This window comes from Capricornis sumatraensis, chromosome 18 (genome assembly GCF_032405125.1).
Source record: "Capricornis sumatraensis isolate serow.1 chromosome 18, serow.2, whole genome shotgun sequence".
NCBI classification, from domain to species: Eukaryota; Metazoa; Chordata; class Mammalia; order Artiodactyla; family Bovidae; genus Capricornis; species Capricornis sumatraensis.
The window spans coordinates 30,055,137-30,285,468 of NC_091086.1; the positions used below are offsets into that span (position 1 = coordinate 30,055,137).

The following is a 230,332-nucleotide window of genomic DNA, read 5'->3' on the forward strand; positions in this document are numbered from 1 at the left end:
AATTTTGGAGACTCCCAAAATAAACATCTGTTACTGTTTCCACATCTGTTTGCCATGAAGTGATGGGACCAGATGCCATGATCTTAGTTTTCTGAATGTTGAGCTTTAAGCCAACTTTTTCACTTTCATCAAGAGGCTCTTTAGTTCTTCGCTTTCTGCCATAAAGGTGGTGTCATCTGTATATCTGAGGTTATTGATATTTCTCCCAGCAATCTTGATCCCCGCTTGTACTTCATCCAGCCCAGCGTTTCTCATGATGTACTCTGCATATAAGTTAAATAAGCAGGGTGACAATATATAGCCTTGACGTACTCTTTTCCCTATTTGGAATACAGCCTGTTTTGTATGGCTTCTTTCATTCAACATAGTGCTTTTGAGATTTGTTCATGCTCTTCCCTGTATCACTAGTTCATCCCCTTTTATTGCTGAGTAGTATTCTATTGTATGGATATACTGCTATTTGGATATTTGTTTATCCTTTCACCAGTTGATTGACATTTGGATTGTTTCTAGTTTGGGGCTATTATAAGCAAAACTGCTGTAGATTTGGATATAAGTCTTCATATGGACATTTATTTTTATTTCTCTTGGATACATTATTAGGAGTGGAAATGCTAAGTCTTATGATGTGCTTTTAATTCGTAAAGAACTGCCAAATTGTTTTCCAAAGTGTGTGTATCATCTTACATTCCTATCAGGCTTGTTTTAATTTGTATCTAGTTATGAGTGAGGTTGAAAGTATCATTTCATATGTTTGAGTTACTTGTGTTTCTTTCTCTATAAAATGCCTGTTTGGCTCATCTTGCATGTTTTCTTCTAAACAGGGAAGGTGAGGTGTTGGACTTCTGTAATGATTTGTAGGCATTCTTCATATATTGGGATAATTTTGGTCAGACTATGAATTACAAGCTTCTTTTTTTCCTATTTGGCTATTATCTTTTGAACTTGCCAATGGTGAGGTTTTGCCATGTAGAAATTTGTCTCTCTGAACTCTTCAGTCTCACAGAGTATTTACTAGCAGTGTAAGACTTCATCATATAGAAACAGGATTGCTCTTTTGATTGACCTTAAAGTATAAATTGGGCTTCCCTGGTGGCTTAGTCAGTAAAGAATCTGCCTGCAATGCAGACCTGGGTTTAATCCCTGGGTCCAGAAGATCCTCTGGAGAAGGAAATGGCAACCCACTCCAGTATTCTTGCCTGGGAAATCTCATGGACACAGGAGCCTGGTGGGCTCCAGTCCGTGGGGTCACAAGAGTTGGACATGACTTAGTGACTAAAACCACCAAAGTATAAAGTATGTTTCCCAGCTGTATTTTATGTAGCCATAACATTAGGGGGAATAAAGAAAAATATTCTGAAGAGTTCAGTTTGTTTTCTGCATTCTCATAAGAATTTTATCACCTTTTAGAAAACAACTATACAATGGAAACAAAAGAGCTTTAGAACTTTTGTCTTTATTATGCTTAGTAAGAGTAAAAATATTTAAAATAATATTGCATGTGTCTTTTACAGAAATATCTATGCAAGATGTTCACATTGCAAACTTGGATAGTGCAAGCCTTGTTTATTTTCCTCACCACTGAATCTATAGGTAAGGTTCATGAGATATCCTAACTCCCAATCTCACAAATTAGGTTTGTATATTACTGAATAATTATATAATTATGCTTACATATTTATTCTTTAGGATCATTATTGAAAGAACGATGTTGCCTTAAAAATGGACTCAAGTTGAAATGCTCTTGACAAATTATAATTTGTATAATTTGAGTTGAAGCACTCAGTAATCCTAAATCTTGTTCAGCTGTACTAATAGTAAGTTTAATACTGAGAAGGAAAAAGGGGGATTTTGTTTATTTTTTTAAATAAAGAAACAGAATCAGGTTTGTTAACTTTTAGCACTTCACTCCTTAATAGGCAAAGATGTCACTGAGCAGAAGTGAGATTGTGATACCAGAAGAAAGATTACCTAGAGCAATACTGCTCCAATTGGTCCACAGCCTGAGAACTGGTTGTTATTGGTCCATAATGAGATGAGTACAGAAATTAAGAATAAATGTTTAGAAATGCTTTTAACAATTTGGCATAGCCATGATATCCAAGCATGTGATCAATGGACTTGCCTCATCAAACATAATATAAAACAAAAGTGTATGTCTGTAAAGGATTGGGTGAAGAAAACCTAAACTGATCCTTGACCCCAGATAATTTGAGAAGTATTGCTCTAAGTCAAACCCTCTTCAAATTCAAGAACGCAGCCTCTTTTTAAACACTGGAAATGATACAAACCTTAGGCTGAAATTTTTTCTCATTTAAAAGTCTTTCCTTAGTCTTAAACCCAAATTTTCTTCCTTCTAACTTTTTCTCATTAACCTTAAAAATCCTTCTATTGTAGATCCACTTTCCTTTTCCACTGTTCAAGTCTTCAAGTATTGAAGGAATGCTTTCTAACCCCTCTCTTGCCCAAATTAAATTTACCTAGTTATCCTAATTATTCTTTGTAGGATTTGACTTCCAATCTGTATGCACTGATTATCCTCCTGACTCTTCCCTTGATTTTTCATATCATATGGCTCAGACGGTAAAGCGTCTGCCTACAATGTGGGAGACCCAGGTTCGATCCCTGGGTTGGGAAGATCCTCTGGGGAAGGAAATGGCAACCCACTCTAGTACTCTTGCCTGGAAAATCCCATAGATGGAGAAGCCTGACAATCTATGGGGTCTCAAAGAGTCGGACATGACTGAGCGACTTCACTTCACCTTTACCTCACCATCCTACTTAATTCTAGTTAACAACAGTGAAACTTTAGCCAGTCACTTAATTTGTGTCTCGGTTTCATGATCTGTAAGATGGGGATAGCAATGTCTCTAACTTCTAGGGTTATTGTGAGATTTAAATGAGTTAATACACAGAAGGCATTTGGGCAGTACCTGCCCATAGTACACTTTATAAAAAGGAATGTAATAATATATTTATTTTAAGGTTTGAATAAAATGCACTTAAGGAAAAAATATATCAGAACTCGACATATTCTGAGTATAGTGATTTTATTATTTACTTTTGAAGGATCATTTTTATTAAAGCAGCATAATTTTTTGCCAGTTAAGATACACTGTAGTTTAATGTTAAGCCATCTACCTACCAGTCACTGAAAATTCTCAGATTGTTTTCACGTCAGTTACTTTTAAGCCATTTCCCCTTCACTCTATATTTATTTATCAACCTAAATAGAAGATGATTTTGCCACATTTATTAGCCTATCAATCTAGTCCTTCAGCATAATTTTGAATCCTGACATTATCCAAATTATTGGCAATCCATTATAATCTTTTGCTGATTTGACAAGTGTGTGTGTCTGTTTTCCCCCTAAGTTGCTGATAAAAAGGTTGACAATAACAGGACTATATTATCTGTTGCTGCCAGACAGCTTACTCTAAAGCTTCATGCCTTAAAATGGCATTACTTATTATTTCTCATGGTTTATGTGTGACTGGCTCAGTCAGACACAGAGATTCTTTTCCCTGTGATATCTGGGCCCTCAGCTAGAATATTCAGTGCTGAGTAGCTGGAGTCATCTGAAGTCTCATTCACTTATTATGTCTGGTGTTGATGATGGCTGTAGATTCAGGGCTTTGGGGCTCTTAGCTAGAACACCACATGTGGTCTGTCCTTGCGGCCTTGGCTTGCTTACATGTGGCTGGGTTCCATGGCAAATGCTGCAGGAGAAAAAGAGAGCTAGTCAGAAGTTGTATTTTTTTATGATCTAGCTTTGGAAGTCACTTAGCACACTCTGTTGGCTGGGGCAGGCATAAGCACCCTTAAAGATCTGAGAGCAAAAGGGAAACATGGACCTCATTTCTTTGGAGGAGTATTAGTCACTTTGTAAGATGAGCATGTTGAATGGGATACGTTTATAAGTATGACCTTCTTTGGAAAGTACAGTCTGCCCCAAGGTTTGAGGGGAGGCACTTCAGCCATACTCCTTTAGCCTCCCTCTCATTGACTTTTTTAGTCAGTGATTTTTTAATATGTAGGTAATCAAATGAAAATGTTTTAGTTTGAAGTTACGAAATATCTGTTTCTATAGATCAAGAGTAGTCAAAAATCAGCCTAGTAACCCTGTAAAAGTGGGTTTCATTTGGCACAGGATGGTTTCAGTGAGCCTGTGCTTCATTTTGCAAACTGGAACATTTGCCTGTTTCTAGTATTTCTTATTCTGTGTGATTAAAAATTGTTATTTAGTCTCTGGCTATATCTCATGTTCTTTAGTACTCTGAAGTATATTTCCTAGGTAAGGTTCCCTCTCATTATTAAAGAGAAAGTCAAACAGGAATGATTTTACCAAGGAACAAAGTGCGATTGGAGGGGTTTTAAGGACTTGCTCATTGTCACCGGGTAATTCTGTCACAGGATGGACATTGACAGGAGCTTGTGTGCTAGGACGTGCCACAGCCATGCATCAGTAACGGAAGGCCACACAAACAGGCCACAGCACAAGCTTTGAAACAAACAGTTTCACTCTGGGCCTTATGAGCTTAATGACAGATGTGGAATAAGAAGTTAATTGTTTAGTTTTTAAAACTAGTTTTATCCTTTGTGCAGTCTAGCCTGGGACCAAGTTGAGAATTGGAAGAATCTGCCTGATATTTGAGGTTTACTCCATAAAAGTATCTCAGTGTTCTTTATAAAAGAAACGATTGAAGTAAATTCTCTCCAAGGTTGTTATCAGTTTTTTGATTCTCTGATTCTATACATCTTTTACCTTAACTGCTAGAACCCGTCACCTCTGAGAGACGTTTCCAGAGTCAATGTGACTAGATTACTTGTCTCTGGATAATAGTAGTAATGATGATTTGTTGTTGTTTAGTCGCTCTTTTATTACGCCAGGGATGGTAGCCCACCAGGCTCTTCTGTCCATGGGATTCTCCAGGCAAGAATACTAGAGTGGGTTGCCATTTCCTTCTCCAGGGGATCCTCCTGACGCAAGAGCAAACCTGCATCTCCTGCACTGGCAGGTGGATTCTTCACCCCTGAGACACCAGGGAAGCCAAGCAATGGTGACAGGCTACCATTTATTGGAGGCCTTTTGAAGACCAGGCATTGTAGTAGGTTCTTTACATAACTAATATCTAATCTCAAAAAACTTTCAAGATAGTCATTATTAACTTCATTTTCCAAGTGAATAAATTAAAGCTGTTAGAACTTCAAATTCCATTGGCATTCACTCAAGAAAGCTGCCTTAAGTTTCTAGATAGTGAGAATAGAGAAGAAGGATAGAATCATGTCAAGTATTGAGCATTTTATCTTGATGGTAATAGGTAGGCATTAAGTAATTTAAAATAGGGAAATGGCATAATCATTTTTGAACAGTAACTTTGGGAGCTGTATGTTTAAGATAAACTAGAAGGAGGTCAGATTGTGGTATAATGTGATAGCCTGAGTGCCAGCAGCCAAAGTAGGGTTGATGAGAAGAGGTTGCTATACATACTAAGAATATAGAAACAAAAAAACCCAGAGAGTGTGGGAGGAGGCTAAATGAGAGTGAGGACTGCAAGGTTATCTGGCCTAGGCGACCGGATGGGAGTAGTGTCTCAGCGGCAATAGGGAAGTGAGAAGAAGAAAGAATAAGTTTGGAAGGGACTGTGATACATAGTCTATGCCCCGACCAGTAATTGAAGAAGCTGAAGTTGAACAGTTCTATGAAGACCTACAACACCTTCTAGAACTAACACCAAAAAAAAAAAAAAAATGTCCTTTTCATAATAGGGGACTAGAATGCAAAAGGGGGAAGTCAAGAAACACCTGGAGTAACAGGCAAATTTGGCCTTGCAGTACAAAATGAAGCACGACAAAGGCTAACAGAGTTTTGCCAAGAGAACGCCCTGGTCATAGCAAACACCCTCTTCCAACAACACAAGAGAAGACTCTACACATGGACATCACCAGATGGTCAATAGCGAAATCAGATTGATTATATTTTTTGCAGCCAAACATGGAGAAGCTCTATACAGTCAGCAAAAACAAGACTGGGAGCTGACTGTGGCTAAGATCATGAACTCCTTATTGTCAAATTCAGACTTAAATTGAAGAAAGTATGGAACACCACTAGACCCTTCAGGTATGACCTAAATCAAATCCCTTACAATTATACAGTGGAAGTGACAAATAGATTCAACAGATTAGATCTGATAGAATGCTTGAAGAGCTGTGAATGGAGGTTCATGACATGGTACAGGAGGCATTGATCAAGACCATCCCCAAGAAAAAGAAGTGCAAAAAGGCAAAATGTTTGTATGAAGAGGCCTTACAAACAGGTATGAAAAGAAGAGAAGTGAAAGGCAAAGGAGAAAAGGAAAGATATACCCATTTGAATGCAGAGTTCCAAAGAATAGCAAGAAGAGATAAGAAAGCCTTCCTCAGTGATCAATGCAAAGAAATAGAGGAAAACAATAAAATGAAAAAGACTAGAGATTTCTTCAAGAAAATTAGAGATACTAAGGGAATTTTCATGCAAAGATGGGCACAATAAAGGACAGAAATGGTATGGACCTAACAGAAGCAGAAGATATTAAAGAGGTGGCAAGAACGCACAGAAGAACTGTACAGAAAAGAGCTTCACGACCCAGATAATCATGATGATGTGATCACTCACCTAGAGCCAGACATCCTGGAATGTGAAGCCAAGTGGGTCTTAGGAAGCATCCCTATGAACAAAGCTAGTAGAGGTGACGGAATTCCAGTTGAGCTATTTCAAATCCTGAAAGATGATGCTGCACTCAATATGCCAGCAAATTTGGAAAACTCAGCAGTGGCCATAGGATTGGAAAAGGTCAGTTTTAATTCCAGTCCCAAAGAAAAGCAGTGCCAAAGAATGCTCAAACTACTGCACAGTTGCACTCATCTCAGATGTTAGCAAAGTAATGCTCAAAATTCTCCAAGCCAGGCTTCACCAGTACGTGAACTGAGAACTTCCAAATGTTCAAGCTCATTTTAGAAAAGGCAGAGGAACCAGAGATCAAATTGCCAACATCCGCTGAATCATCAAAAAGGCAAGAGAGTTCCAGAAAAGCATCTATTTCTGCTTAATTGACTATACCAAAGCCTTTGACTGTGTGGATCACAACAAACTGGAAAATTCTTCAAGAGAAGGGTATACCAAACCACCTGACCTGCCTCCTGATCAATCTGTATGCAGGTCAAGAAGCATTAGAACCGGACATGGACAACAGACTGGTTCCAAATCGGGAAAGGAGTATGTCAAGGGTGTATTATGTCACCTTGCTTGTTTAACCTGTATGCAGACTACATCATGAGAAACACTGGGCTGGAGGAAGCACAGGCTGGACTCAAGATTGCCAGGAGAAATACCAATAATTTCAGATATTGCAGAAAGTGAAGAGGAACTAAAGAACCTGTTGATGAAAGTGAAAGAGGAGAGTGAAGAAGTTGGCTTAAAGCTCAACAGTCAGAAAACGAAGATCATGGCATCCGGTCCCATCACTTCAGGGCAAATAGATGGGGAAACATTGGAAACAGTGACAGACTTTATTTTCAGGGGCTCCAAAATCACTGCAGATGGTGACTTGCAGCCATGAAATTAAAAGATGCTTGCTCTTTGGAAGAAAAGCTATGACCAAGCTAGACAGCTTATTAATAAGCAGAGACATTACTTTGCCAACAAAGATCCATCTAGTCAGAGCTGTCATTTTCCAGTAGTCATGTATGGATGTGAGAATTGGATTGTAAAGAAAGCTGAACGCCAAAGAATTGATGCCTTTGAACTGTGTGGTGTTGGAGAAAACTCTTGAGAGTCTCATAGACTGCAAGGAGATCCAACCAGTCTATCCAAAAGGAAATCAGTCCTGAATATTCATTGGAAGGAATGATGCTGAAGCTGAAACTCCAATACTTTGGCCACCTGATGCCAAGAACTGACTAATTTGAAAAGACCCTGATGCTGGGAAAGATTGAAGATGAGAGGAGAAGGGGACAATAGAGGATGAGATTGTTGGGTGGCATCACCGACTCGATGGACATGAGTTTGAGTAAATTCTGGGAGTTGGTGATGGACAGGGAAGCCTGACATGGTGCAGTCCATGGGGTCACAAAGAGTCGGACACAACTGAGCGACTGAAACGAACTATGATACATATAATTTTAGACATGTTCATTTTAAAGTACTTATGAAATATCTCAAGTGGATGTCTTGTAAGCCGCTGAAAACAGCAAATTAGAGTCAGAAAGAGGGGTTTACATGTCATCAGCATGGAGTAGGTCATAGGAAAATCATGTAGTTGCATTTTACTTTTTTATATAATTTGGTTTTTTGTTTTTTAATATGAGATTGTATCCCATATACTTATTGTTAAAACCAGTGTATTTGGTCATCTTATTTTACTCATCCTGTTTTTATTTTGCTACACCCTTGCTCTTTACTTTTTGTTTGATTTTGACATATGAACAACGTATACTGTCTTTGTGTGTCCCCATCTGCACCCTCAAAGGCATTCAGGACTGGCGAGAAGCAGAGACCATCCCCTGTCTTCTGGTGGGTCTATTTAGACACTGGGTGTGAGTTGAGAGAATTGGTGGTAGAGCAAATATGAATCACCCTGCAGGCAAACTATTTCCTAAAGCAAAGTAGAATGTTATAAAAAGGGCTGAAATTTGCATAGGTTTTTGGTTTTTTTTTGTAAAATCCAGCTCCATCTGCCATGTAACCGGTATAATTCTTTTCAAATTTAGACATTAAATTCTGTTGATACTAACTTTCACTGTGTTTCTTCTTTTTCTGTGTCTTTAGAGATATTTTAATGATGATAGAGAAACTGTACTGGTATAGAATGACATTTTGTACCAGAAAAATTCAGTCCATTCTTACATTTTCTGTTATTATTCCTTTCCAGGTGAACTTATAGTTCCATGTGCTCATATCCACCCTGAATCTTCAGTTGTACAACTTGGTTCGAATTTCACGGCAGTTTGTGTGCTAAAAGAAAAATGTATGAATGATTATCATGTGACTGCTAATGAAATTTTCTGGAAAACAGGCCGTGTTACTGTTCCTTATGAACAATATGCTGTCATAAACAGAACAGCATCTAGTGTCACATTTCCAAATATAACTTTAATAAATGCTCTGCTCACTTGCAACATTCGTATGTTTGGACAGATTAATCGGAGTGTTTATGGAATCAGAATCATTTCAGGCTGTAAGTTTTGTTTTACTTTTATTATTCCAGACTTTGTCATGACTGTTGAATTACATCTTTAATGTCCATTGTCTTTTGGTCTTTTTGAAATGCAGTAACTGTCAGCTCAATGAGTTTTGGACTGTTTTTTCTTTTTAACGTTTAAGAAAAAAATAAGCTTAGGAGTAGAATTGCATTTGCATTACAAATATATAAAAGCCTAAGGAGTAACACAAGTTTAATATTTTTCCTGAAAGTCAAGTACCTGTCAGCTTTCTAGAAAAACATTTTGACAAGAGATACCCACCAAAAATGTTGAGTTGAAATCTATGACTGTGCTCATAGTGACTTTCAATATTCCTTAGTTGTGGAGAAAATGCAGTGTAAAGCAACTATCTGAAGAAAGTGAATCAATACTGGAGGATCCTTTTATATTGAAGTAGACAAGTAAATTTACTATGATCCAAGAATGGATTGCCAAATTTGTGGATCAACTAACATACTTTTAGCGTTTGCTTTCTCGCCAGCAGAGTTTGGGAAGGGAGAGATATAAATGAATCATTTTTGCTTCTATCTAAAATACACTTGAAAAGTCAGTTGATAATGCTTTCCAGCTATAAATAAAAGTTGACTTTGTGTAGAAAGTTAATTTGAAATGTACCTGTTAATGACAGTATGATAGAAAATGTATGTTACTGTCTAAAATGTTTGAATTTACATAGAAAAGAAATTAATGTTTTAGTCACCAGTATTTCATTATGTCTTTTCTTGGTTTTATTTTTTTCTATCTGATTTTCGTTATCTTAAATGTCTAGAGGAGTATATAAATTGCATGCTTTCTGTGAAAATGAAGCTTTTTGAAATTTGCTTATTTTTCCCTTTTAGTGCCTCCTGAAAAACCTAAAAATTTGAGTTGCATTGTGAATGAAGGAAAGAAAATGATGTGTCAGTGGGATCCTGGAAGGGAAACACACCTGGAAACAAACTACACTTTAAAATCTGAGTGGCAAGTTATTTTAAATTTGTTGTACATTGAATTTATTAAGTTTGCCTTTGTGGTAGAGTTTTTATCTTGTAGTATTATTAAATGCAAAGTTTTAAATGTTTTATTTAACTTTTTATTTTAGAACACCTGAAACATGAAAGTAGAAAGAATAGTGTAAGAAATCCTCATGCTCATCACCAAGCTTCAATAATTATCAGCCCATTACCAGTCTTACTTTATATATACCCCACACTCAGATTGTTTTTAAAAAATACACATCATATCATCTCATCAATAAATATTTTAGTACTTTAATGGAAAAGATAAGGACACTTTTAAAAAATCCAAATATAATTGAAAATACTCTCATATTGTTACATTTTTAATTAGTGTTCAAATTTTCCCAGTTGTCTCATGAATTCAATTCAGTTCAGTCGCTCAGTCGTGTCTGACTCTTTGCGACCCCATGAATCGCAACATGCCAGGCCTCCCTGTCCATCACCAACTCCCGGAGTTCGCTCAGACTCACATCCATCGAGTCAGTGATGCCATCCAGCCATCTCATCCTCTGTCGTCCCCTTCTCCTCCTGCCCCCAATTCCCCCCAGCATCAGAGTCTTTTCCAATGAGTCAGCTCTTCGCATGAGGTGGCCAAAGTACTGGAGTTTCAGCTTTAGCATCATTCCTTCCAAAGAAATCCCAGGGCTGATCTCCTTCAGAATGGACTGGTTGGATCTCCTTGCAGTCCAAGGGACTCTCAGGAGTCTTCTCCGATACCACAGTTCAAAAGCATCAATTCTTCAGTGCTCAGCCTTCTTCACAGTCCAACTCTCACATCCATACATGACTACTGGAACAACTGTAGCTTTGACTAGATGAATCTTAGTCAGCAAAGTAATGTCTCTGCTTTTGAATATGCTATCTAGGTTGGTCATAACTTTTCTTCCAAGGAGTAAGCGTGTTTTAATTTCATGGCTGCAGTCACCATCTGCAATGATCTAGGAGCCAAAAAAAATAAAGTCTGACACTGTTTCCACTGTTTCCCCATCTATTTCCCATGAAGTGATGGGACCAGATGCCATGATCTTCGTTTTCTGAATGTTGAGCTTTAAGCCAACTTTTTCACTCTCCACTTTCACTTTCATCAAGAGGCTTTTGAGTTCCTCTTCACTTTCTGCCATAAGGGTGGTATCATTTGCATATCTGAGGTTATTGATATTTCTCCCAGCAATCTTGATTCCAGCTTGTGTTTCTTCCAGTCCAGCATTCCTCATGATGTACTCTTCATATAAGTTAAATAAACAGGGTGACAATATACAGCCTTGACGTACTCCTCTTCCTATTTGGAACCAGTCTGCTGTTCCATGTCCAGTTCTAACTGTTGCTTCCTGACCTGCATACAGATTTCTCAAGAGGCAGGTCAGGTGGTCTGGTATTCCCATCTCTTTCAGAATTTTCCTGTTTATTGTGATCCACACAGTCAAAGGCTTTGGCATAGTCAATAAAGCAGAAATAGATGTTTTTCTGGAACTCCCTTGCCTTTTTGATGATCCAGCGGATGTTGGCAATTTGATCTCTGGTTCCTCTGCCTTTTCTAAAACCAGCTTGAACATCAGGGAGTTCATGGTTCATGTATTGCTGAAGCCTGGCTTGGAGAATTTTGAGCATTACCTTACTAGCATGTAGATGAGTGCAATTGTGTGGTAGTTTGAGCATTCTTTGGCATTGCCTTTCTTTGGGACTGGAATGAAAACTGACCTTTTCCAGTCCTGTGGCCACTGCAGAGTTTTCCAAATTTGCTGGCATATTGAGTGTAGCACTTTCACAGCATCATCTTTCAGGATTTGAAACAGCTCAACTGGAATTCCATCACTTCCACTAGCTTTGTTTGTAGTGATGCTTTCTAAGGCCCACTTGACTTCACATTCCAGGATGTCTGGCTCTGGATGAGGGATCACACCATCATGATTATCTGGGTTGTGAAGATCTTTTTTGTACAGTTCTTCTGTGTATTCTTGCCACCTCTTCTTAATATCTTCTGCTTCTGTTAGGTCCATACCATTTCTGTCCTTTATCGAGCCCATCTTTGCATGAAATGTTCCCTTGGTATCTCTAATTTTCTTGAAGAGATCTCTAGTCTTTCCCATTCTGTTGTTTTCCTCTTATTTCTTTGCATTGATCACTGAAGAAGGCTTTCTTATCTCTTCTTGCTATTCTCTGGAACTCTGCATTCAGATGCTTATATCTTTCCTTTTCTCCTTTGCTTTTCACCTCTCTTCTTCTCACAGCTATTTGTAAGGCCTCCCCAGACAGCCATTTTGCTTTTTTTGCATTTCTTTTCCATGGGGATGGTCTTGATCCCCGTCTCCTATACAGTGTCACGACCCTCATCCCATAGTTCATCAGGCACTCTTATCTATCAGATCTAGGCCCTTAAATCTATTTCTCACTTCCACTGTATAATCATAAAGGATTTGATTTAGGTCATACCTGAATGGTCTAGCGGTTTTCTCTACTTTCTTCAATTTAAGTCTGAATTTAGTAATAAGGATTTCATGATCTGAGCCACAGTCAGCTCCTGGTCTTGTTTTTGGTGACTGTATAGAGCTTCCCCATCTTTGGCTTCAAAGAATATAATCAGTCTGATTTCGCTGTTGACCATCTGGTGATGTCCATGTGTAGAGTCTTCTCTTGTGTTGTTGGAAGAGGGTGTTTGCTATGACCAGTGCATTTTCTTGGCAAAAGTCTTTGCCCTGCTTCATTCCACATTCCAAGGCCAAATTTGCCTGTTACTCCATGAATATATGGATATATTTTTACACTTGTCAAATCAAGATTTAAGTAATCACCATATATTGCCAATTCACGTATCTTGTCTCTCTTAACCATAGGTTCTACCTTCTTTCTTTGCAGTTCAGTTGTTAAAATAATGGTTTTACATCATTTAACACATTCCTCTGTCCCTTTATTTACTGAAATTTGCTATTAGATCTAGACATTTAATCAGTTTTTCCCCCCAAAAAAATAATTCATAGGAGTTATATGTATTTTCATTAGGAATGACCATATGATGTTTTCGTTTTTCTTATATTAAAATTTGAGCAGTGGTTTCAGGTATTAACAGAATTTCCGCTTAGTTTTTTTTCAAATGTAAAGAAAAGTTGAAAGAATTTTACAGTGAACATTTATATGTACTCATTACCTAGATTCTACAGTTAACATTTTACTGTACTTGTCTCCATCTACCAACCCATCTTATTTTAATGAATTTCAGAGTGAGTTAGAGACATCCATATACTTCCACCCTTAATCACTTGAACATTTACATCATTAATTAGATTAATTAATCCCTAGCATCTTCCAAAGGTAGATATAAGAGATTTTTCTCCTCATTATGAATTCATATTTAAACATTTGATGTCTTGTTATTTATTTATTTGCCTGCGCCAGGTCTTAGGTGCAGCATGCAGGGTCTTTGATTTTCTTTGCATCATTCAGATTCTTTAGTTGTAACATGCGAACTCTTAGTGGCAGCATGTGGTATTTAGTTCCCAGATCGGGGTGAAACCCTGACCACCTGCATTGGGAGTGCAGAGTCTTAGCTACTGTACCATTGGGAATTCTTGATTTGATGTGTTTTAATCTATTACAGTTACTGTTCTTAATACTTAAATTGTCCCATCTTAGTGGGAACTTTTCAGATTGGCTTATCCTTTTGACACAACTTCATGAGTTCTTTGATAGCTTCCTGATTCCTGAAGTGACATGATGTTCCAGGTTCATCTTAATATGTTTTCTGTTCCAGACCTAGAATCAACCAATTCCCAAGTAGTCATGGTTCCACTTTGTGTGGAATATAATTTAGAGACTGTAGTCTGGGTGTTGGGTAGCTTATTGCTACTGGGTTGTTGTTTCTAGGCTTTTTTAGTGGAAAGAACAAAAAATGTTTTTAAGATAAAATACATCATGAACTCGTACTGGTATTTCCAATTTAAAATCCAGACTATATGTTTTTAGTTAATTCATCTGTCTAACATCTATATCTCCTTTCTTTGAGCTGTTTCATTTTGCTTGTGGTTTTTAAGAATTTTCTTCATTGTATAAAGTAATAAATTAATCCACACAAATTTCTAAGACAAAGTATGTTTATAGAAGTCTCCATTCCCTGTCTCCTTTACCTTATTTACCCCCTCCTTCCAAAGGTTACCCGTTTTGGTTTGGTTTTGATTTATCCTTCTATTTTAAAAAACAGCGCATATATATATATGTATATATGCATATATATTCTTAATTGATGCATGATTTAAATGTATGTGAGTAAATTTAGTCATATCACTTGACACTTTCTATGGTAATAGAAATTAGAAAGTGGTTTAGTGGTTGGAAAGGGGCTGAGGGAATTTTCCGGAAGGATAGAAATTCTATACCTGCTCTATCACCTCGTAGCATATTGTGTTTTGAAAAAGCATACTGTGCTTAAAGAAAGACATTGCTAATAATGTAAAGGTTCTGTTCAAGGAAAGGAAAAAAACAGGACTAATATCACTAAGAAGTTTTGGAGAAGAGTCATTGGGTTAGAGCATAAGATTCTAAATATGATATTCTTGGAGTAAAATTTTGAAAATAATCTTGTGTTTTAAGATATAGATCAAACTCAGTTTTAAAGAAAAACAGGTGAATTTTAACAAATTTTGTTTCTAGTGTTAAATAGTTTGTTTTAAACTTATTGAAATTAACTTGTTTATTCTAAGGTATGATAATCTGGGTCTCATCAAACTCTTTTCAAGTAACCTTTTTCACTCTTAATTTATTCAAATGCATTTTTAATGACTGACTTTACCATTTTTGTATTTAGGGCAACAGAGAAGTTTGATGATTGTAAAGCAAAACGTGACACCCCCACCTCATGCACTGTTGATTATCCTCCTGTGTATTTTGTCAACATTGAAGTCTGGGTAGAAGCAGAGAATGCCCTTGGGAAGGTTGCCTCAGATCATATCAATTTTGATCCTATAGATAAAGGTACTTATAAACCTAAATTTGAGAATTTATTAGTTTTGAGTTTAATTAATATAAAATAATAAGCATTTATTTTCTTAGTGACTTCTGCAAATTAACTTTATCAACAACGTTAAAAATACTTTGGAAAAAGAAAAATATCCATAATCCAACCACACTGGCAGCTGCTTTTAATATTATCTCTGATATCTATTCAGATATCAAACATCTTATAGCATTATAGTCATAGTGTATATGCTTCATTTTTATACTCTTTTTAAATTCCATATGTCATCACTATTTAACTTTTAATATCTGGACCTGAAAATATTAGCAAAAGTAATAAACTGACAAGGAAAAGAACTAGAATTTCTTTAGGAACCTTTTCCTTCCATTATAGTAGTATGGTATAGCATTTTTTTAGACAGATTTGTTCATTTGATGAGAATAAATGCATATTATGAAATAAAATATAAAGAGTATATTGGACTTTGTAAGAAATTATAAAAGTAAACCATGGTAAACATTAGGATCTTTTTTATTTTTCAGTGAAGCTCAATCCACCACATATTTTATCAGTCAACAGCTCAAAGGAACTATCTAGTATTTTAAAATTGACATGGACTGACTCACGTTTTAAGAGTTTTATAACTCTGAAATATGACATTCAATATAGGACCAAAGATGCCTCAACTTGGAACCAGGTAAATTGAAAGTTACTGTTTATTCAAATAGTCTTGTCTTTAACCCACTAACCTAAAAGTCTCAGTCATTTTCTGAATGTCTTAAATTTCTGGTTATGTGAAGTACTTTGCTTGACACTTCTAGATCTGTATTTCAAGCAAGGACCAATAGGAAGACATCCAGACAGAGAATACAATTTTGCTCAGCACAATAGATTTTAAGTGAAATATGGAAGTGATGCAGAATGAGAGGGAATAGCATTTTTGGTGAGAGGTGAAAGGACCACAGCTAACAGGAGCAGATTAGGTAGAGGAGTGAAAATGAAGAGATTATAAGGTAAGGGTAAGGTCGAGCAGGCATTAACAAACTACATCTGCAGGCCAAATTCAGCCTGTCATCTGTTTTTGTAAATAAAGTTTTATTGGAACACAGCCACAAACATTCGTTTACGTATTCTTTCTGATGATTTTTATGCTACATAGAAAGTTGAATAACTGCAACAGAGACCATCTGGCCCACAGCCTAAAGTATTTACAGTCTAGCTCTTTATAGGAAGTTTGCCAACCCATAAAATAGACGGATTATAAGATTGAAAAATAAAAGGACTGTATACCCAAATTTACAACAAACTGGAAAATTCTTAAAGAGATGGGAATACCTTACCTGCCTCCTGAGAAGCCTATATGCAGGTCAAGAAGCAGCAGTTAGAACTGAACATGGAATAATGGACTGGTTCAAAATTTGGAAAGGACTACGTCAAGGCTATATATTGTCACCCTGCCTATTTAACTTAACATGCAGAGTACATCATGTGAGCTTCCCTGGTGGCTCAGATGGTGAAGAATCTGCTTGCAATACAGCAGACTCAGGTTCAATCCCTGGGTCGGGAAGATACCCTGGAGAAGGGAATGGCAACCCACTCCAGTATTCTTGCCTGGAGAATTCCATAGACAGAAGAGCCTGATAGGTTGCAGTCCGTGGGATCACAAAGCTGGACACGACTGAGCAACTAACACTTTACTTTTAACTTCTTTCACATCATGTGAAATGCTGGACTGGATGCATCACCAACTGAAATCAAGATTGCTGGGAGAAATACCAACAACCTCAGATATGCAGATAATACCACCCTAATGGCAGAAATTGAAGAGGAACTTAAGAGCCTGTTGATGAAGGTGAAAAAGAAGAGTGAACTAGCTGGCTTAAAACTCAGCATTCAAAAGCCTAAGATCATGGCATCTGGTCATGTCACTTCATGGCAAATAGATGGAAAAAATGGAAACAGCAGATTTTATTTTCTTGGGCTCCAAAATTACTGTGGATGGTGACTGCAGCCATGAAATTAAAAGACAGTTGCTCTTTGGAAGAAAAGCTGTCACAAACCTAGACAATGTATTAAGAAGCAGAGACATCATTTTGCTAACAAAGGTCCATCTAATCAAAGCTATAGTTTTTCCACTAGTCACATACAGATATAAGAGTTGGACCATAAAAGAACACTGAGCACCAAAGTATTGATCCTTTCAAACTATGGTGCTGGAGAAGACTCTTGAGAGTCCCTTGAACTGCAAGGAGATGAAACCAGTCAATCCTAAAGGAAATCAACCCTGAATATTCATTGGAAGGACTGATGCTGAAAGTGAAGCTTCAATATTTTGGCCACCTGATGTGAAGAGCCGACTCACTGGAAAAGACCCTAATGCTAGGAAAGATTGAGGGCAGGAGGAGAAAGTGGTAACAGAGGATGAGATGGTTGGATGGCTTCATTGACTTAGTGGACATGAATTTGAGCAAACTTCAGGAGATAGTGAAGGACAGGGAAGCCTGGCATGCTGCAGCCCGTGGGGTTGCAAAGAGTCGGATCTGACTTAGTGACTGAATACCACCACCACCACCTAAAGATGATGTTATAAGCAGAAGAAATACTAGGAGCTTTTAATTTAAAAGGTTATCATCATAGCATTGAGATCTGCATACTACTCTGTTATAACTCCATTTATCATTAACAGTATGCGTTTGCTTTGTTTCTCTGAGCTCCAAAGGGAATTGAGCCCGTGACCTTCCTGCTTCTGTCCTCTATTCCACATGGACTCGGAATACAATCAGAAAAAGCAACAAACTAAAGTGCATTAATGCTTCATGTTGTACATGAGGATTGTACAGAGAAGATACATACCAGAAGTTCTTCAAAATTTTTTCAATATCATAGAATCTTAATTCACTTGTAGAAAAAAGACTGACACCTTTTGTATTCAATATTGAAATCTCAGAGTGGTAGAAAGAACCTTTTATCTATGTTTGAAGTGAAGTGAAGTCGCTCAGTTGTGTCCTCCTCTTTGCGACCCCATGGACTGGGGCCTGCCAGGATCCTCTGTCCATGAAATTCTCCAGGCAAGAGTACTGGAGTAGGTTGCCATTTCCTTCTCCAGGGGATCCTCCTGACCTAAGGATCGAACCTGGGTCTCCTGCATTGTAGGCAGACGCTTTACTGCCTGAGCCACCACGGAAGTCACTAAATCTATGTTTAGTCTACTCTTTTTTTTCTGAAAACCAAGTTTATCTACAAAGATAGCTTTTGTTTTTCAAAATTGGGCTGGATATCTTCCTTTTGCCCATCTAGATTTATATTCTACCCTTCTTCACCTACTCTTTGTCTTGGGATGCAGACCTGTCTGGATTGTATCTGTTGGTTGTGGAGGGGTCTTGGCAAGAGGGAGGAGAGAGAAGTGAGATCAGCATATTTTTTTGTGCTGCTTCCTCCATAAAGCTTTCCTGTCTCAACCTAAAGTCACTACTTCTCTCAAGTTAACCCTTTGTGACCCTGTTCTTTCAGGTTCTGGTACCACCCCTCTTCCCTTAGATTCTAAAGGTGGTAACACCACTAAGCCCAGAGTATTGCCTGTACTATCTAATAAGGTTTCCTACACTCTGCTCATATTTCCCTTAGTAAACCCTCCTTGAATTAAATTTTAATTGGAATTTCTCTTTTTCCTGTTAAGACCATCAGTGTTATAGGAGCATAGAAGAAAGAAATAAAAAAAGGATGAGAAGATTAATAATAGTTGTTTCCATATTTCCCAGACCTGTTAAGTTTTACTAATTTTGAGTGCTTTTTTCACTTTGATTTATTTCTCTGCAGAGCTTGAGTCAAATTAGTCTTTTTTTCATTAGTTATTAGGCTTGTTTCATTAATTAGCTTCTAAATATTAGGCAGCTTAGAAGATCTGTAATAAATACCTCGGGATTTTTTGTTGGTCAATTTGCTTTGTTTTCAGGTTCCTCCTGAAGATACATCATCTACCCGATCTTCATTCACTGTTCAGGACCTTAAACCTTTTACAGAATATGTGTTTAGGATTCGTTGTATGAAGGAAGATGGTAAAGGATATTGGAGTGACTGGAGTGAAGAAGCAAGTGGTATCACATATGAAGATAGTAAGTAAATAAATATATGAAGAAAAAAAATTGAATTTTGACGATATATTTTATCTGCTTTTAATATAGACTTCATTGCATCTTTTATGAACATTTTATTCAAACTGATATTTTACACTTTTTAAAGGATCTTAAGATGTAAAATTTAATATACATTATTGATAGTACAAATCTAATATAATTAAAGGAAACTGTGGAATGGTGTCTTAGATACAATGAGAAAACCATTAATAGTTGGTAAATCTAGAACATTTTATTAAAGGAGAGTAGTCTCGAAATATCTCTAACTAGAGGATCATATCCTGAATCTTTAAAATCATGCTGCTAAGTCACTTCCGTCGTGTCCGACTCTATGCGACCCCAGAGACGGCAACCCACCAGGCTCCCCCGTCCCTGGGATTCTCCAGGCAAGAGCACTGCAATGGGTTGCCGTTTCCTTCTCCAATGCATGGAAGTGAAAAGTGAAAGTGAAGTCGCTCAGTCGTGTCCGACTCTTCGCGACCCCATGGACTGCAGCCTACTAGTCTCTTCCGCCCATGGGATTTTCCAGGCAAGAGTACTGGAGTGGGGTGCCATCGCCTTCTCCGTAAAATCATACTACCTACCAAAATGTGCATTAGACCTTCACTGTCAAAAAGATAGCTGTACTGTAGTTTTTATTCATTTTTTTATCAGTAGTTAATAAGCCCCTGAAAAAGCATTGTTGCATTTTGATTGGTTGGTTTATTTTAATTTTCCCTTTGTTTTTCATGATAATGCAATGCATATAAGTAGAATCCAAAAGGCATAAAAGGATACACAATATGAAGTAAGATTCCTTCCCCTTTCATCTATAACCATCAAGAAATGATCATAGGGAGGGGGGAAGACAAGATGGCAGTGGAGTAGTGGACATGGAGTACACCTCCACAAATGTTTCAGGAATACACCTTCAGATACAGAAGATCTTTCAGAACACCAGCTGAGAGCAGGCAGGAGTCCCTGACCCCTGGAAAGGAATGTATAGATCCACACAAAACTTGGCAGGATGAAGGAAGGAAGTAAGAAAGAGGAGAGTAAGCAGGACTGGACCTGTACTTGGAGAGTGAGGGAACCGAAGCAAGGGTCAGATCACCACACTGGGGCATTGTTTGGGATGCAGGGAAGCATTTGAGGCTGTTAGAGAGTGCAGCAATTGATCTGTGACAGTCTGGATGGAGCGAGAACCACACAGACGATCCTTGCCACGTCCATATGTATCCCAGACAGGAGTGCAAGTCCTCTGGAACGTGTGGTGGCTGGGAGCTGGAATGTAGGGATTGGGGAGCAATCCCGGGGTGAGGTCTGCTATTGACTGCAGGGAGATGGCTCCCAGGGACGTGAGGGAGGAGATTGCAGAGGGGATCGCCTTTGGAGGAAAGTCGGGTAGTCATGGAGGTAAGGTCATACTGCTGAGTCACATGCAGGGGATGGAGCCATCTCTGTAGTCTCTCTCCCCACATGCCAGCTGATCAACAGAGAAAGAACCCAGAGGGTGGCCCTTTGTGTGCCTGACACACTGAGCAACAGAGGAGCACCCCAGCCAGCTTCCCTGGTGGCTCAGACAGTAAAGTATCTGCCTATTATGCTGGAGACCCGGGTTCAATTCCTGGGTTGGGAAGATTCCCTGAAGAAGGGAATGACAAGCCCCTCCAGTATGCTTGCCTGGAGAATTCCATGGATAGAGGAACCGAGTGGGCTACTGTCCATGGGATTGCAGAGTCAGACATGACTGAGCAACTAACACTTTCACACTTCATCACCACCCTAGGGGGAGCTTTGAGTGCCTTCTTTGCCAAGAAACAAGGAAAGGACCAGCCAGGGAGGCCCTTTGAGGCTAGAGGCTGCCAGAGGTTAAAAAAAGCTCTTAATAGTGCCACAGCTCCTGCACCTGAGGCACCTGGCATCCCTGCACACTTTGTGCCTCCAGGGTGAGAGGGTAACAGGCAGGAAGGCTAGGGGTCTCCAGACGGAGGAAATAGGCTGCAGGTGTCAGACATTTTTTCTCAAGCAGCAGGAGGAAACAAACTACACGTGACACATTTTTTTCCCCTTCTCTATACAAAGTTATATATTTTGCATATATATATGGGACTTCCCTCACAGCTTAGTTGGTAGAGAATCTACCTGCAATGCAGGAGTAAGTAAGTAAGTAAGTAAGTGAAGTTGCTCAGTCATGTCCGACTCCTTGCGACCCCGTGAATTGTAGCCTACCAGGCTTCTCCCTCCATGGGATTCTCCAGGCAGGAGTACTGGAGTGGGTTGCCATTCCCTTCTCCAGGGGATCTTCCCAACCCAGGGACAGAACCCGGGCCTCCCGTATTCCAGGCAGACACTTTAACCTCTGAGCCACCTTGGGTTCAGTTCCTGGGTTGGGAATTCATTTTTTGTTTTAATCATTTTTTGTTTCTTGTTTTCTGTTTTGTGTGTTTGTTATGAAAGTGAAAGTCAGTCACGTCCGATTCTGTGTGACCTCATGAAACTGTAGCCTGCCAGGCTCTTCTGTCCATAGGATTCTCCAGGAAAGAATACTGGAGTGGGTTGCCATGATCTTCTCCAAGAGATCTTCCTGACCCAGGGATAGAACCTGGGTCTCCTACATTGAAGGCAAATTCTTTACCATCTGAGCCACCTGGGAAGCCCTGTGGTTGTTTCAGTCCTCTTTAATGCCATAACAAATGGCTTATGGAGTCTTGGTTCCCTGGCCAGATATGAGGCCCTGAGCCTTTGGAGTGAGAGGGTTGCATCCAGGACGCTAGACTGCCAAAGAACTCCTGACCCCATGAAGTGTTAATCAGTGAGAACTCCCATGAAGACTTCTACCTGTATCCAGGACCCAGCAGCACCCAGTACAGGATTCTTCACCCAAAGAACAAGCAAAACAAAAACAAACCCAGTCATTGGCAGACCAGCTTCCAACAGACACCCGAGAATACCACCTTACACAGCCCTGCCCATCAGAGGGAAAAAACTCCCCTCCTCCCCTCAGAAGGTAGGCACAAGTCCTTCCCAACATAAAGCCTACCACTGGAACAACCTCACCCACCAAGGGCAGAAACCAAAAGGAAGAAGGAATACAACCCCAAAGGCTGGGAAAAGGAGACTCAAACACAGTTGTCATGACGGTATGGTACTGGCACAAAAACAGAAATATAGACTGATGAAAGAAGATAAAAAGCCTAGAGATAAACATACACACCTATGGGCACCTTATCTTTGACAAAGGAGGCAAGGATATACAATGGAGAAAAGACAGTCTCTTCAATAAGTGGTGCTGGGAAAACCAGACAGCTACCTGAAAAAGAATGAAATTGGAACACTTACTAACACCATACAGAAAAATAAACTCAGAATGGATTAAAGACCTAAATGTAAGACCAGAAACTATGAAACTCTTAGGAAAACATAGGCAAAACACTGTTTGACATAAATCACAGCAAGATCCTCTATGACCTACCTCCTTGAATAATGGAAATAAAAACAAAAACAAGTGGGACCTAATTAAAAGTTTTTGTACAGCAAAAGAAACTAAAAACATGGTGAAAAGGCAACCCTCAGAATGGGAGAAAATAATAGCAAATGAAGCAACTGACAAAGGATTAATCTCCAAAATAAACAAGCAGCTCATGCAACTCAATACCTGGAAAACAACCCAATCAATCAAAAAGTGGTCAGAAGACCTAAGCAGACATTTCACCAAAGACGTACAGATGGCTGATAAATACATGCAAAGATGCTTAACATCACTCATTATTACAGGAATGCAAATCAAAATTAAAAATTACAATGAGAAATCACCTCATACCAGTCAGAATTGCCATCATCAAAAAAATCTACAAACAGTAAATGCTGGAGAGAGTGTGGAGAAAAGGGAAGCCTCTTCCACTGTTGATGGGAATGCAAATTGATACAGCCCACTATGGAGGACAATATGGGGATTCCTTTAAAAACTAGGAATAAAACTACCATATGACCCAACAATCCCGTTACTGGCATATACCCTGAGAAGGCCATTATTGAAAAAGACGCATGTACCCCAGTGTTCATTACAGCATAATTTACAGTAGCAAGGACATGGAAGCAACCTAGATGTCCATTGACAGATGAATGGATAAAGAAATTGTGGTACATATATACAGTGGAATATTAACTCAGCCATAAAAAGGAACACATTTGAGTCAGTTCTAATGAGGTGAATGAACCTAGAGCCTATTATACAGAATGAAATAAGTCAGAAAGAGAAAAATAAATATTGTATATTAACACATATATATGGAATCTAGAAAGATGGTACTGATGAACCTATCTACAGGGTAGCAGTGGAGATGCAGACATAAGAGAACAGACTTGTGGCCACTGGGGAGAAGGAGAGGACTGGATGAATGGAGAGAGTAGCATGGAAACATATATGCTACCATATGGAAAACAGATCACCAGTGGGGATTGGTTGAATGACTTAGGGAGTTTAAACCAGTGCTCTGTGACAGTCTAGAGGAGTGGGATGGGGTGGGAGGTGGGAGCAAGGTTCAAGAGGGAAGGGACATGTGTGTACCTATGGCTGATTTATGTTGATACATGGCAGAAACCAACAGTCTTATAGAGCAGTTAGCCTTTAATTAAAATAATCCAATGGAATACAGATTTTTTTTCTGAGCATTTTCTTGTCACGGTCACCCTCTTGAGGTGTCAGTGGCAGCAGCTATGACTTTGAAACCTTCCCTACCTCCTAAATCCCTTCACTTCCACAGAGCTCTGCCAAAGGTTTCATGAAAGTTATGTGAATTGAGAATGTCAAAGGCAGAAAAGTACCATTCTCCACTGCAAATATTCTCTTATTCTGAAAAATGCCAAGAAAGAAAGTAATCCTATGCTTGCTGGTTTGGGAGTCAGATTCCTTTGTCTTGGCTAGGAATTTTGAAACTGGTATTCTTGAAGAGTTTAAAAGTACGTCGATCAGTTTGAGGGAGTTCCTAAACTACTTTAAGATATAGACAAAATATTGCGTTTCATACGTGTGTGCATTTTCTGGAGAGATGGCACATAACCTTTGTCAAATCAAAAGAGATTTCCTGGTGTCCAAAAAGCTATGAACAATTGGAATATGCATTTCTTCAAATTAGTGAAAGAAGCCAGAGTTTTTTTAACATCAGAACAATTGATGTTAAAAAACATGTTTTGTTTTAACCATTTCTAGCCTCTAAAATTTCCTTTATATCTTTGTGTTCTTTATTCTTTTGGGATGCTGCACTGTACTCATGTGTGTATCTGTTCAAACCCCCTGTACCAGCAGCCTTTCCCCCAGCCTTTCTGGTCTGCCTTTCCTCTTTGTTTTGTCCACCTGTAATTAACTTGTTCATGGTCAGCACAACATTGGTTAGATTTTACTCAGATTGTTTTTTATTCTATTTAATGCCATATTTTGCAATTATAAAGTTTTTGAATTTTTAAAACTTAATTAGCAATCAGATTTGATGTTTTGTAAAGTGCTTCTTCACATGCTTGGTGATTATTACAACAATTCTGTGAATTTATTTATATTATATTCCATTACATTGACTCCCAATATAAGGTAATAAACTTAATACTGTGCTTACTCCATTTATTTTATCTTATATCCTTAAATATATTCATTTAGGGATTATACACATGTATTTAAATATATTTCAGTTTGATTTTTAGCAATAAGAAAGTGATGCATCTTTGGTTATTGCTTAGGATATATTTGTACCTTTACAATTTTAAGATTACTAAAGAGTTGCAATATAATCTAAATTGTCAAGCTATCACCCTGACTAAAGGTGTGAAGTCTAAGACATATCATGCTGAGGTGGGAAAATGCTGGTGTAAAGAAAGAATAGAGACACCATATCATTGAAGGGCAAGAACATTAAAAACAAAGTAAGAGAATAATTTCTAGGGTTTTAGCTTATCTTGTTATAATAGAAACTTTTATTTTAAAAATTTTATATCATTTCTTTAGGACCATCCAAGGCACCAAGTTTCTGGTATAAGATAGAGCCATCTCATGCTCACGGCACTAGATCTGTACAACTCAAATGGAAGGTAAGAAAAAAAAATTGACTATATCCTTTATCTCATGTAAATATGTTTTATATGGTATCATGAGTGGGGCTTAATTTTTGGTATCAAATAGTATTTGATAACTTTAATAAAAATGCAAAGCTTTACATATACTAAAAAAATGGTTCATAAACTGCTAGTGATACCTCATAGATATTTCAGCATAATTCTGTGAAAGTTCTACAAGGGGCCTGTGTTTTATCGAACTTTCCTCAGTGCCTCAAAAAATAATTAACATTTGTGGTAGTCAGAATGTATGCTGGTAATAGGAAATAAAGTTGTTGTGCACTCCATAAATGGTCATGAATGGATCATGCTAAAATAAGGTAGAAAATAAAATATTCAGACTTAAAATAGTTTAGGCCAGCGTACCATCAGTGAAGAATTGTATAGAGAACTAATAGCTAACAGAATGGTGCTACTTTCCCTCTTGGTTGAGGCCATGCTTTTACTCTTCATTCAGTGTGTAGTAGTTTCCCTTCAGTAGTGAGTTCAAAGTAAGGTTGCCAGCCCCTTGCAATTAAATATTTAGAGATTTGGCAGGATTTGTGAACATGAGGAAAAACATTACCTTTATTCAAGATTTATGAAATATGTTTTAAAAGTAAATTGTTTTATTACAGACATTGCCTCCTTTTGAAGCTAATGGAAAAATTTTGGATTATGAAGTGACTCTCACAAAATGGAAATCACATTCACAAAATTACACAGTTAAAGACACAAAACTGACAGTAAACCTCACAAATGATCGCTATGTAGCAACTCTGACAGCAAGAAATCTTGTTGGCAAATCAGATGCGTCTGTTTTAACTATCCCTGCCTGGGATTTTCAAGGTTTGTCCCTAAGATGGAGCCTCACTTACAAATGGTAAAGGGTAGTTAGGTATGGACAGGACTCCTGTAAAAACATAAGTATCCTAAGACTATGTCCTCAGTATCTGCGGTGGTTAAATTTTTAGAAATCAATCAGCAGCCAAATCGTTCCATCATTTTGTGGTTCACTTAAACTTTGCAACTTAGTTCGTTTAAGCATTTTATGATTATTTGTCTCTTTTAAAAATATATTTTTTAGGTTTGAGGAACTTATTATATACATTTAACTTAAATATATTATTTTTTATAGCTTTATCTGTAGCTTTCAAAGAAGAAGAAAATGCAGCTTATATACACAGAATACTTGAAGAATTTTGGGAAAGGAATTAACATTTGAAAATAAATTGACTGTTTATAAATTAGTGCTTTTATTCATGTAAATACAGTTTAATCTTACGTGCTACAAAAACATGATAGCAAGATAGATCACATGGTTATGAAAATGAATGTAAAATATTGGAACTTCAGAGTTTTAAATGTTCATTTATCATATCAGTATTCATACTTTGTTTTTTTTTTTTAAAGCTACTCACCCCGTAACCAATCTTAAAGCATTTCCCAAAGATAACGTGCTTTGGGTAGAATGGACTGCTCCAGATGAATCTGTAAACAGATACATACTTGAGTGGTGTGTGTTATCTGATAAATCGCCCTGTATCCCAGAATGGCAACAAGAAGATGGTACTGTACATCGCACGTATTTAAGAGGTATATCTTGCTAGAAACACTTAAGTCAATGTCCTTTTTCTAGTTCTTTGGACAGATTTTTCTTGTACTTTTCTGCTTTGTAGGCTTTGTGGTCCATTGAAAAGACATCCAGTTTATCATTGTTTCTTACTAGTCAACTCTTGTTTACTAGATTTGTGACTCTCAGCAAGTCACACTTATTAACCTCACTAAACTGCAGGGTCTGTTTATAGACTGCTGCTGCTGCTGCTAAGTCGCTTCAATCGTGTCCGACTCTGTGCGACCCCATAGACGGCAGCCCACCAGGCTCCCCCGTCCCTGGGATTCTCCAGGCAGGAATACTGGAGTGGGTTGCCGTTTCCTTCTCCAATGCTAAGTGGGGTTAATACTATCTTCTATAATACTCTCCTGTTGTTTTGATCATAAAAGGAATGCTCACAAAACTGTAAAGTAAGAAAAATACAAGGTAATCCAATCTCTGCTCCTAACTAGTATGTTCTCTGTACCTGATTTAACTTCATCCTTTGATGAGAAAAATTTCCCTGAGCATCTGGATGGCTGGTTAACTTTTTATAGCTGTTGAACAAGAGAAGCAGAATCAGAACTTAGATTTTCTTATCTTTTAAACTGGAAGTATTAATGAAGGACAGAAAGTAAGAGCTCCAGTATGGATTGCTCTCATTGCAAGTTACTACTTTTCAAGTAGCTTTAAAGTGATAGAACAACTTTAAAGAGAAAGCAAAGCACTCAGTTTGTTATGTGTGTAAAGAGGATAACCACTAGAATTCAGCTACAAATAATATGATTAATCATAAGAAAGCTGTTAAAAAATATGCTGTTTATATATAGCCATAAAGAGCTTTATTCATAACATAGGCTGTTTGGCCCTCATTAACCCATTATTTAACATATAATTTTACTAATCCCACTTGTCTAGTTTATCAGTCTTGTCCAAGTAAAAGCAAAGTAGAGCTATAGAGGAAATAGATTGGTAATAACTGGACCACGGATGGCATACATGCTCAGTCATGTCAGACTCTTTGCAACCTCCTGGACTGTAGCACGCCAGGCTCCTCTATCCATGGAATTCTCCAGGGTGGGTTGTCGTTTCCTCCTCCAGGGGCTCTTCCCCACCCTGGGACTGAACCCGCATCTCTTGCATCTCTTGCATCTCCTGCATCTCCTGCATCGGCAGGCAGATTCTTTACCACTGGGGCCACCTGGGAAACCCTAGCTGGACAATAGCTGGACAGTAGAGCAAAGGCTCTGGAGACCTTCAGTTTGTGCAAGTATTCCCACAGAGTTCAGTAGGCCTGGTAAAACATCACTGTATAAGCAGAATATAAAAATTATCTTCCTGATAATATTGAATCATTAAGAAAATGACTGTTTATGAAGACAAAGAAGCATATATAACTTCATGAATAAACAGTTAAGGAAATGTAAGTTCCTGTTGAAGGTATAAACTGCAGTTTATAAACAAAAATAAATTTTTTTGTTGTTTGCTAAAGACATAGATTACTTTGTTAATTTGGAAAGATTATAAATAAAGGAAGTATTTAAGATGATTTTTTCTTTTAAAATTCTGTTGTTGTGGGAAATGATACTTAATTCTCTTTTTCCCCAGTCACCTGGCCAGCCACAGCCATTTGTGCTTTCCCTAGCTCTGATTAGTGACATCTTGCTCATAGGCAGGTCTCAATTAGGTAAAATGTACAAAAATTGTCAAACTATAAGAAAGACCCATTTGATAAATCCTGATTATAAATGCAGTCATTTGTTACTTTTATTGACAGTATAAATATTTTTATTCACTTATTGGCAATAAAAATAACCTTTTATTTTCATAAAGATTTACTGTTAAGCTTGAATCTAGTACACAAAAGGCAATGTTTACTTAAAAAGTTGTAGTTTTAAAAGAAAGTTCAATGGTAATCATTTCATAATGTAAGCAGATGTCAAATTATTATTTAGTATACCTGAAATTAACATTGTATATCAACTGTACTTCAATTTTAAAAACATAAATGAATAAATAAAAGAAAACTCAGTGGTCATGAAATTATAATTTAAAAGTAAGTAATAGAGTTAATTTTTTTTTTCATTATAAGGAAGAAAATGCTTAATCCACTATTCTTACTTTAGGAAACCTAGTAGAGAAGAAATGTTACTTGATAACAGTTACTCCAGTATATGATGATGGACCAGGAAGCCCCGAGCATATAAAGGCATACCTTAAACAAGCTGGTAAGTCCAGCCCTACTTTCTTTGAAAAACCATTGCATTTTGTACTGACAAAGACATTTATCCTTTTTAAATAAGGGTATGTCTCATGTTCAAATAATTCCATGATAATGAAATTTTACCAAGTTCTAATGGTTTACTAAATTCTTATGCTTTTCAGTTAGTAAATACCTTATTCTGTTTCAGCACCTTCCAAAGGACCTACTGTTCGGACAAAAAAAGTGGGGAAAAATGAAGCTGTCTTAGAGTGGGACCACCTTCCTATTGATGCTCAGAATGGATTTATCAGAAATTATACTATATTTTATAGAACCGTCATTGGAAATGAAATCGGTAATAAAGCTATATCAGTTATTAAGAATCAGGTGTTTTGTCTTAGGCTTTTAAATACTAATTTAAGTCTTGTGTTTTTTACATCTTAATACAGCATTTTATGCTCAGAAAAGAGATACCTGAAAATATGCTTTATGGTTGCCTTCATGATCCTACTAAAAATACATTGTTTTCTAGTTGAAATATGGTTTGATTCCTTTTTCGTGTTCTCCCAATGTCAAATATAGGCCAAACCATGCAAGAGTAGTTCGTTAAAGTGCACTTGCTGCTTTCTTCTAGCTGTGAATGTGGATTCTTCCCACACAGAATATACACTGTCCTCTTTGACTAGTGACACTTTGTACATGGTACGAATGGCAGCATACACAGATGAAGGTGGAAAGGATGGTCCAGAATTCACTTTTACTACACCAAAGTTTGGTAAGGAATAATGATGCTTGAGTTTTCCTTTTTTCTCTTTTCTTTTAAAAATTTAATCAGACTAAAAATGGACTTAACTTACATGCTAAAATTTTGTTTAAAGTGCATCTTTGGATTCATATAAATGATGTGTTCATAAATTATGATTTTTGTTTTGTTGTTTGGTTATTTCTTTAAACTACAGAAAATTTTTTCCATACTTTGGTGTTGTTTCTTCAGCTGCTTCTAATTTCACCTGTACTCTATAAATCCCAAAATAATTTGTTTATCTTTCTAAACGGGTTCATTTTTTTCACTGGCAAAACTTGGGTATGGTCTCGCTTAGTCAGACGGGCATGGAGATGCTTCGGGAAGTAACATTGCATTGGCTGCCCAAGGAGAACCCCAAGTTCAGTCTTGTATTGGTTGGTGATGGTGGTGCTGGAAAAACTACATTCGTGAAATGTCGTCTTACTGGTGAATTTGAGACATATATAGCTACCTTGGGTGTTGAGGTCCATCCTCTTGTGTTCCATACCAACAGAGAACCGATTAAGTTCAATGTAGGGGATATAGCTGGTCAGGAGAAATTTGGTGGACTGAGATGGCTATTATATACAAGGTCAGTGTGCCATTATAGTGTTTGATGTAACACTGAGAGTTACTTACAAGAATGTGCCTAGCTGGCATAGAGATCTGGTATGTGTGTGTGAGAACATCCCAATTGTGTTGTGTGGCAACAAACTGGATATTATGGACAGAAGGTTAAGGCAAAGTCAGTTGTCTTCCACCAAAAGAAGAATCTTCAGTACTGTCACATTTCTACCAAAAGTAACTACATCTCTGAAAAGCCCTTCCTCTGGCTTGCTAGAAAATTGATCGGAGACCCTAACTTGGAGTTGGTTGGCATGCCTGCTCTTGCCCCGCCAGAGGTGGTCATGGACATAGCCTTGGCAGCACAGTACAAGCACGATTTAGAGGTTGCTCACACGACTGCTCTTCCAGATGAAAATGATGACCTGTGAGAAAGTGAAGCTGGGGCCCAGCGTCGGAAGTCTAGTTATATAGGCGACTGTCCTGTAATGTCACTGGTGCAGCGTATTTGCCACATTATTACATAGCTAAGCAGAACATATGCTTAATCTTTGGATGCTGAAGGAGAACTGTCATTCCCACTCCTTTTCATTTAGAATCAGGATAAAGTTGTATTTTAACTATCTTAAAAAACTTGGGTATAGTCTCTTCTCTTGTTCTTCGTTTAAAGGGCAGGTTGCCTGGAGAATTCCACGGACAGAGGAGCCTGGCGGGCTATAGTCCATGGGGTGGCAAAGAGTTGGACACGACTGAGCAAATAACACACACAAGCTGTAAAGACTAATCCACGCTTGCAGTCTCATTTCCGTACCTCCAGCTCAGTTTTTAACCTGCTGAAACCAGATTTCCACGCACCCACAACTCCACTGAAGCCTCTCTGCTGTCACACATGGAAGACCTCTTAGTCGTCCTGTCCAGTGCATGCTTTTTAGTCATCTTTTTTCCCTACACTTGCCAACATTTGATCCTTCCTGTTGGCCTGTTCATCCTTGAAACCGTCTCTTCCCTTGGTGTATTTTTCTAGTAGCACCCTCCTGAGTCTCCTCCTTGTGTGGTACTTTTTTCTTGGTTTCCTTTTCTGCTCTTCTAAATGTTTTGTATTCTCCAGAGCTCTGTTCCTGGCACTGTTCTCTTATCTTCCATTTCAGAGTCCCTGTCTAAGACTTCAGCCACCCTCTCTGCTCTTCCCAAACAGATTTCTCTTTCTTTGTCCATGTCACAGCTCTTTGTCAAACCCAGAAATTTAGGGGTAGTTGTAGTAAATTTCTTCATCTCTTTTTCACTTACATAAACTAAAGTTCAGTTGCTCATGATTTCTAATTACTGCTTGTGCATGCCCTTTCATAATCTCTTTCTTTGACCCTAAACTTCTTTTCATTTTCCCCGCCTTTATGTCTTTTCCCAGTACATTCCCCTATACCTTTTGTTGTTCTGGCTATTCCTATGGCCTCCCTACAGCAGACTTAAAATGCATTCTTTCCTGTAACTACTACATTTTGAATCATTATTAAATTACCTTATTTTATTGTAATTGTTTTTGTTATATCCAAGCACCAACACAGTGAATGATAAATAGTAAGCTCCATATTCCTTGTTGGTTGAATGTTTGCTGCATGAGCAAATAAGTGGATAAGTGACTACTACGTAAGATAGATATTCAAAGATCCTGAGCTTTTCTGTGATGGCCAATAATGAATACAGTCTGCAGGATAAGATTTGTGGTGACATGTTTGTAGAATATATATGTAACAAATATAGGTTTCCACCTCTAACCAAAAGTTGAGCATTCCTCTGAAACCTTTCATAAGCCAAAATGGTTTAGAGCAGAGTATCCCCCACCTTTGGCAAGTTTGCATTATACCGCTTCATTGTCATGAAAGACCTACGTTAAATACAGTAACAAGCTTTTTTTATAAATTTATTTTTGTTTGCAAAAACAGACAATGTAATTTATGAAAAAAGCTTTTTAGTATATCAGTGTAAGTCTTCTGTGAAAGTGAGGTGGTAAAATGGGAACTTTCTGAAAGCGGGGGCATACCTGTAATAATTGAAATAAAACTTTGTGCCATGATCTTTAGAAAAATAAAAGTAATTTAAAAATTTATCCTGTTAACAAAAGTAGTGTTCATTATAAGGAATTTAGACGATTCAGTAAAATACAAAGATGAAGAAAAATAACTCCTATTCCCTCATCCAAAATAATCTTTTAACGTATTTATATATCCTCCTAGTCTCTTCTATGCATACATTTTTTTCCCAAAACTGAGATCATACTTAATATTGCTTCATGCACTTTTCCCTCTGACCTGTTGTTTTATGGATCCATTATACCTACTCCACATGGCTTTGACTTTGCCCTCAAGGACCATATAGCTTAGTTGAAGAAATAAAGTATAAGTAAACAATACAGAGAGCCATTTGAGCCATGCTACTAGTAAATAGAGCAAGCATTTAAAGTTACTGGTAGTGGGAAGTTTCACCTTCAGAGATTTTTGTGGAGGACACAGTACTTGAGCTTTGAAGTTAAGATGTGGACAGATAGGAAGAAGAAAGCATCCTGGAGCAGCATGAGCGAAAGGCCCAAGGCGTGGAAGCTGAGGAAGAAGTTCAGCACCAGTAAAGGACAGGTTCTGCCTGAATTTGATGTGTCATGTGTATGAGAATCTTAGCATTCAGGAATTAATATTCTCCAACCTATAGTTTATTCCTCTGATTGTTTAGTTCCAGTTACGCTTCACAGGATGTAAAGTTACTTACAAAGGGATATGTGTGGTGGGAAGGTAAGACTGAGTAATGTGTAGCTGTTGTACTACTTCCATACAATTCTCCTGTAAAAGACCTAATTGAAGGAGGGTTGGAGGAGTTTACCAGAAACAACCAAATCATTAAAAAATCTCTAATATAAATTCTCCCAGTTAGTGATTCATTTGATTACTAAGCTCTCTTTCAAATTCAGAGAGGGATTCATGTGGTATTTAGGAATCTGAGGCTTGCTGCTTTTTAGATGATGATATTCCTACTTCTGCCACTCCTTGTGCCTGTTAAGGTTCTCCTAAAATTCTTAGCCCTGTATCAGTAAATAACAATTAAAAATTTTACCTGAAGTTTACATTTTTATTCCTTATAGAAAGTTTTGTAGTTTTTTGTAGTTCAGTTATTGAAATCATTTAGAGCTTTTCCAATTCCACTCCTAGAACCCAAAAGTAAGTTTTGCTAAGATTCTGCTGAGTGCAGATGATAAATGTAATAGTTAGGTTTGAAAGCTCTTACCAGGTATATTATCTATCCAATAAACTGAACTAATCAGTTTATTCCCCCAACCAACTTCTATTTTATGTATACTTTGTGGTCAGGTTACCATGACCTAAGGTATAAGCAACTAGGATATGATTTACCAAGGGGGAGGGGTGGGGAGAGAGAAATACCTTTAAGTTTGAAACGGCTGTGGAAAAAAAAAGTTAGGATGATATTTCATCTTTTCAACAGTAACCTGGTTGGAAAGTTGCATTATTTGTCATATGTGTCAACAATTATTTTCCTTCTTTGCCCTTTTTGTTTTTTAGCTCAAGGAGAAATTGAAGCTATTGTTGTACCTGTTTGCTTAGCCTTCCTATTGACAACCCTTTTGGGAGTTTTATTCTGCTTTAATAAGCGAGACCTGTGAGTACCCTTGTTCATATTTTTGCATTTCCCCTCACTTCTATTGGACCTATAATTTACATTGTGAGATTCATCCATTTGAAGTGAACAGTTTGATGATGAATTTTTGTAGCTGTGTGTAGATGTTTAACCACCACACTTAGGATGGAGAACATCTCCATCACCCTGGAAGTTTCCTCGTTCTGCTGTGTAGTCTGTCCTCTCCCTCAGCCCCTGGCCCCAGCAGTCAGTGATCTGTGGTCGTATTTTTGCCTTTTCTAGGACTTCACATGTATAGGAATCAAGTAGCGTGTAATTTTTTGTGTATGATGTCTTTCACTTGACTTTTTTGAGATTCATCATATTGTTGCATATACTAATATTTTTCTCCTTTTTATTCCTGAATAGTATTCTTTAGTATAGAAAGATCAAAATTTGTTGACCCATACATCTGTTATTCTTGAATTTTGGCTGTTATGAGCATTCACATACATATCTTTGTGTAGGCATAGATTATCATTTATCTTGAGTCAGTATTTAGCAGTGGGATTGCTGGATCGTATAATCCAGCATTAATGGATGCATATTTAACTTTATAAGAAACTGTCAAACTGTTTTTCAAAGTGGCCATATCATTTTGTATTCCCACCAGCAATGTGAAAAGTTCCATTTGCTCGATATCATCCCCAGTTCTTTGTACTGTCAAGGTTTTTAATTTTAACTGTTCTTTCTCAGGGGTTTATAGTGCTATCTCAGTGTGATTGTAACATCTGTTTCCCTGAGGACTAGTAATAGATATTTTCATGTGCTACCTTACATCTTCTTTTGTGATATGTTTTGAAATCTTCCGCCCATTTTTAAATTGGGTGATTTGTTAATATTGTGCTTTAAGAGTTCTTTATATATCTTGTTACAAATTTTTTGTCACATATGTTTTGCAAATTCTGGACTTTTTGGTTTCTTAACTGTGATTTCAGAAAAGCAAAAGTGTTTAATTTTGATCAAGTCCATTTTGTTAGGGTTTTTATTTTTTAATGGTTGTTGATTTTATGTCCTTTTTATGAAGTCTTTGCTTACCCAAGTGTCACAAATATGTTCGCGTATATTTTCCTCTAGAAATTTAATGATTTTAACCCTGTGCTGTGATCTGTTTAGAATAAATTTCTGTGCATGGTGTGAAGTCAGGTTAAAGAATTTTTTCCATAGATACTTAGTCATTCCAGCATTATTTATAAAAAGACTGTCTTTTCCTGTTGAATTGCCTTCAACCTGTACCAAAATCAATTATTCGTATAAGTCTAGATCTGTTTGTGGACTCTTAATCCTGTTCCTTTGTTATATATGTCTATTGGTGCTGATACCACATGGTCTTGATTTATTATAGCTCTACAATAAGACTGGGGACTTCCCTGGTGGCTCAGACGGTAAAGTGTCTGCCTACAATGCGGGAGACCTGGGTTCGATCCCTGGGTCGGGAAGATCCCCTGGAGAAGGAAATGGCAACCCACTCCAGTATTCTTGGCCTGGAGAAATCCATGGATAGAGGAGCCTGGTGGGCTACAGTCCACGGGGCTGCAAAGAGTCAGACACAACTAAGTGACTTCTCTTTCAATAAGACCGGGTGGCAGAATTCCTCCAGTATTCTTTTTTTTTTTTCAAAATTATTTTTTCTAGGTTCTTTGCCTTTTCATATAGAATTATCAGCTTATAAATTTCCCTTAAAAATCTGTTAGAATTTTTAGTGGAATTTTATTGAATCTATACATCAGTTTAGGGGAAAATGCAGTGTAAACATGAGTTCACATGTTCATGAGTCACATACATCTTTCAGTACATGAACATGGTACATTTCTTGTTTCCTTTTGCAGTGTTTCGTAGTCTTCAGGCTATGTTAAATTTATTCCTTCCTAAATATTTTTTTATGCTGTTATAAATGGAATTTACATGTTTTTATTTTCTAGTTGTTCATTGCTGGTATATTGAAAATTGATCCTTTTAAGCATATTGATCTTATATACTGAGATCTTGATAAATTAATTTATTGTAGTCACTTTTTAGATTCCATAGGACTTTCTGCATATACAGTCATGCTGCCTGCAAGTAAAGATGGTTATTCCAGTCTTTATACTTTTAGTTATTTTTCTTTTTCTACTGGCTCAGACCTTCAGTAAGTACAATGTTGAATAGAAGTGTTAAGAGCCAGCATCTTTCCATTCTTCCCAATCTTAGGGGAGAGAGCATTCACTCTTTTTTTTTTGGAGCATTCACTCTTAACACTATTGCATGTTATATTAGCTGTAAGTTGAGGAGTTTCTTGTATTTCTCTTTTGCTAAGAGTTTTTGTCATGAATGGGTATTTAATTCTGTCTAATGCTTTTTCTGCATCTGTTGAAATGAGCTTATGATTTTTTTTTCCTTTCATAAATATGGTGAATTTTATCATTGATTGTCATATGTTATATCTTGCATTACTTGGAATTTGCTGGATTCGGTGTGCTAACAGTTTTTGTATTTTTATGTTAAGAAGTGGTATTGATTTGTCCTTTTTTTGTGGTATCATTGTTTAATTTTGGATTCAGGGTAATACTGATTATCTCATCAAATGAATGCCCTCTTAAAGTTAATCAGTACATATTACCTCAATTTTCTGGGAGTGTTTGTATAGGGTTTGTGTTATTTCCTCTTTAAATGTCTAATGGAATTCACAAGTGAAGCTGTCTGGGGCTTCTCTTTTCTTTGTAGGGAGATTTTTTATTACAAATTGAATTTTTTATAAGTATAGAGCTATTAAAGTTTTCTTTTCCAGTCTGTTTCAGTAATTGGTGTCTTTCAAGGAATTCCTTTTTTTTGGTTGGTCAATTTATTTAGGTTGTTAACTCTATTGCTTTTTCTGTTATGTCCAGATTTCATAGTTGTTCCTGCTGGACAATCTGTTAGGATCTTACTACCCATTTTTATTTTTTATTTGAACTTATTCTCAAGGTGACTCATTTCCTGTGTACTTACATACACTTGTGAATGTCTAATGTTGTGGTAGGTACTATATTAAACATATTTAAATAGGTTTTTGATGAAGGATATCTTGAATTAATTATTTTTATGTTGGCCTTTTCTTCCTTGTGAAAAATCATATTTTATCTTGTACCAGTGTGATAATTTATCATTGTCTGAATTATTTTAGTTGGAAATTGAACATTTTGGGGTTTTTGTTTTGCAGAGAAGGTGTGCCACAATGTTTTGTACCCCTGGCTAAAGCTTTTAAGTGGTTTTTATTGCAGAATTTGATTTCAGAGATTTTAAAAAATTGAATACTGATTACCAGCTTTAGTCTTATAATCAGTTTTTCTTTTAAGGATAAAGATTCAGATCGTTATGCATTTTTAAATAGTATTTTATTCTGTTGGTTACAAGAAAAATGATGTTTTTGTTAGCTTTGGAGTACAGTAGGTATTTTTTGTTTAGTTGGTTTTATTCTTAAGATTTAGATGATCACGTGTATTACAAGCGGTTCTCCATAAGCAGTATTTCTTTCCTCTCCAGAATTAAAAAACACATCTGGCCTAATGTTCCAGATCCTTCAAAGAGTCATATTGCCCAGTGGTCACCTCACACACCTCCAAGGGTAAGAAAAAATATTTCTGACTACTTAGAATACACGAGTGTATTATGATATATTTGTAGAGTTCAAGCAAAAAATAATCGGGCTAAATTGAAAAGTAAATGAAAATAAAATAGTACATAAATTAGAATTTTAGTCAAAATTAAAAATAGCGCTTGCATATTCTAGGAGTTTATTATCACCATAGCATATTTGTCTTTATATTCCTAATTCTGTTTAGTATACATTAAAAATATTTGACTGAACTTCTAAGTTGAAAGCCTAGTGTTTTAATACAGCTATGTGATAATTCTGTTGTAAGATAAGCATTTTAGATTGTATATTAAAATCAAATTTAAGGTCTATGATTTTAATATGATTAAATGACTTCTGGAAGCCTATAATAAATTTCTTAGATTTCCTTAAAGGAAAGATTATTTGTATTTTTTACTTCTGACAGTCCTTCATAACCTATGAAACCTGAGTTTGATTTTTCTTAATGTTTTCTTCATTTTTCTATCCAGTTAATCCTAGGCTGCCTAGACTAGGCATGAAGTATGAAATTTTACTTCTAGACTTTTGTTACTGTTGTTCAGTCCCTAAGTCGTATCCGACTCTTTGCAACCCCATGGACTGCAGCACACCAGGCTTTCCTGTCCTTCACTATCTTCTGGAGTTTGCTCAAATTTATGTCCATCGAGTTGGTTAGTTTATAAAAATGTTAACACCCCGACAATATTGATTTGGAATTCTGAGGAAATGCAGTCTAATTCTTACCTTTCAGACAAATTTCACAAAATCCATGATTCAAGTAGTTAGCAGTGACTTAGTGATATAGATTATCTTTGCACTATTAAGTTACTGAGGAGTTTCAGAGATGCATTTTGTGACTTTTAAGTAATATGTTATATATAATTATTTCAGATTTTCTAAATGAATGTGTATCACAGGTAATAATTAATTTTCTGTCTTCCTTAGCATTTTAATTCAAAAGATCAAATGTATCCAGATGGCAATTTCACTGATGTAAGTGTTGTGGAAATAGAAGCAAATGACAAAAAGCCTTTCCCAGATGATCTAAAATCTTTGGACCTATTCAAGAAAGAAAAAGTTAATACTGAAGGACACAGTAGTGGTATTGGAGGGTCTTCGTGCATGTCATCTTCTAGGCCAAGCATTTCTAGCAGTGATGAAAATGAATCTGCACAGAACACTTCAAGCACTGTCCAGTATTCCACAGTGGTACACAGTGGCTATAGACACCAGGTACCATCAGTCCAAGTCTTCTCAAGATCTGAGTCCACCCAGCCCTTGTTAGATTCCGAAGAACGGCCAGAAGATTTACAGCTGGTAGATAATGTAGATGGCAGTGATGGCATTCTGCCCAGGCAGCGGTATTTCAAACAAAACTGCAGTCAACATGAAACCAGTCCAGATATTTCACATTTTGAAAGGTCACAGCAAGTTTCCTCAGTCAATGAAGAAGATTTTGTTAGACTTAAACAGCAGCAGATTTCAGATCATATTTCACAGCCCTATGGATCTGGGAAAATGAAAATGTTTCAGGAAGTTCCTGCAGTGGATGCTTTTGGTCCAGGCATTGAGGGACAAGTAGAGAGATTTGAAACAGTTGGGATGGAGGCTGCAGTTGATGAAGGAATGCCTAAAAGTTACTTACCACAGACTGTGAGACGAGGTGGCTACATGCCTCAGTGAAAAACCAGCTCCTGTTACATCTTCGGAAATACCTGTAAAGTAAAGCTAAAAATACTTTATCTGTGATTTCAGATCTTCACTCGCTGAAGATGATCATTTGCCCTTAAGGACAAGAATGTACTGTCCTGCCACATGGGCTTTTTCCATCCCAGTATATCTGGGATTCAACTTTAAGCACTACATAAACTGACTTCATCCTCTGAAAAGCTGAATGACTTTGTGCTGTTTCAGGATGTTTGCACTGAAGAAAAACAAAGCTTATCTAAAATTTATAAAGTGAAACTTTTTGTTTTGCTATCTAGAAAACAGAGGGTATTTAAGTTAAAGCTAGTCATAAACAGCTATACTGATTTTAATGAGAATAGTCATTGAATATCAAATCTTAGGGAGAGAATTAACAAAAATTAGAGGAGCAAGGTCTTAGACCCTCTACTTTAGCTGACAACATAATTTAAAAAGAATCCAGATGATACAACTAATATGAGCCCAGCTTTTGTTGTCTGCCAGAAAAAATTTGGGTCATTTATAATCATACCAACATGTAAGATATTAATCCTTTTCCATTGGTAGTGACTCTGCCAGTTGCTGGAGAAAAGGAATTCTGTTTTAACACAGCAAAATAAAAATATTAATTTTTGAATATTAGACAATCAATAAGTAAATTTTCAAACATTTGCTTTCTATTGTTATTGACAGCCTTTGAAGATACAGTCCACAAACTCAGCAGTGTGTCCAGATAAGAGCTAGGAATGAATATGACAAACGATCTCAAACATTCTATACCTATATATAAACTTTATTGACCTTTCTTTTTAAGACATCAGATAATTTGGTTGATTAAGCACTTTATACAATATATCTTCACCTTAAAATGTGTTTTGACTTAATACTCTGTTTTTCAGTAGGCCAAGATTGAGGTTTTTTTTTTTTTTCCTAGTAGGTATCTGAAGCAGACTAGTAAGTTATAGGACTTGGGCGATACTCACCAAAACAAAACACCACCCCCAAAATGTACATATTGATCTTAGTAAGTATCACAGTTAGCAAATATCCTTATTGTAGAGGCACTTAATGAAGAGAATGTCTGCCAGTCCTGAGGTAGGTGGAACTTAGTTCTACATGATGATTAGGAATATTTTAAACCTCTTCCCACATGTTCTCTTCTTCAGGGGGAAAGTGAGTTGAGCCTCCAGAGTTTAGTGCTAAACTCACTTTCACATTCACGTTATCCTCTACCCACCACCTTGACAAGGAGGCAGGGCTAAAGCCAGGGGCTGAGTACGTAAGAAGAAATAGATCATGTATTGACTACTGCTATCAAGTAAGTTTGTTTCTCTGCCATATTTAAGATACAAAAGCCAGGGCAACTTAAAATATTTGCAGAGGTTATTGAAGAATAAAAGGTTGAGAAATTTTAGTGCACATTTACAGTTGAGATGTAAGTCTGCTCACTGCCCTCTCATCAGTATTGTTCACAGTAGATTTCCTGTTACGCTTTATCCTTTGTATTCTTGCCTAACAAGTCAGAGTTCTTTCACATATATGGTCTTTGTGAGAGCAGATGCTGTATTCTGATATATCCAGTTCTTCTTTACGCAAAACCAACATGAGACTGGTAGACTGTCAGAATTATGAGGAAAAGTAGGGACAGACCCCAAACTCACACTCTACAAGGTAATAGCACCACCACCATTTAAGTTGACCATCAAAGGCTGGTCCATATCAGGAAAGGATTGGTCTTGCTAAATGTCAACAAATTTATATCTACTACATTTTTTTCATTTCCTCAAAATAAGTGGTCGTGTTGTTATAACCATGTTTAGCTCTGACCTTCCTCCTAACAAACAGCAGTGTCGTGAAGAACATTTTAGTGTAATGATTATACATGGGGGGAGAGAAATTATAAAATGTGAACTCACGATCTAAAGGAATGAGAACAAACAGTTATTTAAGAAAGGACATCATTATAAGTAGATTTGTATGTTGAAACTTAACATACAACATGGTGCAGTGAGTGAATGCCCTCTAACCGCAAAAGCACTTCAGGCATATTAAGTGGATGTTTGGATACTGTGCAAAAATTCATTCAGGAAATATTTATATACATCTTTGCCCCAAAAGAGGAAAGCAGTCACGAAACTTATGAAAGTTACTTTCATAAGGCATGTCGTAGAATAATCTGTTTTGATACATGTGAATTATACTTTAGGTCAGCAGAGAAATTAGGTTAATTTATGTGAAAATTAGACTATGTTTAAGATAGTGATGCAGTTACCCTCTTGTAAGATTGAAAATAATAATCAAGCATATGTTACATTTGTTGTTACTGTAATTTGATTATTCATTACTGGTGTCTTTGATACCTTACCCTCATCCTTCATAAAAGCACGAAGCTAAATAACTCATAGAAAACTATCAGACTTCAAACCTACTAAAACCTTACAGTTTAATCCTTTTTTTAACATGGATCATTCATCGCTGGGGAATATACCCAACACATCAGTAGAAACAAGGGAGAAGGCAGAGTCATTCACGTGTGTTGTGTTCATGTGTTCTTCACCTAGTTGTTTAACTTCAGCCTTTTTCTTTGATGAGAGATTTTTTTTTTAACATGTGAAGTCATCCAGTGACCCTAGTTTATTGTGAAAACATTTATCTATGAAAATTCACATTTAAAGTGGAACATCTAAAATAGCTCTATAAATATCAGGTTTTAAAAAGATGTCTTTTTTCTGCTCACATAGTTAAGTAGTTAAATAATCATGACATAAATTTAGAAGTAGATAATTATATAGTATCATTCCCTAAAATATTTCTGTTAACTGGCATGTATTGACTATAAATCAAGTAGGAAAGCTCTTCCTCTATTCCATCATATTCCACACCAATCTCTTCCTCTGGTGTCAAGAACAAATTATATACCTTATACTTCTGTTTGTTGAAATGGGTAAAATGTCAACATAATAAGCTACATAAAACTTAAAAGTTCAGTTGTTTAAAAATACTGGGATAACTTTGTTGTAGGCTATATTCGATTCTTTTGCCCTCTAGGATTACTTTTAAAATTTTTTTGCACTTTTTTTGTAAACTAAAAGAATATGAAGCCATACAATGGCAAGATATTTAGGTTTAAGAAATTTTAAACCAGCAAACTTAACAGCCTAGTTCTTTAGACTGGTCCTTGATAGCAGTTCCTTTCAGGCTATTTATAAGCAGAATTTAGATGCAAGTCAAAACTTTCCAAATCCAAATACTGATCTTTGGAGTCAGTCTATTCTTTTTTCATTGTATATTCTACTTGTACATGTATTCACATGATATTCTAATATACATTGCATTAAAAATGAAAAGGTGGCTCTGGATGAGCTCTTTTGTTACATATTTGTTCCTAAATTTTTAAAGGCTTTTTGTAGTTAAAGCAGGTTAGTTTAACTTAATTACCCAGTTCTTTTTTACACTTGATAGATCATGATGAAAGTGCATTTGAGGCCAATGGCGGTAGATCTTACAGACCTTTTATCCCTTAAACATAAGCTTTGACAATGATAACTACATATTTCAAATGCTATTACATGACTATCAAAATGTGATATGTCAGAAATAAAGGGATAATTTAAAGGTGGATATTTGAAATTTCTTTAGTCTTAGTATATATGTATGTTGAATAGTATACTCTAAAAATAAGTGTGCAATTTGCTAGTTCTGCAATACAGTGTTTAGCATTAGGTATGTCTCCTCTTTATACCCTGGCTATGTCCCATTTAATTATAAGTGCAATCCTTTCAAGTTCACTTGCCCTTTGACCTTGACCTACTCTAACTTCATATAGAAGGCTTGTCTAGAAAGAGTAGTGTGTATTTTTACTTTTGCAGAATGAATTGCATGTGCATATCATAACTACAGCTATTGTTTTTATGTTGACATAACTAAATGTTCTCTTATATATCAGCTCTAATCCTTTAAGTAAATGTAATAAATTCTTACTCAAATTTTTTCTGGGTGTGGTCACTACCATTTGGTGTCATTACACATAATATTTAAGGTAACTTTATCATTGTTGGTGTTGAGGCTTTGTGTAAGCTTGGTGTTTTTGGAGGGTTCTGTGGTTTCTGAATTCCTCATTTAACATAATGCATCAGGATTTAGAAGAAAATCAATACCCTACCTCAGCCTTAATATAGAATAGACTTGGAGATGGCAAATTCATTTATGAGTTTTCTGGACTTACAAGATGATTTCTAGAATCCCAGCATCTCACCTCCCATTGGATATTTTTCAACGGGTTGCCCGTGAAAAGTACAGAGGTGCTGTGCCAGCTTGTGGCCTGTCTGTACCCACACCCTCCTGGAGTCTTGTCACAGTGAGGCGTGAAGCCGATCGATCCAGCCCCACCACCACTCCCCTGAGCTTGCTGAGTATAGTGTATAAAAGTACTACTTCCACCTGGAAGGAAATCTGAACTGCTAGATTTGTGTAACTTCACATTGTGATTTTATCTAAATATGCAGGGAGTGAAAAATTCACTTAACTTCATCCTTTCACACATATACTAAAGGTTGTAGAAATAGCATCTCAGCCTTGGGCTATGTGTTTGTGTAAATCTTTGGTTAGGTCTCTTACAGGCTCTTACAGCATGACTTCTTTGTGATACTTCTTGTCTTATCCTAATTTATATTATGGGTCAGTACATCCTACTGCCAAAAAGGCATTCCGTTTTCCTGGCCCAGAGACAAACAATTTTAACTTCCAGTTTAAATTTTGTTCTTAATATACAACCTTCCTTCAACGCTCTCAGAATATAAACAGAAATAGTACAACTGTGCTCCTATACACATGTTTGCATTGCACGTGTGCGCAGTCATGTCCAACACTTTGCGACCCTGTGGGCTGTAGCCCTGCGGGCTCCTCTGTCCATGGGCATTCTCCAGACGAGAATACTAGAGTGGGTAGCCATTCCCTTTTCCAGGGGATCTTCCTGACCCAGAGATCGAACCCATGTCTCCTGCGTTGCTGGCGGATTAACCACTGAGCCCCCTGGGAAGCCCAGGTACATGTTTCATTGATGAGTTGCTAAGTTGTTTCCAACTCTGCAACCCCATGTACTGCAGCACACCAGGCTTCTCTGTCCTTCACATCTCCTAGAGTTTGCTCAAACTCAAGTCCATTGAGTCAGTGATGCCATCCAACCATCTCATCCTTTGTCACCCCCTTCTGCCGTCAGTCTTTTCCAGCATTAGGGTCTTTTCCATGTTTCAGTTCAGTTGCTCAGTCATGTCTGACTCTGTGACCTCATGAACTGCAGCGCGCCAGGCCTCCTTGTCCATCACCAACTCCCAGAGTCCACCCAAACCCATGTCCATTGTGTCGGCGATGCCATCCAACCATCTCATCCTCTGTCGTCCCCTTCTCCTCCTGCCCTCAGTCTTTCCCATCATTGGGGTCTTTGCAAATGAGTCAGCTCTCCGCATCAGGTGGCGAGAGTATTGGAGTTTCAGTTTCAACATCAATCCCTCCAATGAACACCCAGGACTGATCTCCTTTAGGATGGACTGGTTGGATCTCCTTGCTGTCCAAGGGACTCTCAAGAGTCTTCTCCAACACCACAGTTCAAAGCATCAATTCTTCTGCGCTCAGCTTTCTTTGTAGTCCAACTCTCACATCCATACATGAGAGCTTCATGTGATTTTTATATTTTCTTAACTAATAGCATTCCGGAGACTATTACATCCATACATGACCACTGGAAAAACCATAGCCTTGACTAGACAGACCTTTGTTGGCACAGTAATGTCTCTGCTTTTTAATATGCTGTCTAGGTTGGTCATAAATTTCTTTCCAAGGAGCAAGGAAGGAATTTTAATTTAATTAATTTTAATTTTTAAATTAATTAATGGCTGCAGTCACCATCCACAGTGATTTTGGAGTCCAGAAAAATAAAATCAGCCACTGTTTCCCCATCTATTTGCCATGAAATGATGGGACCAGATGCCATGATCTTAGTTTTCTGAATGTTGAGTTTTAAGCCAACTTTTTCACTCTACTCTTTCATCAAGAGGCTCTTTAGTTCTTCACTTTCTGCCATAAGGGTGGTGTCATCTGCATATCTGAGGTTACTGATTTTTCTCCTGGCAATTTTGATTCTAGCCTGTGTTTCCTCCAGCCCAGCGTTTCTCATGATGTACTCTGCATATAAGTTAAATAAGCATGGTGACAATATACAGGCTTTACGTACTCCTCTTCCTATTTGGAACCAGTCTGTTCCATGTCCAGTTCTAACTGTTGCTTCCTGATCTGTATACAGGTTTCTCAGGAGGCAGGTCAGGTACTCTGGTATTCCCATCTCTTTCAGAATTTTCCACAGTTTATTGTGATCCACACAGTCAAAGGCTTTGGCATAGTCAATAAAGCAGAAATAGATGTTTTTCTGGAACTCTCTTGCTTTTTCCATGATCCAGCAGATGTTGGCAATTTGATCTCTGGTTCCTCTGCCTTTTCTAAAACCAGCTTGAACATCTGGATGTTCACAGTTCACATATTGCCGAAGCCTGGCTTGGAGAAATGTGAGCATTACTTTACTAGCGTTTGAGATGAGTGCAATTGTGCGGTAGTTTGAGCCTTCTTTGGCATTGCCTTTCTTTGGGATTGGAATGAAAACTGACCTTTTCCAGTCCTGTGGTCACTGCTGAGTTTTCCAAATTTCCATCTTTAAGTCTAGATAAACATGGTCTGGCTACTCAATAGAGTATAGAAGAGAAGGAGGCAAGGAGGCCTGAGCTAGAGAAGGAAGTGGAGAAGCAAAGGGAAGCATGTAGTGATTCCAGGTCAATGGGATTCCTTGGGGGCTCAGACAGTAAAGAATTCACCTGGAATGCAGGAGACCTGGGTTCAGTCCCTGGGTTGGGAAGATCCCCTGGAGGAGGGCATGGCAACCCACTCCAGTATTCTTGCCTGGAGAAATCCCCATGGACAGAGGAGCCTTGAGGGCTGCAAGTCCATGGAGTTGGAGAGTTGGACAGGACTGAGGGACTAAGCACAGCACAGCCTCTTTTCTGTGTTCCTCACCAGCGGGGACGCCCACATCATTTCCCTCTGGGTGTGCGTCTCTGCTTTACCTGTCTTAATTTCTCTCTGTGCTCTCCCACTTGTGCTATGTTTCTAAAAGTGAACTTTGTATAATATCTGCATTTACAGTTTTGCCTCAGTGATAAATCCATTTTTCACTGGGGCAAAGATCCAGGGAAAACTAGCTTCTAGCCTCTAGCTTTTGTTGGTTTGATGGCTAGGATTCCTGGTTTTCATCCAGGCTTTGTTGTTATTCAGTCTCTAAGTCGTGTCCAACTCTTTACAATGTCATGGACCACAGCACACCAGGCTTCTCTGTCCTTCACTGTTTCCCCGAGTTTGCTCAAAGTTAGATCCGTTGAGTCAGTGATGCCATCCAACTGTTGGGATAGTGTATAATTTCCTCGGTTCTGTCTTGCCTCAACAAAGATTTGAAATGGTGAACCAGTGTGACAGCTCAGTTACACCTCAGAGTTTATTCAGTAAACAAAGGATAGTACACTCTTGAGGCATTGAGGGCAGGCCGACCCCAAAGGAGAGGTCTCAACCCATCTTGGCTCCCTATTGTTTTATACGTTTTTTCTCCTCCCCCCACCCTTTTGCCCCCGCCCACACTATGCAAATTAGGACTAGCCAGGAAGAGGGCATGTTTGTTTCATCTGAGGTTCTCACTCTGGTCTGTGGATTTTTTCTTTTTTCCCTTTTCGAGGGCTTTTGTGCTTCTTTTCGATACCACCATTTTGGACTCCTTTTTCCTATTCTAACTACCTAACACAACCGTCTCATCCTGTCACCCCCTTCTCCTCTTGCCCTCAGTCTTTCCCAGCATCAGGGTCATTTCCAATGAGTTGACTCTTCACATCAGGTGGCCAAAGTATTGGAGCTTCAGCTTTAGCGTCAGTCCTTCCAATGAATGTTCAGCATTGATTTCCTTCAGGATTGACTGGTTTGACCTCCTTGCTGTCCAAGGGACACCCAAGAGTCTACTCCAGCACCACAGTTTGAAAGCATCAACTTTGGTGCTCAGCCTTCTTTAGAATCCAACTGTCACATCCCTATGTGACTACTGGAAAAACCATAGTTCCAATTATATGAACTTTTGTTGGCAAAGTGATGTCTGTGCTTTTGAATATGCTGTCAAGGTTTGTCATAACTTTTCTTTCAAGGCGCAAGTATCTGAATTTCCTGACTGCAGTCACTGTCCACAGTGCTATTCCCATCTCTTTAAGAATTTTCCTCTGTTGTGATCCACACAAAGACTTTACTGTAGTCAATGAAGCAGAAGTAGATGTTTTTCTGGAATTGCCTTGCTTTTATTATGATCCATCAGATGTTGCCAATTTGATCTCTGGTTCCTCTGCCTTGTCTAAGTCCAGAACTTCCATCTGGAAGTTCTTGGTTCACATACTGTTAAACTCTAACTTAAAAGATTTTGAGTGTTACCTTGCTAGCATGTGAAACTAGTGCAATTGTGCGGTAGTTTGAACATTCTTTGGCATTGCCTTTCTTTGGGAGTGGAATGAAAACTGTCCTTTTCCAGTCCTGTGGCCACTGCTGAGTTTTCCAAATTTGCTGGCATAGTGAGTGCAGCACTTTAACAGCATCATCCTTTAGGATTTGAAATAGCTCAGCTGGAATTCCATCACCTCCACTAGCTGCTTTGTTGCTCAGTTGTGTCTGACTCTTTGTGACCCCGTGGACTGTAGCCCACCAGGCTCCTCTGTCCATGGGGATTCTCTAGGCAAGAATACTGGAGTGGGGATGTTCCCAATCAAGGGATTGAACCCAGGTAGCTTCCCTAGTGGCTCAGATGGTAAAGTGTCTGTCTGCAACGCAGGAGACCCGGGTTCGATCCCTGGGTTGGAAAGATCCCCTGGAGAAGAAAATGGCAGCCCACTCCAGTATTCTTGCCTGGAAAATCCCATGGGTCGCGGAGCCTGGTAGGCTACCATCCGTGGGGTCACAAAGAGTCGGACATGACTGAGTGACTTCACATTCACATTCTGCATTGCAGGCGGATTCTTTACCAGCTGAGCCACCAGGGAAGCCCTTGTTCATAATAATGCTTCATAATGCCCACTTGACTTCACACTCCAGGCTGTCTGACTCTACGTGATTGACCACACCATCAGAGTTATCCGGGTTATGAAGACCTTTTTTGTACAGTTCTGTGAATTCTTGCCACCTCTTCTCAATATTTTCTGCTTCTGCTAGGTCCTTGCTATTCTTGTCCTTTATTGTGCATGTCTTTGCATGAAATGTTCCTTGGTATCTCTAGTTTTCTTGAAGAGATCGCTAGTCCTTCCTATTCTACTATTTTCCTCTTTCTTTGCATTGTTCACTTAAGAAGGCTTTCTTCTCTCTTAGCTGTTCTCTGGAACTCTGCATTCAGTTGGGTATATATTTACCTTTCTCCTTTGCCTTTCACTTCTCTTCTTTTCTCAGCTATGTATCTTCTCAGACAAAGGCCTCTTCAGACAATCGTTTGCCTTCTTGCATTTCTTTGGGATGGTTTTGGTACTGCCTCCTGTACTATGTTATGAGCCTCCTGCCATAGTTCTTCGGGCATTCTGTCTATCAGATCTAATCCCTTGAATCTATCACCTCCACTGAATAATGATAAAGGATTTGATTTAGGTCTTACCTGAATGGCCTAGTGGTTTACACTACTTAATTCAATTTAAGCCTGAATTTTGTAATAAGGAGTTCATGATCAGAGCCACAGTCAGCTCCGGGTCTTGTTTTTGCTGACTGCATAGAGCTTCTCCATCTTTGACTACAAAGAATATAATCAATCTGATTTCAGTATTGACCATCTGTTGATGTCCATATGTAGAGTCTTCTCTTGTGTTGTTGGAAAAGGGTATTTGCTCTGACTGTGTGTTCTCTTGGCAAAACTCTGTTAGTCGTTACCCTGCCTCACTTTGTACTCCAAGGCCAAACTTACCTATTACTCCAGGTATCTCTTGACTTCCTGCTTTTGCATTCCAATCCCCTATGATAAAAAGTACATTTTTTTTTGTTTTTTGGTGTTAGTTCTAGAAGGTCTTGGAGGTCTTCATAGAACTGTTCAACTTCAGCTTCTTTAGTATTAGTGGTTGGAGCATAGACTTGGGTTACTGTGATGTTGAATGGTTTGCCTTGGAAATGAACCGAGATCATTCTGTCATTTTTGAGACTGCACCCAAGTACTGCATTTCAGACTCTTGTTGACTACGAGGGCTATTGCATTTCTTCTAAGGGATTCTTGCCCACAGTAGTAGATATAATGGCCATCTGAATTAAATTCACCCATTCCAGTCCATTTTAGTTTGCTGATTTCTAAAATGTCAATGTTCACTCTTGCCATCTCCTGCTTGATGACCTCCAATTTACCATGATTTATGGACCTAACATTCCAGGTTCCTATGCAGTATTGTTCTGTACAGCATTGGACTTTACTTTCACCACCAGACACATCCAGAACCGGGTGTCATTTCTGCTTTGGACCAGCCTCTTCATTCTTTCTGGAGCTATCTCTCTGCTGTTGCCCAGTAACATATTGGACAACTACCAAGCTGTGAAGAAAGCTGAGCGCTGAAGGATTGATGCTTGAACTGTGGTGTTGGAGATGACTCTTGAGAGTCCCTGGGACTGCAAGGAGATCCAACCAGTCCATTCTGAAGGAGATCAGCCCGGGATTTCTTTGGAAGGAATGATGCTAAAGCTGAAACTCCAGTACTTTGGCCACCTCATGCAAAGAGTTGACTCATTGGAAAAGACTCTGATGCTAGGAGGGATTGGGGGCAGGAGGAGAAGGGGACGACAGAGGATGAGATGGCTGGATGGCATCACTGACTCAATGGACGTGAGTCTGAGTGAACTCCTGGAGTTGGTGATAGACAGGGAGGCCTGGCGTGCTGCGATTCATGGAGTTGCAGAGTCGGACACGACTGAGCGACTGAACTGAACTGAAGCTGGGGGAGCTCATCTTCTGGTGTCAAATCTTTTTACTTTTTCATACTGTTCATGGGGTTCTTGAGGCAAGGATGAGCTGTGCTGTGCTAAGTCACTTCAGTCATGTCTGACTCTGTGTGATACTATGGAAGAGCCCACAAGGCTCTTCATTCCATGGGATTCTCCAGGCAAGATATTGGGGTGGGTTGCCATTTTCTTTTCCAGGGGATCGTCCCAACAGATCCTCTTAAGTCTCCGACCTGCGTTCTCTTAAGTCTCCTGAATTGGCAAGGTGGGTTCTTTACCACTAGTGCTACCTGAGAAGCCTAGCACTATTCATGGGGTTGTCGAGGCAAGGATATTCCTTTCTCCAGTGGACCACGTTTTGTCAGAACTCTCCACCATGACCCATCCATCTTGGGTGGCCCTGCATGGCATGGCTCAGCTTCACTGAGCTGCACAAGACTGTGATCCATGTGATCATTTTGGTCCGCTTTCTCTGATTGTGGTTTTCATGTCCAGGCTGCCTCAGTTCAATTCCTGGTCAGGGAATTATCTCACTTCACACCACTGCTCACGGCTGCCTTGTGGAGATCACCCTCAGCCCATGCATTTGCTCTAGCCACGTGTAGAAAGACCTAAAAGAGGAGTAAAAGTGTCCCTCCTTCCCAAGCACAGTGCCTGTTAACACAGTTTCTGCATTCTCACTGTGTGTGTGCTTAGTCTCTCAGTCATGCCCAACTCTTTGTGACTGCATGGACTGTAGCCCACCAGGCTCGTCTGTCCATAAGGATTCTGCAGTCAAGAATACTGGAGTGGGTTGCCATCCCCTCCTCCAGGAGATCTTTCCAACCCAGGGATCAAAACCAGGTCTCCCACATCGCAGGTAGATTCTTTACCATCTGAGCCACCAGCGAAGCCCAGGCAGTCTCATTACTTTATTTAAAAAACAACTCAACGGTGGAACGTGACAACTACAGCCAGTGACCAAAAGATCTAGGGGAGGGCATTTTTCCTGAGTGCTCAGATCACACTCCTCCTGTCCCGGTTGGTTCTGCCATGAACTTCATGTGTCTGCTGCGAAGCACAGGTACCACCTCCCAGCCTGACCTCTGCAGAGGCCTTTTTTTTCAAAGTGGTTTTCCAGCTGTACCTGCCCAACTCCAGCTAATCCACTAGAGGGCAGCATTGGCAGCAGGACGTGCCTACTGAGGTCCTGCTGCTCCAAACAAAAGGTCGGACATTTGCTTTCCAGGCTTCATCTTCTGATCCTGTTTTTCCAGCCTCAGACAGCCTCCTCTCCAGGTATGCACTTACTAGTTATCAGACCATATTGTGTTTCTTCCTGTCTCCTGGCCCATGCATATGATTTCTTCTAAAATGGTCTCCTGGCCATAATCCATAGCTCAGCTGGAAAATTCTTACCTCAGTTCAGTCGCTCAGTCACGTCCGACTCTTTGTGACCCCAGGGACTAAAGCACGCCAGGCCTCCTTGTCCATCACCAATTCCCGGAGTCCACTCAAACTCATGTCCATTAAGTCAGTGATGCCATCCAATCATCTGATCCTCTGTCATTGTCCCCTTCTCCCACCTTCAATCTTTCCCAGCATCAGGGTCTTTCACATCAGGTGGCCAAAGTACTAGAGTTTCAGCTTCAACTTCAGTCCTTCCAATGAATATTCAAGACTGATTTCCTTTAGGATGGACTGGTTGGATTTCCTTGCAGTCCAAGGGACTCTCAAGAGTCTTCTCCAAAACCACAGTTCAAAAGCATCAATTCTTTGGCGCTCAGCTTTCTTTATAGTCCAACTCTCACATCCATACATGACTACTGGAAAAACCATAGCCTTGACTAGGCAGACCTTTGTTGGCAAAGTAATGTCTCTGCTCTTTCATATGCTGTCCAGGTTAGTCATAATTTTCTTTCCAAGCAGCGAATGTCTTTTAATTTCATGGCTGCAATCACCATCTGCAGTGATTTGGAGCCCCCAAAAATAAAGTCTGCTACTGTTTCCACTGTTTCCCCATCTATTTGCCATAGGATCGGATGCCACGATCTTAGTTTTCTGAATGTTGAGTTTTAAGCCAACTTTTTCACTCTCATGTTCATCAAGAGGCTCTTTAGTTCTTCACTTTCTGTCATAAGGGTGGTGTCATCTGCATATCTGAGGTTATTGATATTTCTCCCGGCAATCTTGATTCCAGCTTGTGCTTCCTCCAGCCCAGCACTTCTCATGATATACTCTGCATATAAGTTAAATAAGCAGGGTGACAATATACAGCCTTGACGAACTCCTTTTCCTATTTGGAACCAGTCTGTTGTTCCATGTCCAGTTCTAACTGTTGCTTCCTGACCTACATACAGAGTTCTCAAGAGGCAGGTCAGGTGGTCTGGTATTCCCATCTCTTTCAGAATTTTCCACAGTTTATTGTGATCCACACAGTCAAAGGCTTTGGCATAGTCAATAAAGCAGAAATAGATTTTTTTCTGAAACTCTCTTGCCTTTATGATGATCCAGCAGATGTTTGCAATTTGATCTCTGGTTCTTCTGTCTTTTCTAAAACCAGCTTGAAAACCTGGAAATCACTTTTCACATACTGTTGAAGCCTGGCTTGGAGAATTTTGAGCATAACTTTGCTAGTGTGTGAGATGAGTGCAATTGTGCAGTAGTTTGAGCCTTCTTTGTCATTGCCTTTCTTTGGGATTGGAATGAAAACTGACCTTTTCCAGTCCTGTGGCCACTGCCGAGTTTTCCAAATGTGCTGGCATATTGAGTGCAGCATTTTCACAGCATCATCTTTTAGGATTTGAAGTAGCTCAACTGGAAAATTCTTACTTACTCACCAATAAAATCTTCACACATATCTTCCTGGGTGAGACCTTTTCCATTTTCTTCCTCTCTCCTTCCCCATGGAGTTAAGGGTCTCCTGTGTCCTGAGACCAGATCGATGCCAGTGTTTATCTCTCTGACTAGGGAGCTGAATCCCCTGGAGGCAGGGTCCCTGTTTTACTTGTCTCTACGTCTCTGACACCTAGCGTAGTGTTTGGTATTTATAGGTGCTTGAAAAATCTTGTTTGTAAAAAGAGCTGGACAGACCAGACTTTTTAATTCGTTAGTGAATCTCTTTTAATTTTTAGGGTGTGTCTCAGATTTTGTTTTACCCAGAGTTGCATGGCACCATGGGATGTCAGGAACCTACCCTCTTCTCCACCTCCAATGTGAAAGCTTCTGCTGATTTCCATCCCCAACCCCCTTCCACCCCTACCCAAGGACAAAAGCTGTTTAAAACCAGCACATACATTCAGCAAATCAAAAAACAAAAATTCGAGAAAAAAATGAAAGCCAGTATGGATCCTTACAGACAATTTTATTCAATCTTACCCTTGCAGACAAAGAAAATGAGAAGATGAACGAATGAAGTGAAGCAGGAGTGAGAAACTCAATTAGGAGGGTTCTAATAGAAAAAGAGGACAGCCTTGCTCTCAGAGGTCATTGTCTGGAATGGAAGGTGAAATAGGCTTAGGATTAGCCTTAAAAAGAACACATCAGAAAAGGCAAATAAGTCCAAGCCAAACACCAGGCTCTGAGTTTTCTCCAGGCAAAACAATAAGACAGCTCCAAACAGAATGATTTCCTGATTTCTCAATGAGATCTTGAAGAAAATGATGTGAACACTTTGAATGTTTAAACTTCAGAGGTGTTGCTTAAGTAGTCAGATGTCTACTTGTAGTCCATATTTTTTTTTTTTTTTAAGAAAATCTAGTATCTTTAAGGGCTTCCCTGGTGGCTCAGACAGGAAAGGACCTACCTGCAAATGCGGGAGACACGGGTTAGATCCCTGGGTTGGGAAGAACCCTTGGAGAAGGGAATGGCAACCCACTCCAGTATTTTTGCCTGGGAATTCCATGGACAGAGAAGCCTGGTGGGCTATAGTCCATGAGGTCGCAAAGAGTCAGACATGACTGAGCGACTAACACACACACAAGGTATCTTTTTAAAAAGTCATTTATTTTTATTTATTTTTGGCTGCATCAGCTCTTTGTTGTCACAGAGGATCTTGGTTGGGTCCTGCAGGATCTTTCATTGCAGTGCACAGACTCCCCAGTTGTGGCATGCAGGCTTAGTTGCTCCGAGGCATGTGGGATCTTAGTTCTCTGACCAGGGATAGAACCCACATCCCCTGTATTACGGGAATATAGATAGGAAATGGAGTGGGCACTGTAGGTACTTCACCAAATACGGGAGAGGTCAAGTGGGGAGAGAACGCACTGGAGAGATTTTTAAAATAGATATGCATTTTGGCTTCAAAAGTGCATATGCAGCATGGTAAAAAGAGGAGATTGAGGCTGAAGAGATACCTGGGCTAGAGGCCAGGATTGAGGATGTAAGAATGTCACCTGTCATTTCAGGGAACAGAATGGCCGTAAAGCCACCAGCCACTACAGCCACTCCCTACCTGAGGGGAATTCAGAACAGAAAAACAGGATACTGGCCCCGGATAGTTAAGGAGCATACCGAAGGGTTAATTGCAAAAAGCCCAGAGTTTCGAACTGCATAGATAGAAAAGCCTTAGATTCATTAACTTGAGATGTCTGGGTTTTGTGATTCACAGTAATCTTTTGATGTTCAAGTATGTAGGTGTTTTTTGGCTTTTGAGGCAAAAATTTCTGTATATCCTGGTTCCCTCTTTACCTCCTTGGAGCAGTTCCTCAGAGCTAATTGAGAGCCTGTCTCCTGGGTTACTGTCTTCAGTAAGACCAGTGAATAAAACATCATTCTCAACTCTTAGGTTGAGTTTTTGTTTTCTTTTTTCAGTCAACAGGTCATGCAGTGTTTTTTTTCTTTTTTTCCCAATTTTTTAACTGAAAAAAAGGTATCAGTTATTGTTTCCCAACATCTGATGAATCCTGAGTGAGAGGAAGACAAGAGAAGTGTTGAGGGAGGGCCCGCAGGCCTGAAGCAGACAACCCAGCTGGCTCTCCCGAATCTCCAGAGCACTTCCTCTCCTCTCCTTCCCTTCAGCCAAACAGCCTCCCCACCCCTGCCTACTTGCTCCAACATTCCCACTGGAAAAGCGCCGTTTCAACAACCCACACGCCCCACCCACTGTTTCTATCAGGGTTGCGGCCTTCCCCCACACCAGGATCACCAGGATCCTACCAGGGCCTCTCCCTCCCTGATACTCATCCAGAGGGCCACACCCAGGACACACCTACTTGCCTGCCTCTCCGCCTTGTGCAAACTATTTCGGGGTGGAGCAGCACGATGTCCACCCAACTGCAAATACAAAATTATTCTTTCACCACTGCAAGAACTATTTCTTACCTTTCCTTCACTCCTCAAAACTTCTATCACCATTTACTTTCCTGTCTCACATTCAAAATACGGTCTTTTAAAAATCTTTTTAATGCAAGTAATAAGCATATCTTTTACTCACTGGGCCCTTAGTACATGCCAAATAGTGAATTCAGCTCAGAACCATCCTCACTCCAGTTAATCTCCACTTAATTAAATACAGTGGTACTATTCTCCCACCCATTTTCTGATAAAGAAACTGAGACCAAGGAACTCAGGCAGGGCCACAGGTGAGCAGGAAGCAAGGCTCAGGCTCGAGACAGGCCCTCTGCAATGCTGCTCCAAACACTCAGCTCCAGCCTCAGCATCGGGGTGTCCCCTCACAGGCCCAGGCCGCCAGGGGAACACTAAAACGACAGAATCTTTGACCAACACACATAGCACAGAACCTGGGTGCGTGCTAAGTCACTTCAGTCGTGTCTGACTCTTTGCAACCCCATGGACTGTAGCCCGCCAGTCTCCTCTTTCCATAGGATTCTCCCGGCAAGAATACTAGAGTGGGTGGCCATGCCCTCCTCTAGGGGATCTTCCTGACCCAGGGACTGCATCCATCTCTCTTAAATCTACCTGCATTGGCAAGCAGGTTCTTTACCACTATCGCCACCTAGGAAGCCCTATACCTTGTTAAATAAACACATGCTCTGTATTTTTAGTTGCTAAATGTGGCCGCCTTGCGGGGATGCCAGTGTATCTCCCCATCGGTCAAGGTCCCAAGCGTTGCTTCCTAACCATCTCTGTGCCTCCTCTTAGGTGGGCAGCTGGTGTCCCTCCACACACAGTCAAATACGCCTGGAAAGCTGCACATCCAGTGCGGAAGCCTGTAGCAATGACTAAGGGGTTTAAAAGCATAAAAGCCCAGGCCCCTTGTCGTGGCTGGGGACACACACTGGGGACCCAGCCACTTACCTCCAGCGTCCTCTGTGGGGTCAGGTAAGGGCTGCTCTCCTTGGGACCGTGTCTGAAACGCCACCCTCCTCAGCTTCTTCCTCTTTCCCCTTAAACTTCCCTCACACCTTTCCCAGCGCCTCCTGGGAATGCACTGATAATAGATCTGTTACACCTGAACTGAAGTCTCAGAATGTTCTTTGGGGAAATTAACCTAAGGCACCCTCAGCCCTAGGGCTTCCCAGGTGGCTCAGAGGTGAAAAAAAATCTGCCTGCTAAAGTAGGAGACTCCGGAGACGCAGGTTCGATCCCTGGATCAGGAGGATCTCCTGGAGAAGGAGATGGCAACCCACTCCAGTATTCTTGCCTGGAGAATCCCATGGACAGGGGAGCCTGGTGGGCTACAGTCTATGGGATCGCAAGAGTCGGTTTCAACTGAGCACGCAAGGCACTTGGGGGACAAACAAAGAGATGTTTTCTCTCTTAAATTTTAAATCAGCAGTATTAAAGATACCTCTGCAAAACCCAAATATACAAAAAAAAATTTTTAGAAAACATTGTAATTCACATGTACTTAGACATTTTTGGCTTGAAATAGCCGGCACAGCTATCTCTCAGATCCCATGCATTCCACTGTGTACAGTACTTCTGTCACAGCTGAAAAGCATTGAGTAGTCCTGAAATATTAATTGTACTTTGTAATAAAGCTTTTATTCTCTTTAATAAAACACATTCTCTTCATCACAACAGATACTCATTATCACAGCCAACTGCTCCTGAGGATGTTTAAGGCATTCTCAGCAATACTGCAGACTCACCACGGACCACAGACAGAGGAGACTGGTGGGCTACAGTCCATAAAGTCACAAAGAATCAGACACAACTGAAGTGACTTAGCACAAAGAATACACATAACAGTATCTCTGAGCCCTTTATAGAAGTAACCCCACCCCCCACCTGCCAATGAAAGATGTCAGCATTTTTCATATCAGAGAAAATCACCTAAGACTAGATTAAAGGGGTACACACACCATAATATTGTCAGCAGCCATACCCTTGAACTATTGCTATAAAACTCCTCACCATATCTTCCTAGGGTAGGACACACAGGTTTTGAGTCCAGGAGCCCACTGTCTCCCTCTTTGCCTAGCAGAGGAATAAAGCTGTTCTTTTAAACTTCACCCAAAACTCTGTTTCTGAGATTGGAGTTGGTACCAGTGCACAGAGGCTGAGTTTTTGCCATCAATAAACAGGAATGTGAGCTGTAATTTTGGAGTTCTCACAGGAGAAGATGAGTGCATGTCCTTCTACTCCACCATCTTGGACTGCTAAGAACAACCATCGACAGGAGAATGTTGGATCCGACCAAAAAAAGATACCCTACATCCAAGGGCAAAGGAGAAGCCCCATCAAGATTGTAGGAGGGGTGAAATTGTGTTTAGAATCAAACCCCATACCCACTAGAGATGCTCAGAGGGCTGAAACAAAACCTTATCTGCACCAGGACCCAGAGACCCCACCGAGACTGAGCCAGACCTGTGCTTGAGTGTCTCCTGCAGAGGTACCAGTCAGCAGTGGCCTGCTGCAGGGGCAGGGGCTCTGGGTGCAGCAGACCTGGGTATGGCATAGGCCCTCTTGGAGGAGGTCACCATTAACCCCACTCATAGAGCTGCCAGAACTGACACAGGACTGGGGAAACAGACTCTTAGAGGGCACAAACAAAAGCTTGTGTGCACCAGGACCCAGGAGAAAGGAGCAGTGACCCCACAAGAGATTGACCGACTTGCCCATGAGTATCCAGGAGTCTCTGGCAGAGGTATGGATTGGCAGTGGCCTGCTTCAGGGTTGGGGACACTGAGTGCAGCAGTGCATTCACAGGACCTTTTAAGGAGGTCACCATTATCTTCATTACCTCCACCATAGTTTGGTCTCAGGTCAAACAACAGGGAAGGAACACAGCCCTAACCATCAACAGAAAATTGGATTAAAGATTTACCGAGCATGGCCCTGCCCATCAGAACAAGACCCAGTTTCCCCCTCCGTCAGTCTCTGCCATCAGGAAGTTTCCGTGAGCCTCTTATCCTTCTCCATCAGAGGGCAGACAGAATGAAAACCACAATCACAGAAAACTAACTAATCTGATCACATGAATCACAGCCTTGTCTTAGTCAATGAAACTATGAGCCATGCCATGTAGGGTCACCCAAAGTGGATGAATCATGGTAAAGAGTTCTGACAAAACATGTTACACTGGATAGGGGAATGGGGAACCACTTCAACATTCTTGCCTTGAGAAGCCCATGAACAGTATGAAAAGGCAAAAAGATAGGACACTGAAAGATGAACTCCCCAGGTTGGTAGGTGCCCAATATGCTACTGGAGAACAGCGGAGAAATAACTCCAGAAAGAATGAAGAGATGGAGCCAAAGCAAAGACAACACCCAGTTGTGGATGTGACTGGTGATGGAAGTAAAGTCTGATGCTGTGAAGAACAATATTGCATAGGAACCTAGAATGTTACGTCCATGAGTCAAGGTAAATTGGAAGTGGTCAAACAGGAGATGGCAAGAGTTAACATCGACATTTTAGGAATCAACAAACTAAAATGGACTGGAACGGGTAAATTTAACTCAGATAACCATTATATCTATTACTGTGGGCAAGAATCCCTTAGAAGAAATGAAGTAGCCCTCATAGTCAACAAGAGAGTCTAAAATGCAGTACTTGGATACAATCTCAAAAAAGGCAGAATGATCTCTGTTCGTTTCCAAGGCAAACCATTCAACATCACAGTAATCCAAGTCTATGTCCCAACCAGTAATGCTAAAGATGCTGAACTTTAATGATTCGATGAAGACCTACAAGATCTTCTAGAACTAACACCCAAAAAAGATGTCCTTTTCATTATAGGGGACTGGAATGCAAAATAGGAAGTCAAGAGCTACCTGGAGTAACAGGCAAATTTGGCCTTAGAATACGAAATGAAACAGGTCAAAGGCTAATAGAGTTCTGCCAAGAGAACGCACTGGTCATAGCAAACACCTTTTTCCAACAAGACAAGAGAAGACTCTACACATGGACATCACCAAATGGTCAATACCGAAATCAGATTCTTTGCAGCCAAAGATAGAGAAGCTCTGTACAGTCAGCAAAAACAAGACCTGGAGTTGACTGTGGCTCAGATCATGAACTCCTTATTGCCAAATTCATACATTCCAAAGTATGGAAAACCACTAGACCATTCAGGTATGACCTAAAACAAATTGCTTATGATTACACAGTGGAAGTGACAAATAGATTCAAGGGATTAGATCTGATAGAGTGCCTGAAGAACTATAGACTGAGGCTGATGACATTGTACAGGAGACATTGATCAAGACCATCCCCAAGAAAAAGAAATGCAAAAAGGCAAAAGGGTTGTTTGAGAAGGCCTTACAAATAGCTTAGAAAAGAAAAGATGCAAAAGGCAAAGGAGAAAAGGAAAGAAACACCCATTTGAATACAGAGTTCCAAAGAATAGCAAGGAGAGAATAAGAAAGCCTTCCTCAGTGATCTGTGCAAAGAAATAGGGAAAACAATAAAATGGGGAAGACTAGAGCTCTCTTCAAGGAAATTAGGATACCAAGGGAACATTTCATGCAAAGATAGGCTCGATAAAGAACAGAAATGGTATGGACCTAACAGAAGCAGAAGATATTAAGAATACACAGAAGAATTATGGAAAAAAGATCTGCATGACCCATATAACCACGATGGTGTGATCACTCACCTAGAGCCAGTCATCCTGGAATGAGAAATCAAGTGGGCTTTAGGAAGCATCACTATGAACAAAGATAGTGGAGGAGATGGAATTCCAGTTGAGCTATTTCAAATCCTAAAAGATGGTGCTGTGAAAGTGCTGCACTCAATATGCCAGCAAATTTGGAAAACTTGGCAGTGGCCACAGGACTGGAAAAAGTCTGTTTTCATTCCAATCCCAAAGAAAGGCAATGCCAGAGAACGTGAATTGTACTCACCTCACACGCTAGCAAAGTAACGCTCAAAATTCTCCAAGCCAGGCTTCAGCAGTACAGGAAGCATGAACTTCCAGATGTTCAAGCTAGTTTTAGAAAAGGCAGAGGAACCAGAGATAAAATTGCCAACATCCACTGGATCATGGAAAAAGCAAGAGAGTTCCAGAAAAACATCTATTTCTGCTTTATTGACTATGCCAAAGCCATTGACTGTGTGGATCACAACAAACTGTGGAAAATTCATCAAGAAATGGGAATACCAGACCACCTAACCTGCCTCCTGAGAAATCTGTATGCAGGTCAAGAAGCAACAGTTAGAACTGGACATGGAACAACAGACAGGTCCCAAATCAGGAAAGGAGTACATCAAAGCTGTATATTGTCACCCTGCTTATTTAACTTATATGCAGAGTACATGATGAGAAATGCTGGGCTGGATGAAGCACAGCTGGAATAAAAATTGCTGGGAGAAATATCAATAACCTCAGATATGCAGATGACACCACCCTTATGGCAGAAAGTGAAGAACTAAAGAGCCTCTTGATGAAAGTGAAAGTGGAGAGTGAAAAATTTGGCTTAAAACTCAACATTTAGAAAACTAAGATCATGGCATCCAGTCCCATCATTTCATGGCAAATAGATGTGGAAATTAAGGAAACTTACTGAGATTTAATTTTGGGGGTTTTCAAAATCACTGCAGATGGTGACTGCAGCCATGAAATTAAAAGACTCTTGCTCCTTGGAAGGAAAGTTATGACCAACCTAGACACCATATTAAAAAGCAGAGATATTACTTTGCCAAAAAAGGTCCATCTAGTGAAGGCTTTGGTTTCCAGTAGTCATATATGGATGCTAGAGTTGGACTATAAAGAAAACCGAGTGCCAAAGAAGTGATGCTTTTGAACTGTGGTGTTGGAGAAGACTGTTGAGAGTCCCTTGGATTGCAAGGAGATCCAACCAGTCCATCCTAAGGGAAATCAGTCTTGAATATTCATTGGAAGGACTGATGCTGAAGCTGAAACCTCAATACTTTGGCACCTGATGCAATGAACTGACTCATTTGAAAAGACCCTGATGCTGGGAAAGATTGAAGGCGGGAGGAGAAGGGGACGACAGAGGATCAGATAGTTAGATGGCATCATCAACTCGACGGACATGAGTTTGAGTAAGCTCCAGGAGTTGGTGATGGACAGGGAAGCATGGCATGGTGCAGTCCATGGGGTCACAAAGTGTCAGACACGACTGAGTGACTGAACTGAACTGAACTGAAACAGGGATGCAAACATCCAGAGACAACCATCAGTCACTTCCCCCTACTGCCCCTCACCAGCGAAAGTGACCAGGCACCATCCCCAGAAGGGAACGGGAGGAAGCCAGGATGACCATTCACAAGACGTGAGGGTGGCAGCCCCCTGCCCCATCTCCCAAGTTTGGTCCCAACTCACATGTAGTGGTTCTGATGCCAGATGCCACCATCTGCTATCTCCAGGCTCTCACAGAGCCTCACTGCCTGCCCGGCCCGTGAAGTCAGGAATGTGTCCATCTGTGGGCCTGCACTCTGCCATGGGCAGCACAACCATGGGTCCCCAGGACCACCCTGCCGTCACCTGGGACTTCAGACATTGGAGGGACCCTCCCAAGCTCATTTGCATCAGGCTCACCCAGCCAAGAAGGGCAGAGGGTCTCAAAGGACAAAATGCAGATGGTAGGAGCCCTGGGTTTCATTTTGTTGTTTTCTCTTAGGATTGTTTCCTTTTGAAGTTTTTCCTTTGGGTTTGTTTTGTTGTTGTTGTTGTTTGTTTGTTTCTTGTTTCTGGCTTTTGTGTGCCTGTTTTGGGGGTATTTTGTTTTTGTTTTTGGTTTGTTTTGGCAGGGAGAGGTGGAAAACATTGCTTTGGGTCCAAGAGACACTGCCTTTTTACGGCACGTTCTCTGTCTGGTTTGAAGTATTATGTGTTCTCTGGCACCAGGCCTGAGATTTCATGGAATTGTCAGTTTAGGAGGCTGTTATTTTACCATCAGAAAATCTGCATTAACAATCCTAGAAGATTTTTCCTGGAACTCTTTTTATTTTTTCCCTAGAAGACAACAAAAGCTAGCCGATCAAATGTCTTGGGAGGGGCTTGAGTTACAGACACATGCTGACTCCTTGAGTTACAGAAAAAATGTTCAACTTAGCTTCTAAGTAGATATTTGTGATTTATTTGCAAGGGCAAAGGGGAGTTTTTTCCATCCTTCAGGTTGATCTCTAGGAAGGAAAATCTGGAATAAAGAAACCCTGAGATGTGTATGTACCACACCATGGTTTCGACCCCCCAGCACTGGAGGTTTTCCACTAGCTGGGATGTTCTTGCTTGGAGTGCAGAACCCTGCCATGTCCTAAACACCAAGTGAGTACTTGAAGTTCTGAACCAAGTGGAAGCTTATTGAGACCCAGCACAGGCTCCCCTCGCTCCTCTCCCAGGGCCTTATCTTTGCAGTTCTGATGGGCCAGGACTCTCAAGGGCCCAGGGGGCAGCCCACGGGCTGGTTTCTTGGTGCATCTGTCTGGGAGCCAGCCCATCCAAAGGACTATGCACCCTGGTCAGCTCTCCACCCCATAGAAAAGGGGCCTGTCCCTGCAGAGTGAGCCCTGTGGAGTCTAGATGGGCTCATAACCCAGTGTGTCTAACTCTGGGGTGACCATTAGTAAGTCCTCTGGTTCACAGATCTAGGCCAGGCACTCTAGGCAGCTTTGCTGGCAATAAGATTATTCAGGTCTCTGTCCAGGTATGGTCCGTATTTAGCTTCCATGGGGCTCTGGTCTCAGACAAGGCTTGTCCCTGGGTCAGGAACACTAAGAAGCAGACAAAGCTAATCAGACACAGAGTGAAGCTTTGGCTGGGCCTTTAGTGATGTGCTTCAGACCTCAGATGGAGCTCATCTCCAGGGAGCAGAGGGAGACAGGACTCCAGAAGAACCATCAAAGCGATGCAATGGTGCTGGCTTTCTAAATGGAAGAGCGGGCCACAAACCAAGGAATATAGGCTGCCTCTAGAAGCTGGAAAAGGCATTGAAACAGAAGGAGCACAACGCCGATGGCACCTTTATATTAGCCCTGTGAGATGACATTGAACTTTTAACCTACAGAACTGTAAGATAAGTTCATGTCACTAAAGGCACTAAGTTTGTGGTGACAAACCTAGAAATAAATAAATAAATAAATAATATTTTAAAAAAAATAATAAAAAGCAGAGATATTACTTTGCCGACAAACATCCATCTAGTCAAAGCTAAGGTTATTCCAGTAGTCATGTATGGATGTGAGAGCTGGACAATAAAAAAAACCTGAGTGCCGAAGAATTGATGCCTTCAAACCATGGTGCTGGAGAAGACTCTTGAGAGTCCCTTGGACTGCAAGGAGACCAAACCAGTCAATCCTAAAGGAAGTCAGTCCTGAATATTCATTGGGAGGACTGTTGCTGAAGCTGAAGCTCCAATACCTTGGCCACCTGATGAGAAGAGTCAACTCATTGGAAAATACCTTGATGCTGGGAAAGATTGAAGGCAGGAGGAGAAGGGGATGACAGAGGATGAGATGGTTAGATGGCATCACTGACTTGATGGACATGAGTTTAAGCAAGCTCCAGGAGACAGGGTGAAGGACAGGGAAGCCTGGTGTGCTGCAGTCCCTGGGGCCACAAAGAGTCGAACACAACTAAGCGACTGAACAACAAAGTTTGTGGTAATTTGTTACAGAAGCCATAAAAAACTAATATTTGTTAACTCTTTAAAAGTGTAGCACATGAGCAAATAATTTAAAAGGAACCTCACCCATTACTATGCTATGCAGTTTGGATGTTACCTCTGGACCATTCAACTGGGTATTAGGAAGCAGGCCAGAGATGGAACCAGACCTGTGCATAGAAATCTTTCTAGAGGTAATGTGGAAGGTGGATTTGGGTGTAGAAAATAGGGTCGCAGCAAGGGAAACCAGGGAGGAGGCTGCTCAAAGACCCAGACCAAAGATGACCAAGCTAGAGGTTGGCATGGGATTTGGGTGAATAGAGTAGAGAGGCTTATGGGGGAGAGGAGTTTTGCAGAGAAAAGGGTAAGGATTCAGTGACCCACTGGGTGCTGATGGCAAGGAAGGAAGGAGCTTCAATGACTTCAGGTTCTCCAAGTAGGAGAATGGAGAAACAAGGTTTGAAAGAGGAGGGGTGGGTTGGTGATATACATTCTTTGTCCTGGACATGTTCATTTCAAGTGGAGATGTCCGACGAGTAATTGGAAATGCAGATCCTGGGCTCAGTGCAGATGGAAATTTGGGGATGACACAGATGCAGCTGAAGGCTGGGTGTGAATGACAAAGAGTTTGTGGAGCAAGCTGTCCACCAGGGACTCAACCCCTGGGATCTGTGAGGTTCAAATGGCAAGTCAACCAAGAGGAGTCTGAGAAACAAAGAGCAGAAGAGTGATTCGGGAGGAGTGGAAAGAGTGAATTAGTCAGAAGGGAAGGTTACATGCAAGGCCCTGTTCCAAATCTCCTGGGAAGTCCCGTCTTCCACCAGACTTCCCTGTGTCCTGCTTGAGGGGCCAGGGTGTTCACAGAGTCTATCACTCGGTTGCGGCATCTTGTCTTGCTTCTGCAGCATCCCAAGCCCATCCGGAAGCTCAGGCTCCCTTGGGTCTTCTCTCTTCTTGTCATTCCCTGTTCTGAGAACAGGGACATAGTGCCTGCCTCCACCTCCACTCACTCCTGGATCAATAACCAATCTCAGGGGTCCTGGCAGGCACTGAGAAAGAGAGAGGAAGAGTCTCCAGACACAACCAGGAAGAGAGTCTCAAGGGCCCTCTGCACCTTGAAGAATCCAATCCTCTTTAACTCTCTCTGACCTCAGGAGAGAGGCAGAGCAGCTCAGGGGAATTAGCGGCCCAGTTCCAACCCACCATTCCCCAATTGCAGAGTCTTGGCCAAGTCCCTGAAGCCTCTCTGAGCTCAATTTCCTTGTCTGTAAATTGGATAATGGTACTACTCTATTGGGCTTCCCTGGTGGCTCAGATAGTAAAGAATCTGCCTGCAATGTGGGGAGTTTGATCCCTGGGTTGGGAAAACCTCCTGGAGGAAGGCATGGCAACCCACTCTAGTATTCTTGCCTGAAGAATTCCATGGATAGAGGAATCTGGCGAGCTACAGTCCATGGGGTCACAAAGAGTTACGAGCAACTAACACTTTCACTTTTTTCACTACCCTTTCACCCCTTCACAAATCACCGCCTTGTGTGTCCCTTGGACTACAAGGAGATCAAACCAGTCAACCCTAAAGGAAATCAACCCTGGATATTCATTGGAAAGACCTATGCTGAAGGTGAAGCTCCAGCATTGGACACCTGATGCAAAGAGAGGACTCACTGGAGAAGACTCTGATGTTGGGAAAGATTGAAGGTAAAAGGAGAAGGTGGCAGCACAGGATGAGATGGTTAGATAGCATCGCCGACTCAATGGACACGAGTCTGAGCAAACTCCAAGAGATGGTGAAGGACAGGGAAGCCTGGCATGCTGCAGTCCCTGGGGTTGCAAAGAGTCAGACATGACTTAGCAACTGAACAATAACACTTCCCTATCGATGGTACCCACCTTTCTGCAAGTTCGATAACAGTACCACACAGCATTGTGAGAACTGCTGGATGGTGCACAGAAAGCTCTTAGTAAGTGCCATGAAGCATCAAGTAGGAGTGACCTTAGTGATGAACAGAACAAAACCTGAGGTAACCCCCCCACCCCAGGGCATCTCCAACAACAGTGGGCACATGTGTGCCTTATACTTGAACACTTAAGAAGCCAGTCTGAAGCCTTTGTTTCCAAATTGTCTGCTCCTAAAGCACTTTATTTCTATTCCTCTAGAACATTTTAGCAGTTCCATCTTCTCATTATTGAAAAGAAAAATAAAGGAGTTGAGCCACTTGGAGAAGCTGCTGCTGGGGTGCGGCTCTTTCTACCTTGATGTTCAGTGGAGCCGTGGGGTCACAGACAGCAGAGGTGGAGATGGAGGCATGTTTGCTGTCCTCTTCTCTTGGAAGCCTGTTAAGAGGCTTAGGGGGAGGAATCGCTGGAGAGGGAGAAGGTGACAGTACAGGAGAGGCCAAGGAAGGGATGGATGCAAGCTGGGTCCCCTCCGCCTCTGACCTTCGCAGGAGAGACGGGCCACCATGAGTGGGGACCATGTCACCTGCTGATGTGAGGGGGCAGTGAGGGGAGACCCCGGGGAGCTTGAGGAGCTGGAAGGAGTTTGAAACGCTGCCACGAGGAGGAATCAGGTCGGAGGACAGCGAGGGCTTGCGCCTGAGGCCCGGCTGGCTCTGCAGTGGGAGGTGCGCATGAGGGGTAATTGCCCACCTCTGCTTCCTGGTCACCTGACCTCTAGAGTTTCCCACAGTCACCCCTCATGTCTAACAAAGGTGGTCTTTTACATTTTGAAGTCTTATGTTAAACATCTGAGTGGGTAAAACTTTAAAATGGACATATATGCATTACCTAAAAATGGTGTTACTGCTTTATTATTTGAAAAATCAAAATATAAATGCACTTACAATAAAGCATCTGAAAGGCTATTCTCATTACAATAACCATGTTTTCACACACATGAACTTTCATGCACATGCATTACGTGTTACATCGACATACGAACAACCCATGGAAAAGATGACAGGCAGAGCACACCAAGAGGTGCTTCTCTGGTACAGGGAGTCAGCTTTCCTCCCTGACATCAGCATTCCGGTATGCACATCTTGATTTCTATCTCTAAGTCCAGGCCTCGGGATATCTTCCCGGCATTTCACCCCCCAAGCTTGGCAGGACCTGGACCCGCACCGCCCCCTTCAAACCCCTCCCCTCGCCACGTGGCTCCCTACAGGCTGGCTGGCTGCTTTCCCGCAGGAGTCACTCCCCTTTCTTAGCAGCAAGGGAGCATTCCCAACAAGAGCACACGGCATGGTAATGCCACATACTTTGATGTGGCATGGTAATGCCACATACTATTTGCCACAGACAAATAGGCCTTGTTGCTAATTAGCATCTACATAAAACAATTAACATACTACATTAGCATGAAATTTCTCTTTTAAAATGCCCTGCTGCTGCTGCTAAGTCGCTTCAGTCATGTCGGATTCTGTGTGACCCCATACACAACCCATATTTTTAAATTGTCAGCTGAAGGATAAAGTCCATCAATTGTTCTAAAGTCCTGCTGAGCGCCTCTCATTTGTAGCAGCTCAGCTGGTCTCTCAATGCCCTCGGGAGCTTAGAAATAGAAGATTTTTAAATGTCAACAGGTGGACATTGTAAGGAGAGTGTGGAGAAAAAGAGAGCAAGCTGGGCAGTCAGGCAAGAAAAAGAAACTTATTAGAGGGAAAACGAGAGGATGACTGGCCCTTAAGGAGAATCAGTGTCCTCCCTTTCTGATGGGGTCTTTCTTACACCCTGCCAATGAAAAATTATCTGAAGGGATGGTTAATTTTTAGCCTGTAGCTGAGTCCTGCTGACATGTAGCTGGAGGTCTGAAATCCAGTGGTCTCGTAGCCTTGAGAAAGTAGGGGCCAGTGAGAAAATAGAATTGCATTTGGGCAATTTGGTCAGTCTCAAGGATCACTGTGATTTTATTCTTTGTTTGTGAGGTCAACATAATGAGCCATTTCAACCATAAGCCCCTATGTGGGTGCTATCAGACATGTGGATAGGGTCCCACATGTCTGTGGGCTATACAATATAAATGGGAAAAGTTTCGCTTCACAATGATTTAAGCAAGACAAATGACTATGAAGTTTCATTGACCATACCCAGTAAATTGACAAAGTCCAGTTTACAGCAGGGTCTGGTGCTATTGCAAATCAGTGTAGCTTTTGTGGGGGGAACAGTCATGCAATGACCATAATACTTTGACCCAACAATTCTACCCAAGAAGTGAGGACAAAGGTGTGAAAAGAAAATTTTGTGCAACAATGTTCGTTGAAGTTTCTCCCTATAAGAGGAGGACATTTAAAACAATCTTTAGCAAACCACAAGATGCAGGTACACTGAGAGGCGCGGTGCGGCCACTATGAACTGTATCCATACTTGAGATTTTATACATGAAATAACAAGTGACAATAAAGGGAAGCTCCAATTGGACCAACATATCACCTGTAATTAAATGGAGACGTACTCATTTAAGGAACACAGGTCATATCAGAAATGAATTAAGAATGGAATAAATAGTTGGTATTGAGGTTTTTGTTCTTGTTGCTGTTGTAGACTTGAGTACAAAACAAAATTTAATTTACGAAAAAATAAAAAAGGGAGACCCCTAGAGCTGTGTGTGGGCACTGAGCGGCCCCACGGCCAGTGCTATGGGTGCAGGGCAGAGGTTAGCTCAGTTGGGATTTCTCACCTCGGCACCACTGATGGCTGGAGACACATAATTCTGTGTTGCGGGGGCTGTTCTGTGCATTGTAGGGTGACCACCGTCTTTGCTGGCTCTTACTAACTTGACGCCAGCAGCACCCTCAGGCATTGCCAAATGTCTGACAGTCAAGGATGGGAGACAAATGACCTGGGTCAAGAACCACCGGAGTGAGTGCTGAAAAGCCACAACTCTCCAGCTTAGTCACAGGCAGAGGCAGAGATCATGAGGGCCGCGGGGAGCCAGGGAATATGTGCCCTTTTAAGAGGTCTGTCCTGAACCAATTAGGAGTCCAGAGTGACACAGCCTGATTTTGTTTTTCCTTTGCAGATACTTCAAAATTAAAACATTTTGTCCAGTCTGAGCCCTGTGTCTGTGGGCTTCACAGGGGTGGGTCAGCAAATGTTTTCTATAAAGGACCAGATGGTGACCATTTTAGGCTCTATGGTAGAAACTCTGTCACACCTACTCAGTTCTGTCTTTGTGTGCAGAAAGCAGCTGGAGATGATATGTAAAAGACGAGTGTGACAGTGTCCCAACTAAGTTCCATCAGTAGACACTGAATTCTGTAGAATTTTCACAGATCATCAGATGTTATTCTTCATTTAATTTTGTTTTCTAGTCTTTGAAAATGTAAGAATCATTTTTGGCTCATGGGCCCTTCAAACACAGAGCCCAGACTGGGCTCGAGGGCCAGCTGGCAGGGACCTGGGCCGAAGCATGCCTGCTGCAGCAACAATAGCTTAAGAGCCCCTGGAGACCTGGGGAAGGGACTGGGGGCAGGGGGTGACTGGGGGTGTTGGGCAGACCAGCACAGGCTTTCCCCACACGAGGCATGAGGGGCCATGGGGGTGGCAGGACCTGCCCATCTTCCGCCTCTTTCAAAGCCCCACCCCCACCAGGACCCCCACCCCACATGTGTTTTATTGCCGGTGCCCAAGAAAGAATGAAGGTACCATCTCTCTTTTTTGAACCACTAACCGCTTCTCTGCCATTCTTTAAAAATTTTTTCTGATATTACTGTAAAAGAAAGGCTAGTCACAGCACTAATGTAGCTGTTTGCGTGGTTCCCAGAGCCCCAGAAAACTCTAAGGAGAATTTGATCAGTTTTTTATGAGCTTGATAACACAAGTTTTCCTGTTTGTGTCTTCTCAGCGTCTCTCTGACAGCAACAGAAAAAAACGCAGATGGCCCTCTCCATCTGCCGCCACAGAGGCAGCGCAGGACCCTAGAGCAGGGACGGGCCGGGGCCGGATTCCAGGAGGGGAAGGCCCGCGCCGGCTTCTCCCAGGCCAGGCCCGCGACCTGCTCTGCAGAGCAGTGCTGCTCAGTGTGCTCGCTGGCCTTCCTCGAAACTTGCCCCTTTTCCTGGCAGGAAACACTGACTCCTGCGAAACCGCCTTGGGCCATCTAGAACAAAACAGAGGGCCCTAAATTCCCTAGCCCTCAAAGCTAGCAGAAGTAAATCTTAAGATGTTATAAGGGGGCTAATGGAAAGGGGAGAAAGGGATAAAAAGAAAAGAAACAAGAAATGGGAAGGGGAAAAAAAGGAAGCGTTTAAAAAGATGCAAAGCTGCTGGGAATGGTGGGGGAAAAGGAGCAGAAGACAGGAGGCAAGAAGGAAAGTGAGAAAGGGAATGAAACAGAGGAAGGGCCAAGAGTGTGGTGCACGCGTTAAAGTCACTTCAGTCATGCCCAGCTCTTTGCGACCCACTGGACTGAAGCCCGACAGGCTCTTCTGTCCATGGAATTTTCCAGGCAAGAATACTGGAGTGGATCGCTGTGCCCTCCTCCAGGGGATCTTCCTGACCCAGGGATGGAACCCGCATCTCTTATGTCTCCTGCACTGGCACGCAGGTTCTTCACCCGTATTGCCACCTGGGAAGCCCCAGGGCGTGGTATTTGCCAGCTATTCATCCGAAGCTTCAGGTGTTAACGAATGGTAAGGGAGGGAGAGCAAGGGTAATGGCTTCATCCCTGAAACCCACTTCAATTTGTGACCTTTTCTCTCTCCCCACCATCAACTTCTTGGACTTTAGGTTCAAAAAGGTGTGAGGAGAAGACTAGAGGGACTCATGGCAGTCCCTGCTCCTCAGCTGGAGGTGGCAGAGGGTTTCTCAGGAGAGAGAGGAATGCGGGGTCCCAGGCTGGGGCCTCCTGTGAGCTCAGAGATCAGAAGCGGGTGGAAAGGGCCTGTCTGGGGTTCCGGAAGACAGGGAGTCCACAGGAGTGCCCACATAACAAGAGGGTTGGGGAGGGAGGCGTCAGGGCAGAGAGCGGCCACCACAGCCGGGAGTCCCTTTCATTTGGTCCCTTTCTGCTCCCAGAACATAGGCTCCCAGCGCCTGCCCCAGGCATCCTTTATTCCTAGATGTATCAGAGGTCACTGTTCTGTGAACCAGGACTGTGGAATCTGGGGGTGCTGTCGACACTGGAGACTTAATGAGGAGACAGCTTTGGGAAAGCATCCTTGCTTGTGCCCACGATAAGGATGCAGTGATTAGAGGAAAGTGGCAGGGGACAGGGAAGAGGGCATGTCCCTGCCCGGGGTCAGGCAGCAGACCTCACATTCCCCTGAATATTTGCTGGCACTCAGAGCCAGTCCCAGGATGGACGGGGCATTGAAATCCCAGGTGAGCCCGAGCTCCAAACCCGAGGCAACTCAAAATCTCTAACTTGGGGTGGTTCCTTCGAAAGGTCAGCGGCTGGCACTGGAAATTAATCTCGGTTATAGGAAAGTAAAGCAACGTTTTTGCACACCTGAGTCAGTGGCTTGTGAAGTCTGTGACCGCTGCTTGTGGACCACAAGCACAGACTTCTCACTCTTGGAGAAAATACCATCAACCTTTTTATCTGGCAAATGCTGGGCTCACTGGGCCCCACTGCCCCACCTCACCAGGTTCTCAGCAACCTCCCGCAATGGCCAGACGAGCCATCACCAACACCAGCAAGCCACTGTGCGCAGGGTGTGAGCCCAGGGCCAGCCACAAGTTCCCAAGGGTCTGCCATCAGCCCTTGGGCTAGTGGTTCCAGTCAAGGTTGTGGGCTCCCGGCTTTGCCGGGTGAAGGCAGAGGAGCCCGGTGCGGGAGCAGCACAGTTACTAAGCATTCCACGTGCGCAGGCCCTGCCTGGCTGCTTCTGGGGAGAGGCCTTTGCAGGGTGTGTTCCATAAGCATTCCTGGGCTCCGGGCCAGCATGAGGGACCAGAGTCCCTGTCAAAAAGCTACTTCCATCTACAGTGCCTTTCAGCTCCCAGGCTTGGACACAGACAGAGGGGCAGCAGGGGCCTCTGGAAACTGTTGGTAGGGCTGGGCTATGACCTGGACAGCAGGGCGGACCTGCCAGCCCAGGCTAGCGTCCCTCCCCCAGCGCCCTGCTGAGGCCTTCCCTTGTTCCTCCATCCCCCGCTGCAGGCATGGAGTGGACCAAGGGCAAGAGTCCTGGGTTGGTTGTTGTTGCAAACACTTAAGATTTAATGAGGGTAATGAGGTGTTTCAGGTACTCCATCTGGAAGGCCACCCCACTTGCCGCCTCTGTGTTGAAAGAGAGATTTAAAGCGACTCTAAAGCGAGGCCAGGGCTGCCTCAGAGTAGAGCCTAGAGCCAGGGAAGTCAAGGAGATGGGCGATCCCCTTGCCTCCCAGCAGGTCACCCAAGTGCCAACTAAACAACGGTCTTCTGGCAACAGGGAAAGTCTCTCCTGGAGCTGCGAGGAGTGGCGCCAGCACAGGCCATGCCCAAGGTCCACTTCCTTGGGAAGGCCACATATGTCTGCCTCCAGTGTCTACTGCCCCTCTAGGTCCATCTGCCAGGGGCCTCAGTGACAGCTTGTCAGTTGAACAACAACAACGACAAAATTGTTCTTCCTCTGCAAAGTGCTCAGGCTGATCAGCATCCTTTCTTCTCAAGCAAATTCCACGTCTGTACCAACCAAGTCTGGGGGTGTGCAAGGCTTTCTCTAATACAAGCAGGATGGGAAGATGCCAAGAAAGCTCTTGTAGCCATACCTTTCCCCTCTGTGTGGCACCCACACTGAGACACAGTGGGAGTCAAGCCACGGCAGCACTTAGACTTCTCTGTGGATTTGCTCTGGATGTTTTTCAGACACGAGAAATTCCCTGGTTGTCACTGAATTTTTCAAGTATGGGTTTGGTGCTCCTTCCTCACAGAGATGGTCTGGCCCAAAGCCCTGGGCAGGAGGGAGAAGCTGCTCTCTGGCTTCTGGGCAGGTCCCCTCTAGCATCCCTGAGCCCAGGCACTGGGGCCCTCCGGGTGGAATCTCGGCTGAAACAGCGAGACAGTAAGGCCTGTTTGGGGAGGCCACGTACTCATTCTTTTCTCCTCCCAAGATATTTTCCCAAACCTTTCCAGGATCCTCAGTGGAAACCACTTCCAGAAAACTCTCAAAGTTCACCACCAACTTGTCAATAAGGTCATTGGTTGAATAACATGGTTTTAGAATCCCGTCTTCTCTGTTCACAGAGTCGTCAAACTCCTTCAGATTTAGCTTACCCTGGGAAAGTGAGAGAGACACGCCCTCAGTGGTCATTTGGGGGCCACATGTGATGTAGACAAAAGCTATTGGGCTTGGGACACCCAAAGCCCACCTCTGCACTAGTCTGCCACATTCATCTCAGAGGCTAGAAGTGGTGCCCTTCCATGGGAACTTGGCAAGAGTAGTCTATTTCCTGAGAAGAACACACTATATTGAAATAATTTCTTCTTCTAGGGAGCCCAGAGCTATTTTTCATATAATCACAGGCTCACAGAATCCCAGTGGAGATGGAGGCATCAAAATTAAAACTCTTACAGATGGAAAAACCACAGTCATAAATACAAATGACTTGCCCAATGTCACCAGAAAAATCAAAGATGGCTTCCTGGCAGGGGCAGGGTCTGACCTCTTTGCATTCTCAGAGCCTAGTTCAATGCCTGGCATATATTGAGTGATTAATAAGTGGGTGCTACAGATAATTCAAAAAACATTTTAGACATCAGACAATACTTCCTATGAATTAATTTACTCTCTTAATAACTTTTGATCAGTAGGAAATTAAATAGGATAATACATGAATGATGAGAGAAGAAAATAAAAATAACAAAAATTTAATTAAATAAATAATAAAATAATTTTAATGTCCATGTTAAAAAGTCTTCTGAATTGAAATGAGGGCTAATACTAAAAATTCCTGGATCAAGGGATACTGAAAATAGTCCTTCAATAATAAGGATTTAAAGGTTATGCTTGATTGGGATTATTTCTACTTAACCAAGAAATTGAACCTTAAAAATTTCAGAAGTTTTCACTTTCAAAATGTATGTGAAAGGAAACTTTCTATTATGAATAACTCATGAGAATACCCATTGCCAACTTCTCCAATCTGAGAAAAACAGTTTGATGCAGCCTGCCCCAGCCTTTGGACAGAAATGCACATAAGCAGTCGAGGTTTCTGGATTCATTTGCTCTTGGCTGCTTTTTCAATGGCCTCCAACCTTATAGCTGGGCTCTCCTGCTTTCTAACTGGACAGTCAGGTCCTTAAAGGTAAGGCCAGTGTCTTTCTTCTGTGGCATCCTTTATAGGACCAGTTCTATGCCCAGCAAACACCAGGTTCTATGAGCCTAGTGAAGTCCTTTCCTCTTGTCCAAAGATTGAGGTCAAAGTTGTTCCAGGAAGGCTGATTCCACTTGTCCTGCCAGCCATTCCCTGGGATGTTTAAACCTCGAGTTCCCCTTGTGTGAACCCTGTGCAAATCTCAGCCCAGGACTGCTCCCCACCTGCAACATCCTGTCCACCTCCCATAACCAGCCTGCTCACAATCTCCTTAATAGAAACAGGAGTGTTTACCTTGAAATCATCTCCACACCACGTGGCTATACTGCTTTCAGCAGGGTTGGGAACATCAGGCCAACATAGGTGCTTCAGTTTGCTAATAAGAGAGAAGATTTTAAAACAGGAAGTGAGCCCAAGAAGCATTTTACTTGTACTGCATGGCCAAACCGAAAGAGTGTTAACTCGCCTTCCAGTGGAGGAGACGCAAGACCCAGGTTCAAGTTGGGAAGATCCCCTGGAGAAGGAAATGGCATCCCACACCAATATTCTGGCCTGGAAAATTCTATGGACAAAGGAGCCTGGCGGGCTACAGTCCATGGGGGTCACAAAGAATCAGACATAACTGAGCATGCACACACACATGGGGAACTGTATGGCTCCCTATTGAATAATGGCAAGCTCACAGCCTCCTGATGGAAACTGAGAAAACAAAATACTTTGTTGGGGGGGGTGGGTGGTGAAACTGAAAGTCATCTGTGGGACGTGATAGAGGGAGACCTTTCCCCAGACAAAGCTACTCTTTCCCACTCTCCTGCCACTGCGTCCCCACCCCCTGATCCTGGTGCCGGGAATCACACTATTGCAGAGCCATTTGTTTGAGATTTATTCCACAGGAAAGGTAACACTCTAAGTCTTATAAGATACCCATATTTTAGAGCAGTGATTCTCAAAGTGTGGTTCCCAACCAGCAGCACCATCACCACCTGGGAGCTTTTAGATACGAAAAATGTACAAGAATTTGTGCTGAAGATTCAGTTACAATCCACAGGAACTGAGGTTGACTTAGTCTGACCATAACTAAGCACATCTTGGGCTTCCCAGGTGGCGTCAGTGGTAAAGAACCCACCTGCCAATGCAGGAGACATTAGAGACGTGGGTTCAATCCCTGGGCTGGAAAGACCCCCTGGAGCTGGGCATGACAACCCACTCCAGTATTCTTGCCTGGAGAATCCCACAGACAGAGGAATCTGGCAGGCTATGGTCCCTAGTTGGGGTTTCTAGGGTTGCAAAGAGTCAGACACGACTGAAGTGACTTAGCGCACATGCACACGCAAGCGCAGCTTGGCAGAGAAGGCTCACAACTGTGCAGTTCTGGAGAGAGAGGCCTACCAGGGAGGGAGCCTGTGACCCTCAGGGTAGAATGAGGCACCCCGGGAGAGAAAGCACAAGACCCTGAAGACAGGCGTCCTTCCATACAGTGGCCAGAGCAGGCAGGACAAATGGCCTTCAGCCAGCCCTCCAACACTGTGTAACTAGCAAGGAGCAGTCTATGCTGAGCATGTGCTAGCCAGTGCTCCAGCGCCATGGGCACCCTGCTCCCTACTCTACCTAGAAGAGAAGCTGGCCACCTGGAGACCCTTTGCTGCTGCCAGTGGTCCCCACTAGACACTGAGAGAGAGGATCTTCTCCCCAGCTCTAGTCTCAACTGCAGAACATAGCAGATAAAGCCTGTGAGGCAGCTGGCACTTTCCTGGCTTCAAAAAGTCCTAGGCCTGGTACATGGGACTGTGGGGGGTGGAGGTCATCTGCTCCAGTTAGAATTCTGATGTGCCACAGTGTAAGGCACATGATAAATTCAGTAGCTATGTGAAAAATCAAAAAATGAACGAATATGCCTAAATGGCAGCGTGCCCTCTTCCACCCATGATGCCTTCTACCCCCTTTCCATCCCTGATTTTGAGGGCCCACATTGTTGTCTCCAAACTCACTTGGGTTTTTTGATGCCATATGCCACCATCAGGATGATGAGAATAAGAAGGCCCCCTCCAACCAGAGAAGTTACAAGAAAAATCTCAAAGACACCTTTGGGAAAAGGAGAACAAAAGTCAGTAGTAGGCTGAGCTCCTTACTTTCTTGACAAAAATCAAAGATTAATAATTCCTTCCAGTTTTTATGCAGAGTACATCATGAGAAATGCTGGGCTGGAGGAAGCACAAGCTGGAATCAAGATTGCCTGGAGAAATATCAATAACCTCAGATATGCAAATGACACCACCCTTATGGCAGAAAGCAAAGAAGAACTAAAGAGCCTCTTGATGAAAGTGACACAGGAGAGTGAAAAAGTTGGCTTAAAGCTCAACGTTCAGAAAACAAAGATCATGGTATCCCGTCCCATCACTTCATGGCAAATAGATGGGGAAACAGTGGAAATAGTGGCTGACTTTATTTTTCTGGGCTTCAAAATCACTGCAGATGGTGATTGCAGCCATGAAATTAAAAGACACTTGCTGCTTGGAAGGAGAGTTATGACCAACCTAGACAGCATATTAAAAAGCAGAGACATTACTTTGCCAGCACAGGTTCGTCTAGTCAAGGCTATGGTTTTTCCAGTGGTCATGTATGGATGTGAGAGTTGGACTATAAAGAAAGCTGAGAGCCAAATAATTAATGCTTTTGAAGTGTGGTGTTGGAGAAGACTCTTGAGAGTCCCTTGGACTGCAAGGAGATCCAACCAGTCCGTCCTAAAGGTGATCAGTCCTGAGTGTTCATTGGTAGGACTGATTTTGAAGCTGAAACTCCAATACTTTGGCCTCCTGATGCGAAGAGCTGATTCATTGGAAAGAGCCTGATGCTGGGAAAAATTGAAGGCGGGAGGAGAAGGGGACGACAGAGGATGAGATGGTTGGATGGCATCACCGACTCAATGGACACGGGTTTGGGTAGACTCCAGGAGTTGGTGATGGACAGGGAGGCCTGGTGTGCTGCGGTTCATGGGGTTGCAAAGAGTCGGACACGACTGAGTGACTGAACTGAACTGAACTGAACCAGTAGTTTTAGCAACATATTCCTTGTCAATCTTCTTTCAATTTAATTCAAATTCATTTCATTTCTCCTTCCCTGAATAATACTGACAGAAATTATGTTTCCCAGGTTCATCCTCCAGTTTCATTCATTTAATAAACAATTTCTGAGAACTTACAATTTGCCAAACACTATTCTGAGTAATAAAATAAACAGCAAGAAACACAAGAATCCCTACTCTCATGGAGTTTACATGAGAGTAAAGAATTGTAGAAGAATTGAGACAATAAATAATGCAAGATTCTTTCAGATAAAATGGGTATTTTAAAAAATTATTTTTATTATTAGAGAATAACTAGGGTAAAGTAGGATAGGAGTTAGCACCTTTAGATAGGGTAGCAAAGGAAGGCTCTTGGGAGAAGTGAAATTTGAGCTAATGTGAATAATGAGAAGGAATGAGCCATGTTCATTTTGGGGAAAGCATTCCAGGCAGAAAAAAGAGCAGATGCAGGAGCATAAATGGGAACATAATTGGGAAGTGGTGGGAGGTGAGACCAGGAAGGGATGATGAGGAAGGGTCCTAAAAGCTATGGGAAGGAGTTTGGATTTTATTTAAAATACAACAGAAGCCACTGGTGGCTTTTAAGCAGGGCATCTAGGATTTTAAACTCTGGCTGCTGTGTGGAAAACAGATGGTAGAGGATCAAAGATAGAAGCAGGGAGATCTATAAGAACCAAAGGTAAGAAACGTCTAGGCTCCAAGGTAGAATTTTGCCTTCAAGTTGACCCCTAGAGAAATTCCACCAGATAATGCAATTTGTGCCTAGTGTTGTAAAAATATAACATGATTTTTTAAAATTTTAAAGAGCAGTATCAAAAAAAGAAGTCCCTAAAGACAATGTTTCAGTCAATAAAAAAAGAATATGTTTTCTGTGTAGAAACATATACTGTACCCACATTTTCTAGAACCATAAACTACTTTTCTTCTCTTGGAAACATGATTAAACAAGGGACTTCCAAGAATACTTAGACTATTTCTAGCTTTTATTGAAATTTTGCAATATTCTTTCACTTTTAAGTTTCATTTTTAAAAAAAGTGTTAGTATATCAAGGAGATCCAACCAGTCCATTCTGAAGGAGATCAGCCCTGGGATTTCTTTGGAAGGAATGATGCTAAAGCGGAAACTCCAGTGCTTTGGCCACCTCATGCGAAGAGTTGACTCACTGGAAAAGACTCTGATGCTGGGAGGGATTGGGGGCAGGAGGAGAAGGGGATGACCGAGGATGAGATGGCTGGATGGCATCACTAACTCGATGGACGTGAGTTTGAGTGAACTCCGGGAGTTGGTGATGGACAGGGAGGCCTGGCGTGCTGCGATTCATGGGGTCACAAAGAGTCGGACATGACTGAGCGACTGAACTGAACTGAACTGAACTGAACAATCAAATCTCTGTCATTCAAAGACTTGGAAAAATTAACCTGTTTCTCCCATCTTCCTTCCTTCTTTCTCTTTCATCTCCCTTCTCAGCCCATCTTCTTTCCCTCTTGAATAGCCCCCACAAGCATCATATGAATCACATTATATTTTACATTATTGTTGTATTTATTAAATTTTTCTTGCTCCCATTTTTAATATAAAATCTGATTACTAGAACATATTATGCACTTTTTTACTCAGAAGACTCCACAAATGTGACATTAAGTGGGTCAATGGTGCAAGGTTTTTACTTGTTTGACACACAGGGATTGACGACTGTGAACTGGGGATTGTCTTCAGGTGGGGCTTGTTTGAAGGGTCAGTAAAGTTGGCATTAACTTGATCCCTCCTCTCTATGAAGATTTGGGGCTACCCCCGAAGAAGAAGCAAAATGAACCATCTTTCCAAATTCAGCTCTCAATCTTCCTGCCCTCCCTCCCATTACTCATATGCTTTCCTGGAAGGCCAGTGAGTCAGAGAACAAATGGTTCTTCCTACTTCACCCTTTCACTTGGCTTCCCCCTGCCCCTGGCAAACACCACCTGTGACTGGCCTAGGAGAATGCCAAGGAGACATTCCCAGGGAATAAAGGAGTACTCACTAATTGACAATGTCTTGAAGTTTATCCTGGGGCCATCAACTCCCCCAGCACTGGTGCTGGCCTTGACCCAAACAGTGTAAGAGGTCTTTCGTGTCAGGGACTCCAGGTCATACTGCAGGATCCTGGAGTTGACTGTCTTGGCTAAAGGAAAAATATAGAAGTCAAACACCACAGCCAAACTCAAGTGAAAACTGTGCTTTATTGGAGCTCAAATAAGAGCACTGGAACCTGTGTGCTTCCAAGCTTGGCCATCTCACACTCCTATCTCTCTATCCATTGTAATTAGCTTATTAAGATGGATCAAAGACCTAAATATAAGAGTTAAAACTATAAAATGCTTACAAAACCACATAGGGTAGATCTATATGGCCTTGAATATAAGGAACAGAAAGATTAAACTGCACTTCATCAAAATTAAAAGTTTTTGTGCATCAAAAGACACTATCAAGAGAGGGAAAAACTCACAGAATGGAAAAAATATTTGCAAATCATACATTTGATAAGGAATTTGTATCCAGAATTAAAAAAAAAAAAAACCTAACAACTGAACAACTGAAAGACAAACAGCCAAATTTAAAAATGAGCAAAGAGACTGAAAAGACTTTCTCTAAAGAAGATATACACATCTGTGTCTTTTTTGCTGTCTGGCATACAGGGTCGTCATTGCCATCTTTCTAAATTCCATATATATGTGTTAGTATACTGTATTGGTGTTTTTCTTTCTGGCTTACTTCACTCTGTATAATCGGACTCAGAGGGAGAGGGAGAGGGTGGGATGATTTGGGAGAATGGCATTGAAACATGTATACTATCATGTAAGAATCGAATCGCCAGTCTATGTCTGATGTAGGATACAGCATGCTTGGGGCTGGTGCACGGGGACGACCCAGAGAGATGTTATGGGGAGGGAGGTGGGAGGGGGGTTCATGTTTGGGAACGCATGTACACCCGTGGTAGATTCATGTCAATGTATGGCAAAACCAATACAGTATTGTAAAGTAAAATAAAGTAAAAATAAAAATTAAAAAAAAAAGAAGATATACAAATGGACAACAAACACATATAAAAGATTCTCTACATCATTAGTTATTATGGAAGTGCAAATGAAAACCACATTGATATGGCTGGTTCATGTTGATATATGACAGAAACCAACATGTTGTTGTAAAGCAATTATCCTTCAATTAAACATAAATACATTTTTTAAAAATCACATTGAGATAGCATTTTATACCCACTAGGACAGCCACACTTTTTAAAAATGGAAAATAACAAGTGTTGATAAGGATGTAGAAAATTAGAACTCTAATTTATTGCTGGTAGTAATGTAAAGTGGTGTAGCTGCTACGGAAAACAGTTTGGTAGCTCCTTGGTAAGTTAACTTAGAATTCCCAAATGACCTAGCAATTCTAATCCTAGTATATACCCCCAAAGAATTAAAAGCAGAGATTCAAACAGATATTTATGCACCAATGTTCACAGCAGCATTAATCACAGTGGCTAAAATGTTTTATCAACTGATGAATGGATTTTAAAAAATGTTTCTTGATATAATAAAATATTATTTAGCCATAAAAAGGAATTAGGGGCTAATATATGCTACAACATGGATGAACTTTGAACACATTATGCCAAGTGATAGAAGCCAGGCCGAAAAAAAAAAAAGGTCACATATTGTATGATTCTGTTTATATGAAATATCCAGAATAAGTAAACCCATAGAAACAGAAAGGAGTTTTCTGGTTGCCGCGGACTGTGGGACAAGGGTAAGGAAGTGACTGATTGACGGGTACACAGTTTCTGTTTGGAGTGGAAATAAGTAGTGTTATGGTTACAACATTATGGATGCTTAATACTTAGTGCCACTAAATTGTATACTTTCACATGTTTGAAGTGGTAAAATTTACATTATATGTATTTTACCATAACAACAACAAAAATTAGCCTAACCAGAAACCCAGGCCTAGCCCACAATTGAAGATGTCAGGCAATATTGTAGATGCAAGAAAAAGGCAGTGGACGGTAGAAGCCATTGTAAAGGGTCCTTCACTGAAGCAAGTGCCACCAAACAGGGTCTGTCCCCTCTAGCCTTTAATCTAGGCATGTGCCACTCTGGAGTAAAGGTCAAGAAGCTCCCAGGAGGCCCACTGTTCACAGCCTAATGGGCACAAATTGTATCAATTTCTCTGGTCCCTACAGGACTCTCAGGGACAGTCATTTCAACCTCATTTGACTCTTAAAAACTCAAGAGATGGACACCCTTGACTCTGTTTTCAGAGAATCTCAAGGAAGTTAGTGATTCCTGCAAAATGGAAGGGCATCCACCACAGGATCTACCTCGATAGCAGGTCTATCTGCAGCATCTAGCTGGGGCTCGGGGTTCTTTCAGCTTGACTATAAGCTCACTTACAGAATTCCTTTCCATCTTCAGCTTGGTAAAATATGGTGTAATTGTTGATGAAGCCATTTCTCTGATGCTTGGGTATCTCCTTCCATGTAATTGTGACTGTCCTCACACCAATGTTCTCCACCTTCGTCTCGGGACCTTCTGATGGAACTTTATAGGACGAAGAGACAAATGAACACCGAATCACACCCCAGCAGGTCCTTCCCTTACGAAGTCTCTGCCCAGTCCTCAAACTGTAATCAGTGCTGGGGGTGGGAGATGGGGCAGAGTAGGGAAATGATGAATCAACTTGTCTTGAGAAAACTGTTGTCTAGAATCATGCCTCTCAAACAGGAAGAGAAGCAGAGTCAAAGACCAGAGAAAGAGTACTTTCTCATAGACCTCTCACTAATTTGGCACCCAGCTCTTTCATCCATACGTGTAATAGCTATTATCAAACCGTTGAAGATTATGCCTCCGTGAGCTATCTTTGAGTGACAGGATATATTTCCTAAGGTTGAATCTGGAAGATGTTAACTTCCAAAAAGGTAGAAGTAAAGTCTGAGTGGTTCGATGCCGGGAGCCAGTGTGAGGAACTCCACCCATGGCAAAGATCATGAGGAAGGAGGCTTCGGCATATGCAAAGCCAAGATCGAGCCTCAGGAAACCCCCTGTTCCCGAGCATCTACCCCCAAAACCAGAGTCTACCTACTTTACTGTTTCATGCTCTCACCTACACCTCTGACTTTACGGGGGGCTGTTCCCCACCAGTTCTCTCGGAGAAGGAGTAAACTTGCAGGTCCCGTCAATAAAAATTCCTGGGTGTGACAAGGGTGTCTCAGGTCAAACCTCTCTGCTGGCAGACTAGTTTGTGTGACAGGATTATTCATACTCCTGCCACTAGGCACATGATTGTTTACTACCTCTCAACCATAAACAGCACAGAGAGTTTGGAGTATTTTAAAAATCTTAATTAGCATAGGGCTTTTCTCATTGTTGAGTCAATGATTGCCGCCAGGCCTCCATATCCTTAGGCACCTGGGAATATATTAATGTATTTGGAATATAGAAAAGGAAATATAGTAGTTTTTGATGTTAGCAATACTAGACTTTTTGAATTAATGAATTTTCTCTTCTGTTACTCACTGTACTTTGCTATAAATCACTGTGTCCTTGCTATGTAAAAATGTAACTTTATCACTATCTTAAGACTAAATAGATCTTAAGGGGAACATCAGTGAAGGGTTTTCATTTGTTGGGCTGATTTTTGCTGCTAAATCTCCATATTCCCTGCCCTTATAATAAATATAACTAGCATATAGGAGAAATAAGTATTAACCTTTAAGATTAATCATGTTAACCTTAGGTTAAATAAATTCCTTTCTTAGTTATAACCCACTACACCCTCACCCTATAGGAATGCAACTTTATCTGGCACCTTCAGAGGGTGGCACCTGGTTTAAGAAAAACACCCTTGGAAAAAATAAGTTTTCTGGTTAACTGACCATTATCAGAAAGAAAGGGTCATAAAATGTCAGCAGGCCTCATGGCCAGAAGATGATGTAAAACCCCTATGACCTGTTTTGTATACATTTATGTGAAGCACCTGATTTTGATAAAGGTCAGGACTGCCGACCCCCGCGTGACTTTAAAGTTTCCATTTGTCTCTATGTGTAACAAAGGGTATATAAGCAAACCTAAAAAATAAAGAGATCGGATCAGTTTCTGGAAAGACTGATTCCCCCGTGTCGTTTCTTTCTTGCTCCCCGTTTTTCTGGCTGAATTCCCATCTGGAGCGTGGGTGCTTACCACGTCTACTTACTTGCCCTGGCTTTTAAGTTCCATGTGAGAAGGAGCCCAAGGAGGGGCATCTTCTGATATTCAAGTGGCGCCGGTGGCCCAACGTAGATGGTGCAAATTCCTTGTCTTGGAATTTTATTGGTATCCCACGTAAACCAAGTTATTCAGCCTCTTTTTCTCCACTAATATTTCCTACTACACTATCCGTTTCTAATCTATATCTGTAATTAAATAAGGTTTTTCCTAGGATGCCGATTCCATCTCCACTTCAAATTACCCTGGACCCACCAGGGCTGGACCCCGGCAGTTCACCAATAAAACCTTTGCTTATTCTTATACAATCAAATATAATTTTTTAGCATCTCCAAGTTATTCTTAGGGTTCCTAGCTTGGTCTTTTCTGATTATAGAGCTGTTGGCACTGTTTCTTTGTGACTTTGGGCAAGTTGGTTCACCTCTTTGAGCCTTGCTTTTGTGAGATGAGGGACTTGGGCTTGATGATCTCTAATGTCCACCACAGCTTTAAAATTCAGTGACTCCATACTTTGACCACAACTGTGTCAACTACTACAAACTGTAATAAGTATACATAGCTTACTACAAGCTAAATGTGCAGCACGGATGAGCACTAAAGCAACTGTGAACAAGCTACAGGCCTTCGCAGCCTTGGGTAAATGATGGACAGGCCCCAGAGTTGCCTTTGCCCAATGGAACCTTGTCCATACATACCACCTTCTTTGACATAAGCCTGGATGGAATATGGTTCACCCACTCGGTTTTGCAACATTGGATACACAGAGATATTGTAGCACCAGAAAGGTTTCAGTTCATCTGTAGAAAAAGGGGAGGCAGAGAGGGAATGGGGCAGCAGGAGGGAAAGAGAGAGAAGGAGGGAGGGAGGGAGAAAGAAGCGTTAGGTGCAGAGCACGGCATAGAGGAAGGAATGCTAGACTAAGACTTAGGACATATGACTTACAGAAGGTATTTTATTTCCCTATCATCGCCACACCTGGAAAATAAGGGAGTTAAGTTGGATGGTCTCTAATATCTATGTTGGTTCTAACATTTTAAAACTAATTCCTAGAACCAAACTTGCACCACTCTGACAAAATGGTTGAGCCACCCAGGAAAGGAGAAGAAAGAGATCCAGGCTCTCCTTCATCACTGATTTTGTTACATCATTTGGGGTGCACCTCAGAATAAACTTAATTCTTCTTTCAATAGCATATCACCCTAGAGAACTCAGCTACCATAAATTCTAGCTCTTCTGTCTGTCTGCATCCCTACATAAGTATAATTCTTCATATAGATGCTATTAAATATTAAAAATGGTTGGGGTGATAGGACTGGGAGAGTAAAGCCTCACTTAAATGTCTTATATGGAGCAGGGACTTTCTTGAAAAGAAGGCTATTCTCTGTATCAGTCACTTGGGGAAGGGCCCTAGAACCTAAACATGCAGCCAGAACTGAAGGAGGCGCCCTGAGTAGGACAGATGGGATACAAAGTCCAGTGTTTCCATGCAATCACATGATTTCCACATTGCATCCACATGATCACGGTATCTGGGAAGAGCTCTCTGATGGTGGGTGTCCACCACCAAAGAGGGTGCTTTCCACCTGGAAACACGTCAGCTGCCTAGTCTGATCCTCATGGCTTCTTATTCCAGCAATGCTGGGAAATGCCAAGAAGCACACGTCACTAAGCTTGCCCTAGCCTGTCAAATTCTATTACTCACAATTTACAGGTAAGAAGCCAAAATTAAGGATTTTAAAACTGGTAAAAATGAAAGTGAATCCTACACAGCAAGAACCTGTGGGGTCCTCACTGGCTACCTTGCTGGATTGTCCAGTTTCTGGTGTGAGATACAGACTCCCAGGAGATGGCCAAGGGCTTTGAGTCCAAGTCTGGGACCCACTCCACCATCCATGTATCAACCTCTGGAGCAGAGCTTTGCCACTCCACCACCAGCTGGTCCTGAGTGAGGCAGGTGTGCATGGCCTCAATGCACTGGAACGCTGAAAGGAGAGGGAAAGACCGCTTCACAACACCGAACTCATCCTCCAGATGCACCAACCACATTCACACCTATTTACTGCCCAAAGTGTAAAGAAGGTCAAAGTTCAGGACCTCCACTGCCACCTTCCACTAGGATGCTATTTTTAATGTTTTTATTGTATCCCTTTTCCTTACTCTTAATATTTGATGAAGTGCCTTTTGTTATCTTCCCTAAATTTGCCTGTTGCCAGCAGAGAATCTTACTAGACAGTTGATGACTAAGAAGAATTACCTGGGAGCTCTGAGGTCTGTGCAAGTCAAAAGGAAAGTAAGCCAGAGAAAAAGAATGGATCTCTAAAGGTAGAATTTCAGGGTTCTATAATTTTGTGACTGGGAAGCTGGAAGCTGGTGACCCTAAAATCATACCAGGGTGATGACTTTGAATTTCAACTATCTAAACTGGTGCTATACAACCTGTCTATGCAGTCCCATCTTCAGGTAGGAAGAATTGTGTCTGCTGCAGAAGGATACAGACACACTCAAATGAAGCACCTATTTGTGGACCAATAGGTAAATGACTACATTCCCTGCAGACCTAGCAAAAAGACAGGCGGGGAAACAGTCCACAGTGTTCTTTAGTAGAAAAGTTGAACATGTGGCTTCAAATCTAGTATCTGGGGTCTAATCAGAATCAGAGAGTTCCCTTACTGAAAATGTTCTGGATACGCAGAAGAGAGCACTACTGGAGATGCGGGGAGAGAAGGAGGAGAAGGAGGGCATGAAGGAGTGGGGCTCAGACCACAGCATGTGGCTTTCCCCTCTTCTACTCCTCACCACCTGCAACAACCCTGAGCCTTTAGAATTGGAATCCACAGGAAGCATGTTTAAATAAACATCAAAGATGGTCCTGGATGAGGGCAGAAGAGGAGATAGAGTCCCTCAAAAGAGCCAAAATGCCTCTTGAAGTTGGAAACCTAGGCAAGTATAGAGATTTGGCATAAGAGGCCAGGGGGTACTAAATTCTGCTATGCCTATGCAACAAATACATTACTATGTGTAAAAAAGATAACTAATGAGAACCTACTCTATGGCAAAAGGAACTTTATTCAGTGCTCCGTGGTGACCTAAATGGGAAAGTGAAAGTTGCTCAGTTGTGTCCAACTCTTTGGGACCCCATGGACTGTAGCCACGGAATTCTCCAGGCCAGAATACTGGAGTGGGTAGCCGCTCCCTTCTCCAGGGAATCTTCCCAACCCAGGGGTCGAACCCAGGTCTCCTGCATTGCAGGCAGATTCTTTACCAGCTGAGCCACAAGGGAAGCCGAAGAATACTAGAGTGGATAGCCTATCCCTTCTCCAGGGTATCTTCCCGACCCAGGAATCGAACCAGGGTCTCCTGCATTGCAGGCGGATTCTTTACCAACTGAGCTATCAGGGAAGCCAAAGAAATGGGAAGGAAATCTAAAAATGAGGGGATATGTGACTATGTATAACCAATTCATTTTGCTGTACAGCAGAAACTAACACAACACTGTAAAGCAACTGTGTGTATATTAGTCATTATTAAGTCCTGTCCAACTCTTTGCGACTCCATGGACTGTAGCCCACCAGGCTCCTCTGTTCATGGGCTTTCCTAGGCAACAATACTGGAATGGGTAGACACTTCCTTCTCTAGGGGAATCTTCCTGATCCAGGGATCGAACGCAGGTCTCCTGCATTGCAGTCAGATTCTTTACCATCTGAGCCACCAAGGAAGCTCCCCCCTCCAAAAGCAACTATACTTCGATAAAAATTAATTTAAAATAAAAGGAAAACAACAAGCCCCAGAGGGCTGTGTATGTATTTAGGAGCCTCTGTTCTTGAAGCTCACAACTGATGGGAAAGGAGTTCTTTCCCCATACTGGGCTTTTATGAGCGACTTCAGCATCTGGTCTAGAGGCAAGGCCAGAGAATCTGTCAACTTGAAAGGGCAGCTCTGAGACATGGGGAAATTGTGAAGCTGGAGTGGGGCAAGTAGTACAGAGCCAGGAAATCAACCCCGCCTAAGCCCTAGCGTTCCAGCTCTCTCCTCCCTGCCCTCGCCTGCTCACAGCCTCTAAGCATCCTTAGTCACTGTTGCAGTCAAGCTGAAAGTCATTATTGGAGCGTTTATAAACTTACTCAGCCTCTTGAAGCAGGTAACATTAGTGATCCCTGATTCCCTCAGTTGGTAAAGAATCTGCCTGCAATACAGGAGACCTGGGTTCGATTCCTGGGTTGGGAAGAGCCCCTGGAGAAGGAAATGGCAACCCACTCCAGTATTCTTGCCTGGAGAATCCCATGGGCAGAGGGGCCTGCAGGCTATAGTCCATGGGGCGCAAGAGTCGGACACGACTTAGAGACTAAACTGCCAACGGATCCCCTCTGATGCCTTTTGCTGTCTTTATATGTTGCCTGCTTGGGATAACTTTGAGCTGTAACAAAATTCAGAGTTCCTGTGCAGGGTCAGGCTAGAGCCACCCTCCCCAGGACTGTCAACTCAGATAGAACCATTATGGGTTGAATTGTGTGCCTGCAGAAGATATTCTTGGTATTGCAGAATGTAACCTCATTTGGAAAGCAGGTGTAAGTAGCTAAAATAAGATGAGAGTCCTTAGCCCAATATGACTGGCCTCTTTAAAAGTGGAATTTTAATGCAGAGACAGACACACACACACAGGAAGCTGGTCATGTGAGGAATGAGTTGGATTCGAATTATACTGATACAAGCCAAGGAAAGCCTGGGGCTTCCAGAAGCTGGAATAAAAAGGAAGGATCCTCCCTTAGAAGTTTTTAAGGGAGCATGGTCTTGCCAATGCCTGATTTTCAGACTTCTAGCCTGCAGAACAATGAGGCAGTTGAGTTTCTGTTGTTTGAAGTAACCTAGTCTATGGCGCTTTGTTGAGAAGATTTGGGAAAATCAATCAGCATCTTTGGCTCAGCCTCCTCTTCCTCCTCTTCCCTGGCCTTCCTTCCTTTTCTGATTAATAAACCACTTGCACGAACATCCCAACTTGAAGATGGAAGTGCATGTTGGTTGCTAACCACACACTCTTTCTCTTTAGCAGCATTAGAACTCTGAGAAGCAGAAGCCAGGTCTAAAGAGTTAAGAAATAAGCACAGATTCTGGACCACAGAGGGTGTGGAATCAAGCCATAAGTCAGCCTAGCAAGATGAAAGGGCCTGGGCAGCATTAAGGGTTGTTGAAAGAAGTTTCCAAGTCATTGTTCTACTGAATGTCGACTAATTGCCTCCATCACTCAATAATCACTTTTTGAGCAACTTCTCCAAACACAATCCACCCCCAGATGTGGTAGGAAATAGATCCCTCTTGAGAAAAGAGGAAAGGGACTTAGACTGCAAAAGCCATTAATTTCTTATGATTTGTATGAAGTCAGTCACTCTGGGCCCATCAAATACCATTCTCAGATGCTAGCAGTGCTTCATCTTTGCCCACCCTCCTAGCCCAACTTGAACCCTACCTCAACTCAGTACCGACCTCCTCACTGGACAACTGGCCATGTTTTGCCATGTCCTGCCTCAGACCACTCCACAGCTGTCTGCTGGCTAAGGTCTCCTAGAAGCAGAGCTTCTTGTCTTGGGGCCAAAAGGAACCTGAAGGTGTTTCTATTTCAATTATTTATTTGAAAGATAGGAAAATAGAGGTCCACAGAGGAAAATAATCGTTCAGTGTCACACAGCAGCTGTGATTAGATTTCTAAGTCACTTTACTAAGTCCACGGTTCTGGACAAAATATATTGGACAAGTTTGGAATCATGTAGACCTGTGGTTAAGTCCACCTGAGAGATCTTTGGGCAAATTACTAAGCTTTCCTGAATCACAGCTTCATCAGCTAAAAAATAAACCTGATAGCACCTATCCCATGGGTCATTTGAGGCTAAAATTAGATTGAACTGTATCATTTTAGCACAATGTCTGACACATCCTAATAGACAATGCTGGATGCTTATACCTAATGATTGTTAAAGATACAATTATTATTATAACTATTCTCCAGGTGACTCTATTAAACAAAATTCTGTAAAACATCACATTCTTAAATGTCTTGGACTGGGAACTGCAAAGAGGTCTGTAAAGGGTCAAATAGTAAACATTTTAGGTTTTGCAGGGCTCTGTTGCAAATAGCTGCCATTGCTGCACATTGTTGCAGAGACACAGGAGACGAGGGTTCCTTCCCTGAGTCAGGAAGATCCCCTGGAGAAGGAAATGGCAACCCACCCCAGCATTCTTGCATGGGAAATCCCATGGATAAAGGAACTTGGTGGGCTACAGCCCATGGAGTTGCAAAAGAGTCAGACATGACTTATCAATTGAACAACAGCAATAAGATCTATAGAGAAAATAAAGCCAGGAAGAGGAAATAGATTGCCTGATATTCCTTGAATAAGACTCAAAGAAACTATTTTATTCTAAAACAGGATATAAAATATGTTTGTATGAAAGTAGTAACGTTTTTAAAATTAATTAAAGGTGTAATGAGCAATTATTGGCAAGAATAAACCTATGGCATGAGGCAGCCCATGGGGTTGCAAAGAGTCAGACACTACTTAGCAACTGAACAACAACAATTAACTAATTTCTAATTAAATTAGAAATATCCCTAACTAGATAGTCAAATGGGAGGGAGAAAAGGAAGAAAACAGCTGCTGCTGCTGCTAAGTCGCTTCAGTCGTGTCCGACTCTGTGCGATCCCAGAGACAGCAGCCCATCAGGCTCCCCCGTCCCTGGGATTCTCCAGGCAAGAACACTGGAGTGGGTTGCCATTTCCTTCTCCAATGCAGGAAAGTGAAAAGTGAAAGTGAAGTCGCTCAATCGTGTCCGACTCTTAGCGACCCCATGGACTGCAGCCTACCAGGCTCCTCCGTCCACGGGACTTTCCAGGCAAGAGTACTGGAGTGGGGTGCCATTGCCTTCTCTGGAAGAAAACCGGAGAGTGAACAAATCAAGACTGGGATATGGTCAGCACTGTAAAGGGAAGATTTCGAAAGACATCTTTTAGCCACTGAGGATAAACATGGCAGATCTGACAGTTTTATAATGCTCAATCCAGCTTATACTCACTCAGAATAAAACAAATACATGCTGCACACAGAACTTCTGGCTCATGACTGTGTATCATATGATTTACGAAATCTGATTTTCAATACAGGCTTTATTCCAAAAGAAAATTATTTCAAGAAGCTCATTAATTAATTGAAGATTATGATCACCCCACCTTAACCTAAAATGTCCTTACTTCATTTTCATTTTGATGCGAAGAAAACAGCAACCATTGAGAGGATAGGGACAACTCCTTGGCATATCAGATGGGGTTAGGCATCTAAATAAGAAGTTTATGTCATACTCACACTTTTCATCAATAGCTGGAATCCTCAAGGTGGCCTCTGGAGATTTTCCAAGAGAATTATAAGAAATCACATGTATCCAGTAGGTCTGGTTTCCCAGGTACAGTTCAGGCTGCTGGTTAGTAGTATTCATTGTCTTTGTGAGGTTAGTATTGTTTTCTGGAAAATACCATATGTTGTAACCAAGTACTTTCTCCAGGACTGGGGTTCCTTTTGCCTTCTGAACACAAAGGAAACAAAATTTACTGCTAACAGCAAAGAAAGAAAGTCATTGAGACAGTAATAAATGGTGGGAATCAGGGATGGGAGGTAATATTAACTATTAGGTGCTAAACTATAACCATGTGATGATCCCTCTGGGATGAGTGACATACCTTGTGCCATGTTAACCCTCCAAATGCCAGAAGAGGGGATTTCTAAATGGTCTCTTGGTATAAACCCTTGACATGAGTCTAATTCCACAAAGCTAAACTAGCATGATGCCCAAACCCCAGTGCAAGCAAACCACTCCTTCTTCCTTTAGGCAGCATCTTTCTCTCTGTCTTAAATGGAAGTGGTTGTTGTTCAGTCGCTCAGTCATGTCCAACTCTTTGCGACCTCATGGACTGCATGCAGCACACCAGGCTTCCCTGTCCTCTACTCTTTCCCGGAGCTTGCTCAGACTCAAATTCATTGAGTCGATGATGCCATTCAACCCTCTTGTCCTCTGTTACCCACTTCTCCAATCTTTCCCAGCATCAGGGTCTTATCCAGTGAGTCAGCTCTTTGTAGCAGGTGGCCAAAGTATTGGAGCTTCAGCTTCAGCATCAGTTCTTCCAATGAATATTCAGGGCTGATTTTCTTTAGGATGGACTGGTTTGATCTCTTTGCTGTCCAAGGGACTCTCAAGAGTCTTCTCCAGCACCACAGTTCAAAGGCATAAATTTTTCAGTGCTTAGCTTTTTTTATTGTCCAGCTCTCACATACATACACAACTAATGGAAAAAACATAGCTTTGACTTATAGGACATTTGTAGGCAAGGTAATGTCTCTGCTTTTTAATACACTGTCTAGGCTTGCCATAGCTTTTCTTTCAAGGAGCAAGCATCTTTTAATTTCATGGCTGCAGTCACCATCCACAGTGGGCTCTTTGGAGCCCAAGAAAATAAAGTTTATCACTGTTTCCATTGTTTCCCCATCTATTTGCCATGAAGGATGGGACCAGATGCCATGATCTTAGTTTTCTAAATGTTGAGTTTTAAGCCAACTTTTTCACTCTCCTCTTTCACTTTCATCAAGAGGTTCCTCTTTCACTTTCATCAAGAGGTTCCTCTTCGCTTTCTGCCATAAGGGTGGTGTCATCTGCGTATCTGAGTTTATTGATGTTTCTCCTGGCAATCTTGATTCCAGCTTGTGCTTCATCCAGCCTGTCATTTCACATGATGTGCTCTGCATATAAGTTAAATAAGCAGGGTGACAATATACAGCCTTGACATACTCCTTTCCCAATTTGGAACCAGTCTGTTGTTCCATGTCCAGTTCTAACTGTTGCTTCTTGACCTTCATACAGGTTTCTCAGGAGGCAGGTAAGGTGGTCTAATATTCCCATCTCTTGAAAAATTTTCCATTGTTTGTTGTTATCCACACAGTCAAAGGCTTTAGTTAGTCTATGAAACAGATACAGATATTTTTCTGGAATTCTTTTGCTTTTTCTATGATTCAATGGATATTGGTAATGGACAGAGAAGCATAAACAAAAGTTGAGGCATTTCCTCTGAGCCAATCCCAAGTCTGTTCTGGCCCTGGGTCATTTCTTTCATGGAAACGTCCAGGGGTTGGAGAGTGCCCTGTCCTTTTATCTCCATAACACCCTCTCCAAGGAGAAAGCTAGCTTCCCCAACCAGACATTCCAGCTAAGAGGACTAGAACATTCAAGCTTACCCTACCAGACCAAATCCTTGGTGAGAAATGAAGGTGACCCCAGGGGCTCCAGGCCAACCTCTTTTTTTCAGCCTTGAACCTAAGCCCATATTTTGCTAGAGATCAGCATGCTGAATATTTCTCAGGAATTAGAGGGCTTTCCTATTTTTCTCTTTCTGTTACTGATTACACAGAGAGATGAGCAGAATGACTGAATATAAAGTCAGAAGGACTTCAGAAGTCACTTTGCCCCACTGTCTTTCTGGTTTGAGAATTTCCTTTACACCTCCCATGACATAAAAAGTCAGTTAAACATCTTCCTAATGACTGGGAGGCATTTATCTTTCATGATAACTCATTCTCTTTTTATAATAAACTAATAGTTTTATTGAGATATAATTCACATATCAGAAAATTCACTTTCTTGGCATGTGCAACTCAGTGGCTTTTAGTATAGCCAAGAGTTGTGCAATCATCACCACGATCTGATTTTAGTTCATTCTTTTTTAAGCAGCTCTAATTCTTAGAAAACTCTATTGAAGCAAAAGGAAGACCAGTCCCCAGGAGAGGGGGAGAAGAAGGGTGTTCAAGTCCATCTCACCTACTTCACAGGTTGGCCTGCTTGACCTACGTGGGTCTGGCCACACACAGGATGTGCCCTTGTTTACTTTCCTTCTCAGAAATATGTTGACAGAGTAACTCATTTCCACACTTGATGACTGAGAAAGAACTCAACAACATCCGGGATCAATTCTTGAAGATTTCCCAACACCACGGGCTGTGTTCTCCCTTGCCTGCTGCCACTGAGGGTGTCCTTCTTGTCCTCGGGGTGGGGAGAGGAGAAAGGTAGAAGGAGGCTCCAACCCTGAGGTAACTGGGAATGGAATGTCATTTGGAAAAAGCAGGGTGATTTCCCCATTTTCAAGAGCATTTGAAACCTGCCCAGACTTGAGCAAGTATGAGATAACCCAATGAGTATTTCCTGAGAAATCTGGAGACACACCAAAGAATCGGGGCATCTCACTGCTCTCCTCCCTCTCTTCTTTCCCCCAACTCCTCTCTCCTACTTTCTGGCTGTTTTTTTCCCCTCTGTTTGCCCTTTTCCTTTCCTACTGATTCCCTCTTCCCCTCCTTTTCTATCCTTTTTCCTACCATCACCTCTCATCCCCTGTTTCGTGTCCTCTGTACTAACCTGGCTCCTCCTTTGTTCCTCATTCCGACGTCTCCATCCTACAAAGGACCATTTGGCCCCTGTTCTATCCTAGCACCCCACTATCCCAGTGCTCTGGGGGGCACCTGTGCAATGACCTCAGGGCACACTAGTAAGCTCACCCCCAAGCCACTGCTCTTCTCCAGTGTCGGGAGGGGGCGGGGGCTATATAATTTTACATTGCCTTAAAGTGAAGGCCAGCCAGCGACAGTTTTCTCCAGAAGGTCAAGGCACCTCCTGCAATTGCACTTACACTTACACTTTGTACCTGTCCCAGGTGTTAACATTTCCAAGTGTTAACATTTCAGATCAAAGAAGAAGGCTCAGGGTCTGCATTCAGGACATCTACAAAATGACATACAGGGGCTTTTCTGAGATAGGAAATCATTGTGAGATTTGGGGCATAAAAGCCTCTATGGAAGGAAATTAAGGAGGTAAAATGTCCATGATCACAGTTCTTAAAGGTATAAGAGACCAAGGCTTTTACACAGAATTATAAATAAATAACCCAGAGAGAGGTCACCTTCAACAACAACTGCACTGGCCTTTTTCCATCCACTTTGTCTGATCTCAGGACTCTCCATAGATCCAGGCCATGTGGAGCTGTAAAGAGTAAGAGTGAGGTGTTCAGCAGAAACAGAAGGGAGCTGTAGCAGGAGATGGTGAAATTAGTGAGGCTGTTTAGAAAATGCAGTTGGGCAGGATTTGCTTGAGGGGGCCAGCAGGAGTAAGGTGGAGCGTGGAAGACTTCATTGCAATGATGTCTTCATGCTGTGGTTGAAGGACTAGAATCAACCAAAAGTCAAAAATAACAAAAGATCTATAAAATTAATATCCAATATATAAATCACTCCTCCCCTGCAATGAAAATGTTGGGATCTTCTTGTATTAGAAACTACTATAATGTGGTAAAAAGCTTTGTCTTTTGTGAAAAAATAAAACCACAATCATGTTGAGCAAAAATAAAAATAAAAAAATAAAACTGCTCTTGGATCTGATGACTTAAGGTAAGCTAAAACAAAACTACAATAGATCCAACTGTAATATAATTTATCACCCAAATCTGCATTGGAATATGACATCTCATGTCCTCTATCATTCATATACATGAAAGCTAGGAATAACATAGATAACTGCTAAAGAGATTTTATATATAATTTATGCCATATCTACTCCCCAAAGAGATGAAACCACACACTTACAATGTTATAAAGCACAACAAAAAAATCAAAGAAGAAGCAGAGAAATAATCTTTCCTAAGCCCCTCTGTGAGCTCTAAATTTAATGCTGATCTTCCAGGCAGGAAGAATGAAAATGATAAAATTTAGTTGTGTATTCCTTATGGACTGAAAAAAAGAACACATAGAAATCATTGTGAAGAGCCATGTTTTTTCAGGCTATGGGCATTAAATTCATAAATGGAATTATCTTGTAGATCCAGTCAGAAAAGACAAAAAATAACCTAAAAGCTGATGCCTGCAAACACAATTGAACAAAAGTACATAAATATGGCAGGTGTACACTTCTCATGGCTGTCGTCTACGAAATACAAGGTCATAACATGAAATCTAGGTTCATGCATTTCTCCAGTGAAAAACAACATACCTGAAGACAGCATAGTTCAAGTGTGTTAGCTTCTGATGATCTAACTATTCAGGGATAAAACTTAAAATAAAAAAAAATAGGAGAGAGAGCAACTTCTATTACACTTGACCTCTGGACTGTATCTCCTATATATCTTGTCTCAAGGAGTTTTGGCACAAAGTGGGCCACTGGTAATTTATAGTTGAACCTTCTGACATGCACCTGAAATTTCAAAATGCTGAGCTACTGACTAGAGGATGACACATACACTTTAGTCATGAGAGGAAAGCAGGGTTCTAAAGAACTGTTCAGAAGGCTATTGGCCTGTAATTTATGAAATTGAGGAAATGTCTCTGAAGCTGCAGTTGATGAACACTAAATCTTCTCTTGAGGAAATCACATGGATGAAAAGAATGTAATTCAGTCTGCAAAAAATGGGGTCTGCCAATCAGGCCAAGATCTAAACTATTTTAGTACTGAGAGACCATTTTTAGGGATTTTTTTTGTTTTTAATTCAGGTAATTGAGTGTTTAAAATGAAATTACATACTGAACCCTAATTAAAGACAACTTCAAAATGTAGAAAAGTGCACTAAAGGGCAATTAAATCAATGACCTATCTTGTCATCAATGAATGGTGACATTTCTTCAACTATGCTTGCAGAAGCCAAACTGTGGGTAACACAGTCTAACTGCTAGGTTCCAAGTCTCCCAATGAGACCTATTGTAATTCCATGTAAATTCCATACAAGGAAATTGAAACTATTTAATCTTTATATATGACTCGATCTGCACTCCATTGAAATGTGGTTTCACAAGCTCTGCCAGGAGTTTTCCCAAAGGTCTTTACCGAATCAAGAGACTGGACAGTCAGGACTCAACTTTCTCAGACACTGAGCAACAGGTTTCAGCCTGTCAACAGGATACACCCTGAGATGTAAGCAAAGACAGTGTTTCTCCCAGGAGACAGTTTTCTCAGCACAAAGCTACAAAGTCATGAGATCTTCATAGGTGACCCACAGACCTGGAAACACTCTCAATCCATTTCTTACTTGCAGACTGTCTCTGTTCCAGTTACATGGAAGTCAGACTCAGGGATAATAATATTGAGAATAAGAAAGAAAAAACCTAAAGATAAAGTATTCATTACAAGCCAGTTCCAAATACTCATCTGAAGCATAGACAGAAACAAAAATAAACTGATTATTAAATAATTAATCATTCCAGTCATTGATTAAAAAGAGTAAAATTCTACTTAGATTTACCCCATAGGCAGCCACTTAATTCTAGTAGATGGTAGATGGTGCTGATGAATGAATTTAATCAGGAATTTTCTTCTTTCACTGTGGTCACTATTTCCTGCAGATGTGTTCCAGAGAGAAACAGTCTTTCTGATGTAGACTTCCTACAGATGTGACTTTTAGTAAAACAAATGGCTAGCATTTAAATCTTCTACAATTGTGTGTGCATGCTCAATTGTGTCCAACTCTTTGCAGCCCCATGGACTGTAGCCCATCAGGTTCCTCTGTCTATGGAATTTTTCATGCAAGAATACTGGAATGGGTTGCCATTTCCTCCTCCAGGAGATCTTCCCAACCCAGGGATTGAAACTGCATCTCCTGCATTCATATGTGGATTCTTTACCACTTGAGCTGTCTGAAAAGCCCTCTTCTACAACTATTACAGTCAATTTTCCATGATCATAAATTGATAATGAATAAATTAATAATCCAGCTTAACCAAATGGGGAAAAGTAATACTTCTGTATTTGTGAAAGAATAATACTAAGTTTTTACAAATTTGCCAAAATATTTACATATTGGTGGTGGTGGTTTAGTCACTAAGTCATGTCCGACTCTTGTGACTCCACAGACTGTAGCCCTCCAGGTTCCTCTGTCCATGGGATTCTCAAGGCAAAGAATACTGGAGTGGGTTGCCATTTCCTTCTACAATTACATATTGGAGTTTACGTATTCCAAGGCATCAACTGTTTGGACAGATGTAGTAAGAATTTGCTGCTCTGTTGTTCCAGTTACAATCTGGAAATACCCACAGTCACCACCAATCAGCACTTTAAACACATTCTGCTGCCTTTGCTGAAGACTAACACTAAGAATCGTTCATTTTTAGCAAGCATCACATACTAAGCATTTTACCTGAGTCATCTCATCTAACCTCCACAGGCCTATAATTAGGTACATCAATATTACTATTTCCTCTTCTGAGGTGTTAAGAAGTGAGACAATTGCCCAATATAACTTTTAAGTAACAGAGCCAGGAATTGAACATTATTATATCTGTTTCCTGTTGCTGTTCAGTCACTAAGTCATGTCCAACTCTTTGTGATCCCAAGGATTGCAGCACTCCAGGCCTCCCTGTCCTTCACTGTCTCCCGAGGTGTGCCCAAGTTCATGTCCATTGAGTTGGTGATGTGATCCAGCCATCTCATCCTCTGCTGCCCGCTTCTCCTTTTGCCTTAAATCTTCCCTAGTATTAGGGTCTTTTCTAATGAATTGGCTGTTTCATGTAGTATGCATGTTTCATGTAGTATATATTTATATGCTTTAATGTGGTAAATAATCCTAATAATCAATATATTGAAATGTAAAAGGGAAGAGTACTTCATATTCAACTTAAAACAGAAATTTTCAAATTAGAAAAGGTTTGAAGTGGTGTGTATAAAACAGCTGGCATTTCATTGTGAAACAGAAACATTTTATGAATTAGAAGAGGATAAATTAGGATTTGCTAGGGGTGGGTACATTTTCATTAGTTTCTTCTGGGATTCTGAAAAAATTAAGAAACGCAAAAATTGTCCAGTGGTAATATTGACAGATGTTCGTTTTATTTAATTAGCACAGGGCACAGAGAACACTAGCATCTAGTGTTTTGGTAGTCAATCTTGGCCAAGCAAGCTGAAATAATAAATCAGTTGAAATGGTAAATCTCATTTCTAGCGATGAAACAAGTATATGAAATTGACATTAGCAAGTGGTTAGACTGTGATGAACTTAAGACAGTGAATCATAATGATGTTAGGTCTCTAAGAAGAATGACAGCTACAGGGAGGAGAGCTGTACAAAACAAGATCGAACCCAGGGTAGAACTCTCTCTCCCAGATTGCCTGCTGAAAGGCATAGCAGAGGGATAAGACAGCTTGCACAAGGATACTGCTTGCATTTCATTCTAATATTTTAAAAGATAGGGATGAGCCAAGCCACAGACAGCAATAACTAAGCACTCCAACAGATTATAACCATTGGGTAATTTTATATTGTACAATTTATGTGCTGTTTGGTATTTGTAAACCAGTATATTTGTTTTAAGATTGGATTATTTGAGATGATGTCTACAGAGTGCTCCCAAATACGCATATAATTTTAATCAAAAATTCACGTTAGGTCCACAACTTGACTAGTTTTGTTTTAATCATGCACGTATTTTTGTTTATGTAAAATTTATATAGCACTTACCATTTGTAAGGTACTGTTCTAAGCATAATGATTAGAAATTTTTTATTACTTTTTTTCTGTATTCTTACAGTTGAGCATGGAAGCTTGGATGCCTGAATGCCATAGATGAATAGAATCTCAGAGTAAGAAGGGACTTCAGAGGCCATCTAGCCCAATCCTCTATGTGTGTCACATGAATCTTTGTTGTAACTACATCCACCAGTGTGTAGTCCAGACTAAACATGAACATCTCCAGTGGGAGATACAAAATTCAGAAGGCACCAGATTATTCCCAGACATATGGTCATATGGGCAAACATGCCAAATATCTGTTAACACTAATTTGGGTGTCATGGGAAACTCAACCAGGATCCAGGGGAATAAATTTTTGCCATATAGAACAGGGAGCACAGGAGCTGACCCCACATGTTGCCTAAGACCAGTGAGGCACTTGTTATAAGATTGGTTAAGAAGGGCTTGAAATCATGCCCAGGGGTGGGGTGGGGGCAAATTCATGGTCTAGAACTTACATGTCTCATAAACAAAGTTTAAGCCTCAGAAGATTAGAATGATCAGCATTTTTCTGTTTCTTTTACATATTTCAGAAGATGTGTGGCCTTTGACAGGTATTCATTTAATTAGTCATTCATTCATTGTAGTAGGTTGAAAAATGAACCCCAAAGATCTAAGTACAAATCTCGATCACCTATAAACGTTACCTTATATGGCCAAAGGGACTCTGTACATGTGATTGGGTTAGGATTTTGAGATGGGGAGATTATCCTGGATTATCCCAGTGGGCCCTAAATGTTATCACAATGGTCATTACAAGAAGGAAGCAGACAGAGTTGACATGGAAGAGGAGAAAAAGGTAATATGATAACAGAAGAGTCTGGAGAAATATGCTTTGTTCATAGGACGGGGCTACAAACCAAGGAATACAGGCAGCTACTAGAAGGAAGAAAAGGCAAGAAAATATATTCTCCCTTCAAAATCTCCAACTGTGACAACACTTTGACTTTAGTCCAGTGAAACTGATTTTGGACCTTTGAATTCTAGAACTAGAAGAGAAAAAAAAACGCGGGCTTCCCAGGTGGCGCAGTAGCAAAGAATCCACCTGCCAATGCAGGAGACACAAGAGAGGGGAGTTCAATCTCTGGGTTGGGAAGATCCCCTGGAGTAGGAAATGGTAACCTGCTCCAGTATTCTCGCCTGGAAAATTACATGGACAGAGAAGCCTGACATACTGTAGTCCCTGGGGTCACAAAGAGTCAGACATGACTGAGGAACTGAGCACACCCACACACCCACAATTTGTTATGTGGCCACAGGAAACTAACACATTCATTAAACACTTATTGAACATCTACTGGGGTCAGGCTCTGGGCAAGGCTCCTAATTTATAGAGCATGGTAACATGCTGAATGACCCTGAACAAATTAACATCTCATCTATCTCACTTGCAAATGGAGGTGATTCTACATATTTTATAGGGCTTTTAGGAGAATTAATAACACTAATAGGAAATCTGTCAATTACTGAATGTTGATTATGGGCTAAACACATTATTTCATTTAATCTTTAAAATAATACTAAAAAGTAGGTACCACTATTAACTCAATTTTATAAATTATAGTTCATTATGGAAAAGGGGAAAAATTAGTAAGGAGACTGAGTCTTAGAGTTTGTGTATCTTGCCCAAAGTTACTCCACAGCCAGGCTGGATTTTATATCAAGCCCACAGATTTGAAGTATTGGGTTGGCCAAAAAGTTCATTCCAGGTTTTCTGTAAGAGGTTATAGAAAAACTCAAATGAACATTTTGGCTAACCCAATAGTATTCTTAGTTACTATTCCTGACTCATGGTAACCATTCAATCAAGGTGCAATCCTCTTCTCCTTCCTTCCTTCACTATAATTAAAGATGTGACCTTTTTTCTCATTAGTTATACCTTTATTTTTTAGCAGTAGCTCAGGGTTTGCAACATCAATCTTTAATTTATCATAGGACATCTTTAAATAATATTATACTACTTCAAGCATAGTGTAAGAACTTTACACAAGTATTCAAGGTATGCTCCTTTGCCTTCAAGGCAAAAAGCTGCTAATGTCAACAACATCATTAGGGGAGGGCCAGCTTATCCTGTAGGCTCAGGCATGTGCCATGCATGCCCTGTGGAGGGGCACTGTACAGACTCTCTGGCTCTGGGATTGTGGGATTCCATGATTCCCAAGTATGGCAAAGTACTTGACAAAATTCACAAAGGCTCAGCTCAGTTTGCCCTAAACCAGAGCAGGCCAAAAAGAAAACACAAGGGACCAACTTGCCTTCTTCCACAGTCATTCCCCTTTTTTCTTGACTCCAGCCACTCCAGAACCTTGACTTGTTAGCCACACATTGCAGGGCTACAACGTACTCTGTAAAAGCTTGCAGCCCTGTGAGGTTGTATGCTTCTTCTTCATTCACACAGCTTCTGGTGAAGTTGACTTCCATCTACAAGACAAAGACAGCCTTGAGCTAGATGGGAGACCACATGTTATCTTTCCATTTTTCTTCTTTACTTCCCAACCTTCTCTTACCTTTCTGAACTAGTAGCATTATATTTCACAGTTTTTAATTTTCATAAATAAACTTCTCCACATACCTGGAAACTGTTCACATCAAATAGAGGTGAGTTACCCCAAGAATCACCACCCCTCCCCTTTCTTGTTTCTAAGCTTGTGAGGTAGAGATTCCTGCCTCTGGACTGAATGTGAGTGAATCTTGCTGTTCTGGAAGATGCAGGGTAGAGTCCTGGCACCCAACACAGGTCTCAGTTTAATTTCTGGAGGTGACAACAATACGTAGAGATAAGATCTCAAGGAACAGCATGTAAAAGACACCTTGACAGTGTTAAATTCAAACTCATGTCATGAATGAAACCCAGACAAGTTAAGTGATTATGGACTACCTCAGCATTTATAATCAGCAGAACTAGGATGGGAGCACAGATCCCCTCATTCTCAGACTCTTTCCTTCTATTCAAACTTCCCTTTTCAAATGATTGGTCTTTGGGTGATCACTCAAGTTGCTAAAGATCTCAGTATCCTAGATAAATAAATTGATTCTGACACTCTCTCAATGTGCTGAACAGGGAGAGGCAAATAAACCACCTCCCCTTTCTAGACCTCAGTTTCCTTGTTAGTAAATGAGCGTGTTGCTTTCTATCAAGTCCCTCTGGACTTAACTCTCCACAAGAAACTAGAAATTCAGCTATGTCTTACTGAGCATGATCATTGTTGCTGCAACATGAACTTTTAGCTGTAGGTTTATATAAATTTATATTGAGCTTATTAATGAAAATCAACTGTATTCCAGACATGACTACTTTGTGAGAATGCACACTAGCCCATAGAATCTGGCAAGAATAGGAAGTCCTGACATCACTTATGTGTACAATAACAGCTGTGAAAATAGGTACACAATTATAGGTGCTGGGTCTAAAGGAAATTGGGGCAAAATGAGGATGTGTCTATGTGGCCAACAGCTGAACATCCCAGCTGCAGATGGACGGTTCTGAACTCCCAGTCCAGTGAGATGGCATCAGAGCAAGGAAGCAGCATCTCGGCCTGAGGGCAATTTTGCTGCTGAACCCCAGATTCCCTAAGCACCTTCCTGCAAAAGCCCCTGGAGACGTTGCAGTGGTAGAACAGGGCTGTTGGGAACATATCTTGGGACAATTTATCATCTCTGGGGAAGTACCCTCCCCAACTGACCTCAGTTATGGGGCTCAGTTAAAACCAGATTAAGACCTTTGAGAGAAGGTCAACTACATGGTACTCTCCATGCGTAAATCAAATTAAAAATAGTATTAACCCACAAAATACATGCAAGGGAGTCTAATGACATTCTATTTTACTTTTCATGCTTTTTTAAAATACATAATATTCTTCTATTTTTAATTTCTCAGAATTTTCCTTCTGCTTTGCTAGTACTCTCAGCACTTGCTTGGTCTCTTGCTGGGTCTCCTCACAATCAGAAAGCTCTCTTCACTGTACCTATGCAAACCTGTTCTTCCTAGCCTAGGCTCAGGGCAGTAAAAAATGCAGTTAAAGTTCCAAAGAGTGCTCCTCTAAGGCTTCTTTACTGTGGCTTTTTTCCGGGCTATGTGGCTTTGGTCCTCACTCGGTCCGAGATCAATTGATCCTCTATATACAGGCTTAAATCTAAAATGGACTCCTACCAAAACTCTAGTTAACTTCATCAGTTTTGTTTCTAGCAACCTGTATTTTGTGCCAAGTCCTAGCTTATTCCAATTGTTTATGTGTTAAAAGATGAGTCAGAAGTTTTAGAGCAAAGCCTAAATCAAATTCTTAAAATAGTCTTGAAATCCTTTGGTAGAGTGTTCACATGGTTCCCTTTTATAAAAGTAGAAACCCTTTACACTAGGGCCATGGGAAGGTGGTTTGGAGGCTAAAGTATGGGCAAATGAATGGCTGAACTTGGCATCACAAAACCTGAGCTCAACTCTGTAACTTACAAATCTTGGACAGATGACCAAAGCACTCTACATTGCAATTTACTAATCTGTAATAATAATGGGGCTTCCCTGGTGGCTCAGTGGTAAAGGATTCACCTGCAAATGCAGAAGATGTGGGTTTGATCCCTGTGTCAGGAAGATCCCTAGAAGAAGGAAACAGCAACTCATTCCAGTATTCTTGCCTGGGAAATCCCATGGAGGAGGAGCCTGGTGGGCTACAGTCCACAGGGTCACAAAGAGTCAGACACAACTTACTGACTAAACAACAAAGAAGAATAGTGATATCTTATTTATAGGAGGGGTTTCACAGGTGGCTCAGTGGTAAAGAATCAACCTTCCAATGGAGGAGATACAGTTTCAATCCCTGAGTTGGGAACATCTCCTGAAGAAGGAATTGGTAACCCACGCTAGTATTCTTGCTTATGTTTTCCCAGTAGTCACGTACGGATGTGAGAGTTGGACCATAAAGAAGACTGAGCACCAAAGAATTGATGCTTTTGGACTGTGGTGCTGGAGAAGACTCTTGAGAGTCCTTTGGACTGCAAGGAGATCAAACCAGTCAATCTGAAAGAAAATCAACCCTGAATATTCACTGGAAGGACTGATGCTGAAGCTGAAGCTCCAGTACTTTGGCCACCTGATGTGAAAAGCCTATTCATTGGAAAAAATCCTGATGCTGGGAAAGACTGAGGACAGGAGGAGAAGAGGGTGACAGAAGATGAGATGGTTGGATGGCATCATCAACTCAATGGACATGTGTTTGAGCAAACTCTGGGAGATGGTGGAGGCCCAGGAACCCTGGTATGCAGCATTCACATGGGGTTGCAGAGAGTCAGACATGACCGAGCGACTGAACAACAACAACATTCTTGCCTGGGAAATCCCATGGAAAGAGAAGCCAAGCAGACTATGGTCCATGGGATTGCAAAGAGTCAGACACAACTTATTAACGAAACAATAACAATTTATAGGATATTTCCAAGGACTGAGTAGCTTGGAGTGTAAAAAGCACTCTATAACCCATATATTGTGTGCGTGGGTGCTCAGTCACTCAGTCATGTCTGACTATTTGCAATCTCATGGACTGTAGCCCACCAAACTCCTCTGGCCATGGCATTATCACAGCAAGAATATTGGAGTGGGTTGCCATTACCTCCACCAGGGGATCTTTCCAACACAGGAATTGAAAACAAGTCTCCTGCAGTACCTGCATTGGCAAGTAGGATTCTTTATCATTGAGCCACCTGGGAAGCAAACCCATATATTAGCATCACACAAATATGAGTCTTGTTATATGAACATATTGGGATTTTGGAGTTAGTTTTTATGTGGTTTAGTTTAATTAAACATTTATTGAGCATATGTGGCAGGCAATGAGAAAACTAAGATGAAAATCACAGTCTCTGTGTTTGAGGAACTTATCATCAAATATGGGGAGAGATGAGTTTAAGTGACTATGTTAAGTGCAATGACAGAGGAGGAGCACCTATCTCAGACTCCCAGAAGAAAATATGTCAGACCAGAGTTCTGAGAGACGAGTGGATCTAGCAAGGTTCAGGCCAAGAGGAGAGGTACAAAGCAGAGAGCTGTTCTAGGCAGAAGCACAGAATAATGAAATGACATGACGCAAGGGAAACTAGCAATTGAGAATCATTAGAGAAGCAAGAGCAAGATGGAAGATGAGTTTGAAGGGGTTGATAGGGGCCAGGCCCTGGAGGGTTAAGAATTTAGACCTTTTCCATTGACAATGGGATGAGAACCATCCAGACAAGACTGGATTGGTTTAGTTGGATTTAGAACTGATTAGACTTGGTTGTGGTTGAGAACTGAGAGAGATTCTGGTTGCACATTCCACTCTTTCTCCAGGTTAACAGGAGGAAGGACCTCTTCCTTCCAGGGGATTGGAAGGAGGGAGACAAGGATGAGTACAGATGGAGGTAAGTGTATCAAAGAGGTGGGGTACAGGATGCTAGGGACTGAAGTCGTTTGCATGTGTTGCCCTCACTTTGTATTGTAAATGGTTTAGTAATTTTCCAGAGGAATATAGATCCTGGTTTATTTTTCTTGTTGGATTTTATAAAGTAGTCACAGGACTCTGGGATCAGACAAAAGAAACCAAGGGTTGCCAGAAAGTAGATCACACAGAAGTTCCTCAGATTCACTGAGCCCATGATATGTGGTATGAAGATGAGCTTATGTTGTGCTGGGGAGTGCCCTACTTAGAGGTTCCTTTCTGGGTTCCAGAAACTACCAATTAGAGAGTCTTATGTTCCTATAGTCAGTTCTAAGAGAATGGATCCAGAATTGGCACAGAAGAGAAGCTGAGAGGAAGAGTGAACTCATTATTTCTCTTGACATGAATATAAGACAAGTGAAACTTAACCAGTTTTTGTTTGTTTTTTTCTGAAAGAGTTCTAGTCTAGTGGAGGATGCAATAGATATAGTAAGATGGGCTTCACTAAAGGAAAAAGTCTAGTGATGGCCTCATGGCCAAGATGAAAAAAGTAGGCTGAATGATTGTGGTGGTCTTCTATATTCAAAGAAGCTTGAGTAAATGAGCTTCTTTTAGCTCAAAGGAGAGGCTGATGTCTTGGATGGGCTCCGATATAGTCATTCTTTTTGATCAATGATTAGATGAAGGTATAAAAGTGTTATCATATCTGAAGATATTTAAAAATTTTAAAAGTAAAAAGTTAACTCTAAGGTTTATTGAAAAGTTAGAAAATAGAAAGTTGACTACAGGCTTTGGGTAATAGAATAAAGATTCTCAATAGGCCAAAATGATGGATAAGACCAACCTGAATAAATTCAATAGGAATAAATAAAACATCAGCATTTTAGGTTAAAAAGGGATAAGTTTATAAGATAATGGAAATGTTCTTACTAGAAAATCTTTTGTGTGTGTGTTGAGGGGAAGTCAAAGATTTAAATGATTTAATTGGCTGGAAGCTAAGAGTCAATAATGTAAGTTGGTTAGAAATAGAAAGCTGATATAATATTAAACTGCATTATGGAAATATGATAATTATTTCTGAATTTTGAGGTAAGAAAATATTTCTCAAGATGCAAAAGACAATAAATATAAAGGAAAAGCTTGATAAAATTTTACAGTATTCATATTAAGAAGTTCTGTTCCTCTAAAGATACCATTAAGAAAGTAAAAAGGCAAGATGCATAGTGAGAGATGTTTACAAGACACATAAAAAATGAAAGACTCATAAACAGAATATGTAAGTAACTCCTATAAGTCAATTTAAAAGTCAGATCATCCAGCAGAAAAAAGAGTGTGCAAAAGGCTTAAATCAATACTTCACAAAGAAGAATTCCAAGTGGCCAATAAATACACGAAAAGACATACAATCTCACTGAAAGTCAGGTAAGTGCAAATTAAAGCCATGATTCCATTGTGTACATGCAACAGAAGACTACACTGGAATAAAAATGTATAAACTCCAGCACTGTAAAACATGAATGGATCTTAGAAGCACAATATTGAGAGAGAGGAGTCAAACATAAAGAAAATACAAAATATATGGATTCCGTTTATACACTGTCTCAGACTACATTGTTTAGGGATGCAGGCTTACATGGTAATACCATAATAAAAAGCAAAGAAGTAATTACCATGAAAACTAGGATAATCATTAGTTCTAAAGGCAGGAGGAGTATGTCATCAGAAAAGGGTAGGCAGGGGGCTATAGCACGCAATTTTTTATATCAGTGGTTTTTACATGCACACTGACTTAATAATAATTTGTTAAATGCAATATTTATGTTTTGTTTACTTTTCTAAATATGTGTTATAGATCACAAAGGTTGAAACAATTTAAAAGGAAATTCCCAAGCTATAGACTTTCAAGAACCAATGTAGCTAGACACAAAACAGAATGAAATGCAAAAATAAATTTCTCACTTTTTTGTATGCCCCTATGTTCAGAATGCAAGATGCGTATAGTAAGACACTTTTCCAATCTAAAAGGCCCAAATGGGAAACTGGGGAGAAAAGTATTCACTATTGTCTATCTTCTATTTTAAGTGTAGAAAATGGAAAAAAATTATTCCAGATCAACAAACATCAAATAATTCTCTTAGAAACATTATAATGGCATAACTTACCCAATGGGTACTATTTACTGCTCTGAATCGAAGTGTATAATTTAAAGTAGATGACTTAGGTGCCAACACAGGCTGTGTCCATTTTACTTGAACCATTTGTTTGAGGCCCAAAACTGGTTTCACACTGAAAATCTTAGGTGGCTCAATTTTAGCTGAAAATAAAAATCATACAGTTCTTGTATTTGCACAAAGACCAGAAAGTGCTAATAACATCCACCCAGAATTGCAAAGGAAATCATAGTGCATATTCCATGATTTAGTGTATGCAAAAGGCATTAAGAAAGCAGGGCAAAAAGAATGCTGCCACCTCCCACCCCTTCAAAAAAGAATGTCCAGTGAGGAGAGGCTATATTTCTGTGTTTTTGTTTTTAACAAATCAGCCTTTTACTAACTGGGTCAGATCTTTTGTCAAACAGAAGGGAGGTAAAAAGAAACTTCATGACCAGAGAATGGGTGGTTCCTCTTGTCTGTTCTCCCCATCTCTCTTTCTTTTACTTCCAGGATGAAGTGCCCAGTAGAAAACACCTCTCATCTCCCCTGAACACTATAAACATTCTCACCCTAAATCTCTCCTTGAAAAAGGAGGGGTTGGTTATAAAAGTAACATAGGCTCATTTCAAAAATTATTTATTTAAATTTATTTATTTGGTTATGCCAGGTCTAAGTTGCAGCATGAGAATTCATAGTTGTAGCTTGTAGGATCTAGTTCCCTGACCAGGGATTGAACCCACACCCCCTGCATTGGAAGGCGGAGTCTTGACCACTGGACCATTAGGGAAGTCCCCCCCAAATTTTTTAAATATAGAAAAACTACTAAGAAAAACTTTAAGTCAACCATAATTCTATCAACCAGCATGCGTGCTAAGTCACTTCAGTCATGTTGGATTCTTTGTGATCCCATGGACTATAGCCCACCAAGCTCCTCTGTCCATGGGATTCCCCAGGCAAGAATACTGCAGTGGGTTGCCATGCCCTCCTTGCCATCAACCAGAGATCATCATTATTAGCATTTTGGTGTATTTCCAGGCTTTTACCTATATAAAAATTTGTACTTTTTAAAAGAAAACTGATGCTATGCTAAATAAATCTTTTGTCTTTATGAAAAACATTATGGAATCAGCAAACATCCCTTTGCATTAAAATTTTTCAAAACATGTTTTCAAAGCTTCATAATATTCTCTATAGAGAAACAGAATTTGACACTTTCTTTATTAGTGTACTGTACATCAGTTCAGTTCAGTTGCTCAGTTGTGTTCAACTCTTTGCGACCCCATGAATTGCAGCACGCCAGGCCTCCCTGTCCATCACCATCTCCCGGAGTTCACTCAGACTCACGTCCATTGAGTCGATGATGCCATCCAGCCATCTCATCCTCTGTCATCCCCTTCTCCTCCTGCCCCCAATCCCTCCCAGCATCAGAGTCTTTTCCAATGAGTCAACTCTTCGCATGAGGTGGCCAAAGTACTGGAGCTTCAGCTTTAGCATCTTTCCTTCCAAAGAAATCCCAGGGCTGATCTCCTTCAAAATGGACTGGTTGGATCTCCTTGCAGTCCAAGGGACCCTCAAGAGTCTTCTCCAATACCACAGTTCAAAAGCATCAATTCTTCAGCGCTCAGCTTTCTTCACAGTCCAACTCTCACATCCATACATGACCACAGGAAAAACCATAGCCTTGACTAGACGGACCTTAGTCAGCAAAGTAATGTCTCTGCTTTTGAATATGCTATGTAGGTTGGTCATAACTTTTCTTCCAAGGAGTAAGCGTCTTTTAATTTCATGGCTGCAGTCACCATCTGCAGTGATAGTGTTTCCAATTTCTCATTTTAAATCCCCCCTGAAAACAGAAGCTGAGTCTCAATCACAAGGCCTTGGATTAACACTTGGTACTCAACAAATTTCAGATATTTGTTAAGTGAACAAGTAAGTGGATAATAGTTGTATCTTTGTCTATATCTCTCATGGCTTCCTTAGATTCCCCTAGGACAGAAGGATTAAATTAAAAGGTATAAACATTTTGGGGCTTCCCAGGTGATTCAGTGGTAAAGAATCCACCTACCAGTGAGGGGATGTGGGTTTGATCCCTGGGTTGGGAAGATCCCTTGCAGAAGGAAAGGGCAACCCACTCCAGTATTCTTGCCTGGAGAATCCCATGGACAGAGGAGCCTGGTGGGCTAGAGTCCATTGGGTTGCAAAAGAGTTAGACATGATTTAGGAACTAAACAACAAACAACAAGAACATAGACATTTTTAGGCTACTTTCCACAAAACGTCATTTTGCTTTCCAAAATAGCTACAGTAATTGCAATGTATGTATATAGCACAATTTCTTTATTCATGCCTCTGTTGGTGGGTATTTGGGTTGTTTCTATATCTTGGCTATTGTGAATAATATTGCAATGAACATGGAAATGCAAGTATCTCTTTAAGATCCCAATAAGATCCTAGAATTGGAATTGCTGGTAGTTGTTTTATCAATTTGGTACTTGTATTTTTAATTGTTTTTTTGGAACTTTCATACTATTTTCTGTAATGGTCACATCAATCTACATTATTGCTAAAGTAATATATGTTCATGTTAAGAAAGCAAAGATAATAATAAAATAATAGTTTGTGTTTATGAAATGAAAAACCTTGCCCTTTTTAGGCCCATCAACAAGAGATACGGCCAATGTTAGCAGCGTGATGTAAGCATTTCAAAAGGAGTTCCTAAAAATGTTTTAAAAAGAAACCCAAGTCAAAACATTTCATAAAAAGAAAATTTGAGGCCCAGATATTTACACTGGTGAGATGTACCAAAGGTTTAAAGACGAATTACCACTGATCTTTCAGTTCAGTTCAGTCGCTAAGTCATGTCTGACTTTTTGCAACCCCATGAACCGCAGAATGCCAGGCTTCCCTGTCCATCACCAACTCCTGGAGTTTACCCAAACTCATGTCCATTGAGTCAGTGATGCCATCCAGCCATCTCATCCTCTGTCGTCCCCTTCTCCTCCTGCCCTCAATATTTCCCAGCATCAGGGTCTTTTCCAGTGAGTCAGCTCTTCGCATCAGGTGGCCAAAGTATTGGAGTTTCAGTTTCAACATCAGTCCTTTCAACAAACACCCAGGACCGATCTCCTTTAGGATAGACTGGTTGGATCTCCTTGCAGTCCAAGGGACTCTCAAGAGTCTTCTCCAACACCACAGTTCAAAAGCATCAATTCTTTGGCACTCAGCTTTCTTTACAGTCCAACTCTCACATCCATTCATAACTACTGGAAAAACCATAGCCTTGACTAGATGGACCTTTGTTGGCAAAGTAATGTCTCTGCTTTTTAATATGCTGTCTACGTTGGTCATAGCTTTTCTTCCAAGGAGCAAGTGTCTTTTAATTTCATGGCTGCAGTCACCATCTGCAGTGATTTTGGAGCCCAAAAAATAAAGTCAGCCAGTGCTTCCACTGTTGTTTCCCCATCTATTTGCCATGAAGTGATGGGACCAGATGCCATGATCTTCATTTTCTGAATGTTGAGCTTTAAGCCAACTTTTTTACTCTCTTCTTTCACTTTCATCAAGAGGCTCTTTAGTTCTTCTTCACTTTCTGCCATAAGGGTGGTGTCATCTGCATATCTGAGGTTACTGATATTTCTCCCGGCAATCTTGATTCCAGCTTGTGCTTCTTCCAGCCCAGTGTTGGATGCATCATGCATATAAGTTAAATAAGAAGGGTGACAATATACAGCCTTGATGTACTCCTTTTCCTATTTGGAACCAGTCTGTTGTTCCATGTCCAGTTCTAACTGTTGCTTCCTGACCTGTATACAGGTTTCTTAAGAGACAGGTCAGGTGGTCTGGTATTCCCATCTCTTTAAGAATTTTCCACAGTTTCTTGTAATCCACACAGTCAAAGGCTTTTGCATAGTCAATAAAGCAGAAATAGATGTTTTTCTGTAACTCTCTTGCTTCTTCGATAACCGAGCGGATGTTAGCAATTTGATCTCCGGTTTCTCTGCCTTTTCTAAAACCAGCTTGAACATCTGGAAGTTCATGGTTCACGTATTGCTGAAGCCTGGCTTGGAGAATTTTGAGCATTACTTTACTAGCGTGTGAGTTGAGTGCAATTGTGCAGTAGTTTGAACATTCTTTGGCATTACCTTTCTTTGGGATTGGAATGAAAACTGACCTTTTCCAGTCCTGTGGCCACTGCTAAGTTTTCCAAATTTGCTGACATATTGCGTGAAGCACTTTCACAGCATCATCTTTTAGGATTTGAAATAGCTCAATTGGAATTCCATCACCTCCACTAGCTTTGTTCATAGTGATGCTTCCTAAGGCCCATATGACTTCACATTCCAGGATGTCTAGCTCTAGGTGGGTGATCACACCATCATGATTATCTTGGTCATGAAGATCTTTTTTGTACAATTCTTCTGTGTATTCTTGCCACCTCTTCTTAATATCTTCTGCTTCTGTTAGGAACATACCATTTTTGTCCTTTATTGAGCCCATCTTTGCATGAAATGTTCCCTTGGTATCTCTAATTTTCTTGAAGAGATCTCTAGACTTTCCCATTCTATCATTTTCCTCTATTTCTTTGCATTGATCACTGAGGAAGGCTTTCTTATCTCTCCTTGCTATTCTTTGGAACTCTGCATTAAAATGGGTATATCTTTCATTTTCTTCTTTGCTTTTCCCTTCTCTTCTTTTCACAGCTATTTGTAAGGCCTCCTCAGACAGCCGTTTTGATTTTTTGCATTTCTTTTTCTTGGGGATGGTCTTAATCCCTGTAACCCTTTCAAAAAACCAGACCAGGAAACACTTTCCAACTCATTCTGTGAGGCCAATATTTCCATGATGACAAAAACAGACAAAGATATCACAAGAAAAGAAAGCAAGAGACCAATATCCCCGATGAAGATAGAAGAAAAAATCCTCTACAAAAAAACTATCAATCCAAATTCAGCAACATATAGAAAGGATTATACACTTACAACCATGTGAGATTTATTTCAGGAATACAAAGTTTGTTAACTTTGTTTAAAAATTAACTCAGAAAAGATCATAGAACTAAATGTAAGAGCTAAAGCTATAAAGGTCTTTAAAAGAAAACAGAGTAGAAATCTTTGTGACCTCAGGTTAGGTACTAGTTTATTAGTTCTGACTCCTGAGCACAAGCAATAAAGGAAAAAATAGATAAATTATAATAAAATCATCAAAATTAAATTATGTTGTAGTTTCAAAGGATATTATTAAGAAATGGAAAACATAACCCATGGGAAGAAAGAAAATATGTGCAAAACATATCTTATAAGGAGCTGATACCCAGAATATATAAAGAACTCGAACTTCCCTGGCAATCCAGTGATTAAGACTCACTCTTCCACTGCAAGGGGCTTAGGTTTGATCCCTTGTTGGAGAAGGAAATGGCAACCCACTCCAGTATTCTTGCCTGGAGAATCCCAGGGACTGGAGAAGCCAGGTGGGCTGCCGTCTATGGGGTCGCACAGAGTCGGACACGACTGAAGCGACTTAGCAGCAGCAGGGTAACTAAGATCTCACATGCTGCAGAGCACAGACCCTCACAAAAAGAACTCTTAAAATTGAACAGTAAAAAGACAACATATTTGTAAAATCAGCAAAGGTTATGGATTAACATTTTTCCAGACAGGATGTACAAATGGCCAAGTAGCACATGAAAAGATGCTTAATATCACTAATCATTTGTTAAGTGCAAATCAGAACAGTGAAGTATGATATAATACCCACCGGGGAAGTCCCCTAATACCCACTGCTGCTAAGTCACTTCAGTCGTGTCCGACTCTGTGTGACCCCAGAGACAGCAGCCCACCAAGGCTGCCCTGTCCCTGGGATTCTCCAGGCAAGAACACTGGAGTGGATTGCCATTTCCTTCTCCAATGCGTGAAAGTGAAAAGTGAAACTGAAGTCGCTCAGTCATGTCCAACTCCTAGCAACCCCATAGACTGCAGCTCACCAGGCTCCTCTGTCCATGGGATTTTCCAAGCAAGAGTACTGGAGTAGGTTGCCATTGCCTTCTCCAATACCCACTAGGATGGTTATAATAAAAAAAAAAAGTGCAATAACTAGTGTTGGCAAGGATATGGAGAAGCTGGTAACTTTACAAATTGCTGGTGGGAATGTAAAATGATACAGCCATTTTGTTAAAATTCAGCAGTTCCTCAAAAAGTTAAAGACTGAGTTATATGACCCAGCAATTTCATTAGGTATATATCTAAGAGAATTGAAGCCTATATCCACACAAAAATTTGTACACAAATATTCATAATTGCAGCTTTCATAACCAAAAAGTGGAAACAACTCAAATGTCTATCAACCAATGTGTGGTTAAACAGAATGTGATATGTCCCTATGATGGATTATTATTCAGCAATAAAAAGGAATAAATGCTACAAGATAGATTGAACCTTGAAAACATTATGCTGTGAAAGAAATAAGATACAAGGACTATACTGTATCATTACATTTATATGAATTTTCAAAAATAAGTAAATCTATAAAGACAGAAAAATAGGTTAGTGACTGCCAGAGATCAAGGGGAAGGTAGAATTAAGGATTTCTGCTAATGGGCATGAAGTTTCTTTGAGGGGTGATGAAAAGTTTCTGGAACTAGGTCATGGTGATATTTGTATAAATTTGTGAATATGATTTTTAAAAACTGGTGAGTTGTCATTTTTAAAAGGTGAATCTTTGGGGTGGGAGATGGGATGGAGGGTCAAGAGGGAGGGGACATATGTATACCTGTGGCTGATTCACATTGAGGTATGGCAGAAACCAACACAATATTGTAAAGCAATTATCCTCCAGTTAAAAATAAATAAATTAACAAAAAAGGTGAATCTTATAACATGTGAATTATATCTCACAAATGATGTTATTTTTTAATTAAATAGTAAAAATGACTCTGAAAAATAATTTAAAAAATAACTATCAGTGAGATATTTTTAAAAATAAGAGTTTTACTTTCTCCTGCAGGAGCAATAATATTTTGAAGAAGAAACACTGTTTCTTCTAATATAATCTATGGTACAAACTGCCAGAGAAAATCAAGGACCAGCAAAATGTTTCTTCTCATTCTGTTTTCTTTTTTTGGTCAGTTCCCTCCTTACTTCCTTTCTTCTTCCCTCTGACCCTACCTTTCTTTTCCTTCTTCAAAAGAAGACAAGTTTTCCATATACCCATAACATACACCTACTATATGCTTGAGCTGTGAATCTACTTTTGAGTTTACAGATATCTCTTTTAAAAAAAAGAAGAGGGTATATTTTAATTAAAAAGTACATAAGAATATAAAGTGACACTTACTTACGGTATATAAGTCCCAATATGTTACATCAGATTTAATTATACCATATGCATTTTGAGCCTCCACTTGAATAATGTAAATATCTGGTGGTGTTATTCTTGAATAAAAAGAGCATGAAGAACCATTTTTACTTGTAGAAATACAAGTATCATTTTCACGTAAATAACACCTTTGAAGGAAAAAATGATTCAGCGTGAGTTTAGTACAGCAGTTTAGAAACATAAGCATATTTAATATATTAAGCATGTATTTGGTAGCTCCCTTCTGGGTCTCTCTTGAGAACTGTATAGTTCAGAAATTGATGTTTATCTCTCCAGATTCCTTCCTCACCTTCAAGGAGAGAGAAAAGTTACCATGGAGACCTCGCTGGGAACCCTGTAAGTTCATCAAAAGTTACATTCATATAATGCATTTCCTATTGGTAAGGAATAATGAATAGGCTCTTGAAAATCTGAGATTCTAACCTTGAGAACTTATTCTTAAAAGAAAAAAATAAAAAGAGTTTGTTAAATAAATTACAGTAGATACATAAATAGAATTTAAAATGATAGTTTTTAATACAGCTATATTTATTGATATGGAAAGATGCCTGGTACTCTATTAATAGTGAAAAAAAGCAAGATGCATATTAGGTAAATAATGATTACATTAATATGAACTTACATATTTACATTACTCTTCTTAAAGGTGTCTAGGAAGGCCTTCATCAAAATGTTAAAAATTGTTATCTTTGGTAGTGGGATTTTGGGTGATTTTTTTTATATTCTTCATATTTTTCAGATTGAATTTTTTGCCACTGGTGTACACTGTTTTCAGAAAACTCATTACAATTATTTTCTTAGATAGGTAACTTAAACCCTATCAAGCTGTAACTTAATGAAAACGACTACACATATTGGTAGGAATCAAGTAGGTGGGTATTGCTAGAGTCCTCTAGGGACTATGTGGAAGATGAAACAGGCTGAGACCAGAAGAGGGGGCCCACTGCGTAAGGATTTGCAAAGGCAGGGGTGAGGGGGCATTGAGTGAACATACAGAAATATAGAACCATGGAATTTTGAAAGCAGAAAGGATCTCAGGGTTTTCCACAGTTATCACAGAACGCAAAAATGGCGTACAGGGTAATGTTGTGTCATGGTTATACAAGCACCCTCCCCACCGTCTTAGCTGTAGATCCTATCAGTATGGTTGCAAATAACCAAGATATCACCCCGGCCACTGGATGCAAACAGTGGTTATCTAGAAGCCATAATTGAGAAAACCTTTTACTGTCTAAGTGACTTGAGTCATGAGTTAAACTGGGAGCCTCTGCCTCCTCCCTTTACTCTCCCTGATGGCACACAAGCTCCCATACTCACAAAGTTCTCCTGACTGTGTATGATATAAAATTAGCTTCCTTCTCTGGACTCCAGGTGCAAGTAAAATTTTTCGTATAGTAGAAGACGCAAGAAATATTCTCAGGCTTAGCTGGCAGGTCTAGAAAAATACACAAACACAATAACTTTAGTACATGATAGATATTACCAGCATTAATGAGTTTGATGAAAACAGATTAATCGAAAGCTGAATTTCTTGGTAAGTTATTAGGTATAATAGGTTCTCCTTATCAGGGCCATGGAAAGAATCTAACTCCATCTCTGCAGTTACTCCCTTTAAACAGCTAGATTTTGACTTAAAAAACACTTCTTATATTTTTATTCAAGGAAGTTCCTATCAGATAAGAAGTAAGAAGTCCATCACTTGTAGCAAGTAAAATATTGGAGTGGGGGAGTGAAAGTAAGATGGAGCAAAGAACTCGGATGTCAGTGTTCTTGGTGCAACAGTACAAACATGCATGAGTCTGAAGAACAAAGGTCATTTGGGCTGGTGGCCTATTTCACCAGGCATAGCAAGTCTTGTCAGAGCCTCATGTACCACTCAGCACCAACTCCAGCATGATATCGAAGTCCTAGCACTGCAGAGAGTGGGCTGGGGAAGATCTTCACATAAGCCCTGAACAGGCCAGAGTAGCAAGCAGGGATTCAGAAGTCCCCAGTATCTCAGGGTGAGGAACTGTGGGTGGGTGTAGATGTGTGGGGTTGGTCCAGGCCTGGGATTCAGAAGAGATCAGGCACGTTCAGGGTGATACGGCTATAGATCAGGCCTGGGATTCAGATGAAAAGGTTTCTGTGCACAGGGGGATGTCAAGACCACAGGCAAACAGCTGGGGCATGAACTTCAGGAGTGGGTTTGGCAATGATACCCCAAAGTCCACGCAAAGCTGGCTGCCTGGCAGCAGACAGCAGAGAAGGGATAAGACCCTAGCAGAACGTCCAGAGGGAAACAAAGACTTGCTCACACAGATTTAGGAGACCAGGACTCTGAAGTTACATAAACCCACTCATATACGGAGACACCACCCTAGGCAGGAGTAGGGGGACAGGCAGAAACTCTGGAACTGTGCACAGTTACCCCAGAGAGACTGAATCAGCTGGAAAACACTATAAATCAGAAGAGACGGAGACAATGCTAATAAGTACTGCCCGTGCCGTCCCCTTCCTCAGCCCTGCTTGCTTTCCAGGGGAGCAGGGACTTTTTGAAAACTGATTAGCTTAATCATCGAAAATAAGGATGTTATAAAATATATCTGCATATCTGACTAATGTATACATTTCAACTCTTCCAGAGGTAACACCTTCTAATAGGAAGTCAGTAATAAATAGTTTCAGAATGGGTTGTATTCACTGCTTAGATTTGGGACTTTCGGGTTTTGTATATTCATTCATGGGCTTCCCTGGTGGTTCAGATGGTAAAGAATCTGCCTGCAACGTGGGAGACTGTGGTCTAAGAAATGAGAATTGTCCACATAGGTAACAATGTGGGAGCAACAAACAAGAGTGAAGGGGAGCAAGGGGGCCTTCATGTCATGTCCACACTTCCAGCTTTTTTTCTGAGAAGCCTTCCTCTGAGTCCTGCAGATAAGCCTGATCTTGACAACACCCACTAGTCAGTAGTTAAGAAAATGACTTTCTATCTAAGCTACTTGCATGCTGAAAACCATGAAAAAGCTGGTGATCTCCAAGTCCAACTGTTTAAAGGACCAAAGTTAACTGACCTGAACCAAATAATACTACATGTTAAGTGGAGATCAGAAGGTAGACCAATTAGCCCAGTAATTCCTCAGAGAGCCCACATAGCTTGAAAACACTCCCTCAGGATTCCTCAGGACAGCAAGCAGAATATTAACAGATGCACACTTCACAACTGTCAGTGGGGACAGCCAAAATCCTGTAAGAGGGTGAGCAAACAGTTAGCCAACAATGTCCCCAGGGGAATAGCTGTTACACTGACTGACTCACTCTCTGGCTCAGAGATTTTGGCTGTATGTGTTTGTGCGTACATGTGGGTCTGTCTTTAGTCCTCTGGCCAATTTCCTTTCAAATAGTCATCCAAAGCTAGCCTGCCCTCCACCTCCATTTCACTCATACCAGCACATGGACTCTAAGCAGGATATCAAAACTGATCATTGGCTGGAAAACAAAGAAATAAGATGTCTTTCCCTGTCTACTCAGAATAGTCTTTAGTTTTGTACTATTCTCATTACGGCCCCCTACAGTCACATTTTATTTCCACCTTCATTCTCGGTTTGCCTTGAACAGGCTGACTCTAAAGACAGCCACCAAAAAAACCAGTGTAGAAATAGACGGACAGAGGAGCCTCGGACATGACTGAGGTGACTTAGCATAGCACAGCACAGGAAGAGATCCTTGTGTATCTAAACATATCCCCGTCGAACCACGGTGAACTCTGGTCTTTACTATTCTTCCTTGAATATCTCTCTTTAGCTCTTTCAGAAGCTTTGATTAATATCTATAAAAACCATAAATCAGAGGGGAGTCCAACCTCTGGTTACCAGGACCATCAGTGTCATCAGATATCAGAAGAGAAAGTAGTTCTAAAAATGATTTTCCTCTTCACCTGAGCTTTTTTTAAGGAGCTACATTTGTTTTACTCTCACTGTTTGGTACATGGCAAGACAGAAATATTCTTGGAGAGGCCACTTGATATTGGTATAGAGAAGGAAAAAATTCTGTTTCCTTTCACTCTCCTAGGCTCTCCAGCCTGGGCCCTGTAAAATCAGACTGACAAAAGACAGATTAACAAGAGAAAAACATTATATTAATGCATGCAGTGAAATTACACAGGCGAAAACTCAATAAAGAGTAACTTAAAGGGGTGGTTAGAACCTGCGCTGATACAGCATCTTAAGACAAACCAATAAATCTGTAGAGAACTGACAGGGCAAAGGAAAATGAACTTAGGCTTTCAAGGGTGGCAGACTGTGAAAAGGTAAATATATGTGAGACACTAATGGATCAGGGTTTACATGTGCAGATCCATCCTGGCACTGATTTTCTGTCTTCCTCATAGTCATAAAACTCCTCCAGAAGAGGAGATTTATAGCAGTCCTTACTTTTCAGAAGTTTCTTCTTTTAAATAAATAAAAGAAGTTCCAAAGACTTCACTTTTGCATCTATTGATTCTCATTTGACTCCAAACCAAAATAAATCCTTATGCCAAAGTGGTATATTTTGGGGTGGCATATTCTGATCCCTTATGTTGGTGTTACAAAAGAGATTTATGGCAAATAAAATGAGTGCCCAAGAACATTTCCAGTGCTCATCAATATTTCCCCTTCCCCGACATATGGGAAGATTTTATTTCCTTGCTTCCTTGAAATTAGGCATAGCAACGTGACTTCTTTGGCCCCTGACATGAAAGGAGACTAAAGTGCTACTACATTATTACCCTTCCTCTCCTCCCTCTGCCCTGCACACCCTGCAAATCCATGGTGAGATCATGAGTCTTAGGCTGGTACAGCCTCCATCAGCCTAGGTCCCTGCTTACCTGTGAGGGACATATAAACTTTGTTGTCTTCAGCACTAAGATTTTGGGCTTGTTTATTTTCACAGCATAAACAACTTTCCCTGCCTCATGTGAAAAATAGCTTGTCTGAAAATCCAAGATTTTAGGACTTGGGGGAGGAATTCATTTAAGAGTAATTTTCCCTCTTCTCTTTGTTATGTCCTCATGACATCCTAACTCTGCATATGATCTCAGGGCATTGTAGATTTGTTTTATCACAAATGAGGGTGTCAAGGGGAACTAGAATAAAAAAGGAAAACCAGATCAACAAATAGCTTCAGTTTTGCTTCCTTTCTTTACTTATAGTTATTACTTACAGCCTCAGTTATCTGGTGTGGATCCCACACATCTGAACTGCCCTGACTTATGTAATAGAACTGCCAGTGAGAAGCAAGGCTTATACATCTGTTGTCCTGCCTACTTGCTGGTAACTAGTGTGCCTGTTTTAAGTCTTATTCAACTTACCTCTAATTAGAACACAAACTCTTCATCAAAAGACTGTCACAAACATTATATAATTGTGATAGAGCAATGGAGGGCATTTTACCTCTGTTCTATTTTTCATAAAACCCCAAGGGTACTCACAGTACTCTTCAAGACTGCCACAGTCATGAGAAAAAAGGGAAGACTAATGAGCTGTCATCCACCAGAAGAAACTAAGGAGACAGGACAATTCAGTGCAATATGCTACCCTGAACTGGATCCCAGAATAGAGAGAGAACATTGAGGAAAAACTAGTGAAATCAAGTAAAGTCTGGAATGTACTTAATAGTCATGTGTTAATATCAGTTTCTTTATTTCAGCAAGCATATGATGCTATTATAAAATATTAGCAATAAGGGAAACTGGATAAAGGGTATATAAGAATTCTCTGTACTATCATCACAATTTTTGTGTAAATATAAAACTACAACAGAATGTTTATTTTTTGCACGTGGACAACTAAAGGTTACATTTGCCCCTCACACACATGTATCATTCCACATGTTAAGAAAAAGCATATAAACATATTGCCACATTTCTAGAAAAAACTATTTCCCTTATTTTTAGAAATAAGCAGAAATATTCAGAACTCTTCTCTAAGAAGGACCAGGAGAATGTTCTTGCTTATCAGCAAATTTCCTATATGTTAAAAGAACATTTTTCAAAATTAAAAAGATCTTCTCAATCTCCCTTCTTCCTCTCTACGCTCATATCACTTTGGTGTCATTGCAAAGTCAAATTTTGTTGCGAACAGTGTCTTGAAATAAAAGAAGGGCAAGGCTGAGACCAAGGGGAAAATTGTCTAGAAGGGAAGTAGTACGGAAACTGGAGTCAGTTACACAGGAAATGGTATTAGTGAAAGGTAGTAAGAGAAGACAGAGATACAAGACTGAAAAAGACAAGTTGAGGGGAAAAGGTGTCATGATGCTTATAAGCAGAACTTTAAATTGGAGAATTGGAAGCATTTGGGGATTTCTGAGATGGCCAAAAGAGGCTGAATGAGACAGAGACACACAGCCCTACCTGCCTGTATTGTCTGCAAAGCTCTGGAGTGTCACAAGTATAACCCCAGGGACCTGCAAGGTGGGCCAGGCCATGCCAGAGGTTTGGAAGACATTCTTATTATCTCTGGATCACAACTGCCTTCTGGGTGACCTCCAATTATGATACGTTATGGGCTGGATTGTGTCCCTCTCCCACAAATCTCATATGTTGAAGCCCTCCTCTCTCTCTGCTGTGCCTCAGAAGGTGGCTGCATTTGGAAACAGGGCATATAAGGATATATTAACTAAAATGGGGCCTTTACAGTGTGTCCTAATTCAATCTGACTGGTGTCCTTATAAGAGGAGATTAAGGTACACAGAGGGATGACCACGCGAAGAGGCAGCAGGAAGATGGTCATCAACAAGTCAAGGAGAGAGGTGTCAGAGAAAATCAACCCTGCAGACACCTCGACCTTGGACTTCCAGTCTCCAAAACTGTGAGAAAATAAACTTCTGTTGTTTAGGCTATCCAGTCTGTGGTATTTTGTTATATAGCAGCCTGACCAGACCAATATTTATACTACAAGCCTTGTCTACTTTCCCAGTGCTCAATCACCATTTCTTTTTATCTGGTCTTATCTTTTTTAACATAATATGTGATCTAAGTAATACATCTTAGACCTACATGGTATTATATGGCCATTAGGCCCATAGTTTTGAGTTGGACCATTGTAGAAACATGTTGTTTCATTTCCCTTTATACCCTTGGAATTTATGGCAAATAGTGTGAAAATGTATATATATTTTTATGTGTGTATCCTATATGAAGCAATGCATCCTGAACACAGGAATCACCAAGATAATCACCTACTATCACTCTAAAACAGTGAATCTTGACTTTCAAAGGGTCATATCTCCCTTTGAAAATATGATAGATCATCTTGCCAAACTTGCATATGCATAAGTATATATCAACATGCACATACAACCCCACACAAATTTAGGGAGTTCACAAATCCCCTATTGTTCATCCATGAATGCCCATGTCCAGGTGCCCCTTTGTTCTCAAGTTAACAATTCTTATCCAAAAAAGGCAAATAGAATCACCTAATCCATAAAAGGGCACAGGCTGACCTACCTGCCAGGCCAAATTTGCAGAGTAGAGGGAGCATCCACAGTGTCCAGGCCCACATTGTTCCCAAATAATGCAGGGAGGCTGGAAAGAGAACAGAAAATATCATCAGCCAAGAGTTAGTTTGCTTCCTGTCTGTCCTCAACAGCTCTGTTTCTAGTGATAAACGGATTCTGGGAATTTTGAGGAAAGGTATTTTATTTTATATATTTTGTGTTACATTCTATTTTGTTATATTTATTTGGTTAGTGTCACACAGATCCCTCTGTGATTATTCCATTACCCCAATTTTTTTGTCCACAGTTAATTCTACCATATAATACAAAAAGTACACCAGCCAGCAAGAATATACTCCAGAAAAACTGTACTGTCCTCCAGTCTCTGCCTCAGTTCCTGAGCACTGCAGCTAAACAAGACATCTCGTAATTTCCCAAAAGCACCATGCAATTTCACATCTCCATGCTTTGTCCATATGGTTCCTTGTGTCTAGAATGTCCTTTCTTCCCTATTCCTGACAAAGTGATCCATCTTTCCAGACTCAGCTCAAAGCTAACCTTCTCTAAGTGCCTTCGCTGAACTCCCAGATGGACTCAGCCCGCCAGTCGGCCTCTGTGCCCCACCCACCCTCCATGCCATCTGTACTGTGCACACAGCACACAGAATGGGGTTTAGTAGTTTACCTGCTGGCTTCTCTACAGGTAGGGAGCTTCTGAAGAGTGGAGCTTCTCTCTCTGTGAAGCCTGAGTGTTGAAGGCAGTGCCTGGTACCTGGTAGACATTCACTATTGTTTGTGGAATAATTAGAATAAGAAGGCTGCTGGCTCCTCACGTCATCCCAGATGAGATGGTGAGATAGTCTAAGGATTAAAGCAAATGTAAAGGCAATACCTCGCGTTCAGAAAGAAATAAATGATGCTACATTTTCAGCTGACATATTATTATGGGGGAAAAGGAGAGTTTTCAGCAAGATAAATCATTTTAGGAAAAGTTGAATGCAGCATTTCTGGATGAAAACCACAGGGATAACATTTTCTCACACACAAACCAGTTGAAACATCTAACTAACTGAAAGTGCCTAAGGCAAAATTAAGCAGAGTGAGAACTTGGATCCATAGTAATAGAAATACCATTATGAAACAATAAAAGACTGGTTATATAACAGCAATAGTTAATGCCTGTTACTTAAGAGCTGTGGCTAATCTCTCCAAAAACAACCATTTTCATTTAAATGAGTATAAAACAGGAAGTTTTAAAATTTTTCAATGAAGAATAAATGTGTTCTTTGAAAATTAATTATAACAGCAATAGAATTTTTTTTGGCTTTGAATAGAATTTTATTTATTTATTTATTTTTTTGGCCTTGAAGCATCAGGGATCTTAGTCCTCTGACCAGAGATAGAATCCGTGCCCTCTGCAATGGAAGCTCAGAGTTCTAACCGCTGGACCACTAGGGAATTCCCAGTAATAGCACTTTTTAACATCCAACTATTCACAATGTTGTCTTAATTTTCTCCAGTTCTTAGCCAAAAAACATGCCTTGACAAGTTTTAAAAGCATACTGGAAAGGGAGGGAGGCCCAGTCATGAAGACATTATTAAAGACATGATGCTGATGGTCTCAATGATTGAATAAATAAACAATTATACGTGCTAAAGCTCAAATTGTTATTCCACCACAGGGTTTTGCATTTTAAAATCTTATCAATATTAACTATTGAATATTTTGTACTTAATTAATTGTAATTACTGCTTCTTTACTTTACAGTGAGAATACTCACCTATTATTTGTGAATTTTTAAAGTCTTTACAAAAAAACAGCAGTACTAAAAGTACTAAATTATACCCAGAGACAAAGCTGCAGAAGAACAAAGGGCTGAGAACCATTAACCTACTTGCAGCGACAGAAGCACGGATAGTAATAGCAAATATCGCCTGGTGAGTGCTGTAATTACAGCAGTGCAAGGAGAGCACAGAATGTCCAAAGAGAGGGAAGAGCTCATGACGGGAAAGTCAATAAGCTTTGCTAGAATGACACTGCCCTAACACCTGTTTGTCCTCCAGTGCCTTTTCCACTTCCCCTCACACACCAGAGAACCACCACTCATGACTCCTTATTGGTAGTAAAAGTGAACAAATATGGGTACCTCCCAGGAACTTAGAAATAAGTTCAACTGAGAGTTCAACTAGCAAAATGTGTGCGCAGAAGTGATCCTAGTTAACTGTGGGAGTAAATCAAGAATGTTTGTAAAATGGTGTTTGAAGAACTTGAGTTCACTCCGAACTTCTTCCAAGGAAGCCTAGGTGTAAACTCAAGAGAGTTGGATCTGGAAAATTAACATTGTCATTTAGTTGCAGGAATTTATTCAACTAAATGTATCCTAAATGGAAGGAGACTATGGGAACCGAAAGGCGAGGTCACAGAAAAAAATGTTGGCAGTGTTCATTGGTGTTCATTGGGCTTCCCTGATGGCTCAATGGTAAAGAATCTGCTAGCCACACAGGAGATGCAGTTTTGATCCCTGGGTCAGGAAGATCCCCTGGAGGAGGAAATGGCAACCCACTCCACTATTCTTGCCTGGAGAATCCCATGGACAGAGGAGCCTGGCGGGCTGCAGTCCATGGGGTCAAAAAGAGTCGGACACGACTGAGTGACTAAGCATCCATGGAAGGAAATTATGAAGTTTTCCATTGCTGGGGTGACATACAGTTGACCTTGAGCAATGCCGAAGTTAGGAGCACAGGCTCTCCACACAGTCAGAAATCCACTCACATAACTTCTGTCCATACACATAGCTCCTCCCATCTGAGGTTCTACAACATTGGATTCAACCAATCACGAACAGTCTAGTGCAACAGTATCTACTAGTGAAAACAAGACCACTTATAAGTGGACCCACACAGTTAAAATCCATGTTTTTCAAGGGTCAGCTGTACTCTATAAGAGGACAATCATTAGACTTCACCACAGCCTCATGCAAGATATCTCAAAACCCAGAATTTCCATGATTGCTCTGATTCTGTGAAGCCGTTTCTGATTATTGATAATTTAGCAGAAGTTCAGATTCTGAACAAAGGATGTAAGCTTTCTAGTAATTAGAAAAGACTTCTCTCCTTGTTTAAACATACCAGCCTCATGAAGTCTTATATGCGGTAATCAGCCTCCCCAAATCTGAGCAATTTTGGGTGCAGCAAGACTGTGGGCTATAGAAAATTCATGAAGATTATCCTGTGCTCTTAAGGAGAACCATTAAACTATTACCTTCATTGCCTGACTCATTAGCGCTAACTTTTAAAATGCAGCAGCTTTGAATAACTGTCTCCACTAAGGGGGCACTTCCTAGAAATATACACCTTCTCATTAGTGGTGCCTGATTTGAATACAACAGGAGCTCTGGAATTCTCAAACAACACTATGAATATTCCATGCTGAACCAAAGGACTCAGAACATAAAGTGATGCCACTTGAGTAATTTTTAGTGTCTTATCTTTAAACTAGTAGCTACTGTTAGGAGTACAATGACTGGAAGTGAAACCAACCAATTATTGCTGGCTACAGCAGTGGCTGGAGACAAGAAAACAAAGGAAGAGACACGGCTCTTGCCAGCTGACGTTAAACTACCCCTTTCTCTCCACATTCTGTCTCCTATCACCCAAGCAGAAGCAATAACACGGCTGTTTTACTCTCTAGAAATCTCCCATTACACACACACAAACACCTCCACCACCTCACACACAGGCTGTCCTTTGGAGCTTCAGTTCCCACTCAAGGCTGTGTCCTCGTGGCTGTTTTACCTGATTTCGCATGCACACAAATATATCACTATATGACCCTGCTTTCATTCATTCACTCATACATTTACTCAGTTAATGTGTGTTGATACCCATTCTGTGCCACAAACTGTGCAGAATATGGGACTGAGTCTTTAAAGGATGGGCAAAGAAGTAAATTCTAGGGATAGCAACATACTTTTAGGTTGAATTATACAAAATTGCTATTTTTATAAGTCTAAAACAGTCAAATATTGGCAATTTCCTCCTAGTAAACTAACTGTATCTTTTCTTTTTGGGTGAGGAAATGCTTATGTACCTTATCCAAGATGAGATTAAGAGCTATCAGCATGGTGACTAATATATTAATATTAGTTAATAATACTGTATATTTGAAAGTTGCTATGGCAGTAGACCTTAAAAACTCTCATCACAAGAGAAAAGTTGTGTAACTATGTATGGGCTTCCCTTGTGGCTCACTTGGTAAAGAATCCACCTGCAATGTGGGAAACCTGGGTTCGATCCCTAGGCTGGGAAGATCCCCTGGAGAAGGGAACAGCCACCCACTCCAGTGTTCTGGCCTGGAGAATCCCATGGACTCTATAGTCCATGGCGTATCAAAGAGTCGGACACGGCTGAGCAACTTTCACTTTTATGGCTGCTGCTGCTGCTGCTGCTGCTGCTGCTAAGTCACTTCAGTCGTGTCCGACTCTGTGCAACCCCAGAGACGGCAGCCCACCAGCCTCCTCCACTTTCACGGCAGTAGACCTTAAAAGCTTTCATCACAAGAGAGAAGTTTTGTCTATGTATAGTGATATTGGTGCATGCTAAGTCGCTTCAGTCATGGCCGACTCTTTGCGACTCTGTGGGCCTGTCAGGCTCCTCTATCCATGGGGATTCTCCAGGCAAGAATATTGGGTTGCCGCACCCTCCTCCAGGGGATCTTCCCAACCTAGGGATCAAACCCACATCTCTTACATCTCCTGCAGTGGTTGGCATGTTCTTTACCATTAGTGCCACCATATATGTTACCTTAACTAGACTTAATGTGGTGATCATGTCACACTGCTACAGATATTCAATCATTATGTTGTATACCTGAAACTAATAAGTTAATTATATCTCAATTATTTTTAAAAAGAGTTATAAGGAAACTGCATTCAGTTTCAGAGTATAAACCCATTTGAGGTTCAGGCTGCTTTCACACAATGAATACTTTGAGACTGCCAGCAACAAGACTGATAAAAACACAAGTGTGATGCGATAGTAAGAGTCTACAAAGTCCTAATTGCATTACATAAATTACATCTTTTCTTCCTAAAATCCTTACAGAGTTGGTATTATTACCCCTGCTTTACAGATATGGAAGTTGTGGCTCACAGCATCACGTAATCAGTCCAAAACTCCCATAGTTTGTAAGTGACTTCAGTTTCCTTTTCCGTTCTGTCACTCAGTCGTGTCCGACTCTTTGCGACCTCATAGCCGGATTGCAACCTATGCTTGTCTTATTCTGAAGCCTAGATTCTTTCCATCAAAATCAAGCAGTAGTTATTAGTGATTTAACTCTCCCTCAGTCCTCCTGCCACAAAATGCCATTACCCACAGGGATTTTCTTCTGAATCTCCTAGGTCTAATTTTCTACAGCCTCAAGTTCCCAGAAAGATAAACCTTTAACGTTCCTATATTTTCCCCAGCCCCTGATCGCTGTCCTCCACCATCTCCCACCCTAGCAACAGCATTTTAAAAAAGATTTACTGCCAGAAGATTAGATTCCTTGTAACCATCAATAACCAGTCTAACTACAGAGTAAGTCATGCAGCGAGTTCTGACCGACAACTTTATTGAAGAAAGCAGAAATAAACGCTCATATAATAGAAGAAGGGACCAAATTTGCAAGTTTTTGCGTTATCAGATTTTGTGGCCTGATACTCACCTTCCTGTGTGGGGTGGTATCCCACAGAGGTTCTGCTGTTTAAAAAGATCCACATCAAAGGATGCTCTGTCTTCCACAGCACAAGTGAGAGCAAGGAGAGTGGTTTGTAATTTATCAACACAGTTATGCAAGTGTTTCCTCTCTGGTCCAAGGGCTTTTCCTTTGCTTTTAAGCCCGGCCCAGGCCAGGGTGGCACTTAATCCACTTATGCTGGGAAGTGGAGTGCATTATTGTAACTTTAAAAAAGTCTGCTTCTGTGAGATCACTCAACTTTACAGGAAAAAGTGCCATCTGAAAGTGCCTTTAAACAACTAAAAGGAATGACTAAACTTAAAATGTTCTATACAGGAAGGAAGTCCTTACAAATGTGGGTGGTAATGGGTGAAATGCTAAGAGTATGTTTAGCTTCAGAAATACATCATCATGCAAATGAAGAAGGAGATGGAGAGAAAATAATGGTGGCTAACTTGGAAAGAGATTTATAATTCCTAAGCATGCATTGGGTTGGCCAAAAAGTTCATTTGGGTTTTTCATCCAGTATTGCAGAAAAACAAACATTTTGACCAACCCAATATTAGGTATACTAAACTGGAGGGCTGGAAGCCAGCTAAATTACTAATTAAGTGGCTTAATATGATAATTAAATATATATGGAGATCTTACTACGTGTCAGTCACAGTATGACGAACTTGAAATTATCTCAATCTTCACAACAATTCTATGACATCAATATTTTCCCTCTCATCTTCTAGATGAGGACACGAGGCCAGAAAAAGACACTTGTCCAAAGCAAATAGTAGAGCCAGGAACTGAACCAAGACAGCCTGACTCTCAGTATCCTATAAATCAAAGGTTAAATCTGATGGTTTCTGGCATCACTTTAGGCATTACAATTTTATAACTTTTTGTAATTGACAAAATCATAAAGAAATCTCTTCTCTACGAAAAAAAAATTACGATGCAAAAGGAAAGAAACTCAACCTAAGCTTTAAAATATGTTCTCCAGCTGAATATGGTTTTTTATTTAATAATTTTTAAAACTTATTATTTATTCATTTATGGCTGTGCTGGCTCTTTGTTGCTACATGGGCTTTCTCCAGTTGTGATGAGAAGGGGCTACTCCTTGTTGCAGGGTGCAGTCTTCTCATTGCAGTGGCTTCTCTCATTGCAGAGCAAAGGCACTTGGGCTTCAGTAGTTGAAGCATGCAGGCTCAGGAGTTGAAGCTTATGGGCTTAGTTGCCATGAGGTATGTGGAATCTTTCTGGACCATGGATCAAACCCATGTCCTTGCATTAGTGGTGTTCCTATCCACTGTGCCACCAGGGACGTCCCCATATATGTCTTAATTTATTTCCCATCTTCCTTAGGCAATGTTCGACTAAGTAGGAAAGTTTAGCGAAAGTGAGGAGAAAGTTTTTTTTTTTACCTAGTAAACTATGAGGTACTAAAAAATCCCATTATAATGTACTATCTAAGACTGGTAAAATTTTGCATAAAAATAGCAGTTCTTTAATTTATCCAACAAATACTTAGTAAACTTATTATACATATAGCACCTGACTAATGATGCTATACAATAAAATTCTGGCTACATGGTTGATTGGATATATACATTTCTCTCTGCTCTACCAGATAACTCCATGAAACTTATGATAAAGGTAGAGGAAAGCTACAAAGTCACACAAAACAAAACAAATGGGAGAAGAGACAACAAAACATGGCAATAAGAAAGGTCAAAAAGTTTTGGAGTATGAGAAGTGAGTCAAGTGGCAGCTGAATTAAGAAACATGAGAAAGTTGAAACCTAGAAACACCTAAAAGGGAGGCCACCAAGAAGCAAGATCTGTGCCGTGAATCTCATGATTTCAGAAGATGAGTGTTCTTGCCTTGAAAATCCCAGGAACGGCAGAGCCTGGTGGGCTGCTGTCTATGGGGTCACACAGAGTCGGACACGACTGAATTGACTTAGCAGCAGCAGAAGCTATGGCAGCAGGAGTTTACTGATAGAGAGTTAAGTCAATCTGAGCATAGACAGAAAGCATGCAACAGAGCACAGTAGGAGACAGTGCTGGCTAGAAGGGCTAATTAATACACTGGAAGAAAGTAACATTGAGTTTGGAGGAGGAGAGATGAAACCCACGCATTCCAGCCTTTTCAACTCAACTCCACAAACATAAGTCACTGTCAGATCTTATGCTTGAGATTGTGGAAACAAAGTTGAGCAAAGCAGAGGTCCCAACTGGGAAAAATTCACAACTTAGGTGGGAAAACAGACTCATAAACAAAGGTGCTGTGTGCTGTGCTGTGCTAAGTCGCTTCAGTCCTGTTCAGCTCTGTGCTACCCTGTGGACTGCAGCCCACCAGGCTCCTCTGTCCACGTGATTCTCCAGGCAAGAATAAACAAGGCACTATAAAACAAAGTGGCAAGTGCTGTTAAAGGTGTGTATAAAGTGCTACAGGAAATGGGAAAGAGGAGCCATTAATTGTGCCCTAAGGGAAATGGATCCCAGAAAGTAACAGAAAGGAACATTTTAGCAATACATTGAAAGTAAATGGAAAAATTATAAAAATAACATATTTCTAGTAGAGATGTGTAAGGGCCTGACACGGCAACTGGCTAAAACCTTATCAATTCTGTTTTTCATTTCTTCAAAAAACAGTTCATATCTTCATCAATCTTTTCTATTGGTTTTTTATTTAAGAGGGCTCTACTTCATTTCCTGATTGATCTTTACAGTTTCCTTCCTTCTACTGACTTCAGGCTTTGTTCTTCTTTTTCTAATTCCTATAGATAGTAGGTTAGGTTGTTTGAGACTTTTCATGTCTCCTGAGGTTGGCCTGCATTGCTATAAACTTCTCTTCTGGACCTGTTTTTGCTGTGTCCCTTAGATTTGGGGCTTCTCTGGTGACTCAGGTGGTAAAGAATCTGCCTGCAATGCAAGAGACCTCGGTTTGGTCCCTGGGTTGGGAAGATCCCTTCAGAAGGGAATGGTTACCCACTCCAGTATTCTTGCCTGGAAATTATATGGACAGAGGAGCCTGGTGGGGTTGCAAAGAGTGGGACGTGACTGAGCGACTAACAGTTTCACTTTCATAGATTTTGGAAAGTTGTATTTTTGTCTCGGGGTATTTTCTGATTTCCTTTTTTCTTTCTTTGTTGACTCACTGGTTTTTTAGTAGCTTATTGTTTAGTCTCTATGTGTTTGGTTTTTTCCCCATTTTTAAATTTTTTTTATTTTTATTTTTTCAATTTCTTCTTTTTTTATTTCTTACAGACAACAGCTTTTTGGCTTTCATACACCAAGTAAGTGAGGTCCTCGGTGAGCTGCTATTCCACCTTCTGGCCCAACCCCTCCAAGGATCAGGGGCCGAAGTCTCCAGCGGCCATGGATGAGGGGCTGAGCCAGGCTCCAGGCATCTCAGCAGCCTCTTGGGCCCAGGAGTCTGGGCTTCAGAGAAGGGCCAGCCAGGAAAGCCCACCCAGCCTGTCCCGGAGACAGGGGGCAAGAGAAGGTGACTTTCCTGCGCGTCTGCCCTCTTTTCTGTTGTCGTTAGACCAGGGAGGCACTGGGATCCTGGCGGAGCCGGCTGTCAGTTCACGGTGGGCACCTGGCTGTGATGCAGGCTGAACTCCTTGGCCTTGAGACGGAGACTGGCGATACTGTTGGCCATGCTGACCCCCGGGGTCGCGGGGCCTGAGCCTCCAGGGCTGTAGGGCGGCACCGTGCTGTAGGGGGAGGAGGCTGTCCAGGAGAGATAGTCCGGGCTCAGGGTGGTGGGCCGGGGAGCCACCGGCTGCTCGACGGCGGCCTCCTGACTGTAGGACTCGAGCAGCGAGGCCGAGCGGTTGGCCAGCATGGCCCGCTCGTTTCTGCGGAACTTGGCCCGGCGGTTCTGAAACCAGACCTGGACGCGCGCCTCGCTGAGGTTGACCCGCCGGGCCAGCTCCTCACGCACGAAGGCGTCTGGGTAGTGCGTGGGCTCGAACAGGCGCTCCAGCGCCTGCAGCTGGCTGCTGTTGAACGTGGTGCGGTTCCGCCGCTGCTGCTTCTTCCGCTTGGCGGCGCTGCTGCGCCCGGCGCTGGGACACTCACCGTCCCGCGGCGCCGCCTCGCTGCCGCTGCTGCCCCCGGACGGCTCGCGCGCCGCGCCCTCCCGCGCCTCGGCCCTGGGCGCGGGGCGCGCCGCCAGCCGCCCGGCCGCCGCCACCTCCTCCAGGTCCAGGAGGTGGCTGACCGTGAAGTTCTTGCGCGCCTGGGCGCAGTCGCCCGGCCCCAGCGCGGGCGGCGGCGGCGGCGGCGGCGGCCCCGGGCCTAGCGCCGGCTTGTCCGGGGCGAAGGCGGGGCCGGCCGCGCTGTCCATGCCCGCGGACCGCCCCGGGGTCGCCGGCGGCGGTGGTGGGCGCGGGTCCGAGGCGCGGGTGGCAGGCGCGGGTCGGAGCGAGCGCGCCCCGGCCGCCCCGCTCTCGGCCCCACTCCCGGCCGCCTCCTGGCTCCGCGGCCCGCCCCCCCATTTTTTAAAAATGTATTTGATTTCTAGTTTCATACTATTGTGGTCAGAAAATGATGCTTGATATAATTTCTATCCTCTTAAATTTGTTGAAACTTGTGACCTAGCATATGATCTACCCTAGAGAATGTTCTACGTACACTTGAAAATAATGTGTATTCTGCTGGTTTTGGGTGGAATGTCCTATACATATCTATTCAGCACAACTGATCTAATGTATTTAGACTACTACATTTAATACTACTGTTTCCTTATTTTCTGTCTGGATGATCTGTCCACCAGTGTAAATGGGGGTGTTAAAGTCACCTATTATCAATGTCAATTTCTCCCTTTATGTCTGTTAATATTTGCTTTATATATTTAGATGCTCCTATATAAGATACACACATTAACAAATGTTATATCCTCTTTTGTATTGATCCTTTTATTATTATATAATGGCCTTGTCTTTTGTTACAGTCTTTGTTTTAAAGCCTATTTTGTTTTATATGAGTATTGCTACCCCAGCTTTCTTGCTATTTTTATTTTCAGGAAATATTTTTTTCCATCACCTCACTTTCATTCCATGTGTGTCTTTAGCTCTGAAGTGAGTCTCTTGTAAGCAGTATATACAGGGGTCTTATTTTTTATCCAATTAGACACCCTGTCTTTTGATTGGAGCATTTGGTTTATTGATATTTAAATACACTTACTGCGACTTTGTTACTTGTTTTCTGGTTGTTTTTGCAGTTCTGTTTTCTTCCTTTAGATTCTTTTCTTATGGTTTGATTCCTTTCAGTGGTATGCTTAAGTCCTTTTCTCTCTAGTTTTTGCATATCTATTGTAGGTTTTTGATTTGTAGTTACCATGGGGTTCACATATGTTGGCCTGTATCTATTGTTTTAAACTGGTAGTCATTTAGTTCATACACATTCTAAATCACAGCAGGATCCTCTATGACCCACCTCCCAGAATACTGGAAATAAAATAAAAAATAAACAAATGGGACCTAATTAAAATTAAAAAGCTTCTGCACAACAAAGGAAACTCTAAGCAAGGTGAAAAGACAGCCTTTGGAATGGGAGAAAATAATAGCAAATGAAGCAATTGATAAACAACTAATCTCAAAAAAAAAAAAACACAAGCAACTCCTGCAGCTCAATTCCAGAAAAATAAATGACCAAATCAAAAAAACGGGCCAGAGAACTAAACAAACATTTCTCCAAAGAAGACATACAGATGGCTAACAAACATGAAAAGATGCTCAACATCACTCATTCAGAGAAATGCAAATTAAAACAACAATGAGGTACCATTTTACACCAGTCAGAATGGCTGCAATCCAAAAGTCTAAAGCAATAAATGCTGGAGAGGGTGTGGAGAAAAGGGAACCCTCTTGTAAGGGAATGCAAACTAGTACAGCCACTATGGAGAACAGTGTGGAGATTCCTTAAAAAGCTGGAAATAGAACTGCCTTATGACCCAGCAATCCCACTGCTTGGCATACACACCGAGGAAACCAGAATTGAAAGAGACACGTGTACCCCAATGTTCATTGCAGCACTGTTTATAATAGCCAGGACATGCAAGCAACCTAGATGTCCATCAGGAGATGAATGGATAAGAAAGCTGTGGTACATATACACAATGGAGTATTACTCAGCCATTATAAAGAATACATTTGAGTCAGTTTTAATGAGGTGGATGAAACTGGAGCCTATTATCCAGAGTGAAGTAAGCCAGAAAGAAAAACACCAATACAGTATACTAACACATATATATGGAATTTAGAAAGACGGTAACAATAACCCTGAAAGCAAGAGAGCAAAAGAGACACAGATGTATAGAACAGTCTTTTGAACTCTGTGGGAGAGGGAGAGGGTGGGATAATTTGGGAGAATGGCATTGAAACATGTATAATATCATATAACAAATGAATCGCTAGTCCAGATTTGATGCAGGATACAGGATGCTTGGGGCTGGTGCACTGGGATGACCCAGAGAGATGGCACGGGGAGGGAGGTGGGAGGGGTGTTCAGGATAGGGAACACATGTACACCCGTGGTGGATTCATGTTGATATATGGCAAAACCAATACAATATTGTAAAGTAAAATAATAATAATAAATGATAAATGGTCAAAAAAATAAAATAAATATTATGTTGAAAGTGAAAGTGAAGTCGCTCAGTCGTGTCCGACTCTTTGCGACCAGTGGACTGTAGCCCACCAAGCTCCTCCATCCATGGGATTCTCCAGGCAAGAATACTGGAGTGGGTTGCCATTTCCTTCTCCAGGGGATCTTCCCGACCCAGGGATCGAACCCAGGTCTCCCACATTGCAGGCAGACGCTTTAACCTCTGCACCACCAGGGAAGGCAACATTATGTTAAAATTAAAACATAATAATAAAAAAACAAAAGATTTACATTTTTTTTACTCATCTCCCCTGCATTTTTGTATTTCTGATGTCATATTTTCCATCTTCATGTTTATCCCTTGTTTATTATAGTTATGGTTGATTTTAGAATTTAATTCTTTAATTAAATCTTTTAATTAAAGATTTAATTTAATCTTTAATCTTTACACAAGTTTAACTGGTTGATGCACAACCTTTACTATCTATATATTTGCCTTTACTAATTGGATTTTCCCTTGCCTATAAGTTCTTCTTGCAGCCTTTTCTTTCCACCTACAGAAAATTCTTTAACATTTCTTTTAGGGTTGGTGTAGTATTGATGAATTCTTTTCACTTTTACTTGTCTGAGAAGTTCTTTATTTTTCCAACTCTGAATTATAATCTTGCCAGGCAGATTATCCTAAATTGTAGGTTTTTCCCCTTTTAATACCTTAAATAAACTGTGCCGCTTCATTCTGGCTTACAAAGTTTCTGCAGGAGAATCAGCTGATGACCTTATGAGAATCCCCTTTTATATGAGTCTGTTCTTGCTGCCTTTAAAATTCTAAATTTTGCTGTTTTAATTATATCTTGGTATGGGTCTCTTTGAGTTCATAAATTTTAGGGAACTCACTGTGCCTCTCATACCTAGATATGTTTCCTTCTCCAGATTCAGACACTTTTAAGCCACAATTTAATCAAATTATATTTTCAACACATTTTTCTCTCTCTTCTTCTATAGGGACACCTATAATGTGAATATTAGTATACTTGGTGTTTTCCAACAAATACCCTAAATTGTTCCCTTTTTTCTTTTTCCTGTTCTGATTGGGTGATTTCCCTTATGCTGTCTTCCAGATCACTTGTGTTCTTCTGTTTCTTTGTACGTGTGTGTTTGTCGTTCAGTTGTGCCCGAGTCTATGCGACCCCATGGACTGTAGCCCTCCAGGCTCCTCTGTCTGTGGAATTCTCCAGTCAAGAATACTGGAGTGGGTAGCCATTTCCTTCCTCAGGGATCTTCCCGACCCAGGGATCAAACCTGGGTCTCCTGCACTGCGGGTGGACTCTTCACTACCTGAGCCACCCTCTTTTTCCTGTTCTGATTGTATAACTTCCCTCATTCTGTCTCCTGGATCACTTGTGTTCTTCTGCATCCTTGGTCTGCTGCTTACTCCTTCAAGTGTGTTTTTCATTTGTTACTGTATTCTTCAGTTCTGACTGGTTCTTTTATTCATTTTCTAGTTCCTTATTAAAATTGTGTTCATCTATTCTTTTCCTTAGTTCAGTTAGCATTCTTATTACTAATGCTCTGGATTCTTTGTCTGGTGCTTGGGTGCTTGGCATGGACTGAGGCATGCACTGGGGTGGTGGAGGGAAACCAGAGTAAGTTCCAAGCAGCTTCAATCTGCATCCTCTGCCTTGTTTCAGGAGTAAGCAAGCATGTGCATGTTTCTTCATGAACGAAGTCTAGGTTCCTAACAGGTGTTAGTTTCACTGATTTTCACACCAACTAAAGGGACTTGTCTTTTCAGTGTCAGACCCCAGGGTTGAGACACCCAATGTATGGTTCAAACTGTTTACTCATCAGGGAGGCTCTCCAAGCCCACAGAATCCTGCTCCTCTTCTGTACTTTCTCCCAGGGGCAAAGGTCCTGACCTGACCACTTCTCTTCCCTTCCTATGCAACTCAGTGTGGATCTTTCTTACAGCCTTGGTTATATGTCTGCCAGTCTCCAGTTTTCCTGTAAGAATTGCTTCACATGTAGATGTATTTTTATGTGTTCATCAGGGGAGGTGAGCTCCACATTCTCCTACTTGGCTTTCTTGCTCTCCATCTGCTAGTACTTTTATTTTTTTAATTGGAAGAAAATTGCTCTACAATGTTGTGCTGGTTTCTGCCAAACAATGATGTGAAAAGGCCATAATTATATATACACACACAAAAATATACATGGGATTTCCTGGTGGCTCAGTCAATAAAGAATCTGCCTGCAATGCAGGAGACCACCTGCAACACAGGAAACCCGGGTTCAAGCCCTAGGTTGGGAAGATCATTGGAGAAGGAAATGGCAACCCACTCCAGTATTCTTGCCTGAAAAATCCCATGGATGGAGGAGCCTGGTGGCCTACAGTCCGTGGGGTCACAAGAGTAAGGCACAACTTAGTAACTAAACCATACACATATACAAACCAAACACATACACAAACCATACACACACATATATATTTCCCTCCCTTCCCCCATCTCACTCCTCTAGGTCATCACCTAGTGCCAGGCTGGGCTCTGTGCTATCCAGTAACTTCTCACTATTTGATAGTGTATATACGTCAACACTACTTTCTCAATTCATCCCACCCTTACCTTCCCCATGGCCACAGTCCATTCTCTAGATCTGTGTCTCCATTCCTTCCCTGCAAATAGGTTCATCAGGGCTTTTCTAGATTCCATGAACTAATAAATGACATTTGTTTTTCTCTTTCTGACTTCACTCTAATTTCACCCACCTCACTACAACTAAATCAAATTCATTCCTTTTTAGGGCTGAGTATGCTGGTACTTTCTTGATTTTTATCCCAAAGCATCAGTTAGATCACAACTGTTATCTGGATGACATCAATTATAAAATACATCCTGATTTCAAAGATATTAAAATGCTGGAAAATGTCCACCCTAGAACAGATAAGGGTAGTTTGAGGTCCTGAGAACAGATTTCATACATAAGGAGTCCATGTCCCAGCCAAAAAAACACCAATTTTTTAGGCCTGACAATAAGCAATTACAAAAACTTTCCTTGGTGGGCTTCACATCAGAGGTTTCCTCCCCATATCAGATTTGATACAAAATCAATACACAATGCATTACCATCTCTGAAAGTTGTTGCAGACAAGGATTCAGGTCCCCCTGGATGGCGGTGCTGTTATACACATCTTCATTTCTGGCCCAGGCACCTCTATTTGGAAGTCTTCTTATGGGGAAAAACTAGAAGACAATTTTTTAGACCCTGACTCAGTACTTTCCCACTCCTAGCCTTTCCTTCTTCCTTTTCCCAGCCTCCATAAGTCTGCAGGTGCCTTTTGTTCAGGGCTCCCTAAACAGTAAGACAACCCCCCATCTGTACTGATCCATCTGACCCTCAACAAGGAGGCCATTCCACAGGAAGAAGAGGAACAGAGGGAGTCTTTTAGTTCAGACCCTTGTCTATACAAATGCCATTAGTGGTTAAAGACTTGACTCACTTTCATTTTGACCTGTTTAATGCAGTACTCCAACATTTGGCAGTTAGCTCTCTCCAGCTCAGCTGAACTGTTCTCACTATTCAAGTCAAGCAGAATGCAGTAAAGCAATTTGAACTCAAAGCATGAGAACAGTCAGAGGTTCTTAAGAAGTCTGTCAGTCAGGATTTCCATTTGTCATTTTTGTGTGTACTCAAGCACATGTTGAGCAACTGTTACTTGTTAAATACTGAGACGACCGAGTTGAGATGGCTAGACATGACATGACATGAGTCAAATGAGAAACAATTCACAACACTGTAGATATATATTTGGATAACAAAATATTTTGAGTCTATGAGTTCCAGGATGGGAGGAAGCACTATGAAGTACAGTAACCAAGGAAGATTGTGCAAAAGAAGTGTGACTTGAGTAGACCACTGAACTAGTAAAGTCTGGGTAATTAGTGGGAAAAACATACAGATATTAATATATAAAACTCCCATTCTCAAAGAATATAGTTTTTCATGTTTTTTTTTCAAAAAACATTTTTCACATGCTTGGGGCTGGTGCATGGGGATGACCCACAGAGATATTATGGGGAGGGAGGTGGGAGGGGGGTTCATGTTTGGGAACACATGTAAGAATTAAAGATTTTAAAATTAAATTAAAAAAAAATAAAAAAAACACAAAAAACAAAAAACATTTTTCATTGTTGTTGTTAAATTACATGTGTATGCCTCTGTAACACAACAAAATAATTTCCTCTGCAGAGCAACATGAAATAGGATGTATGATTATTTTTCAGAATTTGAACCTTAATTGTTTTAACCTCATTTTCCTTTAGTTTCTATTCCCAATTCAAACCAATGAATTGAAGAAAAATTAACTTTGAACATTTTCCTCCACAGTTATTTAGCTAATCCATTATTTGGCTATTAATATGTAATTTGACCAGAGCTGCAAGCCAGTGGAGTGGAAAAAGACATCCTCCAAAAATGTATAGCCATTATAGCCTAAATCACTGCATGTATAAATGCTATATTTAATAAAAAATAAATGCTATTTATAAATAAATGCTATATATATAATTAAAATATATTCTATATAATATATAAAATATATATTTAAAAACAAATATATATATAATGAATATATAAATAAAAATAAATGCTATATTTATATATAATAAGGATACACTAAATGCTTATTAAGAATAATTAAATTTTTGAGACAAAACTTAGCTTTGGAAATCTGGCTTCCTCCCAGCTTTTCAATTAAATTATTTATTAAACCTCACTTTCAACTCTTACCAACTTCAGAATAGGATGACATTATTTTCAAACCACAAATATTTCTTGAGCACTTTCTCAGAGCCAGGCTGAAGTCTCTGCCTTCCTAGAGCTTAGTCTAGACTTTAGAATTGCTAAAAAGTCTTAGCCACTGTTGCTAAAAGAGTCTTAGCCACTAACCACATGTGGCTACTGAGCACTTGAAACACAGTACAACTGAGAAACTGAATTTTTAAAATTTTATTTTACCTAATCTAAAGCTTGAGACTTGATTTGGCTATTGGGAAACTTAAGTATACGAAACAACTTGAGTATGTGAATCTATATTGGGTATGTAAATCATAATTTACTATATTCAGTATAGTTTATAAAATCTAAACACTAAATATTTCCAATGAAAACAGCTTCCAAATTGAGATGAAGTAATTATAAAATATATATTGGATTTCAAAGATTCAGCACAAAAATGTAAAATACCTTAATTTTTATACTGATTATATACTGAAATGATATTTGGGATTTATTGATCACATATGTCTATCCCGTACCAGCAAGGCAGCAGTAAAGAATACACCTGCAAATGCAGGAGACTCAAGAGACATGGGTTTGATCCCTGGGTTAGGAAGACCCCCTGAAGTAGAAAACAGCACCCCACTCCAGTACTCTTGCCTGGAAAATTCCATGGACAGAACCACCTGGTGGGCTATAGTCCACGGGATCGCAGAGTCAGACACGACTGAGCAACTGAGCATACACACAGCAGCTGGAGATGGGCTAGACTGGAGGTTCAGCAAACAGACTTTTGAGCCAGAATATCTGGGTTCAAAGCCCAACTCTGGCACTTGCTAGCCTCCTTACAGTTAAGGAGCTAAGTTCTCAACAGTGGAAGAGGAAATGAGATCTATTGCATTTCTTAGTCTAATTCATAAACATCTTCCTTTTGTCCACCTCTGCCCTACCCTGGCCCCCAACTCTTTCCCTCTTCCTGGCTTGATGAAGAGAAGCATAAAGTCCTTGGACACCATGTACCAAAGATAGTAGAGGCACATGACAGAAAAGGCCTGGAGTCCTAAATATCTACCTTGCAGGAGCACCCTCCTTGGACAATTAGGCGACCAAAAACCTACCTCCATCTTGTTAAGTCACTGAAGTTCTGGGGGTTTCTAAAAAGCAGCTAGTGTCATCCTAGGAGATAAAATCAGTGACTCAAAAGGCTAACAATAAACCAGTTCACAACTCTTGGTGTTATCATGAAGCAGTAAGATAACACCCCATCTATCCCTGATTCCATCTCTTCTCTACCCCCTTGTATGACTCCGAGGTGTATTGCTGCCAAGACTGTGACTGGGTAGACATGTAAACAGATGAAGAAACAATGAAATAAATAACCAACAGACACATGAAAAGGTGCCTGACATCACTAACCATCAGGTAAACGTAAATTAAAACCACAGTATATGGCTAAAATTTTAAAGCTGGCAATAACAAATAATGGTGAGGATGTGAAGCAAATGGAACGATCTTCCTACAATGTTGGTAGCTTTAATAATAATAATTCAACTACTTTGGAAAACTCTTTTGCTGTTACTAAGAAAGCTAAACACATACCTATGATCCAGCAATTTCACTCCTAGGTACACACCTGTGAGAACTGAGAGCTGTGTTTACTGAAGACTTACAGAATATACTTAGGAGCTTTATTTACAATAGTAAAAAACAGGGAACAACTCATATGCCCATCAACAAGAAATTAGAAAAACAATTTATAGTATATTCATATGACAGAACACCACACAGTAAGAGAGAACTGAAACACACAACATGGAGAAATCTCACTAATACTATGTTGAAAAAAACAACAAAAAAGAGAGCTTATGATTCCATTTATATACAGTTCAGGAACAAATATAATTTATGGTTATAAAAATCCTAATAGTGGTTACCTCTGGGCAAAGGAGTTGAATGCCAAGGGGCAAGAGGGTAATAGAAATGTTATCCATTTTGATTCATGCAATGGTTTTAAGTATATGTAAACAAAAAGTTAAGCCATACACTAAAGGTTTGTGCCTTCTTAAATATGTAAATCATATTTCTAATAAAATGATTAAAAAGTTAACTTGTCCCAAAGCACACAAATATAAGATGCTGAGCTCAGGTTCAAACTTAAGTTAATCTTAGTCTTCTGACCTGAGTAGGGTTCACTTTCCCATCCAATACATAGAGAAATGAGAAAACTACAAGACTGTTGTTACTTAGCTAAATATATCAGTAGCATCACTCTCACTACATAATTTACCCATAATATCTATATTATGATAAACTACTGATTTTTCAAGGCAGGCTTCAACAGTACATGAACCGTGAAATTCCAGATGTTCAAGCTGGATTTAGAAAAGGCAGAGGAACCAGAGATCAAATTTTCAACATCTATTGGATTATCAAAAAACCAAGAGAGTTTCAGAAAAACAATTACTTCTGCTTTACTGACTATGCCAAAGGCTTTGACTGTATGGATCACAACAAACTGTGCAAAATTCTGAAAGAGATGGGAATACCAGACCATCTGACCTACCCCCTGAGAAATCTGTATGCAGGTCAAGAAGCAACATTTAGAACTGGATGTGGAACAACAGACTTGTTCCAAATCAGGAAGGGAGAATGTCAAGGATGTAGTTTGTCACCCTGCTTATTTAACTTATATAGAGAGTACATCATGCGAAACACTGGGCTGGATGAAGCACATGGTGAAATCAACATTGCCAGGAGAAATATCAATAACCTCAGATATGCAGATGACACCACCCTTATGGCAGAAAGCGAAGAACTAAAGAACCTTTTGATGAAAGTGAAAGAGGAGAGTGGAAAAGCTGGCTTAAAACTCAACATTCAGAAAACTAAGATCATGGCATCTGGGCCCCATCACTTCATGGCAAATAGATGGGGAAACAATGGAAACAGTGAGAGACTTTACTTTCTTGGGCTCCAAATTCACTGCAGATGGCGAATGCAGCCATGAAATTAAGACACTTGCTCCTTGGAAGAAAAGTTATGATCAACCTAGACAGCATATTAAAAAGCAGAGATATTACTTTGCCAACAAAAGTCTGCCTAGTCAAAGCTATGGTTTTTCCAGTAGTCATGTATGGATGTGAGAGTTGCACCATAAAAAAAGCTGAGTGCTGAAGAATTGATGCTTTTGAAGTGTGGTGTTGGAGAAGACTCTTGAGAGTCCCTTGGACTGCAAGGTGATCCAACCAGTCCATCCTAAAGGAAATCAGTCCTGACTATTCATTGGAAGGACTGATGATGAAACCGAAACTCCAATACTCTGGCCACCTGACTCCAAGAATTGACTCATTTGAAAAGACTCTGATGCTGGCAAAGATAGAAGGCAGGAGAGGGGGATGACAGCAGATGAGATGGTTGGATGAAATCACTGACTCAACGGACATGAGCTTGAGTAAGCTCTGGGTGGTGGTGATGGACATGGAAGCCTGGCATGCTGCAGTCCATGATGTTGCAAAGAGTCAGACACAACTGAGTGACTGAACTGAACTGTACTGATTTTGGCACCAAAACATTCTATAGTTCAAATGATGGTTTTAATTTGTGGCACTACAGCACTAACAATTCTGTCTATAAAACTGAAACAAATTATTGAAATCAAACTTTCCACCATCCCATACAACTGGTAACACAGTAAGATAATCCACTTGAAGAACAAACATGGTAAGATAAAACTGTCAGAACCTGCCATTTAACTAACACAAATACATTAGCTGATTAGCATCTGTAGATTATCATGAAAAATCTCAAGTGGTAGACCATCCTAAAACTGATGAAACAATTAATAGATGGAAGATATAATGAGATGATAAATGGTCAATTAACAAGTGTCACTCATATATTTTGAACTGTGGTGTCACTCATGTGATATTTGTAAGCAACTCAAACACTATAGTTGCAAATGTGACCCCTGTTTCTCAGGAAACAACTATTTATTGATCATTGATATATCAGCTAATTCAATACAGTATGTCCCCTAATACAAACCTTCAAATCGTTAACTTTGAAGGATGCAAACATGCATTCCATCAACATCAGGCATGAGTGAACTGCAGCTTGTCCTCTGTTTCCTATTGCTGACAATCCTTCAGGTCTATCATTTCCCATCTCCTTTCCCTCTTCCAGTCAGTAACTCTTCTTGCCTGTTCACTCAGTGCCAGCTCCTGTATGCTAGCTTCTGTACTGTACTACTATACTCTTCAAGGTACTGTACTGTAAGACTAACAATGTTTGTTTTTTAATGTTTTGTGTGATAAGTATTATAAACCAATACAGTACAGTCCCCTGTAGCCAACTGTTCTGCCTGGGTACCTAGGCTAACTGTTGGATTTATAAGCAAATCAGACTTATGAATGTGCTCTTGGAATAGAATTTCTTTGTATGTAGGGGATTTTTTGTATTCGAATAAAATGAACATTAAAATATAAGGGCACCAGCATACGGCTATGATACTCTGCATTCTCACATGGGGCTGCCTCTTTTAAAAGTATTTTATGGTAACTGCATACACTGACTGTGTAGCATCTTCACTGGATGCACACTGGATGAAGAAACCTCCAGTTATTGTCTTTCTTTTATGTAAAAGCAAGCTGAAGGATAAACCAGATCACTGATAGTGCTAGGTACCAGCCAAGTCATTGAATAAGACCAATGTTAAGGCTACTCCAACTAGTTCTTTAATGTGAAGCATCATACCCACTTTGTTATACAGGAATGTCTCTTCCTATACATAAAAGTTTTTGAGTATTTTTAACTGTTTTTCTATCTGTTGAGAATATATCCCTCACATGGTGAAACTCTGCCAAAACTAAAAAGAAAATTAGGTTAAATAGAGATAGCCAAGACTTCAGGATAATAAATTCATATACACAGGAAAGAAAAACTGGGCTTTGTTCCTGAATGCTGAAAAAGAATTCTACAAAAACATGATTCCAAATCCAGAAAACACTGATAAAAGAAAAAAAATTTTTTTCCAAGGAATTCTTACATGCAAAATCCCCCACAGAGAAGTAGATTTCAATGCCCTACTATGACAATTTGGCAATCTCCTAAATTATAGCAAAACAATTAATGAAGCACTTAACTTTAGGATTAACCTAAATTGCCAGACCCCAAACTCTAGGACAAATCATTTGCTCACTTCAATTTCAAGCATCCTTAGTGTTTCAGCACACCTTATTGTCCCTCCCCAGTCCTCTCCTTACAAGAAATTCCTCAGGGAACTGTTTCTAAAGCAGGAGTCATTTAATCTTTGGTTCCCTGGCCTTTTTGCTGTGTCTATGGATGGATTTTACATAGGTAGAGAAATCTAAGCACACGACTAAGCACAGCACAGATAAATCCCCTGAAACTTCAAGTAAAACTTGAGTCGAAAACCAACGTGATCTAAAGTGATTAAGAACCGCGATTCTAAAGGGAGAACCCTAGGAGTACAGCAGCACCAGCCCACCACGCAGGCACGCCCCACACTCACTTGGATACGATCAGCGCGCAAGTTTTCAGCGGCAGGGACGCCCTCCTATCTGCTTATCCCAGTCCCTGGGATCCCAGGAAGCCAACCTCTGGCTCCGCCCCAGGGGGAAGGTTCCCGCCACCCCCACACCCTCAGTAGCTGTCATTCCCGGCAAAGCAAAGCACTGCCCTGGTTCGGGAAAGGAAGGACCACCAGCTCAGAGCTGCCTTGGGGACCAAGCCGGGATGCAGGCGAAGCCGCTTCCCAGCACCAGCAGCTTCAAGGTGACCACAGCCATACACAGCTGTCTGATTGCTCATATCTGTCTGACCCCAAGGCTGAGCTCACTTTTCCTCACCACCAGCATCGTGGGACATAATACAAGTCCATTCTGGGCCTTTCCTAAGGAGGTACTAGGTTCCCGGTTCTGCGTGGGGCATGGCAGGGAAATCTAAAGCCGACAGTGAACATAAGTGCCGACCGCAGCATCAGGCACACTGGTGTGTGGCTGAAATTTTTAACACGGCCATTTTAAACATAGTTTAAAATCAATAAAGAGTATATAAAACAAAATGATGTTCTCTTCTCCCCAGTTAGGGGACCAGTAGAGAGATTATAGGAACAGCACAAAATGTAAAGCCAGGGGTGTAAAGTGTAAAGAAGGGGTGAACTTCTGTCCAAAGCAGCTGCCCTATGTTATCAATGCTGAAAAATTAAATCAGAAAACAATGACTACTCTACCCAAGACCCTAACAGACAGATGGGCTGAATGGGTCATATACCCAGTATGAAATCAGGACCACTCTCCATCTTTACTCTCTACTAACATCACCATTATTCCCAAACCTTGATTTGTACAGCTGATGCCTGACATTCTACATTTTGAGCTTCTTCAGTTTGGGCCACAACCTTTGACTCTGCAAAGCTTTAAAATGCAAAGAATTCAACGGAAGAAAATCTAAGCTTTATTATTTGTATCTTAACCTATGCTTTTTCAGGTGGCACTAGTGGTTAACAATCCACCTCTCAATGCAGGAGACTGGAGAGACATAGATTCCATTTCAGTTGGGAAGATCCCCAGAGTAGGAAATGGCAACCCACTCCAGTATTCTTGCCTGGAAAATTACCTGGACAGAGGAGCCTGATGGGCTACACAGTCCATGGAGATGCAGAGTTGGACACAACTGAGAAAAGTGACTAGGCACTCACTTGAGAAGAAGCCTCAATGAACAGATAGAGGAGAGGTCACTAGACTCTAGCAGTTGGCAGGAAAGGCACAAAAATGAACAGATTACTGAATTTGACTAAAGCCAGCATTCTATATCGGAGAAGGCAATGGCACCCCACTCCAGTACTCCTGCCTGGAAAATCCCATGGGCAGAGGAGCCTGGTAGGCTGCAGTCCATGGGGCTGTGAAGAGTCAGACACGACTGAGCGACTTCACTTTCACTTCTCACTTTCATGCACTGGAGAAGGAAATGGCAACCCACTCCAGTGTTCTTGCCTGGAGAATCCCAGGAACAGGGGAGCCTGGTGGGCTGCCATCTACGGGGTCACACAGAGTCAGACACAACTGAAGCAACTTAGCAGGAGCAGCAGCCTTCTATATACCATAACAACTTAAAGTTGATAAAGGCTAAAGATTTCTGATGTCAAGCAGCAGGAAAACACATGCTTAATGTAAAAAAAAAAAGTTTTTCTCAGGTTAAATTCCAGGGATTAAAAAAGCATTAGTGAAGTAGAAAATTCACTATTAAGCAACATTTGGAAAAACAAAAGAAAATAAGATTGCTATTGGAAATAAAATATAATTGCTAAAAAAATAAAAAGATTTAAAGATAGTATTCTACCAAAACATAAGCAAAAAGATGAAAAAACATGAAAGACAGAAGACTTAGAGATTAATTTTGTAGTTCTAGCATCTGATTAATATCAACAGGAGTTCCATAAAGAAGAAAGAAAATCTAGGAAAAATTATCAGAGAAATACAATACACTCCCAGAGTCAGGAAAGTATGATCTGCAAAGCACACCAGATACTCTAGAATTTAAAGTTCCCCTCATTATACAATTTAAGAACATTAACATCTTTGGTCAGCTAGCTTCCAGACACTAACTTTGAACACAGAAAATAATATGATGAAAAGCACATATTTCTTCTCCAAAAAAGAGAAAGACAATCGAACTATAGGGTAAGCAAACTGTTCTAAGAGTTTATCCAAAGTTAAAGCAAATTGATCTGTGGAATATTTATAGTAATTGTCCCTAGAAACACAGAGGTGACAAAATTGGAAAAACAGTAAAGGAAAGATAATCAGACTATGTTAACTGGCCCATGCAGAGAACAAACTATATAATGTACACCCTATTGATATTGAGTTTTAGAATCAACTTGTAGATATAACAAGGGAGCTTTGTTACAGAATGCAAATGTTAACTTTGGAAATGGAAATGTATAGTTTACAGATGTTGCAATGTAAAAATAGAAGTAGGGTGCCTTTATCATCTCAAAAAGTATACTTCTAACTATATTAAAGTTACCAATTTTTTTCTTTTCTCTTTTTATCTACTGTAAGATGATGGATGCTAACTAAACTTATTGCAGTAATCATTTCACAATACAGTATAAGTGAAACCATATGCTATATGCCCTCAACTTACACAGTGGTATATATTAACTGCATCTCAATAGAATTGGAAAAAAGTTACCAAGGAAGGGAGAATGAGGTGAGTGGTCTTTACCATGCACAGTCAGTAGACTGTGGGATGTGGAACAGCAATTTAGAAAGGGAGAGGCAGCAGGACACTGCTCTACTATATAATCCTTCTACAGAATTTTATTTTCTAGTCATGTGTATCTGTCACTTTGATATTTTTTAAAGAAAAATTTCAAATCTATACTCAGAAATAAGGAAAGTAAATGAACACTTGAAGGTTTATAGTTGGTTTGTTATGATGGTAGGATTATGTGTGACTTTCTCTTTACATTTGTTTCAGTAATGCTCTGATGGTAAATTTGATAAATCAAGCATGACTCAAAAAAGTTTTATGGCAATCAGGCTATGACCAAGAAGCTCTTTGAGGAAATAAAAAAAGAAATGACCTATAAATTCTCTTTGTAAACAAAACTGGAAGAGACAATTAAGACATACAGACAAAATAACTAACGATGCAAACACTTTCATTTAGCCTTTCCCAGAAGTGAGATAACAGTATTAAGTTAAATATATCCTATTTATTTTTTTTGCTTGCAGGATCTTAGTTCCCTCAGTCAGGGATCAAACCTAAGTCATTGGCAGTGAAAGCACAGAATCCTCACCACTGGATTCCTAGGGAATTTCTGTTGCTTTTTCTTTTAAACTAAACTTCTCATTTTCAGTTAGTTGTCTGTTCTTTGTGTATTTGTTTAATAGTATTCCTACATACCCACATATATAAATAACTATATGCTGATAATCCACTATAGTCATAGTGCTATTTTTCCTTGTCTATTTTTATATAAGCAACTAAATCTATTGTGATCAAATCTGTTCATTGTTTCCCTCATGATTTCTGTCCTTTGAGCTTAATGTCAACACTCATTCCCAAGTCAAAGGTTTAATATTTAACTGTATTTTTTTGTAGTTGTAATTTTTACATGTCACATAGGGCTGATTTTTAATATGGCATGGGGGTAGGCATCTAGTTATCCCAGCAGAATCTGTTGAATGTTCCATTCCTCTTTTAATTTGTGATGCCTCATTTATTAACCAAATTCCTATAACAAGACATACATGTTCAGGAAAAGCTGCTTTGGATATTTAAAGTGAATAATAACATACACTTGAAACTGATTATTTTTGTCCCCCTGTATTTATGTCTCACTTGTTTTATGTTAATATTTTGGTTCATCTATTTAATGATTTATTAAGAATTTCTTACAATCTAGACATCTAAGTTTTTTCCCTTCTTCCTTTTTTTAAAAAATTATTATTCTTTATTTTAATTGGAGGCTAATTACTTTACAATATTGTGGTGGTTTTTGCCATACATTCACATGAATCAGCCATGGGTGTACATGTGTTCCCCATCCTGACCCTCCCTCCCACCTCCCTCCCCATCCCATCCCTCAGGGTCATCCCAGTGCACCAGCCCTGAGCACCCTGTCTCATGCATCAAACCTGGACTGGCAATCTATTTCACATATGATAATATACATGTTTCAGTGCTATTCTCTCAAATCATCCCACCCTTGCCTCCTCCCCCAGAGTCCAAAAGTCTATTCTTTATATCTGTGTCTCTTTTGCTGTCTTGAATACAGGGTCATCATTACCATCTTTCTAAATCCATATATATGCATTAATATACTGTATTGGTGTTTTTCTTTCTGACTTACTTCACTCTGTATAATAGGCTCCAGTTTCATCCACCTCATTAGAACTGATTCAAATGCATTCTTTTTAATAGCTGAGTAATATTCCATTGTATATATGTACCACAGCTTTCTTATCCATTCATCTGCCGATGGACATCTAGGTTGCTTCCGTGTCCTGGCTATTGTAAACAGTGCTGCGATGAACATTGGGGTACATGTAGACACAGTAAGTTTAAGATATGTAATGATAAGTGAAAAAAAGTTTTCACCCTCAATATTAAAATATCAAAAAGTTAATTATGGCAAGAGTGAACAACACTGTTTCTGTTGATATAGTTTGAGCTCAAAGAATGATTTTCATTACTGCATCTGTGCATTAATGTATATTTTTGGATATTCAATTGATATAAGACTTTTCACTTCATTGATTTCACAAGACTCAAATAAAAATTTCAAAATACAAGAGTTGAGAACTATAATCTATAACAAGAAAAATTAAAAGTGCTGTTGGAAAACTTAGGGGGTAAAGAGTTTCATCCTTTATTTTTAAGAAGTCTGTATATCATAAATACAAACAGTTGTATCATTGAGTACAGAGTTCACGTTGCAAACATTCAAGCATGTTCATCACATATCTGATGATATAAAATCAAAATTGCTTTTAAAAGCTTGTCTTTCACTGTTTCTATCATGAAAATCATGTCATTACATTTCAGTGACACACTATTGTTTAAAGGCTCCTTTTAAGTAAAAATAGAACCCAATAATTTTTAACCAAAAGTGTATCCTATAATCCTGTTTGCTGTAGGATCAATAAACACTATACTAAGACATTGCATTTAGACATGAAATATGTCTAAAACCCTTGAAGAATACAATAGAAATAGGCAAGACATTTAGAATGCTTTAATCTTTCTGGTTAACACCATTTATATTAGCAACTGCAACGCTGTAACTTTTAGCATTTCACATAACTAGTCAGTAAAGATTTTTTTTAAGGGTGGGAGTAAGAACAGAAGGATAGGAGATGCAAGGTTTTATACTTCTGTTTTAAGAACTCAAAAATCAAAACTACTTTCTTCTCTGCATCAAGACTGTACCACAAACTTGCAGGTTGTTTTCATTTTAATCCCATGACTCATCATCTACTGGATTAGGAGCTTGTGATGAAGAAAACCCTGCTGTGTTCAAAGAGCTCTTGCCATGGTAATTCTTAAAAAACAAACAAACAAACAAACATTTAATTTTATGCACCATTAACTACCTAGACTGATAGCAAGGACTCAAGCTTTCTACCATTTCTTCCCCAAACAAAAAATTTCATTCTCACTGAATCCAATTCATTTGAAAAAAGGTCCATATCAACCTAGGAAGTTTAAATTGCACAGAGTATTTAAAGAAAAAATGTAAGCCATTAGTTTTGGCAAATGGAAAAACAAAGCTCTTCACTTCAACGAATAAGCATAAATACTTAATGACCAGTATGTCCATTGTTTCTGTATAAAAATTATGTTGCCTAGAAACTGACACAATAGAAAAGATATGCAATCACACTGCTATTATTTTGTCTTACTTAATAATGTGGTCAGAATTCAAAAAATAAAGAATTACTACAAAAATCTCAGAAGATACCAAATTAGAATTTAAAATGGGAAAGGAAGGTGTTTGAGCATAAATCTTAAATTCCTCCCCTTTAAGACCAAAACTATATATGTACATAAAATGAGTTTGATCAAGCTCTGGGAGTTGTTAATAGACAGGGAAGCCTGGCGTGCTGCAGTCCATGGGGTTGCAAACAGTTGGACATGACTGAACTTAACTGATGGAGATATATATGAGGAGGACATTGTCATAAGGGTTAAATGTTACAAAAGATGTAAAATGAAAATTTATCACTAATTCTGAGCAGTATATTTTGAGGCAAAATATTTTCTGACATTAAAAATGATGTATATTTGACAGCAAATATAGGTCAACCAAATATAATAAACTTGTTTGTGTTAAAAAAAATTTAGAGAAACATTAATCTTCCAGGCATGAAAACAATGGCTTAAGTTATTGTTATAGTTACTTCACAATATTAAGCACAACATTTATAAAGCGTAAATAACTAAAAGCCAATTTCTAAATTTTCCCCCTCAACTAACCTTTCTAGTATCGACTGATGCAAACACATTTCCTCTTGCATTACCACTGAAGCCAGGACCATATGTACTAAAGGCAATTTCTTCTAACCATGCAGGAACATCCTGTTGAGCCTTAAGAAAAAATTAACTTCATAAACAACATGCATAAAGCAAGAGTTCCAGAAAAACATCTACTTTTGCTTTATTGACTACACCAAAGCCTTTGATTATGTAGATCACAACAAACTGGAAAATTCTTCAAGAGATGGGAATACCAGACCACCTGACCTGCCTCTTGAGCAATCTGTATGCAGGTCAAGAAGCAACAGTTAGTACTGGACAACGAACAACATACTGGTTCCAAATAGGGAAAGGAGTATGTCAAGGCTGTATATCATCACCCTGCTTATTTAATTTATATGCAGAGTACATCATGCAAAATGCTGGGCTGGATGAAGCACAAGGTAGAATCAAGATTGCCCGGAGAAATATCAATAACCTGAGATATGCAGATGACACCACTCTTATGGCAGAAAGCGAAGAAGAACTAAAGAGCCTCTTGATGAAAGTGAAAGAAGAGTGTGAAAAAGTTGGCTTAAAGCTCAACATTCAGAAAACTAAGATCATGGCATCCAGTCCCATCAATTCAGGGCAAACAGATGGGGAAACAATGGAAACAGTGAGAGACTTTATTTTTCTGGGCACCAAAATCACTGCAGATGATGACTACAGCCATGAAATTAAAAGATGCTTGCTCCTTGGAAGAAAAGCTATGACCAACCTAGACAGCACATTAAAAAGCAGAGACATTATTTTGCCAACAAAGGTCTGTCTAGTCAAAGCTATGGTTTTTTCAGTAGTCATGTATGGATGTGAGAGTTGGACTTTAAAGAAAGCTGAGCACAGAAGAATTGATGTTTGAACTGTGATGTTGGAGAAGACTCTCGAAAATCTCTTGGACTGCAAGGAGATATAACCAGTCAATCCTAAAGGAAATCAGTCCTGAATATTCATTGCAAGGACTTATGCTGAAGCTGAAGCTCCAATACTCTGGCCACCTGATGCAAAGAACTGACTCATTGGAAAAAGACCCTGATGTTGGCAAAGATTGAAGACAGGAAAAGGGGACGACAGAGGATGAGATGGTTGGATGGCATCACCAACTCGATGGACATGAGTTTGAGTAAGCTCTGGGAGTTGGTGATGGACAGGGAAGCCTGGTATATGCAGTCCATGGGGTTGCAAAGAGTCAGACACGACTGAGCAACTGAACTGAACTGAAAATCCATACATATAAAATGTCTGCTTTCAATGACAAGGTAAGAACACTATCCATTCAGTTTTAAAAATTAAAAACTTACATCTGATAGCACTTTCACTAGAGGCTGTGCTAAATGGCTATCTGATTCCAGATCAAAAAAGGAAATAGCTCTGCCAGTATTTCCACAACGACCAGTACGCCCAATTCGATGAACATATTCATCAATGGTAGAAGGAAGATCAAAATTAATAACATGCTGAACATTTTCAATATCCAGCCCTCGGGCAGCTACTGAAGTAGCAACAAGAACAGGGCACTTTCCACAGCGGAAATCTCCAAGAGCTTGCTCTCTTTCTCTCTGTTCACGATCACTTGAAAGAAAACAAAGCATGTATTAGAACAGCCCTTAAGAAAATTATTAAAGAGATCCATTAAAGTTCAACGGATAGATTTCTTTTTAATAACAGTAAAAAAAAAATAGCAACAGTTAACATTAATGTCTACTTCTTACATACAAAGTATTATACTAATTTCTTTTAAGTCATCATTTAATTCTCACAATAATATTTTGAGGTAGGACGAATAACCCCATTTGCAGATGAAGTAAGGTGACAGCTAATACCTACAGCCAAAATACAGACTCAAATACAACAAACATCAAATCTTACCCACTAATAAACTGTTTCTAGTTTTGATAAAAAATACACAACTAGTTGATCAAATGCTTTCTCAAAAATTACTGATTTTTTAAAGTATAATCTCTGAACTCTACATTATTTACTGATTAATATTTTAGATCTCCTAGTAAAGTGCCAATGAAGTTGTGTTAATATGACATTTTTGAGGACTCCAGTGAAAAGAATATCAAGCACTGGATAGATTTAGCTGAATAAACACCTAGATCTAAGAATCAGAGAGACTTTAAGTGAGATTGCTTGACAATCATAATGAGGAACTTAAGATACTTCTAGCTCACCCATCCCTGTCACTTGGTTCTTATAAAAACTTAAAGATGAAGAATAATAGTTAGATTTTGAGATCCTAATTCCAGGATTTTTTACTAGTTAAATATACCAACATTTCTTAAATGACAAATAGAAGTTATCTCCTTATTAGGAAATCATAATAATCTACTCACCCATGAATACTTGTTGTTGATATTTTTTCTTGACAAAGAAAAGTGGCAATAAAATCTGCTTTTTTCTTAGTTTCAACAAAGACCATAGTTCTTTCATCACCTACAAGACAACGAAACATTCAAACTACAAAATCAGGAAAAGAAAAAAAAGCATAGAATGAGTAGGAAACTGTCTTATCCACCACTGTATTCCCAGCACCTAGACTCAGGCCTGATAGGTAAGAGCAATTCAAATATTTCCTGAGTGGATAAATGTCAAAGACAGAGAGACAAGGACTTTTCCCTACTTTATGACTGAAAAAAAAGAAAAGCAACCACTTGCCCTTTGCCTTCATAGGCCAACCAATAAGTAGAGACTTCAGTTCAGTTCAGTTCAGTCGCTCAGTCGTGTCCGACTCTTTGCAACCTCATGAATTGCAGCACGCCAGGCCTCCCTGTCCATCACCAACTCCCAGAGTTCACTCAGACTCACATCCATCGGGTCAGTGATGTCATCCAGCCATCTCATCCTCTGTCGTCCCCTTCTCCTCCTGCCCTCAATCCCTCCCAGCATCAGAGTCTTTTCCAATGAGTCAACTCTTCACATGAGGTGGCCAAAGTACTGGAGCTTCAGCTTTAGCATCATTCCCTCCAAAGAAATCCCAGGGCTGATCTCCTTTAGAATGGACCGGTTGGATCTCCTTGCAGTCCAAGGGACTCTCAAGAGTCTTCTCCAACACCACACTTCAAAAGCATCAATTCTTCGGCGCTCAGCTTTCTTCACAGTCCAACTCTCACATCCATACATGACTACTGGAAAAACCATAGCCTTGACTAGATGGACCTTAGTCAGCAAAGTAATGTCTCTGCTTTTCAATATGCTATCTAGGTTGGTCATAACTTTTCTTCCAAGGAGTAAGCGTCTTTTAATTTCATGGCTGCAATCAGGGAAAGATAAATGGTATCTACCTGCCAACTCTTAGCAGTTCCTAATTTGGCTCAGGCCCTTCATTTTCCTCTCTATAAATAAATGCCTTTGTTCTTCCCACGGTTATAGAATCTTTTATTCTACCTTGACTGCCAGAGGCATTCATAATAATTGCATTCAACCCAGGGCTGACAAACTCTACAATATTCTATGTTTCAACATTATCTCAATTCAATCCCCCTTAATCCCCAAAGTATCTTATATATATATACAGATAGATAGATAGATATACAAGATATTATCTCAGGGTCTTAACACATTAAAGAATATTTACTTGTTAGCTTAGTTAATTGGTTTAAATATAAGCATGAGCCAGAGACTTTTCCACACCAAGAAATTTTCTATAAAATGTTAGAGAGGAAAGATAATAATCTATAGCCTGAATAGAAGTAACAAGGTGTTACTTTTCATAATCTCATTCCCCTGTGTCCCTATCAGCTGTCTCCATTTATTCAACAAACATTTAGCACCCAGTAGATGCCAGTATCTATTCTAGATACCGAAAACACAGCAAATAAAACAAAGCACCTACACTCATTGTAGGTAACAAATACGATGTATTAAGTCTAAAAAAGAAAAAGTTTAGCAGAATAAAGGGCCAGATGGGTTTATGCACCGTCTCCAATTAGATGACATCTGGGGACAGATATTACTAAACAAGTGAACTATTCAGATATCTGAGGAAACAGCATTATAGGTCAGTGAAAGTGAAATCGCTTCAGTCGTGTCCGACTCTTTGCGATCCCATGGACTGTAGCCCACCAGGATCCTCCTTCCATGGGATTCTCCAGGCAAGAATACTGGAGTGGGTTGCCATTTCCTTCTCCAGGGGATCTTCCCGACCCAGGGATCGAACCCAGGTCTCCCGCATTGCAGGTAGATGCTTTAACCTCTGAGCCACCAGGGAAGCTCATTATAGGTCAGAGGTAAGAACAAATATAAAGGTTCTAAGGTATAGGTCTTCTTTATGTGATCAAAAAAAAAAAACAAAACAGAAAAGAGGTCCCCATCTGGTTTTTACATTCTAGGCAGAGGGAATACCAAGAACAAAGGCAATGAGGTAGGACCATGTCTGGTACATGTGGGGAAGAGTAATGAGCAAAGTGCAGCTAGAATAGGGTGAGCAATGGAGAGCAGTAGGATTTGGAGAGGGATGATGGAAGCCATTTCATGAAGTGCCCTGAAATCCACTGAAAGATCTTTACTTTGAGGACGGAAGCCATTGGGTTTGGAGAAAAGAAGTAGATCTGATCTTTGTTTTAACTTAGCAACTGATGGGTTCTGATATAGTTTGATGCTAGACAGAAACAGAGGACTCTGCTGACAGATCAGATTTGTACACTGGAGAAAGAAATCAAAGATGCCTCATATTTTTGTGTCTGAACAACTGGAGCGAGTGTTAGTCACTCAGCCATGTCCGATTGATTCTTTGTGACCCCATGGACTATAGCCCACCAGGCTCCTCTGTCCCTGGAATTGTTTTTACCTCACAGACTCCTTGAGAGCATCTCGGAGACCCTGAGAAAGATTCATTTTGTCCTGAAGTGTCAGTTTGCTCCAGAATATGAAAAATGCACAATAAAAGATAAAACGTGGAAACTGAATTTTATACCAGTTTATAATATGTGAGTCTTTAAAAAAAAAAAAAAGCTATGTGCTTATGTTAAGTCTCTTCAGTGGTGTCCTATTCTTTCAATACCATGAACGGTAGCCCACAAGGCTCCTCTATCTATGGGATTCTCCAGGCAAGAATACTGGAGTGGGCTGCCATGCCCTCCTCCAGGGGGCATCTACCTGACCTAGGGATTGAACCCACATCTCCTGCGTATCCTACATTGAAGGTATCCTCTGTACCACTGAGCCACCGGGAAAGCTACCCCCCCCAACAAAAATAAGGATGAAATGTGTTAAAATTTTAACAAATTCAATCAATTTGCATGGAACTATTTCCTGATTTACTGTTTAATGCCTTTACTTATAATATGAAAGGTTCTTCTTTCTCTTCCTTATAATCAGCCTATATAGCAGAGAATCTTTTGACTTTATTATGTCTTTGGTTGTTTAGAGAAAAAGACCTTTATGAAAGAGCTATTGTCTTGATAACCACATTACCGTCTACTCATTTTTAAATGCATTGTCACTTCAATTAAATTACTATCTAAGAAGTAAATAATCTTACACTAGTAAAATGTTCAACTCTCCTCTGACAACTTTTGACTTTGTTTTTTTAATATCAGACTATAAATTTAGACCTAACAGAAATGGAAGATACTAAGAAGAGGTGGCAAGAATACACAGAAGAACTGTACAAAAAAGATCTTCATGACCCAGATAACCACGATAGTGTGATCACTCACCTAGAGCCAGACATCCTGGAATGTGAAGTCAAGTGGGCCTTAGGGAACCATCACTATGAACAAAGCTAGTGGAGGTGATGGAATTCCAGTTGAACTATTTCAAATCCTGGGAGATGATGCTGTGAAAGTGCTGCACTCAATAGGCCAGCAAATTTGGAAAACTCAGCAGTGGCCACAGGACTGGAAAAGGTCAGTTTTCATTCCAATCCCAAAGAAAGGCAATGCCAAAGAATGCTCAAACTACCGCACAATTGCACTCATCTCACACGCTAGCAAAGTAATGCTCAAAATTCTCCAAGACAGGCTTCAGCAGTACAGGAACCGTGAACTTCCAGATGTTCAAGCTGGTTTTAGATAAGGCGGAGGAACCAGAGATCAAATTGCCAACAACCTCTGCATCATCGAAAAAGCAAGAGAGTTCCATAAAAACATCTATTTCTGCTTTACTGACTATGCCAAAGCCTTTGACTGTGTGGATCACAAAAAACTGTGGAAAATTCTGAAAGAGATGGGAATACCAGACCACCTGACCTGCCTCTTGAGAAGCCTATATATATGCAGGTCAGGAAGCAACAGTTAGAACTGGACATGGAACAGGCTGGTTCCAAATAGGAAAAGGAGTACATCAAGGCTGAATATTGTTACCCTGCTTATTTAACTTATATGCAGAGTACATCAAGAGAAACGCTGGGCTAGAGGAAGCATAAGCTGGAATCAAGATTGCCGGGAGAAATATCAATAACCTCAGATATGCAGATGACACCACCCTTATGGCAGAAAGTGAAGAGGAACTAAAGAGCCTCTTAATGAAAGTGAGAGTGAAAAAGTTGGCTTAAAGCTCAACATTCAGAAAACGAAGATCATGGCATCTGGTCCCATCACTTCATAGCAAATAGATGGGGAAACAGTGGAAGCAGTGGCTGACTTTATTTTTCTGGGCTCCAAAATCACTGCAGATGGTGATTGCAGCCAAGAAATTAAAAGATGGTTACTCCTTGGAAGGAAAATTATGACCAACGTAGACAGCATATTAAAAAGCAGAGACATATCTTTGTCAACAAAGGTCTGTCTAGTCAAGGCTATGGTTTTTCCAGTAGTTATGTATGGATGTGAGAGTTGGATTAATAAAGAAGCTGAGCGCCGAACAATTGATGTTTTTGAACTGTGGTGTTGGAGAAGACTCTTGAGAGTCCCTGGGACTGCAAGGAGATCCAATCAGTCCTTCCTAAAGGAGATCAGTCCTGGGTGTTCATTGGAAGGACTGATGTTGAAGCTGAAACTCCAATACTTTTGCCACCTAATGTGAAGAGCTGACTCACTGGAAAAGTCAGATTTTCCTGACTTTTCCTGATACTGGGAAAGATTGAGGGCAGCAGGAGAAGGGGACGACAGAGGATGAGATGGCTGGATGGCATCACCAACTCAATGGACATGGGTTTGGGTAGAATACGGAAGTTGGTAATGGACAGGGAGGCCTGGTGTGCTGCGGCTCATGGGGTCACAAAGAGTAGGACACGACTGAACGACTAAACGGAACTGATAAATTTAGAAGAAGAAATCCACCTAAACTACTTCTGGGATTTCTCAAAGAACCCCAGGGAAAAGAAAGGCTTTTTATTTCACCATATAAAATAAAAGAGAGGCTAAAAATAATTAAGCTTGTATAGCATGTTATTACTTTTAGGAGTTGCATGGTAAGAACTGTTTTATCAGAAGACATTAAGCTTTCCCTAGGTTGAAATGCATAGGTAAAATGTTATTTATACATTTCAAAACTGTTTACTTTATGAGAAGTCCCTAGAATTACGTAAATTCTCTTGCTGTTCATAATATTTTTTTTAAACTTCAGGAGAAACACTGACAAAGACACTTATGAAACAACTCTAAACAGGTTTTCTGTATATTTCAGAGGCTTGGAGGTACACTGCTCCATACAAACAAATTTGTTTGTAGATTTATTCCTATTTTCAGCCTTCGTCAGATCTTCTGTATTTAACAATGATCACTAATAACTTAACCACAATCATTCTCTGTCAACTACAGACAGTTTCTGTTTTGTTTTGATGCTTGTCCAAAGACTTTCTATAAACCAGAGAATTTCTATCATCAGTGAAGAACAGACTCCAAGTCTTGTGGGAAAGGACTGTTTCCGGCACTTCAAACTATTAATACCTCAAGGTAAAAGGCTGTAAACTGACATTCTGACAACCTGCAAAGATCACTGGATTGAGGATAATTTCTAAAACTGTTTATAGCCCAAAAGCAGATGGAACCTGCTGACAGATTCAATGAAACAAGAATCAATTACATTAAAAATCTGGGGAAATTTAGAAGAGAGGAATTCACTTAAATTTCTAGGTACTGTAAATGGTATATGAAAAGTATCTTAGACTTAGTTTCCTATTCTTCAGGGACCTTTACAACTTCAATCTCAGATTTCTTATGAAAACTATCTAGAAGTTAACTTTGTGACTTTCATAGTTGTTCAATATTGTACGGCTCTAGATTCGTGAAACAAACTTGAGAGGCCTTTGTTATGAAACAGTCTTGCTGCACCTATGAAAATAGGCCAAACATAATGAGACCAGCCTTTCTTTGATCAAGAGTAATCTAAGATTATTGTGACTTTGTGGGAATACAGGTTGTCAGAAAAAACTGTTGAAGACTCTGAAATGAGCAAAGCTGATACTGACTAGCATACCCTTCAAGGTTGTCTGTACCTTTTACTACCTTTGTTTTATACCTCTACTGCAACTGAGAGCAATGAAAATGATTCTTATCGTTAAAAATACAAATGAAAATCTTCCCTCAAATGTAACAAATTATTACACTTTGTGGACATTGATCAATTTTGCATCTATTTATAAATTCATCTTAGTCTTCCTGATATCCTACACATAAATGCGTTCTTTGAATTCTCCTCTGAACTGGCTATAACATTTTACTTGTTTTCTTTGTAATTAATGAGCTCAATAAAATCTTTTACACCTGTTCATTTAAAATTATGAAAAAGGCAGTTGGTATACTACTATGAAATAATGAAACCTATACATTTTAAAAGCAGAAGAGGAAAGCTACCAGATTTAAGTTAATGATTAGAAAAAGAGAGCAATTTATATGAACAAAAATATGTAAAATATGATATACAGCATAACATTTCTATGCAAAGTAAAAAGAAACCAAGAATAATAAATTATGAACTACAAACATTTAACCTTTCAAATAATACAGAAGTATACCAACAGTGTTACATGCTGACCTCAAAGGTTTCCCAAAGAGAAACCAGCACTTTTGAAACACTATCTTCAGCAGAATTATTCTCAAACTTCATTTCATAAATTCATATATAAAAAGTCTTAAGATAATTATACTAGAAATTTGCTCTAACTTCAGCAAAACCATGTCTTACTTATCTCCTGTTGCATTTGGAACTTCAATTTATACTGGGCAAGTTATTTGAAATCTCTGTATTTCAGTGCCCTCAACTTTAAAATGAGGGTAACAAACCCCACCCTCAGAGGTTGTTTTGAGAATTAAATGAGTGACACATGTAAAATAATCAGAATAGTATATGGCCCACAACAATTACTATTTTTATTTTGCATGCAACAGTACATGCTATGAAACATATCATGAAGTAAAACTAATAACATTTTTCAAACTCAAGATGAATATTTGGTTTTTAAAAGTTTTTTTATATAAAACTCAGAAAAAACTGAAGACTAGAAGCCTTTTAAAAGCATTTCTAAATCAACTTCTTATTGTTGGAAATTAGACAGCTTCTTGCCTTTTTATTCCCCATTCCTAACACTGACTTCAAACTGAAACAGGCACTTAAAATGGAGGATGAGGAGAAAGGATCCATATGATACATTTAGCCTGTGAGGCAACAAAAAAATATTAAAATGGCCATATTATAAAATTTTATTTCGAGGAATAAACTAAAGCTATCTCAATCAAAGAAATACAACTTTCCATAAAAACTGGCTTTTTTGAAGGGAGGGCTAGAGCTTCTCATTAACATTGTAAGGAACAGAATTAGACCTTTAAAGTCCCTTCTAGCTCCAAAATTCTTTGAATATATGAATACAGGAAGCCTTAGAGAGCAAAAACTTGGAATTAGAAATACAACAAAGATCTTACTTTTAGTGGAGTAAATAGAGCTTGATGTAAAAATATGTTACTAATCCTTTCTATTTTCTAAAACAGGAACATATATATTTTTGCTGGAATAGTTTTTGGTCAAGCATTGTTAAAGTCTTAAACTCTTCCTATTTTTTTAACATTTATGGAGGAGAAAGGACTATACTGCTATATAATTTACCAGAAAATCAAATCATAAGAAAAAGAACTTTAGAGGAAGAAGAAACAGTGAAAACTTACTTAACTCATGACAAATAATGCTTAAAGTCATTTCTAGAAGTAATTTTTAAAAAAATCAAAATCATGACAAAAGATAATCAACATAAGATACCTATGTTTCGTAGAATTTCAACAAGTTTTTCTCTTTTTGAGTACTGGCCAACTTGAAGAATGGTCTGCTGAACATCTCTACATGCTCCACCCACTTGTCCAACAGCAACAAACAAATAATTCGACTTTAAAAACTCCCCAGCCAACCTTGAAAGACAAAAGAGTATTCCTTAACTTATTCTCTTCCATCAATACTAATAATATTCACTGAATTCCCGCAAGTGTTACTTCAACATTTATAAGACAGATTATAACATTTATAAGCCAGATTATAACAGTCATAATAAGAGATGGTAGATATTATATCACCCAAGTATCACTTTCAAATATCACTGTAAAATGTTAGCATTTTGCAAAACACTTATTACGAATGAAAAAGTCTGTGTCAAATGATGGGTAATTTCAAGTGGAGCCCTGACCACATGAAACTATATAAAATGTGTATACAACAAAAGTATGCTAAACTATCAGACTACAACAAGCAGGAATTTTTTAATTAAAGATTAAAATGCAGACCAACAGCAAAAATTCTGTTCTTCATTCAATGCCTTCATATATGTTATTTATAAGAGTTGTTTCCTGAAAATATGAGCTGTTAAATTAGTATATTCTAAATGAACTATAATATTCTGAGCAAACCAGATCTTAAGTCAATGCTTTTCACATCATGACAAACATAGAAAATGATAATATCTGTAGGGCATAACTGGTGAAAAAAATGAGACCAGGTGAACAGACTAGGGGCTAGGCCACACCAAGCTGCAGATGATCTCCCCAAAGTTTGAGGGTACCAGCATCCTGACACTCACACAACTCACACAACTCACGGACAACATATAATGAAGAAGCCCTGCTTTAGATCACAGAAACATGAGGTGGGGAGAAGGGGAACTGCCAATTACAGAGAAAGTTTGGGAGGGAAAAAGAGGAGGTCATGGAGCAGTCCTCCTCTCTCCCACATAGCAATCTCTTACTTTCTAGTCATTTCCTAGCATATCAAGAAAATAGTTCAAACTCCGCGTATCTAGAATCTTAATAAATCACTGCTGATTCTTTTTCATCTGCTCTCTTATCATAAAAGAAAAACTTCTTGTTCATACACTACTTCTAGAGTCAAGAACCCTTTCATCCAGGCACAAACCTTGACATTATCTAAAATTCTTAATTATCGATCATCCTTTACACTCATTAAAATATATACTGAGTGCCTCATGTGAGGCATATGTGGTATAAGGTACTATGTGTATAAAGATGAATATGATGATCTCTGCCTGTGTTCCTCATATCAAACAGCACAAATATAGCTATATAAAAGCAATTACTATAATTTAAAAATATTTTATTAGTTTAATATTTACATATTTTAATTTAACGTTTTACTATAGTAAGCTAGTGCTACAATATTTAACAGCGATTTAACCTTACTATATTACAAGAAAACTGAAAAGTGTTTTAAATAGTTTCTTTCAGAAGATAGAGGGTTCCTTTATAAGACTGGCAGGAAATGGATGAAATGATGTCTATTAAGAGTCTTCAAGTTTAAACCTTTATCTAAAGAAGGAGCAAGCAAGAACATGAAATAGTGATGACTAAGGAAAAGCACTCTGTGCAGAAGGAAAGAAGAAATAAGGATAAATAATGAAGAGGAACAGAATTTGGCTTGCGTAGCCAATAGGAAATACTCTAAATAAGCCATAAAAACATCATTACAAGGAATAAAGTGGCAAATGAGGCAAAAATTGTCATGTACAAAAGCATTTAAAAGTTGGTTAGTCTGTGGAAATGGAAAGACATGGGAGAATTTATTTTAAATACATGGTGATAAAGATCAGACTTAGTTTTGCAATTTTAACAGCCCAAAAGTCAAACTGCAGACATATTAGAAAGCTACTATCAATGAGCAGAGAGGAACTGAAAAGGACCTAAAATAATGGTAAACAGAGAAGAAACTAACAAATTTGCAATATTTTAGAGATAACTGCCAAGGTGAATACTTTTGAAGGGCGAAGTTAAAGGAACATGAGGGAGGAATCAACATGCTTCAAACGACTTTGGTTTAAAAGACCTTGATGCCAACAAGGAAAACTGGAAAGAAAAAAGAGGGAGTTGAAGAAGAGGTTCAATTTTCTACCTGATGAACATGAGTTACTGGTAATTCATCTAAGAGGAAAAATAATCCTGAAGAGTTAAATCTAAAAGTCTGAAGCTGAGGAGAAGGATTAAGCATACAAGTAATAATCAGGCTGTTTGTTTTTTGATATTAACTTATACAAGTTAATACATTAACTTACACAAGTTCTTCATGTATTATGAATATTAACCCCTCATTGAACATATTGTTTACAAATATCTTCTCCCAATCAGTACACTGTTTTTGGGTTTCTTCATGATCTCTTTCATAGTGTAAGATGAACAACCTAATTTTTTTAAATGGGCAGAGGTCCTGAATAGACATTTTCCCAAAGACATACAGATGGCCAATAGGCATATGAAAAGATGCTCAATAACACTAATCATCAGGGAAAGGCAAATCAAAACTACTATGAGATATCGCTGCACACCTGTCAGAATGGCTATTATCAAAAAGACAAGAAATAACAAGGGCTGGCAAGATGTGGAGAAAAGAGAATCCACATGCACTGATGGTGGGAGTGTAAACTGGTACAGCCACTACAGAAAACAGAATGGGCATTTTTCAAAAAATTCAAAATAAAACTACCATAGGAAGCAATTCCACTATTGAGTAAGTATCTGAAGAAAACGAAATCACTAAAATGAAAAGATACATGTATCCCAATGTTCATAGCAGCATTATTTACAATAGACAAGATATAAAAACAACCTAAGTTTCCATCAACAGATGAATGGATAAATAAGATGTGGTACACACACACACACACACACACAATGGAATATTACTCAGCCATAGAAAATAATGAAATTTTGCCATTTTCAATAACATGGATGAATCTGGAGGTAATTATATTTAGTAAAAAAAGTCAGAAAAAAGCAAATACTGTACATTTTCACTTATAAGTGGAATCTAAAAAATAAAACAAAGGAACAAATATAACAAAACAAACAGACTCAGATATTGAGAATACACCAATGGTCACCAAAAGGGAGGGGGCCAGGAGAGTAGTAAAAGAGGTGAAGAGGATTGAGTTACAAACTACTAGGTATAAAATAAGTTACAAAGACAGAATGTACAGCATAAGGAACATATTTAACATTTTATAACTTTGTATGGAATATATTCCATAAAATATTAAATTACTAAGTTGTACACTTGAAACTAATAATATTGTAAGTCAACTATACTTCAATCAAAAAATTACAGGTAATAAGTTTGGGAGAAAATACAGGTAGAAATGCAAGCCAAGGATATGGATGCTACAACGGTTTGGGGAATATGCAGAATGCGAAAAGTGGACTTCAGATGGAATAACAGGCAATTTGTAACATTTAAAAGCAGACAGTAAAGTAATCATTCGGTAGGAACCAAAGATCTTTATGGAGTATATGGGTCTGGGAACCAAGGGATCCAAGCTAGAGTGGCCCATTTACCATCATTCCCAGTGACCCACATGGGAAATTGTGCTTACTGCACCTACTACAAGTATTGGAGGTCTTGGTTTCCAAAGGGGCTTCCCTGGTGGCTCAGAGGGTAAAGCGTCTGCCTGCAATGCAGGAGACCCAAGTTCGATTCCTGGGTCAGGAAGATCCCCTGGAGAAGGAAATGGCAACCCACTCTAGTACCCTTGCCTGGAAAATCCCATGGACGGAGAAGCCTGGTAGGCTACAGTCCATGGGGTCGCAGAGTCGGACACGACTGAGCAACTTCACTTAACAGTTCCACCAGAGAAAACAGGAGTTTTACTGAACTGTATAAGTACTTCAGGTTCCCTGTTCCCAAGGGATTAGCAGGCAGAAAGAAGAGTCACCATTCTAGCCGGAATATGTCATGCTAACCTCAGAAGTCACAGACCACACTGTGTATTTATGATACTCAAATATCTGTCAACAATTAGTACATAAATTTCCTAACACAAGTGCAATTCCCCCAAGCTCTATAATTTGGGGTTAAAGAGGGGGCACCACCATAAAAATAATTTCATTTAGTAAGCACTTATTAAATCCTAGCTAGGTGCCACGTGCTCTCATTTTCTCACTCACACAACCACATACACTCTAATAAAATGCCATGCTAATGCAAAGCCAGGAATTACAGTAAGAAACAAGGAAAAATATAGGAAACTTTTTAGAAATACTTTTACTTTTAAACTATGTTATAATCCTAAATTTTTTAAAAAAGTAAATTTCTCAAGAATAAGATATTCACATTGGTTCTCCTGCTGTAAAAGCATTTTAGTACATAGCAGCTACTTCTGAGAAGAAAAAATTTACCTTTGAATTTCTTCTGGAAAAGTTGCACTGAACATAAGGGTCTGACGCTGTTCCTTTGACGGCATTCCTGGGCAGGAAATTAACTTTTTCATCTCTGGTCCAAAACCCATATCCAGCATGCGATCAGCTTCATCCAAAACTAAGTATTTGACTTGTCTCAGACCAATCTTTTAAGATATTTTCAAGGGTTAGAGCAAAGAATGCATACTAGTTAGTATAGTAGTTGATATATTAAATGAAAATATTCTCATCAAGCCTAACTATTAATATATTTTCAAAGATGAAGATTAGAAATCAATGCATACAATGATGAGACCACTGTTACAGTTAGGTAATAGTATTAGTATTCATTTCAGTTCTCAATTTTGTCTTATGTTATAAAACATTTCATAGAACTGAAAGAAATCAAAACATTTAGATCAGTATTACACAATAGACCTTTCTGTAATTACTTAAAAATTCTGTATCTTCACTATTAGCCAGTAGCCATATGCAGCTATTAAGCACTTAAAATGTAGTTAGCGTGCCTTGAAGAACGAATTTTTAATTTTGTATCAGTTAAAATGTAAATATCCACATGTAGCTAGTGACTACTGTATTGGACAGCACATATCTAGACTGCATTATCTGATAAAGTCAGGCTATTCAATGTAAGAAATAAAATTTCTTAATAGCATGACATTATCAAATGGCCTATAACTGACAAATTTATTTCTAACTCCTTTAAACCCTTAATAAATCCCTGATTCTCTAATCACTCAGGAACAGCTGGGAAACTTTTCTTACCTATCATGAATACTTAGTGCTAAAAACAGAAGCACATATTTGCAAAAAGAAAACAAGTGATTTTTTACCCCATGGAAGATGGGAAACAAGGTGGGAAATCAAGGTGAATTTCTCTGGATAGTCTTAATAAGTAAAGAAAATTTCCTTTCAGCAGAAAGAGCATATTTTTAATAATCCCTTTAGAGAACAGTCTTAAAAAAGAAAAGCAGGATCATGAAAGTGAACTGAAAATACTGATACAGAGATGTAATGATGTGGTATATGAATACTGAAAATAAATAGCCCTAAAATCTCTCTCCAAAGACAGAAACTTAATAATCCTGGATAATATTACTCTCACACTTAAAACAGGAGACAAAATTACTGATGCCACAAAGGTTTTCTTCCAGGGAAAAAAAAGATTTCCTCAAGACATATATGAAACTAGAAAAAATTATTGATTTCATTTTTCTCCCAGTGTAGTGGGTCTAGGATATGGATTCTGGAATCAGATTCAGATTCCAACCCTATCACTTACTAGAGCTAATTTAGAGATTAGAATAAATTACATAATCTTGCTAAAAGTTTGTTTCCCAAGTATAAAATGAAAAATACTATTTACCTATTTGTATTAAGATTTATATAAGAAAGCATTCAAGGAATCAAATGGGAGCCTAATATACAAATGGTGCTGTAATGAACATACATGTCTTTACACAAGTTTCTCTCTTTCCCAAACAAAACAATTATTAGTCAATCTCACAACTCTGTTATCCCTCTAGAGCCTACCTTTTCTTTGCCTATGATATCCATCAGTCTCCCAGGAGTAGCACATAATATATTACAGCCTTGTACTATTTGTCGAATTGAATGCCCCAACTGGGTTCCCCCGTATGTGACAACTGCTCTTACACAAGTCCTATTGACAATAAAAATAAATGTCATTTTCTAGTTGCTTGAAAATTAGTCATTTGTTTTTAATGAGATGTAAAATGAAATCCATAAAGAAAGAACTAATATATTCAACATTCTTTTACAATTCATCCCAGAAAGTTGAAAAGCTGCAGGAAAAAAATATTTGCAACCTGTCTGATAGAGCTCTTCAAAAACAATGATAAACACAACCAACACCCACACAACGGGCCAACATGAACAAATGTTCACTAAAAATACAAATGGTTTTTAAACACTTTAAGTTCAATATTACTTTTAAAAGTAAAAAAAAAAACCAAAACAAATGAAGTCTAACAAAATTTTCCCTCAAGTGTGATAATGCCATGTTAGCCAGTGCAGGGAAATTGGCACTCTGAGGGATAAACTGATACAACCCCTTTCACAATTTTAGTCTCTATTAAAATTTTAAAACTTATTTTTCTCAATAAATTCACATATAGGATTTTCCCTTCAGATATGTCCCCACAAATGGGTAAAGATGACTGACTGTGTAATATATTCACTGCGAACATGATTTTTAGTATCAAAAGACTGAAAACAATCTAGTTGTCTAACAATAAAAAACAGAATTATAGGCCTTCCTTACAAAAGAACTGAGCATCTATAAAGAGGAGTACAGTTCTATGGTAAGTGTTAGCTCCAACATATACCATTTTTTTTAAAAAAGGGTGGCAACCAAGCTTAGTATGCTAAGATTTGTTGAGAGGAGAATTAAAGTGTGTACATATGCACCAGCTCTTTCTATACTATTTCACATAAAACTGGTAATAGTGTGTAAACTTTGAAGAGGAGGATTAAAGATAATTAGATACTTCTCAGTTTTTTGCCACAAAAATGTTCCAACAAATATCCACATACTAATACACATTTTGTGCATACATATTATCTGAAATATCATTATTGTTTTGTTTTTTTTTAAAAAAACTTTTATCTTTTACTTGATTTAAAAGCTTGAAGAGCAACACAGTACCTGGGGGTAAGAAATAAACACTGGTATAAGCAATGTACATCTACTTCTTACAAAAGATCTGTCAAGGTTGACATTAAAAAATTTTCAATTTTTCTCCTCTAATTTCAAATAAACTGATTTATACAAAATAAAAGGTGACGGTTCTAGATAGAAAGCTCTAAAGAATTGTACAAAAAAACACTAATATACCAACAGATAAATGGGTAGACAGCAAATGAATAATTCACAGGGAACATGTACAAAGCACTCAAAAAGTAGTTCAACCTCTCAATAACCAAATAAATGAAAACATGAAGATAGCTGTAGTGATTTAAAAATACATACACAAAATCTTCAATATGCCTTCCTTCCTAAATATAGATCCTAACTCCCTTCCTCCAAAGATGTGTACAAGGCTGGCTTCATAGGTATATAACCTGTGCAGTCATACAGAGTCCTATGCTTAAAAAAGACCTGAGCCTGGTTTAATATTCTATTTGCTGCTTTAAAATTCGTCATAATTTTTAAACAAAGGACCTTGTATTTTCATTTTGGGCTAGTTCTCACAAATTATATAGCCAGTCCTGAGTATGAACTAGACTAGTGACCTGCTTAGCAACGAACAGAATATAGGAAAAGTGACTGCAACTGTCTTACAAGTCACAGAAACCTCCTCCTTGCTCTTTCTCACTGACCTTTCAATCTAAGTGAAGCTAGCTGTCATTTCCTAGAGACAACCATTCTTACAGAGAGATCCAATAAAGCCAGATGACTGTAATTCTAAATGACATCTTGTCTGCAACCTCATGAGATGCCAAGCCAGAAACACCCAGCTAAAGTGTTCCTCAATTCCTAACCCTCAGAAACTGTAAGATAATAAATAATATGTATTGTTTTGAGCAACTAGGGTTTAAGGTAAGCAGCAACAGATAACTAATATAATACCAAATAGTGGCAAAGTATATAGTGAAGTTAACATTTTCAAATACTGCTGGTAGAATGCAAGCTTTAAAATAACTTCATATTCTTTAACATTAAATCTATAAAAATCTACTCTAATAAAATACTTAAAAGTAGAAAAAGTTTATAAACAAGCTGTTCATTAAAGCAAGAACTGCTTTTATTTATAGTAGCCCCAAATTAGAAACAACTTAAATCTCCCAAATAGAGAAATAAAATACAAACACATGGACAATCTTACAGTCATTAAAAATTAGGTCTGATTGTTAAATAAGCAGTTATCCATTTTACGAAGTTATGTGTTAAAGAAACATTAACACATGGAAAATTATTAGGAATAGAAAATAATAGAAAATTATTAGGAACACCATAAACTCATTTTTAAACATATACTTAAAAACTACCAGAAAACACATGAATGTGTACACTGTCTTATCGTTCTACTTCTATCATTATCTAATTTTTAATAAGCATTTTAAAAAATAGATTCTATAAACAAGATTATGAAAAAGTCAACTTCAGTCAAGTAACACCAAATTAAATTATATGACTGCATTCTTATTCATGTACTGAGTTTTTCCCAAAATAAATACAATAATTCTCTAAAGAAAAACTTGTGAGTGGCATTCCAGATGTACTTACCCAAAAGAAAATTTTCTGGCTTCCAAATAGATTTGATTGATCAACTCTCGAGTTGGTGCTACAATAATACACTCTGGTTCCTGAAGTTCTTTAAAACGACTGGCAGTTATTCCATCACGCATCATATGAGCCAAAATTGGCAAGAGAAAAGCTGCCTAGAAGTTAAATTGCATAACTTACAAATCTACAGGGCATCATCCTTTTCCCTATGGCAACCTATTCCTCATGTTTTTATATGCTTTAGCTTCTTCTTTCATCTTTTTTATAAATTTAAAATGACAAAGGGAAATTTTTATTTCAAAGAGTTTCTAATATTTTGGTCGTCATGCTCATAAAATATAAAATGTTTGATAAAGTTAGTCTATCTTATGAAACTATCTTTTGTGCTTAAAAAAAATAACACAACCAAAGGTTCTAAATAAACAAACATTAACTTATTTTGAGAGGTTAACGAGGAATGTAGCATTTATTCTAAATGATTCCTTTTGAGGTAGAAATAAAATCAGAATGCATGACAAAAGTGGTCCACAAAGCAGAGCAAAAAGTGGGAAAGCATTCATTTGGATTACTAAACTTATCATCCCTGTAAAAGTTACATATGGCAAGAGTAACTTTGTGCTACAGTTTTCTTATTAAATAAGACACTAAAATCTACCACCAAAACCACATTTAAGTCACACATTAGCTGCTATACTATACAGCTTATTTTCACTTATTTTCCTTTCAACTCTACTATGGAGGACTTTTAAGACTAATATATAGTATGAGGGAAGACTATGATCCTGGAAATCACAGTCTTTAATGCTCATCTCATGGAACCCTATTTAATTCACAAATCTCACAGTTTAGTCCTAAGACCAGCTTGGTCCCATCAGAGTTCTTTTAGAATTAGCATAACCAGAGGTCACTTCATACTAAGGACCAGGTACCGCACATAGGGAGAAGGCGATGGCACCCCACTCCAGTACTCTTGCCTGGAAAATCCCATGGACAGAGGAGCCTGGTGGGCTGTAGTTCATGGGGTCGCAGAGTCAGACACGACTGAGGGACTTCCCTTTCACTTTTCACTTTCATGCAATGGAGAAGGAAATGGCAACCCACTCCAGTGTTCTTGCCTGGAGAATCCCAGGGACAGAGGAGCCTGGTGGGCTGCTGTCTATGGGGTTGCACAGAGTCGGACACGACTGAAGCGACTTAGCACTGTACACAGACAACAACAGTACATACAGCTATTTCTCATTCTCTTGACTCCAAAACTGTATCAGCTATCACACTGTTATTGTTAGTCACTAAGTTGTGTCCAACTCTTTTTGACTCCATGGACTACAGTACGTCAGGCTCCTTTAACTATCTCCCAGAGTTTGCTCAAACTTAGGTCCATTGAGTTGGTGATGCCATCCAGCCATCTCATCCTCTGTCGCCCTCTTCTCCTCCTGCCTTAATCTTTCCCAGCATCAGGGTCTTTTCCAATGAGTCAGCTCTTTGCACCAGGTAGCCGAAGTACTGGCACTTCAGCATCAGTCCTTCCAGTATATTCAGGGCAAATTTCTTTTAGGATTGATTGCTTTGATCTCCGTGCTGTCCAAACCACTCTCAAGAGCCTCCTCCAGCACCACAGTTTGAAAGCATCAATTCTTTGGCTTTCAGCCTTCTTTAAGGCTCTCACATCCATACATGACTATTGGAAAAACCTTACCTTTGACTGTAAGAACCTTTGTAAGCAAAGTGGTAAATTTCTGCTTTTTAATATGCTGTCTAGGTTTGTCATAGCTTTTCTTCCAAGGAGGAAGTATCTTTCCCAAGAAAATAAAATCTGTCACTGTTTCCACTTTTTGTTTCCCATCTATTTGCCATGAAGTGACAGGGAAAACTTTACATTACATAAATTATTTTTTCCCTTGCTCTTATAATCAAAGGTCTTATAACTTTTGGTGCTTTGACTCTCAGTTGTTTTGTTTTAAATATTAGGTCCCACAGAAGGAGCTGAATACACTTAGAGATTAAACATCTATGAACTGCAAAACACTACTCTAGAAATAGTTAAAAATTCTTTCTTCAAAAGCACACAAACTTCAATAAAACCAGAAATCAGAGGCAAAAACATGAGTATTTATGACAGTTCACTAAAATCATCTACTTGGGAAGAACCAAAGTTCAAAAAGTGATAGTTTGAATATTGGGCAAAATATATGTAGGGAAGTGACTTACAGTCTTTCCAGAGCCCGTCTGAGCACAAGCCATCAAATCTCGTCCTCCTTGTATAATAGGAATACTGTATTTTTGCACAGGAGTAAGCTTAGTATAACCAGCTTTAGCAATGTTGTTATTCAGTGTCTGACAAAGATTAGCTTCTTCAAAAGTCTAAAAAAAATCAGGGGGCAGTGGTTAAATTCCATGTATCATACACTAGTCATTCCATAAACATACTCCATTTGAATTAGTTTCAAGTTGTTAATTCTACTTTATATATGCATATGCCCCCATTCAAAAGTAATATCTAGAACCTGTATGCGATTACTTGATAGAATTAAGGAATATTCCAATAGAAAATGGCTCTAAAAACTTGTTCAGCCCCCTTAAAACCTGTGAGATACAAATAACTCTGATCAATAAAAATGGTTCATTATCAACAGGGGACTCTGGGATCCCCCATTCCTTAGAAAAATCACTCCCCTAAGATGCACTTTCTCACATACGTAGAAAGCAGAAATATTGAAATCTTTAGGAAAAGTATCCTTTTTAATAAATTTAAATCAAGTTTCCATCCTAGTTTGAGGAGGTGGGGAGGAAATATAGTACCCTCCCTTTCAACACAGCAATTAATTCTAATGTAGATGTTAGATATGATTCTAAATTTCCAACCTAAGACATTAAATTCTAAAGATGAAATTTTTTCTTTAATATCAACTTAAAGAAATGTGCCAAATTTTTAAAAAGCAAAGTTTGCCTCACAGTCATTACAGAAACAATTATTGCACTGACCAGAATTGCTGGTGGTGGATCATGTCCAGATACTTCTACAAGAATAGTATCATATTTGTCAAAGTTTATGCCTGTCTGATAATGTGCAAAGATGGAGTCCTCATCTTCAGGTGGAGGAGGTGGTATGTAGGTCACTTTTGGTCCTTAGAATTTAAAAGAAAATTTACATTATAAGGACTAGAATAAAAACAAGAGAGAAAACAGACAAAAACCGACAAACTCAAATTTAAAACAACATGCAAATTCCTGGGCTTCCCTGGTGGCTCACTGGAAAAGAATCCACCTGCCAAATGCAGGAAACACAAGTTCACTCCCTGCCACAGGAAAATCTCACATGCCACAGAGCAACTAAGCCCATGCGCAGCCTGTGCTCTAGAGCCCAGGAGCTGCAACTACTGAGCCTACGTATCACAACTTCTGAAGCCCGTGCACCTTAGAGCCCATGCTCTGCAACAAGAAAAGCCACCACAATAAGAAGACCGCAACTAGAGAGCCCTCACTCTCCGCAGCTAGAGAAAAGCTTGTGTAGCAACGAAGACCCAGCACAGCCAAAAGTAAATAAATAAAATTACAGAAAAGTTCCCAATGTTTACCATTAAAGTTTTTACTTCAAACTTTTAAAGTTATCTCTTTAAATATTCTGCATTTGTATTAAAATGTAATATATATTTCTGTGGATCACACAAAAATTAATATACCTTGAGTGTCACCACTTTCTCCTCCTTCAGCTTCTGACTTCCAAGAATCTTAAAAGGCATCAAGCCAAAAAAAGACAAATGTTTTTTAAAATTGAGGGGTAAAACAATACTCACTATAAAAATCAAATATCTTATCTAAAGTAAAACTTACTCTTTCCAGAGCCTGCAATTACTTCTTCATTTAAACCTTTGTAACCACCTATTAAAGAAATACACAGTGACAGTCAGTCAATATACAAGACTGTGTCTTCTTTATTTTTGTTGCTTGTCTTCAAAGAGAAAAAGTTCTAAACATGGATGGTCCCCTCAAACAAATAATACTTGAGACAATTAAGATAAATAGAATCCTGAATATTTTAAGTTCCCTTAGCATTTAAAACGCTGACTTTATGCAGGTTACAATGTTATAATATATTAGTATCTTCTTGTTTAAGCTGTTATGTCTCTTTCCTATTCCTATATTCCTCAACAAAGGAATATATTTTCTAACAGGAACTAAAAGACCACCTCTTTTGAGATGTCCCCACTATAACCTATAGGTTCTATGATTTGCTAGGACTCAGAATACAGTCATAACTATGGCTGTGACTTACTACATAGAAAAGATACGGAGCAAAATGAGCAAAGGAAAAAAGGGTATGGAGAAAAGCCCAGAGAAGACCCAAGTACAAGATTTCAAGAGTCACTCCCACTGGTGTTATACAGGTCAAGTTGTGACAACATGCTGAAAATGTTTACCAGAGTAATCAATTAGAGATTCAATATCCAGGAGGGGCTGATAAGGCAGGCAGGAACCTTCTGCCTGGCATGTACCAAATTTCCCAACTCCCAGAAGAAAAGTGGGTATTCATTATAAACCACATTGTTTTACAAACCATTTAGGTACAGTGGACCACTCACACTGGTTAAGGGTGTTGAGATCCCTCCCAAAATCCAAGTTCCCAAAAGTCAGGTAAGGGTCTTCTAAGAAGGACTTTCCAAGAAGAACAGTCAGTCAGGCCTATCATGTTAACTCTTTTCCACACACTACCTTTCTGGTTTCTAGACAAGGAGTCATTGATTGTGCCACTTCCAGGTACTATCACAAAAAGAATAAGGACTGCATTAGATTTGAAAGGCTGCTGCTGCTGCTGCTAAGTCGCTTCAGTCGTGTCCGACTCTGTGCGACCCCATAGATGGCAGCCCACCAGGCTCCGCCGTCCCTGGGATTCTCCAGGCAAGAACACTGGAGTGGGTTGCCATTTCCTTCTCCAGTGTATGAAAGTGAAAAGTGAAAGTGAAGTCGCTCCGTCGTGTCCGACTCTTAGTGACCCCATGGACTACAGCCAAACAGGCTCCTCTGTCCATGGGATTTTCCAGGCAAGAGTGCTTATATAGCATTTTTATATGTGCACTCTCTAATTTTCTTGTCCTTTTATGTCCACAGGTCTTCAAACCCCTTTTCAAACAAGATCTAAGAATTTGTATAAAATATGGTTTAGCCATTAATAATCTTTTTCTATAATGAAGAAACCAAGAATTTGAAGGAGTGAAGCAGGGAAAAGTGGTTCAAGGGAGTTGCCACTCTGAATGCTCTCAGACTAATAATGATCTCAGAATTTTTCAGAGATATTAAACAAGCTTTATTGTTTTACTAGTCTGGAAAATATTTTAACTATTATATGAAATTTAAGCATTTTTAACTCTGAGATTTTTTTAGTAATATAAAATTATCTATACTGAATATTCTTTATCCCCTACACCAAGCTAATTATCTCGTAAGAAAGATCATTTTATTTTTTTATAATAATTTCAATTATTGTATTTATATATCAAGAAAATGTCAAAAATTACCTAATGAATATGCAATCAACTTCACTTGAGTAAACAAATCTTCATCAAGCAATTATACTTAGTTAATTGCATTTCTTTAAACCTTTAAACTGCATTTGTAAATTTAATACATTCCGTTCTAAACACTTTAAATGCTTGACCTTATAAGCAAAACCTTTCCAAGCTTTCAGTTCTCTTAAATATTGCAACAATTTTATAAGTCAAAAGTCAACCACAAATTTTTGTTTGAAAACTGTATGGTTATGTCTCAGATTCTGTAAAATGCTAAATTCTCTAAAACTGCTAACAGTAGTTTTTAAAAATGAATTACCTAAATTGATATAATATTCAATTTATTTAAATAGTGATAATGAAGTTGCTTAGTCGTGTCCAACTCTTTGTGACCCCATGGACACCAGGTTCCTCCGTCCATGGGATTTTCTAGGCAAGAGAACTGGAGTGGGTTGCCTTTTCCTTCTCCAGGGAACTTCCCAACCCAGGGATCGAACCCAGGTCTCCCGCACAGTAGACAGATGCTTTACCATCTGAGCCACCAGGTAAGTCCTTATTTAAATAAAACCACTCATTTTAAAACAATGAGAATTATTTAAGCATATCTAAAAGATGTAGAATAAATTATGTGAGGCATTATGTTACAATTCTGGTTCAGAGGCAGATGTTCTTAGAGAAATTTGAAGTTGTTAAGGCTCTGGAATTGTAGCAGGGAGAGTAAAGATATATCACGGATGCTGAAAGTAAGACTATGTAAAATGTCTTACAATCAGAATTTTTCTTTGATTTAAAAGGAAAGGAGTAAACAGAAGCATATGAAAACCCTGGCTCCTCCAAGATCATAGGGCAGTTGATTTTTCTGTATTAATCCGTAAATGTCAAAACAATTTTAAAAATGAACAGTTACTTGTGTTTGTAATAGAACTTTCTCTGAAATGTTCTAGATGGTGACAGTATATAGGAGATCAGGAGTCCAAAATAGAGTGCATTCACAGACTTTTTGCAAAAGATTAAACATTTTTCAACAGAAAGAAAATGAAACAAATCCTCTGAGAAAACGATACACTTTAGAGTGTTATTATGTTGCTAATGAGATCAAGGTGTTTCTCAAGTCTCTATCAGCTATACCAAAATATTTCATATATTGAATCAAGGTGATTGGGAAATAATGGCTATAAATATACTGAGCTATATTTAAATATTCATGTTTTCTTTTCATAGTAAGAAAAATTATTTTAATATAAGAATCTGTAAACATAGATTACATCTCACTTTAACATTTGCATGGTAACTCCCATTTTATGGTTATATTATTTATTAAGCAGTTATTTATTGATCACTTTTAGGTGATTTTCAGTTTTCACTTATCATAAATGAAGCTTCAGTGAACATCCTTTTACATGTATTGAGCATATATACCTATAGTATATAATGGAATTGTTGGATTAAAGAGTAGTAGTAAACAACTGGCTTTCCCTGGAGAAGGAAATGGCAACCCACTCCAGTATTCTTGCCTGGAAAATCCCATGGACAGACGAGCCTAGTGGGCTATAGTCCACAGGGTTGCAAGAGTCAGACACAAACACAGCAACTAAACAACAAAAGTAAACAACTTCTCCAAACTGGCCGTGCAAATGTATACTCCTCGAAGTGTGTATAAAAGCAGCAACAGTTACCTTTAACTTCAAAAATTAAACTTGGATTACAGTCATTTTAACCACTTACAGGTAAACCAAGTAAGAACTCACCTCGTCCACTTCCACTACCACTTCTGCTTTGGAAAGTGTCACCATTATCTGTAAGGCATTGTTTTAAGAATATTTAGAGAAAACACAGCTCCTCTTCAAGCACATAAAACATATAGCTATTTCTTTTCAAATACTGAGTAGTTTCTCAGGATTCCTAGACCCTTAACCCACCCATCTCCTAATTCTATATTTAATTAAAACCTTTTTCTCATTTGAACATTTTGTTTAAACACTTCATTTTTTTAGGGCAATTTCAGGTTCCCAGATATTTCCAGTCCTCACACCTGCATATTCCCGACCTCCCCATAATCAACACTCCCCACAAGAGAGGTATTTTGTTACAGTTGATAAACCTATACTGGCACAACATAATCACCCAAAGTCCATGGTTTACATTACAGCTCATTCATGGTACTGTACAGTGTTTTTTATGTTTGCAAAAATGTATCAAGGCATGTCTCCATCATTATAGTATCATACAAAGTAACTTCACTACCCTAAAAATTCTCAATGCTTTGTCTGTTCATCTCTTCCTTGAACCCCTAGCAACCACTCATTTTTTTCACCCCTCTTCTTATAGTTTTGCCTTTTCCAGAATGTCATACAGAGCTGGAATCATACAGTATATGGGCTTTTCAGATTGGCTTCTTTCACTCAGTAGCACGTATTTAGAGTTTCCCCTGTGGCTCAGCAGTAAAGAATCTGCCTGCAATGCAGGAGTCACAGGAGACACAGGTTCAATCCCTGGGTCAGCAAGATCCCCTGGAGGAGGGCATGGCAACCCACTATAGTATTCCTGCCTAGAGAATCCCATGGACAGAGGAGCCTGGTGAGCTATAGTCCATGGGTTTGCAAAGAATCTGACACAACTGAAGTGACTTAGCATGCACACAGTATGCATTTTAGGCTCCTCCATGTCTTTTCAGGCTTGATAGCTCATTTTTTTTAATACCACAGTTGATTTAACTACTTTTAAACATTTCATCAACAGAATGTTTTTTTTTTTTTCACTTTCTCCTCAAATCCCCTCAGAATCCTTTCTTTGAAACCAAAGGAAACTTCATTTTCCTTCTTCTAACTAAAAGTATAATTTATATCTAATAATAATTAACTGGTAGATAAGGAAGAAGGAATAATTCAGAGTACAAATTTTATGAGGGAGGGAAAACTGTCCACGTTCTTTTTCCCTACAAATCTAAAAAAGCAGTGACAATCATGAGCCAATCTAATATACTTAAAAATATATATTAGGTTCAATAATCCTAGACCTAAAAGCAAATGTAAATGATTAATATTCAGTAATAAATTCTATTTCTCACCTGCACCACTTAATGCTGATCTTCTAGAACCAAAAATGCCACCAGAGCGCTGGGTCCCCTCATCTTGTTCATAATTGCTATCTAGATTTCCAGATAAAAAATTTAGATTATGTTACTTTTTAAAACTTTTAAATCATGCAGTAAACAGAAAAAAATCAATTTATGGTACCGAAAGTTAAAAAGATGCAAGATAAAATAATTTAAATTTAACAGGAATCATAGTGTTTTTGAAGTATCACACAGAAGGATTTTTCCATAAATTATTTCCTTCAATTATAAATTACTTTCTCAAAATTTTATTAAAATTATCTTATAAAAGTAGTCAGAGCTAATACTACACCAAAATATGATATAGGCAAATAAATTACCTTTGAAAAACAGCACTGTTACTGTCCCTCAAAATTTCACATTACATAATCTTACTGCTTATTCTCCAGAATTTCATCGCTTGGTACCCACTGCACTCAAATCAAACTTTATCGGTCTTAAACAGCAACCCACTGGATCTCTTCACTTCTTAAAAAGTGACAATTCACTAATCTGCTACACATCTATTAAATCATTAAATCTTTTATGTTTTTAGTTTTACTATTCTGTTCTCCTAAGAGAGACATGCATTCCAAAAGTGACTTCAGGAGCCAATATCTTAGCACCAAGGAAAGACGAGTGGAAAAATTTAGGTAGAAAGCCACACTGGTATAAGAAGGTATAATGGGAGGCTGAGTCATGAGAATGCCACCTATTTGTAAGGTCAGCCATCTTTATCAAAGCTCTGAAATGCTTCACGGCATGTAATATTAAAGAACTGCATCACACAAACTGTTAGAAAGATTCACATATTCTCATTTAATCTATAAGGAATTACATGTGTCTATTTTTACATAGCATAAGTGATTATAAACCAGCCACTATACTAAACCATTCCCATATAGTCATAACAATCTTAGATGTGACAGGTGTTATTTTTAATCATTTCTTTAATAAATGAAGCACAATATTCGCAATCCACTACTAACTTGGACTTCCTAAACCAAATCCTCCACGGCAACCTCGGAAACTACCTCTTCCACCTCTTCTGGACAATCCTGAAGCTTCTGAATCATTTCCGTCTTGATAACCTATAATATTAAAACACAAACGACACAAAAACCAACAAAGCAATCTTGGGGACATGGTGGCCAAGTTAATTTAAGCCTTGCATAATTCAATGACTTTAATATTTTAAGCCATCAACAGATAGTTACTAAAGGGAAATGCTGTATTTGACCTATAAATGCTCAACTTTACCAGTAAATAGACAAAAGCTATGTTTAAAAAAAAAAAAATCCACTATTTGCTTTGCGAACAAAACCTAAAAATGACTAGAAAGAAAAAGTGACACCTATAAACACTGTGGTGTTGGAGAAGACTCTTCAGAGTCCCTTGGACTGCAAGGAGATCAAACTAGTGAATCCTAAAGCAAATAACCCCTGACTATTCACTGGAGGGACTGATGCTGAAGCTGTAACTCCAATACTTTGGCCACCTGATGTGAAGAACTGACTCGTTGGAAAAGACCCTGATGCTGGGAAAGATTGAGGTGGGAGGAGAAGGGAATGACAGAGGATGAGATGACTGGACAGCATCACCAACTCAATGGACGTGAGTTTGAACAAGCTATGGGAGTTGGTGATGGACAGGGAAGCCTGGTGTGCTGCAGTCCACAGGGTCGCAGAGAGCCAGAGTGACTGAACTGAATTGAATGTCCTGAAAATATCAATTAATTCTAACTGTTCTAATATGTCATTTAGGATCTCTGTTGCCTTACTGATTTTCTGTCTGGAAGATTTGGGTATACAAATGACCAATACACACATGGAGAGCTGCTCAACATCACAGTCATCAGGAAATGCAAATCAAAATCACAATGATACAAGGATATGTTGTGCAATACAGAGGATACAGCCAACGTTTCCTAATAACTATAAATGGAGTATAACCTTTAAAAGGTATGAATCACTGTTTTGATACTTGTAATTTACAAAATATTATATATCAACTATATCTCAATTATAAAAAATGATACCACTTTATATCCATTAGAATGCCTACAGTCAAAAAGACAAACACTAACAAGTGTCACCAAAAGAAATGTACTTGAATGTTCAGAGCAGCATTTTCAGAACAGTCCAAAACTGTACAAAATCCAAGTACCCACCATTAGCAGAACAGGAGAACAAAAGAACACTATATAGCAATAATGATCTTCAATTGCAACCAACAATAAGACAATCTCATAATTACATTAAGAGGAAGCTAGACACAAAAATATACTATGTGATTCCATTTATATTAAGTATATTAAATTTTTAAAAATTTATGCTGCTAGAAGTCGGAATAGAGATTAACTGAAAGGGCAGTGCTAATGACTAAAAATGAGCATGAAAGGGTTTTTTGAGGATCTAGTAATTTCTACTCCTGATCTGCGTGCTTGGGAAAACAGAGAACCCACGTGTTTTCAGTTACTGAAAAATCACTCAGCTGTATACATTTATGACATATGCACCTACCTGTTCCTGTATGACATCATACTTCAACATAAACTTAGATACAGTTCTATTTATTTACACACACACCTGTATTTACTGAGTGACCACCGTGTCACACACAAATTTTCTACCTTCAAATGTATACATCTAAAGAAAATAACAATCAGGGACACCCTCCTAGGCAACCTACACTAGTCAATAAACCAGGATCAAGCACAAAGAGCTGCAACTGGCTTTTCACTGCTTCACTTAAATATGAATTAAAATGATTTAAAGAAAACTGAATAGTAAGAAAGATAATCACTGTTCTGCAGAAAACCAAAAAATTTAAATAAGAGCTATGTTTTAGGAACATTAGTGTCAAAACTGCTTGTTAAAGGGGGAAGGAAAGCAATGTTGAAAGAGGAGTCTGTTTCTTAACTAAATGTCCACCCCATCATTGCAGGGACCCCTGCAATTGCCATTAAAGACTCAGCTTACGAGACAAATAAACCATCCCTCATTCACCACCAAATTCCTACACCCCCCTCACAACTCAACCAAGGCTATAGTGAAATCCACAGCAAGTCTCAGCTTCACTAGGAAGGCCTGCTATTCAATGATCTATTCAATGAGCCAATCATCTCTAATAGGCAAGGAAAAAATATATCTCCAAGTTGCAGCAAAAACTATGATGTATCTGATGTATCTAGTGCAGCTCCAAACACTAAAGTTCTATCATAAATATATTTTCACACTTGTAGCAATTTTATAAGTTCACTGTGGTTTTTCGTGGATATTGTTGCTATTTTAACATGTCTGCCTACAGATAATCCAGAACTGAGCACTTTTATACCATCTCACCTCAAGTAGAGGCAGGATTAGCAAGTATGGTAATTAATCTACAATTTCTCCCTTCTCCCATATTTCCAATGTTCCTACTCAGAGACAAAGACATTCCAGTTTATCTATACTGTGACTGACCAAGATTCACACAGTCCCACCTTTCGTACTTCATAGAACACTCTGGTGGTCTTAGGAAAAGACAAATCTAGTGACATCAGAAAGCAGGAGAGACACCTACTGAATATTAACTCAAATATTAACAGCATAAAGGATATGCCAAAGTGTTTTTCTTGAAAGGTTTTCACCACCAAAATTTTTCTTTCAGCTCTTCCAAAATCGATTTTTCAGTTTAATTTCTGTCTTAAGTACAAGTTGTTCCAAAACATGGTCCTTACCGCCTCTCTTGGAAAACCCTCTGTTCCGTGTTTGATTATCTTCACAGTCATTACTAGACTCTTGAATAAAAATTTAACATGTGAATAGCATCTAAATAATTATTGAAGTAGTACTGTCACAACAGAAATTACTGAGAAAAATATATTCATAAGCTAACATATGAACAAAATTTTAAATTTTAAAATAACTATAACAACAAAATATAACACATTATTCAGTCAATTCTTTTTAAAAATCACCTAATATACCTAAATACTAAATGTTAACCATGTATCTGTCAAGTTCTGGGCACAGCCGAAAAATAAGAATTTCACAAATGTCATGAAACAGTTTCAGAAATATCTGAACAGTTGAGTACTCAAATGGATCTCAGAAATGCATAACTATTTTATTTATAATGTCATCATTATTTCTGTAAATTGTCTTTCTTAATAAACCTGAGACATTAGTGTTTTTTTTAATATATGCAAACTTTCCCCCATCCATCCTAATGGAAGCATTTGGGGATATCCTGACTTTCTGTTCTCGGTGACATTAACTAACATTACCAGAGTTTCTACATAGTAGTATGAGGATCACTACACTGAAGGATGACTAAAAAATATCAGGAAAGTTGGTTAAAAATAAATTATTAGAACCCACCCTAGAGAGATTCATTTTGAATGTGCAGAGTGACATCAAGGAATGAACCATTTTTCTAAATTAAAAACTATACATTATTGATATAACTTTAAGTAATAACTTTAAGCTTTCTAGAAGATTCCAATAAAGCCATATTTGGAAAATACCAAGATGGTTTCAAGGAATCTTTGTACATATCACTAACATTTAGTACCACAGAACTTTAGGTCCCAGTGATGACATATGTGGCTAAACAGATTAAAAGCTATCAGTTGTTTATATACAAAAGTACTAATCTACTCAATTAATATTGATTTATAATAAACAATGACCCACAGCTCTTGTTGCAGGCTCCTATTTGAACTGACATCAACAACTGACAATATTTCTGAAGAGTCATTTAATATCAAGACCACCTTCTCAGAACCAAGATTTCATAAAAGGGGGTTGAAGAGGAAAAAGAATTCTGGAAAGATTCTTATAATAATCCAGAATAATGGAATTATTATTTGATGATATAATTCATCATCATCTGGAATAATGATGATGGTAGCCTTTATTGCCATATATGAAAGAAAACCCACCTCATATAACCTTTGGCCAACTGTTCTCCTAAAACAAACTTACAGTTATTTTGACCACACTGAGAATTAAAATAGGCTAATGCCAACTAAGGTCCATCTAGTCAAGGCTATGGTTTTTCCGGTAGTCATGTATGGATGTGAGAGTTGGACTGTGAAGAAGGCTGAGTGCTGAAGAATTGATGCTTTTGAACTGTGGTGTTAGACTAGACTCTTGAGAGTCCCTTGGACTGCAAGGAGATCCAATCAGTCCATTCTGAAGGAGATCAACCCTGGGATTTCTTTGGAAGGAATGATGCTAAAGCTGAAACTCCAGTACTTTGGCCACCTCATGCGAAGAGTTGACTCATTGGAAAAGACCCTGATGCTGGGAGGGATTGGGGGCAGGAGGAGAAGGGGACGACATAGGATGAGATGGCTGGATGGCACCACTGACTCGATGGACGTGAGTCTGAGTGAACTCTGGGAGTTGGTGATGGACAGGGAGGCCTGGCGTGCTGCGATTCATGGGGTCGCAAAGAGTTGGACACGACTGAGCAACTGAACTAAACTGAATGACATTAGGAGAAGTTGGGTGAGGAGTACAATTACATTAGAGGCAAGCTGAAGGAAATCTTCTGTACTATTTTTGAAACTTTGAGTCAAATGATTTCAAAATAAAAAGTTATTTAAAAAGAAATAATCTCTGTAGAGTTAAAAATAAAGTTAAGCACAAACAAAAATGAGATAATGATCCCAAGATTAGTTATAATCTATTAATTATAGAAAAATAATGTAACAATAACACATAAAACTTAGTATCTGTCTGACACTCTTCTAAATGAATTCTATGTTAACTTTTTAAATCCTCACAAAAACCTTATAAGGTGGTTAATAGCCTCAATTTATAAACAGAGAAAAAGAAATACAAAGTTAAACATGCTTTTTTAAGATAATACAACTGACAGGAAGAGAAGGATCTGGGTCTCAAATCCTGGGTGTCTGATTCCAAAATCTAAGCTTATTGCTAAACTGGACCAGCTAAGGGACAAAAGATACAGGAAAAATAACCAAAAAATACACTATGTATCTGTGTGCAGAGAAGTTATAAAGACTCCATAGATCAGTGGTTACCAAATGAAAGAAGCATCAGAGTCAGCAGGGAGGCTTTTAAATACAGGATCCAGGGCCTCACTCAAATTCCTCAATCAGGTTCTCTTGGAAAGTATTGTTAATTATTGTAGTTTATCTTCTGCTAACAATACTCTATTCTCACCATTTTCTGTATTCCTCCAAACCAGAGTGTCAGGACCTTTACATAAATGTCTTTGTTCAGCAGTGATCCAGTCTCATGAATCCTTTTCCACTGGAAATACTTATTTGAGTCTGAATAAGGACCTACATGGGCTTCCCTGGTGGCTCAGATGGTAAAGCATCTGCCTGCAATGCAGGAGACCCAGGTTCGATTCCTGGGTCAGGAAGATCCCCTGGAGAAGGAAATGGCAACCCACTCTAGTACCCTTGCCTGGAAAATCTCATGGACGGAGAAGCCTGGTAGGCTATAGTCCATGGGGTTGCAAAGAGTTGGACACAACTGAGCAACTTCACTTAAGGACCTACATGCCCCAAATTGTACTTATATATGAAAGTGAAATTTTGCTTCCTGACTTGTTCTACTATCCTCTTTTTCTTAAGGTAACACAGCATTCAAAAGTTGTACTTCATAGATTAGTTTAGATAGATGACAACAGCCCAGATTAGGAAGGCTGAATTCTTGGTTAAGGCTCTGCCTATACTGCTTTGGTCACAAAGAGTCGGACACAACTGAGCGACTGAACTGAACTGAATTGATAGTGCTTTGAGGCTTCCGTGGTGGCTCAGCTGGTAAAGAATCCACCTGCAATGCGGAAGACCTGGGTTGGAAAGATCCTCTGGAGAAGGGAATGGCTACCCACTCCAGTATTCTGGCCAGGAGAATTCATGGATGAAGCACAAGCTGGAATCAAGATAGCTGGAAGAAATATCAATAACCTCAGATATGCAGATGACACCACCCTTATGGCAGAAAGCCAAGAGGAACTAAAGAGCCTCTTGATGAAAGTGAAAGAGAGTGAAAAACCTGGCTTAAAACTCAACTTTCAAAAAATGAAGACCATGGTATCTGGTCCCATTACTTCATGGCAAATAGGTGGGGAAACAATGGAAACAGCGACAGACTTTATTTTCTTGGGCTCCAAAATCACTGCAGATGGTGATTGCAGCCATAAAATTTAAAGACGCCCGCCCCTTGGAAGAAAAGCTATGACCAACCTAGACAGCATTAAAAAGCAGAGACATTACCTTGCCGACAGAGGTCCATCTAGTCAAAGCTATGGTTTCTCCACTAGTCATGTATGAATATGAGTTGGACCATAGAGAAAGCATAAAGAAAGCTGAGTGCCAAAGAAAGCTGAGTACCAAAGAACTGATGCTTTTGAACTGTAGTATTGGAGAAGACCCTTGAGCGTCCCTTGGACTGCAAGGAGACCAAACTAGTCAATCCTAAAGGAAGTCAGTTCTGAATGTTCATTGGAAGGACTGATGCTGAAGCTGAAGCTCCAATACTTTGGCCACCTGATACAAAGAACTGACTCATTAGAAGACCCTGATGCTGAGAAAGATTGAAGGCAGGAGGAGAAGGGGACGAGAGAGGATGAGATGGTTGGATAGCATCACCGACTGGATGGAAATGAGTTTTAGCAAGCTCTGGGAGTTGCTGATGGACAGGAAGCCCAGCATGCTGCAGTGCACGGGGTCGCAAAGAGTCATACATGACTGAGCAACTGAACTGATAGTTGCTTTATAAAACCGTGTTTAAATAAATCAGAGCTGGAACAGATTAAGACAATTAATTTTATTTTCTCCTTAACATGTATTCTAGACACTAAATTCTTAAGTCACTACAAAAAACAGTGAACTTACCTCTCCAGAAACCAGAGCTATCACCTTCTTCAAACTTGTTATTTGAAAAACCTACATGAAACATAAAATTAAACTTGCAAATTTCTGAAAACAATTACCTGAATCAAACGACCAAAAACCAATTTCTTCTGCAGAAGAAAGAGAAACAGGGAAACACACACCTTACAGGGACTGATAGTTATGATGTCCCTTTAAAACTGTATAAATCGCATACAACTATATATATAAATAGTGAATGAGAATGCATATACATTGTATGACAACTTCTGCCTTGTGTCAGTTTATTAAGATTAAAATACCAGCCAATCTTATATTACCTGAAATGTTACATATTCCTCCATATGTACATGAGTGAAACATGGGTATGCATGTGCGTATATCACTATAACCACTATGTACTTTCTATTCAAAATATTAAATTTTTATGAATTTTATAAATTATACTCTCATCTGCTGGAGGACAACTAAATTACAATCCAATATCATATCATTTTTCCCTTCTCAGTATCAAGGAGATTCTGCCAACTTCTGTTTATAATATTTTAAAAACAATTTCACCAAAGTCTGCTTTCAAATTTCTCATTTAATAAAACCTTGTGTCTAGATCTATGCATCTCTGGAACATATAGATGTAGCTCTAAAATTCACTTTAAAAACATCCATCAGTAATATTTCATACATTTTAAAAAATATGAATCTTAATAAAATGATCTTTACTGAAGTGATACTCAGGGTATCTGAGTAACTACAAGTTACTTAGATAATGTAACTTAAAATTAAATGTCAATATGCAATGTCTATCAATCATGATCTAATTTAAATAATAAAATATATTAAATTACAGCTTCAGTAGTACAGACTAATCAATTACTCTTTGACAGACATTAAATTTATATGCAAAGTGTCTACATATCAAGTCATTTAACATCTCAGGCTCAACAAAATCTCATGTCCCAGCATTAAACTCCAGAGACATTTAATATACAATTAGCATATAAAAAAGTAAGTATCCATATATAGAGGCCCGCCATATATGACCTCTATATATGAATGGATAACACTTTTTCCTTAAGCAGATATATAATTTCAAAGTAAAGATAGTCCCTACAAAAAGATTATATATAACAAAACAGATTTTTTGCTTATTTTATTCATTTAAATATTTGCAATCTTTGAAGTTGGTTCAGAAAAGGATTATACTCTACTGCCCTCTACAACTGCCCCTTCCCCTCCATACACCGTTCCCAGAAAAAGTCAAGTGCTGAGTCTCCAAAATGCTTGAGAAGTCTTCCATCTACACACTATTGGTTTTGATCTTAAACTCTATGTAAGTTCTACTTTATGGTTTTTAAATTTTTGTAGAAACAAAATGCAAATTCAAAACTTCTACTGGTTCTTTTGGAGAAGGAAATGGCAACCCATTCCATTATTCTTGCCTGGGGAATCCCACGGACAGAGAATCCCATGCCAGAGAATCCACGGGGTTGCAAGAGTCAGACATAACTTAGTGACTAAACCACAACCACCGGTTCTTTGTTCAAGTAAAGATGGAAACTCAGGTTCACCCCGGAAGTGTACGATAGATCTCTTGTTGCAGGAGAGGGCAAGGAAATCATGAGTAGAGGAGAAAAGACGTGGGGTTCACCTGTGGGGTAAATCAATTTGACGAGATGCTGCAGCTAGTAGCACGGCTATTAAAAAGGAAACCAACCAAGAGAACTAAACAAAATAGCAAACATATCCACAGCAGCATAAAGTTTTGCTCTAAACTATGATTACGAAAGTAAAAGCACTCTTTTGCGATCTCCATAAATTCTTGGGAAAGGCACACACTTCCTATGTATGCTAAAAGGAAACAGAATTCAAAGACTATAAGGTGTCACTTAAGTTTCAATTGAAAGACATCATAAGCAGATTACCTCTGTTTCCAAAACTCTTTCCAACTCCAAAACCACCCACTGTGGACGTATTCTCTCTTTTATTAGACTCACCAGGATCTGAAAAAGTTCAGATACAATTAAAAATTTTTAAAGTATAAAATCAAGTGTGTCATCAATAACTAGGAATTAAATGAATCTGTGTGGTAAGGGAACTTCCAAGGATGAGGAGAGAGTGTTACAGGAACTTATAAAATTAAAATATATCTACAACTTCTTTTTTAAAAATTCTTACATTATACCAAACTAAAAACGTAAATATACTACTGCTGAAATACAGCTCTCAACTAGTTGCCATTTTACTAGAGAACTTTAACCAAGAAATTCAACTCTACAATTAAACTCTATTCAACTCTGATCTATATATTGAAACCTCACCCTGATAGATCCAGCTATTTACATTATACCTCTATGTGAAAGTCACTGCTAATGAAAACTCTATACTCTTGTCCTGTAATTATTCATTTTTTAAAAAAACATTTACTATTTATTTGGCTGCACCAAGTCTTAGCTGCATCATGAGAACTCTTAGTTGCAGCATGTGGGATCTAGTTCCCTGACCAAGGATCAAACCAGGGCCACTAGTATTGGCATAGAGTCTTAAGTCACTGGACCATCAGGGAAGTCCCGATTCATTTTTCTAATACTTAATTCACTCTCAATCTACTTTTTTAAATTAGAATTAAGAAGGAGCTATATAATAATGAAAAAATGCTAAGAATACCACTTCCCTTTATCTCCCACTCCTTCATAGTATTTCCCTATATCAACCGTCTTAGTTTTATATCCCACTATACAACTCGGACTTCCCTGGTGGCTCAGACAGTAAAGCGTCTGTCTACTGTGTGGGAGACCTGGGTTCGATCCCTGGGTTGGGAAGTTCCCTGGAGAAGGAAAAGGCAACCCACTCCAGTTCTCTTGCCTAGAAAATCCCATGGACGGAGGAACCTGGTGTCCATGGGGTCGCAAAGAGTTGGACACGACTGAGCGACTTCACTATCATGCAACTCTGAACACCCAACATTTTAATTCATAAAACAACTTCCCATCCTCCACACTGTGAACTTCTAATATGTTCTATTTCCTACATGCTATTCCTTCAGCATGACATTCCTTGCTTTCCTATTTTTCCTAGCAAAATTCTTACAAAAGCCTGATTCAAAACCCACCTCTTCGGTGAAGTCCTCCTTCAGTCCTCCAACTGTAATCAATTCATCAATCACATTCCCACAGCATACTATGTGTATTTCTTTTTAAGCAATACTTTTTTCCATGTGCTTCTCTACCACTAAATTAAGAATTTTGAGGGCAGAGTTTCTATGTCAAGCAGCACGGTTATTTAAAACAAACTTAAAGCACCCAAAACATTATAAATAGCCACTTTAAATTATCACTAGGATAATTATCACTATCTTGTGATTTTCACAAATTGTCTTCCCTACATCTGTAATATCCTAATACAGAGGAGCTAAGAGATCTGTGAAACTCCTAATGCCACATGTAAAACTGTGTATATGCAACTATCAGTATTTTTATCATATTCTAAAAAAGCACGTGATTCAGGAAGTTAAGGCTTTTTAGGCCATACTTCACAGAAGATAAAAAGCTAGTCAATATATATGTTAGGTAATTAAAAGTCAATTTTAGAACCACGTTACTAAATATATCCAAGTTGTGAGAAAAAATACCATAGAGATTGAAACGAACTAGAATGTTAAACTGAAATCATTTGGGAAAGGTGTGATTCTTCTATAAATTTCCAGGATTATACGCAGTATTAAAGATAACTTTTTTCTTAAATATTATCAGAGTACAATTAATTTACAATTTTGTGTTAGTTTCAGGTATACAAAGTGATTCAGTTTACATATACATATATTCATTCTTTTTCAGATTTTTCAAAAATAACTTTTTAAAGTATCAATATTCACAGAGAGTTTTGATCAGAAATTTAATGTATTTAAATCTACAACATAACAATTCATAGTAAAATCTCAGTGATGGTTTTCTCATTTAAAAAGGCTCTATTCAACAATGTTTAGAAGTCTGCATCAAAAAATATCATTCTAAATTAGGATTTTAAAATATATCCAAACATTAAGTAGTTCCCTGAGTGTCATAGTAAGGTATTTGTTATTTCTTAGTAGTAGCAAACAAAATTCACACTTGAATCTCTAAGCACAACAACATGGTCCAAAATATTAATGCCTCTTACTTAATATGCAGGCTTAAAAATAAAAATATATATGCATCTTCAACAAATTTCACTAGCAGAAGAAATATGTCAAAACATAAAATTCACACTTATGTTAACTCTATCTTAAAAAATTAAGTTTTCCAAGTAGCAAATGAAATACCATATACCAACTTTCAGTTGCCAATGAATAAAAATATATAGAAATACCAAAGTTTTTCAAAAAGTAACATTTAATATATTGAAGAATAAGTGTCATGTATATTTAAAACTATTAACCCTAGCTTACGGCATCCCATAAGAGAAATTTATTTAAAAATCCATATGACCATTTAAGGTTCTAATAATATTTTGTTGCACTATACTAAAATACAGTGCAGAATATTTTCAGCATTTTAATAACAAATCTAAAAATGGAATGGAGGAAATATTTTGCTGGGTCGTTATCTGTCAAATCTAGTGCTGATTGCTCTAAAAGTGACAATAAAAACTTTGAATTTTGGGAAAACAACCTCTTAATACTAGCGAGCTAACAGAACTGTTTCACATACTGCCTTTTCTTGAAAAACATAAAACTTAAGAAAGAGGTCCTTCACATTCTAGTCTCTGGAGTTTCTCTCATTCCTCCCATGCCAACTGGCAACAAAAACCATCAACACATAAAGCAGCAGCTCTGGGAAGCAACTCTCTTTAATCAATCTACCCATCTAATCAATTCAACTATTTCCTACTATCTTAAAAAGTAAAAGGGTGAAAAGAATACTGGTATTAAAAAAAAATTCATCATCCCAACACAGTCTACTGTACACTAAGTTATATCAGATTTACCTTGTACAATCTGCCTCTTGAAAAACCTATATGCAGGTCAGGAAGCAACAGTCAGAACTGGACATGGAACAACAGACTAGTTCCAAATAGGAAAAGGAGTACTTCAAAGCTGTATATTGTCACCCTGCTTTTTTAACTTATATGCAGAGTCCATCATGAGAAACGCTGGACTGGAAGAAACACAAGCTGGAATCAAGATTGCCGGGAGAAATATCAATAACCTCAGATATGCACATGATACCACCCTTATGGTAGAAAGTGAAGAGGAACTAAAAAGCCTCTTGATGAAAGTGAAAGAGGAGAGTGAAAAGTTGGCTTAAAAGCTCAACATTCAGAAAATGAAGATCATGGCATCTGGTCCCATCATTACATGGGAAATAGATGGGGAAACAGTGGAAACAGTGACAGACTTTATTTTGGGGGGCTCCAAAATCACTGAAGATGGTGATTGCAGCTGTGAAATTAAAAGACGCTTACTCCTTGGAAGAAAAGTTATGACCAACCTAGATAGCATATTGGAAAGCAGAGACATTACTTTGCCAACAAAGCTCCATCTAGTCAAGGCTGTAGTTTTTTCAGTGGTCATGTATGGATGTGAGAGTTGGACTGTGAAGAAAGCTGAGCGCCAAAGAATTGATGCTTTTGAACTGTGGTGTTGGAGAAGACTCTTGAGAGTCCCTTGGACTGCAAGGTGATCCAACCAATCCATCCTAAAGGAGATCAGTCCTGGGTGTTCTTTGGAAGGACTGATGCTGAAGCTGAAACTCCAGTACTTTGGCCACCTAATGCAAAGAGCTGACTCATTGGAAAAGACCCTGATGCTGGGAGGGACTGGGGGCAGGAGGAGAAGGGGATGACAGAGGATGAGATGGCTAGATGGCATCACTGACTCAATGGACATGAGTTTGGGTAAACTCCGGGAGTTGGTGATGGACAGCCTGGTGTGCTGCAATTCTCGGGGTTGCAAAGAGTCAGGACACGACTGAGTGACTGAACTGAACTGAAACAGCCATAAAAGCCTCTATTCATTCCACTATTCACCTATTATAATAGATGGTTAAAGAAAGATACTTACCTCTGTTTCCCAAACTCCTCCCAGAGGCAAATCCACTTCTCATGAAATGATCTCTTCGAGATGATCCATCACCCATTTCTAAAGTAAATAACATTTGAACCAAGTCAAAATAACAAAAAAGTATCTTGGTGGTAAGCAAGCTTTACACCATCTAAATGTGCCATGCACATAGCATAGGAGAATTTTACACAGCAATGAGAAAGATGAGTACACTAGTAGAAAAATGGGCTATGAATAAGAATAGGTAGTCCTCCAAAAGAAAAAACATTCTAACTAACTCTCGGTGATAATTAAAGATACTGAAAATCAAAAGAAGAATATAACTTTTCCCAACCATGACTGACTGGAACAGTTTGCTAATACAAATCTAGCAGAAGACCTAAATGGGCTTTCCTCATAGCTAAGTTGGTAAAGAATCTGCCTGCAATGCAGGAGACCCAGGTTAGATCTCTGGGTTGGGAAGATCCTCTGAAGAAAGAAATGGCAACCTATTCCAGTATTCTTGCCTGGAGAATACCATGGACAGAGGAGACTGGCAGGCTACAGCCCATGGGGTTGCAAGAGTTGGACATGACTTAGTGACTAAACCACCACCAGAAGACCAGACATTTCTTCAAAGAAGACATACAGATGGCCAACAAACACATGAAAAGATGCTCAACATCACTAATTATTAGAGAAATGCTAATCAAAAGTACAGTGAGGTATCACTTCACACAAGTCAGGATGGCCAACATCAGAAAGTCCACAAACAACAAATGCTGGAGAGTGTGTGGAGAAAAGAGACCTTCTTACACTGCTGGTGGGAAGGTTAAATTGATACAGGCACTATGGAGAACAATATGGAGGTTCCTGCTGCTGCTGCTGCTAAATCGCTTCAGTCGTGTCCGACTCTGCGCAACCCCATAGACGGCAGCCCACCAGGCTCCACCGTCCCTGGGATTCTCCAGGTAAGAACACTGGAGTGGGTTGCCATTGCCTTCTCCAATGCATCAAAGTGCAAAGTGAAAGTGAAGTCACTCAGTAAGTGTCCGACTCTTCGTAACCGCATGGATTGCAGCCTACTAGGCTCCTCCATCCATGGGATTTTCCAGGCAAGAGTACTGTAGTGGGTTGCCATTGCCTTCTCCAATGGAGGTCCCTAGAAACTACTAAAAACATAAGGACCATATGACCCAGCAATCCCAACACTGGGCATATACCCAGAGAAAAACATAATTCATAAGGCCACATGCACGCCAATGTTCATTGCAGCACTATTTACAAAAGCCAGGACAGGAAAGTAAGCAAAATTTCCATCAACAGAGGAAATGAATAAAGAAGATGTGGTACACACAGACAATGGAATATTACTTGGCCATAAAAAGGAATGAAATTGGGTCACTTGTAGAGACATGGATGTACCTAGAGACTGTCATAGAGAATGAAGAAAGTCATAAAAACAAATATCATATATTAATGCATAAGTGTGGAATATAGAAAAATGGTATGGATGAGCTTATTTGCAAAGCAGAAATAGAGACACAGACATAGAGATACCAAGAGGCAGGGGGTGGGGGGAAGAATGAACTGGAAGACTGGGATTCATGTATATATACTATTGGTGCTATGTGTAAAATAGGTAACTAAAGAAAATCCTACTGTATAGCACAGGGAACTCACTGCTCTATGGAAAGGAAATCCAAACAAGTGGAAATATATATATAACTGGTTCACTCTGCTTTACAATAGAAACTAACATAACATTGTAAAGCAACTATATTTCAATAAATATTTTTTTAATAAGACTAGTCAAGGACATAAGGAAACAAGCATGAATCATATACAACATTGAAACTATAAACTAGATCAATCTTGATCCTAGTTTTAAAAGAAAATACTTTTTGAAAATATACTATTATAATTTTTCCTGTGGATATACTCACATGGTAACACAGATACACATAAAAATGTTTTGATAAGCACTATCTATAACAGCCAAGAAAAACAGTCAAAGGAGAACAGATAAATTACAATCATCCACAGAACACTGTAAACATTCACAGAACTAAAAACATTAAACAAGTGACATTCTTCAATAGGATGTTCATAAAAACCGACCACATGGAAGGCCAAAATGTAAATTCAACAATTTCAAAAATCAGTATCACAGACACAAATTTCTCTAATTGCAATGCAATCAAATTAAAAGTTACTAGAAGACAAATACTGTATATTTTTGCTTATATGTGGAATCTAAAAAATAAAACAAGTCAACAGATATACAAAAACAGAAAAGATGAACAGATATAGAAAACGAAGTAGTGGTTTGCCACATGGGAGAAGGGTGAGGGAGGTATGAAATAGGTGAAGGGGAGGTAAGAGGTACAAACTACTAGTTATAAATAGCTACAGGGATGTAATATACAGCAAAGGAATATAGTCAATATTTTATACTAACTCTGTATGGGGTATAATCTATAAAAATAGCAAATCACTATAATATACTAAAAATTAATATGACAGTGTAACTCAATTATACAATTTTAAAATTCTCTTACATTTGGAAATAAATTTTTAAAACACTTCTATACTAAACAATTCAAAGAAGAAAAATTACAATGGAACTTTAGAAATACTTACAATTGTATGATAATGATATATATCAGAAATTAAATTTTTATACAATAAGAACTGAAAAATTATTAGGTAAACATCCATCTCAACTAGTAAGAACATTAGAAAAACAACAAAATAAATCACACAAGAATAAAGGAGAAAAAAAGTGGTAAGAGCAGACCTCCCTGGTGGCTCAGTGGTAAAGAATTTACCAATGCAGGAGACACAGATTCAATCCCTGGTTCAGGAAGATCCCATATGAGGTGGGACAATTAAGCCTGTGTGCCACAACTACTGAGCCAGCGCTCTAGAGCCCATGAGTTGCAACTACTGAAGCCCATGCATCAGGAGCCCATGGTCCATAACAAGAGAAACCACTGGAATGAGAAGCCCATGCACAGCAACTAGAGAGTAGCCCCCAATCACCCCAAGTGGAGAATGCCTGTGCAGAGCAATTAAGACCCAGTACAGCCGTAAATAAATAAATTAAATAAATCTTAAAAAAAAATGTTAACAACAAAAAATAATGCAATAGGAAACAAAAATATAATAGTGGCTCAATAAAGACAAAACCTAGTTCTTTTAAGAAAGCAATGAGACACTCCAGGACAAAGGACCAAAAGTGCGGAGATGGAAAAAGGTATTTCACGCAAATGAAAATGACAATAAAGTGGGGGATGCAACACTCATATAAACAAAACAGATATCAAAAAAAAGCCATAAAAAGGCTAAAGAAAGACACTACATAATGATAAAAGAGTCAATATTTGAAGAGGATATTACATTCAGTGACACATAGGCACTCAATATAGGAGTATTAAATTTATATAAATATATACATATTTATATATTTATAGATATATTTAAAATTATATTTAAATATTTTAAATACTTATACATAAGTATATAAAAATATTATATTCTTTGCAGACAAACATGGAGAACTCTATACAGCCAGCAAAAAAAAGATCAGGAGCTGACTGTGGCTCAGATCATAAACTCATTATTGCCAAATTCAGACTGAAACTGAAGAGAGCAGGGAAAACCACTAGATCCTTCAGGTATGACCTAAATAAAATCTCTTATGATCATAGAGTGGAAGTGAGAAATACATTCAAGGGATTAGATCTAATAGAGTGCCTGAATAACTATGGATGGAGGTTCCTGACATAGTACAAAGGGCAGTGATCAAGACCATCCTCAAGAAAAAGAAATGCAAAAAGGCAAAATGGTTGTCTTAGGAGGCCTTACAAATAGCTGAGAAAAGAAGAGAAGTGAAAGGAAAAGGAGAAAAGGAAAGATATATCCATTTGAATGCAGAGTTCCAAAGAATGGCACAGAGAGATAAGAAAGCCTTTCTCAGTGATCAATGCAAAGAAAAAGAGGAAAACAATAGAATGGGAAAGACTAGAGATCTCTTCAAGAAAATGAGTGACACTAAAAGAACATTTCATGCAAAGATGGGCACAATAAAGGACAGAAACGGTATGGACCTAATAGAAGCAGAGATATTAAGAAGAGGTGGCAAATACACACAACTACACAAAAAAGATCTTCATGACACAGATAACCATGACGGTGTGATCACTCACCTAGAGCCAGACATCCTGGAATGCGAAGTCAAGTGGGCCTTAGGAAGCATCACTACGAACAAAGCTAGTGGAGGTGATGGAATTCCAATTAAGCTATTTCAAATCCTAAAAGATGATGCTGTGAAAGTACTGCACTCAACATGCCAGCATATTTTGAAGACTCAGCAGTGGCCATAGGACTGGAAAAGGTCAGTTTTCATTCCAATCCATAAGAAAGGCAATGCCAAAGAATGTTCAAACTACTGCACAACTGCACTCATCTCACATGCTAGCAAAGTAATGCTCAAAATTCTCCAAGCCAGGCTTCAACAGTACATGAACCGTGAACTTACAGATGTTCAAGCTGGATTTAGAAAAGGCAGAGGAACCCAAGATCAAATTGCCAATATTCACTGGATCATTGAAAAAGCATGTGAGTTCAAGAAAAATATCTACTTCTGCTTTATTGACTATGCCAAACCCTTTGACTGTGTAGATCTCAACAAACTATGGAAAATTCTTAATGAGACGGGAATACCAAACCACATGACCTGTCTCCTGTGAAATCTGTGTGCAGGTCAAGAAGCAACAATTAGAACTGGACATGGAACAAGACTGGTTCCAAACAGGAAAAGGAGTACATCAAGGCTGTATGTTGTCACCCTGCTTATTTAACTTATATGCAGAGCACATCATGCAAAATGCCAGGCTGGATGAAGCACAAGCTGGAATCAAGATTGCCAGGAGAAATATCAATAACCTCAGACATGCAGATGACACCATGGTTATGGCAAGAAGCGAAGAACTAAAGAGCCTCTTGATGAAAGTGAAGAGGAGAGTGGAAAAGGTGGCTTAAAATTCAATATTCAGAAAACAAAGATCATGGCATCCAGTCCCATCACTTCATGGCAAATAGATGGGGAAATAACCGAAACACTGACAGACTTTATTTTGGGGGGCTCCAAATCAAGGCAGATGGTGACTGCAGCCATGAAATTAAAAGACACTTGCTCCTTGGAAGAAAAGCCATGACCAACCTAGACAGCATATTAAAACGCAGAGACATTACTTTGCCAGCAAAAGTCCGTCTAGTCAAAGCTATGGTTTTTCCACCAGTCATGTATGGATGTGATAATTGGGCTATAAAGAAAGCTGAGTTCCGAAGAACTGATGCTTTTGAACTGTGGTTTTGGAGAAGACTCTTCAGAGTCCCTTGGACTCCAAGGAGATCCAACCAGTCCATCCTAATGGAAATCATTCCTGAATATTCATTGGAAGGACTGATGCTGAAGCTGAAACTTCAATACTTTGGCCACCTGATGCGAAGAACTGACATTTGTAAAGATCCTGATGCTGGGAAAGATTGAAGACGGGAGGAGAAGGGTATGACAGAGGATGAGATGGTTGGATGGCATCACCAATTGATGGACATGAATTTGAGTAAGCTCTGGGAATTCATGATAGACAGGGAAGCCTGGTGTGCTGCAGTCCATGGGGTCACAAAGAGTCGGTCACAACTCAGCAACTGAACTGAACTGAACTGAAATATAGAAAACAAATACTAACAGACCTAAAGAGAAAAATGGATCAGAATACAGTAATAGAGGAGACTTTAACACCTCACTGACATCAGTAGACAAATCTTCCAGACAGAAAATCAATAAGGCAACAGAGATCCTAAATGACGTATTAGAACAGTTAGACTTAATTGATATTTTCACAACATTCAGTTCAGTTGCTCAGACTCTTTGTGACCCCATGGACTGCAGCACACCAGACTTCCCTGTCCATTACCAACTCCCGGAGCTTACTCAATCACGTGTTCATCAAGTTGGTGATGCCATCCAACCATCTTATCCTCTGTCACCCCCTCCCTCCTCCCACCTTCAATCTTTCCCAGCATCAGGGTCTTTTCAAATGAGTCAGTTCTTCACATCAGGTGGCCTAAGTGTTGGAGATTCTGCTTCAGCATCAGTCCTTCCAATTAATATTCAGGTTTGATCTCCTTGCAGTCCAAGGGACTCTCTAAAGTTCTCCAACATCACAGTTCAAAAGCATCAGTCCCTGGCACTAAGCTTTATGGTCCAACTCTCACATCCATACATGACTACTGGAAAAACCATAGCTCTGACTAGACGGAACTTTGCTGACAAAGTAATGTCTCTGCGTTTTAATATGCTGTCTAGGTTGGTCATAACTTTCCTTCCAAGGAGCAAGCGCCTTTTAACTCATGGCTTCAGTCACCATCTGCAGTGACTTTGGAGCCCCCCAAAATAAAGTTTCTCACTGTTTCCATTGTTTCCCCATCTATTTGCCATGAAGTGATGGGACTGGGTGCCATGATCTTAGTTTTCTGAATGTTGAACTTCAACTTTTCCACTCTCCTCTTTCACTTTCATGAAGAGGCTCTTTAGTTCTTTGCTTTCTGCCATAAGGTCATGTCATGTGCATATCTGAGGTTATTGATATTTCTCCCGGCAATCTTGATTCCAGCTTGTGCTTCATCCAGCCTGGCACTGTGCATGATGTACTCTGCATATAAGTTAAATAAGCAAGGTAACAATAGACAGCCTTGACATACTCCTTTCCTGATTTGGAAACAGTCACATTACATCCCCAAAATAAACATACTACACATTCTTTTCAATTACACATAAAACATTCTCTAGGTTAGACCCATTCTAGGCCACCTCATGCGAAGAGTTGACTCACTGGAAAAGACTCTGATGCTGGGAGGGACTGGGGGCAGGAGGAGAAGGGGATGACAGAGGATGAGATGGCTGGATGGCATCACTGACTCGATGGACGTGAGTTTGAGTGAACTCTGGCAGTTGGTGATGGACAGTGAGCCCTGGCGTGCTGCAATTCATGGGGTCGCAAAGAGTCAGGACACGACTGAGCAACTGAACTGAACTGAAGGATACAAAGTAAGCCTCAACAAATTTTAGAGGACAGAAATTATTTTAAGCATCTCTTCTGACCACAATGGCATGAAGTCAGAAATCAACCACAGAGAAACAAGAAAAAAAGTGATTATTCAGAGACTAAACAACATGCTACTTAAGAAAAACAAATGGGTCAATGAGATCAAAGAGGAAATTTTAAAAATACCTTGCAACAAATGACAATGAAAACATAACCATACACAAAATCTATGGGATGCAGGAAAAGCAGTCCTTTGAGGGAAGTGTATAGTGATACAGGCCTTCCTCACAAAACAAGGAAAACTCTCAAACAAGTAACCTAACCTATTACCTAAAGAATTAGAAACAGAAGAACAAACAAAAGCTAAAGTCAGAAGGAGGAAGGATTTATTAAAGATCAAAGAGGAAATAAATTAAAATAGAGATTAAGAAATAGAAAAAAAATCAATAAAACCGAGACCTAGTTTTTGGAAAAGACAAACAAAATCCACAATCTCTGGCCAGGCTCACCAAGAACAAGACAGAGAGAGAACAGAAATAAAACAAGAAATGAAAAGGGGGTAAATACCAACCAATACTGCAGAAATACAAAAAACCATAAGAGAATACTATGGACAATTATATGCCAATAAATTAAACAACCTAGAAGAAATGGACAAGTTTTTAGAAACATACAGCCTACCAAAACTGAAGCAAGAGGAAACAGATAATCTGAACAGACTGATCACTAGAAGTGAAATAGAAACTGTAATTTAAAAACTCCTGCAACAAAAAGGAGCACATTTGAGCCAATTCTAATGAGGTGGATGAACCTAGAGCCTATTATAATGAGTGAAGTAAGTTTGACAGAGAAAAACAAGTATTTTATACTAATGCATATACATGGAATCTAGAAAGATGGTACTGTGAACTCATTTGGGGCAGCAATGGAGACACAGACATAGAGAACAGATTTATGGACATGGATATGGGGAGGAAGGAGAGGGTGGGATGTATGGAGAGAGTAACATGGAAACTTACATTACTATTATGTAAAATAGACAGTCAACAGGAATTTGCTGTATGACTCAGGGAACTCAAACTGGGGCTCTGTAACTACCTAGAAGGGTGGGATTGGGAGGAAGGTGGGAGGGAGGTTCTAACGGGAGGGGACATATGTATACCTATGGCTGATTCATGTTGATGTTGGGCAGAAACCAACACAATTCTATAAAGCAATTATCCTTCAATTAAAAACTAAATTTAAAAATTTTTTAAATATGGGGACCAAAATAGTACTAAAAAAAAAAAAAGAAATTTCCCTACAAACAAGTGTTAAGAACTGGATGGCATAAATGGAAAATTGTACCAAGCATACAAAGAAAAACCTGAACCAATCCTTCTCAAACTCTTCCATAAGACTGAGAAGAACACTCCCAAAGTGATTCTATGACATTACCATCACCTTGGTACCAGGCAAAGACATTACCAAAAGAGAAAATTACAGGCCAGTACCTCTGGTGAATATAGATGCAAAAATTCTGAAGGAAGTATTAGCAAATCAAATCCAACAACACATAAAAAGTCATACACCATGATCAAGCTGGATTCATCACAGGGTCAAAAAAATGGTTCAATACATACACCATACTGACAAAAGACAAAAACCACATGATCATCTCAACGGATGCAGAAAAAGCATTTGATACAATTCAACACCCATTCATGATAAAAATTCTTACCAAAGTGGATATGGAAGGAATGTATCCAAGCATAATAAAAGCTATTTATGACAAACCCACAGCCAACATAGTACTCAAAAGCAAAAAGCTGAAAGCCTTCCTGCTAAAATCTAAAACAAGTATGCCCCCCAAAAAAATAAATAAAAATAAAAATAAATAAAGTATGCCCACTCTCACCATTTCCATTCAACATAGTATTGGAAGTCCTAGCCACAGCAATGAGGTAAGAAAAATAAAATATGTCCAAACTGGAAAGGAAGAGGTAATACTGTCATTATATGCAGATGGCATGATAATATATATAGAAAACCCTAAAAACTCCACACAAAAACTACTAGAACTGATAAAATCAGCAAAGTAGCAGTATACAAGATTACCATAATAGGAATCCATTGCATTTTTTAACACTTACAAGGAAATATCAGAAAGGGAAAATTAATTAAAATTCTTTTTAAAATCACATTAAAAACTCCTAAAAGAGAAGAAAGGCAAAACATTCTCTGAAATAAATCTTACCCAATGTTCTCCTAGGTTATTGTCCCAAGGCAACAGAAATAAAAACAAAAACAAGCAAATGGGACCTAATCAAAACTTCTAGGCTTTTGCACACCAAAGGAAACCATAAAAAAAAAATTAAAAGACACACTACAGACTGAGAGAAAATATCTGCCAATGATAGGACCAACAAGGGATTAATTTCAAAAATGTACAAAGAGCTCATACAAACAGCTCAATAACAAAAAAAAACAAACAGCCCAATTACAAAATGGGCTGAACACCTAAACAAACATTTCTCCAAAGACGACATACAGATAGCCAACAGGCACATGAAAAGATGCTCAACACCGCTAACTATCAAAGAAATGCAAATCAAAACTACAATGAGGCATAACCTTGTATCAGTCAGAATGGTTGTCACTAAAAGGTCCTGAAAATAAACCACTATGTTGGCTGTCGGTTTGTTATAAAATAATAAATCCTGAAGAGAGTGTAGAGAAAAAGGAACCCTCCTACACTATTGGTGGGAATGTAAACTGGTGCAGCCACTATGGAAAACCTCCATATGTTACAGAGGTTCCTTAAAATACTAAGTTATTATATGATCTGGCAATCTCACTCCTCAGCATATATCTGGAGAAAACTCTAATTTGAAAAGATACATACACCCGATGCACACCAACGTTAACAGCAGCACTATTTACAATAACCAAGACATGGAAGAAATCTAAATGCTCATCACCAGAGGAAAGGACAAAGAATATGTACACACACACACACACACACACACACACACACACACACACACACACACACACACACAGTGGAATACTGCTCAGTCATTAAAAAAAGACAAATAATGCCATTTGAAGCAAAATGGGTAGACCCAGAGAATAACATACTAAGTGAACCAAGTCAGAAAAATGAAGACAAATATCATATATCACTTACATCTGAAATCTAAAAAAAAAGACAAACAGCAAAGTTCTGATTTACCAAAACTGACTCAAGAAAACAAAAACAAACAGAAGGTTGTTTTGTCTCCCTACAGAAAAGGAACCAGTACTCAAATCTCTGTATCATACCTACTTAAATGTAGTTGCACAGGTGAGTTCTATCAAACTCTCAAAGAACAAATCATTCCAACATTATACAATTCTACCAGAAAATAGAAAGAGGAATTATTCCCCGATTCATTCCACAAGGCCATAGTAATTATTATATGACAAGACAGGAGAAAATTAAACCTCTTTTACTCATGAGTAGATATAAAATCTCAAAAATACATATTAGCAAATCAATCTCAATAGTAAACTGAACAGGTACAACAGTATGACCAAGTTGAGTTTATTCCAGTATTCAAGGGTGTTTACCATCAGACATCTAAAAAGGTATTAACAACATTAACAGATTAAAAACGTAATTATCTCCACAGATTAAAGTACATAATACAATTCAACACCATTCATAACCTAAAACATATATTTAGCAAACAAGGGAAAATAAGAGATGTTCATGGTAGCTTTGCTCATAACAATAAAAAAGGAAGCAACTCAAATGTGCATTAAAGAAAGAATTCAAATATGTGGTACAGTCACACAACAGAGTTTCGCATATATTGTGTTCTATACTGTATTCAGTTCAGTTCAGTCACTCAGCCGTGTCCGACTCTTTGCGACCCCATGAATCACAGCACGCCAGGCCTCCCTGTCCATCACCAACTCCCGGAGCTCACTCAAACTCACGTCCATCGAGTCCGTGATGCCATCCAGCCATCTCATCCTCTGCTGTCCCCTTCTCCTCCTGCCCCCAAATCCCTACCAACATCAGAGTCTTTTCCAATGAGTCAACTCTTTGCATTAGGTGGCCAAAGTACTGGAGTTTCAGCTTTAGCACCATTCCTTCCAAAGAAATCCCAGGGTTGATCTCCTTCAGAATGGACTGATTGCATCTCCTTGCAGTCCAAGGGACTCTCAAGAGTCTTCTCCAACACCACAGTTCAAAAGCATCAATTCTTTGGCACTCAGCTTTCTTCACAGTCCAACTCTCACATCCATACATGACCACTGGAAAAACCATAGCCTTGACTAGACAGACCTTTGTTGGCAAAGTAATGTCTCTGCTTTTCAATACGCTAACTTTCCTTCCAAGGAGTAGCGTCTTTTAATTTCATGGCTGCAATCACCATCTGCAGTGATTTTGGTGTCCAAAAAAAATAAAGTCTGACACTGTTTCCACTATTTCCCCATCTATTTGCCATGAAGTGATGGGACCAGATGCCATGATCTTTGTTTTCTGAATGTTGGGCTTTAAGCTAACTTTTTCACTCTCCACTTTCACTTTCATCAAGAGGCATTTTAGTTCCTCTTCACTTTCTGCCATAAGGGTGGTATCATCTGCATATCTGAGGTTATTGATATTTCTCCCAGCAATCTTGATTCCAGCTTGTGCTTCTTCCAGCCCAGTGTTTCTCACGATGTAATTATAAATGACTACAATAATTGGCAATACAGATGAACCTGGTAGTCTGGCAAAAACCACCATTATTGTAAAGTAATTAGATTCCAATTAAAATAAATAATAAAAAAAAAAAGAATCTACCTTCCAATGGAGGGGACACAGGTTCGATCCTTAGTTGGGCAACTAAGATCCCACATGCCACAGGGCAACTAAGCTACTGAGCCTACATGCCTCAACTAGACAGAAGCTCAGAAGCTGCAATGGAGCAGACAGACAAATGAGTAATTTTTTAAAAAAAATAAAGAAATCTAAAATATCAGAATCAACAGACTTAACAAAACAGAGTTTAACAAAAGTGGTTAAACCTTGAAGTCAAGATTTCAGATTATTTTCTTTCACCACATTTTATTTTTTTCATTTTTTGTTTTTTTGCAATTTTTTTTGTTTTTTTGCAATATTTAGATAGTAACTTAGGATAGCATTCATTGCCCTGGTATGTATTTCTGTAATAAGAAAATCTATTTTCATGAAAAAGAAATCAATTGAGAGAGAGATACCAAAGTACTTGTTATTCAGAAGGTAAACAGGCAAACTATATTTTTTATTATTGATTTTACTTCATTAGTCTGAACGTTCAAGATCTAATGCTAAGAGAAGTCCACGTTTTTAGCTGGTGGCCATTTCAATCTAACTTATTGATGACTTCACTACAAAGTAATGTTACACCTTAATATACTATAGATTCAAACTTTCATTCCTTCATGAAAGTTATCTTTGACACCTCACAGAACAAGGTTTCTTCTGACTACACAATGATCTATGCATATAGATATGTTAAGTACAGACTACTTTCACACAATTTTCTTTGAATACTTCAAGTACATACACATACACATGGTTATTAGCCTTTTGCTGGGGTTTCAGCAGGCAGGAATTTCATAAACTTTTGAGAACTTTTAAACTGCTGCATTTAAAAGTTTACAAAAGCTAAGTGTATCTTGACAATAACAAAAGCATTTCGTCTAAACTTCACTTCCTTCTACCAAGAGGATTACTCTGAACTTAAGGTGAACATGGGAATTAAATCTGCTTTAACCTGATGAACTCTCTCAATCCCCCCACCCCCACTTTTACATTTTATAAACTACCTCTCCACAGGTTTTTTCACATTAGGACAGGCTTCAGTGAGCCAGCAGCTCCCTTAACTATAAAAATGTTTTACTTCATTCACAAATTTTTGATGAGAGAAATGAAACTACCTGGTATCACCAGGCCCTCTTTCTTACATTAGTTGCTGTTTTAGTTGCAAAGTCGTATCCGACTCTTTTGCAACTCCATGGGCTGTGTAGCCCACCAGGCTCCTCTGTCCATGGGATTCCCCTGGCAAGAATAGTGGAGTGGGTTGCCATTTCCTTCTCCAGAGGATTTTCCTGACTGGGGATTGAAAACACATCTCCTGCATTAGGCAGGAGGATTCTGTACCACTGAGCCACCAAGAAAGCCCCTCTCTTGATGACAGTAAGACTTAAAAGAAGTAGTTACTCAAGGTCACAGAGACTCATAGAAAATTCACAGTAACTTAAATTCGTAGAAAGTAAACAATGGTTGCCAACAGCTGAGGAGAGGAGTGATTGTTGAGTTATTGCTTACTAGGTATGAAATTTCAGTTTGGGAAGGTGAAAAAGTCTCAGAGGTAGACGGTGGTCAGGCTGCACAGCAACATGAAGGTACTTAATATCACTGAACAGTACATTTAAAAATGGTTAATACAGTAAATTTTATTGCTATATGTATTTTTTAATTGAAAAAATACTAGAAGTAGCATATCAGCCTGCTGTGAACTTAAAATCAAAGACTACTGTCGTGAGTTTAATTTTCTAGCCCAGGTCCTACCACTTCCAGCTATCTTCTCAACTTCATAAAAAATGTAGGCGAACAAGATGGAGACAAGTGATAGGGGAAAAACAGCTCCCTCATTTTGATTTGTTCCTCTTATTTGCCGAGGACCTCCCTAAGTTAGTTTTCAGATCCCAAAGAGGCTCATATGATCTTTTTTTAAATATTTTACTTCTTTAATTAATTTAATTGGAGGCTAAGTACAATATTGTGGTGGGTTTTGCCATACATTGACATCAATCAGCCACGGGTGTACAAGTGTCTCCCTGTTCCAAACCCTCCTCCCATGTACCTCCCCATCCCATCCCTCTGGGTTGTCCCAGTGCAGCCGCTGTGAGTGCCCTGTTTCATGCATTGAACTTGGACTGGTCATCTATTTCACATATAGTAATATACATGTTTCAATGCTATTCTCTTAAAATCATCCCACCCTTGCCTTCTCCCACAGAGTCCAAAAGCCTGTACTTTATATTTGTCTCTTTTGCTGTCTTGCATATAGGATCACTGTTACCATCTTTCTAAATTAAACCATATATATGCATTAATATACTGTATTGGTGTTTTTCCTTCTGACTTACTTCACTCTGTATAGGCTCCAGTTTCATCCACCTCATTAGAACTGACTCAAATATGTTTGTTTTTTTTTTTTACTGTGTACTTAACCGATTCTTTTTTTTTTTTTTAATTTTAAAATCTTTAATTCTTACATGCGTTCCCAAACATGAACCCCCCTCCCACCTCCCTCCCCATAACATCTCTGTGGGTCATCCCCATGCACCAGCCCCAAGCATGCTGTATCCTGAGTCAGACATAGACTGGCGATTCAATTCTTACATGATAGTATACATGTTAGAATGCCATTCTCCCAAATCATCCCACCCTCTCCCTCTCCCTCTCCCTCTGAGTCCAAAAGTCTGTTATACACATCTGTGTCTTTTTTCCTGTCTTGCATACAGGGTCGTCATTGCCATCTTTCTAAATTCCATATATATGTGTTAGTATACTGTATTGGTGTTTTTCTTTCTGGCTTACTTCACTCTGTATAATCGGCTCCAGTTTCATCCATCTCATCAGAACTGATTCAAATGAATTCTTTTTAACGGCTGAGTAATACTCCATTGTGTATATGTATAGCTGAGTAATATTCCATGGTGTATACGTATCACAACTTTCTTATCCATTCATCTGCAGATGGACATCTAAGTTGCCTCCATGTCCTAGCTACTGTAAACCATGTTCCAATGAACACTGGGTTACATGTGTCTCTTTCAATTCTGGTTTCCTCACTGTGTATGCCCAACAGTGGGACTGCTGGGTCATATGGCACTTCTATTTCCAGTTTTTTAAGGAATCTCCACACTGTTCTCCATAGCGGCTGTACTAGTTTGCATTCCCACCAACAGTGTAAGAGAGTTCCTTTTCTCCACACCTTCTCCAGCATTTATTGTTCATAGACTTTTTGATAGCAGCCATTCTGACCAGTGTGAGATGGTACCTCATTGTGGTTTTGAATTGCATTTCTCTGATAAGTGATGCTGAGCATCTTTTCATGTCTTTGTTAGCCATCCATATGTCTTCTTTGGAGAAATGTCTGTTTAGTTCTCTGGCCCGTTTTTTGATTGGGTCATTTATTTTTCTTGTATTAAGCTGCTTGTATATTTTTAAGATTAACTGTCAATTGCTTTGTTTGCTATTATTTTCTCCCATTTTGAAGGCTGTCTTTTCAACTTGCTTATAGTTTCCTTTATTGTACAAAACCTTTTCAGTTTAATTAGGTCCCATTCGTTTATTTTTGCTTTTATTTTCATTACTCTGGGAGGTGGCTCATAGAGGATCATGTTGTGATTTATGTCAGAGAGTGTTCTGCCTATGTTTTCCTCTAGGAGTTTTATAGTTTCCGGTTTTACATTTAGATCTTTATTTTGAGTTTATTTTTTGTGTATGGTGTTAGGTGCTCTAGTTTCATTCTTTTACAGGTGGTTGACCAGTTTTCCCAGCACCACCTGTTAAAGAGATTGTCCTTTCTCCACTGTATATTTTTGTCTCCTTTGTCAAAGATAAGGTGTCCATAGGTGCATGGATTTATCTCTGGGCTTTCTATTTTGTTCCATTGATCTATATTTCTGTTTTTCTGCCAGTACCACACTGTCTTGACAACTGTAGCTTTATAGTATAGTCTGAAGTCAGGCAGGTTGATTCCTCCAGTTCCATTCTTTTTTCTCAAGATTGTTTTGGCTATTTGAGGCTTTTTGTGTTTCCATACAAATTGTGAAATTAATTATTCTAGTTCTGTGAAAAATGTTATTGGCAGCTTGATAGGGACTGTATTAAATCTATAGATAGCTTTGGGGAGTATACTCATTTTCAATATGTTGATTCTTCCAATCCACGAACATGGTATATGTCTCCATCTATTTGTGTCATCTTTGATTTCTTTCATCAGTGTTTTACAGTTTTCTAAATATAGGTCTTTTGTTTCCTGAGGTCAATTTATTCCTAAGTATTTTATTCTTTTTGACATAATGGTGAATGGGATTGTTTCCTTAATTTCTATATCTATTTTCTCATTGTTAGTATATAGGAAATACAAGGGATTTATGTGTATTAATTTGATATGAGTTTGATTTAAATAGTTGCTATCCTGACAGGTCACCATCACTGTAACCTGCTTTAACACCTGAGTCTACTCTCCTACTGGCTTGTATCAGGAATCCTGATATCAGGAATTCCCATAGCAGCCTGAAAGCCAAACATGCAACTTCCAGGCTGTGCAAAAGTTTTACAGCAAACCCACTAAATCAAAGATACATTCTGTAATACTACACTCTTTCTTCTCTCCCTTCCTTTAACTGTTAAGAGGCTCCCAACCAAAAATATTCAAGCCAGAATGCCTCACTGCTGCTGCTGCTAAGTCACTTCAGTTGTGTCTGACTCTGTGTAACCCCAGAGATAGCAGCCCATCAGGATCCCCCATCCCTGGGATTCTCCAGGCAAGAACACTGGAGTGGGTTGCCATTTCCTTCTCCAATGCATGAAAGTGAAAAGTGAAAGTAAAGTCACTCAGTCGTGTCCAACTCTTAGCAACCCCATAGACGCCAGCCTACCAGGCTCCTCTGCCCATGGGATTTTCCAGGCAAGAGTACTGGAGTGGGTTGCCATTGCCTTCTCCGGAATGTCTCACTAGAAAATTAAAAAACTTCCTTGACAAGGTATCTACTAGTCTGCTTCTCATCCATTGGATGAAGCCCTTAAACTAAAAATAGTTCTGCATTTTTGCCTTAACACATACCTGACGATGAAGCCAGAGTCCTGTTAAAAGTGTCTCCATTTGCTCCAGAAGAATACCTATCCTGTAAGAAAAAAGAAAAGATTAGTTTTCTACCTTGAATAATAAAAATGAGCATAACAACTGGGTTTTGTCCAGAACAAAACAATTAGAGGATGTAAGATTTCCTGGGTCACTGCATGTTCCTTTATTAACTACTCTAAAACACCTTCACTTTAAAATTGTATGTATAGCATACTAATATATTACTTAAAACAATGGTCAGAAAACTATAGCCACAAGCCAAATCTGGTGGGCCACCAGTTTTTAGAAATAAAGTTTTATTGGAAAAAAGCCATCCTCAACTCATCTAGGTATGTAACAGGCTGCTTCCTCTCAAACAAGTTTCTGATACTAAAGGCAAAACTTTTGAACAGAGCTCTGAAATTCTTCAAAATCAAATTCAATAATTTAAGCTCTGAAATTCTTCAAAATCAAATTCAATAATTTCAACAAAAAGTGACCTAAAGTTTACAGGTAACACTTCAATTAACTGACTGAATTAGAAAAATCACAATTTTTTTTTGTCAAATAAGTTTCTTTAAATAAACCTAAAACTGGAAGGAGTGCACCAAGGTAGGTATTAACATCTCCAGGTAATACTTTTGCTCCAAAATTTCTTTCACAATATACACTGACTTTAAAAAAAGCTCTTGCCCAGTGGTTGTCAGTGGTGGGGCAGGGATGGGGGGAGTAGGCCTTTGGACAGGAGTCCACCCTTCCTCACCCTACAGAATCCAAAATAAAGCAAACTTTCCTTTCCACAAAAAAAAAAAAAAAAAAAAAACCTACCTTTATAAAGCTCAAAAGACATTCAATTATTTTTCTAACTTACTAAAAACATACAATAAAATCCTTGAAGTGGCTTGAGATTTTTGATAACTGCTACAGTAAAAAGTTCCAATTTATGATTACCACAGACGATAAGACAAACCAGAAAAGTAATCCGGCTTTCCCAATTTAAAGTGAAACACTGAAGACTTTCTCTTTTCTAGTATCCAAAATACTACTGGATGAATAGAGCCCGCAAAAGGGTTAGTTTTATAAGTGTTGTAACACTCAGCTTCATATAACTGATAAAAGTAATGAAACACCCTGGTACCAAACAACTGAAAAATTATTATTACCAAACAATCTTCAGAAGATGGAATTTAACATCCTACATACACTCTAAGGCAAATTTTGAAGAAAAAAAAATTTTTTTTCAATTTCATCATAAAAATCCTTAACATTTTTCATTACCTTAAAAATAATTTCATATTCCCTTCCAGCTACTGCATTTCTCTGCTCCATTGTAGGCAAAAAATTTTGTCTACATTTGCTGCCTCTATTTTCTCACATTCCATATTTCCTTCAAGCTACTCTTGCTAGCCTCCATCCTCACCTCTGCACTCAAAAAGCTTATAGTAAGCATATTACGTAATAAAATTACTACTTTTAAGCTTCATCCTGCCAGAGCTCTCAGCAGCATTTGAAACAACAGGCTATCTACTTCCCTCTCTGGCTTAGGGAACACATACTTCCCAGGTTTTCCTCTTGCCCCATGGCCACTCCCTCCACAGTCTCCTTTGCCAGCTCCCCAGTTAACATACCTTTAAAGTCAAAGTGCCCCACAGTTCATGGCAGAGCTCTTTAAGTCTGTTTTATTCCATCCAACTTTACCCACTCTCACAGATTTAAATCCTATTAAAATAGATAAATCCCAAATTTGTACCTACAGCTCTGATTCCTCTCCTAAGCAACAACTACTGACTAGTATCCTTACTTAAACCTTTTCTTAGGCATCTGAAATTGAACACTGCAAATACAGAATTCTTGATTTTTTATCTCCCAAATTGGTTCATCTTCTACATATTTCCCATTTCAGTAAAGAGCACCATCATCTATCTACTTGCTTCAATAAAAAAACTTAGCATCACTCTTGCGTTCCCCATATCCAGCCCACCTAGTCCCAGCAACTATATGTCCACCTGTATCTCCAGGGTCCTCTCCCTTTCTTCCTTTTCTCCTTCCTTCTCAGATTTCATTTGCTACAAATCTTGCCTTATCTTACTATGGTTTACCCATACTAGATATTTGTTGTTACTCAGTCACTCAGTCATGTCCGACTCTTTGCAACCCCATGGACTGCAGCACTACAGGCATCCCTGTCCTTTACCATCTTCCAGAGGTTGTTCAAAGTCATGTCCATTGAATCACATGATGCCATCCAACCACTGCATCCTTTGTCATCCCCTTCTCCTCCTGCCATCAGTCTTTCCCAGCATCAGGGTATTTTCTAATGAGTCTGCTCTTCAAACCAGGTAGCCAAAATAGTCAGGACTGATTTCCTTTAGGATTGACAGGTTTGATCTCCTAGCAGTCCAAGGGACTCTCAAGAGTCTTCTCCAACATCATAGTTCAAAAGGATCAATCCTTGGCACTTAGCCTTCTTTATGGTCCAACTATCACATCCATACATGACTATTCAAAAAACCATAGCTTAGTCTAGATGGACCTTTGTTGACAAAGTAATATCTCCACATTTTAATATGCTGTCTAGGATGGTCACAGCTTTTCTTCCAAGGAACAAGCATCTTTTAATTTCACGGCTGCAGTCACCACCTGTGGTGATTCTAGAACCCAGAAAAATGGTCTCTCACTGTTTCCATTGTTTCCCCATCTATTTGCCATGAAGTGATGAGACCAAATGCCATGATCTTCATTTTTTTAATGTTAAATTTAAAGCCACCCTTTTCACTCTCCTCATTCACTTTCATCAAGAGGCTCTTTAGTTCCTCTTCGCTTTCGACCATAGGGCTGATATCATCTGCATATCTGAGGTTATTGATATTTCTCCCAGGAATCTCGATTCCCTACATTCAGCCCGGCATTTCACATGATATACTCTACATATAAGTTAAATAAGCAGGGTGACAATATACAGCCTTGAGGTACTCCTTTCCCAATTTGGAACCAAACCATTGTTTCATGTCCGGTTCTAACTGTTGCTTCTGGCCTTGCATACAGGTTTCTCAGCAGGCAGGTAAGGTGGTCTGGTATTTCCATCTTCTTCAGAATTTTACACAGTTTGAAGTGATCCACATAGTCAAAAGCTTTAGTGTAGTCAATGAAGCAGAAGTAGATGTTTTTTTTTTTTTCACTTCTCTTCCTTTTGCTATGATCCAAAGGATGTTGGCAATTTGATCTCTGGTTCCTCTGCCTTTTCTAAGTCCAGCTTGAACATCTGGAAGTTCTCAGTTTATGCTGAAGCCTAGCTTTGAAAATTCTGAGCATTACTCTGCATGATATGAGTGCAACTGTGTGGTAGTTTGAACATTCTTTGTCATTGCCTTTCTTTGGGAATGGAATGAAAACTGACCTTTTTCAGTCCTGTGGCCACTGCTGAGTTTTCCAAATTTGCTGGTATATTGAGTGCAGCACTTTCACAGCATCATCTTTTAGGATTTGAAATAGCTCTATACTAGCTATAGGAGACTGAATAATGTCCACTCAATGATATCAAGCCCTAATTTCTGAAACGTTTGTTATATTATTTGAAAAAAAAAGTTCTAGCCAATATAACTAAGAATTTTGAAATGAAGAGATTAACCTGGATTATCCAAGTGGGCCCTAAAAGTCATCACAAGTGTCCTTTTGAAAGGCCAAGGGTATTAACACAAACACAGAGAAGGCCAAGTGAAGACAACAGAAAGAGATGCAGCCACAAGCCAAGGCTGCCTATAACCACCAGAAGTTGAAAGAAGCATGGATTCTCTCCAAGAGCCTACTGAAGGAAAACAGCACTGCTGAGACCATGGTTTCTAACTTCTAGCCTCCAGAACTATAAGAGAAATTTTTCTGTTACTGTAAGCTATCTGAGTCTGAGTGAATTCCGGGAGATGGTGATGAACAGGGAGGACTGGCGTACTGCGATTCATGGGGTCGCAAAGAGTCGGACACGACTGAGCGACTGAACTGAACTGAACTGTAAGCTATCTAGTTTGTGATAATTGGTTACAGCATCTACAGGAAACTAATACATTGTACTTCTTCCTGTTGTCCTGATACCCCAAGTTTGTTCCCTCTTCAGGATCTTTGCACATCATGTGTTATTGGGACTCTTTCAGGTCTCCGGCTCACGAGTCATAGTCTCAAGGAATATTTTCCTCTCCATATGATCTAAATCTACCCATACCAATTTTCTTCCTCTCTCCCTCACACACAGAGAGTTTCCTGATTCTTTTATTACTATTATTAAATTATTATTTAATACTTTTCACTATTAGTATGTGATTTTTAATGTGCTTATTCTGCCTCCTCCAGTAAAATACAACATCCATACCAACAAGCCCCTTATCTATCATGTTCACCACTAGCTCCAGGATCTAGTAAGACTCAAAAACACTTGTTGAATGAGTCTTAGGTCTTAACATTACCTATTTTTAGAACACTTAGCTATAAAACTTTTATAACCTCTTTACTCATTCAAGTGAACCAATTTAGAAATTTTAAAACAACATTATTTCAAACATTATAAATTTCAAAATAATAATTGTGAATGGACTAATTATCTTAAGCAGTTTCCACTTTAATCACAAGAGTATATGCCTTCTGAAATACACCAGAAAAAAGGCAAAAAGATCAGACAGAAGAGATGAGTGTGTAGATTCATCGGTCATTTAATAAGAAATATTACAACTAGCAAGCAAACTCAGTATCCTGTTACAGTCATCACGCTCATCCATTTCATCTCTCACCCCAACAAGTGTGCACGCAATGTGCAAATGCCTAACCATTTCTGGACTACTGTAACTGCGAGATTACCAAATATTTCTCAACCTCACATTTTTTTAGTATTCTATCCCCGCATGGTACACTCACTTCAAAAACTAGCATTGGGAAGTTCTAAAAACTACCAGAAGAGCAACCTGTTAGTTCAAAATTATATAAGCTTGTGTTAATACTAAATCTCCTTAGAAGGATCCTTAGAAGCATTCAGAAAAGGTTTATCACATAATAAGAACCTCCTGAATAGCACAGGGAATTCTATTCAATACTTTGTATAGACCTATACAAGAATAGAAGATAAAAAAGAATAAATATATGTATAACTGACCTATTTTGCTGTAGAGCAGAAACACAACACTGTAAATCAACCATACTCCCAATTTTTTAAATTAAGAAAAGGCTGATCACAGATATTATTACCAATCCAAGATGATCTCACAGCCAATACAAACTGAACAAAAGGGAAACCCAGTCACTTCTTGAAACAGAAACCCAATTAGACCAACCAATCAAATGGGGCCTTTAAAAGAAAACAAGCTGAAGAAAAGACCTCAGATTTCTCCTACATAAAAATGTCATGTGTTCATCCTTAGCTTCTACACAGCTTATTCAACAAAGACAAGCAAACAAAGCCACTGAATGCATCATGTTCCTTCAAGTCAAGTAGGTCAAATTACTAACTGCACATCTAGCACCAGGTGTTAAGTTTGTGGACAAATGCAAAAAATTCACTACAAATTGGCCCCACACAGATATGTACTAAGAATCGTAAGGTAGAAATATTAACATAATTAATATTTAATCAGTATGACCAATATCAAGAAACAAAGTATGTTACTGAATAGCACAAAGACTTCCAAAAGGTAAATCTGGAAGCCTGACAGTTGACCATCCTCAATTTCAGACACCCTTTGCAATAACCATGCACAACATGCTACAGTGCAGTATACCATTTGAATAATACTTAGTTAAGACAAAATCTCAGAGTAAGAAAAAGTAAAAATTAGATAAGTCTAAGTGGAAGAACATCTGTACCTGTGAGTTAAACTGTGTTATTAGAACAAATCTACCAAGAACCTGGGAAAAAAAGAACCATAAAAAATTATCTGACCAAGTAATTCCATTTTGGAAAAAAATACTCCCAAACTAAATAATAAACTGTAGATATTCATGACAATACTACAGAGCAAAGATAACACTTTAATTTCTACCAACAGAAAATCAATTATGTTATGGTAGTTACTGGAGAAGGCAACGGCACCCCACTCCAGTACTCTTGCCTGGAAAATCCCATGGACAGAGGAGCCTGGTAGGGGGCAGTCCATGGGGTTGCCAAGAGTTGGACACGACTGACTGACTTCACTTTCACTTTCATACATTGGAGAAGGAAATGGCAGCCCACTCCAGTGTTCTTGCCTGGAGAATACCAGGGATGGGGGAGCCTGGTAGGCTGCCTTCTATAGAGTTGCACAGAGTCAGACACGACTGAAGTGACTTAGCAGTATGGTAGTTACAGTCCATTAAATACTATATAACCATAAAAAATTATTTTTAGGAAGTTAGTAATATGGAATAGCTAGTGCTGAAGAGTAAAAAAGCTGAAATCAAAAATTACTATTACGTACAATCATTACAATCCATATAAAAATGTGTTTGGGAAATATAGAAGAAAATTTACTAAAACCTCAACAGAGCATTTGTGCTAGTGAGCGAGACTGTTAGGTAATGTTTCTCCTCTTTTAGTCTTACAATATTTTATGATATTGTAACATAAAGAAGACTATAAAAAGATAACATACAAAAAAATGCTATTTCTAAAATAAGTCCCAAAGCAAGAAACATGATAAACTCAGATTAACATCTTAGGTATTTTAATCTAAACTTTAAATGCAAACAGACCAAATTCAAGACAGACAAAGAATTAAATTTTATGTTTTGGGGTAAATTAAGAATTTCTACTAAGACATCACTTGAAATAGAAAGTGTCAGAATTGACTAACATAAATACAAACTGGAAATCCTAAAAGGAAAACAAACTGACTTTTGGAGACATTTTCAAGTAGATAACATTTACGTAAAAGCAATCCATTAAATACACTGTCTTCCAAAGTAGACTCTGTTCACCATATTAAAGTCAAAACTAAAATCCAAAAACCCACTCCATAACCCCCTCATCTAAATTACAGTGTAACTCTTCAAAAGCTATTGAGGGAAAAGATCTGCAGATTTGTACATCTGAAGATCAAACTGATGTTACCATCTGAACCAGCCTAATGTCTTCATTTTGAGAGCCCTGCTTGTATAAAACCAATTTTCAGAATTCAAATTGCCACCCAAAAATGAAATTTTATTTTTCCATTTTCTATACAACTGTATCTCAGAGACACTCAACCACATTAACACAAGCTTGCTTTCACCCACAATAAGTTCTAAATCATTGAGATTTAAATTAAGTTGCTAATAATATTATACCCCTTTTACGTTTTAATTATTAAATTATGTCAGACTGTTTTCTTCTATTTGAGGCTTAGCATGCTTCATCATTCCCTATAAGACAGTTAATAACAATCACGTGGAGAAGCACAGCATGCTTCTCACCACAGATGAACTTTCTCACCATAGAGATTTTCAACTTTGATAAAATCTGTAGCATTCAATAACTACAAACTTTAAATTTTATTACCTTCTCAAATACAGGAACATAGGAAGACACATGAGGTTTGATTATTTCTGCTTCCCAATCTTCATCTCCCATGGTGGCTTCCAGTTCAGTTTTTATAAAAATACAAACATGCACATTTAGGCTCAGTCAGAATCAGAGATCAGAGTTGTACCTTTAAAAGCATAAATCATCTTTTCACACATATACCTCCAAACTACACAATTAACTGTTGTTCTGCCCCAAAAGTTTTTGCAAAAAGGGCAATTAAAGTTTTATTTCTTACCGAGAGATACCATTTATATTCATCCTTTTGGCTCAGACAGTAAAGAATCCGCCTGCAATGCGGGAGACCTGCATTCGATCCCTGGGTTGGGAAGATCCCCTGGAGAAGGGAATGGCTACCCACTCCAGTATTCTGGCCTGGAGAATTCCATGGACTGTATAGTCCATGGGGTCCCAAAGAGTCGGACACTACTGAGCGACTTTCAATTTTTTACCTTAAAAAATTAGTTGAACCACTTATCTAATCACTCTAGCAATCACCACGTCCCGGTGAAGTTTAGGCTTTTCCCCAAAATCTGTTGATAGAATTTATTTTCTCACCGAAGGGTTCCCAATACGTCTTACTGAATGTTAAGAGAGAGGGGAAATTTTTCAGATACTACCCAAGGTTTCTCCCTTCAAAACTGGGTACGACGTTTCGCGTGGGGTTTATTTAGTTTCTTTGGCGGGGGAGGGGGAGACTGACCAGGGATCAAGGCCTTGAAGTTTGGCAGGGAAGGAAGAGGTGATTAGGTGGCCCGAATGTCTCCAACAAACAACTAGTTTCGCGAAAGAGAGTGTATACACGAATAGTTCTACAACCATCCGTGTTCAGAGAGTCTTTTTCTCTGAACACGGATGGTGAAGTTCCAGGTGGTGAAAAATGCTCCTTCACCTTTCCTGCAGGCCTCAACTCCAGATTTCGGACACGCACCGTGCTACTGGACTCTCCGGCAGGAAGCAGAAAGACCCCAAAGGACGGCTTCAAACCCCTACCCACCCCAACGGTTCTTCACTTGGCCCGAAGTCCAGCTACTACTAGGAAGCCCAGAGCGTTGGGACAAAACCCGTACTGGGAAAAGAGCCGGCGGCCCACTCACCTCTCCGCAGCTTGCTCTCCCAGGGTCCTCACAGGCGCTGACGCCGCTTAAACGGCTGCACGTGCAGGACGCAGACTGCGTCTGGTGCGCTGATCCAACAACAAATGGCACCAGGCGACGAGCTCCATCAGCCAATCAGCGTCAAGCCATGTCGTCCCGCCCCCATCTCCCGCCTCTCCTACCTACGCGTTCGCGTTCGAGGCCGCCATCCGCTGACCCATTACGTTCCGGACAGAATGGCCCGTTAGGCGTGGGGGTACAAGGCTGGCCGTGGGTCACTTTCTCTGGATGCTTGTGCGAGGTCCTCGATCTGGAGAGGCTATAGAATTTTCCTATGTAAGCACTGCAAGTCAAAGTTTAAACTAGAAGAGGAATTAGAACGTCCTCCTACCTACCTCTTTAAGCTTTCTCTCCTTTTTCGCCTACTGCAGTCCCTGGAAGTTGGCCTCTATTTCTGAGGTGCTTGCTTCACATCCAGGGGGTTCCCAGGTACCAAAAAATACGGCTGAGGCCGGGGGCGGTGGTGTATTTATTTTTCTTCCCAGACCGAAGGATGAAACTGTCACGCCGATACCTAGGAGGCTGTGAAGACAGTAACTTGTCTTACAGAGCTAGAGGTCGAATTCTTTGGGCACCCTCTGATCCAGAAAGAAGTAAATTGTGCTGGTGAAGTTCGTTCATTTGATTTGTGACCCACCTGTTTATAGCCCTACTTACTGACCAAACCTAAGGATGTCCGAAGGTACTTCGGACTTCCACTCATCAACCAGTTAGTGTTTGTTCTGTCCCACAAAAAGTCAGGAAAATCTTTCCATATTTTCCCATCCCTCCAAAAGGCATAACAACAGACCGCTGGAAAAAATACCATTTTTATTTTTGGCTTTATTTTCATCATTTTCCGTGCTCTGAATCTTTTAATAAATTCCTAAATAGTTCAGAAATGTAAGTCCCAAAACAGTCTGACACTCAGGCATAGAGGCTGAGGTACTTTATGGAACACTTTATACTTTCCAGCTCTAGAACCATCATTATTGGTCTCTTTAATTAAAAATACTTATTTTCTTTGAATCCTTAAAAAGGATTTATTTAGTTAGCCTCAAACTTTGTCAGACAATTATCAGGATTAATTATCTTTAAAAGATTACATTTAACAAAAGTGAAACCAGAATATTTTTTATAATTTTTATTTTTTCATTTTTAATAATTTCTATTTTTAAACAAAATTTTTACATCATACTCTTGAGGCATCTTATACTTTCAACTGTATATCTATGGGGGAGAGCTACCAACACTCTTTCTGATGCTCTGAATTTGTACAGTTTCTTCTGATGTATTTTTACTCACTTTGAATTGAATGTTCTTTCAACATTTTTTATGTTGTGGGAAAATATGTATTAAGTGAAATTAACAAGATATGAAGTTGTGTAAACAGAATGATAACCAACTAGATTTTTTATTTTAGGAATTGAAAGCTTGGAAATATTTTCTAAAATGAGCATTTATTTTTAAAAACTCTTGGCAAACATTCTCTGCTATTAATTCTAGAAGAAAATTTTGTGCTTTCAGGTATTGCAATGAAATAGTTTCTTTATGAATCACTCAATATAATCCTTGAGAGCTCCTGGTTAAGAAAAAGTGCATTCTGATGAGAACTAAAGTTCAGTATTGAGTAAAGGATAAACAATGGATAAAAATCATGCAATTCAAAAATTGAACATAAACAGTGAAAAAAGACAAGCACGGTTTAGTAAACACTTGCTCCTTAATGGGTGTCCCAAGAAAGTCACTTCAGTCGTGTCCGACTCTGTGCGACCCCATAGATGGCAGCTCACCAGGCTCCCCCGTCCCTGAGATTCTCCAGGCAAGAACACTGGAGTGGGTTGCCATTTCCTTCTCCAATGCATGAAAGTGAAAAGTGAAAGTAAATTTGCTCAGTCCTATCCGACTCTTAGCGACCCCATGGATTGCAGCCTACCAGGCTCCTCCATCCATGCGATTTTCCAGGCAAGAATATTCTATTTTCTTGTTCTCACTAACAGATCCTAAGTTACTGGTAGTAATAAATCACAATGTATGGAAAAGGCATGGATTCATTCATTAGTTAAATAGGCTTTAAATGAGCACCTACTGTATGCCAGGTATTATGCTAAATGTTCCAGGTAAAATTAGCTTCTCAAGGAACATTCTAGTGACAAGAATGGCAATGACCAATGGAATTTAAACCTTAACATTCTTATCTCAAAAGATTCCCTGGAAAGCTTATGTAATGTTTCTCCAAATTCCCTGCTGCTGCTGCTGCTAAGTCGCTTCAGTCGTGTCCGACTCTGTGCAGCCCCATGGACGGCAGCCCACCAGGCTCCCCCATCCTTGAGATTCTCCAGGCAAGAACACTGGAGTGGGTTGCCAGTTTCTTCTCCACCAAATTCGCTAAATCCCCTATAATAAGGTAGGAGAAGATTTTCCTCAAAGCTGTCTCCCAGTTTGGAATCAATGTAGTTAGTTCAAAGTAATGCATATAAAGATGACTGATATAGATTTTATGTTCTTAGCATTCTTTCCACATTATTCAAGTAATGATTTTTTAATTGATGTGTCCTGTGCCTTGCACCATGTCAAGTCTATTAAAAATTCTTTTAATCTACCAGTAGTACGTGGGGCTTCCCTGGTGGTTCAGTGGTAAAGAACCTTCTTGCCAATGCGGGAGACATAGGTTCAATCCCTGGGTCCAAAGACTTCCTGGAGAAAGAAATGGCAACCCACTCCAGTAGTCTTGCCTGGGAAATCCCATGGACAGAGGAGCCTGGTGGGCTACAGTCTATGGTGTCACTAAAGATTCAGACACGACTTACTGACTGAACAACAACAAACAGTACAAAAATGGATTACCTCACGTGGGGGAGAATTAGATGTTCATCTTTAAGTATTATAAATATTGAGAATATTTATATTATGTGCATAACCATACAATAGGCTAAAAAAAATTAAATACTGCAGGTTGGAGCCCTATAAATCAACACAAAAACAAGGTGGAGTGGGTTATAATGTCTCAGACAGTTGGCACATCTTGTACTAGTCAAACATCTAAGAAAGAAAGCAACTTGGACAGGGGTTTTCAGCATACCAAGCAGGGTTCAGAGAGGCCGAAATAACTGTATTTTTCAAATAATGGCTAAGGCAGTGTTTATGAATGTGTGGTACTCATACCACTGATTTTAGGCAACTCATAGACAATTTTCATTTTGATAGTCATTTTAGTGTTTTTATTTAATATGTTAGTATATATTAGACACATTCATCAGTGCATATGTTGATAATGAACCCTGTTAGAGAAGCTTCGAGGTAATAGGCACCCTCTTACATCACTGTTGGGGATGTTTCACAGCCTAAACCTTGAGGGAAGGGAATTTGACAAAATCTAGCAAAATCACGTGTGCATTTACCCCTGGATCCTATAATCCTACTTCTAGAATTTATCTCAAAGATACACTAACAAAAATATAAAAGGACAAATCTGTTGTTCATTTGCTCAATTGTGTCCAACTCTGCAACCCCATGGACTGCTGCATGCCAGGCTTCCCTGTCCTTCACCATCTCCTGGAGCTTGCTCAAACTCATTTTCATTGAATCGATGATGCCATCCAACTATCACATCCTCTCCTCTATTCAACTATCATCTCCTTCTCCTCTTGCCTTCCATCTTTCCCAGCATCAGGGTTTTTTCTAATGAGTCAGCTCTTCATGTCAGGTAGCCAAAGTATTGGACCCTCAGTTCAGCATCAGTCCTTCTAATGAATATTCAGGATTGATTTCATTTACGATTGACTGGTTTGATCTCCTTGAAACCCAAGGAACTCTCAAAAGTCTTCTCCAACACCACAATTCAAAAGCATGAATTCTTTGGCATTCAGCTTCTTTATAGTCCAACTCTCACATCCGTACATGACTACTGGCAAAACCATAGCTTTGACTAGATGGACCTTTGTCAGCAAAGTAATGTGTCTGCTTTTTAATACACTGTCTAGGTTTGTCATGGAGAAGGCAATGGCAACCCACTCCAGTACTCTTGCCTGGAAAATCCCATGGACAGAGCAGCCTAATAGGCTGCAGTCCATGGGGTCGCTAGGAGTCAGACACGACTGAGCGACTTCACTTTCACTTTTCACTTTCATGCATTAGAGAAGGAAATGGCAGCCCACTCCAGTGTTCTTGCCTGGAGAATCCCAGGGACGGGGGAGCCTGGTGGGCTGCCATCTATGGGGTCGCACAGAGTCGGACACGACTGAAGCGACTTAGCAGCAGCAGCAGCAGGTTTGTCATAACTTTTCTTCCAAGGAGCAAGCGTCTTTTAATTTCATGGCTACATTCACCATCTTAGGGGATCTTGGAGCCTCCCAAAATAAAGTCTGTCACTATTTCCACAAAGTTATTAACGGCAGAACTAAAAGTTAACCAGAAATAAGCCCAAAATCCCTCAATAGCAGACCAAAACATCCACCCATGTAGTTAAAGGGGCAGAAAACTTTTCCCTTCTTGCTTTGTAGACTTTTTGGCTGGCCCAATAATTAAGCTGACATTAAACAGAAGGAGAAAAAAATTTTAATTTCATACATACAGGAGTCACATAAAAATATGAGACTCAAAGAAGTGACCAGGGGTTTTCTTGGTGGCTCAGTATCAATATAATGTCCTTCCAGTGCATATTCAGGGTTTATTAACTTTAGAATTGACTGGTTTGATCTCTTTGCAGTCCAAGGGACTCTCATAGTCTCCTCTAGCACCACAATTTGAAAGCATCAATTCTTTGGTGCTCAGCTTTCTTTATGGTCCAACTCTCACATCCCTACATGATTACTGGAAAAACCATAGTTTTCTACTATATGGACCTTTGTTGGCAAACTGATGTCTCTGCTTTTTTTAATATGCTATCTAGGTTGGTCACAGCTTTTCTTCCAAGGAGCAAGTGTCTTTTGATTTCATGGCTGCAGCCACTGTCTGCAGTGATTTTGGAGCCAAAGAAAAAATCTGGCACTATTTCCATTTTTTCTCCATCTATTTGCCATGAAGTGATGGGAACAGATGCTGTGATCTTTGTTTTTTGAATGTTGCGTCTTAAGCCAGCCTTCTCACTCTCTTCTTTCACCCTCCTCAAGAAGTTCTTTAGTTCCTCTTCACTTTTTGCTATTAGAGTGGTACCATCTGCATATTTGAGGTTGTTGATATTTCTCCAGGCAATCTTGGTTCTAGTTCATGAGTCATCCGACCTGACATTTCACATGATGTACTCTGCACAGAAGTTAAATAAGCAGGATGACAATATAATCCTTGATATTGACATACTCAGTTTTGAACCAGTCTTTTGTTCCATGTCCAATTCTAATTGTTGCTTTTTGTCCTGCATACAGGTTTCTCAGGAGACAGGTAAGGTGATCTGGTATTCCCATCTCTTTAAGAATTTTCCAGTTTGTTGTGATCCACACAGTCAAAGGCTTTAGTGTAGTCAAGTATGTTAGGTCAAGTATGCTGGCTTATATCTAAAGAGATATATCTGCTTATATATTTTTTAATGGAAGGATAAGCCAAAAATTATAAAATGACTAAGAGAGAATAGGTTGAGGAGAAGAATGTCAGACTTCTCTGAATGAGTGGATTTGGTTGTGAAACCATGTGATTGTTATACAAAATTATAAAACTAAATCAAATCAAAACTTAAAAAGGCAATCTTTAAAGTTAATGCAAAAAAAAACAAATGCACTTAAATGTGTATTTAGTTAGTGGCTTAACCACACAGAAATGTATTTCAAATGCTTTAAAATATAGTAATTTGACCATATGTCCCTAGTGAGATATATCATAAGGCAAACAATACTGCATAAAATCCACCAATTCTGTAGTTCATATTGTCAGTAATAAACTGGTACATAATTAAGTTACTATTGTTTAAGAAGTAAGATTTTTCAGTGTGAGAGAAAAGAAATTGAAAAAGAAAAGCAGAGGTTAAGAAATAACCCTATACTCTCAAATTTGAACTAGAAATATCAGTATGAACTCATGATATAGTATCTCCTTAAAAAAAAAATAAAAAATTTACAACACAAAGACTTCCTTACTCTGCCCACTGAAAAAACTTAGCAACTATGACAAACCCATCAGCAGTACACATGCTAGCACATAGACTAATGTTGACTTGAAACAAAAACACTGCTAAATATTTCTCCAGCAAAGATTTGTTTATTCAGGATCCGAAGAGAACTGCAGTTTGGGGTCGGCAGCCATCCCAAACCACATGCAAGCCCTGGCATGGCAAAGGAAGGAGAACACTTTTATAGAGAGGAGAAAGTCTTGTCAAAGTACCTGCCCAATAAGATGGGTTCCTCATAGCTCTAGAGGAGTTCCCCAGGTAGGGATAACCACTTCTAAAAAGACTTTAGCCACAGAAGAGGTAGTCTGTCTTCAAGGAAAGTCTTCAGTCCAGTGCACAAACATAAAGATCATGACTAAAACAAACAGCTCATGGCTTTTCACTGAGTCCTTGTCAGGAAAGGAGTCTTTCCTCTTCCTGTTGGGTTCTATTATCATCACAGGTTACAAGAGCTCCCCCTTCTGGTCTCCCAACTCTACTTAACTGAGGTTTCTGTTTGTTAATTTTTTACATCTTCCCCGTTTGATCAGGATTTTTCTCTGAAAGCATTGCTGATCAAGAGTCAGGGTTTCTAGTTTTAACAGCTTTTTGTCCCTCAATGTCACAAAGGACCATTACTGGGCATAGTGTCTCACGTTAGATTGGAAACCCATTAATGTCACATTTGAATAACAAGGAGGGGAAGGAGGGAAGACTGTCAAGCACTTTTTATCTAAAGTCCTGTTATCAAAATAATTACATCAGAGATCTTCTGAAGTATTATGCCATCATCAAAGGTTTGGCAACAAACTTCCAACAGGCCTGGTCTACATATCTAGGGAAAGTTGTCTCATCAGATGTCATCTGCTTCAATTCTGGAAAATCTTCACTTTCACGTCACCAGATGACCTGCAGTTTCAGTCAGGGTTTGGTGCTTTCTTTAGGTGTAGCTCAGGAATCCAAGAGTTTATTCTTTGGAGTCTGGAGGCACAGAGGTTGTTTGGAGTACTCAATAAAGGGCTTTCCAACAAGACTGGAGAGAGTTCTTCTGGATGTATCTTTTCTAATAGACGAAATCTCCAAGTTGCAAGTCGTGACACTTAGGGTCTTTGTCCCCCAAGGGTGCCATTTGAAAAGACTGATCTACCAAAACATGGTTATTTTTAATAGAAGCCATTATGCATTTGCAATACTGGAGTTCCTCTCCTTTTATCAGTTGTGCATCAAAAGAAGCAGGAGCCAAGTTCATTAGATATACTGTGACTATATCTAAGAGTTTATAAATTCCAAAAGGAATGGATGTGAGATTTAGAGGAATAATAGCAAGGCTTTAGGCCTCTCTGAATTTTGCCAACTGAATCTTAACAACACCCTTCATGCGTTAGACTAAACCAGAGGACTAAGGATGGTAAGCACAGTGAAAGTGATATAAAGCCAGCCAAACAGCACAGACTTGTCAAAGTACCTGGCCAATAAGATGGGCTCCTTATAGTTCTACAAGAGTTCCCCAGGTAGGGGTGATCTTTTTCAAAAGGACTTTAACCACAGAAGAAGTAGTAGTCTGCCTTCAAAGAAAGGCTTCATTCAGTCCAGTGTGAAAACATATAAACCATGTCTAAAACATACTTATATGCATTAGATGGAGGAACTTGTATGAAATCCACTTGCCAGACCTCAGATGGTCCACGATGCAATTTAAATCGTCCAGGATGCAATACAAACCAGCTTCCCAGGTCTGTACTTTGAACAAGTGAGATAAGTGAGGTAGGCACTTTTTGCAGCCTTGTTGTTTCCCCACCAGTATTGATTCATGAAGGCTATTATTTTGTCAGTATACTAATTGTTTAATTCATATATAGTAGTGAAGAGTGGGAATTTTAGACTCTTCAGCAGGACTGGATTATTATTTGGTCCAAAACACATTTTTTTTAAAAACCAACACTTAACATTTTATTTCCACTGGAAGAAGGAAGCCATGTTGTTTCCACATTCTGAAATCATGAACTACTTCAAAAACATGTCTACTAACGGTATAAATACTGGCAGTTTTGTCCTTGACTAAAGTACAAGCCCATGTAAGAGCATATAATTTAGTGTATTGGGCTGAAGTAGTTATGGATAAAGATGCTGCCTCAACAACATCAAAAAGAATTGTTACAGCGTACCCAACACAATATTTTCCATCGTCACCTTTCAAATAAGAACCATCAGTGAATCATGAGAAAGAAATATTACACAGTGGAATTTCCTTTAGATCATTATAAGAATTCAGGAGATGATCCATCAGCATTAAGCAGTCATGAGGTACTTGATGAGTGACAAGAGAGAAGAGAAATAATCAGGCTAAGGTTATTACAAGGTAGAAGAGTTATGTGAAGGACAGTTAACCAAAGTACTTCATTGGAGTTGAGGCAGCTGTCTGAGGAACGTTGAATGTGATGGGAATTCTGCTGTGTGTGTGTGTTTAGTCGTGTCCAACTCTTAGTAGCCCCATGGACTATAGCCCCCCTGCCAGGCTCCTCTGTCCATGAAACTTTCAACACAAGAATACTGGAGTGGTGGTCACTTCCTACTTTAGGGGCTCTTCCCGACCTAGAGATCGAACCTCCGTCTCTTGCATCTCCTGAACTGGCAAGCAGATTCTTTACAACTAGTGCCACCTGGAAGCCCTGAGCTGCTGCTGCCTCAGCGGATATGCATAATTTTGTAACAATCTAAACACTAAAAGATGATGCTGTGAAAGTGCCAATATGCCAGCAAATTTGGAAAACTCAGCAATGGGCACAGGACTGGAAAAGGTCAGCTTTCATTCCAATACAAAAAAAAGGCAATGCCAAAGAATGCTCAAACTACCGCACAATTGCACTCATCTCACATGCTAGTAAACATGGCAACATCTGTCAGATGCCATGTGAACCAGCTTGAGATACTTCACAGTTTTAACATTAGATCAAGCTAATTCTTTTGGCTAACATCACATCTTTGGAAAATTGACTTTGCAACAGTTGCTATGATCTCAAGTAAGTGTCATGCAAAATCCAGTGTGGGACAGGACATGAAGATACTGATGTCCCATCTGATTTCCAGGTTTGTGAAGTTACACAGTGCCCAATAGGTATACACACCCAATTAGTAAGCAATTGTGGTTCTTTAAAAATAAAATAAAATAGTTTTCTTTTAATTGACATATCTATTTAAATGGTTAAAATTGTTAGGGCATAAACACATATTAACTTGTTTGGACCTAACTACTTAGTAAATGGAAACAAGGACACTGAGAAAAATTTACTCAGACACTAAAGGTGACATGAACCTCTGATCTAGCAGATGATCATCAATGGCTGCTGCTGCTGCTGCTGCTAAGTCACTTCAGTTGTGTCCGACTCTGTTCCACTCCATAGACGGCAGCCCACGAGGCTCCCCTGTCCCTGGGATTCTCCAGGCAAGAACACTGGAGTGGGTTGCCATTTCCTTCTCCAATGCATGAAAGTGAAAAGTGAAAGTGAAGTCACTCAGTCATGTCCAACTCTTAGCGACCCCATGGACTGCAGCCTACCAGGCTCCTCCATCCATGAGGTTTTCCAGGCAAGAGTACTGTAGTGGGTTGCCATTGCTTTCTCCGTATCAAAGAATGGTGAAAAGCTAAAGGAAAATTTTGAAAGAGAAAATATTTGAGCCCACTGAGTTTAATATCGCAAATGAGACTTCCAGAAATGTGCTTCCTAATATGATAGGAAGTACACAATACCACTTATAAAGAATTGATTTTAAAAATCAAGCTTAAATATGATCAAGCTTCTAGGCTTAACTGCCATTGTTCAGTTGCTAAGTCATGTCTGACTCTTTGTGACCCCATATACTGCAGCATGCCAGGCTCCTTTGTCCTCCACTGTCTCCCAGAGTTTGCTGAAACTCATGTCCACTGAGTAGGTGATGCTATCTAAAAACAATCTCATTCTCTGCTGCCCTCTTCTCCTTTTGCCTTCAGTCTTTCCCAGCATCAGGGTCTTTTTCAAGGAGATTTAACTACCAGTCAACTAATTCTATAAAGTCTGCCTTCTTTGTTGCATGATCACTCCATTCCATTAGCTTGGTGGTCAACTAGTAATTTAGCAGAGATGTCTTTATTAAATGCCTAGAAGCAAAAAATAAAAATAAACAATCAAGGTTCAAAAAAACTTTTCCAGTGCTTGCCAATTAGTTGTGTCATTGGGGCACTCCTTCAATGCTTAGTTAGATACTTCACAGTTCTGCAGTAGTCTTCACTTCCTCCTTGCACTAACTCTGAAAGTCAACCAGAAGTGAGAGCTTAGGTCAACAGAGTCTTCTCAGGTCTTTTCTGAGTATGTGTCTAGACCAAGGCAGGCATGTGGGCTTCTAGATTTCCCAGAATAACAGGAAGCTTTTCAAAACCCTTATTCCCCAAGTATCTGTTCCCCCAGCCTCTTCCTTCCCAGGCTTTTGGCCTGCTTATTGTTTGTCTCATCTGTTATACTGTACCCTTATGGCAGTGGCTAATATATTTTCAATCCTTTTGACAAACACTGCCTAGGAAGCTAGCTGCCTCAGTCCTGGGGAGGCTCCAGGACAGCCTTGAGCCAAACCTTTAGGGAACCACCAGATAGGTCAAAACACACAATTACGACTCTTTTTCTCTTTCTCTCTCTCTCTTTTTTTTTTTTTTTTTTTTGCCCTCACAGCACTGCCTGTGGGATCTTAGCTCCTTTACCAGCAATTGAACAAGGGCTCTCAGAAGTAAAAGCAGGGACTCCTTAGCACTGGACTGCCGTGGAATCCTTTAGATTCAGGTCCATGTTGCCCTCTGTGTTACAGTCAACCTAAGCCAGGAATGTGGGCTGCTGTCTTCAAGGCCACAGACAAGCTGGAGATGATCATAGAGCTCTCTTGCCAAAATTTAGCAGTCTTTCCTTAAGTGTTCCCCTGGTTGCTTTGATTTTTCTTTATTAGATTCCAGAGTACCCAAAGAAGTTGATTTTGACAGTTTTGCCAGCTTATTCATTGCTTTTATGGGAGGGACAATTTTCAAGTTCCCTATTCAGCTATCTTTGCTGATGTCATTCTATACCATTTCCTTTTACACTTCTCAGCCTTGCCTAAAAATATTTTCTCAGCTTGAAAAGCAGAGAAAAAAAGAACACTTTTCTATCACTGGAGTTATCAAAAGAAATGTACTGTTGATCTGAAGAATGTAATGTTGATCTAAAGAG

At 39.4% G+C, this 230,332-nt stretch overlaps 3 protein-coding genes, 1 non-coding gene and 2 pseudogenes across 11 annotated transcripts; 3 read left to right on the forward strand and 3 right to left on the reverse strand.

Moving 5' to 3' along the window:
• Positions 1 to 1,529: 1,529 nt before the first annotated feature.
• IL6ST (interleukin 6 cytokine family signal transducer) lies at positions 1,530 to 43,431 on the forward strand. Of its 4 annotated transcripts, none has more exons than XM_068990368.1 (15): positions 1,530 to 1,593; positions 8,910 to 9,215; positions 10,080 to 10,200; positions 15,034 to 15,200; positions 15,726 to 15,880; positions 19,136 to 19,295; positions 25,294 to 25,376; positions 26,018 to 26,228; positions 26,793 to 26,975; positions 29,100 to 29,201; positions 29,385 to 29,531; positions 29,811 to 29,951; positions 34,088 to 34,184; positions 37,704 to 37,785; positions 38,740 to 43,431. In XM_068990368.1, exons 1-15 carry the CDS (start codon positions 1,530 to 1,532, stop codon positions 39,475 to 39,477), a joined length of 2,757 nt encoding a protein of 918 aa, XP_068846469.1. In that variant the 3' UTR covers positions 39,478 to 43,431. The 4 variants fall into 4 exon arrangements, with proteins under 4 accessions (XP_068846469.1, XP_068846472.1, XP_068846470.1 ...); XM_068990371.1 differs by having other exon boundaries at positions 8,910 to 9,005; XM_068990369.1 differs by lacking the exon at positions 29,100 to 29,201.
• Positions 30,094 to 30,955, forward strand: LOC138094715 (GTP-binding nuclear protein Ran-like; annotated as a pseudogene).
• A 29,782-nt stretch (positions 43,432 to 73,213) lies between the features above and the next one.
• Positions 73,214 to 123,028, reverse strand: IL31RA (interleukin 31 receptor A). Its single transcript, XM_068990645.1, has 14 exons — positions 122,974 to 123,028; positions 116,823 to 116,940; positions 115,464 to 115,633; positions 108,144 to 108,295; positions 101,836 to 102,001; positions 94,997 to 95,076; positions 91,368 to 91,584; positions 85,818 to 86,000; positions 84,714 to 84,815; positions 82,210 to 82,356; positions 79,800 to 79,940; positions 76,688 to 76,781; positions 74,994 to 75,075; positions 73,214 to 73,660 (listed from the first exon to the last, which is right to left on the reverse strand). Exons 1-14 carry the CDS (start codon positions 123,026 to 123,028, stop codon positions 73,214 to 73,216), a joined length of 2,154 nt encoding a protein of 717 aa, XP_068846746.1.
• A 9,229-nt stretch (positions 123,029 to 132,257) lies between these two features.
• On the reverse strand, positions 132,258 to 133,028 carry LOC138094705 (paired mesoderm homeobox protein 2 pseudogene; annotated as a pseudogene).
• Positions 133,029 to 151,049: 18,021 nt separating this feature from the next.
• Positions 151,050 to 217,937, reverse strand: DDX4 (DEAD-box helicase 4). Of its 5 annotated transcripts, XM_068990542.1 has the most exons (21): positions 217,866 to 217,937; positions 210,377 to 210,437; positions 193,420 to 193,497; positions 189,305 to 189,382; positions 187,386 to 187,436; positions 183,243 to 183,302; positions 180,511 to 180,612; positions 179,495 to 179,575; positions 178,176 to 178,223; positions 174,755 to 174,802; positions 174,604 to 174,651; positions 173,906 to 174,048; positions 173,132 to 173,284; positions 170,924 to 171,078; positions 168,208 to 168,337; positions 166,654 to 166,820; positions 162,248 to 162,393; positions 154,450 to 154,549; positions 153,412 to 153,682; positions 152,072 to 152,182; positions 151,050 to 151,136 (listed from the first exon to the last, which is right to left on the reverse strand). In XM_068990542.1, exons 1-21 carry the CDS (start codon positions 217,935 to 217,937, stop codon positions 151,050 to 151,052), a joined length of 2,190 nt encoding a protein of 729 aa, XP_068846643.1. The 5 variants fall into 5 exon arrangements, with proteins under 5 accessions (XP_068846643.1, XP_068846647.1, XP_068846645.1 ...); XM_068990546.1 differs by lacking the exon at positions 193,420 to 193,497 and having other exon boundaries at positions 189,377 to 189,382; XM_068990544.1 differs by lacking the exon at positions 193,420 to 193,497.
• TRNAC-GCA (transfer RNA cysteine (anticodon GCA)) lies at positions 185,834 to 185,906 on the forward strand. Its single transcript has one exon. It is a non-coding gene; the product is annotated as a tRNA-Cys (tRNA).
• Positions 217,938 to 230,332: the final 12,395 nt, after the last annotated feature.

Bases quoted from the DNA above. Each gene is read 5' to 3' on its own strand.
- IL6ST (XM_068990368.1), top strand. From the start codon at position 1,530: ATGTTCACATTGCAAACTTGGATAGTGCAAGCCTTGTTTATTTTCCTC. The intron at 15,201-15,725 runs GTACTTATAAAC...TTTATTTTTCAG, and splicing joins TTTTGATCCTATAGATAAAG to TGAAGCTCAATCCACCACAT. The intron at 15,881-19,135 runs GTAAATTGAAAG...CTTTGTTTTCAG, and splicing joins ATGCCTCAACTTGGAACCAG to GTTCCTCCTGAAGATACATC.
- IL31RA (XM_068990645.1), bottom strand. From the start codon at position 123,028: ATGTGGGCCTGGACACTGTGGATGCTCCCTCTACTCTGCAAATTTGGC. The intron at 86,001-91,367 runs GTGAGTATGACA...CTCTCCTTTCAG, and splicing joins TCCAGCTATTGATGAAAAGT to CGTTCCAGTGCATTGAGGCC. The intron at 84,816-85,817 runs GTAGCCAGTGAG...CTTTTTCTACAG, and splicing joins AAACTGGACAATCCAGCAAG to ATGAACTGAAACCTTTCTGG.
- DDX4 (XM_068990542.1), bottom strand. From the start codon at position 217,937: ATGGGAGATGAAGATTGGGAAGCAGAAATAATCAAACCTCATGTGTCT. The intron at 193,498-210,376 runs GTATGTGTTAAG...TATTTACTTTAG, and splicing joins GACTCTGGCTTCATCGTCAG to AAATGGGTGATGGATCATCT. The intron at 189,383-193,419 runs GTAAGTATCTTT...GAACTTTTTCAG, and splicing joins GAGGAGTTTGGGAAACAGAG to ATCCTGGTGAGTCTAATAAA.